The 288,358-nt window shown below is 42.8% G+C and overlaps 1 long non-coding RNA gene and 1 pseudogene across 11 annotated transcripts in view; both read left to right on the forward strand.

The window, feature by feature from the left end:
• LOC142253425 (uncharacterized) overlaps positions 1 to 4,134 on the forward strand; it is a 106,931-nt gene extending 102,797 nt beyond the window's left edge. For all 11 annotated transcript variants that reach the window (XR_012726735.1, XR_012726729.1, XR_012726752.1 and 8 more), the window contains 2 exons: positions 684 to 787; positions 3,057 to 4,134. This is a non-coding gene — a long non-coding RNA (uncharacterized LOC142253425). The remainder of the gene's footprint in view (positions 1 to 683; positions 788 to 3,056) is intronic.
• An 8,870-nt stretch (positions 4,135 to 13,004) lies between these two features.
• Positions 13,005 to 175,451, forward strand: LOC142254686 (tumor protein p53-inducible nuclear protein 2-like; annotated as a pseudogene).
• The last annotated feature ends 112,907 nt before the right edge of the window (positions 175,452 to 288,358 follow it).

Here is a 288,358-nt window from a genome sequence, read left to right on the forward strand (position 1 = left end):
CCCCTGTGGGAACCTTCGTTTTGTTTCCCTCAGTGAATATATAATTAGCCATGTATTTTTTGTTTACAATTCATTAGACAATGTGGTGGTTAAGCTTGCAGAATGTAGCACTAGATTGGAATACCTTATTGCATGGAAATGTAATTGCTAACAGCCATTCACTGTGTTGTTCCAGACTCGTTCTAGATTCTGCAAGGTTGGCTATTAGATTGTCTGAAGAAAGTCTCAAGATGGAAAAGGTTCACATAAATCTGATGCAAGTAATACTGATCAATTTCAACTGATAGCATGGAGTATTACCTTGTATACTATATACTGTGGGTAAAAATTGAAACACTGATCAAAAACTTGGAAAATCTGATAGAAATTGGACTGATTTTTTTCCGCGTACAAGAAAAAAGAATGAAGTTTTGCCATTGTGATTAACTAGTGTATACATTTCAGCTGAACTACTGCAATAATATAGAACTCACTGAAGTTGCCAATAACTTACAGACTTCTGATCTAAAGGCAAGACTCCAGTGTTCTGTAGTTTGAAGAAACTCCAAACTTAAAATAGGTGTAATTCTGCATATTATATAGAAAGGTTACACGGAAGAGTTTCATGTCAGTTTTTTCTTTACAGAACCGGTAACTTAGGAATTCAAATGAAACTTTACTTTTTCATTTTTTTATATCTTAAGGTACATCCGTATCTCTGCCATGTCTTTTCTGATCTCCCGTGTGCAGTGTTCTTTTGACATGTTTTGAATTGAAGTAGAAAAAGTGATGAGGCCAGGAATCTTAGGTAAGTGCACATTAAATATTGTGTGCTCTGTTAAATGAGAATCTGTATTTCTGAAAATATTCAGTTAAAAAAAATATTCTCAACTTATAATTCTCATTATCATAAATGGTTAAAACTACTGTGTGCTTGTAAAATCTATCAATTTTGGGAGTCACTTGAAACTAAAAGTCTTCTCCATTGTAAAGAATGAATGGATTATTATTAATTGTATTGGTCACTGCTCATTGCCTATATATTCTGAGTAGCCGGATCACCCAGAAGCCGCTATTACAATGTAAGTCTATGAAGCCTTGTTCTAACACTCATTAGACTTAATTTCTAAGGCCAGAGTCACACTTGTGAGAGACTCGTGCAAGTCTTGCATCACATCACCTGACATGTCCTGCAGCTCTCCGGACAGGAGCGTCTCAGCTGCAAAGAAATACATGTAGCCGACCCGCTCCTGTCAGGAGAGTGTGTGGCCACGCCAAGTGATGCGATGTGAGACTCGCGCGAGTCTCTCGCAAGTGTGACTCCAGCCTAAAAGCGACTTCTGGCTCACACATAAACCCGAGTGTGATCCGGCAAGTCAGAATTGAGTTCACATTGGTGAGAAAGGGACCGAAGCAGAGCTAGAAAACAAGGAAAACCAAAATCAGTGAGTATATTGAAGCACATTTATATTGGCAGTGATTTTTTTAAAGAGTCCATAATCTGTGAGATTTATGGCATATTGATACCATGTTTCCCTGAAAATAAGACACTGTCTTATATTATTTTTTGCCCTATAAAATGTGCTAGGGCTTATTTTGGGGGTAGGGCATATCTTCGGGGAAACACGGTTGGGGGTAAGTTTACCACCACCCCAAAAGTAGACCCCCCTTCCCAGGAGACTAATACTTACTACAGACCCAGGACGTCTGCGTTGCTCTCAGGTTCTCCTGAGATATGCGGTGGGCACTCCTAGCAGGTATGCTGGACGCAGTACTCCACCGCTTCTGGCTGACACTATATTGGGTAATTTTGAAGCTGTGCGGATACAGACTTTTACAGTCCGGGTCTGCTCATCACTAAAAATAAAGCTTTTTCAGACAACTCTACTGGACTCAGCTTATGACTTGCAGTAACAATGGATTGGGCATGTTGATGTTCTACATTTCCAAGCATTTTTTCCCCACATAATTTGCTTTCTGGAAAGAGTGAAGAAACAATGCAAATTAGCTAGATGGCTAGTTTCACGAACATCAACATTTATCCACAATGTATGGACATCTTAAGGGAATTAGCCCATTAATACTGTATAGAATTGCACGACATAGTACAGTGCTTGGCAATCTCTGTCAGTCTCATAAATTTTGAAGAGAGTTGCAGCGTTAAGGTTCAGCCACTGCTCCATTCAAACAGACGACTTGTTCTCAGTGGGTTAACGATCGCGGTCACAGAGGGTGTGACCGCAACTGGGCCCATGTGGGAGGGGACCCTCCAACACTAATTTTACCTGCATCTACATCCTCGTATGCATATTCAGCCAGAATGTATTGCAACGTAGAGATCTGCCGGCTCCCTGCACTGTAATACACACTGTCAGCCAATAAAAGGTCGACAGCTAACATCGGGTTGTCAGTGACATTTTACCAAAATGGAAGACAGTCTTACAGGACAGAAGACATTATTACAAGATGGGGCTCAGTACAAGAGACATTATTAGGGATGAGCGAACCCGAAACGGTAAAGTTCGAGGTTCGTATTGGACACCTGATGTCCGGTTTTCGAACTTGAACACGGACTTCTCACGGAAGTTGTGGTCAAATTCAGAGTTCAGATGCTAAATAAAGTTTGATGAAATGCTGCATTTTGCATGGGGAAGATGCCTGCACACTGCTGTGAACAAAATAAATTAAAAAAAAAAACGGCGTGGGGTCCCCCCTACTTTTGATATCCAGCCAAGGTAAAGCAGACAGTTGGGGGCTGGTATTATCAAACTGGGAAGGCGCATGGTTATTTGGCACTTCCCAGCCTAAACATAGCAGCTTGCAAATGCCCCAGAAGTGGCGCATCCATTAGATGCACCAGGTTTGGTGCTTTACACAGCTGTTCCCAATTGCCCTCTTGCGGGTCAATCGTGGCAATATTTTTGAGGTTGATGTCAGCTGTGAATTATGAGTGGCAAGCCTGCTGCTGGGGCTTTGAATTTTGCCTTTTCTTTGAATCCAACTGGCTCCTGTGCTTTTAAATAGGCAGTAATGTTCCTCATTGTAAACCTGACATGCGCTCTTCTCTTTTTTTTCAGAATTTATCTGATGGACTTATAGAAATTCCTCTGGATTGATTTTTTTTTTCAACAATTTGTTGAACAAGAGAAATAACACTGTGGGGATGGGGTCAGTTTAAAAGGTCTTTTTTGGTATTCTTTAACCCCTTCACCACCCAACCTTTTTTCCCCTTCTTGACCGGGCCAATTTTTTCATTTCTGACCAGTGTCACTTTATGAGGTTATGACTCTGGAATGCTTCCATGGATCCCGGTGATGCTGACTTTTTTCATGACATATTGTAACTTCATGTTAGTGATAAATTTAGGACAGATTGTTTTGCTTTTATTTGTGAAAAAATCTGAAATTTGGCAAATATTTTACAATTTTAAAATTTCACATTTTTATGACCTTAAACAAGAGAGAGATGTCACACAAAATAGCTAATAAATGTTATTTACCACATGCCTATTTGACATCAGCATCATTTTCTAAACATATTTGTTTTGTTAAACTTTTAATTCTTTATCAGCAATCTCTCCTTGAAGTGAGTTTGAGGGGCCTTTATTAAAGGAAATAAACAACAGTGACATTATTCTAAAAACGGCACCCCTCAAAGTGCTCAAAATCACATCCAAGAAGTTTACTAACCCTTCAAGAGCTTCATAGAAGCTAAAGCAATGTTTAAGAAAAAAAATGAAATTTAAGTTTCTCCCACAAAAATGTTGCTTTAGCACCAAATATTGCACTTCCACAAGCGTGACAGGAGAAAATGGACCATAGAATTTCTTCTGCAATTTCTCCTGAGTATATGGATACCCCATATGCGGTGGATAACTACAATTTCGGCAAACAAAAAGGGTTCTGAAAGGAAGTAGCAACATAGACTTTTTGAATGCAATATTGGCAGGATTGCCTAGTGGACGCCATGTCGAGTTTGGAGAGACCCTGATGTGCCAAAACAGTGGAAACCACCACAAGTGACCCCATTTTGGAAACTAAAGCCCTCAAGGTTTTTATCTAAATGTGTGGAGAGCACTTTGAACCCACAGATGCGTTACAGAATTTTATAATGTTGAGCTGTAAAAATAAAAAAATCATATTTTCTCCACAACAATATTGATTTAATCCCAATTTTTTCGTTTTCACAAGGCTAAGGGGATAAAATGGACCATAACATTTGTTGTGCATTTTCTCCTGAGTACAGGGATACCCCAATATATGGTAGAAAACTACTGTATGGCACATAGAAGGAATGGGAAGGGAAGAAGCGGTATTAAAACTAGAACAGTTTGCCAATGCCATGTCCCATTTGAAGATCCCCTAAAATGTCAAAACAGTAGAAATCCCCCACAACTGAACCAATTATGGAAACTACACCTATCGAGGAATTCATCTAGGGGTGTAGTGAGTAGCAATTATACAGTGCCTACAAGTAGTATTCAACCCCCTGCAGATTTAGCAGGTTTGATAAGATGCAATTAAGTTAGAGCCTGCAAACTTCAAACAAGAGCAGGATTTATTAACAGATGCATAAATCTTACAAACCAACAAGTTATGTTGCTCAGTTAAATTTTAATAAATTTTCAACATAAAAGTGTGGGTCAATTATTATTCAACCCCTAGGTTTAATATTTTGTGGAATAACCCTTGTTTGCAATTACAGCTAATAATCGTCTTTTATAAGACCTGATCAGGCCGGCACAGGTCTTTGCAGTTATCTTGGCCCACTCCTCCATGCAGATCTTCTCCAAGTTATCTAGGTTCTTTGGGTGTCTCATGTGGACTTTAATCTTGAGCTCCTTCCACAAGTTTTCAATTGGGTTAAGGTCAGGAGACTGACTAGGCCACTGCAACACCTTGATTTTTTCCCTCTTGAACCAGGCCTTGGTTTTCTTGGCTGTGTGCTTTGGGTCGTTGTCTTGTTGGAAGATGAAATGATGACCCATCTTAAGATCCTCGATGGAGGAGCGGAGGTTCTTGGCCAAAATCTCCAGGTAGGCCGTGCTATCCATCTTCCCATGGATGCGGACCAGATGGCCAGGCCCCTTGGCTGAGAATCATCCCCACAGCATGATGCTGCCACCACCATGCTTGACTGTAGGGATGGTATTCTTGGGATCGCATGCAGTGCCATCCAGTCTCCAAACGTCACGTGTGTGGTTGGCACCAAAGATCTCGATCTTGGTCTCATCAGACCAGAGAATCTTGAACCAGTCTGTCTCAGAGTCCTTCAAGTGATCATGAGCAAACTGTAGACGAGCCTTGACATGACGCTTTGAAAGTAAAGGTACCTTACGGGCTCGTCTGGAACGGAGACCATTGCGGTGGAATACGTTACTTATGGTATTGACTGAAACCCATGTCCCCACTGCCATAAGATCTTCCCGGAGCTCCTTCCTTGTTGTCCTTGGGTTAGCCTTGACTCTTCGGACAAGCCTGGCCTCGGCACAGGTGGAAACTTTCAAAGGCTGTCCAGGCCGTGGAAGGCTAACAGTAGTTCCATAAGCCTTCCACTTCCGGATGATGCTCCCAACAGTGGAGACAGGTAGGCCCAACTCCTTGGAAAGGGTTTTGTACCCCTTGCCAGCCTTGTGACCCTCCACGATCTTTTCTCTGATGGCCTTGGAATGCTCCTTTGTTTTTCCTATGTTGACCAAGTATGAGTGCTGTTCACAAGTTTGGGGAGGGTCTTAATTAGTCAGAAAAGGCTGGAAAAAGAGATAATTAATCCAAACATGTGAAGCTCATTGTTCTTTGTGCCTGAAATACTTCTTAATACTTTAGGGGAACCAAACAGAATTCTGGTGGATTGAGGGGTTGAATAATAAATGACCCTCTGAATAAACTTTTCACAATTTAAAAACAAAAAAAAAATATAAAAATAAATAACATTCTTTTTTGCTGCAGTGCATTTCACACTTCCAGGCTGATCTACAGTCCAAATGTCACAATGCCAAGTTAATTCCGAATGTGTAAACCTGCTAAATCTGCAGGGGGTTGAATACCACTTGTAGGCACTGTAACTCTCAGGTGATTCAAGGTATTGTATAACATTTGGCTGTGAATATAAATAACATTTTTTTTCTGCTAAAATGTTGTTTTGGTGCCAAGATCTTAATTTTCAAAAAAGGTAAGAGGACAAAATGAACCATACAATGTGTTACAAAATTACTCCTGAGTTTGTTTACCTTTTATATGGTCGAAAACTATTTTTGAGGCACATTTCAAAGCTCAGAAGGGAAGGAGCAATATATTGAAGTGCAGATTTAGTTCGAATGAATTTATCTCGGGGTGCAGTGAGCATTGACATCACAGGTGTGTCACAAAATGTTATAGTATTGGGCGGTGATGAAAAAAGAATTATATTTTTACCACTAAAATGTTGTTTTAGCCCCAGATTTCCAATTCTCACAAGTTGAATAGGAAAAAAAAGTCACATAATGTGCTATATAATTACTCGTGGCAATACCTCACATGTGACTGTACAGTACTATTTGGCAACACGGCAGGGCTTGGAAGGGAAGGAGCGCAATTTGACTTTTGGAGCACAGTTTTTTGTTGAATAGCTTGCTGAATGGCATTTGCAAAGCCCCTAAATACCAGAAAAGTAGAACCTCCCTGAAGTGAGCACAGTTTGGAAACTACTCTGCTCTGGGAATTCATCTATGGGTGTAGTTACAATTTTGTCTCTGGAAGACACCCATGAAGTCAAACACAGTGAATATTGCAGAATTAAAAACTGCAAATAAACCCTGGTAATGCCCAGTACATTGTAATGCCCATGCATTGTGCCCAACTTGTGCTTCTCATGTCACACACCCCTACATTAAGCATTTCACTACAATAAAGCCAAACATGTGGATGTTAACTGTGGTTTAGGCACATTGTGGTGCTCACAAGACAGGGGGGCATTTGGATTTGAAAGTGCTGATTTTGCTAGATTTCTTTTTTGAGGGGGAGCTATAGCACTTTTCCAGAGCCATTGTGCTCCTAGTAGCAAGTGTTACTAACACACTTAAAAATGCTTTTTTATTAAGAGATCTAAGAAGCTGGCCATAGCTGTGAGACCTGGAAGTCGTCATAATGTCATCATAATGACCTCGGATTGCTATTGCAACGATTGGGCCCCTTGATCACATCGCGGGAGTCCCGATCACTTGGGAGAAGCAGTGCATTCTCTCTAAGCCCCTAAATGCTGCGATTTCTATTAATCACAGCATTTATGGGGTTAGACAGTGGTGGTTTGGGCACTGCTCCTGGCTGTGAGAGCCAGGGCTTGGCTGTCATGTAAGACGAGCTCCTGGCAGTGATCGCGTGGGGCACAGCTTATGTGCCCCATGCAATTGCCATGATGTACACATGCATCGTAGGTAGGGAACCCCTTCCAAATCATGACATGGATACATTATAGGCCATGAAGGGATTAAGGGGCTTTCTCATCAGGGGTGAATATATCATTGGTGCAACCTTTTTGCTCAGGGGCCCAAGCGGTACGGTTACTTATTTCATGTTCTATGACCAAACCATGTCCCTGTACAGTCAGACACATCCATTACAGGGTACATAGTAGTGGCACATATATAAGATTATCTCAGCACAGGAACATTTTTTTTAAACGCATCCAATTGTGGAAATTATTTTTATTCCACGATCAGTTAATTAAACTGAACTTTGTTCGTGGGAATACCCCTCTAATGAGTTGCCGTTTCACCATATATAGTGAAATTAAGGGTAATGGCGGTGTATGTTATTAAAAAAACACCCAGCCCTTGCCCAATGGAAAGTGTGTTTTTATATCATTCTATTGGACTGGCCAAAAATACAAGAAGAACATTTTGACTACTCTCCAACAACTGTTCATCTCACAAACTGTAACAAAATACGAACATGGCACATAATGATCTAATCTGATACACGATACATACACACACTTTCTCCTGCCACTTTTTAATAACTCCTGTGGTCATTTGTTAAACTATTAAAAATACACAAATGTAAAAGTTTTGCAAACTCCAAAAAAGGATCATTGAAATGTATACCTCCAAGGGTCAGCTCATGATGGAAGTAAAATCTTTATTTGACGAGATAAGCAATCAACTGAAATCTATCCTCTTTAAATAAACTGATTCTCAAGTATTTTCCCAGTGTTAGTGTAGCTTGTTGTCTGTGATATCCCCTAGGGCTCTTTCCTCTGCTCTCTGATTTGGTGTATAAAGGCAGCTCGGGATGATGGATTACTGTGTCATTGCAGCCTGCAAAGGATTAATTTGTTTCATTGATTCCTCTTTAGGCAGATTGCCAGGATTCTGTGCTTCCCACCTTTCTCCCAGACTTCCAGCAGTAATAGACAGTAATAGTCTAAGACAAATCTGCCTTTTCTTGTGTGAGTAGGAGCAGAGATTCTACGAAAGCTGCAAAAATGGCTCATTGTCTATGTGTTTCTATTATTCTCTGACACCAATGTAAAAATTCTGCTTTATGCTATAATGAAGATAAAAAAAAATATAGGTGCAAGTGAGGATCAAAATTCTTAAAATATGCATGTGTATAGTTTTGCTAATCAGGTATGTTCTGAAACAGTTTCATGTCAAATTACTAGAATTTATGACTATGTAAAAATATAAACTTAAAACAAATATAACAGTGAAAATAAAATACACTATCGAATAGTCCAATGAAGGTCCCCGTGCAATAAAGCAAGGTAACTAATGTATAAAGATTGTAATGTATTGGGGTTAACTAATGATTCAAATGCAAAATACCTAAAAAATAATGGTATCAATTTGTATAATAATTCACCCAATTCTACATACAGTTGATCCACCAAATCAGAACGGAATATTCTCTAATGTAATTCTGTGAAGAAGAGAAGGGGATGGAGCTAAATAATTTGGGCAAACAAATTTGTGCTTCATAAATATCAAATTAATTCACCAATTCAGGTAAAGTAGAATTATCACTGCTAAAACATTTTTTTATAAACTGCTGCTATATATATTTTATTGAGGAAAGGGATGTAGTCCCCAATCTTATAAATAATCACGTAATCTTAGTCGACCTTCAGGCTATACACATTGGAAGGAAATACATACCAAGATTACTTACTGAAAAAGAAAACATTGGGTGAACTGAATTATAGTTCATAGTTGAGATAAGCAAATCTTCCAATTCACTAGATTTGCTATTTTTCTCCCAAAAACTTGCTTTGAAACAAAATGATTCACTGAGAATCGACACTACAGCAAATCCTCCAATTGCTTTGAAAGATGTGCATGACAGTGTTCTCTTTTGTTTGGACCCCAATCTTCTCATTGCTATGCTGTCACACACACATGCACGCACACACACACAGACACACACACACAGACACACACACACGGAGACACACACACACACACACACACACTAGCTCAACAGTTTCTATAATGTTTTAGGACTTTAAGGTGGGCTTTGCACACTACAACATCGCAGGTGCGATGTCGGTGGGGTGAAATTGAAAATTACGTACTTCCGGCATCGCCTGCAACATCGTAGTGTGTAAAGGCTCGATGATACGATTAACGAGCGCAAAAGCGTCGTAATCGTATCATCGGTGCAGCGTCGGCGTAATCCATAATTACGCTGACGCGACGGTCCGATGTTGTTCCTCGCTCCTGCGGCAGCACACATCGCTGTGTGTGAAGCCGCAGGAGCGAGGAACATCTCCTACCGGCGTCACCGCGGCTTCCGTAGGATATGAGGAAGGAAGGAGGTGGGCGGGATGTTTACATCCTGCTCATCTCCACCCCTCCGCTCCGATTGGCCGCCTGCCGTGTGACGTCGCAGTGACGCCGCACGACTCGCCCCCTTAATAAGGAGGCGGGTCGCCGGCCAGAGCGACGGTCGCAGGGCAGGTGAGTGCATGTGAAGCCGGCGTAGCGATGTCGCAATGTGCAAACCCCGCCTAAGACTTTCTCTCCCTATATTTATGGAAAAGTTGAACTATGACATCCTCTTACTATTTACAGTCACCAAAAGATGGCCGCTGCATTTCTTTCCAGTCCCTTCTGATTAGCTGTGCCATACTATGGGATGTGATAGCTCCAAGGAATTAAGGGGAAGCCCACCTGAGTTCGTGAATTCCTACTCTGACTGATACAATTTTTTGCTGTATGTAAAATGGCGAAATGGCAAATTGTTCGAATTCCCTTAAGGGTGCTTTGCACGCTGCGACATTGTTACCGATATATCGTCGAGGTCACGTCCTTAGTGATGCACATCCGGCGCCGGTAGTAACACAGCAGCATGTGACACCAAGGAGCGACGATCAATGATTGCAAAATCATTCAAAAACGGTGATCGTTGACACGGCGCTCCTTTCCTTAATATCGCTGCTGCCACAGGTACGATGTTGTTCGTCGTTCCTGCGGCATCACACATCGCTATGTATGACACCACAGGAACGACGAACATCTCCTTACCTGCGTCCACAGGCAATGCGGAAGGAAGGAGGTGGGCGGGATGTTACGTCCCGCTCATCTCCGCCTCTCCGCTTCTATTGGCCGGCCGCTTAGTGACACCGCAGTGACGTCGCTATGATGCCTAACGCACCTCCCCCTTGAGGGAGGGATTGTTCTTCGGTCATAGCGACGTCACTGACAAGGTATGTGCGTGTGACGCTGCTGTAGCGATAATGTTCGCTACAGCAGTGATCACAAAATATCACACATACGCCGGGGGCAGGTGCTATCGCGCTCGACATTGCTAACTATCACTAGCGATGTTCAGCGTAGTGCTAAAAAATTGACACAAATTCGATTTGCATTGAATTGATTCGCTCATCTCTAATTGACAATAAAATAACTGTAGTAATCAGTGTCCAGCCGCTAGTGCCAATGATTATCTTCGGGGGCGCATGACAAGAAAATAGTTCTACCTTTTTACAACTGAATACTAGGCTGCACAAGAAAGACATAGCAGAGCTTGAGGAAGATCAAGGCATCTAAAACAATGCATGGGTGCGTGAACGTCAGTATCTAGAAACATTATCAAAATTAGGGTTATTTAGGTTACAGGAAAGATAGATGGTTGGTGACTTATTAACTATTTACAAAATATAGAAATCTAGATCAATAAAGAGATTCCCTCCATGATCTATTTATAACCAGGAATGTAACAATAGGACATTCATTTTGGCTGGAGGAAAGATGGTTTCTACACCAACATAGAAGGATAAGAGGGGGAATTGTAGAACTATCTGTATCTGATAGTTTTCATGGTCAAATCACTGAATGAGCCTTGATGCCTTTTCTGAGGGTAACAATAGTAAAGTTATTATTATTAGATTACTAGAGATGAGTTCCTCATGTAAGGATTTGTACTGATTGCCATATTGGGATTTTTTCTGCAAGGTAAATATTATTATTATTATAGCGCCATCAATTCCATGGAGCTTTACATGTGAAAGGGGTATACATAATAGGGAAAAGTACAATAATCATAAACAATACAAGGTACAGACTGGTACAGGAGGATAGAGGTCCCTGCCCGCAAGGGCTCATAGTCTACAAGGAATAGGTGAGGATACAGTAGGTGAAGGTAGAGCTGATTGTGCGGCGCTGTATCAGACTGAGGGTTACGGCAGGTTGTAGGCTTGTCGGAAGAGGTGGGTCTTCAGGTTCCTTTTGAAGCTTGTCAATGTAGGTGAGAGTCTGATGTGTTGTGGCAGAGCATTCCAGAGTATGGGGGTGGCACGGGAGAAATCTTGGATGCGATGGTGGGAAGAGGAGATGAGAGGGGAGTAGAGAAGGAGATCCTATGAGAATCGAAGGTTACCTGCAGGTAAGTAGCGGGAGACTAGGTCAGAGATGTAGGGAGGAGACAGGTTGTTGATGGCCTTGTAGATCATGGTTAGGGTTTTGAACTGGAGTCGTTGGGCAATGGGAAGCCAGTGAAGGGATTGGCAGAGAGGAGAGGTCGGGGAGTAGCGGGGAGACAGGTGGATTAGCCGGGCAGCATAGTCTAGAATAGATTGTAGGGGTGCGAGACTGTTAGAAGGGAGGCCACAGAGCAGGAGGTTGCAATAATCCAGGTGGGAGATAAGGTTTTTGCAGCTTCTTGGGAAAGGAATAATAAAATTGAAGTTTTGGTAAGTTTGGATGAACATTGCATTTCATGTGACTAAACTGGATAGACTTCTTTCTTTTTTCAGAAATACAGTGGAACCTTGGTTTACGAGAACATTCCGCTCTGGGAGTGTGCTCGTAATCCAAGTTACTCGTCTAGCAAAGCAAACTTTCCCATAGGAAATAATTGAAACTCAGACACTTCATTCCACAAGTTGTGCAATATCCCATCTTGGTCCCCTATTGTGACATTCCACACACACACAAACACGTGCACACACACACAAATACAAATACACACACACATTATGCTCACCTTACCCTCCGTTCCCTCGGCAGCCTCCTGGTTCTTGTAGTCCGTAAGTATCCGGTAAGCATCACGACGATGCAGGAGCTTCCGCCGTCAGCGTCAATGTCATACGTATGAGCCGCTTGCCTCTAATTGGCCAGCACGCTGCCTTTGAGAAGCGCTGACAGCGGACGTTCCTCCATTGTAGCGATGGTTACCCAATACACATAATGTACCTGCGGACTACAAGAACCAGGAGGCCGCAGAGGGAACGGAGGGTAAGGTGAGCATAATATGTGTGTGTGCATGTGTGTTTGTGCGTGTTTGTGCTTACTGCAAGAGCGGGTCAGAGTGCGGTGAAAGTACGGAACCGGAAGTGTGTGCGGTGAGTACTTGCTAGTACAGCAAAATTGCTCGTAAACTGAGTTACAAATTTACAGCAAGCTTTGCTCATATAACGAAATACTCGCTAACTGGGTTACTCGTAAACCAAGGTTCTACTGTACTATGTTCATACATAAAATAATAAATATATATAAAAGCTTTTATGAATAATTGCTTACTGACTAAATCAGCTGTATAAATGTGAGCATGGACATAAAAGATGATGTACTCTACATAGATTTCATCAATGAAGAAAAGGAATGCAACACTGGGAAATCCAAACTACTGTATGTGACAATGGGATTGGTAGCAACTACCTGTCTTACTTCGTCATCTATACCGTATTTTTCGGGCTATAAGACGCACCTGACCAAAAGACGTACCCTGGTTTTAAAGGAGGAAAATAGGAAAATAAAATTTTAACCAAAAAATATGGTCATGACACACTGTTATGGGGCGAGGATCTGCTGCTGACACTGTTATGGGGGTAATGTCCCCAAATTCTCTACTAAGGTACCCCATTCTGGTAAGGATCCTCCTGCCTTGTATATGATCCTGCTCATATACCCCCATCCTGCTCATAATATACCCCCCATCCATCCTTCTCATAATATACCCCCCATCCATCCTGCTCATAATATACCCCCCATCCATCCTGCTCATAATATACCCCCCATCCATCCTCCTCATAATATACCCCAGTCCATCCTGCTCATGATATACCCCCGTCCCTCCTGCTCATGATATACCCCCATCCATCCTGCTCATGATATACCCCCATCCATCCTGCTCATGATATACCCCCATCCATCCTGCTCATGATATACTCCCATCCATCCTGCTCATGATATACCCCCATCCATCCTGCTCATGATATACCCCCATCCATCCTGCTCATGATATACCCCCATCCATCCTGCTCATGATATACCCCCATCCATCCTGCTCATGATATACCCCCATCCATCCTGCTCATGATATACCCCCATCCATCCTGCTCATGATATACCCCCATCCATCCTGCTCATAATATACCCCCATCCTGATATATGGCCTGTGGCACAGAAAAAAAAAATAAACGTTTATACTCACCTTTCCTCACTCCCTGAAGCACCGATCTCTGTCTCAGCTGCAGCGCCGCTGTGTGGAGCCGTCACCGTGTGTGGAGCCGTCACCGTTGTCTGCAGCATCGCAAATCGATGTCTTCCTGTCTGTGCCGGTTGGCTGAGCTGGTGGACACTAGCGGCGCGCACAGCGATGACGTCATCGCTGTGCGCGCCGCTAGTGTCCAGATCAGCTGACCGGCACAGACAGGAAGACATCGCGCGATGCTGCAGGGGGATGGCTCCACAAGCGCTGATGGTTGAGTACACTGATTCACTGCTTCCCGCGCTGATAATGATGCACGGGGGCAGTGAATACAGCCGCACATGATCACTCCAGGCTGTAGTTGCCAGGGGTGATCAAGTCCGGCTGTTAATTATGCGCGCACCCAGCCGCCCATCACCCCGCCCACCTGTCAGCGCCGGTTTTGCTGAGAGATGATGGGCGGGAGGATGGGCGTGCATATGTAATGAGCGGGCCTACGTGGTCACGGCAGGCGCTGCTGCAGCCTGCTCGTGCCCCCGATGGCCCGCTCCACCGCAGCACCCACATTCCCGGCCGCAGCCCTATAGTCAGACCATAAGACGCACCCCCCACTTTCCCCCAACATTTGGGGGGAAAAAAGTGCATCTTATGGTCCGAAAAATACGGTAATTAATCTATCTTTTATTAATTGTCAGTTGGATCTAATATCATATACAGTGTATCACAAAAGTGAGTACACCCCTAACATTAGTGTAAATATTTTTATATCTTTTCATGGGACAACACAGAAGATATGACACTTTGATACAATGTAAAGTTGTCAGTGTACAGCTTGTATAACAGTGTAAATTTGGTGTGCCCTCTAAATAACGCAACACAAAGCCATTAATGCCTATATCATTAGCAACAAAAGTGAGTACACCCCCTATCTGAAAATGGCCAAATTGTGCCCAATTAGCCATTCTCCCTTTCGGTGTCATGTGACTCATTAGAGTTACAAAGACGCATGTGGGAATGGGGAGCAGGTGTGTTAAATGTGGTGTTATTGCTCACACATGCTCTCATACTGGTCTCTGGAAGTTCAACATGGTAGCTCATAGCAAAGAATTCTCTGAGGATCTGAAAAAAAGAATTGTTGCTTTTAGTAAAGATGGCCTAGTCATAAGAAGATTGCCAACACCCTGAAACTGAGCTTCAGCATGGTGGCCCCAAAACTATTCAGTAGTTTATCATGACAGGTTGCCTCGCCATGGTTGATCAAATAAGTTTTGTGCACATGCTCAGCGTCATATCCAGAGGCTTCTTTTCAAAATAAATGTATAAGTGCTGTCAGCATTGCTGCAGAGGTTAAAGAGGGGGGGGGGGGGTGTTGCAGCCTGCCAGTGCTCAGACCACAAGCCACACACTGCCACAAATTGGTCTGCATGGCTGTCGTCCCAGAATGAAGTCTCTTCTAAAAATGATGCACACAGTTTGCTGCAGACAAGCAGAGTAAGGACATGGATTACTGGAACCATGTCCTGTGGTCTGATGAGACCAAGATAAACTTATTTGGTTGAGATGGCTTCACATGTGTGGTGGCAGTCAGGTTAAGAGTACAAACACAAGCGTGTCTTGCCTACATTGAAGCATGGTGGTGGATGTGTCATGGTTGGAGGTCTGCATGAGTGCTGTTGGCTGTGACTGTGAGGAGCTATTGTTCATTGAGGGAATCATGAATGCCAACATGTACTGTATACTGAAGCAAAGCATGATCCTCTCCCCTCAGAAACTGGGCTGCAGGGCAGTATTACAACATTGTGATCCCAACTGAGGGTAAAGATACTGGATTGGTCAAGCATATCTAGATACTGGATTGGTCAAGCATATCTCCAGACCTAATCCCTATTGAGCAACTAAAAAAAATTGTTTAAAAGAACTGAGAGTCCTCAGTGGTTGATACCTTTTAATGGCTAACTGAAAAGATGGTAATAATTGCAAGCTTTCGAGACTACTCAGGTCTCTTCATCAGGCATGGTATAACACAAAATCTGAAGAGTCACATATTTATACACAACAGGACATAGAAAAGTGCAGTAAAAAAAAAACAAAAAAAAAACAAGTTATATAAAACAGAACTATCACTATGGCAGGGGGGGGGGGGCAAACTGTTGTGGCCATAAATTTTGCTGCAGTTCAGTGTGAAAGTTTTATTGTCCTTTGATAAGGATCTGGTCCGGGCTGTGACACGCTCGGATGGTCAGAGGAGCACATCTCTTAACTGATGTAAAAAGACATGAATCCATGAGACACATTCATTCCTACTCTGAATGTGTCAAAGGTCATCATAAGTTTGTACTCCCATAGTCGCCGGTCTCTCTGGGACTTGAAGTTTCCTTTCAATACCAGCAATTTCATGTCCATGATGCTGTGGTCTGGGTTACAGAAATGTTTGGCCACAGGTAGATCCATCCTTTTTTCTCTAATTGTGTGGCGGTGAGAATTCATCCTTGTCCTGAGCTGTTGTCCTGTCTCCCCTACATACAGACCCCCAGTTGGACATTTGGTACCTGAAGGTACCTGGGATCTTGTAGTCCTGATGTGATCTGGGAATCTTTATCTTGCCCTTTGTCAATATTAATGGACAGGTCCCTGTCCTCTCCAACAACAGGAACATTTCCCTGCAACCAGAAAAAATGTAAGACCTGTCCATTAATATTGACAAAGGGCAAGATAAAGATTCCCAGATCACATCAGGACTACAAGATCCCAGGTACCTTCAGCTGCACCACAACCAATGTGGTGTACTTAATTATATGTACCAAATGTCCAACTGGGGGTCTGTATGTAGGGGAGACAGGACAACAGCTCAGGACAAGGATGAATTCTCACCGCCACACAATTAGAGAAAAAAGGATGGATCTACCTGTGGCCAAACATTTCTGTAACCCAGACCACAGCATCATGGACATGAAATTGCTGGTATTGAAAGGAAACTTCAAGTCCCAGAGAGACCGGCGACTATGGGAGTACAATCTTATGATGACCTTTGACACATTCAGAGTAGGAATGAATGTGTCTCATGGATTCATGTCTTTTTACATCAGTTAAGAGATGTGCTCCTCTGACCATCCGAGCGTGTCACAGCCCGGACCAGATCCTTATCAAAGGACAATAAAACTTTCACACTGAACTGCAGCAAAATTTATGGCCACAACAGTTTCCCCCCCCCCCCCCCTGCCATAGTGATAGTTCTGTTTTATATAACTTGTTTTTTTTTTGTTTTTTTTTTACTGCACTTTTCTATGTCCTGTTGTGTATAAATATGTGACTCTTCAGATTTTGTGTTATACCATGCCTGATGAAGAGACCTGAGTAGTCTCGAAAGCTTGCAATTATTACCATCTTTTCAGTTAGCCATTAAAAGGTATCAACCACTGAGGACTCTCAGTTCTTTTAAACAATTTTTTTTATCTCTACTGGCTAACACGGTACAAAGATATATTTTACTTGTATTGAGCAACTGTGAGGCATCCTCAAAAAAAAGGTAGAGGAGCACAAGGTTTATAACATCCACCAGCTTCATCATGTCATTATGGAGAAGTGGGAGAGAATTCCAGTGGCTCCTGTTAAGCTCTAGTGAATTCAATGCATAAGAGAGATAACGCAGTGCTTAAAAATAATGGTGATCACACAAAATATTGCCACTTTTGGCACAATTTGGCCATTTTCACTTAGAGGTGAACTCATTTTTGTTGCCAACAGTTTTGACAGTAATGGTTGTGAGTTGAGTTATTTATATGGCACACCAAATTTACACTGTTATGCAAGCTGTACACTGACTACTATTTTATATTGTATCATATCTTCAGTGTTGTCTAGTGATGAGCGGACCCGGACTATAAAAGTCCGGATCCGCGCGGTTTCAAAAGAACCCGTGCACCAACCCTGGGCCCGGGGTTCTCCGGGAACTCCGAGTAACAATCTTGATCCAGCAATTCGGGTAATAAAAAAAAAAATAAAATAAAGAAAATAAGGGGAAAGAAGGGGTGCTATACTTACTGAGTTTTCTGCATGTCTGTAGCGCTACTTCCGAGGCCGCTGATTATCCTTCATACACATTCAGTACTTCCCCCACCCACCGGCAGTCCTGGCGTCTCTGATCAGTTGCAGTCAGACAAGACCCCAGCCTTTTTGACAGCGTGTCTGACTGCTTTCAATCATAGGCACTGTGTGTATCTATATTGGTGTAAAAATAAATAAATAAAAAAATTGGCATAGGGTCCTCATATTATGATACCCAGCACAGATAAAGCATACAGCTACAGGTTGCAGCCCCCAGCTATCTGCTTATCTTTGTTGTGAATCAAAATAAAAGGGACCGCATTTGGCTGTTTAAAATTATTTAAATAAATAATTTTTAAAAAATGGCGTGCGGGCCCCCCAATTTTAAAACCCAGCCATGATAAAGCCAAGAGCTGGGGGCTATTTTTTTTAGGCTGGGGAGACCCATGATTATTGGGCACCCCCAGCCTAAAAATAACAGCCTGTAGCCACCCAGAATTGTCACAACAATTAGATGTAACATTCCCGGAACTATACCAAGCTCATGCTGATTGCCCTGGTGCAGTGGCAGTTGGGGTCATAAGGGGCTCACAGCTGCCACTAAGTCCTAGATTAGTAATGGGAGGTGGGGCAAAGAACATGACCGCCACAGTGATGAGCGGTGATGTCACTCAGGTTATTTGTGGTTACAGCTGGAGGTTTGTATGGTCCTCCACCTGTGACTGCAGGTAACTTGACCTCAGGTGACCTCATTGAACTGAGTGACCTCAGGTGAGGTCACTGAGTTCACAGAAAACAGTTTTGGTGCCATTTCAGTGCAGTTTTCTTCCATGTGGTGCAAATTTGGTGCTGAAATGTGTGCACCAGATTTCAGCATCAAATCTGCACCTCCTGGCAGAAAACTACACCAAAATGGCTTAAAAATCTTGTGTTGATATTTTTACACCATATTCATGCACACCTACACCTAATGGCAAAAAAAATACATCACTATCGCATCAAAATGGAATGGTATTTTGATGCATTTTTTTTGCCAGGAGGTGAAGATTGGGTGTATGAATATGGTGTAGAAATTTCAGCACCAAATCTGCTTCTCTTGGCAAAAAAACACTTTTTTTTGCCAGGAAATGCAGGTCTGTGAACTAAGTGACCTCACATCAGGTGAGGTCACTGAGCTTACTAAGGTCACCTGAGATCAGCTTAGCTTCGATTGCAGGTGGAGGACAATGGGAACCTCCACCTGTGACCGCAAATAGCCTAGGTGTCATCACCGCTCATTGCTGCGGCTCAGTCATTCTCTGCTTGAAGCCCACAGTGGGCAGCCATGTTCTATGCCCGAATTCTGTTAGTTCAGATGTAGCAGAGCTTGTATCATCATGGAACCTCATGTGGATTATGTTGGACCTGGGTGTTTTTGGGGTTAATAAAGAGGTGAAAAAGGATGTGTGTATTTTATTTCAAATAAAGGATTTTTTCAGTGTTTGTGCTTATTTCCTTTCCCTTACAGATTAGTAATGAGGGGGTCTCATAGATGCCTCCCATTACTAATCTAGGGCTTATTGGCAGATGTGAGCTGTCATTAACCCATTATTACACCAATTGCCACTGCACTAGGGCAATCAGGATGAGCTGGGTAAAGCTCCAGGAGGGTTGCATCTAATGGATGCGACAATCCTGGGCAGCTCCAGGCTGCTATTTTTAGGCTGGGGGGCCCAATAAGCAAGGGTCTTCTCAACCTGAGATTACCTGCCGCAGCTGTCGACTTTATCATGGCTGAGTAACAAAATTGGGAGACCACATGCCGTTTTTTAAAATTATTTATTTAAATAATTTTTTAAAAAAGCCACATTTGGTCCCTCTTATTTTGATACACAGCCAAGATAAGCACACGATTGGTGGCTGCAGTCTATAACCGTAAGCTTTATCTGTGTTGGGTATCATAATATGGGAGGACCCTACACCATTTTTTAAATTTATTTTTACACCAATATATAAACACAGACTGCGTCTCTGATTGAAACACAGTGTGAGGGCACATCTGACTGCAACCAATCAGAGACATGGGAACTTCCGGTGGGTGGGGGAAGCAATCCATATGAATGAAGGAAGTAGCATTACAGCCCCATGGAGACTGGTAAGTATAAAACTCTTGCTCCAATACCCCTATCCCTTCTACCACCATTTTTAAGCGATTGATTCAGTTCCCCATAGATTTATATAGGGACCAGTGTCCGGACAGATATCCTGGATCAATTCTGGGCACGAAGCGAGTTTTTAAAAAAAATAAAATAAAATGAAAAAGCTATGAACCAAATATCCTTCATATTCAAAATCTCCGATTCCATTTTCAATACTTTTTTCATACTGCACCTGTTTTCTGGAATGCAATATCTTTAACAATCAGATAAATATCCAACATCCACAATTCAGACTGTGCCCTAAAAATGCATGCATTATAGCAAACATATATTTTATAAACAAAGTTGTGTCCCCACTTCATTTATTATTCTTAAAGAAGCACTCTCAACAAAAGATGTATCGTAAACCTTTCTAAATTGGTCTATAATGTAATGTAGTTGTATTAAACTACTTACAAAATTTCCCCTGGTTTTAAAATCTGCTCTGGTCTCTTTTTAGATCACATGAACACTGCTTTACTTTGCTTACTCCCACAGGGACCATTATGAAGAGCATAGCCATTGGAGTTTTAGAACAAAGACTCCATAGGGGCTTCTTGTCTACACATAAACCCCCTTGAGGTGTGACCAGTCCGATTTAAAGTCACATGACCATGAAAAGGACTATTAGAAGCTACTGAAGACGATTGGCAAGTATTTTAGAACAACTTCACCACATTACAAACAAAAAAGTTTAGGGGATAACATTTTTGTTGGGCATGTCCTTTACAAGCCTTATCACTTTATTCAACACTTTTCTCCACATGACTTACATTTGAATTCTCTGTACACACACAGATTCTGGATGAATAACTGGTTCATGCATCTTTTTGTACACTTCTTTAGTATAAAAATGTCTGACCCTTTCTACAAAAGAAACACTTTGTTACTCTTGTGTCAATGGCGTCCTAGGTTCAAATCCCACCAAGGACAACATGTGGAAGGGATTTGTATGTTCTCTTTGTATTTGTGTAAGGGGTATAAGGTGGGCTTTACATGTTGCGACATCACTAGCAATTGCTAGCGATGTCCAGCGCAATAGCACCCGCCCCCGTCGCACATGCGATATGTGGTGATTGCTGCCGTAGCAAACATTATCACTATGGCAGCTTCACACACACATACCTGCTCGGCGATGTCTCTGTGACCGCCGAACAATCCCTCCTTCAAGGGGGAGGTGCGTTCGGCGTCACAGCGTCGTCACCGCGACATCACTAATCGGCCGGCCAATAGAAGCGGAGGGGGAGATGAGCGGGACATAACATTCCGCCCACATTCTCCCTTCCGCAGGCAGCAGCCATCTTAGAATGTCAGTGAGTGTGAGGACAGAGTGAAAGGAGGATGTAGGAACCTGGCCTGCCAGGCCAGACGGGCCCCCTTCTGGTGGGCTGGATGCAGAAAATTCCATGTGAAGACTACTGGAGGTACGGAGCCTAAGGCTCAGGGTTGGTATTAGGAGAGCACCTGAAAACCCCCTTCTCTACAGGGGACGTGAGACCAGGAGTCACCGGGAGGGAGAAACAAGGAGTGCAAAGCAGGAAAGAGAGAGTCTGTGCCAGAAAGTCCTCAAGCAGCAGGCAGGAATCCTCCATGATTAAAGCAGGAACAATATGAATATACACTGTACCATGAACAACATTACCAAAAGATGTTATGCCTCACATACTGTGAAGATATACTGTATGTTGGAATGGAAATGCTAAGTAAAGTTCTAGTTGAAGAGAAGTGTCTGATGTCAGCTGAATTCTGTGTGATGTGTACTGAAACTGAGAAGTGGTAACCAGCTGCTACTGACAGCCTAGAAGCCGCCTAGAAGATCGGGACAACACCACATGACCCTGCAAATGTCCCTTTTCACTGTGGAGGTGGCCAGGGTGCAAACTGATGCTGCAGGGCTGTGCAGCAGCCGGGATTCATCCTCGCCCGCAATTACATTTGCCCCGTGGCACCCCTACATTTGCGTGGGTTTCCTCCAGGTTCTCCGGTTTCCTCCTATACTCCAGATTCATACTGATAGGAAATTTAGATTGAGAGCCCCTATGGGGACAGGGATAATAATATATGTGAATCGCTGCACGCTGCAGAATATGATGGCGCTATATAAGTAAGCAAAATAGATAATATTTCAATATAAATTAGTAAAATAAATAATTAGATTGTAAATTTTTGTGAGCAGGGCCCTCATTTCTATTGTCTGAACTTTTGACCAGTTTGTTACTTTATGATGTCTGATGTTGTTTGTACATGTATTCTTTGAAATGTAAGGGGATGCTGGCTTTATATAAATAAAGATCATTATTATCTACTTTCTTTTCCTGTATAGCGGCGACCCAGTCACAAGCCAGGAATGGTTACAACTCTCTCCACAACTGAGTAGCCACCAGGCAGGAATGCCGTTGGAGAAGTAAAACTTGCGAAATCATTGCTGCAGCCCCTTCTTTCTCAGGTTTGGTGACAGTCCCAAAGGAATCACCATTAATTATAAAGTGATGGCATGTCCTAGAGGTATGCCTGCACTTTATTAGATGGCAATAATGCTAATGCGGCATGAAATGAGACTGTTTCTGTATCATGATACAATAAAGTACTTTCCTACTGAAGAATAATGTACGTGAGAATACAATGCAGTTTAGAAATTCTCTTTTTATTGAGTACATAAACTCTTCTAAGGGAAAATATTGTGTTGTTGAAGATTCAAATGCTTTCGAAAATGTCGTACTAACACTTTAGAAAATGCATTCTTTTTGACTGTACATAAATGCCTTATGTAAGCCATTGATGAATAAATAAGAAAGGTACAATACAGTGCCAGCAGACATACGTCCTGAAGTCGGATAAATGTCAGGTCATGAAACGAGAAATCTAGGAAATCCAATGGTTTTTCTATGGTCTATTATTCATTCAATCCTTGACAGGCTTTACGATTACAAACCCTTTGATTGACTAACTAGACGTTTGGGGAGTGATTTATGAATCTGGAACACTTTGCTCGGTGAATAGAGCTGTAACTGCACCGTGAATAAAAATGTCTCTATTCAGTAATAAGTTATAGATGGGAAATATTATCACTAATTTATAAAGATCGAATATGTTCCCTGGCACTGTACATTTACACATAAACTGATATTATTTAAGTAAAAAAAATATAGTAAATATATTCATTGCTAAGTTTTGTGTTAAGTTTTTTGCCTATTAAGGCTGAACTCTACAAACAGACAAAACAATGGAGTTTTGAACAGCTCTATTCATTTAGAAAAGTTCTTAATTTTTTTTAATGTATTTCTTCAATCGTACTTAATTTGTTTGGATTCTTCACTGTTTACTTTTTAAATGTGATTCTTACATATTGAGACTTGAATGGAAAGTAAAAAAATTACAATATGGAAGAAAACATAATAGTTCATAAACTATACTTTTCAAAGAGGTCTTCCCTCCAATAATACATCATTCAGACTTTTCTTAGCATTTGAGAAAAAAACGTATTGTTTTTCATCAGTTTGAGGGAACGCATCCATTTTTTTTTTGTTCGTTTCTCAATGTTTATTATTAGTGTGGGATTTCTTTTTCTTTCTATGCAGAAAAACCCCAAACAGTAGAAAAAAAAGTACATCACTTGGATGACACATCGCATCTATGTTTTTATCATGGACTCATTCATTTGAATTGGTGAGTTTGATCCATGACTTGGATCAAAAATGAACATCTCATTTTTTTAGGCTGCACAATTGATCTGCAAACAAACATAGACATGAACAGATCTCTAGACTATAATGGATACATGTTCTCTTTGTATAAAATATGTGTAATGGGCAGAGAAAATATGTAAGTGAAAAATGGCCATATGAATAAGGAATAACAATAACTTTTCTACATGTTGCTCAGTTCTGTTCGGCTGTCTGTACAGTCTTGAGTTGTCATGTGATCCATAGTACAAATGTTGTGTAACTCTTGCTGCCAGTTATAGTCTGCTACTGTGATGTTTTTTTTCTCTTTAACTTAGCAAACATAATATCATATCATAAAGATACACACAAATGGAGCTGCAGGACTTTTGGTTTTTGTTTCAAATTCAATACAAGGTGATAATTTTATTATAGGAACCCTAAAATGGCTCTCATAGAATGCTACCTTAACTCCGAGTTTTTTTCATGCATTCTGTATGAATCTGTTAAACAAGAATACATTTCATGCTCTATCGCATTTCATGTAATGAAGAAATTGTCCCCTAGAAATATTGGTCCTAGGCGAGAATACTGTGCCTTATGTCTAATACTGATCTATAGGAACCATGTGTGCTGCTGTACATGGCCGTGCTGTGAGCATAAGGCCTTAAGGCCACGTCTCACTAAGCAACATCACTGCTGAGGAACGACTTTTGTGACGCAACAGCGATGTTGCTAGCGATGTTGCTGTGTGTGACATCCAGCAACAACCTGGCCCCTGCTGTGAGGTCGCTGGTTGTTGCTGAATGTCCTGGACCATTTTTTAGTTGTTGCTCTCCCGCTATGAAGCACACATCGCTGTGTGTGACAGCGAGAGAGCAACAACTGAATGTGCAGTGAACAGGGAGCTGGCTTCTGCGGACGCTGGTAACCAATGTAAATATCGGGTAACAAAGAAGCCCTTTCCTTGGTTACCCGATATTTACCTTCGTTACCAGCGTCCGCCGCTCTCACGCTGTCAGTGCCGGCTTCCTGCTCCCTGCACACATAGCCATAGCCATGTATTTTGCTTGACACGTGCAGTATCCAGTGGGATATGATTATTGTTCACCACAAAATTTGCTATTGTGTGTATTCACCCACTGCTCTATTTAAATCTATTTCATATATATATAATATTATTACAATAAATACTTTTTTGATGGAAATTGGACCTGGTTCGCCTTTTCTTGTTCTCCTCACTCCCTGCACACATAGCCAGACTACACATCGGGTAATTAACCCGATGTGTACTCTGGCTAGGAGTGCAGGGAGCCAGCGCTAAGCGGTGTGCACTGGTAACCAAGGTAAATATCAGGTTGGTTACCCGATATTTACCTTAGTTACCAAGCGCAGCATCACTTCCACGCGTCGCTGCTGGCTGGGGGCTGGTCACTGGTTGCTGGTGAGATCTGCCTGTTTGACAGCTCACCAGTAACCCGTGTAGCGACGCTCCAGCGATCCCTGCCAGGTCAGGTTGCTGGTGGGATCGCTGGAGCGTCACTTAGTGTGACGGTACCTTTAGTCAGAGAACCATCAGACAATAAATATTTACATAATGTTCTTAATAATGCATGTATTGTTTAAATGTCTAAAAATCTATGTGAACCCAAGGGTAACCCCCTTCTTGTAAAAAGCAAAATGAATAAAACGTTTTAACCCCTTTATGACCTAGGATATACCAATACATCCTAGATCATATCTGTCCCTTTAATCCGGGCTTATACGGCGAGCCCGCATTATTCTCCGCACATAAACAGATGTCTCCCACACACCACTCCAACCGTTTGTGCTACTTGGTGCAGCCCTCCAAATGTTGCAGAACAATGCAATACAGTACATTATTGGATTTATTGCAAGCACATGACTGCTGATCTGATCAGTAGACATGTGCAGCTAACAAATATATCAAAAAGACTGATCCTCGCATCCAACACGTGTGAACAGGTGCTAGCTGAAGACACAATACAACTACAAAATACATACAGCTGTACTCTAGAATGATAACAATGAAATATTGGCCAATGTACGTTAGCTCGGTACCAACGACAAGGTGATCTCTAATATACCGGGACCCTAACTTCAATGCCTCTATCTGGGTTAAAAACCTACAGGTCTCGGCAGAAAAGATCCAGCTATAAAGCAAGGTGGGCACAGCCTGGTTATAGGGCGGAGTGCTTAGTCAGAAAGAAATGCACTACAAATAGATCAAAAAGACAGACCCACACATCCAACAGGTGTGAATAGGTGCTGGCTGAAAACACAATATAACTACAAAATACATATAGCTGCACTATAGAATGTTAACAATGAATAAGGGCATTACTTCTATAGGAATATTTAAAAAAATAGATACTCAGCTTATGTATTGGCCAATTCATGTGAGCCTGGTAACCAACAACAAGGCATTTATGTTAGGTTTCCGGTATATTAGAAATCACCTTGTCGTTAGTGACCAGGCTCATATGCATTGGCCAATGCATAAACTAAGTATCTATTTTTTTTTCAAATATTCCTATAGCAAAATTTTTGGGCCTCCATGAGACTGCGCCCTGGCTCCACCCCAGCTCCACCTCCATTCCCCAAACTCCACTTCTGCACCATGTCCTCACTAATTACACATTAACATTACCATCAAACACCCTCTGCTGTATATATATATATATAAAATACAGAGGCAGCTGAGTGTGTATGTATACAGACATACAGTCGTGGCCGAAAGTATTGGCACCCTTGAAATTGTTCCAGAAAATGAAATATTTAATACTATTAATAATAATAATAATAATAATAATAATAATAATACACCACCTATACCACCACTCTTCATAATACATCCTCAACCTCACTAATTCCATAATAACTCTCCCACACTGCACCTCCGTATAATATATCCCACATTGCCCCTCTGTATTATATCCCCCCATACACTGCCCCTCTGTAGAATGTCCCCCACACACTGCCCCTGTGTATAATAGACCCTCCACACACTCACACTGCCACTCTGTATAATAGCACCCACACACTGCCCATCTGTATAATATACCCTTACACACACTTTCCCTCTGTATAATTGTCCCCACATACTCCCCCTCTGTATACTAGCCCCCACATACTGCCCCTCTGTATAATAACCCCCCACACACTAAACCCATTTATAACAGCCCCCCACACTATCCCTCTTTATCATATTCCCCCACACACATCACCTCTGTATAATATACTCCCACACACTGCACCTTTATATAATATACCCCCACACACTACCCCTCTGTATAATAGTCCCATGCACTTCCCCTCTGTATAATATACCCACACACACTGCCCCTTTGTATAATATACCCCCATACACTGGCCCTCTGCATAATAGCTCCCACACATTTTCCCTCTGTATGAAAAGCCCCACACACTGCCCCTCTGTATAATATACCCCCACTAATAATACTCTGCCCGCCTTCACAATTTCCCCTATAATGTGCCCTCGTAGTAACACTTTGTCCTTTCCTTCCCTCCTCAGGACATATAATTTTCAGCTCCTTCATGGAGCGCTTACCATTCCCCACCACCTCTGTGGCTCCCCAATGCCCGCAGTAGTGTGATTAGGTTGCAGTATCGTGACCTCATCATGCTGCTGCGTACTGGGCCCTGGGATGACGTGCACTGCTCTGCCCCACTGCACCTAGTGCCATCACATACCTAATTTGCATGCCTGTAAGTGCATCACATACAAAGTAGCCATGTGTTAGCATGCACTCAGCTTAGTGGCCAAAGCAACACAGCCACCCCCTGTGCTATGGCTATACTTTCTGCAGGCTGTGGCTATGAAGGGACTTGGTCCTGGGGTTTAATAAAGAAGTGAAAACCTCAATTCACTGGGCCCCATACACCAGTAAGAGCATTAATACCTTGATGGCGACCCTGGATAAAGGAAGGCATCATACACATCAATCAAACCAGGAGATCATAGAATCTGCCAAAAGAGGACATACCATTCCCAGACCTCCAACACCCATTAGACCGGCCTGTGCTAATTTCGGTGTGAAAGACTTATTAAGGTATTTTCTGGGATATGCAAGAAGAGATGGGACTTATATACTGCTCCAGTCTATGGACTAAGGTAATAGACCAGTTAAAGGGAAACTGTCTGCAGGTTTTTGCTATGTAATATAATGACAGAATGAGGTAGAGGCTGAGAAACTGATTTTAGAATTGTGTCACTTATTAGGCTGTGTGCTGTTGCAGTACAATGAGTCTTTTATCAGCAGGAGAATATCACTGCCCTGACTAGGTCTCATTTGCTTCATAGACCAACCCCCCAGCTGTGATTAACAGCTCACTGTCACTATACAATGTACACAGTGGAGTGGGTGGGGTTAGCTTTTTGAGCTCTGCTACAGGCTACATTTAAGAACTTTGGCTGTGTCATATCTGCTGTACCCGGTAAACCTAACGATGCATTGCTGGAATCAGAGTCTCTTTTCCTACATTATGCTGCTCTCAGATGAGGTAGCAAATATCTGGTGACAGATTCCCATTAACCCCTTCACGACCGGCCGATTTTTCGCTTTCCGTTTTTTTTGCCATTCTTTTTCTGAGAGACTTAACTTTTTTATTTTTCAGTCAATATGGTCATGTGAGGGCTCATTTTTTGTGGAACGAAGTGTACTTTTCAATGAAACCATAGGTTTTACCATATAGTGTACTGGAAAATGGCAAAAAAATTCCAAATGCAGAAAAATTGCAATAAAAGTGTGATAGCACTATTGTTTTTGAGATATTTTATTCACTGTGTTCACTGTATGGTAAAACTGATGTGTGGGTGTGATGCCTCAGGTCAGTGCGAGTTCGTAGACACCAAACATGTACAGGTTTACTTTTATATAAGGGGTTAAAAAAAATTCGGAGGTTTACCTGAAAAAAGTGGCGCACGTTTTACGCCATATTCCGTGACTCGTAGCGTTCTCATTTTTTGGGATCTATGGCTCAGTGATGGCTTATTTTTTGTGACTCAAGCTGACATTTTTAACGGTACCATTTTTGCGCAGATGCTACGTTTTGATCGCCTGTTATTGCATTTTGCGCAAAAGTTGTGGCGACAAAAAAAGGTCAATTTGGTGTTTGGAATTTTTTTGTCGCTACGCCGTTTACTGATCAGATTAATTGATTTTATATTTTGATAGATCGGGCGTTTCTGAACGCTGCGATACCAAATGTGTGTATATTTTTTATTTTTTTAACCCTTTAATTTTCAATGGGGCGAAAGGGGGGTGATTTGAACTTTTATGTTTTTTGTTTTTTTTTTCATTTTTTAAAACTTTTTTTTTTGCTTTTTTTAATTTTACTAGTCCCCCTAGGGGGCTATTGTGATCAGCAATCCGATCGCCCTGCACTATCTGCTGATCACAGCTACACAGCTGTAAACAGCAGATACGTGCACTTCCTGCTTCCCTGGCCTCCGTGGAAAGCGAAAGTGAAAGTAGTTCATGTCTAGCACAGGAGTCATCACATGACCCTGTGCTACCATGACAACCATCGGAAGTCACGTGATCATGTCACGTGACTTCCGGTATCGGGCGGTAAGTAAACCTTTACCGCGATCGCGTTTATAATGGCGCTGTCACATATTGACAGCGCCATTTCAGGGGTTAAAGGGCACGAGCAGATAACGATTCTGCTCGTGCCTAGCAGGCACACATCTCAGATATGAAAATCAGCTGAGATGTGCGCCGATCGCGGCATGCTGCCGCCAGCAGACCGCGGGCAGTAACGTTATGACCGCTAGGACGTAATTTTACTGCCCGCGGCCGTTAAGGGTTTAAAGATGGTGACTTTAATTTATATTGTGAAAAATTGATGACAGGTTCCCTTTAAGTTATGCTTATGTAGAAACAATAAATAAAGTTAATTAAAGTGTGGGCAGCACAGTGGCTCAGTAGTTAACACTGCAACGCTGGGGTCCTGGATTCAAATCCCACCAAGGACAAAATCTGCAAGGAGTTTGTATGTTCTCCCTGTGTTTGTGTGGCTTTTCACCAACACTTTAAAAACATACTGATAGGGAATTTAGATTGTGAGCCCTAGTGGGGACAGTTTTACTGGTGTATGTAAAACACTATGGATGTAATGGCGCTATATAAGTGAATAAATATTATGTTAAGCAATTGGCTTTGAATGTTACACTTTAAGGAGTTTCTTTAGACATTAATATTGCCCCCTGTACCTTTTCAAACAATGTAGTCCCTAATAATATATTGGTTCCTATAAGAAAAATGGGAGTACTGACAGCTGTATTCTCTATATCTCTTGTGCGAGGTCCTTTCAACTGAACTCTATTGAATTAACAGATATTGTTGTGTGATGCTTGTGTACATTGTGAGTAGTACACCTTTCAGAAATTATGACATAACCTGAAGGTATGATATAAAAACCCCATTAAATCCTCACTATTCAGAAACATTTCCTTGCATATACCAATAATATGAAATTACATATTCATTTTCACATTAATTAGACATAACCTATGGAAGAAGAAATTAAGTCTTGCCAAAAGAAAGCAGGAAGTTTATTCTATGTCCTGATGTAGGTAAGAAGTATAAAGAAGCCTGGTCTACTGCTTTTATGCTCCACCGCTTCATTTAGGCTGTGTGCGCATTTTGCGTCGAGGTAGTTGCAGTTGTAAACGCATCCTCTGGCAGAAATTGCCTTTGTCAAATTTGGTTTGGACCACAGAAATGCTAAAAATACGTTTGCGTTTTGTCCGCGTTTTTACCGCGCTTTACATGCTTTTTCATTGCTTAAAGTCAGATGCGTTTTCATTACAAATACACGACTAAATAAAGTTTTAACATTCAAACACTAAGAAAAAAGTGTAAAAAAATGAATAAAAATATCATGATTAAAATCATACACAAAATAGCTAATTTAATTAAAATGATAAATTTAATCTAATATTTATGGCTAAAATAACGTTAAAATATTGTTTTTCAATAATTTAATCGTCGGACTATATGTGTGTGTAAAGGGACACATCATTACTTCAATTTAGTGACAAAAACGCATGCGTTCTGCACCAAAAAAGCATGCATTCTGCACCAAAAAAGCATGTAAAACACTAGGATTTTGATGCAGAATGCGTTTTGAAAGATCTCATTGATTCCAATGTTAGCAAAACGCTGCCAAAATGGCAAAAACAATTGACATGCTGCTTCTTTAAACGCAGAGATTTTGACAAATTTTCTGCACCTAAAACTCTGCGTTTTAGCAAGCATTGTGCGCACAAAAAAGCCGTATTTCCCATAAACTTTGCCTGAAAATGAAAACGCATGCATTTTTGCATTAAAACGCTGCAGTTGAAAATGCTGCGGAAACGCATGAAAAAACGCAAATTGCGTACACAGCCTTAGGCTATTCAGAATGGATAGCTCCATACTCTGGCTTATCCTCTTCCAAATGTTGGTTCCTGTTTGCATGCTTTCAGCATTTTACATAATATACTGTATTTTAAAAAAAAAAAAATGAATGTGAAAATAAAAACATTGAGTTACTGTGATCCATGTAAAATTGAGTGAACTATATTCGCCAGTTTTTGTCAGGTTTGATGACATTGTAAACAGTCTTTTGATTTCAAAATCTCTTTTTTTATTTAGAGAAGAAAAATGGTTATATATTCGGTATATCGTGGACAAAACTGAGGGGCTTTGTAGCTTCTCATGAAAGAGTAAAGTCATCTTATATGTCTACATATAGGTTAAAAGCCAAAGGTGAGGAGTGACAGCATTTCCGTCTCTAAGTATTTAGGATTGGTCATTTAAACCGTATGGACAAGCTCCTTGTAGATATATTTATTATTGTATTTCCTTGCGATGATTGACCTGTATGTTTTCTGGCTATTTTAGGGGTCATCTAAATTACCTCTCCAGAGAGACTACTTCACGGTATATTTAATTAAACCTTACAAGTCATAACAGATCATGTAACCGCCTGCAAACGTGTGAACTACTTAGAGAAAAAATTTCTGCCAAATCATTTACTCAGAATGCTGCAAAGAAGTGATGTTCAACTGGGTTTTCAAGGTCAATGACCTGTTTGCTTTTTTATATAATTAATATATAATTAACCAATAAAAGTGCACCTGCAAACAGCCAATTGTCACAATGAGCAAATGTCCATCACAGTCACTTCACTGTGTGGCACTCACATCATTTCTGTATGTTGTGTGTTCTCAAGGATGATGATATAGATCTCTGTAGAAGAGAATGAAAAATGTTTAATTCTTTAAGGTAAAGAAAGCACCACTTCAATTAATTGCAAATAAAATGTTCACAGGATGCGAAGTTTCAGCTGTGACTGAGCTTTTCAGATCGAAAATGTTTGAGTTAAGTGGGCTTTACACACTTCGATATCGGTCCCGATATCGCTAGTGTGGGTACCCGCCCCCATCTGTTGCGCGACACGGGCAAATCGCTGCCCGTGGCGCACAACATCGCCCAGACCCGTCACACATACTTACCTGCCCGGTGACGTCGCTGTGACCGGCGAACCGCCTCCTTTCTAAGGGGGCGGTCCGTGCGGCGTCACAGCGACGTCACTGAGCGGCAACCCAATAGAAACGGAGGGGCGGAGATGAGCGAGATGTAACATCCCGCCCACCTTCTTCCTTCCGCATTGTGGCCGGGAGGCAGGTAAGGAGAGCTTCCTCGTTCCTGCGGCGTCACACGGAGCGATGTGTGCTGCAGTAACGATTTTTGAGAATGGACCCCCATGTCACCGATGAGCGATTTTGCATGTTTTTGCAACAATGCAAAATCGCTCATCGGTGTCACACGCAACGGCATCGCTAATGCGGCCGGATGTGCGTCACCAAATCCGTGACCCCAACGAGTTCGCATTAGCGATGTCATAGCGTGTAAAGCCCCCTTTAGGCTACTTTTACATGACCATATTTCAATACGAGTGCCATCCGTGGAGAAAACTGACATCACATGCACAGCTCTAGAACTGGTATTATTCAATTTGTTTATTCAGATAATTGTTCTTTATTTTTCATCGAATATCCGTGAGAAAAAATTTGCAGCATGCACTAGCAATTTCTATATTTCAGATGAGACTCATCCATTTAATTATATCAGTACACACGAAAAAAAAAATTGAATTGCATACAAAGCAACCATATAGCATTCAATTTTTGGGGGATGCATTGCAATTTTTAACAGAGGAAACTATTTTTGGGTTTGTAAATTTTATTAACCGCTGATGTATAAAAAGTAATGCTATGGGGATGCTATATAGAGGGCATACAGATGACAATACAGATGAAAAATTGTCCTTTTTTCCTGGCTGAAAATCAGATGATTTTTTTATAGTGTGAACGTAGCCTTATATTTGAAACATCAACTTGTGAACTTTAATACATCTCGTTTGCAATTATGTTGGACTGCTGCCCTTTTTGTGCTATGTGTTATGAATTGTTACAGTGAGAGAAAAAAAAGTATTTAGTCAGCCACAAATTGTGTAAATTCTCTCACTTAAAAAGATGAGAGAGGCCTGTTATTGACATCATAGGTAGACCACAACTATGAGAGACAAAATGAGAAAAAAAATCCAGAAAGTCACTTTGTCTGTTTTGGTAAGATTGTATTTGCAAACTATGGTGGAAAATAAGTATTTAGTCATCTAAAAACATAGAAAATTTCTGGCTCTCACAGACCTGTAACTTCATCTTTAAGAGGCTCCTCTGTCCTCCACTCCTTACCTGTAGTAATAGCACCTGTTTGAACTTATTATCAGTATAAAAGACACCTATCCACAACTTCAAACAGTCACACTCCAAAGTCCACTATGGTGAAGACCAAAGAGCTGTTGAAGGACACCAGAAACAAAATTGCAGCCCTGCACCAGGCTGGGGAGACTGAATCTGCAATAGGCTAGCAGCTTGGTGTGATGAAATCAACTATGGGAACAAAAATAAGAAAATGGAAGACATACAAGACCACTGATAATCTCCCTCGATCGGGGGCTTTACGCAAGATCTCACCCCGTGGGGTCAAAATAGTCACAAGAACTGTGAGCAAAAATCCCAGAACCACACAGGGGGACCTAGTGAATGATCTGCATAGAGCTGGGACCACCATAACAAAGGCTACATTCAGTAACACACTACGCCGCCAAGGACCCAGATCCTGCAGTGCCAAACGTGTTCCCCTGCTTAAGCCAGTACATGTCCGGACCCATCTGATGTTTGCTAGAGAGCATTTGGATTATCCAGAAGAGTATTGGGAGAATGCCATATGGTCTGATGAAACCAAAATAGAACTGTTTGGTAGAAACACAACGCGTCATGTTTGGAGGAGACAGAATGCTGAGTGACATCCAAAGAATACTATACCAACTGTGAAGCATGGGGATGGCAACATCATGCTTTGCGGCTGATTCTCTGCAAAAGGACCAGGATGACAGATCCGTGTAGATGAAAGAATAAATGGGGCCATGTATCGTGAGATTTTGAGTGCAAACCTCCTTCCATCAGCAAGGGCATTGAAGAGGAAACGTGGCTGGGTCTTTCGGCATGATAATGATCCCAAGCACATCACCAGGGCAACAAAGGAATGGCTTCATATAAAACATATGAAGGTCCTGGAGTGGCCTAGCCAGTCTCCAGATCTCAACCCCATAGAAAACCTTTGGATGGAGTTGAAAGTCCGTGTTACCCGATGACAGGTCCAAAATATAACTGCCCTAGAGGAGATCTGAATGGAAGAATGGACCAACATACCATCAATAGAATGTGCCAACCTTATGAAGATGTTTGACCTCTGTCATTGCCAACAAAGGATATATAACAAAACATTGACATGAACTTTTGTTATTGACCAAATACTTATTTTCCACCATAATTTGTAAAAAAAATGTTGCCAAATCAGACAAGGTTATTTTCTGGATTTTTTTGTCTCATTTTGCCTCTCATAGTTGTGGTCTACGTATGATGTGAATTACAGGCCTCTCTTTTTAAGTGGTAGAACTTACACAATTGATGGATTACTAAATACTTTTTTCTTTTTTTCCCCCACTGTATATATGGTCTAAGTGGACGTTTTGCCACCCAAAGGCATGCTCTCGCTTCTATCTTAAAACAAGCGGTGCTGTTCCCTCATTTCTATATTTTCACTTTTAATTTTGTAATATGTGTGTATCTGTGGTAAATAACTACTGTCTATTAATTGTATTATTGAGTCGAATGGTGGTCTGTTGCTCTGCAGGTTTGGGGTCCTTGGTTCCTATTTAAATGAGGGTAGCATGAGGTCAATGTGACCCAAATACCACTGTGATCGGTCATGTTCTCTAATGTTACTGCTCACTGTGACCTCAGGATTCAGCAGAGCCGGGATTGTCATGGGATGTCGTGTCTGTCGATTCAGTCGAACCTGCAGGGGGATTTTGGGGGTTAATACATTGGAGAAAGAGGGTGTTTTTTTAAATAAAGGATTATTCTGTGTTTTGTGGTTATTTATTTTTACTTACACGATTAGTAATGGGGAAGTGGGTCTCATAGACCCCTACCAATTTCTAATCCAGGGCTTCATGGCAGGTGGGATTTTTTTTTTGACAAATCACATATGTCGTTAACCCCATGTAATGGATGCGCCAATTCTGAGGCAGCTGTGGGCTGATATTCTTAGGTTTGGGAGGGCCCAATAACCATGTTCCTCCCCAGCCTGAGAATACCAGCCCCCAACTGTCTACTTTATATAGGCCGGGTATCAAAATTGGGGGAACTCCATTCCATTTTTTAAATTTATTGAAATAATTAAAAAAAAAGCCTTGTAGGGTCCCTTGTATTTTGATACATAGCCAAGATGAAGCACACAGCCTGGAGCTGCAGCCTCTAGCTGTCTGCTTTATCTGCATATGGTATCAAAATGTGGAGGACCCTAAGCCATTTTTTCCAACTATTTATTTATTTTTACACTCCACTTAGGGGACCTATACAGATAGTTTGAGGGCAACCAATTACAGATGCCGGCACAGATGGTGGGGGTGCAGTCTGACTGCAACCAATGACAGACACTATCACAGAGGGTGGGCAGTGGAAGCAGTGAATATTCATAAGATTAAATGAGCGGATCCAGCCACGCACGCATAAACTCAGTATGTATAATTTTCCTGCTTTAATTCCCTTTTGCTTCCATTTCCTTTTTTTATTTATTTTTATCTGGGCGGCAAAACAAGAGCAGTAGCACAAGCTTCTCAGGGTAGTTCATGTTCGGGGTTCAAACACGAAAACTAGGTGACTTGTACAGTTTGGGTTCACCCATCACTAGCCAGGTACTGACCATTGTTGTACAAGATAAGATAATTCGCCAGATGTTATAGCTGCAGAGCATTATGGGTAGAACGTTGTGGTATCGCAAAATGATGTTTGTCTGCTCTCTGATGCTTCATTTTGGATAATGGGGCAGGACAAGTATTTTTTGTGAACTATGAATCAAATTCAATCTCTATCCTTCATGAATTGATTCACTAATCTCTAACTGTGGGATATATTGCTACTATATAGATTAATAAATAATATTTTTGTGGCCTAATTTACTATCAAAGAGTTGTTGCCTCTTTATAAACTTTATCTCACATAATTGTAATGCAAGTTTTGCTATAATTTTTTAAAACAAGACACCAAAGCTGTGTGATAGACCTGTAAAATATGGATACATGAATAAGGCGCAGTAAAAATATGAAAATTTGCAGATAGTAAAAGTTTTCACATTTTAAAGCATAGTAGAAGAAATCAATACAGTGTGGTAAAAAGAAACACAGTAAGCTTGTACACTGCGCTACTGATGATGTGGGTTCCCAACCTTTTGTTCTTTATGGACCATGTTGAAACTCAGAAATAATGAACAGTCAAAGTAAACATGAAGAAATGTGAAAACATGAAATTGCAAACTAGGAAACATGACATTGTGATAATTTGCAGTACAATATTTAATCAGAAAGTCTGTAAGGTCATCAAGCTACAAGCATTATCACTACAATGACAGAGTACAATATGTAAAGGAAACTGGTACTCAATGAAGTACATAAACTTAGAACTTAGGTATGGTTATTGTTATTAGACCAAACTGGAGCTTTCCAGGCAACTCAGATATCTGCATTATTGTCAGTATGGTGGAGGTATTGTAGTTAGTGCATATGGTCTTAACTAGACTAGGAGTCATACTGGTTTGCTGCATAGATATGAGAGGACTATAGTGTTGTATATTTTATCATATATTCTGTTGTACATCAGTCTAAAAATACTTTAAAAAATGTAAGTCCAGAAGTTCAGGTGGTTACAAATTCAAATTGCTCATTGTTTGGAAAAGCTATATTACAAGTAAAGCTTTCATATGGGATATCGAACAGTTCTTTAAGGATGCAGAAATATTGTAGACAAAGATGTATAGTTGTAGAACTATGAAGATTTTCCATTTAAATGTCTGGAAAAGCACTGTTTCATATAATGACACGCATTGTTGTCACCCAGTTTTACCACAATTATTTAGAACTACAAAAAAAAATACTAGATTGCTAAGTTAAAGCAATACAAGTGAATAAGCAAACAAAATTTAAAACTGTCCAGTTCACATAATGTTGATAATATTCTGTGTGACCTCAATTCATTATGACTTGTGCTTTGCACAACAGCCTTGATGAATGGGGCACTCGAGTATGATGAGCCAAACTCATTAAGATCCATGAGCGTCTTTATGAATTTCGCGCATCTTTCAGCTGCCACGTGCTATCGCAAGAAACATATGACAGTCAGGGATAGGAGTAAGTTTATGCCGTAATTTATGCCACTTGTGTTGAATCTGTTATCCACACATGGCCACATCTTGTTCCTTTGAAGCTCTACTTATTTTTAAAAAAGTTGGCAGAGCTGGCTGGAACTGAAGTAAAAATGCCAAAAGTTACAAGATTTTTTTTGCATCGGCAAGTTTCACAAAAAATTTGCTGTATTTTATAATAATAACAACAATAATTTTATATATATAGTACCAAGGTACCTAAACAGCAGAAGTGACCCCATTTTGGAAACTATACCCCTAGGTAGTTTCCAAAATGGTAGCATTTTGAACCCACAGGTAGTTCAGAATTTGATAACATTAGGCCGTCATATTGAAAATTTTTATTTTTTCCAAAAAATGTTACTTTAGCACCAAATTTCTCACTTTTTTAAGAGGTAACGCCAAAAAGTTTACACCACACTTTGTTACCCACTTTCTTATGAGTGCAGTGATACCCCACGTGTTGTTAGAAAGTTCTGTTTGGACAAATGGGAGAGCTCGGAACGGAAGGAGCAATTTTTGAATTTAGGTAAGCAAATTTAGCTGAAAAAGATTGCAAGTACCATATTACATTTGTACGGACTCAAAGGGGTACTTTGCACGCTGCAACATCAGTAACAATGTGTTACCGAAGCTGCAGCGATAGTCCCCGCCCCCGTCGCAGGTGCGATATCTTGTGATTGCTGCCGTAGCGAACATTATCGCTACGCCAGCTTCACATGCACTCACCTGCCCTGCAACGTCGCTCTGGCCGGCGAACTGCCTCCTTACTAAGGGGGCGGGTCATGCGGCGTCATAGCGACGTCCCACGGCAGGCAGCCAATAGAAGCGGAGGGGCGGAGATGAGTGAGATGTAAACATCCTGCCTACCTCCTTCCTTCCGCATAGCCGGCCGGGACGCAGGTAGGGGATGTTCCTCGCTCCAGCGGCTTCACACACAGTGATGTGTGCTGCCTGCTGGAACGAGGAACAACATCGTACTGTCGAGGCAGCGGCATTATGGAAATGTCGGACCCTACACCGATCATACGATAACGATGCTTTTGTGCTCGTTAATCGTATGTAAAAGGCTTTACACACTACGATGTCGACAGCGACGCCGAATGTGTGTCACTTTCAATTTGACCCCTCCGACATCGCACCTGCGATATCATAGTGTGCAAAGTACCCCTAGGGTACCTAAACAGCAGAAACCCCCCACGAGAGACCCCATTTTTTAAACTAGGCTCCTCAAGGAATTTATCTAGATGCTTGGTAAGCACCTTGAATCCCGAGGTGCTTCACAGAATTTTATAAAGTTGAGCCGTGAAAATAAAAAAAAATACATTTTTACCACAAAATTGTTTTTTCAACAAGATAGCTTTTTTTCTACAAGGGTAATGTAGCACCCATGGGACAAGGGGTTGAATACTCGTCACCGGGCCGATGATGTTGGGGGAGGGGTTTGTCACGGGTGGCCGTTGCCCGGTTTCATGGCCCCAAGGTGTACAATAAGGGGATGATGATGAAGAAGGATGATGTTTGTCTCGTGATGCAACCAGCGGTACACGGCCAAGGGTTAGCCACCGCTGCTGTCGCCGTCCTCCGGGGTGGATGGTTACAGCAGAAAAGATGGTTCTGCTCCTCACAGGTGGAGCGGGCCCCAGGGAGGATAATGAGAAGAGCAGCGGCTGTTGTTGGTGCCGAAGCGCAGGGCGCCGGCTCCGGCAAGGACAGGTGGACACAGTCTCTGCGATTTCAAGGTTTCTTTACTCACAGTCCCAGTTGCCACACCCGGAGTATCGGTCTGCTGGTGGTACCGTGCTGGGCCCCAGTCAATCCCGAGCAATTCAAGATCACCACCAATGTTCCCACTGTGAGTCTTTTCTGGTCGGGGTCCCTCCAATCCCTGTGTATGTGGAATGTGGAATGGGCTGCGGGTGTTTCCTGTACTCTCTGTAGACCCTGGAATCTCATGTAGCTGTAAAGAACCCATGCTGATCTACCTACTCCAAGCCGTCGATCCTATGATGCTCCCAGAAATGTGAGGTAAAAGAAGATTGGACCGAAGTCCCAACTGTGTCCCTCACCCCAAGCTGTAACCGGGGCTAACTGGCAATGTGTGAAGATGCTCCTTCCCTTTTCCCCAAGTGGTGCCCACCCCCCAGTTGGTTGTCCTAGTGACAGGGAAAGTGCCATACTTCGTGATGGCCACCCCCCTATCTACCCCAGGTCATTCCCCCGGTGGAAAAGCACCTAACTGTGTTTGGTGTGTGAATGTGAGAAACACCAGTGAGTAACTGGGATGAGTACTATATGTTAAAGGAGATGCAGTACCCTGTGGCAACTGAAGCCTCAGGGGCGCCACAGTAACAGCAAAAAATGCACCATACAATTTATTGTGCAATTTCTCCTGAGTACACTGACACCTCATGTGGGGTGGAAATCAACTGTCTATCTTTGCTTTCTTGTATAGGAAAAAGTAAATAAATAAAGTTGTTTGCCATGTTCGAAAATCAACTGTCTGGGCGCACGGCAGGGCTCGGAAGAGAAGTCATGCCATTTGAAATATGATTCTGGCTGTCACAGTCAGGTTAGTTTGGAGAAAAAAAGTTCAGTAAGAAGAAAACCGGTTTGCAGAGAGTTGCAGTAGTCCAGATGGGAATTAAAAAATGCAACAGGAAATGTTTTTGCAGTTTCAAAGGTGAGAAAAGGTGGGATTCAGGAGTAAAAATAAAAAAATAAAAAAAACTGGAGTAGAGTCCCCCCAGATTTTGATATCCAGCACAGATAAAGCATATGGTTACAGGCTGCAGCCCCCAGCAGTACGCTTATCTTGGCTGTGTATCAAAATAATAGGCTTTTTAAAATTATTTAAATAATTAATAAAAAAAAGTGTACGGTTCCCTCCCAATTTTGATACCTAGCCAAGATAAAGCTGACAGCTGGGGGCTGATATTCTCTGACTGGGGAGACCCATGATTATTTGGCCCCAAGCCTACAAATAGCAACCTGCAGCCACCCAGGATTTTCGCATCCATTAGATTAGAGTGACATCTCCGCTCATTGCTGCAATTAAGTTATTCTTTGCCTGAAGCTCACAGCGGGCGGTCACATTCTGTGCCTCTACACTGTCACTTCATATATAGCACAGCTTGAATTGTCGTAGGACCTCGTGTGGATTGCGTCGCACTTGAGTGTTTTTGGGTTTAATAAAGGGGTGAAAGAGGGGTTTTTTTGTATTTTTTTTCAAATAAAGGATTTTTTTGGTAATTGCATTTATTTCTTTTCATTTACAGATTAATAATGGAAGGTATCATAGTCGCCTTCCATTACTAATCTAGGGCTTAGTGGCAATCGGGATGAGCCAGGTAAAGTTCTGGAATTATCGCATCTAATGGGTACGATAATCCTTGGCACCTGCAGGCTGCTATTTTTAGGCTAAAGGGCCCCAATAACCATGGGTCTCCCCAGCCTGGAAAAACAGCCCCCAGCTGTTGGCTTTATGATGGCTGGGTATCAAAATTGGGGGGACAGCATGCTGTTTTTTTAATTATTGATTTAAATAATTAAAAAAAACAACCACATGTGGTACCTCTTATTTTGATACACAGCCAATATAAGCACATGGCTGGGGGCTGCAGCCTGTAGCTGTATGCGTAATATGTACTGGATATCATAATATCATAATATCCAACCCTAAACCAATTTATTTATTTATTTTTTTTACATCAATAAAGATGCACAAACAGCAACTCTGATTATTTGCAGTCAGACACACTGTCACACAGGGTGGGGGCGCATCTGACTGCAACCAATCAGAGATGTGAGGTCTTCTGATGGGCGGGGGAAGCAGTGCTTATGTAAGAGTTTACTGAACGGCCCCGGAAGTAGTGATAGAGCTGTGCGAAAGACTTGGTAAGTATAACGTGCTTGGTTGAATCCCTCTATCCCTTCTATCCATATTTTAAAGGTCCGGACTCTGGTCCCCATAGACTTATATGTGGACCAGCGTTTGGCCAGATATATAAGGATCAATTCCAGGACTGAATCGGGTTATCTTTTAAAACCCGATTGGACCTGCTGATCCCAGGTTTCTGTGAGTCCGCCCATCACTAGTCAGGAGATGATCTGTATAATTGGCTGTAATCAGCATGTAGATGGTACTGGAAACGAAATCTGCTGATGGCTTGTCCAGTAAGGGAGGTGTTTAGAAACAAGACAAGGGGGCATAGTACTGAACCTTGAGGAACACCGACAGTAAGGAAAAGAGGAAAGGAAGAAGAGTGGGCAAATGATACAGTCAACAAGTGGTCTGAGAGGCAGGAAGAGACCCAAGTGAGAGCAATTTCTTTGAGGCTAAGAATTTGAAGCATAATGAAGAGGAGCTGGTGATTCACAGTGTCAAATACAGCAGAGAGATCCAGGAGAATCAAAAGTGAGAAGTGATCATTAGATTTTGCTGTTAGTAGATCATTAGTAGATTTAACAGTTGTACTACACAATACTTGGAAATTGTGTGATGAACAGGAGATTCTGTGTAGAAAATAGTGTGTGCAGGTTAAGGTTACCTGTCAGCCACAAACTGACTCTCCACATTCTAACGATGTTCCTACCTAAATTAAGCAGCATTTTTAAATTCTTCCTGCAAACAACACAAACAATAGAAGTAAATTGGAGGCCATATAATGTTACACTAGGGGATAGTAAATAGTCAGGATGTCTGTGAACACCCCCTAAGTGTCACAACAAAGAAACACCATTTTTAATAATGGCATGAGTGATGCCAGACACTGTTTTTACTTGCCTTGTTAAAGAAGCCCTACAATAAAGGTTTTTTTTTAGTAAAACTGCGAATAAGTTAGTGTATAGTAGTGTGAGTGTACTAATATACTCATCTACCACCATGTTCTCCAGTATCCAGCGCCATTCTGTTCTCTTTTTCACAGTGACATAATTACTCTTCAGACTATCCAACTCACTCTGTGTGAGAGCTGCAAGTCTCTTTAAGGCTGGAATCACACTTGTGCGAGTAAAATCGGTCCGAGTCTCATGCTAGAAAGTAGCATGAGCTCTGTTCAAGTGTTGATCAGTGTGCAATGCAACAGCAATGCGTTTCTGTGATTTTTCAATTGATTGTAGTCCATGTGCAATCCGTGTGTGATCAGTTTTTATTCTCAGCAGCTATGTCGTTTGCCATTCAGCTCTGCTATATGGCTGCTGACAGCAGACACAGCCAGAGACATGTAGCAGAGCTGAATGGCCGCTGACAGCAGACACAGACTGAGCCACGCAATCAGAATGAACTCGGATGAACTTCACCCAACTTCATTGTCATCCTGTGGCCCTGTCTGTGTTTCATGGCCTGATTTTCGGTCACCGGTGAAGGTCTCACCGGTGACCGCAAATCCCCTGAGTGACTGAAGTGATCTGCGCTATCAGCGGTGCCGTCACTGAGGTTACCCGCGGCCACAGCTAAAGTCCTCCCGCTGAGATCTGTGGCCGCGAGTAACCTCAGTGACAGCACAGCTGATAGCGTGACTCACTTCAGTCGCTGCGGGGAGCTCACAGACAGCAGTCGTGGTCTGTGACTACTCTCTGTCAGCTTCTGATGTAGCAGAGCTGAAAGCGTCGTGGGACCTCAGTGGATTACATCAGACCTGGAGGGGTATTTGGGGGTTTAATAAAGTGGTGAAAGAGGGTGTTTTTTTTGTCATTTATTTCAAATAAAGGATTTTTTGATGTATGTCTTTATTTTCTTTATCTTACAGGTTAATCATGGAAGGTATCTCGTGGGAAACGCCTGCCATGATTAACCTAGGACTTAGTGGCAGCTATGGGCTGCTGCCATTAACTCCTTATTACTTCGGGCAATTCGGGATGAGCCGGGTAGAGTCCCGGGACTGTCGCATCTAATGGATTCGGCAATTCCGGGCGGCTGCTGGCTGATATTGTTAGGGTGGGGGGCTCCCCATTATGTGGAGCTCTCCATCCTGACAATACCAGCCTCCTGCTGTATGGCTTTACCCTGGCTGGTATGAAAATTGGGGGGAACTGCACGCCGTTTTTTTTAAATTATTTATTTATTTAATTTACTGCACGATATAGACCCGCCCACCGGCAGCTGTGATTGGTTGCAGTGAGACAGCTGTCACTCAACGTGGGGGGGTGCCTGACTGCAACCAATCATAGGCACCGGTGGGCGGGGAAAGCAGTGAATATGTGATGGAATAATGAGTGGCCGGCATTTTCAAAAGAGGAAAAGCTGCTGGAGCAGTGTGACAGCCGTGCAGCGCCGCGCCGGTGATCGATGAGTATGAGAGATGGGGGGAGAGGGAGAGACTGACCGACAGAGAGAGATAGAGACCGACAGACAGAGATAGAGACCGACAGAGAGAGAGACAGACCGGCTGACAGAGATACAGATTGACCGACATCGACAGACCTCACTCATTTCCAGTGTTCTCTGCAACATGCGATAAATGTATTTAGAAAAACGCATGTCACTATGATGGTGTGTGTACCGTCCGTGTGACATCCGTTGTTTTCCGATTTGGACTGAGAAAAAAAATAGCAGATAAGAGATGCCACATTTATTAACATTGGTCCAAGTGCAATGCGAGAATTTCTCGCATTGCACTCGTGCGAGTTAATCGCAAGTGTGAAGCCGGCCTTAGAATGTAAGTCTATGGAACCTTGTTCTTACACTCCATACACTTACATTGTAAAAATTACTTTGGGGTCATGTAGAGCGCAGTGTATCATGAAGAGTCTGAGGAGCAGTGACATCACTTTGAATATTCATAGTACACGTGAGAGGATTGTCTGCTACTGTGCATATGTGCTATTGGATTATGAAAGGGTGTCAACTAGGGATGGGCGAACCCAGATTGTAAAAAGTTCGGATCCGTGAGGCCTACTTAGTACCCATGCAGAGATGCCGACTCCAGACTTCTCAGGGAACTCCAGTTAACCATCCAGATCCAGCCAACCAAGTGATTACAAAAAAATTAAAAAATAAAAAAGGAAAAAGAAAGAAAATAAGAATAAAACAGGCATGTTGTACTTACCAACTTACCAGTCTCCGCACGGCTATAATACTATTTCGGGGCTGCTCACTAACCTGCATATGCACTGCTTTCCCCAACTGCTGGCAGTTCTGGCATCTATAATTGGTTGCAGTCAGACAGTGCACTCACTCTGTGTGACAGCGTGTCACTGTTTGGAATAGCACACTCTGTCTTTGTGTGTATAGTGGTGTAAAAATTAACCCTAGAACGCGCAACCATAGAAATCTACCATAGAAAACAATTAACCTAGCAAGCCTGTGAGGCCCCAGGTATGCGTTCTAGAGTTATTTAAGAAATTAAAAAATTGGTGTAGGGTCCCCCCATATTATGATGCCCAGCACAGATAAAGCATATGGCTACATTCTGCAGCCCCCAGCCTCGTGCTGTTATCAAAATAAGAGGAACCCCATGTGGCTTTTTAAAAATTATTTAATTTTTTTTTTTTTAAAAATGGTGTGCGATCCCCTCCAATTTTGATACCCAGCAATGATAAAGACGACAGCTGGGGGCTTGTATTCTCAGGATGGGGAGGCCCATGGATTTTGGGCCCCCCAACCTAAAAATAGCAGCCTGAAGCTGCCCAGAATTGTCGTATCCATTAGATGTGACAATCTCGGCACTTTACCCGGTTCATCCCGATTGCCATTTTCCGGTGGCAATCGAGGAAATCAGGGGTTAATGACAGCTCACATCTGCCACTAAAACCCTAGATTAGTAATGGGGAGGGTCTATGAGACCCCCCATTACTAATCTGTAAGTGAAAAGAAATATACGCAAACACCAAAACAATCCGTTATTTGAAATAAAATACAACCCCTCCCTCTTTCACCCCTTTATTAACCCCAAACTTCCAGTTCTGATGCACAACCCTCTTCCCACCTCAGTTCTAATGATTAATGGGAGTTTCAATAATCATGCCCCAATCGATCATACATTCATGATAAATTTCAGTGGGTCCCACTGGCGGACAGAGATGGAAGAGGCTCCTATGCAAAAACAATATATGGGATCTTTGTAGTCAAAGAGCTCATCATAATGCACAATTCCCCCTGCTTTAGAGGCAGAAATGGGTCCCTTTATGGGCCCCCTTACCTCTTGGGCTCCTGTGCGGCCACACAGGTTGCACCAATGATATGTCTGCTTTTGAAGAACCTGTCATCACTTTTAAAGGAAGGTTCCCTCTTTTTTTTTAAATTATTCTGAATGGGCCAAGGGTGGGATAGAAAAAAATCCTATCCTTCCGCCAATCCCCTACATTCACCACAGTGTCCCCTTCCAGCCTTGGGTTATCATTATCCAGATGCCAGGGATCAATCCCCTGCCAACCCCGAGTCAGCGGGGGATTGATCTGCCAGTCCTCCAAAATGCAGGGACAAAACGCAAAAAGAATTGACATGCTGCATCTTTGTGGTCACCACAAAGTTGCAGCTAAAAAAACTGCAACGTGCACACGGCAAAAATGAAATCTCATAGATTTTGCTGGGGAAGGAAGCGCATGCAGTTTTGGGACCAAAACTGCACCCGAAAAATGCGGAAAAAAATGCAGCGTGCACACAAGGCCTTATAAAGTAACTGTCCGATTCCAGCTAATTAAACAGCGTGTAGTCATAGACTGCTAATAAACATGGTATTATACCTTAGGTGGTTGTATCATTGAGGCACTTGTCGTGGTGAGTATTATACTGTATATAGGTGGATGTATCATTGAGGGACTTGCCGTGGTGACTATTATACTGTATATAGGTGGTTGTATCATTGATGGATTTGCCGTGGTGACTATTATACTGTATATAGAACTTCTCATTTACATTACTTTTGGTATTTGAAACATACAGGCTGAATCTTGGGTTTATTATGAGTGATTACAGATGTATGCTTTGCTAATCAAAAGGATATTGACTTTTTATTGCCATGAAACCACCCCACTAATATCTATTGCACAATGGATAACCATTTAGTGAAAGAACATGTCAATTATTAGAGATATTTGCCACGCTTAAATAGCTAATACACAACTAGTTAGACCAAAATGACACGGTCTTAGGTTAAATTCTACAATCACACACCTAAATCAACAGAAAAAAATGAAACCATCACAGGAGAGAATTTGAAGGAGGAAGTGGCTAATCAGATAAATGTGAGGAAAGTTTGGAAAAGGTTTGCTAAGGGGTAATAGGAGATATTGCTGGTGTGTTCTTTACACTGTTCTTGTTTTCTTTTAGTAAAAGTTCTATCAGTTGGAAGAGTTGCTATGTACTTTGAAGCTGGCTCCTGTTTCTCTGAAATCAGATTCCCTATTCCCATGGCTCTACTCTGCGATGCCAGCACAAACACACATCAGCAGCTGCACAGCACTTTAAAGAGTTATCCAGCAATTACTTCTTCCATTTAAGGACCATAACTATGATTTTACTTCAGGTTAAAGGTACAGGGAAGATCAGCCATGTGAACTGAAGCGAATACATAGCTGAATGTTTCAAGGTATCCAGGAGACAATTAGCAGGTTATTATATTAATTATTGCAGACCATTCATAGAAAACAAAATATATTATTAGTCACGACAGAATATGTCTACTACGGTAGCACCTTCACTCTCTGGCTCATTACACTGGTTATCGTCTTCTTCTAGAATTAAATTCTATCCTGTCCGAATATTTTATCAGCTTTCACAGTGCTGCACCATCATTCCTCTCCTCTCTACCTATACGCATCCATTTTCCTTCCACAAAGAAAGAACACTTACCTATTATAATCGTTTGGCATGTTCAGAAATTTGCCCTTTTTTTTTGTAGAACATCGTACACAAATGAAAATGGAGATGTCCAATTTTTATTGGATTTGATCTGATTCACTTATTCAAAAGACAATAGAGTCATGAAAAAAACATGCAGTGCACTTTCAATGCTTTTTGGACCAGGTTGGTCTACACTCTTTTAGCATGAGATTTATGTACAAGTACACAGATATGTTAAGTGGCCAATATGCACACATGCTGTATACATGATGTATCAGCACACTGTGACCAATGAATACATGAATTCCAATATTATTAACTTGAATAAATTTAAGGTACTTAGCACTTTTTGATGAGGGAGAGCAAAAGCGGGCCCTATTCTATCTTTTTTGTAATATATATAGGGAATGTGTGGCCGCCTTCGGGGATCAACACCCTTATTCACCAATCTTTCCCAGAAAAGGTTTTAATTGAGAGCTATATCTGGTTTCCTTTCACTCCTCATTAAAATGAAGCCTTGTTTTGGCACATGGAGAGTGTGTCGAGTGAGACTCAATAAGGAATATCTTGCCATTTGTGTTGGGGTAATCTATTCTTTATTATGATAGACATATTATTCCTTTATTCAGTGAGTCAATGAACATGGGCACGCCATTTTTTAAAATTATTTATTTAAATAATTAAATAAAAATGCATGGGGTCCCCCGTATTTAGATACATAGCCAAGATAACGCACCCAGCTGAGGGATGCAGCCTCCAGCTGTCTGCTTTATATGTGCTGTGTATAAAAATATGGGGGACCTACGCCATTTTCCAATTATTTATTTATTTTTGCACTCCATTTCCAGGACACAGACAGCTACTGTGAGGGCAACCAATCACAGTTGCCACCATAGAGGGTGGGAGTGCAGTCTGATTGCAACCAATCACAGACACCAGCAACTGACTGCAACCAATCACAGATGCTATCACAGAGAGTAGGTGTGGGAAGCAGTGAATATGCATGAAAGTTAAGGAGCAGACCTGGAAGCAGTGTGACAGCTGTGCTGGAGCCTTGATAAGTATAACTGTCCTGCTTTAACCCCTTAACGACCGCGGGCCGTAAAATTACGTCCTAAATGACATAATCTTACTGCCCGCGGTCCTCCGGCGGCAGCATGCCGCGATCGGCACACATCTCAGCTGATTTTCACAGCTGAGATGTGTGCCTGCTAGGCACGAGCAGAATCGTTATCTGCTCGTGCCGATTAACCCCTTATAATGGCGCTGTCAATACATGACAGCGCCATTATAAGCGCAATCGCGGTAAAGTTTTACTTACCGCCGAAACCGGAAGTCACGTGACGCGATCACGTGACTCCCGATAGTTGCCATGGTAGTACAGGGTCATGTGATGACTCCTGTACTACACATGAATTGGTTTCACTTTCGCTGTGCCCGGAGCACAGCAAAAGAGAAAGACAGCGTATCTGCTGTTTACAGCCTTCCAGCTGTGATCAGCAGATACTGCAGAGCGATCGGAATGCTGATCGCAATAGCCCCCTAGGGGGACTAGTAAAATAAAAAAAAAAAGTAAAAAAATAAGTTTTAAAAAATTAAAAAAAAACAAAAAAACCTAAAAGTTCAAATCACCCCCCATTCGCCCCATTAAAAATTAAAGGGTTAAAAAAATAAAAAATATACACACATTTGGTATCGCCGCGTTCAGAAACGCCCGATCTATCAAAATATAAAATCAATTAATCTGATCAGTAAACGGCGTAGCGGCAAAAAAATTCCAAACGCCAAAACGACGTTTTTTTGTCGCCACAACTTTTGCGCAAAATGCAATAAGAGGCGATCAAAACGTAGCATCTGCGCAAAAATGGTACCGTTAAAAACGTCAGCTCGAGACGGAAAAAATAAGCCGTCATTGAGCCTAAGATCCCGAAAAATGAGAACGCTACGGGTCACGGAATATGGCGTAAAACGTGCGCCACTTTTTTCGGACAAACTTCCGATTTTTTTTTAACCCCTTATATAAAAGTAAACCTATACATGTTTGGTGTCTACGAACTCGCACTGACCTGAGGCATCACACCCACACATCAGTTTTACCATATAGTGAACACAGTGAATAAAATATCTCAAAAACCATAGTGCTATCGCACTTTTTTTGCAATTTTTCAGCATTTGGAATTTTTTTGCCATTTTCTAGTACATAATATGGTAAAACTGATGGTTTCATTTAAAAGTACAGCTCGTTCTGCAAAAAATGAGCCCTCACATGACCATATTGACTGAAAAATAAAAAAGTTACGTCTCTCAGAAAAAGAATGGCGAAAAAAAAAAACGGAAAGCGAAAAATCGGCCGGTCGTGAAAGGGTTAATCAAAATTTCCCCTTTTTTATCTATGTGGCAGAACCCAAAGTAACACGGACACTTTACAGTTTGGGTACTCCCATCACTACTTCTGGGTTATTTGCACAGTATGTTTTGAGTTATTGTCCATCTGCACTGAGAACCACTATCCAATCAATCTTGCTACATTTGGTTGAATCAGAGAGCATAACTGTTACGGTTGCTGCGAGCACTGGAGACTATGTCCAGATTTCTTGCTACTGCACATGTGCGAGCGCTGGAGACTAAGTCCAGATTTCTTGCTACTGCACATGTGCGAGCGCTGGAGACTAAGGGGCACTTTGCACACTGCGACATCGCAGGTGCGATGTCGGTGGGGTCAAATTGAAAATGACGCACTTCCGGCATCGCATGCGACATCGCAGTGTGTAAAGGCTGGATGATACGATTAACGAGCGCAAAAGCGTCGTAATCGTATCATCGGTGCAGCGTCGGCGTAATCCATGATTACGCTGACGCGACGGTCCGATGTTGTTCCTCGCTCCTGCGGCATCACACATCGCTGTGTGTGAAGTCGCAGGAGCTAGGAACGTCTCCTACCGGCCTCACTGCGGCTTCCGTAGGATATGCGGAAGGAAGGAGGTGGGCAGGATGTTTACATCCTGCTCATCTCCGCCCCTCCGCTCTGATTGGCTGCCTGCCGTGTGACGTTGCAGTGACGCCGCACGACCCGCCCCCTTAACAAGGAGGCGGGTCGCCGGCCACAGGGACGTCGCACGGCAGGTGAGTGTGTGTGTGAAGCTGGCGTAGCGATAACTTTCGCTACGCCAGCTATCACCACATATCGCTGCTGCGACGGGGGAGGGCACTATCGCACTCGGCATCGCAGCATCGGGCTGCGATGTCGTAGTGTGCAAAGCCCGCCTAAGTCCAGATTTCTTGCTACTGCACATGTACGAGCGCTGGAGACTAAGTCCAGATTTCTTGCTACTGCACATGTGCGAGCGCCGGAGACTAAGTCCTATCTTGGAGCCATTGCACATGTGCGGGTGACATCATCGCTGACACGAGGTCACATGTCTCTGACACCTTCTATGCCGATTGGTCGCTGGTCATGTGCTTGTGACGCCTTGCTCGGTGATAGGCCAGCATGACGTCACTCCTGTCGTTCTGGCAGCGGATTGGCTCTGGTGTCCTCCATCTTGGATGAGGCACAGAGTCTATATAAGACCCTGACACACGCCGCATGGTGCTCAGTCCTCTTGGTTCATGCATAAGAGTAGACGCTCTGTGCGCGTTCCTCTAGGCATTCCTCTGTCTATGCTAGGTGAGCGCTACCGGCAGGGTAGCGTTCTTATACCTTACAGCTTCGGCTGCTGTCCGTATCCTTACCTCTTAGGGGAGCGGACATAGGCAGGTGCCTGAGGCACATGGTCTGGCTGGGCCTTGTGATTCGACTCGTAGGTGGACGTTGCCGCTAGGGTAACGTTCCTTATACTGCGTCTGGCAGTTGTTCGTATCCTCGCACACTAGGGGAGCGAACAGAGGTAGGAGCTTTGTGCGGCTTACGCTGCTGTTCGTCTCTTTTGCACCACTAGAAGAGCGGACCTAGGCAGGTGCCATATGTAGTGGTTCGTATCCTCACACACTAGTGGAGCGAACGCAGGTAGGAGCTTTGTGCGGCTTACGCTGCTGTTCGTCTCTTTTGCACCACTAGAAGAGCGGACCTAGGTAGGTGCCATTTTGCACACATTGCCTTTGTCTCTGTGATTATTAACAGAGATCATTCTACACACCCTCCAAGTAAGGGAGGAATTGCTTTACTTACTTATTATATCCTTCTGTGAGTTAACAGAGGTATTGCACTCTGCCATAGTCTGCAGCAAAGTCTTTGCACGGTGGACCCTGACTGTCTGATACTCCTTTTAGGTTATTATCAGACAGCCCCCCGTAACATTAGGACTGAGCCAAGGGTCTGGCAGTTATGGCAGAATATCAGCAGTTACACCGTTACATACAAGTACTTGAGTCACGGCTCAAGAGTATGGAGGATAAACCTCAGACCATGGTGACAGCTGCACATGATCCTCGACTTGCTCTGCCAAACAGATATTCTGGCGATGCCAGATCATGTCGTGGTTTCATTAGTCAGTGTCAGATACATCTAGAGGTCAACTCTTCTCGCTTCTCTACGGAGAGGTCCAGAGTAGGCTTTATCATCTCCTTACTTCAGGACAAAGCCTTAGAATGGGCGACTCCCCTATGGGAGCGCTCTGATGTGGTTACTCTGAGACATCAAGACTTTCTTGATGCTCTTAAGGCGGTATTCATGGGTCCGCAGGTTACCCATGATGCGGCCCTGAGACTGTTAGATCTATCTCAGGGTTCGTTATCCACTAGTTCTTATGCCATTGCTTTTAGAACTCTGGTGGCAGAACTAGATTGGCCAGAGAAGGTGTTGATTCCTATCTTCTGGAGAGGGTTGGCAGGCTATGTCAAGGATGCTCTTGCTACTCGTGAGGTCCCTGCTTCTCTGGAGGACTTGATCACAGTAGCAACGAGGATCGATGTACGCCATAAGGAACGTAGACTCGAGGTCTCTTCCTCACGCCCTAAGCATCGGGCTATTCCAGTTGTTGAGGGTCCACTACCATCTTCCTCAGCATCCGAAACATCTCCCACTCCTATGGAGTTAGGTCATACGTCCTCCAGACTACGCAAGTCTGGTCCTCCTATATGTTACGTATGTCGTCAGGCTGGGCAGTATGCCAACAAGTGTCCTAGTCGTCAGGGAAACTTCCTGGCCTAGTAACCATTAGAGGGGGGTTACTAGAGACGTCTTCTGCACCCTCTAAGTGTTGTATCCCAGGTCAGCTCTCGTTATCTGAGAATACATGGCCTATTATGGATTTTGTGGATTCCGGAGCTGACGGGATTTTTGTGTCCTCAGGATTTGTAAAGGGACACAATATTCCCTCTATCATGTTAGAGGCGCCTATTCCTGTCCGTGTTGTTAATGGAACTATGTTGTCTGACTCCATTACATTGAGGACAGTTCCCTTGCGCCTTTCCCTGTCTCAGGGTCACATAGAGGAGATTTCTTTTCTTGTTTTGCCTGAGGGTATAGACGACGTCCTTCTGGGTCTTCCATGGCTTCGGACTCATGCTCCTCACATTGACTGGGAGTCTGACAGCATTATTAGTTGGGGTTCGAAATGTCAGTCCCGATGTCTTCCCTTACCACCTAAGGTCGTTGCGGTTGCATCAACTGATCTCTCTCCCATGCCTACACCCTATTTGGATTTCGCTGACGTGTTCTCCAAACAGGGTGCTGAGGTTCTTCCACCCCATAGGCCGTATGACTGTGCCATAGACCTTATCCCAGGTTCGGTTCCACCTAAAGGCAGAGTTTACCCCCTGTCGATACCTGAGTCGGAGGCCATGTCGACCTATATAAGAGAGAGTTTAGAGAAGGGGTTCATTCGTAAGTCTGTCTCTCCCGCGGGAGCTGGGTTTTTCTTTGTTCGGAAGAAAGAGGGTGATTTGCGTCCCTGCATAGATTACAGGGGTCTCAACGCAATCACAATAAAGAACAAATACCCATTACCTTTAATTTCGGAGCTCTTTGACAGACTGAGAGGAGCTCAAGTTTTTACGAAGTTGGATCTGCGGGGTGCGTATAACTTGGTACGAATTCGAAAGGGTGACGAATGGAAGACCGCTTTTAACACCCGAGACGGTCACTATGAATACCTCGTCATGCCTTTTGGGTTATGTAATGCACCCGCAGTATTTCAGGACCTCGTAAACGATGTGTTCAGGGATTTACTGTTATCCTCAGTAGTGGTGTATCTGGACGACATCCTGATTTTTTCTCTTGATCTGGAGACTCATCGTCAGGATGTCGTTCGTGTCCTTTCCCGTTTAAGGGAGCACTCATTGTTTGCTAAACTCGAGAAATGTGTATTCAAGCAGTCCTCATTGCCTTTTTTGGGTTACATTATCTCACAAGAGGGCCTGGCTATGGATCCTGCGAAGCTCTCTGCTGTCCTGCAATGGTCCGAACCTCATTCCTTGAAGGCGGTGCAACGCTTTTTAGGATTCATAAATTATTACAGGCAGTTCATACCCCATTTTTCTACTTTGGTGGCCCCTTTGGTTTCCTTGACTAAGAAAGGTGCTAATCCCAAAGCCTGGTCTACTGAGACATCTCAGGCTTTCGAGGCAGTAAAAAGACACTTTTCAACTGCTCCCGTTCTTCAAAGACCCGATGAGAGTAAGCCCTTCCTCTTAGAGGTTGATGCCTCTTCAGTGGGTGCTGGTGCGGTCTTGTATCAAAAGAACGGTGCAGGTAGAAAAAGGCCGTGTTTCTTCTTTGCTAAAACCTTTTCACCGGCAGAGAGAAACTATACCATTGGGGATAGGGAACTGCTCGCCTTGAGATTAGCCTTGGAGGAGTGGCGTCACTTGCTGGAAGGAGCGAAACATCCTTTCCAGGTCTATACAGACCATAAGAATCTGACGTACTTACAAACCGCTCAGCGTCTGAATCCTCGCCAAGCCCGCTGGTCCTTGTTTTTCTCCCGCTTTCACTTCTCCATCAACTATCTGTCTGGGAGTAAGAATAACAAGGCAGACGCCCTGTCTCGCTCTATGCTTTCTACCCAGGAAGAGATTGACGAACCTCGTCTTATCCTTCCCTCCAGGGTTTTTCATACGCTCTCCCCTGTGACGTTAGACCAAATCCCACCGGGCAAGACCTTTGTTCCGCCTGATCGACAGAATGATATACTGTCATGGGCCCACACCTCAAAGGTGGGTGGGCATTTTGGTATTAGTCGGACACGAGAGTTACTGGAGAGGTGGTATTGGTGGCCACACTTAGCCAGCCACGTCAAGAGATATGTCGGATCCTGCTACTCGTGTGCTCGCAACCGTCCATTACGGCAGAGACCGGCTGGGCTCTTGCATCCTTTACCGGTGCCAGATAGACCATGGGAGGTGGTAGGCATGGACTTTGTGGGTGATCTTCCATGTTCTCAGGGACATAGATTTGTGTGGGTCATTACGGACCATTTCTCCCGGATAGTTCATCTCGTACCGTTATCGAGAATCCCATCTTCCAGGGTACTAGCCAAACTATTCCTCAAGCATGTCTTTAGGCTTCACGGGATGCCAGATCGTATCATTTGTGATAGAGGTCCGCAATTTGCTTCCCGTTTCTGGCGAGATCTTTGTAGCCTTCTGCAAATTGAGTTGAATCTCTCTTCGGCGTACCATCCGGAGACCAATGGTTTGGTTGAGCGTACCAATCAATCTATGATTATATACCTTCGACACTTTGTTGCTGAGAACCACGATAACTGGTCCTCCCTCCTACCCTGGGCAGAATTTGCCCTTAACAATTCGCTGGCTGAGGCCACTGGGCAGACACCGTTCGTACTCAATAATGGGCAACACCCTAGGGTACCGGTACCATTTCCCGCTGCGGCACCTCCTCCTCTTGTGGCCGACTGGGCAAATAATGCCAGAGAGGTTTGGGATCGGACTCGAGAGTCGATCCAAGCAGCTAAGGACCGTATGAAGACGGTGTCCGATCGGTTTCGTCGCCCGGCTCCTGTCTTTTCTCCAGGGGACTTTGTGTGGCTCTCTGCAAAACACGTGAGACTTAGAGTGAGCTCTGTCAAATTTGCTCCTCGCTTCCTGGGTCCTTATGAGGTTCTTCGACAGGTAAATCCTGTAGTCTACCAATTGAAGTTACCTGTCCATCTTAGGATTCATGACAAATTCCATGTCTCACTGCTAAAGCCGGCTATTTTACCTCACGCTCGTGAAGTGCACTCTCCTGCCTCTGATTCCTCTCGCTCTAGCTATGAGGTACGAGCCATAGTTGGTTCTAAGATGGTTAGAGGGCGCAGGTTCTTCTTGATAGATTGGGAGGGCTACGGCCCGGAACATCGCTCTTGGGAGCCTGAGGAGGCTGTCCATGCTCCCGACTTAGTTGCCGATTACCTGCGTCGCCGGGAGGGGGGCCCTTGAGGGGGAGGTACTGTTACGGTTGCTGCGAGCACTGGAGACTATGTCCAGATTTCTTGCTACTGCACATGTGCGAGCGCTGGAGACTAAGTCCAGATTTCTTGCTACTGCACATGTGCGAGCGCTGGAGACTAAGTCCAGATTTCTTGCTACTGCACATGTGCGAGCGCTGGAGACTAAGTCCAGATTTCTTGCTACTGCACATGTGCGAGCGCCGGAGACTAAGTCCTATCTTGGAGCCATTGCACATGTGCGGGTGACATCATCGCTGACACGAGGTCACATGTCTCTGACACCTTCTATGCCGATTGGTCGCTGGTCATGTGCTTGTGACGCCTTGCTCGGTGATAGGCCAGCTTGACGTCACTCCTGTCGTTCTGGCAGCGGATTGGCTCTGGTGTCCTCCATCTTGGATGAGGCACAGAGTCTATATAAGACCCTGACACACGCCGCATGGTGCTCAGTCCTCTTGGTTCATGCATAAGAGTAGACGCTCTGTGCGCGTTCCTCTAGGCATTCCTCTGTCTATGCTAGGTGAGCGCTACCGGCAGGGTAGCGTTCTTATACCTTACAGCTTCGGCTGCTGTCCGTATCCTTACCTCTTAGGGGAGCGGACATAGGCAGGTGCCTGAGGCACATGGTCTGGCTGGGCCTTGTGATTCGACTCGTAGGTGGACGTTGCCGCTAGGGTAACGTTCCTTATACTGCGTCTGGCAGTTGTTCGTATCCTCGCACACTAGGGGAGCGAACAGAGGTAGGAGCTTTGTGCGGCTTACGCTGCTGTTCGTCTCTTTTGCACCACTAGAAGAGCGGACCTAGGCAGGTGCCATATCTAGTGGTTCGTATCCTCGCACACTAGTGGAGCGAACGCAGGTAGGAGCTTTGTGCGGCTTACGCTGCTGTTCGTCTCTTTTGCACCACTAGAAGAGCGGACCTAGGTAGGTGCCATTTTGCACACATTGCCTTTGTCTCTGTGATTATTAACAGAGATCATTCTACACACCCTCCAAGTAAGGGAGGAATTGCTTTACTTACTTATTATATCCTTCTGTGAGTTAACAGAGGTATTGCACTCTGCCATAGTCTGCAGTAAAGTCTTTGCACGGTGGACCCTGACTGTCTGATACTCCTTTTAGGTTATTATCAGACAGCCCCCCGTAACAATAGCCCTGTACACTTCAGAATTCATCTCGCTGCTTCTGTATTCAGTTAGATCATCAATAAACACTAGTGGTGCAGTCCATTGGAAACGATGCATGCCTACACCATTACATTGCCTCCACCTTGTTATACAGAGGATGTGGTGTGCTTTGGATCATGAACCATTCCAAGCAGTTGCCATGCTTTCGTCTTCCAATCATTTTGATCCATCTTAGTTTCATCTGCCTAAAGAATGCTTTTCCAGAACAAGGCTGCTTTTTTTAGATGTTTTTTTTGGGCAAAGTCTAATCTGGTATTTCTATTTTTTTAGGCTGATTAATGGTTTGTACCTTATGTTGAATCCTCTGAATTTGCTCTCATAAAGTCTTCTCTTTATGATAGGCTTAGATACTGAAACATCTACTTCCTGGAAAGGTTTCTGCGATCATCCACTACTGTTATCTTCTAAAGATATTGAGGCCCTTTTGAGTCCCAAATAGTAATGGGCGACATTTTGCTACAGCTTGTGACTCTATTGAGCCTCAAGCATCTGAGTTTGAAAATGCTTCAGTTTCGTATTGACTTACATTATACTCAGCACTCGAGTTGCATCAGAGCAACTCGATGAACGATCGAGTATGGAGCAGTACAGGCATACTCACCCATCACTATTCCCAATTACAGAGCTATTGATTTGGCCACTCCATACATGTCTGTTATCTCTCTGATAGAGTTCTTTTTTTCAGCCTAATGATTGTCTGTTTCTTGTCCAATGAGAGCTCCTTTGAAAGCATGTAGGTTCCCTGCAACAGCTTCCAAATGCAAATGCCACACCTGGAATCAGCTGCAGACCTTTTACCTGCTTAAGGGATGATGCATTAACAAGGGAACAGCCGATGCAGCCCATTAAACAGCTTTTGAAATAATTATCTAATTGCTTTTGGCCCCTTGAAAGAGAGGCAGGTTTTATTATACTTTTCTTAAATTTCACAGATTATCATCACTAGCCCCATTGGGGTTCATTATCTTAATTCCCATGCCTTTGAAGGGGGGGGGAAATCTGGAGAGAACATACAAACTCTCTGCAGATGTTGTCCTGGATGGCATGATAACCCAATACCCCAGCAGTGCAAAACACTTGTCCTGATGGAGACTTTTGTTTTCCAAAACGCGTAGACCTAAATAAAAAGAATATATAGATAATCAGCAGTTTTTTCAATTGGCGATAGCGCAGCATTAGCCTCGTTCTCCTCTCCAGCATTGAATGTCAACCCATGTGGGCCTGCGGCATCCGCCTTTTCTCAGGCCTACACAGGGGTTGTGACTATTAAAACTTCGCAAGGTGAGTTTCTTTTTATGATCCTGTCTGATAATATCTGATAAGACCCTATCTGCACTTTCTATTCTCAGTTACACATTTTTAGGATCCTTTAAGCGCAGAGTTAAGTGGATGCCTAAAACTATAGGACACCTCCATCAGTGGTATTGTCTGAATCACATTGTTGTGGGGATGTAGAGAAAAACCCTGAGGTAAGGGCCAAAATAGCTAGTATAGTCATAGATGAATTAGTTGAGAGTTGTTTTCTCTTAAATTGGGTCACTTTGCTGTTTTTTTTTTGTTTTTCCCATAGCTTAGGGCCCAGTCACACTAAACAACTTACCAGCGATCCCAACAACGATACAACCTGATAGGGATCGCTGGTAAGTTGCTAGGAAGTCACTGGTGAGTTGTCACACTAAGCGATGCTCCAGCGATCCCACCAGCAACCTGACCTGGCAGGGATCACTGGAGCGTCGCTACACGGGTTGCTGGTGAGCTTGTCACACAGGCAGATCTCACCAGCAACCCGTGACCAGCCCCCAGCGCTGCGTGGAAGCGATGCTGCGCTTGGTAACTAAGGTAAATATTGGGTAACCAACCCGATATTTACCTTGGTTACCAGCGCACACCGCTTAGCGCTGGCTCCCTGCACCCCTAGCTACAGTACACATCGGGTTAATTACCCGATGTGTAGTCTGGCTATGTGTACAGGCAGCAGGGAGCCGGCACTGACAGCTGAGAGCGGCGGACGCTGGTAACGAAGGTAAACATCGGGTAACCAAGGTAAGGGCTTCTTGGTTACCCGATATTTACATTGGTTACCAGCGTCCGCAGAAGCCGGCTCCTGCTGCCTGCACATTTAGTTGTTGCTCTGTTGCTGTCACACACAGCGATGTGTGCTTCACAGCGGGAGAGCAACAACCAAAAAATGGCCCAGGACATTCAGCAACAACCAACGACCTCACAGCAGGGGCCAGGTTGTTGCTGGATGTCACACACAGCAACATCACTAGCAACATCGCTGCTACGTCACAAAAGTTGTTCCTTAGCTGCGATGTTGCTAGCGATGTTGCTTAGTGTGACGTGGCCTTTAGGAACTTTGCAAATATTGATCGTAAAATATTCTAGCAAAATTTGGGCTCCAAAATCCAAATAGCACTCTTAATTTCTAAGCTACGTCTAAGCTCTGACATATTGTCGAACAGTTGTTTTGATATTTTGGGCATAATCATTTTTGAGAGAAATTGCATAAGTTGCGGGGTATTTTTCATCTATTAATCTCTTGTGGAAATGAAAAATTAGCAGTAAATGAAAAATTACTTGTTCAAGGGCTAAAATGTTATATTTCCACTGCCCAATGTTAACATTCTTTGTGAGGCATCAGTGTGTTCAAAACATTCACTACAGCCTTACATAAATTCTGAATTATTTGAGCAGTGAAATTTCCAATATGAGGTCACTTGTGGGTGTTTTTTTTGCTGTTATGACTCGTCATAATAATAATAATAATAATAATAATAATTTTATTCACTTAAATAGCGCTAGTAATTCCACAGTGCTTTACATACATTGGCAATACTGTCCCCATTAGGGCTCACAATCTAGAGTCCCTATCTGTATGTCTTTGGAGTGTGGGAGGAAACCGGAGAATCCGGATGATGGTCTCTATTGGCTGCCACAATCTATTCAAACAAATTCTCCATTCAAAAAAGTAAACATTGCACCTTCAAATCCAATCTGTGAAACATATGAGTACAAAATGGTCAACTCACACCTAGATGAATTTTTTTGAGGAGCCTAGTTTCCAATATGGGGTCACTTGTTGGGAATTCTTCTGTTTTGCTACATTAAGGGCTTTTTGTCCACAATCTATTCCAGTCAAATTTGTGCTACAAAATCACATAATGCTTCTTCACCTTCTGAACCCTCCCTATTGCTCAAATAGTGGAAAATGTGACATTGTTTCTTTACACTTTCTTTTAATTCTTGAATGCCAGTAGCACCTGAAGCAGTTTAGAATAAGTTTTATTTTTTTAAAGAAAATTTACAAATCCTATTTCTTACAGACCTTTTTTGAGGGGCCTTTTCATTGGTAAACTCCCAGAAGTTATACCATTTTATGACTTTTTGGGTTGTTCCAATACATAGGCTCCTAAAAGTCACTTCAAATCTGAGTAAGGGCTCATGCACACGTGTGCGTATTACATGCATTTATTCAACGTTTATCACTGCAGCATAAATGCATGCATCCTGCGTCCCCTGCACAATCTATGAAGATTGTGCATAATCTGTGCGCATGATGCTTTTGTGAAAGCAGCGATTTGGCTGCCAAAATTTTGACACAAATCCGTGCGTTCAAAAAAGCAACATGTCAATTAATTTGTGTGCTTTGGATGCTGCTCCCACTCTGTCTTTGGTGGGGGTAACATCCATAGCGCATGAAATCGGCATTTATTTTGCTGAAAACACTGCATCTGTGACGCCATGGCCGAGCCAGGTAGTCATAAATAGGCCCCTGCACAACACCTTCCCTCACAGGTGACAGCAGCCGACGTTTAAACCCTAGTCACCCCCCTCAGGACTAGATAGACACACCAGGGGGCGGAACCAGGCAATTGGAAGATGCCCACTGAGGAGTCTAGACAGCCCGGGGTGGGAAAGTAAACAGTGAAGTGTTAGAGTTCAAGTTGGAGAGGAGAGTGGGCTGGAGCTGTGTCCAGCTCCAGCAGAGGCGAATACCCCAAATTGAACGGCGCCAGGGTAGGAGCCCTGGTGCCTTTGGCTAGGAGGCAGACGGCGGTCTCCATCTGCAGGAGCCGGGAAGACGGCTCGGTGGAACCGAGGTGGACCGGGACAGGGTTGTAGCCCGCCGGTACCGACCTGGGGAACCGACTCGGAAACCGGAGCACACAGGGGGGTACTCGGACCCTGAAGGCGGGACCAGAAGCGTCTGGAACCGGTTAATTAACCAATTGAGGCCAGGACTAGAGGTTCTGTCCCACCCAAAGTCCCTATTAGAAGACAACAGCCCACTGAGGGGGATAAAAGGCCACCGCCAAGGCTCAGAGATCCCACGGGCAAGCGTCTGTGGACAAGGGCTCCTTAGGCCACAGCCAGCTGGGAGCAGACTCCTGAAGTTGCAAGCACAGGCAGTCTACCATTCTAAAAAAGGTGCAAGAGAAAGACAGAGACCACCAGCCGAGTGGGGGAACCAGAACGCAGCCGGCTGCGGGCACCGACCACCATCACCTTGGTTTACCAGAGACTCATGTGTTTCCTTAATAGTGAGTACACCAGCATCCTGCGGTGGCCCATCTCCCTGCACCAAACCCCAACGGGTCCCGGGGCCACCATCCCAGCCCACGGAGGGGTTAACAACTTGCTGCATAACATCTTCCCTGGGTGCCCTGTAACTGCAGTGGTGGTGTCCTACCTCACCACACACCGTGGGTGGCATCACGAACTTAATACGGCTCAGCCCGTACATATACGTCCTACATCCACCATCCCACACCCTTTTCATTCGGAGTGTCCGCGGGACCCCCCGGGTCCGGAGACCCTCGAGCCACCTCCCGGTAGGTCCGGATCCGAGCAGCGGAAGGTTGCTGACACTGGGGCCGCACACATCCATTATGCAGTGTTTCTGCAGTGATTTGAAGCGCACATGTGCTGTCAAATCGCTGCAGAAATTTCAGCATTTACGTGCGCAGACCTAAGTCTGTAAAAAGTAGGATTTACAAATACCCTTGAAAAAAATGAAAAATTGGTGTTAAATGTTAACTCTTTTAACATCCTAACAACATAAAAGACATATGAAAAATGATGCTGATATAAAGTAGACTTATGGGAAAATATATTTATTAGCTATTTTGTGTGATATGACTAACTGGTTTAAGGATATAAGTAATCAGAGTTTAAAAATTGCTGATATTTCAAAACTGTCATAAAATTTTAGATATTTAAAAAAAAGTAAAAAAATGCTAAACATATTAAAGGGGATGTTCACTACTTTTACATTAATGGCCTATTCTTAGGATAGGTCATCAATATCTGGTTGGCCAGAATCCGGCCCCCAGCCCACCCGCAGAACAGCTGTCTTTGGTATCGGCATAAGTAGCCAAAAATGCTCAGACCAGTCCCAGCGCTGCCCTGTCAACTGATAGCGGGTACTGCACATCCGCCTCCTACTTAATCAGTAGGCGGTTGAAGTGCAGTATCCGCCCTTGGTTGCTATGAGAAAATGGGGCAGGTCCGCAAGAAAGCATTTCCGGTTGCTTGCTGCCGACGGCATCGAGGACGGCTGATCGGGGAAGGGGGGGGTGCCGGGAGTCTAAGGAAAGGACATCAATGTTAAAGTAGTGGACAACCTTTTTACTTTTATAGCTAACACAAAGTATAATTTGCCACAAACAAAACCTATCTTAGATTTACTGATAAGTTGTAGCATTCCAGAGTTATTACTACATAAAGTTACATGTCAAATTTATAAAATGAGGATTGGTCATCAAGGTCAAAATTGGCTCAGTCACTGAGGGGTTAAGTGCCTGTTCTCAAGATTTCCAGACAATGATAAGATCAGTCAAGTTGTTAAAAGTGTCACCATATTTATTGATCCTGGCTGGTATGTTATCACGTCACACCATTTACTACCAACACTACACAACATAGAACATCTTTTATCATTTGTATAATGGAACAATTTGTGTTCTCCATTGTAATGTTTTTAGTCTAAACAGCTAAGTAATGGTATTGTAAATGGCGTTTGTTTATTTCTTTTAAGTTTGAGAAGGGAAATTTTAAGCAGATGTTACAGATGCAACTCTTTGTTTTAATGAATAGTGGGATGCCACTTTGCTGTTATCTGTGATTTGTGTTGCCATCTTTGATTTATGTTTTGGATAATAAAATTCTACTAAATCAATGGACATTTAGCAAAACCTTTTTGAAATTAAAACATGATTGTAAAAAAAGTTTCTGACTTCACTGAAACAAATAGAACAATATTGCCCATAAAAGTAACAAATATTTCACTGATCTATAACTGTGGACTTTTATTAAATTATTTTAAAAAACGAGCATACATAGTGAATGGAATTGGTGTAAATCACATAAAGTAAATATTGGTACTGTGTGGTTTTCCCAATCAAGAGAATTTTTTCCTGTGACAATAGACGAATAGTAAAGATATAAAACTTACAAAAACTTGACTAAAGGGATGAGCTTATTAATTACAATGTTGTACAGTGTTTCTCCTATATAAAACCACAGTTCTCCCTCCAATATACCATGGAAGAATAGAGATATTAATAATGTTAGGGCAAATTTAAAAAGAGAGACTACATAGGCTATGTTTATATGCAGCGTTTTTGCTGCATTTTTGCACTCTCATTGCTTTGAACAAAAGCATCAAAAACCCTGAAAAAATTGATACGTCAGAAAAAAATGGAATCGTGTTTATGAGAATTCCCATTTTTTTTTCTCATTTGTAAGGAGTGAGACTGCTACATTGGTAAAACCTATGCACCTATGCAAGGTCTATTGAAAATTGGAAAGAAAGATTGCAATACACCCTGAAATACACATAGACATACACATAAAACATTTTTTCTCTATTTAGAAGAGGTGAGACTCTAAGACTGGTAAAGAGTATGTGCAAGGGCTTAAAAAATTAAAAGGAGGCACTCCAATACTACTACTGGAACACATGTAGAGTAGGGCCTTAGAAAATATTTGCATTTAGACAGATTAGGACTTCTGTGGCCAATAACAAGGATTCAAGGCCACTATAGGACTGGGGACATACTAACTAATAGGTGCATCCGCTGTCTGTTCCCAAAATGAACAAGGCCTGGACGGGCCCTGACTCTACCCCAGTGGATGACAGCAAAGGAACATAAAGCCAATTCAAATGTTCTTTTTTTGGTGTATTCCCATGCACCCCTTCCCACGCCCAAAGGGTTATACGATTCATGTTTTATTTATGTTTCTTGTCCTTCTCCCACACCATATCAACAGGGTTATCATGCAGCCCTCACTCCAAATTGTTTCAGGGTCAACAGATGGCCCATACTCATAATTTTACACACCACAGACATCACAGCTTCCTTCATGCTTAAGTTGATTCCGTGGGTTTTCAGTGCCGCTAGGGGCATAATAACTGATAGGTGCATCCACCTGTCAACTCAAAATGCTGACAAGCTGACTGTTCTCAAAACGAACAATGCTTGGATTGGTCCAGATTTCTCAACTCCACCAGAAGAACATAAAGCCAATTAAAATATTCATTTTTCTTCTGCTGTATTCCCATGCACCCCTTCCCACACAAAAATGGTGTCTTCTTTTACTTGTCTGCCTCCTCCACTATATACACAAAGTCATCATGCGGCATTCGCTCATAATGTTATGAGTCTCATCAGGTGGTCCTGACTCCATTTTTAAAGAGTCAGCAGGCGACCCTCAATCAATTTTTAGTTTTCCTCCTTATCACTAATTGTCTTATACCTCTGGGTGTATGTGCTGTGTGACAGAGTTTTGGTTTCCCCTGTCTATCTATTTCTGTGGGTTAAATCACACTTCCGTCCTGGTCCCCTTGGGGGAGTGGGTGTAAGATCAGGGCTATTTAGGAGCAGGGCCAGGAAGGAGACTCAGGCATACCCAACATTGTCGATATCCCTGAGATTAGGGATAGCATGGCGCCCCTAACCTGAGGGTCAGCTTAGGAGGCCCTGTTTCCTGTTATCCCCATAGTCCTTGTGACAATAGCTCCATTCATTGAGAAATAAAAAGCTATAGCTCTCAGAATACAGCAATGCAAAAACAATTATTTTTTCTATAAAATTGTTTTTTATGGTGTAAAAATATCATAATGTAAAAAAGCACTATGTAGATAAGGTGTGGCTGTAATCCTACTAACCCAAAGAATAAAGCTGTATTATCACTTTTACAACATGGTGAATGGCGTAAAAAACAGATAAAACAATTCCTGAATGTCTCTTTTTTTCTTCAATCTGTCTCACAAAAAGTGGAATAGAAAGTGATCAAAAAACATTATGTGGTCTAAAATGGTGCCAATTAAAACTCCATCTCATCCCACAAAAAACAAGCACTCACATGACTCTGTTGGCAAAAGAATAAAAAAACTATACCTTTCAAAATTTGGTGATGCAAAAAACCATAGGATAGGTATTAAATATCAGATCAGTGGAAATTCAACACCTAGCAACCTCACTGATTAGCTGTTATTTGCTTCAGCTGCTATCTGCAGGGTATTGCACCTTACTTCCTTTTTACTGGAATAACAAGTTTCAATGTGTGAGTCCTGGACATCCGCTTTAATACTTGATTGCCTTAATAAACAATGAAAGCATACACCAGCAAATCTTAAAAAAAGAAATAAAACATAAGACATATTTTCTGGCCCCTGTTTGTTAAGCTTAAACACTCCCCTGGGCACATGGCGCATAAAGTTATAAAATCTTAGTATATTTTAAATTTACGAGTTATTAATGGCTTTCATCTCAGAAGTTCATACACTAATAAAAGTAAGCTTTCATTTCAGAAGGTTTTAAGTGTATAAAAGTTGCAATTTAATGAGCCTGCTTACACTTTGCCACTTTGTTAGCACTTGATAAAGGACATGTTAAATTAAGACCCCCTTACAAAAGTATTTACTGGAGAAACACTCTTTATTTATATGATTTATTGCTATTTAGCCACAAAAACAATTTTTTCATTGCATGGGATCCAGAAATGTAACTTTAATTTACAAAAAATGTATTTAAAAAATGTATTTAAAATGTATTGTATATTGTATGTATGTGAAAGGAAGTCCATATGCACAATATTATCTTCTTTTGGAAGTAGTAAAATCTTTCATGTCAATTGAAATTAGTGTATAAAGGTAAATAATGTCAGAGGGAAGTTGTTTATCCAAGTGTAAAGATAATGTAATAAGATCATTTTCCTATTTATTATAAAGTTATACTTTACAAAGGAGTCTGTCATCCCAAACTGTCCTCTTGCAGGGGATAAAGCCCTAAAGAAAATTGAATTTTTAGTGTTCTAATTAGTGATGAGCGAGTACTAAAAAGCTCGGTTGCTCGAAGCTCGGGCCGAGCCTCCCAAGATACTCGTGTACTCGGCCCGAGCAACGAGCCCAATGTTATCCTATGGGAGACCCGAGTATTTTTGTGAAATGACCACCGGCAGCATGTAGAAACCCTAAAAATGGCACAAAAGTCTCAGAAGAGTGCTCAAATGACATGGCAACAGCATGGGGAAGACCCCTTGAAGCATTTATCACTCAAAAGTCACAGCTGTGAACAATTTTGTCCGCGTTTTACGCCATTTTTACGGACTCACCAGAAAACCTTCCAAAATGACACCAAAATGATTTTTCATGGCGGAAATGTTAAGGGCACATACCCAATAGTGAGATAGAGCTAATGTATGTTACTTTTTGAGATCAATACATGAAAGATTTTACGTAAAACATTGTGTGGCACTCCGATGTCCCTGAGAAGAGACGTACATAAAGGCCTCTGAGTCTAATGTGCCCATTTTGAGGAACTGAGTCTTTGTAGTATTTTCCTTTGCCAGGGCAGTCCAAAATTGTGAGGTTCACCAATGCCCCTGCATACAGACGTGCATGATGGCCTGTAAACCTGAAGTGCCCATTGTAAGGAAGTGGGTCTATTGTAGTATAGCCCTTAGGCAGGGCAGCCAAAAATTGGGAGGCTCCACGTTGTCCCTGGATAGAGACGTGCATGAGGGCCTGTAAACCTGAAGTGCCCATTGGAAGGAAGTGGGTCTATTGTAGTATAGCCCTTTGGCAGGGCAGCCAAAAATTGGGAGGCTCCACGTTGTCCCTGGATAGAGACATGCATGAGGGCCTCAAAACATTAAGTGTCCATTGTCAGGAAGTGGGTGTATTATAGTATAGCCCTTTGGCAGGGCAGCCAAAAATTGGGAGGCTCCACCTTGTCCCTGGATAGAGACGTGCATGAGGGCCTGTAAACCTGAAGTGCCCATTGGAAGGAAGTGGGTCTATTGTAGTATAGCCCTTAGGCAGGGCAGCCAAAAATTCTGAGGCTCCATGTTGTCCCTGGATAGAGACGTGCATGAGGGCCTGTAAACCTGAAGTGCCCATTGGAAGGAAGTGGGTCTATTGTAGTATAGCCCTTAGGCAGGGCAGCCAAAAATTGGGAGGCTCCACGTTGTCCCTGGATAGAGACGTGCATGAGGGCCTGTAAACCTGAAGTGCCCATTGGAAGGAAGTGGGTCTATTGTAGTATAGCCCTTAGGCAGGGCAGCCAAAAATTGGGAGGCTCCACGTTGTCCCTGGATAGAGACGTGCATGAGGGCCTGTAAACCTGAAGTGCCCATTGGAAGGAAGTGGGTCTATTGTAGTATAGCCCTTAGGCAGGGCAGCCAAAAATTGGGAGGCTCCACGTTGTCCCTGGATAGAGACCTGTTAGGTTCTTAGTGCCTCCGTGCTTGCATTTAAAAACCGCACGTGTGTGCCTGTTGGTGGCAGCTTTCCGCTGCACTTGTGTGCGTTTTGCAAAAACTTGGATATAACGCACAAGTCTAGTGAATACACATCAGCACAGCATTGCAAAATGCGCAAGGGCGTTGTCAACAAACAAGGAAGTGGACGTGATGGTGGTGCAGGCAGAGACCGAGGTCGTGTGCAAGCTCTAATTTCGCCACAACAAAGGGCCACATCTACTCGCTCGCACGTCCTGTCCCAAATTCTTGTGGACCGCAGCAGTACACCACTCTTGAACCAAGACCAGTGTCAACAGGTTGTTAGTTGGATAGCGGATAATGCTTCCAGTCAGATTGGCACCACCACAAACACTCTGTCTTCCACATGGTCAAGTGTCAGTAGCCGTGATACTGCACCGCACATTTCAGAACCTGATCCTCCTTCCTACCACCAGGCCGAGTACACGTCCACGGACATTACTGATCCCACACTTGGACACTCGGAAGAGCTGTTCGTTCACATTTCCATTCACACATTCTGGCCTCTCGCCAGCTCCTGTTGAAGTGGGCCATGACAAGATTGTATGTACAGATGCCCAAATATTTGAGCAGCCACGTTCTCATGAAGTTGGCAACGTGTCTCAGCAAGGGGTGGACGATGATGAGACACAATTGTCAGGAAGTCAGGAGGAGGAGCAGGGTGCGGAAGAGGAAGACGACGTGGTGGATGATCCAGTAACTGACCCAACCTGGCAGGAGGATATGCAGAGCGAGGACAGCAGTGCACAGGGAGAGGGAGGCGTAGCATCCCAACAGGCAGTAAGAAGTAGAGTGGTGGCCCCAGGCAGACGTCAGGCAACTGTTCCCCGGAACAACACGACACAAGGTGCCTGTACAAATGTTAGGTCTTCCCGAGTCTGGCAGTTTTTTAAGTTGGCTCCAGATGATTCTAAAAAGGCCATTTGCAACACCTGCCATGCCAGCATCAGCAGGGGTACCAAAACTAGCAGCCTGACCACCACCAGCATGATCAGGCACATGTCAGCCAAGCACCCGACTTTGTGGGAAGTACAACAGAGTCGAGGAGCAGTGCTTGCTGATGTCACTGCTACGTCTTCGCTGGTTGTGCATGCGAGCCAATCCCCTGTCCATGCTGCCTGCGAACAAGCCTCCTCCGGCCCTGCACCTGCAGTTACCCACGCAGAAATAACACCATCATCAAGCACGTCCTTGTCCCAGCGCAGCGTTCAGTTATCCATTCAGCAAACCTTTGAACGCAGGTGCAAATACACTGCCAACGCCCCACATGCCACACTTCTAAATGCTAACTTTTCGCGACTGCTTGCGCTGGAAATGTTGCCTTTTAGGCTGGTTGAGACAGAAGCATTCCGCGACCTGATGGTGGCAGCTGTCCCACGTTACTCGGTCCCCAGCCGCCACTATTTCTCCCGGTGTGCCGTCCCCGCATTGCATAACCACGTGTCACAAAACATCACACGTGCCCTGAACAACGCTGTTTCAGCCAAAGTCCACCTAACCACAGACACGTGGACAAGTGCATGTGGGCAAGGCCGCTACATCTCGTTGACGTCACACTGGGTTAATATTGTGGAAGCTGGGACCCAGTCTGAGCGAGGGACGGAACACGTCCTTCACACACCAAGTTTTGCAGGCCCTACCTCAGTCAGGGTTTCACCCACACTCTACAGCTCCGGAATGTCATGCTCCTCAGCCTCCTCCTCCTCCTGCGCATCCTCATCCACTTTACCCTCCACACCAGTCCCAAGCTGGAAGTGTCGCGGGCGGAGGAGGGGACGCTGCGCTCTCCCACTGCTCGGGTCCGGCTGCCGCTGCTCTACGGCTGCTGCTGCTCGTTGGCTCGAGCGATGGCCGGATCCCGGGGACTCGAGCGGCGCTCCTCGCCCGTGAGTGAAAAGGGGAGGTTTGGGTTTTGGGGATATTGTCCGTGACGCCACCCACGGTTGTGGTGATTGTGTGGACACCACTGCTGCTCTGGACGGGGATCCCGGGAGCCTGTGACAGGGAGCAGCTTTGTTGTTATTTCTCCCCTCCGTGGGTAGGGGGGTTGGTTGTCCCGGGGCCCGGTGATGGGGTAGAGATGGATGACAGGCGGGTTGCGGGGCCTGATGAGGTGCAGGGTCGCAGGGGCAGCGCTGTGCCGCACGGCACGGAGGTACTCACTCAGCCCAATGATAATGACACAGTTCACGGTAAAACAAGTGGCTGGTTGGACGGGTCCCTCGGACGGCTGCGGTTGTTCCTCCCTGCAGGTTAGTGATGACTGTCTCTCCCTGCACCTAAGTTAAGTGTTGGTAGTGATGGTTTCCCACCGGTAACCCGCTCCCCGACCTGGATATGGGCCGGAGGAGCCCCTTTTGCCCACAGGCGCTGGCCCTGGGAGACGGTTGCCCTTGGCGGTGGCGGTGTCTCCCCTTCACGGTTGGACGGTTGCCTTCTATCGGGACTTGGCTGTTTGGAAACCCTGAGGTCCCCTTCACTAACGGATTTGGCAAATTCACGGCGACACCAAGCCTTGCCGGGATCCGAAAGTCCTCTGCCAATGGTGCTGGCTTTTCTTTGTATACCGGTCCGGTACGGCCGGGTCACCACCCGTCCACGGTCCTTACGGCAGACTCCAATCGGCCTCCACTGCAGACGGTCACCACATCCTGCCAACCTTGCTGTCCTGTCCGGGCCACACACCCGGAACAACTTCAGGCTCTTTGCTGTCACTTTTCTCCTCTCTACTACTTTCCTCCTTCCACTTCCTTAGCTTAACTCTCACTGCCTGTGTTTTCCCTCCTCCTTGGTGGGTGGAGACCAACCGCCTGGCTCCACACCCTGGTGTGGACAACAGCCCCTGGGGAAGGCAACAAGGATTTTGTGTTTTGACTATGATATGCCTGCAGTGAGTGTGGGGTGTTTAAGTGTTGTGCTCTGTGGCCCCTGGCTTGTCCAGGGCGACACAGAAGCACTGCAGCACTGCCTTGGCGAAGCGGCAACAGGCAGTGCTGAAGCTAATCTGCATAGGTGACAAACCCCACAATGCAGAAGAGGTGTGGACAGCTCTGAAACAGCAGGCAGATCACTGGCTCACAACTCTGAACCTAAAGCCAGGAAAGGTCGTGTGTGACAATGGCCGTAACCTGGTGGCGGCTTTGAGGCGAGGCCAGCTGACACATGTTCCATGCGTGGCCCATGTGCTCAACCTTGTGGTTCAGCGGTTTCTAAAGTCATACCCAGAGCTGTCTGATCTGCTGGTAAAAGTTCGCCGCCTGTCTGCACATTTTCGAAAGTCACCTACTGCTTCAGCCGGCCTTGCCGGCTTTCAGCGCCGTTTGCATCTTCCGGCTCACAGACTGGTGTGTGATGTCCCCACGCATTGGAATTCAACTCTGCACATGTTGGTCAGGATATGTGAGCAGAAGAGGGCAGTTGTTGAGTACCTGCATCACCTAAGCCGTCGGGAAATGGGTCAAACTCCACACATAACACCTGAGGAGTGGAGATGGATGTCCGACCTATGTACCATCCGCCAAAACTTTGAGGACTCCACCAAGATGGTGAGCGGCGATGACGACATTATTAGCGTCACCATACCGCTTCTCTGCCTTCTAAAATGGTCTCTGCTCAAAAAACAACCATGATGCATTGCAGGCGGAGCGCGATGAGTTTGAGCAAGAAACAGTAGTGGGTGTGGGTGATAACACACAGCCCAGCCTCGTCTCATCACAACGTGCAGTGGAGGACTATGACGAGGAGGAGGATGAAGACATGGAGCAACTCTCTGGCCAAATTGAGGATATGACATGCAGTCATATCCTCGGTTCAGCGTGGCTGGCCAGAGGACAGGGTAGATGATGAGGAGGAGAAGGAGGAGGAGGACAGCATGTTCAGTCATCGTGTTGGTCAGGATACTGAAGTGATGGCTGTTAAGAGTCTGGCACACATGGCTGACTTTATGGTAAGCTGCCTGTCTCGTGACCCTCGCGTTAAGAACATCTTGGCCGACAATCATTACTGGTTGGTAACACTGTTAGACCCAAGCTAAAAGGAGAACTTTATGTCTCTTATTCCCGAGGCGGAGAGGTCAGGCAAAATGCAGCAGTTCCAGAAGGCCATAGTCACGGAAGTAGGCAAAGCATTCCCCTCACAAAACGCTAGCGGCATAGCTCAGGAATCAGTGGACAACCAAGGCGTACAGCCGAGAGGGGTACAAGTCCAATCCGCCAGAGGTAGGGGAACAGTCTTTAAGATGTGGGACAGTTTTCTCAGCCCCTCACATACCACAGCCCCTGAGGTGAGGGGTAGTGCCACAAGAAATCCTAAGTTTGCCCAGATGCTCAAGGAGTACCTTGCAGATCAAACAACTGTACTCCGACATTCCTCTGTGCCTTACAATTAATGGGTATCCAAGCTGGACAGACACATGGCATGAATTGGCTCTCTACGCCTTGGAAGTCCTGGCCTGCCCTGCCGCTAGCGTTTTGTCAGAGCGTGTTTTTAGTGCCGCAGGTGGAATCATTACAGATAAACGCACCCGCCTGTCAACTGTAAATGCTGACAGGCTGACTCTGATCAAGATGAACAAGGGTTGGATTGGGCCACACTTCACCACACCACCAGCAAATGACAGCGGAATTTAAAGTTTGTAACGGGAATTTGCCATGTACCTCCACTCAACCATGGTAACACACTTCTGGACTTTGGCTAATCGCTGGACTGCTCCTCCTTCTCCTCATGCGCCATCATGATGACCGTTACAATAGTTAGGCCGTTGTTTCAGGTATACCCCCAGTGGTAAATTTTTTCGCCCATTCTTTCAGAATGGGCATTACAACGACAGGAGACCCGCTCCTTTGCAATGGTAACAATGTTTTGAGGCCCTCATGCACATCTCTATCCAGGGACAATGTGGAGCCTCCAAATTTTTGGCTGCCCTGCCTAAGGGCTATACTACAATAGACCCACTGCCTTACAATGGGCACTTCAGGTTTACAGGCCATCATGCACGTCTCTATCCAGGGACAATATGGAGGACTTTTGGTCACACTGTTTGCAGCCCTGCTACGGAAATAGCTATAAAGGGCCGCAAACCTTTCCCTGAAGCAGCGACACTCTCCCTGCACTGACTGTCTGGATAGCTGTGAGCAGAGCACAGCGCGCCCGCCGGTATAAAGGCTCGGTCACGCTGTGCAGGCCGGCCAATCACTGCAATTCCACAACTAACAGGGCTGTGGCATTGCAGTGGTCTGCCAGCCAATCCCTGCATGAGGGCTGGCTCTCAAAAGAGCGCCAACATGCAGAAATGAAGACCATGAGTACAGCACGAGTATCGCGAGATTACTCGGTCCCCGCCGAGTAGACCGAGTACAGTGATACTCGTGCGAGTACCGAGTAGTAACAAGCATGCTCGCTCATCACTAGTTCTAATCATTGCCTTCATTCTGCAGAAAATGAAATTTAGTCAAATATGCTAATTATAGTGCTCGGGCATCCTTGATGTGACCAAGAATGCCCCTATTCGCCCACTGGTTTTGCATGCTATGCCTCCCTTACTGGTGATTACCGATGGTAACTTATCAGAGAAAGCGGTGCCTGCAGAGAAAGCTTAGACAAGCCAGCATTGTCAATCACCAGTGAAAGAGGCAAAGCATGGAAAACCCACGGTAGGAATGGTGCCCTGAAACATTTTGCTACACCAAGGATGCATAAAGCACCATAATAGTATATGTGATTAAACTTGCTTCACAACCCACACCTCCTAACCATTCTCATTCCCTACACCACCCCTACCCTCCTCCCTTCACACAACCTCCCCCTTTTTTGCCCCACTTGTTCAGCACGGTAGTTTTACTTTAACTTATCTAGTCAGTGATTATCTCTTAGACAGGACACACGCGGTACCTGTCCACTACTTGCAGCTTCCATTACTGCATACTTCATACTCGGCCACAAGGAAACATCATTCTATCACTCTCCCACCAGTGAGCGCCGGTGTCTTCTTACTGATATTTGATTAAACATCAGTTTCTGAAGAATAGAGACAACGATTACAGCATTAAAAGCATGATCATAATAGGGACTATATTGCCTACCAGGCTTTGGGCTCAGTTTCTACTGTCAGCTCAGCTTGGGCTAACAGACTCTCTTTATTATAATCTACTTTAGTTACACTAAATTGCTGCCTCAACTGTTTTTTTCTGCCATTTTCCCATTTATAATGGTCGACCCTCTTTTTCAAAGCATTTATTAATTAAAATAAGAGCTATGCAGAAGAGGATTTGGATATTATACTGTTGCCTTGGAATTTGTACCATGCAACATGCTGAAGGAGTGTTTTGAGGTGCTAAAATCTTTTCACCAAAAGGTTCTTTCTAAAAATCCACTTTTTGAACATACCATTGGAGTTAGGCTGCTTTCACACTACGTTTTTTTAACATCCGTCATGAACGTTTTTTTAACGCAAAAACGGATCCAGTGCAAATGCGTTTTCATTTCAATGCATTTGCAATGGACTCGCGTCAACATGCGTTCACCTGCGTTTGCGTGCGTTATAGTGAGGATCCAGTGACTTGCAGTTTTTTAACTTTTTTCAAAAATGCTACTTGTAGCGTTTTTGAGCTGCGTCCAAATACTGCAAATTGCTGGATCCTGACTAAACAGCACACAAACGTATGTGAACGCTGGCATGCTGATAGACAGGATCCTGCTTGCTCTACTGAGCATGCACAAAAACTAGCCTCGCGTGATCAGTCCCTCTCTCCCCCTCCCCCTCTCTTCACCTCCCTCACCCCCCTCCCTCTCTCTCCACTCTCCCCCGCCTGAGAGCGGAGGACGCTCGTAACCAAGGTAAACATCGGGTAACCGCGGTCTTAGTTTTATCTTGGTTACGTGTGAAGGGAGCTGGCTCGTAGCAGCTGCAGATGCTCGTAACCAATGTAAATATCAGGTATCCAAGCAAGTTACCCGATGTTTACCTTGGTTACGAGCCTGCACAGCTGTCAGAAGCCGGCTCCCAGTCTTTCACGTTCAGTTCCCCTCACTCCCGATCACGACTCCAATGCCCGCCCATAAACTTAAAGTGACAGGATCCTGCAAAATAACACATGCGTTTGCATGCGTTTTTTTGCTGTAAAAGCAGGATCCGCTTTTGCAGCAAAAAAACGTTCATGACGCATGTTAAAAAAACGTAGTGTGAAAGCAGCCTTACATTGACAAACTCCCTATTGTAATTGTTTGAGAAAAATGTGCCAACATATTTTCTGCCCTGGCAATATGACATTAATATGACTGCAATTTACAACCATCTACATGTTTAGACTTATTTCATGTTATATGACATCACTCTTGGATGCCGTGTGTTTTGGTGCTAGGTTTGTATGAAAACATAGAGGAAACCAAGTAATGGAGTGGCAAAGTAATCACTTTATACCATTATTAGTAAGATGACCTCTCCATTGTTTACATTGTGTCCATGCTTTCAATAGTTTCTGATCATTTTCAACTTCAACCACGGGACATAAAGCAGTTTATGTACAGTACTGTGCAAAAGGCTTAGGTATGGATAGAATGCGGCAAAGTAAGAAGGCTTTTCAAATACAGTTATGCCCAAAAGTGTTGGCACCCTTGAAATTGTTTCATAAAATGAAGTATTTGTCCCAGAAAATAAATGTAATTACACATGGTTATTTCTTTTGTGTTTATTGGGATAATGGAATAACACAAAAAAAATATAGAATAAAAGGCAAATTGGACATAATTTCACACAAAACCCCCAAAATGGGCCTGACAAAATTGTTGGCACTTTTCCAAAAATGTGGCTAAACAACTTTGTTTCAAGCACGGGATGCTCGTTTAAACTCTCCTGTGGCAAGTAATAGGGGTGGGCTATATGAAAATCACACTTAAAATCAGATAAAACAGGGAGAAGTCGACTTAATCTTTGCATTGTGAGTCTGCACGTCGTTCATTCCTCAAAAAATGAACCTGAGGTTGTGCAATGTTCCTAAGGCAGCACACATCGCAGTGTGTGACACCCCGGGAACATTGAACGACAGCTTACCTCCGTCCACGGCTCCTGCCAACAATGCCGAAGGAAGGAGGTGGGCGGGATGTTTACGTCCCGCTCATCTCCGCCCCTCCGCTTCTATTGGCCGGCAGCCGCGTGATGTAGATGTGATGCCGAACGTCCTTCCCACTCCAGGAAGTGGACGTTCGCCGCCCACATCGAGGTCGTATGGTAGGTGAGTACGTGTGACGGGGGTGAATCGTCTGTGCGGCACGTTCAATAAATTGAACGTGCCGCACATACGATGGGGGCGTTGCAAATCGCATACGATATTGTATGCGAAATTGCAACGTGTAAAGCAGGCTTTAGTGTGAACTATCTGTTGACATTTGAATGAAATGAAATACTATGGCAGGAGACCTAGGAGTACCACACTGCTGACACAGAGATATAAAAAAGCTAGACTGCAGTTTGTCAAAGTGTACGTGAGTTAGCCAAAATCCTTTGCAAAAGTGTTTTCTGGAGAGAAAAGACCAAGATAGAGTTTTTTGGTAAAGCACAACATTCTACTGTTTACCAAAAATGGAAAAAGGCCAGCAAAGAAGAGAACGGAATACCTACAGTCAAATATGGTGGAGGTTCAAAGTTGTTTTGCAGTTGTAGTGATGCATCTGTACTGGGTGGCTTGAGAAAGCTGAGTTTGCATCCTAGGTAGTGAAGGGCAGACCTGGTGCGGTTTCAATAGTATAAGGGTGCCAGTCCCAGGCCCAGAGTCCTCTGCGAACTCTGCTTAATGACCTGCAACTGAGGAAATAAAGAAATAAAATAAAGGAAAAATAAATAAAATAAGAATAAAGCAAGCGCGTTATACTTACTGAGTCTCCCACCTGGTCTCTCACTCTTCGGCTGGGACCACATGGGGACTAATGCGATCCTTGCATGACACTCGGCTCACGCTGGCAGCACAGCGGTAGCCGAGTGTCATGTGAGTGTCACTTCGACTGAGGTCCCATCATGCGATCGGACCTCACCTGCGGGGGACGGGCCAGTTCTGAGGAGGGGCGGGCCAACACTGAGGAAGGACGGGCCTGCACGAAGGAGGAGAGGGAGGAATTTATTTCCCTCTCTCCTCAGTACCCGGCTATAGCCATTCTTGCACTGCACTCGCGGTACACTGGTGTACAGCGAGTGCAGTGCAATCTTTCTCTCGCTCCATAGACTTGAATGGGTGCGAGAAAAAGAGTCTCGCAATACAGTCACAGCATGCTGCTATTGTTTTCTCGGTCCGATTGGGGCTGAGAAAATAATCACTCATAGGTGCTGACACATAGGCTAATATTGGTCCAGGTGGAATGCGATGTTTTATTGCACTCCACTCGCACTGATTTTCATGCCGTGTGGCTTAGGCCATCTTCTGGGGCTGCTCATTATTGCTTATCCATATGCACTGCTTTCCTCGCCCATCAGCAGTCCCCGTGTCTGTGACTGACGGCAGTCAGATGCGCCCCTAGCCTGTGTGACACGAATCAATCACAGATACTATTTGCGGGTCACTGTGGTGTAAAAGTAAATAAATAAAATCACTGTAGGGTGCATCCAAATTATGATATTCAGCACAGATAAAGCATATGGCTATAGGCTACAGGCTGTATTCCCCAGCCGTGCGCTTATCGCGGCTGTGTATGAAAATAAGAGGAACCACATGTGGCTTTTTGTTTTTTAAATGTGAATAAATATTTAAAATAACGGTGTGCAATCTCCCTCAATTTTGATACCCAGCCATGATAAAAAAGACAGCTGGGGGCTGGTATTCTGAGGCTGAAAGGATCTATGCTTATTGGGCCCCCAGCCTTAAAAATAACAGCCTGCAGCCTCTCAGGATTGTCTTATCCATTACATGTGACAACCTCGGAACTTTACCCGGCTTTTCCAGATTGCCCTGGTGCGGTGGCAATCGGGCAATAAGGGGTTATTGGCAGCTCACAGCTGCCAGTAAGCAATAGATTAGTAATGGGAGCCGTCTATGAAACCTCCCCAATACTAATCTGTAGGTGAAAAGAAATTAACAAAAAGCTCTGAAAAAATGCTTTATTCGAAATAAAATACAAAAAAATCCCCTCTTTCACCCTTTTATTAACCCCTAAAACACACCTGCAGGTCCAACATAATCCACATGAGGTCCCACGATGATTTCAGCTCTACTACATCTGAATTCACAGCAAGCAGCCATAGAACATGACCACCCACTGTGAGCTTCATTCAGAGAATGAAAGAGCCGCAGTGATGAGCGGTGACATCACTCAGATTAGTTACGGTCACAGCTGGAGGTTCCCACAGTCCTCCACCTGTGATCACAGGTAACCTGACCTCAGGTGACTGAGTTCACAGACCTGCATCTCCTGGCAGAAAACCATGTTTTTTTTGCCAAGATATGAAAAACAATGCATTACTACTGCATGCAGTATGATACGGTAGTGAAGCTTTTTTTGCCAGGAGTTATAAATTGGGTGCATGAATATAGTGTAAATATGTAAGCACAAAATGTGCATCTCTTGGCCCAAAAATGCAGAAAAACGGTTTTGACGTCGTTTCGGTGCGAGTTTCTGCCAGGTGGTGCAGATTTGGTGCTGAAATCTTGTGCAAACATTTCAGTACCAAATTTGCACCTCCTGGCAGAAAACTGGAATGAAATGGCATCAAAATCTTTTTTTGCATTTTTGCACCAAAAGTTGCAAATTTGGTGAGGAACTTTTTACACCATATTCATGCACCCAATCTACACATCGTGGCAGAAAACTACATCACTACCACATCATACTGTAGGGATGCAATTGCAGGTTAGGTTCCCAGTTTATAGAGATTACCTTGCCATTGGTTACCGGGCTTACATGCATTGGCCAATACATATGCTAAATATCTCTTTTTTTTTCTAATATTCCTATAGCAGTAATGCAGTACCAAAATTCCCTTATTCATTGTTAGCATTGCACTGCGCAGCTGTATATGTTTTGTAGTTATAATGTGTTTTCAGCTAGCACCTGTTCACACCTGTTGGATGTGCGGGTCAGTCTTTTTATATATTTATAGTGCATTTCTTTCTGATTGAGCACTCTGCCCTATGACCAGGCTGTCACTCCTCTTTATAGCTGGAATCTAGCTGCCGAGACATGGAGATTTTCAACCCAGATAGTAGCATTACAGGTTTGGCTCCCGGTATACAGAGATTACCTTGCCATTGGTTACTGGGCTTACATGCATTGACCAATACATATGCTAAACATCTCTTTTTTTTCAAATATTCCTATAGCTGTAATGCAGTACCAGAGTTCCCTTATTCATTGTTAGCATTTCAGTGTGCAGCTGTATATGTTTTGCAGTTAGAAGTGTTTCGTAGGCTGTAAGCCTTATTTATTGTAAGATTGTGAGCAAGGCCCTTTTTTGTAGTGTTGAATTGTTGTTCATGTCCCCTCTGATTTGTAAAGTGCTGCAGAATATATTGACACTATAGTGATTAAATTAGTTTTTTAGTTATTAGAATTGGCCATCATGGAAGAACTGTGGCCAAAAATCATACATTTGTCATGGAAAAATGTGACTCAACTATGCATAACAACATAGGAAATAGGGCGCAGAAAAAGATGGGAGCAGGTACTCTGGACCTATGAGTCAACATGTGAAATATTTGGCTGTAACAGAAGACAATTTGTAGTAGATGCATTTCAGCAAAAGAAGTTGTGGATTTGGAGAAGATTAATGGTATCTTCACTGCTGAGAAATACAGGCCGATAGTTATCCATCATGCAATATTATCAGGCAGGTGACTGGCTCGAAATCTATTTTGCAGCATGACAACAACTCCAAACATATGTAGCGCCCCATGAGGCAGGTGGTTAACCTACTCGTTGTCGGGCCGTTTCGGGATGGGTCAGGAGATGTCACGGGTGGCCTTGCCCGGTTCTGTTGCCCTGAGGTGTACAGTAAATGGTGGGGGAAGTTTGTTGTGACGCCACCTGTTGTATGTGGCCAGGGAGTAGCTGCTGCTGCAGAATTCCTCACCGGGGCAGGTGTTATGGCAGCCCTGATAGTGTCGCTCCCCACAGGCGGAGCGGGCCTCAGGTGGATGACGGGGAAATGGCAGTTCCCTGAGAGCGCCGGGGCACAGGGCAATGGCGTCGCTAATCAGAGTCTGAGTCGGCAACTGCGGTTCCAGGTTATTTTACTCACTGGTTTAAATCTGCATCCAGGTGCTGTTCTCTGCAATCATGGGATCCCGTCAATCCCAATCAAGTAAGGGGGCCACCCCCAGTGTTTGAAGAGAGAGAAAGAATGTCCTTTTCCTAGGATGTCCCCCTCAGCAGCTAGGTTCTCGGGCTGAGCTCCCGCTCCAAGCTCTGGGCCTAGTAATGTCCAAGAGTTCCGGAGATGTCTTGTCAGAACTATGGTCCCAACTCGTCTTCCTGTATGTGAGTGTGTGGCGCCTACTTCTACCCCAAGTGGAACCCACCCCCCAGGGTGGCTGGCTTCAGTGACTGGGGAAGTCCCATGCATCGTGTTGGCCACCCCCCTGCCTACTATCCTGAGCCATCCCACCTTGTGTGAAGGCTCCTAACCTGTATGTAAAGTGTGAATGTGCAACACCAGTGATTAATCCCCCCCTTACCTGAGGTGCAGTGCCCTGTGGCGACCAAAGTCTCAGGGGCACCACACATACAGTTAATGTTATTAACTGTAATCTATCTATCTTGGGCATAAAGAAGAACAAAGAGTCCTGGAAGTGATGATATGGCCCCACTGAGACCTGATCTGAACATCATCGAGTCTTTGTCGTATTACATAAAAAGACAGAAGGATTTCATTAAGCTTACATCCATAGTAAATTTGGAGCTAGATTTCCTAGATGTTTAGTAAAACCTCCCTGCTGGGTTTCTTTAAAAACTGTGCAAGTCCTATCAGATCTTATGTTTTTACACTGTTTTGAAGGAAAAGGTTGTTAACACAAGTTATTGATTTGATTTTGTTTATTCACTTTGCCTTTTGTGAATTGGTAAAAGTAAAGTAATAACATTTCTAATTTTTAAAGCATTCTTACTTTGCAGCATTTTTAATCACTATATACTGCATTTAATTTCTGGATTGACATTTACAGTATATTTCAAACATTGGCTATAATAACTATATAACAGAGCTGATCTGTAGGGAGGAATGGGCTAAGATTCCTCCAAGAAGATATGCAGGACTAATCAACAATTACAGGAAACATTTAAATGCAGTTATTGATGCACAAGAGGACACACCAGATACTGAATGTGAATGCTCACATGATTTGGCTAATTAGATAGATGTGATATTGGATACATGTTCTCATTTAAAAATATGACAATTTATAATATTTTTTACTCATTTGTTTGATTTGGCTATCTTTATGCACTTTTAGGACTTATGTGAAAATCTGATCTAGTTTTAGGTCAAATTTTTAGAGAAATATGGTAAATTCTGAAGGGTTCATAAATAGGGATGAGCGAATGTATTCGCCACTATTCGGTATCCGACGGATAATAGGGTATACGAGGTATCCGCAATCCAACTGCTAATATGGTATTCGCACCGGTACTTTCATTTTCATTTCTGGACTTCCTGGCACCTTTTTCCAGCCAATGAACACATCTGACGTTGCTTGCCCTCAAAGTAATGTCGCAGCCATCTTTGTTGTGGTGTTACTGTAATTGGCTTGGCCGCACAGCCTCATAGGGGCTATATAAGCCAGCTGCCATTATGGTCAGTTGGTCTCTCCCTCTCTATTTCTTACTCACCAATCACGGGTGCTGCGCTGCATGGCTGTCACACTGTGGCGGGTTCTCCAGCTTTTGAAAATGCCGGCCGCACATTAATCAATCTCGTATTCCCTGCTTCCCCCGCCCACCGGCGCCTATGATTGGTTGCAGTCAGACACACCTCCATGCTGAGTGACAGCTGTCTTACTGCAACCAAACACAGCCGCTGGTGAGCGTGTCTATATCGTGTAATAAAATAAATAAATAAACAATGTAAAACAACGACGTGCGGTCCCCCCCCCCCAAATGATACCCAGCCGAGATGAGCACACAGCAGTGGGCCGGTATTCTCAGGCTGGGGAGGGCGAGAGCCATGGTTATGGCCCCCCTCTTGCAGCCGAGAATATCAGCATGCTGCTGCCTCGAGAATGTTGCATCCATTCACCCCTTTATTAAGCTCCCAAATATCCAGGTCCGGCGTAATCCACACTCGGCGACGTCTGTGAGCGAGTGCTCAATGCAGCCTCATTCCATGAACTGTTCCGATTTTAGAGATGTGTCCCGCGGCTCACAGCTGATGTCCGGCTCCTCAAGAAGTACATAATTAAATTAAATTATAAATAAATGATAATTCTAAATAAATTAAACTCTCTACCGGGACGGCCGGGACTCAAACTTGTGAACTAATTCTCCTTAGGCAACAGCTCTACCCATTGAGCCACTGCCTGTAATGAAAAGCATAGGAAGATTTGGTAATCTTGACCTCTGTATTGCAGTAGAGAAACCAGAAGCAGATTATTCAGCTACAAAGATGAAAGAGAAAGAAATGAGAGAGATGAGAGAGAGAGAGAGAGATGGAGATGAGAGAGAGATGAGAGAGAGAGATGAGAGAGATGAGAGAGATAGAGAGAGAGTAAGAGATGAGAGAGAGAGAGCAATGAGAGAGGGAGATGAGAGAGAGAGATGAGAGAGATGATAGAGAGATAGAGAGAGATGAGAGAGAGATGAGAGAGAGATGAGAGATGAGAGAGAGAGATGAGGGAGAGACAGATGAGAGAGAGAGAGATGAGAGAGAGATGAGAGAGGGAGATGAGAGAGAGAGAGATGAGAGAGAGAAATGAGAGAGAGATGAGAGAGAGACAGAGATGAGAGAGAGAAAGATGAGAGAGAGATGAGAGAGGGAGGGATAAGAGAGAGAGAAAGGAGAGAGAGATGAGGGGGAGAGATGAGAGAGAGATAATGAGAGAGAGAGATGAGAGAGAGATGAGAGAGAGATGAGAGAGACAGATGAGAGAGAGATGAGAGAGAGAGATGAGAGAGCGAGAGAGATGAGAGAGAGAGAGATGAGAGAGATGAGAGAGAGAGAGAGATGAGAAAGAGAGAGAGGGAGAGGGCGCTATCGCACCAGGCGCACATACAGAACAGCAACCCCAGCTCCTACCATCATAAAGCCCTGCTGAGCCAAAGCCCAGAGCAAGCCATGAACCCCGGCAGCCAGTCCAGCCAAAGTCAGCAACACACCCTGACAAAAGCCCAAATAAAAGCCTAGAGGTGGAAACAGGGCGGCACCGACAGACATACAAGCCGCGAGAGAACAGACTGTGCCAGCACTGCCAGCAGGGGGCTCTGGAGGATGAGGCACACTTCCTGCTGCACTGTGACAAATACTCAGCAGTGAGGGCCTCCCACTTCCAGAAACTTACCACTCATACCCCGGACTTTCCATGGCCGAGGACATGAAACTCCGCTTCCTACTGGGGGAAGAGGAATCAATACTGGAGATCGCCGCCCAATATGTCACCACATGTCATAAGCTGAGGGGAACATAAGGCCCCTAAATGGACTTTCAGAGCCCAAATTGTGCCCCTAACTCCCTATAATCCTGATCCCCCTCCCACCACACTTACTGTATTTCTCTTGCTTTGGCAACACTAATTGTATTTTGGTCCTGCCAATAAAGCATATTTGAATTTGAATTTGAATTTGAGATGAAAGAGAGAGAAAGAGATGAGAGAGAGAGATAAGAGAGAGAGAGAGAGAAAGATGAGAGAGAGACAGATGTGAGAGAGAGATGAGAGAGAGATATGAGAGAGAGAGAGAGAGATGAGAGAGAGATGAGAGAGAGATGAGAGAGAGAGAAAGAGATGAGAGAGAGACAGATGTGAGAGAGAGATGAGAGAGAGAGATATGAGAGAGAGATGAGAGAGATGAGAGAGAAAGAGAGATGAGAGAGAGAGACAGATGAGAGAGACAGATGAGAGAGAGAGATGAGAGAGAGAGATGAGAGAGAGAGAGAGAGATGACAGATGAGAGAGAGATGAGATAGAGAGAGAGAGATATGAGAGAGAGATGAGAGAGAGATGAGAGAGAGAGATGAGAGAGAGAGATGAAAGAGAGAGAGAGAGAGATGAGAGAGATGAGAGAAAGATAGATAGATGGATAGAAGGATAGATAGATAGATAATGGATAGATCGATAGATAAAAAAGGATAGATGGATGGATAGATAGACAGGCAGACCGATATCAAACACATATATAATGTCCCACCTACCGGCATATTCTAAGCTGGCACTCTTTAGTGCCTTGTATTTACCAAAAAAAAAAAAAAAGAATTAAAAAAAAAAAGTCCCCCCCATATTTGATAGCAGCTAGGATAAAGCAGATGGCTGCAGCCTGTAGACCACAGCTGGCAGCTTTACCTTGGTTGGGGATCCAATTTGGAGGGCCCCCAGGCTCTTTTTTATAATTATTTATAAATAATAATAAAAAAAATGGTGTTCTTCCCAAATTGGTTCACCAGCCAAGGTAAAGCGGAAAGCTGTGGTCTGGTATTCTCAGGGTGGGAAGGTCCATAGTTATTGACCCTTTCCAGCCTAAAAATAGCAGACTGCAGCCGCCCCAGAAGTGGCTCATCCATTAGATGCGCCAATCCTGGCGCTTCGCCCCAGCTCATCCTGTTGCCCTGATGCGGTTGCAAATGGGGTAATAAATGGGGTTGATACTAGATGTGTAATGTCACCTGACATCAAGCCCAGCAGTTGGTGATGTCATGGCGTCTATCAGATACCCGACATCACCAAGTGTCAGTAATAAAGGTAGAAAAAAAAATAGCCTACAAAAAAAAATAAATTTGAAAAAACACTCCCCAAAACATTCCCTCTTTCAGTAATTTATTGTAAAGAAAAAAAAATTCCCTGTAACCCATTTTGGAAGTTTCACGACGAGTCTGGACCTTCTAGAATATGGGGGGCACACTCAGGGAACGTGTTCCCCATTTTCTAGGAGTGCAGACCCTCCATGTGAGGAGTGTAGGTGCAAAGAATCTGCACCTACCCTCCCCGGGTCACAGCAGCAGTGTGCGTACAGCCAGCGCAGCTCCACAGTCGTTCTCAGGGAACACAGGAAGCTGAGCTGAGTTTGACAGCAGCGCTCTGTGCATGCGGATAGCGTTCATTGTGAAGGAGGAGGGATGTGGGGGATCAGCGCTGCAAAAAGGTAAAAACAGCGGGGGATCACCGGGAGACACCGGGGGGTTATGGGGAGGACTTAGCTGGACCCGGGGAGTAGTTTTCTGTTGCATGTGTCATGGCACATGCGACAGAAATCAGAATAAAAGGGTGAATGCGGGCGGCGCGTTTGTGTGCCTCCTGTCAGCTTGGATGAATCAGGAGGGGGCAGAAATGCAGTGAGGCACCTTCTACAGGCTGTGCCCATACTGTTTGTGCCTTTTCCCATCCATTTCAGCCTTTTCCTCAGTCACCACAGGTCACCGACGGGTCCAACATGAAATTATTCGAGTTTCACATAGACTTGCATTGGGCGCCGGATATTCGCGAATACTCGAATAGCTGCGACGTATTCGTCGCATATTCGGCGGAGCGGATAATAGGATATTCGATCATCCCTATTCATAATCTTTCAAGAATCACTTTGTGTCTATGTGCTGTATGGTAACTGGTGGTCACCAACTGCCTATAATAACACACTGCACTCTGCACTTTTTGCCCTTTTAAAAATGTAAAACTGTTCCAAAAACTATCTGTTTTTTTGGTGGGCAAATGTCTGATTTGATGGTGTTTATGCACAGGCAGTGTGCACTGCTTTTTGACATATGGTGATTCAAAAAGTATAAAATTATCCCTGTTTAAGGAGTTGCAAGAGGTTTGTTGAAGTTATAGTTTTTTAACAAGACTTCCAAAAAGTATCCCTAAGTATTTCTGTTTGGAAAGAGTGACTCCAAGTGTCACCACAACTATTGCTGCAATTGGCAGTGCCCCTACCATCAGACATTATTACCTCCAATCTTTATAATACTAATTTTTCAACATTTGCTAAAAAGGACTGAAAAAGAAATGCTAGGTAGATAAATATAGTCTAAAAAGAAGAAAACAAACGAGCACTACCTTAGCATGATAATTACTGTAGGCTGAGAAACCTGGGGCATATAAAGAAGGAAAGAGTGGTGCTCACTTTTAGAAGCCAAGTAGCATGGTCCAACACAAGACTTAAAGGGAACCTGTCAGATAATTTATGTGTTCTAACCTAGTAGCAGTGTGATGTGTGGCCTAGTAACCCCTTCCTACCCATCTCTGTGTTGTTATATTGTGTAATGTGCATGTATAAAAATATGTTTTGTTACTTATGTGTACCCTATGTAAATGAGCAGGGGCTCTTGCTCCATGGGCGTCGCATTGCCCTGTGGGCGTTTGAATGTTTTCCGTGGTATCACGTGGGCGTGATACCATGGATTTATATGAGCGATGTACCGTCGATCTTTGAGATCCCGCGCGTGCCAGGCATTTATTTTGCAATTTACACAAATCAAATAGTAAATTGTTGGAATCTTCCAGGACCCCTCACATTTTCTACAACTTATAAATCTAAAAATAAGAAGCGCTGATAGTGTAACACCAGATGAACAAGTGTAGTATATAGGAAATATACACTCACCTAATTCGGTTGTGAGAGTCACAACCACTGATAAGCATTAGATAATGGCATCTGCTGCAGCCCCACGTGGATGAACATTCAAAATGGAGTAGAGAAGGGGTTAACACAGCGCATCAGCCAAATGAAACTGTAGAGGTGTTGATGAAAAATATCTTTCTTTTATTTCATCGGTCTACGCGTTTCGAGGTCGAAACCTCTTCCTCAGAACCAGTACATCAACAAAGTAGGCAGTAGGCATTTATTTTGCAATTTACACAAATCAAATAGTAAATTGTTGGAATCTTCCAGTACCCCTCAAATTTTCTACAACTTGGCACAAATTTGATTCAGATTGGATTGATTCTCTCATCTCTAATCATTATACATGCCTGACTGACACTCCACAGATTTCAGATTATTTTTGGGGTGCCCACGGGGTTACTTTTTTCTCATAAAAAATGTCATACTCTGCCATAAATAAGACTGAATTTATCATGTTTCAATGAGACAAAATATTCTGCCCCTCTAAAAATGAATTCTATAAGATGGTGATTTCACATAGATGGACAGCAAATTCTTTGTACATCTGTTAAACTTATTTGTCACCAAATTTATAGCAGAGGTTGCTAATTTGGTTGGTGACGGTTTTTTTACCTTAGGACCACACAGCTAAAATCTTAGGGTGAATTTCAATTCTTAAATGACTTTGTGTACAGAAAAGAAAGTAAAGATTTGATTTTTCATCTGCAGCAATGAGGCCATTATCATTGCTTTTATATCAACAACTTTGGCCTAAGCATGAAGATTTTAGTGATGAAATATTAAAATACTTCTTACACTGACCTCCAAGAAACCCTTTTCTAAAAACCTTTTTCTAATAAAATCTATATTACATTTTGCAATCCTATATATTTGTCCTAAATGTAAATGTCTGAGAAAAAACAACACAAAAACAAGTGTTCCTGCTCTCTAAATGTGGCACCCCTGTGGCTTCAGGCGCCATAGGTAGGGATGGGCGAATCCCCCAATGTTCGGTGTTCGAGAGACTCGCCCGAACGTTTTGTAAAGTTCGCGTTCGGGTTCTGATATAACGCGAACTTGCGTCCGAACACCGAACTTGAACTTTACAGTTATGTGATGGGGCGGGGCGAGCTGTAAAATAAAGAATACAGTTAATAATAAACATTGTCTTTATACTTAGAGGTCCCGCGATGCGTTCCGCAGACTCTGTCTCCCGCCGCTTCTCCTTCCGATTATCGCTGTGCCCTCCTGGTAACCAGCACTGATGATAGGACCTGCCGTGACATCATAGCATGGGACCAGTCACGTGTGTATTATCTCATTGGCTACAGACTGGTCACATGGCTATGACGTCATGCTAGGTTCTGTCAGTGCATCTCGCCAGTATGCGGTGCTCGCCCGAGCATCTCCGTACTCAGTATACTTGGCAAGTCCCGTGTACTGGTGAAATGCTCGGGCACATGGTCTCCTGCCCGTCCCTGCATGTCAGCACTCTTTACATAGTCAGCCCGCATGCAGGGACTGGCTGCCACAGCCAGTGAATGGCGGCGCCGGGGATCTGGTGATCGAAGATCACCGCTGCTGTAGTAACCCACCTGTCAGGTTACTATTGCAACGGTGGCAGCGGTGAGGTCACCACTTACCAACCCGCGCAGCCTCTGCTCACTCACTGAGTGATTAGACTGCACGGGGAGCAGAAGCATTCTTCATCCCATGCAGTGCTGTCTGATGTAGCAGAGTTGCATGGGTTGAAGGAGAAAGAAGACAGAAGACCAGGATCGTGGAGGGGTGAGAGGGAGTAGTAAACATGGAGTCTCTAAGTGTGTCTGTGTATTTATTTCTATTAAAGTATTTTTTTCTCTGTGTGGTGTTTATTCCCTTTATTGGAGATTCTTAGTGGCCAGGACAAACTTGCCTGACATTAAGAATCTCTGGCTTAATACTAGCTAGTAAAAAAAAGCTATTATTAACCCCTTATTAATAAGCATGCCACCCGTCACCAGGGCCACTGGAAGAGTTGGACACAGAGCCAGAAGATGGCGCTTCTATGAAAGTGCCATTTTCTGAGTCAGCTGCGGACTGCAATTCGCAGCGGGGGAGGACAGAAAGCTTGGGCCAGCCTTCGCTGTGAATTCCAATTCCCAGCTGCCTAGCTGTACCTGAATGGACACAAAAATGGGGCAAAGCCCATGTCATTTTTTTTTAATTATTTCATGAAATTCATGAAAAATTAAAAAAAGGGATTCCCTATATTTTTATTTCCCAACCGGGTACAAATAGGCAGCTGGGGGTTGGAGGCAGCCCGTACCTGCCTGCTGTACCTGGCTAGCATACAAAAATATGGCGAAGCCCACTTCATTTTTTTTTTTGTTTTTTGGCAAAAAACTTAAAAAAAAATGCTTCCCTGGATTTTCCAATGCCAGTGAAGGTAGCACCAAGCAGTTGAGGTTAGCAGCCAGTAACTGCTTGGATTACCCTTAGCTAGCAATACAAAAAATGCAGCGGGAGCCCACACATTTTTTTTTAATTATTTATTTACATAAATAAAAAAAAATGTGCTTCCCTGTATTTTGATTTCCTGACATCACAGTAGTGTAAAGATAAATAAATTATTAAAAAACAAGACGTAGCGCTCCGCAGTATTTTTGATTCTCAGCGCAGATAAAGCAGACGGCTACGGGCTGCCACCCCCATCTGCCTGGCATTACCTTGGCTGGCAATCAAAATACAGGGAAGCCCATTAATTTTTTTCTATTTAAAAAAATAATTAAAAAAAAAAAATGTGTGTGCTCCCGCCGTATTTTGATCAACAGTCAGGTAAATTCTCTGCAGCCCGCAGCCACCCCTGGAAATGGCGCATTGTTTCTTAGCGCCATTTCCAGGTGCTTTACCTGGCTCGTCCAGCGGCCATGATGGCGGTGGCTCGCTGGGTAATAAATGGGTTAATACCAGCTTTCTATTTTCAGAAGGTACTAAGCCTGAAATTCATGGTGTCACGCCAAAATAGAGATGGCCACCATTAATTTCTAGGAAGCAGTAACAAAAACACAACACAGAGAATTTTTTTTTATTAGAAATAAAACAAAAAGCATTTAGAGACTCTACCTTTATTATAAAAAAATCCTTAGTCCGATGTAATGCACAGGGACAGCCATGTCAGCTTCATCACTGTGTACAGACAGTGTCTATACACGGTGAGAAGCAAAGCGCAATGTCAACTCTGCTTCATCATTGTGCACAGACAGCCATGTCAGGTCTGCTTCATCGTTCTGGACAGAGCGATGCAGCAGGCTGACAGTGAGGGGATGATTGCACTTGCGTCTCACAGTGCATCACCCCACTCTCCCGACAGCAGCGCCTCAGCTGTGGAAATACATACAGCTGACCTGCTGCCGTCAGGAGATTGTGAGCCGTGATGCGATGACACTTGCATCACGGCGCGCCAGGACCTGTGATGACGTCATACTCATGTGACCAGTCTGAAGCCAATCAGGTAATACAACAATCACACGTAACTGGTCTCATGGATATGACGTCACGGTCACGGCAGGTCCTTTTAGCCAGAGGTGCTTACCGGGGGGAACAGCAATGGTCAGACGGACGCGTTAGCAGAAGCGCCGTGGAGATAGTCTGCAGGACGCGTCGCCAGACCTGTAAGTATGATCATAATGTTTTTTTAATAACGTGCTTTTTTTTTAAACTGCTCCTAGACCCGAACGGTTACACGAACTGTAACACGAAGGTCCCAGAAAGCTCGTGTTCATGGTTGTGTGCACGAACACCATGTGTTCGGTACGAACACCGAACTTTACAGTTCAGGTTCGCCCATCCTTAGCCACAGGGTGCTACACCTCACCAGAGGTGCAGTATTTATCTTGGATACGGAGGAGGTCATCACCGGTAAACCACCAACAACACACTCAACCATCACATAACACGGAAGCTCTTCCACTGGGACTGGGCTAGGGTAGGTGCTGGGGTGGCCATCATGAGGTATGGGACCTCTTGCCCACTAGTTCAAGAACCTGGGAGGCGAGGCATCAACAAGGCTAGTTAGGGGCCATCTCACACAATAGTCAGTCGGTTCCGGGCGCAGGAAGCATCAGGTCGCACTCAAGAGGAGATAAGCAGAGACACGGACAGTTCGGGACCTGTGGTCTGGAGCTGGAGGCTCAACCCGGATTCTTAGGAAAGAAAGGTGATCCCAGGGTTTGCGGGGAGTGCAGAAGGCACCCGTGAGCCGTGACCCATTCCACGGCCCAGGAGCTGGGGGTGGAGGAAAACCGACAAAAGGAGAACACCAGCCTTAACCTCCAAAGTATTAGGGATCGGCTGAAGCCCATCACAGCGTAGCTAGGTGCTCCAACGGCAGTTTGCTTCCAGTGAGTAAAGAACTTGAACTGCACCCTCTGTGTCATCCTGTTACTGCTGGTGCTTCCAACATTGCGCCCCTTTGCCTTAGGTGACTACCACTCCTATCATTCTCCCTGGGGTCAACCTCTGCCTGTGGAGAGCTGTGACACCCGAGCTGCGTTACCATCTGCCCCAGAAGAGAAAAATCCCATAGTGGAGGCTAATACTGGCTGCACACCACAGGTGGCATCACAAACAACTACCCCCATCATCCCCATCCCCATTTTAATTGACACCACTGGGGTCACAGAACCGGGCAAGGCCACCACAGTGACCCAGGAGCAGCACCTGGCCCAGTGACGGGTAACCCCAGACCCCGTGAGTGCGTCATACACATGAAATTATACCTTTTTTAACTTGACAGTGGGATACAAGGAAATCATGGGGTCCCATAGCAAACGTCCTGCTTGTGCCCCTCAGCTCTGTTCCCCTGAAAAGCAGCAGAGTATGTAGGTTGACAGGGAGAGAGCCATTCATTGTGGCATAAACAGAACACAGTACTTGTGTCCTTACTGAAGACCTTTAGTGTTGTCACCCACTAAAATATCCCTTACGTGGTGCCCATAGACTTTGATGCCTCCAGAAATGTCCTCCCCCAGAATTATATTAATGAAGTAAATTCCTCCAAATATATTGCCCCTTCTGTACCTTCCGACACACAGTATGATGCCCCTACAATACTCCAAGCAAATTATGATGCCTCCACAGTGCACCCAACAGGGTATGATGCTGCTATACCCCCAACACAGTATGAGTGACCACCAAAACAATATAATTCTCCTCAGAGTTCCTCTGACACAGTATAACTGCCAAAGTCCCTTAAAACAGTATAATATCCCTAGCGTGCCCCCATACAATGAGATATCCCCCATAGTTCTATACAATATGATGCCCTTCAGTCATGCCATCTATGGTATGATGTCTCCACAGCCTCACAAACAGTATGATGCCCCCCATATGGTATGATGGCTCCCATTGACCGTACACAGTGTTATGGCTTCCACTGTCACTACCAGTCCCTACACACATCTTTAAATGCCCTTAGAGTTCTACCCCACAAAAAATTGGTACATTAAATAAATATTTGCCTCACAGTTCCCCATATAGTATAATGGCCACCAAACACTATGATGGACTGCCAAAGCATGATAGTGTCCAACAGTGAGATTGCTTTCACACACACAGTATCATAACCCACAAGCCTTTAACCCAGTATGATGGACCTTACATACCTCGACAATATGATGGCCCCACATCCCTAACACACTGTTTAATGGCCTCAACACTCACTATGATGCCTCCATACTTATACCCCACAAAAAAAATACTACATTAAAAAATACTAATTATTCATCTGGCACCATACTCTGGACATGTTGTTCCACTCTGGGCAGTATGGGTCCTTGCAGTAGGTGTAATCCAGTCATGTCATATTGCCTGCTGAGCTGAGACTCAGATGCACAGGCTGAATGGTGCCATTTATTTCAAGTATATGTACCCATTCACCTTATAGCAGATGTGTGTTCGCCATTATTAGTGGTACACTACTTTTAGCTTAATTACATGATCTCATAACCACCTGTGCACTGGACCCGCTCCCATCGCACCTCATCCCCAACATCACCGCAGTCCTCATCCCAGCCCTAACCCATCTCTTCAACCTATCACTAGCAAGTGGTGTATTCCCTTCATGCTTTAAACATGCCTCTATTACACCCATCCTCAAAAAGCCCTCCCTTGACCCATCCTCTGTGTCAAACTATCGCCCCATATCCCTTCTCCCCTATGCCTCAAAACTACTGGAACAGCATGTCCATCTTGAATTGTCCTCATACCTCTCCTCCTGCTCCCTCTTTGACCGGCTTCAATCTGGCTTCCGACCACATCATTCTACCGAAACTGCCCTAACCAAAGTCACCAATGATCTACTAACCGCCAAAGCCAAGCGACACTACTCTATCCTCCTCCTCCTGGACCTGTCCTCTGCCTTCGACACAGTAGACCATTCCCTCCTACTACAGATTCTCTCATCTCTGGGCATCACAGACTTGGCCCTATCTTGGATCTCCTCATACCTAACCGACCGAACTTTCAGCGTCTCCCATTCTCACACCACTTCCTCAGCTCGCCCCCTATCTGTCGGTGTCCCTCAAGGCTCAGTTCTTGGACCCCTGCTGTTCTCCATCTATACCTTCGGCTTGGGACAGCTCATAGAGTCCCACGGCTTCCAGTATCATCTCTATGCCGATGACACACAGATCTACCTCTCTGGACCTGACATTACCTCTCTACTAACCAAAATACCACAATGTTTGTCTGCTATTTCATCCTTCTTCTCTGCACGATTCCTAAAACTTAACATGGACAAAACAGAGTTTATTGTCTTTCCTCCTCCTCACTCACCTCCTCCAACAAGCCTTTCCATCAAACTTGATGGTTGCTCACTCACCCCAGTCTCACAAGCTCGTTGCCTTGGAGTAACCCTCGACTCTGCTCTATCCTTCAAGCCACACATCCAAGCCCTCTTCAACTCATGCCGATTACAACTCAAAAATATCTCCCGGATCCGTGCTTTTCTTAACCAAGAATCTTCAAAAACATTAGTGCATGCCCTCATCATCTCCCGCCTCGACTACTGCAACCTCCTGCTCTCTGGCCTCCCTTCCAACACTCTTGCACCCCTCCAATCTATCCTAAACTCTGCAGCCCACTTAATCCACCTCTCCCCTCGCTACTCCCCAGCCTCGCCACTCTGCCAATCCCTTCACTGGCTTCCCATCACCCAACGACTCCAGTTCAAAACATTAACCATGACATACAAAGCCATGCACAACCTGTCTCCTCCCTACATCTGTGACCTAGTCTCCCAGTACCTACCTGCACGCAACCTTAGATCCTCACAAGATCTCCTTCTCTGCTCCTCTCTTATTTCCTCTTCCCACAATCGTGTACAAGATTTCTCCCGTGCATCCCCCATACTCTGGAACGCTCTACCTCAGCACATCAGACTCTCCACTACCGTGGAAAGCTTCAAGAGGAACCTCAAGACCCACCTCTTCCAACAAGCCTACAACCTACAATAGCCCTCAGCCCAGTAGACCACTGCGCAACCAGCTCTGTCCTCACCTATTGTACCATCACCCATTCCCTGTAGACTGTGAGCCCTCGCGGGCAGGGTCCTCTCTCCTCCTATACCAGTCTGTCTTGTACTGTTAATGATTGTTGTACGTATACCCTCTTTCACTTGTAAAGCGCCATGGAATAAATGGCGCTATAATAATAAATAATAATAATAATAATAATAATCTCCAGGAATCTAGTAAAAACAATAGAATGAAAAATAAAGCTTTTATGAAACATGTCTCTGAATGATAACAGCGACAAATCCCAGCTGGAAAAATCTGGAAAATGCAAAACCACTTATAATGGTATTCTAAATTGTGAAGAGTTCCAGCAGAGTTTACCAGAATGGGGTTTCCCTGTCTAATGTGTAATTAGCGTGATGGTTGAGCATGCTTACTGCAACTCTACTTATAACCTATGGGATTACAGGAGATAGCAAAGCATTATTGCCAGTTGTCTTCATTATTCCCATAGAAAGTGAGCGGTGGCCTCCTACATATTTGACGAGCCCACGGGGTCTTGGGGAGGGTTACTTGTCACAGGGCGGGTGTCAGTTTGGGATGTCACAGCAGCCTGGCCCGGCTCCGTGACCCCGTCGGTGTCAATAAAAAGGGGAGATGGGGATGATGAGAGTAGTTATTCGTGACGCCACCTGTGGTATACAGCTATAGTATGGGAGCAACCGCTGTAAGGGCTTTACTCTGAGGGCCAGTGGTAGTGCAGCTAAGTTGGTACAGCTCTCCACAGGCAGAGCTCGGGCCCAGAGGGAGGTTGGGAGTAGTAGTCCACTCCGGCTGCTGACCAGCTAAGACTTTGTAAGGAAGGGCCGACACAGGGATTGCAGTTAAAGTTCAGGTATCAGTAGAGGTCAGAACCAGTGTTTCTTTCAGTGAGTCCTTCCTGCCTGCGCTGTGTTGTGTGAGTCCCTGCGCTGGGACCCGAGTCCTGGGAATGATTTCTTTCATGTCCCGTATAGCAGGCACCGCGAGTCCATAGATGGGGGCGCCCTATGGTCACGACTCCTAGCTCTATATGCTTCTGTGCCCGGGGCACTTTATGTGGGTCAGAAGACTTGAAATATTCTGCCTGGCAGATTCTGCTGGCAGGACTTGCAGTGCCTACCATCCTAGGCCTCCGCACCCTGTTCCGAGGGCGCTCGGTCCTGAGGGAGCTATGGTGCAGCTCTTCCCTTAGCGATCGTGTCCGCCTATGTCTTACTTGTTTCCTGGTTGCTGACTAACTCATTGTGTGAGTGTGTGTTGCCTAACTCCCCTGTGTCAAGCTCCTTTCCCCCGGTTCCTGAACTAGTGAGCAGAGGGTCCATTACATTAGTGATGGCCACCCCCCAAGTCTCTTCCCTAGCCCAGTCCCGGTGAGAGGGCAACTAACTGTATGTTTTGGTGAATAATGGTGGTTTTCCGGCAATGACCTCCTCCTTACCCGGGATGAATACTGCACCTCTGGTGAGGTGCAGTACCCTGTAGCGACTGAAGTCTCAGGGGCGCCACATATTCTGAACCACAGCTACATTCAAGTAGTGGATTAAAGAATCTCTCATTCTGATGTTCAATAGAGTGTTAGTGATCAGTCCACCACTGAGCAAACTCTTCAATAGATACTTAACATTTAGTGAGAACTCAGAATACATATTTATGGATTTTCTAGATAATGCCTAAAAACCCTTTGGATTCTGAACTTTCCTTTTTTAACAATACTCTTCCTTAAAATACATATAAGTCCCTCAGTAATCTAATAAATTCAGTATACATACCGGATCGCAATTTCTTTGACTTTTTAACCTTAAGAACAGCAGTGACTTTTCATTAATCAATTATGAATGAATGCACTCAGCCTAACAGAATTGCCAATATATGAGCAATTTATAGCAGATTTGATTTTAATTGTAGCTTTAGCATGTGTAGTGTACTATCCCATTGAGCAGACAATGGCAGTGTTTACTGCCAAGAAATTCAGCTCATAATTAAGCAATATATAACTTTGATTCCATACGCTGCTGGAGGCTGGATTTTGGCTTCTTTCTTCAATTCTCGGGGTCACTAGTTTAAGCTCCCACACTGACTTCACAGTGCAGCTTAATTAAAGCTGGGAGGTTTCATTGCACACATAGATGTTCTTCTAGCATTTTAAAACCATAATCACCACATCACAATTTGTAGTATGGAAGCCTACATAGGCTGTGGTTTGTAATGAAGTACTGTGTACATACCAACATGACCTGACATAGTCTGGTGATGATAATATTAATTTGAACAATATGAATATTCATAAGATGCTGGCTAAACATGTACAATGTACTCTACACCACTTAAAAGTATTGTAGGATAGCAAACTGGACTTTTTATTTGTATTTAGTGTCTGCACTGATGTTTTAGGGATTGGTTAAAGTGGTCTTTAGATTTTTCCACATTTTTGCAATTTCTATTACTAATATTAGCTAAACCCATTTTCATGCAAGCACATGAATAAATGTGTACACCCCATTCAAATGAATGTCACAAATGTTTCAGAAAAAATACAATACAAAATTCTGAGAGCATTCTAAGAAATCTAGTAGCCAAAATCCTTCGAACTAAATACATTTTTATGGATTTTAACTGCTGTTGCTCTTCTTTTTTTATATTTAGCTGACACATTATAGAAAAAACATATAGATATGATGACATGTCATTTCCCATCTCCTAGTAGATCTACTGCAATATATTAAGTAACATAGAAAACATCAAGGAATACAGATAGTGAAAAAATTGGGGATGGGCACCATTATGAAAATACACCAGGGGTGATGCAAAATGGAAATGCAAACCAAATACTATACAAAAGATTCACACAGAAGGGAACATGTGCATATATTATCAAAATATACATTATATAAGATGTATTTGTATAATAGAAATAAAAACTAAAAAGCAGGTAAAGGTATATTCAAGAATATGTTAGGGTACTGTCATGCGATGTTCAGCTCTGCACACACCTGCTGTCACAGTGGCATCAGAGTCTGTTCACACTACAGACAAACAACCAACCAGTCTGGATAAGAAGTGAATATACACACAAAAATATTTTTTGAAATATAAATCACTTTTTTATTCACAATAAATTTCAAAATCACGATATAGAAACAGACGAGCCACCTGGGGGACGCAATTGGATCCAGATACAGAACTTTACGAGTTATATAAACACATGAAAAAGGGAACAGCCTATATATATTCAACTATTAACAATTATTGTATTACTAAGTAGCCAACTCAGCCAACAATATCATCAATACCACATTAGGGATAGATAGTCAAGAGCAATATATACCGCCGTTATAACAATTATTTATACATATTTTATTGTCCAATCCCAATATATAGATCTCTTGACCATCATCACACCACTGAAGATGTACCGTTATATTCTTATATTCTACTATATAGCCCGATTTGTATGATATGTATACTAGAATTGTTAATAATATCCAAATACCTTCCTATATTATATAGTAGATATGGAATAAATTACATATATTATATTTAGGTCTTAATACATAAACCATATACTGCTATATATTTCTACTATAATCACCACAATGGGTGTCAGATGTTATTAGTCTGTCGAGCAACCTAAAGGGGGCTTTACACGCTGCAACATCGCTAATGCGGAGTCGTTGGGGTCACGGAATTCGTGACGCTCATCCGGCCGCATTAGCGATGCCGTTGCGTGTGACACCGATAAGCGATTTTGCATCGTTGCAAAAACGTGCAAAATCGCTAACCGGTGACATGGGGGTCCATTCTTAAAAATCGTTACTGCAGCAGTAACGAAGTTGTTCCTCATTCCTGCGGCAGCACACATCGCTGCATGTGACGCCGCAGGAACGAGGAAGCTCCCCTTACCTGCCTCCCGGCTGCTATGCAGAAGGAAGGAGGTGGGCGGGATGTTACGTCCCGCTCATCTCCGCCCCTCCGCTACTATTGGGCGGCGGTTCAGTGACGCTTCAGTGACGTCGCTGTGACGCCGCACGGACCGCCCCCTTAAAAAGCAGGCGGTTCGCCAGTCACAGCGACGTCGCCGGACAGGTAAGTATGTGTGACGGCTCTGGGCGATGTTGTGCGGCACGGGCAGCGATTTGCCTGTGTCGCGCAACAGATGGGGGCGGTTACCCACACTAGCGATATCGGGACCGATATCGCAGTGTGTAAAGTAGCCTTAATATATCAAAAAGCTGACAGCATATACTACGATGGCACTTGATAATGGGTTAAGAATATATGGTGTTGGTGGCAATTGCCGATGGCATATACACAGTATATAGTAAAAAGATACCCACAAAATTAAAGGCTGAAAAAGCAATATATGATGGCAAAATTATTACAGGATAGATCATAAGCTATTACTATATTCTACTATACTGTCCACTTAAGATGATGTATATATTATAATTATTTAATAATATCAAAATACCTTCCTATACTACATAAGGAATAGATTACATATACATAAACCATACATATACTGCCATATGCTTCTACTGCAATCACCACAATGGGTGTCAGGTATAACTAATCTGTCGAGCAACCTAACATATCAAACAGAAGCTGGCAGCATATACAGCAATGGCGGTTGATAATGGGTTAAAAATACATAGTATTGGTGGTTATTAAGGATGGCATATACACAGTATATAGCAGAAAAGTATCCACAGACGGCATTTCAAGCTAAACTAGCAATAAATGGCAACAGGATTATTACAAGATAAAGCATAGGTTGAAATAGCTATCTGGATAAGCAGTTCCTAGTAGAGTATCTGGCCACATGTCCTGCCACCCCTGACGTATGTTTCGCTGCTCACTTTCCCAGAAGGGGTGTGTCAGGGTGGGGAAATGTTGGCGCTATTAAACTGTCTTCCAGCCAATGGTGTGAGTTCACGTGCAATTAAGCCAATAAACTCACACCATACTAATTCCGGTGCTGTGACGGCGCATTGGGCTGTTGCCGCCTACCTCTAGATGGAACTTCCGGGTTGCGCGTGCTGGACCGCAAGCATGACTTGCTCTAGGTCACATAATGCCCACACCAGGAAGTTTGAGAAGTCTGACAAGCAACCTGAGGCTTCTGAATTGTTCAGCCAGAGCCGGGTGTCAGCTAGTTCAGGTTCACTGGTCGTCAGTACTGCAGGAGTTAATCCCTGTAGACTGATGAGCAGGACCTAAATGCTCAGGATTCTGATTTCCAAGTGCAGCTGTCTCCTCCCTATTTGAAGCACAGCTTCTTTCCTGTATGTGCCGATGATAGCTTCAGCGATCCCGATCTTGGTGTTTCTCCTGATCATAGTGATCCATGCTCCGCTTCTGAGTGGTGTGAGCATTTCCCTGATGTGCGTTATATATTTTTTCCACCTTCTTTCTTTGGTTGAACCTTTCTTGATTATTCATTGATACTATATTTTATGGTTATGCCATTAATATTTAAAGGTGCAGAACCTCTTTAACTCTTTCATGACATTTGACATAACTGTATGTCATGATCGGGAAAGGGTTTCGGAAACTTGACGTACAATTACGTCATGGCGATAATGCGTGCACATAAGCTGTGCCCGCACGATCACCATTGGAAAATTGGCTTAACACTAGAAGTCCCAGAAATTTCGAGCTCCCCCTGAAGTCCCGAAAGAGGGTCAAATAACCCTTAGTCCAAACTGAATAGAACTAACTAGAAACTAAATGGCTAATCTCAATGGAAAACAACAACCTCCTGTGATGCGACAGTAATGGCCTTAATTACAGAACAAAAGACGGTGATTATAGTATGTTAGCTAAAATCCTTCAGGTCATTCGACCCATCTCTGGGTTCCAAACGTAGAAATGTTAAATGACCCCTCTCTGGGACTTCTAGTGTTAAGTGACCGCCAAGCTCTGGCTGTCAAAGCCAGGGCTGGTGTCAATCCTGCCTCTGGCTGATTAACCCACTAAATGCAGTGATCAATAGAGATCACAGCATTTAAAAGGCTAGAAGAAGCAGGGTGTTCCCAACCGATTGACACACCTGCGATGCAATTATGGGCTGCCAATAGTATTCATGGCAAACTGAGGTCACGTAATGACCTCTAGGTTTGCCAGCTATGATGTTTGCCAGGAACATGGTTTAAAAGGTATTTTGATAGTGTAACACTGACTGATATAATGCATTGCAATGCAATTGCTTTATATCAGTGAGCAGAGTTAATGTCAGATAGAGAGGCTAAGTAAAAAAGGATATTTATGTTAAATAAAAATAAGCAAAAAAGTAGACATACAGTGCCTTGCGAAAGTATTCGGCAGCCTTAAATTTTTCAAACTTTTCCCACATTTCAGGCTTCAAACATAAAGATAAAAATTTTAATGTTATGGTGAAGAATCAACAACAAGTGGGACATAATTGTGAAGTTGAACAAAATGTATTGCTTATTTTAAACTTTTGTAAAAAAGAATAAACTGAAAATTGGGTCGTGTAATATTCTTCGGCCCCTTTACTTTCAGTGCAGCAAACTCACTCTAGAAATTCATTGAGGATCCCTGAATGATCCAATGTTGTCCTAAATGACTGATGATGATAAATATAAGCCACCTGTGTGTAATCAAGTCTCCGTATAAATGCACCTGCTCTGTGATAGTCTCAGTGTTCTGTTTAAAGCACAGATAGCATCATGAAGACCAAGGAACACAACATTCAGGTCCGTGATACTGTTGTGGAGAAGTTTAAAGACGAAATTGGTTACAAAAAGATTTCCACAACTTTTGACATCAAAAGAAGCACTGTGCAAGTGATCATATTGAAATGGAAGAAGTATCATACCACTGCAAATCAACCAAGACCCGGCCGTCCCTCAAAAATTTCCTCTCAAACAAGGAGCAGACTGACTAGAGATGCAGCCAAGAGGCCCATAATCACTCTGGATGAACTGCAGAGATCTACAGATGAGGTGGGAGAGTCTGTCCATAGGACAACAATCAGTCGTACACTGCACAAATCTGGCCTTTATGGAAGAGTGGCAAGAAGAAAGCCATTTTTCAAAGATATCTATAAAAAGTGTCATTTAAATTTTGCTACAAGCCACCTGGGAGACACAACAAACATGTGGAAGAAGGTGCTCTGGTTAGATGAAACAAAAATCTAACTTTTTGGGCACAATACCAAACAAAATATTTGGCGTAAAAGCAACACAGCTCATCACCCTGAACACACCATCTTCCCTGTCAAACATGGTGGTGGCAGCATCATGGTTTGGGCCTGCTTTTCTTCAGCAGGGACAGGGAAGATAGCTAAAATTGATGGGAAGATGGATGGAGCCAAATACAGGACCATTCTTGAAGAAAACCTGTTGGAGTCTGCAAAAGACCTGAGACTGGGACGGAGATTTGTCTTTCAACAAGACAATGATCCCAAACATAAAGCAAAATCTACAATGGAATGGTCCACAAATAAATGTATCCAGGTGTTAAAATGGCCAAGTCACAGTCCAGACCTGAATCCAATTGAGAATCTGTGGAAGAGCTGAAAACTGCTGTTCACAAACGCGCTCCATCCAACCTCACTCAGCTCCAGCTGTTTGCAAAGGAAGAATGGGCAAGAATTTCAGTCTCTCGATGTGCAAAACTGATAGACACATACCCCAAGCGACTTGCAGCTGTAATCGCAGCAAAAGGTGGCGCTACAAAGTATTAACTTAAAGGGGCCGAATAATATTACACGCCCCAATTTTCAGATTATTAATTTTTATAAAAGTTTACAATAAGCAATAAATTTCGTTCAACTTCACAATTGTGTCCCACTTGTTGTTGATTCTTCACCATAACATTAAAATTTTTATCTTTATGTTTGAAGCCTGAAATATAGGAAAAGGTTGAAAAATTCAAAGGGGCCGAATACTTTCACAAGGCACTGTATTTGGTATTACCATGCCTATAAAACTGTTATAAAATGTAATGCTTTCAGTGAACGCATAAACAAAATTAATAAAAAATGTGGCAAAAAAGTATGCTTTTCCATCATACCGTTGCAAAAAAAAAGAAAAAACGAGATCAATAAGTGAAATGTAAAAAAAAATGGTTTAGCTGAAAATGTCATCTTCTCCAACAAAAAAACAAGCTGAGATACAAAAATAAAGTGTTTTTTAGTGTGTGATGATAAACTTTATAAATCTGATATCGCTGTAAGTGCACTAAACCAAAGAATAAATAAATCTAATCACTTATACTGCATGGCGAAAGGCGAAAAAAAAAAAAAATTAAACCAGTTCTGGAACTGCTGTTGATTTGCTTATTCTTCCTCCCAAAGAAGGCTCGGCTCACATTTTTCCTGCGCTCCACACTAAACACTTATATATTGTATTCCGATCACGCCCTAAATGGAAAATTTACTATGAGGCAGATGGTGTCATTTTGGACTCTGTCTGGCCTGTGACCCGGCAGTGTCTTTTCAGTGTTGCATAAAAGTATAAAATGAATATAAAATAATAAGGTAAAGAATAAATATATTTTATCATACATTTGTTACATACATTTTGAAACTGACGAGTGGGGTGATACTCACACAGCGACACACAGAGCAAGAAAATACATGGCTCACCCTTTGTTGTTGCAAAATTAATAGCGTAGTCACATGGGCATGTAGACAAAAACAACGAAATCCGAGGCAATCAACAAAAAACAAGTCAAGTTTTCAGTGGAAAACATCAACAAAAACTGAAACCAACATAATTAATGAAAAGCAAGGTACCACTGTACATAGAGTTTAATGAAGCACCCCAGTACCACTGTACATAGAGTTTAATGAAGCACCACCGATGTCAAATTTCAGATTATTGTATTGACATTGATTTGATGTGTTTTTACTTTGGAAAAACTTTGGGTAAATTGACCCTTAATTAGATTGTTGTAAAATGAAATTTAATTAAAATGATATTTTAAATTATAGGACTCATATCTTATTGATCTATATATAAATCTCTTAGGAGACTTGTGACTTCAACCGCTGATTCCTAAAAACACATATATATTTTTTAAACAGGTTTTGAAAGATGCAGATAAGATCAAGTTGTACAACTGCTATTGAATACTATATGCATTATGGATGAATTTAATGAGAACACAAGAGAATTAACTGTTTATTTGCTTTACGCTCTGATATACTCAAATCCTGAATATGCATGCAGTGAGTATGCATATGATACTAAGCAAACAGTGTACACATTAATATTTTATGGTGAATGTATAAACTGTGCAAGATGCGTTACAGAGAAGGCAATGACCAAAATATAACATCAAATTAAGAATTTAAGCCATGAAATATGATATATTTAACCCAGGGAAACAAAAAGGGTGAGTAAAATTAGCATTTGACATTCATTGATATCAACGGCTGTGTGTTACTGAGCGGAATAGAAGGTGTTACATGACTTGTGAGTAATTTTCTTTAATGTTACTGACATATCTATCTTAACTTCTGCTATAATGGGTTAGGAAAAGAAAACATTAGACTCGAGATTGTTTAAAAGATGTTTCCAACTTTATAAAAAAATGTATTAATTGTATACAAATTTTTCGTTAATTTATCCTTGTTATATTAAATTCTATTTTATTATATTGTACTATGTTATATTGTATTTCCTCTTCATTTTTATAATTTTTCTTGCAACCAGAAAATGATAAAATTAATGTTTGCATTCAGGCCTGGCTGACGACATGTGCCACTACATGACAGCACATGATAAGTCTTTGGAAAACACAATGGAAGCCCTGTGAAAATGTCAAAAGTTGTGCTAAATTTATCAGAAAGCCATAAATCGATTGGCTAGGCACCTTAGGCATATTTCAGTTTTTTTTTTGTTTGAACTTGTTGTTAGTATATATATGGTCTAGCTATATACAGACCAACATTTTATGTACAAAATTCCTTTTTGGCACTCATGTTTATTCATTTTTTTACCTAATTTGATATATGTTTTTTGCAAATATTGTTTATTAAATCATAGCATAGATAATTCTGATTTCACCATCATTTAAATGTTTACCTAAAGGGAAAAATGTTGCAAAGTTCCAAGCACGGGTGAGATTTTATTGTGCTGCTCCAATAGGGGTCATCATATCTGTCAATGAGCTCGTCTCATGGTTTGTGGTTTGGAACCTTTGTGATTTTGCTCTAGAACAATCTTCTGAGATTATTTCTGATCTAAACAAAGTTCAATTTTGATCTAGTTGTAAATTGTTTTTTAAAGTAGTTCAGGTAAAGAAACATTAGGGTTACAAAACAAAACAATCAGATGAGTTTGTGGATAACATAATTCATTCTTCCAATATTTACTGTGATACATAAATTATGTGGAAGTCAAAGGGCCCAAAAATTTCAATGAAACGCTTTTGAAAAACTGATTTTTAGCAAAAAATATATATATGCAACATTGACTGCATTTGACTCTATGGGTGTTTTCCAGAGACCAAGGAGTGTCATTTACAAAATGTGGTCACTTGAGAGGGTTTCTGCTGTTCTGGCACTTAGGGGTTCTGCAAATGGTTTTGCAAACTATTTTATGAAAATTTGTGCTTCAACAGTCCTTCCCTCCCAAGCACTGCCGGGTGGCCTAGCAGTATTGTACAGCGACATGTGAGGTATTATAATGTTCAGGAGAATTTGGAAAACACATTTTGGGGCCTTTTTTTTACCTATTCCGCTTGTGAAAATTGTAAATCTGGGGTTAAAACAACATTTTAGTAGTAAAAATGTAATTATCTTTTCTTCATTGCTCAATAGTATAAAATGTTGTGATGAGACAGCTGTGGTGTCAATATGCTCAATGCACCCCTAGATGAATTCAGTGAGGGGTGCAGTTTGTAAAATGGGGTCACTTTTGGGGGATTTCTACTGTTATGATCCCTCAGGGGCTTTGCCAAGTGACATGGCACCCACAAGCCATTCCAGCAAATTCGGAAGTCCACTATGGTGCTTCTTCCTTTCTCAGCTTTGCTCTGTACCTTAAAAGTAGTTCCCAATTACATGGAGAGTATTGGTACACTCAGGCAAATTTACATAAACATAACATAACTGGGTGGTCCATTTTTTTCTTATTAGCCCTTTAAAAATAATAAACTTGGGGCTAAAACATCATTTTAGTGAATTAAATCTAATTATTCTTTCTTCATTGCCCAATGGAATAAAATAATGCTGGACACCTGTGGTGTCACTATAGTCACTGGACCCTTAGATGAATTCAATTGAGTGCATATTGTAAAATGGGGTCACTTATGGAAGGTCTGCTTTTCTGGAATTTCAGGGGCTCTCCCAATGTGACATGGCACCCCTAAACCATTCCAACTAAATCTGAACTCCAATATGACACTCCTTCCCTTCAGGGCTTTGCACTGTGCCTCAAAAGTAGTATTCGATCACATATGGGGTACTAGCAAACAAATTGGAGAAATTGTGTAACAAATTGTATGGTACATTATCTCTTATTACCTTTTATGAAAATTACAACTTTGGGACCAATGCAACAGTTGGTTGGTGTTTTGCTGTTGTTTTGCCATGTCAGGGGATCTTCAATGCAGGTAAAGAGATGTTCGTCGCTCCTGCAGTGTCACACATAGCGATGTGTGATGCCGCAGGAACGACGAACAACATCACTACGTACGAGGCAACGATTTTTTGTTTTTGGACGACCTCTCCAAAACCAATGATTTTTGTCTTTTTTGCGAACGTTTAAGGTCGCTCGTACGTGTTACACGCTGCAATGTCTCTAACAGCGCTGGATGTGCGTCACAAACACCTTGACCCCGACGATAAATTGTTAGCAATATCGCAGCATGTAAAGCCCGCTTTACTGTTGCTCTCATTCATTCTTGCCTGTATTATTGTAATTCTTTACTAATTGGTCTCCCTGTTACTAAACTGTCCCCTCTCCAATCCATTCTGAATGCCGCATCCAGGATCATTTTCCTCTGCAAATGCTTCACTGATGCCTCTGCTCATTGCCAGTCATTGCACTGGTTGCCTATCCATTACAGAATCCAACATAAACTTATCACTCTCATTCACAAAGCTCTCCACGGTTCTGCACCACCCTACATCTCCTCCCTCATCTCTGTCTATCACCCCACCCATGCCCTCCGCTCTGCTAATGACCTAAGACTGACATCCTCAACAATTCAAACCTCCCACTCCCGTCTTCAAGATTTCTCATGAGCTGCGCCTATGCTCTGGAACACACTACCAAGACCAATCCGATTAATTCACAACATCCAGACCTTTAAGCGGGCCTAAAAAATGCATTTCTTTACACTAGCCTATCACCTCACTGCCTTGATCTAATCTAGACCCTTTCTGCCCTTCATAACAAAAAATGTACTTCCAATTCTTGTCCCCTGTACCTGTATAAATTCTGTCCGATGACCGGTCCACGCAGCTGGTTTTGAATACCCTATTAAATCGATGGCTGGACCATATATGACAAGCTTTTCTCCCCCACATTCACCTTTTGTGTTTCCCCTATTTCCTCATAGACTGTAAGCTTACGAGCAGGACCCTCACTCCTCCTGGTATCTTAATTTTGTTTTTTTGTATTGTCTCAAATTGTCTGTACATGTCCCCTCTGAATTGTAAAGCGCTGCGGAATATGTTGGCGCTATAGAAATAAAACTTTATTATTATTATTAATATTATCAAGGGCACTGCAAACACGACATATTATCCGCTATCCATTCCATATAATTTTGAGCTACAAAATTATAATAGTGCTCTTCCCTTCTGAGCCCAAACAATAGTTTTCCACCAGATGTGGAGTATCCCTGTAGTAAGGATAAATTACACAACAACCTGTATCTTGCATTTTCTCTAGTTACCCTATTAAAAATGAAAACATTTGTGGTTAAAGCAACAGTTTTTTGTAATTTTTTTTTTATTTTCACAACTCAATGTGAAGTACGTATAGGTTAAAAGTGTTCACCATACCTCCTGATAAATTCCTTGAGGTGTCTAGTTTCCAAAATGGGGTCACCTTTGGGGGTTTCTATTTTAAGGCACAGCAGGGGCTCTCCAAATGCAACATGGTGTACGCTATCCATTCCAGACAATTTTGAGCTCCAAAATTCAAATAGTGCTCCTTCCATTCCCTGCTGTACACCCAAATAGTAGTTTTCCACATCATACAGGGTATTGGTATACACAGGTAAAATGACACAACAAATTGTATGATCCATTTTCTCCTGTTACCAATGTGAAATTTCGGGCTAAAGTAACATTTTTATGGGGAAAAACTAAAATTTTATTTTTCCTTCCACAATGCTTTAATTTCTGTGAAGCACCTGAAGGGTTAATAAACTTCTTGGATGTGGTTTTGATCAGTTTGAGGGGTGCAGTTTTAGAATGGTGTTCCTTTTGGGTATTTTTTTTGTCATATAGGCCCCTCAAAGTCCCTTCTAATGTGTTGTGGTCTTTAACCCCTTTACCCCTCAGCCTGTTTTCTCCTTCCTGACCAGGCCATTTTTTTAAATTCTGACCAGTGTCACTTTGACAGGTTATAACTCTTGAATGCTTCAACGGTTCTCACTGATTCTAAAACTATGTTTTCAGACAAATTGTGATTTATGATAGTGGTAAAGTTAAGACAATATTTTTTGCGTTTATTTGTGAAAATATAGGGAATTTACCAAGCATTTTTCAAAATTTCAAATTTTGAATTTTTATGTTTTTAAACTAGAAAGTTATGTCACACAAAATAGATAACAAATAACATTTCCCACATGTCTACTTTACATCAGCACAATTTTTGAAACATATTTTTTGTTAGGAAGTTTAGGGAGTCAAAATTTATCAGCAATTTTTAATTTCTCCAACAAAATGTACAAAATCATTTTTTTAAGGATCACATCACATTTAAAGTGACTTTGAGAGGCCTTGGTTACTGAAAACACCCAAAAGTAATACCATTCTAAAAACTGCACCTCTCAGACAGCGCAAAACCGCATCCAAGAAGTTTATTAACTTTTCATTTGCTTTACAGCAATGAATGTAAAGTGGAAGCGAAAAATGAACACTTTACTTTTTCCCACAAAAATGTTACTTTAGCCCCAAATTATGCATTTTCAAAAAGGTAACAAGAGAAATTGCACCATACAATTTGTTGTGTAATTTCTCATGAGTACGCCAATACCCCACATCTGTTGGAAATCTACATTTTGGGTGCATGGCAGGGCACGGAGGGAGGAAGGGAAGGAGCACAATTTGAATATTAGACCGCAAAATTGTCTGGAATAAATAGCCAACACCATGTCACGTTTGGAGAGCCCTGACTTGACTAAAAGTGGAGCATCCTTAGAAGTGACCCCATTTTGAAAACTAGACCCCAAAGGAAAATTTCTGGATGTTTGGTGAGCATCTTGAATCTTCATAGAATTTTATAACATTGAGCCAGGAAGACAAAAGAAAACATTTTTACCATAAAATTGTTACTTCAACCAGATAGCTTTTTTTTTTAACAGAAGAAAATTCACCATAAAATTTGATGTGCAATTTCTCCTGAGTATGACGATACCTCATATGTGGTGGAAATCAACTGTTTGGCCACACGGCAGGGCTTGGAAGTGAAAGAGCGCCATTTGACTTTTTGAATGCTAAAGTAACTACAAACGTTAGTGGCCGCCATGTCGGATTTGGAAAGTCCCTGATGTGCCTACCTAGTGGAGCTCTCTCATAAGTGACCCTAGTTTGGAAACTAGACCGCTCAAGGAATTTATCTAGATTGTTTGGTGAGCGTGTTGAACCCCCAAGGAGCTTCAAAGAATTTTATGACATTGAGCCGTGAAAATAAAACAAAAACACATTTTTATCACAAAATTGTTACTTCAACCAGATAGCTTTTCTCACAAGGGTAACAGGAGAAAATGCACAATACAATTTGTTTGCAATTTCTCAATTTCTGCTGAATACACTATCTCATATATATGGTAAAAATTAACTGTTTGGGCGCACAGCAGGGCTTGAAACAGAAAGAGTTTCATTTGACTGCAAACTTGGCTGAAAATGTTAGCAGACACCATGTCGCATTTGGAGAGCCCCTGATGTGCCTAAATAGTAAAGCTACCATACAATTGACCCTATTTCAGAAGCTAGACCCATTAAAGAATTTATCTAGATGTTTGGTGAGCACCTTAAACCCCCAGGTGCTTCATGGAATTTTATAACAATGAGCCGTGAAAATGAAAAAAAAATTTTTTTTTTTACCAGAAAAATGTTGCTTTAACCTAAAATCTTACATTTTCCCAAGAGCAACAGGTGATAATGTACCATACAATTTTCTGTGCAATTTCTTCTGAGTACATTAATATCCGATATGTGGTCGAAGAATACTTCTGAGGGACAGTACATAATGAAGAAGTGAAGGAGGCCCATATGCAGTGCAGATTTAGTTGGAATGATTTGTGGGTGCAATGTCCCATTGGCAGAGCCCCTGAGGTGTGAACCCCCAAATGGGACACTATTTTACAAACTGCACCCCTCAATCAATTCATCCAGGGGTGTAGTGAGCATATTGACCCCACAGGTGTGTCACAAAATTTTATACTATTAGGCGGTGAAAAACAAAATTACATTTTTACCACTAAAGTGTTGTTTTAACCTAAGATTTACAATTTTCACAAGGGAAATAGGTAACAAAAGGCCCCAAAATGTGTTACACAATTTCTCCTGAAAGTGGTAATACCCCACATGTGACTGTACAGTACTGTTTTGTCACACCGCAGTGCTCAGGAGGGAAGGAACGCAAATTGATTTTTGGACCACAGATATTCCTAGAATAATAGTTTGTGGACTCCATTTGCAGAACCCATAAGTGCCAGAACAACAGAAATCCCCTCAAATGACCATATTTTGGAAATTACACCCCTCTGGAAATTCATCTACGGGTGTAGTGATGATTTAGTCTCTGGAAAACACCCATGGTGTCAAATGCAGTGAATGTTACTCATCTATTGCCATCTCCTTCGGTATCTAGCATCATTCTGCTCAACTTCTCAGAGATACTATTGCTCTACAGACTATCCAGGTCACTCTATGGTCTATGTGTGAGCTGGAAGTCTCTATTACAATGTAAGGGCTTGTGCACACGTTGCGTAATTTCATGCGTTTACGCTGCGTATTGCACTGCAGTGTAAATGCATCTGTCCTGCATCTCCAGCACAATCTATGAAGATTGTGTATAATCCGTGCGCACAATGCTTTTTTGAATGCAGCGATTTGAGTGTCAAAATTTGACAAAATCACTGCTTTAAAAATGCAGCATGTTAATTATTTTGTGCGCTTTGGATGCTGCACCCACTCTGTCTATGGGAGAGGCAGCATCCTGAGCGGATGAAATCGGCATTTTTTCTGCAGAAACACTGCATCCATTACGCAGTGTTTCTGCAGCGATTTGATTTGCACATGTGCTGTTAAATCACTGCAGAATTTTCTGCAGTGACACGACGCAACGTGCGCACGAGCCCTAAGGCTATGGAACTTTGTTTTGATGCTCCCTAGACTTTCGGGTCCTGCAGGGCACAGTGTGTGCAGTGATGTCACTGAGAAGATGAGCAGAGCAGCGCTGGATATAGGAGAATGCAGCATTAAATGAGTATATTAGCACATACGCACTACCTTAGATATTCATATTTATTAAAAAAAGATTTTCATGAGAAGACTTCTTTAAGATATTTTCTAAGACTTGTGAACAAAATATTTTACAAAGTATGTAAAACACAAAATCCATTTGGCACCAGCCCTGACACTGTGCAGGAGACCCCTTGTTTTAGATACTATATTATTAATATACTTGGAGTAAAATTCCCCATCTCCATACTTTACCATTGTTTTCCTAAGTTTAATGATCATGTTCTACTGCAGACAATAATGACCACAGCGCATCTCTATCCAGCACACTGGAAAAGTATAGTATTATAAGCAAAAGTACATTGGCAACATTTATTATTTAGGGCGAACACATGTAGATTTGCTGCGCTCATTGCACCAGCTCCACTGAGCATTGAACAATAAAGAGGAAAGTGGTGCATTGTAACAATTTGTTTATCTTATTTGGGGACGTATAGCGATGAACATTACTGCGGATGAAGTGATTATTTTTCAGGAATAATGCAAATCATTTGCAAAGTAGAGAAACATAAATATATTTTTAAGTGGCTACAAATTCAGCGCATGTGAACAGGGAAGAAGATTCTGCAAATAAAATAAGAAAAGAAATCTTAGATCAGCTGGGAATTTGAGAAGCTGTGAAAAAAGTACTTTGTATATTGTGGCAGACCCAGCGCTCACAGTTGTCACTTACGAGCAGAAAGTTAAAAGACAAAGCTCTATCTTGCATCCAGTTTAATTTGCTAAGGCACATTCTATCTCCTGCGTTCTCAAAGTGGGAACACGTCTTCTATCACAACCTGCAAACTAGCTCGCTGAAAGATTGACAGCAAGGTGAGGAGAATGCACACCTAACACTTTGTTCAGACAGGCAAAGTTTTAATCACAGCCCTGGTGATGAGAGGGCCGGGAAGGTTCACCTTACACATACTAACCTAAACAAACAAAACCTGATGCCTTCCCCACAACAGTGCCATCCAAATCACTTCCTCCAGAAACATTTTTTTTTTTGTATTCTGCTCACTGCATTATTTAAAAGAATGTAACAAGCATACAAAGCCTCGAATCATTTTACATCACTGAGTCTTCGAAAACGGTGTTTCACAGTTGCTTATCTATGGTCTGATACAAATATTGGTCCATTAACTCTCACAGGCTTTTGTGTATTGTGTATTCATTGTTATTTTTCCATTACTGCCCAAATAAATCCCCTCAAAAATGTCTGATATGATCTGTATGAAAAGTAAAAGAATAGTGTATTGATTTTTAATGGTGACATAGCACTCGTAGTTTAGCAGTGTGAAGAAATATATAATAATTATTAATAATAATAATAATAATAATAATAGTATTCATTTATATAGCACTATTAATTCCACAGTGCTTTACATACATTGGCAACCATACAAATATGGTTGGGTCAAGCTTGCAATGGAACTTGATGCGAAAAAGGAGGACACTCAGTAGAAGAGAATGTAAACTTCATTGATATTTTGCTTCTCATGTTTCAAAGATAGAAGATGGACCCTGCTTATGATAATGTGTGATAATCTTGCTAAATGATCATCCAAGTTTTATTCTTAAAGCTTCTCTTTACTACAATAATGCCATACTCAGTATAAAAAGTTCTTATTTTCTTTTTTATAGTGATGACAGTAACCTGTTCCTCCAAGGCACCTATTTCAGCATAATGTAAAATGCTTTTGTCTCTCACTGTTCAGGTAATCAGGAATTACCACTCAATTCAAATACTGAATAGTGGTCTAAAAAGAAGTGTTCGATTAATATTAGACAGGGGTTCAACACTCAGCACCTATACTGATCAGCTTTTTCACTATAAGGGTATATACCCACCCTCAGTATTAGACCTTGGTTCCACTTGCGCATAGCTTCCGATGTGAGAGCTAATGACCCACAGCTGCAGAGAAGAGGGGTGGGGGAAATCTCCCCCTCTCCTCCGCTGCTTGTTTCTGCATACATTGCACTGTGGTCGGATGACATGCGAGTGCAGTGCGATGTTTCACACGCATCCATAGACTTGTATAGGTGCGTGTGAACCGAGACTTGCTGCCAAACACAGCATACTGTGATTCATTTCTCATGCCGATATGGCATGAGAAATCAATTGTAGATGGACACTGTTTTATGGATGGGGACGATTGGAGTGAAAATAATGGTAGACCAATTGTCACCCAAGATCCTCCAGGCAGATGACAAGGCCGCTAGGGGACAGGTGGACGGACGCAACAACTACAGAGATATATAAATGAGAAGTCGGTGGTGTTAGCTTCACACCACCGCCCACGGGATGAGGCCTGTTACAGCACAGGTAACCCCACTGTACCCGGAAACCATTGGTGTACCAGCAGCCCTATGCTAAGTCAGTGATGGCCGTGACCGCCAATCAGCGGCTGCCATATCATAGGTGACGTCATGTGCATGCGCGGTAGAGGGAATCCCAGACTTAGAGCCTGGGAAGGTAGTGGTAGCGCTAAATGGGGACTTAGGCTCAGGATGGTGTAGGACCCTAGATACCTCACGCCTATCAGCCAAACGCCTGGAGAGATGGACAGGTGGTGCTGCGGAGTCAACTGACTCCAATGCAGGTGACAAGGATGGGACAGTATCGGTTCGAGGCTCAGGGAAAACCCTAACCGTAACACACTGCCTTAATTTGGTCTCCTTCAAAGTTTATTATCTCATCTCCTAGAAGTTTTCCTTAGATGGTGTAAAGTTCTACAATGAATTACCTCATACACCAAGGACCTTTGCAATGACCACAATGTACCTTAACCCCTTCACGACCGGCCGATTTTTCGCTTTGCCATTCTTTTTCTGAGAGACGTAACTTTTTTATTTTTCAGTCAATATGGTCATGTGAGGGCTCATTTTTTGTGGAACGAGCTATACTTTTAAATGAAACCATAAGTTTTACCATATAGTGTACTGGAAAACGGCAAAAAAATTCCAACTGCAGAAAAATTGCAAAAAAAATGATATAGCACTATTGTTTTTGAGATATTTTATTCACTGTGTTCACTATATGGTAAAACTGATGTGTGGGTGTGATGCCTCAGGTCAGTGCGAGTTCGTAGACACCAAACATTTATAGGTTTACTTTTATATAAGGGGTTAAAAAAAAATCTGAAGTTTGTTTGAAAAAAGTGGCGCACGTTTTACGCCATATTCCGTGACCCGTAGCGTTCTTATTTTTTGGGATCTATGGCTCAGTGATGGCTTATTTTTTGTGTCTCGAGCTGACGTTTTTAACAGTATCATTTTTGTGCAGATGCTACGTTGTTGTCGCCTCTTATTGCATTTTGCGCAAACGTTGTGGCGACAAAAAAAGTCGTTTTGGCGTTTGGAATTTTTTTGGCGCTACGCCGTATACTGATCAGATTATTTGATTTTTTATTTTGATAGATCGGGCGTTTCTGAACGCGGTGATGCCAAATGTGTGTATATTTTTTTATTTTTTTAACCCTTTAATTTTCAATGGGGCGAATGGGGGGTGATTTGAACTTGTAGGTTTTTTTGGTTTTTTTAATTTTTTAAAACTTTTTTTTTACTTTTTTTTAATTTTACTAGTTACCCTAGGGGGCTATAGCGATCAGCAATCCGATCACTCTTATCTATCTTCTGATCACAGCTACACAGCTGTAAACAGCAGATACGCTCACTTACTTTTTCACTGGGCCGCGGGCACAGTGAAAGTGAAAGCAATTCATGTGTAGTACAGGAGTCATCACATAACCCTGTGCTACCATGACAACTACCGGAAGTCACGTGATCGCGTCACGTGACTTCCGGTATCGAGCGGTAGGTAAAAGTTTACCGCGATCGCGCTTATAATGGCGCTGTCACATATTGACAGCGCCATTTAAGGGGTTAAATGGCATGAGCAGATAACGATTCTGCTCGTGCCTAGCAGGCACACATCTCAGCTGTGAAAATCAGCTGAGATGTGCGCCGATCGCGGCATGCTGCCGCCGGCAGACCGTGGGCAGTAACGTTATGACCGCTAGGACGTAATTTTACTGCCCGCGGTCGTTAAGGGGTTAAGGAAAAATAACAAAAACTTATGTCTGTGCAAACATTTAAGGTGTGGGACCCACATCTAACTTTTTCATCTGTTTCCAAAACACTGTGGCTCCGATTCATCAAAGCAATTCTACCAATTCAGAGTTGCAGAAAAACGTAGCCACTTTTGGTATTTGTACTCCAGTTATCCTAGATCCACTAAAATGGGGGCACGGCACTACAGCATGTCTAATTCATGGTGAGCAGTGCGCTTACTTACGATAGAAATCTTACTCCAGTTAGGGACTGGAGTAAGATTTCTGATGTGGCACATGGAAGTTTACGCCACTCAACAGACGCTTCCGATTCATTAAAATGTGTGTGCCTCCCTATAAATCAGGAGTTTCTGACTCCTACATGCACTGTCATCAAGACCGCCAAGAAAATGTCCTGTTTCTATGAATCTGGGCCTATATCATTGCAAACATGCAAGAGCCATACGAAATGTGCTTGCAACCCAGCTATTACCTGAAAGACTTTTGTGGCCTTTTTCCTACCTATTGTTTACTGTAACTTTCTGAACAATTAATTTGGTCAACATTTAGTAAAATTTAAGAGTTGTAATTGTAATGGCATCATATTTTTTGGCAAAATTTGTTCCAAATTTACAATGGTTCTTACAATTTTTGGTGTATTTTTAAATCTATATCTGAAAACACTTTTTAAGATTGCTGCACCAAAAAATTCAGCCCCTTTTCTATACTCAATAAATGTGATATAATCTCCTTCTCCTTTAAGGCCTCTTCACACGTACAAGCCTCCGATACGTGTATGGTAAGTTTCCTCACGTACTGGAGACACATACACACGTAGACACATGTCTTCCTATGGTGTCGGACACACGTATGTATTTTCGCACGGAACGTGTGTCCGTTCCGTACATACGTGTGTCCATTTGTTTCTCACGCCGACATGTCCGTTTTTCTCAGGCATCACGCGTGTCACACGGAACGCAATCGGGTCACACGTAACACACACGGACCACATGGATGTGTTCCGTGTGACACACACCAGAGAAAAGACATGTGTCTGCGAGAAAAAAACCCAAAACATTTCTCACCTTCTCCAGCCCTGCAGTCTCTGCCGCTGCTGTCACTTGCTGCCGACCGCTGCTCATTATGCTCATTGAATATTCACTTCACTGTGGCCGGAAGCAGCAGCAGCGGGGAGTCAGCAGGATCGGAGACCAAAGTTCAGAACCACGGACAGCGACACCAGGGACAGGTGAGGAGAAAGTTCCCGTTTTTCGTGTGTTATCACGTATAACACACGGAGAACACACGTAGGCCATGCACACAGCACACCGAGGGCAATACGCACCTTTGACACGTGCGTGATTTTCACGGACGTGTAAAAGAGGCCTAAGACTGCTATCTCAGACCTGCCGTCATGCATTCCTTTTTGGCCCAAAAAATACAAAAAGTTTATTTTCTCTGTTTTTGTTAATAATATTGCAGATCCATAACCCGTGAGAACGTATCTTCTGAACTCACAATAAATAAACAAACCACAGTTTATGACCTTTAGGATATTTTCTGCATATGTAAAGAATTTACATTCTTGTAAGTAATACATTTTTTAGCTATATTCACTTTTTCTTTCTAATGTACTATATTCCTTTATCCGTAGTCAGGTTCTGGATAATTTTACTCTCTTAGATAACATCATAAGTCATAACATCATGTCCTGTGTGTGCAATAACAGCAAAAATAAAAAAGTGCACATATTCTGTATATGATGGAAAATGGGTCACCAAATTAATTTCCATTGTTAGTGCCCACAGAACACAAGAGTCAAAGGTTATGTTTCTATTAATGAAGTAGCTACTTGTAAAAGAAACCTGCTACCTCTTTTCATTTTACAATGAAGGCATTTTAATGAAATTCTGCTTAATTAGGTGAATATGGGGTGACCAAAAAAGGCCTCACTCATACGAGCGTATTAATCGGGACGAGTACAATGAGTTTTTAGTACCTGGTGAGCTTTTGCTGTCGCAGATTAGGTTACTTGCATTTTTTCATTGCATTTTGAGTTCCTTTTTAATGTGTTTTTATTGCATTTTTATTGTGTTTTTGACCCTGTGATTTTTGTCTCTTGTTGGTATGTCATGTTTGTTTTAAATAAAGCTGCTTTGTTTTTGATACTTCCTCGTATTTGGCTTTATTAATAGAGTTGATTACATGAATTTTTAATGTGTTTCCGTAGCAGAAATACACTAAAAACTCGTGTTTTTTACTTACGCATTTATGGGTACTATCCACATATAACTCTACATAGCCATAAGAGAAATGTTCCAAATTTCAAAAATGCACGACAGGTCAGTTTCGGAAGCATAAGGCTATGTGCGCACGTTGCATACTGGCCCTGCAGAAATTTCTGCAGTGATTTGAACAGCACATGTGCGCTTCAAATCGCTGCAGAAACAAAAGCCGATTTCATGCGCTCTGCATGTAGCCCCTCCCAGCCCCTGCCATAGACAGAGCAGGGACTGTATGCAGAGCACAGGAAAGAAGTGACATGTCACTTCTTAGAACACGCGCTTCGGGCAGCAGCCGAAGCGCTGCGCTCTAATACGCCACGTGCGCACGTCTCCTGCACAATCTCCATAGATTGTGCAGAGGACGCAGGACGCATGCAGCTACGCTGCGGTGCAGATCGCAGCATAACTGCATGCAATTACGCAATGTGCGCACATAGCCTTAAAAAAAAAACCATAGTAGATATCAGATTTCTATAAATCACACCCACTTTGTTGCAAATGTAAAAGTTTGTATATTTATTTTAGCAAAAACACACAGCATCAAAATATCAGCAAAAACTCTTTGTATGAACATTAAGGTTAGGGCCACGCGAGCACTACTGTGAGTGCATCGCATGATACTCGGCTCCCTCTCTGCTGGAGTGTAAGTCAAGAGTCATGCCACTGTGATGCGATCCTGTGATCACAGCACAGCTGTGGAGGACAGGACGGGTGATGCGGAGGAGATGGAGGGACTAATCTCCCTATCTCCTCTATTGTCAGCTGATGCGTAAATCACACTGCACTGTGGTGTAATACAAGTGCACTGTGATGTTTCTCTCGCACCCATAGACTTGAAAGGATGCAAGACAAAACAAATCGGATTCCACATGCAGTATGCTACGATTGTTTTCTTGGTCTGATTAAGGCTGAGAAAAAAGAGTAACATTGGTCCGAGTGGAATGCGATTTTTTATTGCATTCCACTTGCTCTATTTTACTTGCCGTTTGTCCTTAGCCTAAGATGCTGATGCACATAAGGTAATGTTGGAAAAAATTTCTGAATTTGTCCGGTTTGACTTACCACAGTAAACTATTGTCTGATGAAATGATGACATGTCATGTTGTATTTGTTTTCTTTGCTTTTGGCTAAAATTACTTGTTGATAGTATGATCATCCAAAATTTGTTGTTTGCCATTTTGCTCGAAACCAATCCTTTTGTTTTTCATTTTTTCTAAATCCCTGATCTGCCAGTTTAGTATGGCATGTTGGGGGTCAGATCTCAGATACAATTGATTGGCCGCATTCCAGTCAATACCTATATTTTGGGTATGGTCAGCTTTCACCAAAGTAAAAATTTTTAAAATATTTTATTAAATCTTTTCATGGGAAACACTGAAGATATGTCACTCTGATACAATCTAAAGTAATTTAGTGTGCGCTCGAAATAACTGAACAAACAGCCATTAATGTAAAAACAGCTGGCAAATATAGTGAGTACATCCCTAAGTGAAAATGGCTAAATTGTGCCCAATTAGCCATTTTCCCTTCCGAGTGTCATGTGACTCATTAGTGTCACAATGTCTCATGTGTGAATGGGAAGCAGGTGAGTTAAATTTGGTGTTATTGCTCACATACTCTCTCATTCTGGTCACTGGATGTTTTGGCACCTCATGGCAAAAAATTCTGAGGATCTGAAAAAAGAATTCTTACTCTACATAAAGATGACCTAGGGTGTAAGAAGATTGCCCACATCCTGAAACTGAGCTGTAGCATGGTGGCCAAGACCAAACAGTGCTTGACCAAAGAAATTGAGTGCTCTTGCTCAGCATTGTATCCAAAGGTTGTTTTTTCAAAATAGATGTACGAGTGCTGCTAGTATTGCTGCAGTGGCTATAAAAAGATGGAGCCTTTGATTGTTCATCCTTTCAGTGTTCAGACCATAAGCTGGATACTGCATTAAATTGGTCTCCATGGCTGTTGTTCCAGATGGAAGCCTCTTCTAAAGGGTACTTTGCACACTACGACATCGCAAGCCGATGCTGCGAAGCCGAGCGCGATAGTCCCCGCCCCCGTCGCAGCTGCGATATCATTGTGATAGCTGCCGTAGCGAATATTATTGCTACGGCAGCTTCACATGCACTCACCTGCCATGCGACGTCGCTGTGGCCGGCGAACCGCCTCCTTATTAAGGGGGCGGGTCGTGCGGCATCACTGCGACGTCACACAGCAGGTGGCCAATAGGAGTGGAGGGGCAGAGATGAGCGGGATGTAAACATCCCGCCCACCTCTTTCCTTCCGCATAGCCGACAGGAGCCGCGGTGACGCAGGTAGGAGATGTTCCTTGCTCCTGCGACTTCACACACAGCGATGTGTGCTGCCGCAGCAGCGAGGAACGACATCGGACCGTCGTGTTCGCCGACGCTACACCGATGATACGATTACGATGCTTTTGCGCTCGTTAATTGTATTATCTAGGATTTACACACTACGATGTCGAGAGCGACGCAGGAAGTGAGTCACTTTCGACATGTCCCCACTAGAGTTGAGCGCGGTTCGTGGTTCGTGGTTCTCCAGTTCTAGGCTCGAGTGATTTTTGGGCTGTTCGAGATCGAACTAGAACTCGAGCTTTTTGCTAAAAGCTCGATAGTTCTAGATACGTTCGAGAACGGTTCTAGCAGCAAAAAGCAGGGCTTTTTACAGCTACAGTGAGCAGGAGCCATCGCTGGCAGCCTGCCACAAGCTGGTAACCAAGATAAACATCGGGTATCCAAGCAAAGCGCTTTGGTTAGTAACCCGATGTTTATCTTAGTTACGTGCAGGAAGCCCACACTTTCCCGCTCAGCTCGCTCCACCCCCTCCTGCTCGCGGCATGTACACATACATACACATACACAAACACACACACACACACACATCCACCCCCCCCCCCCGCCCGCCCGCCCGCCCGCTCGCTCGCTCGGCTTACCTGCGGTGATGAAGTCCCGCCATCCCGACCTCAGCGCTGTCACTGTCCTCCATGGCCGCCGCTTGTCACATCACCTATCGCTTCCGACCCGAGACTGACACTGGCGGTGACGTCACGGACCTCTCGCGATACTTGATGTGAAGGCGCCGGTCATTGACCTCAGTGACAGGGGCTGTCAGTGTGCTGGAGATCAGCGCAGGTAATGTACCTCACTGACAGCAGCACTTGTCACCCCCCTGCAGTGACCTGGGCTGACCCATTGATGTTAGCTCAGGTCACTGCACTGCTCTCCCAGCCAATGGGGAACATCCTGCTCTTCATTGACTGGGACAGTGTGCATCGTCATGGCAACCCCTTGGATTACACCAGACCTGGATTTGTTTTTCAATCTAATAAATTGGTTAAAGAGGGAATGTTTTGGGGAGTGTTTTTTCAAATAAAAATGTGTTTGTCGTGTATTTTTTTTTATTACTGACTGGGTTGGTGATGTCGGGTATCTGATAGACGCCTGACCTCACCAACCCCAGGGCTTGATGCCAGGTGACATTACACATCTGGTATTAACCCAAAATATTACCCCGTTTGCCACCGCACCAGGGCGCGGGATGAGCTGGGGCGAAGCACCAGGATTGGCGCATCTAATGGATGCGCCACTTCTGGGGCGGCTGCGGCCTGCTATTTTTAGGCTGGGGAGATTCCAATAACCATGGACCTCCCTAGTCTGAGAATATCAGGCCCCAGCTGTCTGCTTTACCTTGGCTGGTGATCCAATTTTGGGGGACCCCTACGTGTTTTTTTTTTAATTATTTATTTAATTTAAAATAACAGCGTGGGGTGCCCTCAGTTTTGGATTACCAGCCAAGGTGAGGTTGCCAGCTGTGGTCTGCAGGCTGCAGCCGTCTGCTTTACCCTAGCTGGCTACAAAACTAGGGGGAACCCTATGTCATTTTTTTTTCATTTTTTTGGCTAAATACAAAGCTAAGCACCCCTTAGTGCCACATGAAAGGTACCAAAGGGTGTTCCACTTTTTCTCCATTTTTTTCTCCACTTTCTCTCCACTTTTTCTCCACTTTTTCTCCATTTTTTTCTCCACTTATTCTCCACTTTTTCTCCTCTTATTCTCCACTTTTTCTCCACTTTTTCTCCACTTTTTCTCCTCTTATTCTCCACTTTTTCTCCACTTTTTCTCCACTTTTTCTCCATTTTTTTCTCCACTTTCTCCACTTTTTCTCCACTTTTTTCTCCACTTTTTCTCCTCTTATGCTCCACTTTTTCTCCTCTTAATCTCCACTTTTTCTCCACTTTTTCTCCACTTTTTCTCCACTTTTTCTCCTCTTATGCTCCACTTTTTCTCCACTTTTTCTCCACTTTTTCTCCACTTTTTCTCCACTTTTTCTCCTCTTAATCTCCACTTTTTCTCCTCTTATGCTCCACTTTTTCTCCACTTTTTCTCCACGTTTTCTCCACTTTTTTCTCCACTTTTTCTCCTCTTATGCTCCACTTTTTCTCCACTTTTTCTCCACTTTTTCTCCACTTTTTCTCCACGTTTTCTCCACGTTTTCTCCACTTTTTTCTCCACTTTTTCTCCTCTTATGCTCCACTTTTTCTCCACTTTTTTCTCCACTTTTTCTCCTCTTAATCTCCACTTTTTCTCCACTTTTTCTCCACTTTTTCTCCACTTTTTTCTCCACTTTTTCTCCACTTTTTCTCCTCTTATGTTCCACTTATTCTCCACTTTTTCTCCACTTTTTCTCTACTTTTTCTATGGTCGGTCTACCCATTAGCTCTGCCATGCATAGTGTAGCTCTACACCTACTGCACATGTTACTTTATGATTGACATCTGTTTCGTACCAGAGCTGTCTAAGTCTACTCTGACCCCATATTTGTCATTACTATATTGTCCTTGTACTGTATTATGACATTTGTATCATGTGTTTCATTTCTTGCTGTGTTGCAATTTTTTTGCTGCATCCCAATTGTACCTCTACATTGTTCGAGTTTATGTTATTGTTCTCTCACTCTTATGTGATACTGATTATTGTCATTTTTCATGATTACATGCAGATAAGTCCAATCTGACGAAGGCTCAGGCCGAAACGTCATTTGTAACTTGTTTTGGACAAAAACATATATGCTTATGAAAAAAAAATTTTCTTAATACGGACCAATAAAGAGTGATTTTGCATTACTATCCGTTGTGACTTACTGACTTAGTCTGGGAGATATAGAGTGCCGAGGTTACTCACTAATTTTATCTATTATTACCTCTGAGCACCTATATACCAGTGAGCAGAGCTTCCTCTACAGTAGTTCTCCTGATTAGGCATGCCCTTACCTCATGAGCAGGGCATTGCAGCTTTGGTAGCAACCATTACGACATGGACTCTGCTGCTGTGGACCCGGGGAGAGTGAGTGCAGATTCATTGCACCCACACTCCTCACATGAAGGGTCCGCACTCCTAGAAAATGGGGGATACGTTCCCTGAGTGTCTCCCCCCATATTCTAGACGGTCCAGAGTCGTCGTGGGACCCCTTTATTTTTTTTCTTACAATAAATTGGTGAAAGAGGAAATGTTTTGTGGACTGTTTTTTCAAATAAATTTCTTTTGTCGATTTTTTGTTTTTGTTAGTACTGACAGTTTATGATGTTGGGTATCTAATAGACGCCATGACATCACAAACTGCTGGGCTTGATCTCAGGTGACTTTACAGCTAGTATCAACCCGATTTATTACCCCGTTTGCCACTGCACCAGGGCACGGGATGAGCTGGGGTGAAGCGCCAGGATTGGCGCATCTAGTGGATGCGCCACGTCTGGGGTGCCTGCGGCCTGCTATTTTTAGGCTGTGAAGGCCCAATAACTATGGACCTTCCCACCCTGAGAATACCAGACCACAGCTGTCCGCTTTACCTTGGCTGGTGATCCAATTTGGGGGGTCCCCTACTTTTATTGTGTAATTATTAATATTTATAAAATAATTATAAAAAAGAGCCTGAGGGGACCTCCACATTGGATCCCCAACCACGGTAAAGCTGCCAGCTGTGGTTTTCAGGCTACAGCCGTCTGCTTTACCCTAGCTGGCTATCAAAAATGGGGGGACCCAACGTAATTTTTTTTTTTTAACTATTTTTTAAATAGAAAAAATTAATGGGCTTCCCTGTATTTTGATTGCCAACCAAGGTAACGGCAGGCAGATGGGGGTGGCAACCCATAGCTGTCTGCTTTATCTGCGCTGAGAATCAAAAATACAGCGGAGCGCTACGTCATTTTTTTAAAGATTTATTTTTACAGCACTGTGATGTCCAGCAATCAAAATACAGGGAAGCCCATTTTATTTTTAGTTATTTAAATAAATAATTAAAAAAAATATATGTTAGCTCCCACTGCATTTTTTGTATTGCTAGCTAAGGGTAATCCAAGCAGCTACTGGCTGCTAACCCCCACTGCTTGGTGTTACCTTCACTGGCAATGGAAAATCCAGGGAAGCATTTTTTATTTTTTTTTGCCAAAAAGCTACAAAAAAAGGACGTGAGCTTCGCCATATTTTTGTATGCTAGCCAGGTATAGCAGGCAGGTGCTGGAAGAGTTGGATACAGCGCCAGAAGATGGCGCTTCTATGAAAATGCCATTTTCTGAGGTGGCTGCAGACTGCAATTCGCAGCAGTGGGGCCCAGAAAGCTCAGGCCAACCGGTGGTGCGGATTCCAATCCCAGCTGCCTAGTTGTACCTGGCTGGACACAAAAATGGGGCAAAGCCTACGTCATTTGTTTTCTAATTATTTCATGAAATTCATGAAATAATAAAAAAAGGGCTTCCCTTTATTTTTGGTTCCCAGCCGGGTACAAATAGGCAACTGGGGGTTGGGGGCAGCCGTACCTGCCTGCTGTACCTGGCTAGCATACAAAAATATGGCGAAGCCACATAATTTTTTCAGGGGGCAAAAAACTTCTGCATACAGTCCTGGATGGAGTATGCTGAGCCTTGTAGTTCTGCAGCTGCTGTCTGTCTGTATGGAGAAGAGCAGACAGCAGCTGCAGAACTACAAGGCTCAGCATACTCCATCCAGGACTGTATGCAGAAGTTTTTTGCCCACCAAAAAAATGACGTGGGCTTCGCCATATTTTTGTATGCTAGCCAGGTACAGCTGGCAGCCACGGGCTGCCTCCAACCCCCAGTTGCCTATTTGTACCCGGCTGGGAACCAAAAATATAGGGAAGCCCGTTTTTTTTTAATTATTTCACTTATTTCATGAAATAATTAAAAAACAAATGACGTGGGCTTCGCCCTATTTTTGTGTCCAGCCGGGTACAACTAGGCAGCTGGGGATTGGAATCCGCAGCACAGGTTAGCCCGAGGTTTGTGGGCGCCTCTGCTGCGGATTTCAGTCCGCAGCCGTCCCAGAAAATGGCGCTCTCATAGAAGCGCCATCATCTGGCGCTGTATCCAACTCTTCCAACAGCCCTGGAGCCGGGTGGCTTGTTGGGTAATCATGAGTTAATACTGGCTTTGTTTTACCAGCCAGTATTAAGCCAGAGATTCTTAATGTCAGGCACGTTTGACCCAGCCATTAAGAATCTCCAATAAAGGGTTAAAAAAAGACACCACACAGAGAAAAAATACTTTAATAGAAATAAATACACAGACACATTAGAGACTCCATCTTTATTACCCCTGTCAGCCCTCCACGATCCTGCTCTTCTGTCTTCTTTCTTTCTAGTGTAGTAGTAGTGACGATTGTAGTGAGGGGCATCACTTGGGGCTGGGGAACCTCCATCCTAACTACAATGCTCACTACAATCGGGAAGCAGCGTGCAGCCTTCACTCCGTGAGTGATCACTGCTGGCTGCTAGCGGTAACGCTGACAGACGCGTTACCATAGCAACGGTGCTCCCGGAGCCGCGGTTAGCGGTGACGTCACCGCTAACTGCGTTGCTATGGCAACGGTGATCTCCGTTAATGACCGGCTGTGTCAGCCGGTCCCTAACGGAACGGGGAGTCGACCGTGTGCTAGAGCATGTCGCCGGTACACGGCGATACACATATGTGCACCGTGTACCGGAGAGATGCACTCGCAGGTCCTACATGACGTGTCATAGTCATGTGACCAGTCTGTAGCCAATGAGATAATAGCCACGTGACTGGTCACATGGCTATTTTGACGTCACGATAGGTCCTGCTTCTCTGCTGGCAGTGCAGGTCACCGGGAGGATTCAGCGATCATCGGATGGAATAGCGGCAGGAGACAGAGTGCAGAAGGGATCGCGAGGACCGGTAAGTGTTATGGCAATGTTTATTAACTGTTTGTGTACATTTATAATGCATTTTTATGTGTTTGTGATTGCCTCCCATTATAGCCTATACGTTCGAGTTCGGTTCGTCGAACGTTCGACGAACCGAACTCGAACGGGACCCCCGTTCGGCGAACCGGCCTCGAGCCGAACCGGGACCGGTTCGCTCATCTCTAGTCCCCACCGACATCGCACCGGCGATGTCGTAGTGTGCAAAGTGCCCCTAAGGATGATGAACAAGAAAGTCTGCAGACAGTTTGCTGCAGACAAGCAGCCTAAAGACATTGATTACTGAAACCATGTTCTGCGGTCTGATGAGACCAAGATAAACTTTTTTTGGTTTAGATCAGGGGTCTGAAACACGCGGCCCGCGGGCCGCATGCAGCCTGTCAGGCTGCTTCGTGCGGCCCCCAGGCCCGTGCCCCTGGTCACTACTGCGGCCGGTGCAGGGGCCGCAGCCACTGTCTGTACTTTGTTAGATGAGTGTTTTGCCGACGCTGCGCTCTCAGAAGCAAGGACTCTGCGCTCTCGCGCCGGCAAAACATTCATCTGACATAAATCGCTGCCAGTGGCTGTGGCCCCTGCACCGGCCGCGATAGGCACCGGGGCACGGCCTGCAGACAGCAAGAAGCAGAGGTGAACACGGGACAGGTGAGAAGAATGGTGGTTTTTTATTTTTTGTGTATGTGAAGGACGGCACATTAACCCCTTAGCGACCTATGACGTACTGGGTATGTCATGGCTCACTAGTACTTAAGGACCCATGACATACCCAGTACGTCATGGCGAAATCGCAGGCCCGGTGGCTGCGATCGCCGTTTGCATTGCCAATAGCAAATACCTTAGATTTGGGGTGGAGGGAACCTCAGGAGGGGTGATGTCTCCTCCCCAGACCTATGGAGGCTGTGATTGGCTGTGCGGCGTTCGTCAGCCAATCACAGCCACTGTAATGTTACAGCCATTGAAAATGGCTGTAACATTGAAATCCAGCCCTGATCAGTGCAGCCGTAGCACCGATCATTGGCTGGAGCTGCGTGACCTCTGTTTCACCCGCCCCCAGCTCTGATTGGAGAGACCGGCCTTGTGACCGATCTGTCCAATCACTGTGGATCTGGGGCCGGAGACCGCCCCCTCACCTTCACTCCAGCGTCTGTGGGTGGAAGGAAGCCGAGAGCGATCGGTAAATTATAGCCCCCCTTTCACCCGCCGCCGCCACTGCCCCCCCCCATTACTACAGGATGGGGACATTACTATAGAATAGGGACAAGGTGGGCACATGACTATAGGATGGGGACAAGGTGGGCACATGTCTATAGAATAGGGACAAGGTGGGCACATGTCTATAGGATGGGGACAAGGTGGGCACATGTCTATAGGATTGGGACAAGGTGGGCGCATGACTATAGGATGGGGACAAGGTGGGCACATGACTATAGGATGGGGACAAGGTGGGCACATTACTATAGAATAGGGACAAGGTGGGCACATGTCTATAGGATGGGGACAAGGTGGGCACATGTCTATAGAATAGGGACAAGGTGAGCACATGTCTATAGGATGGGGACAATGTGGGCACCTTACTATAGAATAGGGACAAGGTAGGCACATGTCTATAGGATGGGGACAAGGTGGGCACATGTCTATAGGATTGGGACAAGGTGGGCACCTTACTATAGAATAGGGACAAGGTGGGCACATGTCTATAGGATGGGGACAAGGTGGGCACCTTACTAAAGAATAGGGACAAGGTGGGCACATGTCTATAGGATGGGGTCAAGGTGGGCACCTTACTATAGAATAGGGACAAGGTGGGCACATGTCTATAGGATGGGGACAAGGTGGGCACCTTACTATAGAATAGGGACAAGGTGGGCACATGTCTATAGAATAGGGACAAGGTAGGCACATGTCTATAGGATGGGGACAAGGAGGGCACATGTCTATAGGATGGGGACAAGGAGGGCACATGTCTATAGGATAGGGACAAGGTGGGCACATGACTATAGAATGGGGACAATGTGGGCACATGACTATAGAATGGGGACAAGGTAGGCACATTACTATAGAATAGGGACAAGGTGGGCACATGTCTATAGGATGGGGACAAGGTGAGCACATTATTAAAAGATGGGGACATTACAAGGATGGGCATAATACTATTGGATGGGGACATTAGAATAGGGACAAGGCTATAGGATGGGGACAAGGTGGGCACATTACTATAGGATGGGGAACATTACTAAAAGATGTTGGCCAAAATTTCTATATAGTGATAATTGTAACACTATTAGTTACAAGAAAGGGATAAAATGTAAAAAAAAAACAAAATAAGGCATGACTTTTTTTTTACCATCAATTTTTCTTTTTATATGTAACCAAAGAATGTGCACGTTTGTTATAATAAACAAGTGAAAAATGTTGAAAATAAGTGATCCAAAGGTGTGTAAAAAAATATATATGGTACCAATAAAAATGTCACTTTGTCCCGCAAAGAATGCGGCCCCCCAAATTATTTTTTTCCTCTGTGCGGCCCATGCACCCAGCCAGTTTGAGACCCCTGGTTTAGATGATGTCAAGCGTGTGTGTCGGCAACAAGGCAAGGAGTGCTAAGACAAGTGTGTTTTGACTACAGTCAAGCATGGGGGTGGGAGTGTGTTAGTTTGGGGACTGCATTAGTGTTGCCGGCCTTGGCAACTGCAGCTCATTGAGAGAATCATGAATGCCAACATGTACTGGGACATACATATCGGCATGATTCACTCTCTTCAGAAACTTCAACATGATAATGACTCCAAACACATCTCCAAGATGCTCACTGCCTTTCTAAATAAACAGGGGGTAAAAATGCCAGACTGGCCATGCATGTCTCCAAACCTAAACCCTATTGAACATCTGTGGGGCGGCATCTTCAAACGGAAATTGGAAGAGCGCAAGATCTCTAACATCCATCAGCTCCGTGGTGTTGTAATAGAGGAGGGAAGAGGATTCTAGTGGCTCCTGTGAAGCTCTAGTGAACATCATGTTCAAGAGTGTTAAGACCGTGTTTGAAAATAATGGTGGCCCCACAAAATATTGATACTCTGGCACAATTTGGCTATTTTCACTTAGGGGTGTACTCACATTTGTTGCCAGTGGTTTAGACATTAGTAGCTGTCTGTGGAATTTCTTAGATGGCCCACCTAATTTACACCATTATACAAGCTGTACACTGACTACATTACATTGTATCAAAGTGTCATATCTTCAGTGTTGTCCCAAAGATATAATAAAATATTTACAAAAATGTGAGAGGTGTACTCACTTTTGTGATCTACTGTATATGGCTTTGATAGGATGAAGAGTTTCATCTGTTACCTAATGAGCTCATAAGCACCTATTTCCATGAAATAATTGAACTCAGATATTTTCACCATGCTTAACACCTTAGCACAGATATATAGGTGAGGAAATAATATTTGTTAGAAAAATATGAATAAACAGCTGTGTCCTTTTTCATAAGGGGAAGCCAATATACACATTATATAGGCCAACAATATTAGAAAGAAATATTTTGGTATTAAAAGGCTCGTTGAGAAGTGGTGGGAAACGCCATGGTTCACTTTGTGGATAACATCTCTGACTGAGGTATTCTGACAGCTTTGTTGTGAAAAAAAAAGAATCTGTTAACAAAAATGGATATAATTATGGTTTCTCTGGGAGTATTTTTCAGTTTAACCGTAACGACAAATAAGAAAGGTATTTACAATATTTCAAATTCAACAAATGCAATTAGATTTCTGGAACAAGAGAAGATTTTTACATGGAAACTGATGTTTATAGAAACTAAGACATAGAAGAATCTTAAGAGAATGCATATACACTGTACCCACCAGCATTTCATATTTATTTATAACTCTTACATTGAAGTAAATTGTTATATGCAACTTGCTTTACATTATTGTAAAAAAAAAAAGAAAAATACAATGTAATGCAGTGAAGAGTGCGATTAATTCTAAGCAATTGTCATTTTAAAATTCTAGTTTATAAAAAAGAAAACTAACTTATTTACTTTATTATTCAAAGCTTCATAAAAGTTCTTCCTTGTTTTAAAACTCTGTTGCATATTATTTACAATCCTGATTTATTGCAAATTTAGTAAAATTGTTTTCTATTTACTGCTTCTTCTTTTTCCGTCTTTTATTTTTTTTTCTTTCCCATGGAGACCAAAAAAAGACAGCATTTATTACAACTCTTAAGGCTAGGATACACGGCGAGTAAAACTGTCCTAGTGGAATGCGATAAAAAATTACTTGCCACCTGGACCCATGTTACTCTATAGGGTTGTTCCCATCTGCAATTATTTTCTCAGCCCTAATCAGATTGAGAAAACAGTTGTAGCATGCTGTGGGTGGAATCCGATCCGCTTTCACTCACATGCATACAAGTCTATGGGTGTGAGTGAAACATTGCATTGCACTCAGATGACACCTGAGTGAAGTGCGATAATCAAATCAGCTGACAATGGAGGAGACATAGGGAGATTAATCCCTCCCTCTCCTCTGCCACCCCTGTCTTCTCCACAACCATGATCCGATCACAGGATCAGATCACAGTAGCATGACACTCGGCTTACACTCGCAGCACAGTGGGGGCCAAGAGTCGCATCCGATGCACTCGCATCAGATGCCATACGATCGTGTGGTCCCAGCCTTAGGCTATGTGAGCACGTTGCATTTTTTCATGCGTTTACACAGCATTTTAAATTGCAGCGTAAATGCATGCATTGTGCATCCCCAGCAAAGTCTAGGAGAATTTAGCAAATTCCATGCGCATGTTACGTTTTAAAATGCAGTGTTTTGCATGCCAAATTTTTGACAAAATCGATGCGTTCTAAAAAGCAACATGTCACTTCTTTTGGGCGTTTTGGATGCTTTTCCAACTCTGTCTATGGTAGAGCAAGCATCCAGAATGCATGAATTCTGCATCCATATTGCATTCAAAATACGTCCAAAACGCATTTGACTGCGTTTTGAAATGCACATGCAGTGACAAAATGCTGCAGAATATTTGTCATGGCAGAACGCAACGTGCGCACATAGCCTTATGCCGGCATCACACGGTACGATATATCGGGCGATATGTCGGCGGGGTCACGTCGTAAGTGATGCACAGCCGGCATCGTTTCATATATCGTAGCGTGTGACAGCTACGAGCGACGGTGAACGAGCAAAAATACTCACTTTATCGTTGCTCGTTGACACGCCGCTCATTTTCAAAAAGTCGTTTCTTCTTCTCTGCGCCGGTTGTTCATCGTTCCCGGGGCAGCACACATCACTCCGTGTGACACCCCGGGAACGATGAACACAGCTTACCTGTGAACCGCCGGCAATGCGGAAGGAAGAAGGTGGGCGGGATGTTTATGTTCTGCTCACCTCCACAGCTCCGCTTCTATTGGCCGGCCGCTGTGTGATGTGTGACACCAAACGTCCCTCCCCCTTCAGCAAGTGGATGTTCGCCGCCCACAGTGACGTTGTCCGGGAGGTAAGTACGTGTGACGGGGGTTACCGACTTTGTGCTCCACGGGCAACTAATTGCCCGTGACGCACAAACGACGGGGGCAGGTACGATCGCTCATGCGATCGCACGATAGATCGTACCGTGTGATGCCAGCGTTAGAGTTTCAAAGATGACCTCTACTGATTTTGACAACATCTGTCAAGGATTTTATATTTGTGGCGCTAACCAATGGCATATAGTACTGCAACATTCCCGATACTGTATTCAATGGGATATAAGCCAATGCTTACATTTTCTGATGGTAAGAGTTCAATAACACACACCAATTTAGAATGAGACTGAATTGACTGATACTCGCCCTTTATCTTCCATGTTTTCTAATTCTTAGCAATGGACATGTACTAAAAAGGGACCTCAGAAAAAAATACTTTGAACAATGTTATCAATTTGACAATGGGTAAGTAGAAGATTTGGGGCAAAACAATTCACAGGACCCAGTTGATAGGCCACATCAGTTATCTTTGGCTGCTGGAACCATGAAAACCGGTTCCTACTTTGCGCTTCCACGGCTCTTTGAATCAATTCACACCCACTCACTTAGAAAGTGTCATACATTTGCATTGTTCCACATTAATTTCACTGGCTCTTGAATAGGTAGATAATGTATATAGTACATTTGTACATTGTATAGTACATACATATGTTGGTACTGTATAAATAAAATTATTATTATAATTATTATTGCCATTGGGCAAAACTGACCATTTTTAGTACATTGATAATTAATGTTAGCGGTCTTAATTTCCTTAGATTATCAATAATAATTGTTACATCTATGCCTAGCTTTAGTCAACATAGAGCATCTTACACACAGATTTTGTGCACGGACATACACATACACTTGTAAAACTTTTTTATTTTTTTTTGGCCTTATTTAAAATAAAATACTTTTTCAACCTGGCGATCCTTGTTGGTTTTGCTTGGGTATGAAAACATGATTAAAAGGATGTGCTCCGTTGTGCAAAGGCTTAATACAAGCCCTTTCCTCTGCTAAGGCCAAAAGATGAAACACTGCAAAGAATTCTTTCTGCAGTGGTGTGCAATTACCTGTAAGCCTATAATAAAAGGTTTAGCTCTATCTAATTGAGAACACTTGTTAAAGTCAGCAATTAGTAAGGATATCAGCATTTAAGAAACATTTTTAGCCTTTTCATTATAAGAAGAATACATTTATCTATATTAAGCATATAAAGGATAATAGAAGACGGACATTATCTCCTTGCTCAAGAGGTATATAGTGTCCTGGGCTACATTATGATAGAATAATGAGCCACCTGTATCAAAACTGAGAAGATGGATGTCAGATGGTTCTTTCATGAAGTACATGTGATGTGCAGAATATCAAGTGCAGATTAAGTTGCTAATCTATACTAGTATATACTTAATATTTTATTAATTGAAAAAGACATATTGACTTTAATTAGAGTAATTTCACAGGAACTGTCAATTAGCACTTGTCAAACTCGTTAATTCACAACAGAATTCTTTTAATTAGGGTTTGCTTTTCTTTTACTGTTAAGACCATTGAAAAAACCTAATAGCTTAATTTTACTGATATTTAAAACAATGCATGTTATTGGAAATGCTATGACCATGATTCAATATTAAGTATGTGCATAGATTTTTGCAACTGTGCTGTAAGGGGTCCCATCAACCTCAGCATCTATTTCAGCTGAATGTGTGTCCGAGGATGCATTGCAGAGACCCGATGTGTCCCTGAGTTGCAATACATTGGCACCGGGCAATCAGAGGCTGACAGCTGACGTTGGATCACCATGACTGGGGGTGCATGGCAGTGACGTCATGTGCTATGCGTATGCCGATTTAAGCTGCTGGCTCCTGTGCTAGTTGTAGAACAGGATGCTGTGCGGAGAAGGAGTGAAGGAAGGTGAGTAGAATGTTTTTTTTTCTACACAGAGACAGAACGGGGAATACATATGAGCTGGAGATCAAAATTATTGAACAACACACAATTTCCTAAATGTTAAGGTCATTGTGTAGCCCTATGTGATTATATCCTAACATGAGTAAACTAACAGTAGTTTAACCTTATTTCATAAACTGAATTTTTTTTCCAAAGGACATAATAAAAATGTAAATCAGATATATAAAAAAAGAACACTGATCAAAATTAGGGAACACTTTTAGATACCTGCAAGTTATTGGTATTAATCTGGCACCTGGTGCTAATTTCCTTGAAACCCTATTTAAATGGCAGCCTAACTTTCCAGTTTCACTGACTTTGCTAAAATAGTTTGCCATTTCAAAGTGATTGAAATCCTCCAGCAGCAGGTTGTTCAGATGAAGGCCAAAGGGGTAACCCTATCAGCCATAGCAAGAGAAGTTGGTCATTCCAAGTCTGTGTTTTCGAGAATATTGCATCTTTACAACATCACAAAATCTTTCAAGTTTTCCAAGAGGGCTGGTCACACTTGAAAGACAAATGCAAGAGAGGACAGGATAATACGGAGACTCGCCATGGGTAATTGTTACAACACTGCAGCTGGAATTGCTCTCTAGTTCAGCACTGAACAGCGTAAGGATCTGTGTCGTCATACAGTGTCATGACGTTGAAGAGCATTTGGATTGAAAGCCCACTCTTCAGTGACCAAACCTCTCATTAGCAGTAAGAATCAAAAGTAGTGATGGGCGAACACCCCGATGTTCGTGTTTGGGAGACTCACCTGAAGTTTTTGTAAAGTTCGAGTTCGGGTCTTGAGATAACACGAACTTGAGTTCGAACCCTGAACTTGGACTTTACAGTTATGAGTACAGTTAATAATAAACATTGTGATTATACTTACCGCTCCCGCAATGCGTCCTGCTTCAGGTCCGATCATTAACTTCCGGTGGTAATCACTGCACTACTCGTCACTTGGGTGTCTTTGGCTGTTTTCAGCCATGTTCGCAGTGACGATAGGGGTTCACCCGAGTTGCCATGGACTGGATTGAACTTTGACTATCACTGTGCAAGTCTCGCATCAGTATCACCCGGTTCGGCACACATTCTTCTGACAGGAGCGCCTCAGCTGCATGGAAATACATGCAGCCGACCCGCTCCTGTAAGGAAAGTGTGCGCTGTGCCAGGTGATACCGATGCAAGACTCACACAGTGCATGCACATAGACTATCCCTATAAAACTTAAATACTTTATTAAATCACTTAAAACCACACCGTGATTACTAAAAGTGCACAGGATAGATTGCTAGCCCTCAATAGCTGCACCTATCTGTGCACTGCCTTACAGCGGGGGTTGGCACCCTAAAAATGCGATGTGGTGCCCCCACTCCACGACGACTTTCCCTGCTGCCCCTGAAGTCCCTGCGGAAAAAAGGTGCAGTGCCTAAGATAAGTGCAACAAATAAATTGGTGTGGCAGGTGGACAGTAGGGAGGAAAATTCAAAAACGTATCTCATTGATATGAATAAAATAGTAATTTCAAGCCTCAACGCGTTTCTCCCAGAAGTGGGTTCCTCAGGAGGCCAATAGTAAACTACAATGGTGGTTCAGGAAACCCTCTGTAGCCTGATGGCTGATTCAAAGAGGGAATCCTGATGATAAATAGCACACTGCAGACCCAAATAGTGCTGGTGTCCAAGGGAAAAACTCCCTATTCAATGAGATCTTATGTGCATGTATTTTGTTATTCCCTAGGTGTTATCACATATATGAGTCTTTTAAGACTCACATAGTAACAGTCAAACTTCAATCGAGTCCATGGCTCATGGACTTGGGTGAACCCTGACATCACAGCAAATATGGCTGGAAACAGCCGAAGACTGTCGAATGAAGAGTAGTGCAGTGAATACCACCGGAAGTTAATGATCAGACCCAGAAGCAGAAGCGACCAGGAGACAAAGTCTGCAGGGCATGTTGTGGGAGCAGTAAGTATAATCATGATGTTTTTTACTAATGTGTATTTTTTACAACCCCTGGACCCAAACTAGACTCGAACTGTAACACGAGCTTCCCAGAAAGCTTGTGTCCGGGATTGTGTGCCCATCACTAATCAAAAGGCTAGACTCACCTTTGGTGAGGAGCATGTGTGCACAGAGAAGTGGTCCACAGTTCATTTTAGCGATGAAAGCAAATTTAATTTATTTGGGTTTGATGGGAAACATTATGTTCATCAACAAACTGGGGAAAGACTGAACCCAAAGTGTGTTAAGAAGTCATGGTTTGGGGAATGTTTTCTACAGCAGGAGTTGGATCTCTCATACAGCTACATGGCAGAGTGAATTCAAGTGTGTATCAGAACCTTCTTAAGCAACACGTGGTAACTTACTTGCGTTCATCACTCAATCAGTCAGCAATTTTCATGCAGGGCAATGCCCCATGTCACACCGCAAAATAGCTAAAACGGTTCCTTGAAACAGAAAACATTGAAATATTGAAATGGCCGGCCCAGAGTCCTGATCTAAACCCGATAGAATACCTATGGAAAATCCTTGGTGACAAAGTTATGGCCACTAAACCCACAACAGGACCAAAATCACACCAGAGCAATATGCGAGAATAGTGATGTCCTGTGGCTGCAGCTGTGCTGAAATTATTCCAAGCAAAGGCCTGTACACTTCCTACTAATTGGTGATTGCTGTTTCCTTGAGAAAGATTTGTCATAATCTTTCTCTGTGCTACAGTCATTGTTGTTCTCTAATTAAGATCATCACGTTTTGGGCAAAATTTAGGTTTTATGTTGATAAACTTTGGATCTTTTGTAAAACACTGTTCTAGTGGCATGGTGTACCCCTTACAAAAAACTTTCAAATGTTGATCAATGTACATTACATTATTTCTAATTTTTATCTCCAGTGTCCAAGGATGGGGGACATATATACAAGGATTTTCAACATATATACCAGGTAGGCCCAGGATGGGGGACATAAATACCAGGATAGGGGACATATATACCTGGAAGGGGTCCATGAAGGGTGACATATATACCAGGATGGGCCAAGGATGGGGGAGATGTATACCAGGGTGGGCCCAGGATGGGTACATACATACCAGGATGGGCCAAGGATACGGACATATATACCAGGATGGGCCCGGGATAGGGGAAATATATACCAGAATGGTCCCACAATGGGATACATATATAAAAGGATGGGCCAAGAATGAGGAACACATATACAAGGATGGCTCCAGCATGGGGACATATAGTTGAAACCAAAAGTTTACATACACTATCTAAAAAGACACATATGCATGTTTTTCTCCCTTTCTGACATGAAATCAGAATAAACCTTTCTGGTTTTAGGTCAATCACGATTACCAAAATTATTTATATTTGCCAAATGCCAGAATAATGAGAGAGTTAATGTTTTAAGGCAGTTTTATTACTTTCTGCAATGTTTACATTTATTTCATTAATATTTGGTACCATTGCCCTTAAACTGTATGACTTGGGTCAAATGTTTTGGTTATCCTTCCACAAGCTTCTCACAATAGTTGGTAAGAATTTGAGCCCATGCCTCCTGACAGAACTGGTGTAACTAAGCCATGTTTGTAGGTCGCCTTGCTCACAGCTGCCTTTTCATCTCTGCCCATAAATTTTCAATAGGATTGAGATCAGGGTTTTATGATGGCCACTCCAAAACATTGATTTTTTTTATCCTTAAGCCACTTTGTAACCAGTTTGGCAGTATGCTTTGGGTAATTGTCCATTTGGAAGACCCATTTCCACCCAAGCTTTAAGTTCCTGGCTGATATATTGAGATTTTGCTTGAGTATTGCCATATAATCTTCTTTCCTCATGATGCCATTTATTTTGTGAAGTGCACCAGTCCCTCCTGGAGCAAAACAACCTTTTTGCTTTATCTGGGTATCACAATACGAGGGACCCTATGCCATTATTTTCAAATTTTTTTTATTGTTACAATCCACTTTAGAGACCCAGACAGCTAGTGTGAGGGCAACCAATCTCAGATGCCAGCACAAAGAGTGGGTGGGGGAAGAAGGTAATATTCATAATATTTATTGAGCTGACCTGGAAGCTTGGAAACTTGTAAGTATAATTGTAATGCTTTAATCGTCATTTTTCTTCCTTTTTTGAATTTATTTTTATCTGGACGGCCAAACCTGAACAGTAACCTGGACTTCCCTGAGAAGTCCATGTTCGTGGTCTGTGCAAATCTACTTAGGTGTCTGGTACAGACCCCAAACTTTACAGCTCATTTTTGCCCATTACTACATATAATATTGTGGAATGTGACATTCAACATTACAGAGCACATGTTTTGGAAGAGTGGTTACAATAGGTTTATATAATATCTTATGGCAAATAACTACTTGAATTACTTACTTTGCATATAAATGTGGCATATATGACATCATTCTAAGCCACCATTCTCAAAGCCAAAAGAGCTATTGCTTTTGCTGCCTATTTAAAATCATGTTTATTATGTCTATACCCATACTGCAAAATTAAGTGTTGTCAGCAGTTCTCATATAATGGCTCCCTAGGTAAGTAATTATGATGTATTTAAGAAGCATATTAATTTAAAGATCATTTTTAGCAAATAAAACTTGGCTTAATACTTTTATCTAAAATTGCTTTGTGCCTAGAAACTATTTTTGGTATTTCTGTGAATACTGTATGTGAACTATATTCTTTGAAAACTCTTGCTGTGCACTTTATTGTAACATCATCTCTACAGCAAGTACTTAAAACTGATTTTGACTGCAGTGTAGAGTTTGATAGGTATATATTCACGCAGCTTAATAAACCTGACATAAGCTGATGCGTAGGCCAAGTATATGAATGTTCCTGAAATATTCTCATTGTGTCTGTCACTTCTAAATATCTATGTCATTTTACAGTGGCATTAGAAATGTCGTATTGAGCTTGTAGTATGAAAGAAAATGTAAGCATCAGTAATATGAGCATAAAACAATGTTGAGTTTTCACTAGTCATTTAGACAATTATTGACAGTAAATTAATTCTTGGATTTTTATTATGGATCACCTGTGTGTCAATAAAATGTAATATACTGTAAATAATTTAACTTTATATTATTATATATACAGTTTATATATATTATATCTTTTCATGATACAACACTTAAGATAGGACACTTTTACACAATGTAAAGTAGTCAGTGTATAGCTTGTATAACAGTGTAAATTTGGTGTGCCCTCTCAACACAGCCATACATTTCAAAATCACTGGCAACAAAAGTGAGTACACCCTTAAGACCAGTACAGAGAGCACTATGGGTAAGCTTGAATTCATTGTATACTTTGTATAATTGTCTGCCTCACGTTTTCTTAGAGACATTGGAGATTCATTGAGCTTTTGTGGCCATATTGGATCACTGTTAGTGGGTGGCAGCATATATCAATATAGTTAATAGGTTATATTCTGACTCTATGTGGCCACATACCCCATTTTTTCCTGAGGAAGCCACCACCAGGGTGGCGACACCCGTTGTAGGGGTTCCTTTTCTCCTTCCTCCATTATGATTGTTTGATTTTTTTCATCCTGTGGACCTTGTCATTGGTTGTCATCACTTTATACCAAGCTAACGTGGATGGCGTTTATCTAATGCATTCTCTCTATTGTATTCTATGTATGCCTGTCTGCATTTGACTTGTCACTCATGGTCTCACTTTGTGTTTATTTGTATCACCATTCAGCATCTTTTGCCTTGGTTATTATCATCTTATGCAATGTTGACATGGTTGGTACTTATCTATGCATTTTTTTATTGTATGATATTTATTCCTGTCTGCATTTGACCTGCTATTCATGCTCTCACTTTGTGCTTCTTTGTATTACCATTGAGCACTTTTTGCATGTTTTTTGGTCCACGTTTCATTACAAATATTATATGCTATTGGAGGAGGTATGGGGGTATCTTGTTTTATTATATACAACCCCAGGTATTGTGTTCACTCTTGTGAGTGTTTTTAAATGTTTTTAAATATTTTCTTGTTTTTTTTTTTCTATCAATAAAATTATATATATTGGTTTTGGATAATATCTTGTCGGTGATCCCATTTTTTACACACCACCTTTCTTTCTCTTTTGTTTAGGTTATATTCTGACTCTATGTGGCCCGAGCTTACCAACTCCCATTATATATATATATTTTATATATATATTTGTATCTGTGTCGTGCGATTCATCCTTCATGTACCACACCTGTACCTCCATATTTATTTGTATGTCCCTTTTATTTAACAATTTTTTTCATTAAATTGTTTAATAAAGTAATACATTTTTTATACATAATATGGAGATTGAACTCTTTTTCTTTATTGGATTTATATTAGCTTGAGTTTTCCAGTAGTTATCATACCCCTTTGGTGGATGTTATTGATAGCACACTTTTGAAGATTTTTCCAGTTGAAACTGACCCTAAATGTAAATGGTCAAATTGTGCACAATTAGCTATTTTTCCCCTCCTGTGTCATGTGACTCATTAGTGTTCCAAAAGGGTCATTTACACGCTGTGACATCGCTAACGATTTATCAACGGGGTCACGGTGTTTGTGACGCACATCCGGCGCCGTTAGCGACATCGCAATGTGTGAGACCTATGAGCGACCTTAAACGATCGCAAAAGAGACAAAAATCGTTTGTCTGTGAGAGGTCGTTCACTGACCATTTATTGTTGTCTGGTCAGTAGCGATGTTGTTTGTCGTTCCTGCGGCAGCACACATCGCTATGTGTGACAACGCATGAACGAGGAACAACAGCACACCTGCGGCCGCTGGCAATGAGGAAGGAAGGAGGTGGGCGGGATGTTAGTTCCGCTCATCTCCGCCCCTCCGCTTCTATTGGGCGGCCGCATAGTGACGTTGCTGTGTTGCTGAATGAACCGCCCCCTTAGAAAGGAGGCTGTTCGCCGGCAACAGCGACGTCGCTAGGCAGGTAAGTACAGTTAGGTCCAGAAATATTTGGACAGTGACACAAGTTTTGTTATTTTAGCTGTTTACAAAAACATGTTCAGAAATACAATTATATATATAATATGGGCTGAAAGTGCACACTCCCAGCTGCAATATGAGAGTTTTCACATCCAAATCGGGGAAAGGGTTTAGGAATCATAGCTCTGTAATGCATAGCCTCCTCTTTTTCAAGGGACCAAAAGTAATTGGAAAAGGGACTCTTAGGGCTGCAATTAACTTTGAAGGCGTCTCCCTCATTAACCTGTAATCAATGAAGTAGTTAAAAGGTCTGGGGTTGATTACAGGTGTGTGGTTTTGCATTTGGAAGCTGTTGCTGTGACCAGACAACATGCGGTCTAAGGAACTCTCAATTGAGGTGAAGCAGAACATCCTGAGGCTGAAAAAAAAGAAAAAATCCATCAGAGAGATAGCAGAAATGCTTGGAGTAGCAAAATCAACAGTCGGGTACATTCTGAGAAAAAAGGAATTGACTGGTGAGCTTGGGAACTCAAAAAGGCCTGGGCGTCCACGGATGACAACAGTGGTGGATGATCGCCACATACTTTCTTTGGTGAAGAAGAACCCGTTCACAACATCAACTGAAGTCCAGAACACTCTCAGTGAAGTAGGTGTATCTGTCTCTAAGTCAACTGTAAAGAGAAGACTCCATGAAAGTAAATACAAAGGGTTCACATCTAGATGCAAACCATTCATCAATTCCAAAAATAGACAGGCCAGAGTTAAATTTGCTGAAAAACACCTCATGAAGCCAGCTCAGTTCTGGAAAAGTATTCTATGGACAGATGAGACAAAGATCAACCTGTACCAGAATGATGGGAAGAAAAAAGTTTGGAGAAGAAAGGGAACGGCACATGATCCAAGGCACACCACATCCTCTGTAAAACATGGTGGAGGCAACGTGATGGCATGGGCATGCATGGCTTTCAATGGCACTGGGTCACTTGTGTTTATTGATGACATAACAGCAGACAAGAGTAGCCGGATGAATTCTGAAGTGTACCGGGATATACTTTCAGCCCAGATTCAGCCAAATGCCGCAAAGTTGATCGGACGGCGCTTCATAGTACAGATGGACAATGACCCCAAGCATACAGCCAAAGCTACCCAGGAGTTCATGAGTGCAAAAAAGTGGAACATTCTGCAATGGCCAAGTCAATCACCAGATCTTAACCCAATCGAGCATGCATTTCACTTGCTCAAATCCAGACTTAAGACGGAAAGACCCACAAACAAGCAAGACCTGAAGGCTGCGGCTGTAAAGGCCTGGCAAAGCATTAAGAAGGAGGAAACCCAGCGTTTGGTGATGTCCATGGGTTCCAGACTTAGGGTATGTGCGCACGTTGCTTTTTACCTGCTTTTTACCTGCTTTTTTGCTGCTTTTTCTTCTGCGCTGTTTAATGCCAAAATGGATGTGTTCTTCTATTCAAGCAAAGTCTATGGGAATTTGGGTTTCTTGTTCACACTATGTTGTTCAAAATGCTGCCTTTTTGAGGCAGAACTTTGGTCAAAAACTCAGCTTTTCAAAGAAGCAACATGTCAATTGTTTTTGCCATTTGGGTTTTGCACTGCAAAGCTGAGTTTTTGACCAAAGTTCTGCCTCAAAAAGGCAGCATTTTGAACAACATAGTGTGAACAAGAAACCCAAATTCCCATAGACTTTGCTTGAATAGAAGAACACATCCATTTTGGCATTAAACAGCGCAGAAGAAAAAGCAGCAAAAAAGCAGGTAAAAAGCAGGTAAAAAGCAACGTGCGCACATACCCTTAAGGCAGTGATTGCCTCCAAAGGATTCGCAACAAAATATTGAAACTAAACATTTTTTTGGGGGGTTTGGTTTATTTGTCCAATTACTTTTGACCTCCTAAAATGTGGAGTGTTTGTAAAGAAATGTGTACAATTCCTACAATTTCTATCAGATATTTTTGTTCAAACCTTCAAATTAAACGTTACAATCTGCACTTGAATTCTGTTAGAGAAACCAAGGAAAAAATTGTGAAAACATACCCTGCTGTAACTAAATAAAAGCATAGTGCATATAAACATAGGGTACTTAGTAAACACTGTTTTTGATCAAAAAAAGCATAAAGCTATCCCACCAAACGTCAAGGTGTACCCAGTTGGGATAGTACCTACACTCTCTAATATTAAAACCTTACCATGGGTCTAAAATAGGCCTCAATGTGGCTAAGGGCTGAGAGCGACCGGGTCCCAACAGGACACACACAGTCAGGGGGATTCACAGAATGAAATGTCCAGCTCGCTGAGAAGGGGGCCACTCCCTGTTTGTACTGAATACAAAAAAACTACACAAAAACAAAAAAGTGAGCCAGAGTATGAGATGGTATACATGGAACTTGTGAGACCATGTTCACACTGGCCATGAGACAAAGAGAAACCAAGGAAAAAATTGTGAAAACATACCCTGCTGTAACTAAATAAAAGCATAGTGCATATAAACATAGGGTACTTAGTAAACACTGTTTTTGATCAAAAAAAGCATAAAGCTATCCCACCAAACGTCAAGGTGTACCCAGTTGGGATAGTACCTACACTCTCTAATATTAAAACCTTACCATGGGTCTAAAATAGGCCTCAATGTGGCTAAGGGCTGAGAGCGACCGGGTCCCAACAGGACACACACAGTCAGGGGGATTCACAGAATGAAATGTCCAGCTCGCTGAGAAGGGGGCCACTCCCTGTTTGTACTGAATACAAAAAAACTACACAAAAACAAAAAAGTGAGCCGGAGTATGAGATGGTATACATGGAACTTGTGAGACCATGTTCACACTGGCCATGAGACAAAGAGAAACCAAGGAAAAAATTGTGAAAACGTACCCTGCTGTAACTAAATAAAAGCATAGTGCATATAAACATAGGGTACTTAGTAAACACTGTTTTTGATCAAAAAAAGCATAAAGCTATCCCACCAAACGTCAAGGTGTACCCAGTTGGGATAGTACCTACACTCTCTAATATTAAAACCTTACCATGGGTCTAAAATAGGCCTCAATGTGGCTAAGGGCTGAGAGCGACCGGGTCCCAACAGGACACACACAGTCAGGGGGATTCACAGAATGAAATGTCCAGCTCGCTGAGAAGGGGGCCACTCCCTGTTTGTACTGAATACAAAAAAACTACACAAAAACAAAAAAGTGAGCCGGAGTATGAGATGGTATACATGGAACTTGTGAGACCATGTTCACACTGGCCATGAGACAAAGAGAAACCAAGGAAAAAATTGTGAAAACATACCCTGCTGTAACTAAATAAAAGCATAGTGCATATAAACATAGGGTACTTAGTAAACACTGTTTTTGATCAAAAAAAGCATAAAGCTATCCCACCAAACGTCAAGGTGTACCCAGTTGGGATAGTACCTACACTCTCTAATATTAAAACCTTACCATGGGTCTAAAATAGGCCTCAATGTGGCTAAGGGCTGAGAGCGACCGGGTCCCAACAGGACACACACAGTCAGGGGGATTCACAGAATGAAATGTCCAGCTCGCTGAGAAGGGGGCCACTCCCTGTTTGTACTGAATACAAAAAAACTACACAAAAACAAAAAAGTGAGCCGGAGTATGAGATGGTATACATGGAACTTGTGAGACCATGTTCACACTGGCCATGCTTTTATTTAGTTACAGCAGGGTATGTTTTCACAATTTTTTCCTTGGTTTCTCTTTGTCTCATGGCCAGTGTGAACATGGTCTCACAAGTTCCATGTATACCACTTGAATTCTGTTGTAGAGGTTTCTTTTCAAATCCAATGTGGTGGCATGCAGAGCCCAACTCGCGAAAATTTTGTCACTGTCCAAATATTTCTGGACCTAACTGTATGTGTGACGGGTGTTAGCGACGTTGTGCGCCACGGGCAGCGATTTGCCCGTGATGCACAACCGATGAGGGTGGGTGCGCTCGCTAGCGATATCGATACCGATATCGCAGCGTGTAAAGTACCCTTAAGTCTCCAGTGTGTGAATGTGGAGAAGATTTATTAATGTGGTGTTATTGCTCACACTCTGATATTACTTAGTGGAAGGTTCATTATTGCACTTTATGGCAAAGAATTCTCTGAGGATCTGAAAAAAAAGTGGCTTTACATAAATATGGCCTAGGCTATTGATTGCCAACATGCTGAAACTGAGCTGCAGCATGGTGGCCAAGGCCATACAGTGGTTTAGCATGACAAGTTCCCCTCAGAACAGGCCTCGCCATAGTCGACCAAATAAGTTGAGTGCATGTGCTAAGTGTCATATCCAGAGGTTGTCTTTTCAAAATAAACGTATGAGTGCTAGCAGCATTACTGCAAAGGCTAAAGTGGTCAGCCTCTCAGTGCTGAGACCATATGCCACACGCTTCTTCAAATTGGTCTGCATGCTTGTCATCGCAGACTTTTCTAAAGATAATGTACAAGGAAGCCCGCAAACAGTTTGTTAAAGATAAGCAGACTAAGGTCATCTATTACTGGAACCATGTCCTGTGGTGGGATGAGACCAAGCTAAACTTATTTGGTTCAGATGGTGTCAAGCATGTGTGGGGGCATTAAACGAGGGGTACCAACAATTTTGACGATGTGTGTAAGAGCAGCCCCCAGCTGTCAGCTTTACCGTTGCAGGTTATAAAAAATAGGGAGGAACCCATACCATTTTTTTACATTATTTTTTTAATTTAATTAAAAAAATGGCATTGGATCCCCACTATTTTTGATAACCAGCCACACTTAAGCAGACTGCTGAGGGTTTCAGATAGTAGTTATTTGTTTTACCCGAGCGGGTTATCAAAAATAGGGGGACCCCAAGTTTTTTTTTTAAATTATTTAAATAAATAATAATAGTAATTTATAAAAACTGTATTGGGATTTTCCCTATTCTTGATAACCAGCCATGGTAAACCAGACAGCTAGGAGCTGATTTTATCAGGTTGGAAGAACTTAGTTATTGGCCCCTACCAGCTGCAGAGACTCAGTAAGTATGTACTGCTTTAACCCTTTTGCTTCCTTTTTTTCAGTGACCAATCAAAACAATACTTGACATGGCTGTGATGGGCAGGGAGAGGATGGTTTTTGCCATTTGAACATTTACCGATCCTTGGCAAGATCGCCAACTTTTGCAGTAAATGATCAGATGTCCGATCCCGATCTAATCCGGCGAAAGATCTTTGCTGATCAGGATCGCTCATTTCTAGTTTTAAGTAAGTAAATAGTAATTGCAGGTGTAAATAACATAGAGTGCTTAGTTAACATGTCACTTTTTTGAGCTAGGCATTTCCTATAAAGTGCTTCCTAAAGGCAGGTGTCTAAATAGTTGGATCTGTATATTGCTTTGTTCTTAGCTACATTAAGGCTAGGGCCCCACTTTGCGTTCATCTACTTGCAGTTCTAAATGCACGTTTTGGGTTTAATTGATTTGACCAAAGTTGCATTTTTCAGAAATTTAGCGCTGAAAACACATGCGTATTTACCGCGTTTTAGATGCGTTTTCAGCGCTTTTTACCTGCTTTTCCACCGGCGTTTTGATAGATGCGTTTTGAACATCATGACACTGCTAAATAAAGTTTAAATAGTCAAACACAATGAAACAATAGGAAAAAAAGACACAAATCTATATTTTTGTGATAAATAATGAAAATAGATTAATTTAATGAAATTATAGCGGTAAGATGATATTTAATGGAAAAATAGCAATAATTTATTAAAATTATTATTTTTATTTGTCGGACTATGTGTGTGTGTAAAGGGACATATGAAATCATTATTTTGATGTCCAAAAAGCATGCGTTTTTGAAGTTCAAAACGCATGTTTTCTGCACTGGAAAAGCAGGTAAAACGCAGGAATTTGCTGGAATCTTGGTTTTTGCCATTTCTCATAGACTTCAATGTTAGCAAAACGCACCCAAAAAGGCAAAAACAATTGACATGTTGCTTCTTTGAATGCATGTTTTGTGTCACAAATTATGCAAATTAAACGCAATGTGTGGTCAGAAATTTCACAATTTCCATAAGATAACATGGAAAAACAAAACGCAAGCCATTTGGCCATAAAACGCTGCAGCTCAAAACGCTGCAAAAATGCAGGTTAAAAACGCAAAGTGGGGCCCTAGCCTTAGACGACTGACACAAGATGAAGTTTTAATACTAGAAATACGATAGGTTCATACCAATTGAGTACACCTTGTCATGGGATGGCTTTTACATTCTTTAGATCAACATTATGCTAACTAAGTACCCTATGATATTTATATGTACTATTACTATTTACTTATTACATATATATACTCATTTTAATTTTTTCTGGGGTTTTATCTGTGAAATGGGCACAATGGGAACATGCTCTTACACATTGCATGCATACCAACTTATGCTCCGGTTCATTTCTTTAGTTTTTCTTCTTCTTTAATTAACTGCAATGAACTCGAATGTCAATTTACTTCAATCTTTCTCATCAGAAGACACTCCTGCCTAGGTATTAACTTCCATGGTTGGTATGGATGTCTCTGTGAGACAGTTTCAATTCTAGCTTTATTAAATTTTTGTATCACTTTTGCTACAGTATTTTGTCTGATAAGTAAAGCTTTCCTTCTTTTAGACTTCCCATTTATTTTCTTTCTCATGTATTATTACATTTTTTTTCTACATGGTACTATTGCTAACAGCATGAAATGGGAAGGGATTTTCTTTTTAAAAGGGGTTGTTCGGCCTTGGGGTCCAAGTTTTCTGTCTATGTGCGCTTTTAGGATTCTCCAGTGGCGGGAGCAGACAGTCTTGTAATTTGCATATTTCCAGCCACATTTCAACTAGATGTTGCCAATTGAATTGAGCAAGGCTGCACAAGTCTAGTCTGCATGTGACCACATGCTATGTGTTATCTTTGTGCATCCAGTTCCACTGATCTGTGGTTTTAAACTTATTGGCCAGCATAACCTGCTCTATTGCTCCACATGTCATCCCTCATATCCAGACCTACTGTTCCATTTGTTGTCCGAATTTCCAACTCCAATCTATCTCATTCTACCAGCACCTCCAGTTCATGCTGCCAATATAGACATACAACATAGTGACTCACTAGTAGAGTTGAGCGCGGTTCGTGGTTCGTGGTTCTCCAGTTCGCGGTTCGAGTGATTTTGGGGGCTGTCCTAGATCGAACTAGAACTTGAGCTTTTTGCTAAAGCTCGATAGTTCTAGTTACGTTCGAGAACGGTTCTAGCAGCAAAAAGCCAAGCTAATTACTAGCTGGCTTTCCGCTGTAATACTGTAAGTCACTCTGTGACTCACACTATTATGAAATTTCAGCGTATAGTCTGTGGGAACAGAAGGTTCAGATGACTGCTGCTGGGATAAAGGCCATTTTCTTTTACTGTTCTTCCTTCCCTCCCTAAGCGCGCGTGTAGTGGGGCGGGCCAGCAGCCAATCCCAGACACACACAGCTAAGTGGACTTTTAGCCACAGAAGAAACGGCATGTGTGATAGGATGTCCATGTCACATGTCCCTGCATTATAATGGCATCTGCCCATCTGGACGCCATTATCTGCCTTCTGCGTCTGGGTGTCAGTCACCGCAGGTGCAGCTCCTGTCTCCGATACTGCTGTGTACGCTCTACACACAGCGCTAAACAGAATAGGGATAGAAGTTTCTTTTAGCCCTTCTAAGGGCTAATTACAGCAGGCTCAGAGCCATAGGTGACAGTCAGGTCCGTGGAAAGAGGTTTTAACAGCTACAGAAAAGAGCGTCTGTGTAGCTAAGGTCAGGGAGTTCCTTTCTGCATTTCACCATTAGGAGGGATAGAAAGTGAGGCTTTCTTTCCTCTACACTGACCCCCAACCTGGCCACTGTACCCTCCTGCTCTTTGCACACTCAAGCTCATTGTTACTAAGCCATTATACTAGCAAACACTGAGGAAACTTAGTGGCATCCTAAAAGTGGCTGTTGGACTTCCATTAGTGTCCCACTAGTGCAAATCTATTTGCAGCACCTCTGCATTGCACACTCAAGCTCATTGTTACTAAGCCATTATACTAGCAAACACTGAGGAAACTTAGTGGCATGTTAAAAGTGGCTGTTGGACTTCCATTAGTGTCCCACTAGTGCAAATCTATTTACAGCACCTCTGCATTGCACACTCAAGCTCATTGTTACAAAGCCATTATAATACCAAACACTGAGGAAACTTAGTGGCATCCTAAAAGTGGCTGTTGGACTTCATTAGTGTCCCACTAGTGCAAAGATATTTGCAGCACCTCTGCTTTGCACACTCAAACTCATTTTTACTAAGCTATTATACTAGCAAACTGTGCTGTTATTTTAAGTTTCATTGTCCGGGATAGTTATTGTTGTTTATTCTGTTGTCAATAAAGGTATACCACCGCTGCAATCTACACCACCTCTCAATTTTTACTACCACATTTTAAGTGGACATTCTTGTCGCTAGCAAAATGAGTGGCAAAATGACAGATGCTGGTGGAAAGGGGAACAGGCGTGTTGGAAAAGGAAAACAAGTTTGTGTCCATGGGGAAGGTGGCAAAGCTCCATTAACATCTGCTGAAGATAGGCCATCTTCCAGCAAAAGTAAGATGTCTACTACTTTCCGTGGACAATCGGATGTGCTCCCATTTTTACGAACACGAACAACTGGAACAAAGGTAGATGTTGCCCAAAAAAAGAAAATGCTTGAATGGATCTCAAGTGGTCCAACAAGTGCCCTCTCCTCCACCTCAACTACCTCATCCAAAAAACACCAGTCCTCTGCGTTGTCATCCCAATCACATTTGCTTTCTCCCAGCTCTCAAGTCTCCATCCGCCCTGCACAGTATGGTGGAACAGAGATGGCTGAGTCTGCAGAGCTGTTCAGTCACACTATAGCCTGGGAATCACAGGTCTGCTCAAAAGCTACAGTGAGTACAGACCAGGAAATGGTCTGCAGTGATGCCCAGAACCTTTGTGACTCAGATTCAGGCCGTGATGACCAAGTTTCTGAGCATAATGTTGACCCATATTCACAAACTGAAACACCTGTTGTAATAGACAATGAGGAACATACTGATGACGATGAGACGCAGATACCAGATTGGGATGACAACTTAAATATTCGTTCAGGGCAGGAAGAGGCTCGGTCTGAGGGGGAGGGGAGTGAAAACACAATGCTTGATGAGGAACTTCTAGATCCCACCTACTGTCAACCCACAGTCAGGCACTCGAGGAGGTCAACAGAGGCGGTGGAGGAGGATGCTACTGACGACGAAGTTACCTTGCGCCTTCCTGGACAGAGGAGGAGTACTGGTAGCATGTCTTCAACTGCATCCTCAGCCACCACTCTGCCTCTGAGCACTAGTCGGGGTGGCTCAGCAGGTCGCATGCCCTCTAAGCCTTGCCTAGCCTGGTCCTTTTTTGACATAGCAAAAGATCGCTTAAATCATGTGATATGTAAAATTTGTCGTGATTCTGTTAGTAGAGGGCAAAACCTCAGCAGTTTGACAACTTCTTCCATGAATCGTCACATGAATAAATATCATATGTCTCAGTGGGAAGCTCACCGTGCTGCAATGCGGCCTAGCGGAGTGCCTCTTCCAGTGCATCCACGCGCTCTTCATCTTCTAGGACTGTGGCGACAGCTGTCACACCTGGTTTTCCACACAAAACTTCCACCACTGTAACCGCAACAGGCAGTTTGCTTGGTAGGTCGTCAGTTGGTTTGGAAGGGGAAAAAAATGCGTGTGTACAGCTCTCTCAGACATCGAGAGCACCAACGTTGGATGAAGGCAACATCATGTCTACGCCTGCACTTTCCTCACAAACCTGCATTTTTCCACGGACACCCTACTCACCACCGTCTACACACAGCAGCCAGATTTCTGTCCCTCAGATGTGGACAAATAAAAGGCCATTTCCTGCGACCCATGACAAAGCTAAGAGGTTGACTTTATCCCTCTGTAAGCTCTTGGCTACCGAAATGCTGCCTTTCCGCCTGGTGGACACACAGGATTTTAGAGACCTTATGTCTGTCGCTGTGCCCCAGTACCAGATGCCCAGTCGCCACTACTTCTCTAAGAAGGGTGTGCCTGCGCTACACCAGCATATCGCACACAACATCACCGCTTCCTTGAGAAACTCTGTGTGTGAACGCGTGCATTTCACCACAGATACTTGGACCAGTAAGCATGGACAGGGACGTTACATGTCGCTGACTGGGCACTGGGTAACTATGGTGATAGATGGTGAAGGGTCTGCTGCACAAGTCTTGCCATCCCCACAACTTGTGTGTCAATCCTCTGTCTGTCCAAGTTCCTCCACTGCCTCTGCCTCCTCAACCTCGTCTGCGTCCTCCACCTCCGCCTCAAGCCTGCCTGGTCAGGCCACCAGCGTTGTAACTGCGCAGAAGGAATCACGCACCCCTCATTACTATGCTGGCAGCAGAGCCCAACGGCATCAGGCGGTCTTTGTCTTGAATTGTCTTGGAACTAAGAGTCACACAGCGGCTGAGTTGTGGGCAGCTCTGAAGACTGAGTTTGGTAAATGGTTGTCTCCACTCGACCTGCAGCCTGGTAAGGCCGTGTGCGAAAATGCTGCAAACCTGGGTGCGGCCCTTCGCCTGGGCAAGGTGACACACATGCCTTGTATGGCTCACGTGTTGAACCTTGTTGTCCAGCAATTTTTAACACACTATCCCGGCCTAGATGGCCTTCTGAACAGGGCACGAAAACTGTCTGATCACGTCCGCCGTTCCGTCCGCAGCTGAGTGACTTGCATCGCTCCAGAAGTCTTTCGGCCTGCTGGTTCATCGCCTGAAATGCGATGTGCCGACACGCTGGAATTCGACTCTCCACATGTTACAGCGACTGTGGCAGCACCGCCGAGCCCTGGTGCAATAAGTCATGACGTATAGCCTGGGCCAACGAGATGCAGAGGTGGGGAAGATCACCCTGATGAAGTGGTCTCAGATCAAGGACCTATGCATCCTTCTGCACAGTTTCGACATGGCGACGAATATGTTTAGCGCTGACAATGCCATTACCAGCATGACAATTCCAGTCATTTACATGCCGGAGCACATGCTAAACACTATTCGGACTCAGGGGGTGGGACAACAGGAAGGGGAGGAACTACAGGAGGATTCATATGCGCAAGAGACAACAAGATCACCAAGGTCCAGACGTTCATCATCACCAAGGCGGCAGGCATGGGACCATGGGGGACAGGGATCAACAAGGGCGCATGGTAGTAGGCGAAATGTTGAGGAAGGTGCAGGAGAACATGAAGAAATGGAGGACGAACTGTCCATGGACATGGAAGACTCAGCGGATGAGGGAGACCTTGGTCAAATTTCAATTGAAAGAGGTTGGGGGGAGATGTCAGAGGAAGAAAGAACGGTTAGCACCTCTATGCCACAAACACAGCATGAACTTGGTCCGCAAGGCTGCGCCAGACACATGAGCGCCTTCTTGCTGCACTACATCCAAAATGCCCCTCGTATTGTCAAAATTAGAAGTGATGATGAGTACTGGCTTGCCACACTATTAGATCCCCGGTACAAGTCCAAATTTTGTGACATAATTCCAGCCATAGAAAGGGACGCACGTATGCAGGAGTATCAGCAGAAGCTGTTACTCGATCTTAGCTCAGCTTTTCCACAAAACACCCGTGGTGCACGGAGTGAATCTCCCAGTTGTAACTCGACAAACATGGGACGGTCTCATCATCTTCAACAGTCTAACCGTACCAGCAGCACCTATGTGGTGCTGGTAACAGCAATTTTATTGAATCTTTCATAATTTTTTTAGACCATCCTTTGCAAGGCCACCAGAGACAACAAGTCTGACACATAGTCAACGGCTGGAGAGGATGATACAGGAGTATCTCCAAATGAACATCGATGCCATGACTTTGCAACTGGAGCCTTGCTCATTTTGGGCTTCAAATCTTGAAAAATGGCCAGAGCTCTCCACTTACGCCTTGGAGATCTTGTCGTGTCCAGCTGCCAGCGTTGTCTCTGAACGTGTCTTCAGTGCTGCTGGGTGTGTGCTGACAGATAAGCGCATGCGTCTGTCCAGTGACAATGTGGACAGACTAACGTTCATCAAAATGAACAAGTCATGGATCCACAAGAAATTTACTACCCCTGTGTCATCCTGGGGAGAGTAAATGCTTGTGTATTTTGAATGTGCTTGATGCAAATCTACCTGTGAAGTGTACAAATGGGGCACAAGTGCTGCCACTGAAGGGGTGGGTGTCTGTGTGGCCCAATTTTTGGAAAAAAGGGAGACTCCGCTTGGAGTAACCCTTGCTTACAGTGTTTCTAAAAATGATCCAAGATGAACAGATCTGGGATCAGGAAAAACTTTGCTACCTACCCCGGTGTCATCCTGGGGACGGTTAAGGATGGCGTATTTTTGAATGTGCTTGATGCAAATCTACCTGAAAAGTGTACAACTGCGGCACAAGTGCTGCCACTGAAGTAGTGGGTGTCTGTGTGGCCCAATTTTTGGAAAAAAGGGAGACTCTGCTTGGAGTAACCCTTGCTTGCAGTGTTTTTAAAAAGGAGCCAGGATGAACAAGTTATGGTTCAGCAAAGACTTTGCTACCTACCCCGGTGCAATCCTGGGGACAGTTAAGGATGGCATATTTTTGAGTGTGCTTGATACAAATCTACCTGTGAAGTGTACAAATGGGGCACAAGTGCTGCCACTGAAGGGGTGGGTATCTGTGTGGCCCAATTTTTGGAAAAAAGGGAGACTCCGCTTGGAGTAACCCTTGCTTACAGTGTTTCTAAAAATGATCCAAGATGAACAGATCTGGGATCAGGAAAAACTTTGCTACCTACCCCGGTGTCATCCTGGGGACGGTTAAGGATGGCGTATTTTTGAATGTGCTTGATGCAAATCTACCTGAAAAGTGTACAACTGCGGCACAAGTGCTGCCACTGAAGTAGTGGGTGTCTGTGTGGCCCAATTTTTGGAAAAAAGGGAGACTCTGCTTGGAGTAACCCTTGCTTGCAGTGTTTTTAAAAAGGAACCAAGATGAACAAGTCATGGTTCAGCAAAGACTTTGCTACCTACCCCGGTGCAATCCTGGGGACAGTTAAGGATGGCGTATTTTTGAATGTGCTTGATGCAAATCTAACTGTGAAGTGTACAACTGGGGCACAAGTGCTGCCACTGAAGTAGTGGGTGTCTGTGTGGCCCAATTTTTGGAAAAAAAGGAAGACTCCGCTTGGAGTAACCCTTGCTTGCAATGTTTTTAAAAAGGAGCCAAGATGAACAAGTCATGGTTCAGCAAAGACTTTGCTACCTACCCCGGTGTAATCCTGGGGACGGTTAAGGATGGCGTATTTTTGAATGTGCTTGATGCAAATCTACCCATCCAGTTTGCAACTGGGGCACAAGTGCTGCTACTAAAGTGGTGTCTGTGTGGCCCAATTTTTGGAAAAAAGGGAGACTCTGCTTGGAGTCCCCTTGCGGTGTTATACATGATTTTAGAAGGGCATACCATGCCTATATCTGTGTCTCGTCCTCTTTTTCCTCGTAACGCTGTTTTGTTTTCGCATGAGAATTTGTTCTTGTCACTTTCCCATGTGTTTGTGTTGTGTTGTGAGTTGTTTGTCACCTTTTGGACACCTTTGAGGGTGTTTTCTAGGTGTTTTTATGTGTTTGTCATTGCCTCCCATTGTTTCCTATGCGGTTCGCCGAACCGGTTCGCCGAACCGAACTCGAACGAGACCTCCATTCGGCGAATTGAACCGAGCCAAACCACGACCGGTTCGCTCATCTCTACTCACTAGATTACCCATACTCCTACATAGGGGGAAACACTAACTGCAAAAATCCCTCATGTGGGACATGTGCCTGAGCTCTCAATTTTAAATACGGTCTGTATATACACTGAACATTTACATACATAGTCACATTAGGCACATATGCAAATGTATGTAAAGCGCTGTGGAATTAATAGCGCTGTATAAATGAATAAAATTATTATTATTATATATATAAAATATGCATGTTAATACAGTATTCATGCATTTGCTTACATATGCTTATATAGAGGGTAAAATAACTATTGTACCATCACCAAATTTCTAAGTAAATATATTTCTAAAGTTGAAATTGACATAAATTTCCCACCAGATGATAGTAACAACTAGTGATGGGCGAACCCGGACTGTAAAATTCGGGATCTATGCCAGATAAACAGTATCTGTGCGCTAACCCTATATATATATTATAATTAATTATTTATTGTACCATACTTCACTTGCATTTTATTAAATTGAATATTTATTTATTCAATGTATTATTTATTTAGTTGGTGGTATACATAAGTCCCTTTACAAAGCACACTCATTTATTTGATTCTACTATTTAAATATCAGCATGTGTTATTATTATTAATTTTACCAATACAGTACCAATTACTCATGAATTTTTGCAACTCGGCACTGTATATTTATTCTCATTTTTGTTTTGTATATACATGTATATTAAGTTGGACATTATATTTTATTAATTTTTCTACATGACTGTTAATTTTTCATGAGAAAATACCTGTAGCTTTGTATTTTGTGTAGAGAGATATATTTTTCGTGGATACCTGTAGCTTTTTGTATTTTTGTGTAGAAATATATTTTGTGGATTTATGAGCACATTGACCCCTTTATTAGTATATTTAGTGTGAGACTATTTTAGTCTAATTTCTTGGTTTTAATACATTTACACTAATAAAATTAATTATATTTTATGACCTGTTTGTTGTTTTTTTCTGGGATCTTTTTATCATTAGGTCACATCCTTCCTCATTATTAGCGATGGGTGGACCAGGACTGTAAAAGTCTGGCAGGCACATGCACGCACACAGACACACATATGTAAACATGCAGACAGGCAAACACATGCACAAGAATGAACAAAAGTACAGACACAGAAGCACAAGCATGCACACAGAATGCAATCAGGTCCACGCACAGACAAGCACAAATATAAAGACACACAAGCACAAGCATGCACACAGATGTAGGCACTTACATGCATACAGAATGCAGTCAAGCCCATGCACAGACAAGCACAAATACACAGACAAACAGGCACACGCTTGTACAGACAAGCAGAAGAACACAGACAGGGACATGCTCTAATGTACAGCCATACATACATACACACACACATGTACACAAATTACACTCGTTTATACAAAAACGTAATATAAACAGACATATACATATACACACACATATTAGAGGCATTCTTACCTTCCCCCTGCTTGTCTCTGGACCAGCCCGCAGGCTCCATTGATGATTCTCTTTGGTGGGAAGCAGCAGTGCTGGGCGCGCTGCCTGACATCACAGCAGACGCGGCCACGTCTATAAACTGTGACACAGCCGGGGCAGCAGCGAACACTAGAAGGTGCAGTGCAGCCCCGGCTGACATAGATAAAAGTGGCCCTGCGGCTTCAGCACTGCTGCCAGTGGAGCCGCCCGCGGCCTTGGCACAGCTGCCATTGGAGCCGCCCGTGGCCCTGGCACTGCTGCTGGTGGAGCTGTCTTAGCCCACCCCACTGTTACCAGCCTGGGGCCCTATGTGAAGCACGGGGGGCCGCTAAGGACCCGGGGCCTACCGGGGGATCCCCCGGCACCCCGGTGGCCCGGTCCGACCCTGGATGTAGTTCAATAGGAGGACAAAATGGAGGCAACATTTTTTAAGAGATGAGTGTGTGGCGGCAATGTATCAAAATAAACACAACATGTCAGACATATTTTGTGAAGGGAGCACAGTGAAGAACAATTATTTATTTAAAGGCACAGCATGGCCAGATATTTTATTCATGGTTACTAGAAGGACACTGTTGTTTTTAAGGACACCATATTAGAGCCTATTGCAAAAGGCCAGAGATGAGGAAAGTTTGCAGAGACTTAAGGGACTAAAGATGAGCAGAAAAAAAAAATTAAAATCACCCCCTTTATCTCTAAATGTCAAGATTCCATTTTTTGCCGCCTCATCTCTCCCCAAGTAGACAATGTAATGCTATAAAAACGTGGTGTGTACTCCAAATTGGTATCTTTAAAAATGCTAACTCACCAGGCAAAAAAACAAGTCCTCACACAGCTCTGTGGATAGAAAAATAAAAATCAGCCTTGAAAAAATGTACAATTAGAATGTTGATAACACAGACATTCTGAATTTAATAGACTTATACACAAATCATAGTTACAGCACAAATTATTCAAAATCTTGCACTGTAGTTGAAATGATGGTGACATTATAGGGTTTTCCTGGGTAAACAATTGATTAGGCTATTTTGGCAATCCTAGACAGTTTTCGAACATAATATTGTTCAAGAAAATTCCTAATTATTGCTTGTTTTTTGTAGTCTTCTCATTGGTCATCATCTAGTTACAGTTTTAAAGTATATCACGGTCCATAAATTGTTCAGCTATGTCTGCCTGATTCTTCCGCTAATGTATGGGTCTTCAGTAACAGCATTGACTTGCTGAATCCCTATATCAACAATGTGCAGAAAGTTGAAAAGGTCTTACATCTTGAGGAAAGACCTGACCAACAGGAGGGTCATACAAGATAGAGGTGCAAATGCCTACAATGAAGTGGTTAAATATATCTTTGTACCGTGTTAGCCAGTAGAGATAAAAAAAAGTTTGTTTAAAAGAACTGTGAGTCCTCAGTAGTTGATACCTTTTAATGGCTAACTGAAAAGATGGTAATAATAACAAGCTTTCGAGACTACTCAGGTCTCTTCATCAGGCATGGTATAACACAAAATCTGAAGAGTCACATATTTATACACAACAGAACATAGAATAGTGCAGTAAAAAACAAACAAACAAAAAAACAAGTTATGTCAAGCAGAACTATCACTAAGGCAAGGGGGCAAACTGTTGTGGCCATAAATATTGTTGTAGTTCATAGATAAGCAGTGTGAGAGTTTTATTGTCTTCTGATTGGGGTGTCTGGTGCAGGCTCTGATGCCCCCAGATGCTCTGAGGAACACATTTCTTAATTGATGTAAAAAGACATACAGTTAGGTCCAGAAATATTTGGACAGTGACACAATTTTCTCGAGTTGGGCTCTGCATGCCACCACATTGGATTTGAAATGAAACCTCTACAACAGAATTCAAGTGCAGATTGTAATGTTTAATTTGAAGGTTTGAACAAAAATACCTGATAGAAATTGTAGGAATTGTACACATTTCTTTACAAACACTCCACATTTTAGGAGGTCAAAAGTAATTGGACAAATAAACCAAACCCAAACAAAATATTTTTATTTTCAATATTTTGTTGCGAATCCTTTGGAGGCAATCACTGCCTTAAGTCTGGAACCCATGGACATCACCAAACGCTGGGTTTCCTCCTTCTTAATGCTTTGCCAGGCCTTTACAGCCGCAGCCTTCAGGTCTTGCTTGTTTGTGGGTCTTTCCGTCTTAAGTCTGGATTTGAGCAAGTGAAATGCATGCTCAATTGGGTTAAGATCTGGTGATTGACTTGGCCATTGCAGAATGTTCCACTTTTTTGCACTCATAAACTCCTGGGTAGCTTTGGCTGTATGCTTGGGGTCATTGTCCATCTGTACTATGAAGCGCCGTCCAATCAACTTTGCAGCATTTGGCTGAATCTGGGCTGAAAGTATATCCCGGTACACTTCAGAATTCATCCGGCTACTCTTGTCTGCTGTTATGTCATCAATAAACACAAGTGACCCAGTGCCATTGAAAGCCATGCATGCCCATGCCATCACGTTGCCTCCATGTTTTACAGAGGATGTGGTGTGCCTTGGATCATGTGCCGTTCCCTTTCTTCTCCAAACTTTTTTCTTCCCATCATTCTGGTACAGGTTGATCTTGGTCTCATCTGTCCATAGAATACTTTTCCAGAACTGAGCTGGCTTCATGAGGTGTTTTTCAGCAAATTTAACTCTGGCCTGTCTATTTTTGGAATTGATGAATGGTTTGCATCTAGATGTGAACCCTTTGTATTTACTTTCATGGAGTCTTCTCTTTACTGTTGACTTAGAGACAGATACACCTACTTCACTGAGAGTGTTCTTGTCTTCAGTTGATGTTGTGAATGGGTTCTTCTTCACCAAAGAAAGTATGCGGCGATCATCCACCACTGTTGTCATCTGTGGACGCCCAGGCCTTTTTGAGTTCCCAAGCTCACCAGTTAATTCCTTTTTTCTCAGAATGTACCCGACTGTTGATTTTGCTACTCCAAGCATGTCTGCTATCTCTCTGATGGATTTTTTTCTTTTTTTTCAGCCTCAGGATGTTCTGCTTCACCTCAATTGAGAGTTCCTTAGACCGCATGTTGTCTGGTCACAGCAACAGCTTCCAAATGCAAAACCACACACCTGTAATCAACCCCAGACCTTTTAACTACTTCATTGATTACAGGTTAACGAGGGAGATGCCTTCAGAGTAAATTGCAGCCCTTAGAGTCCCTTGTCCAATTACTTTTGGTCCCTTGAAAAAGAGGAGGCTATGCATTACAGAGCTATGATTCCTAAACCCTTTCTCCGATTTGGATGTGAAAACTCTCATATTGCAGCTGGGAGTGTGCACTTTCAGCCCATATTATATATATAATTGTATTTCTGAACATGTTTTTGTAAACAGCTAAAATGACAAAACTTGTGTCACTGTCCAAATATTTCTGGACCTAACTGTAAATCCATGTGACACATTCATTCCTGCTCTGAATGTGTCAAAGGTCATCATAAGTTTGTACTCCCATAGTCTCATATCTCTCTGGGACTTGAAATTTCCTTTCAAAACCAGCAAGTTCATGTCCATGATGCTGTGGTCTGGGTTACAAAAATGTTTGGGCACACGTAGATCAATCCTTTTTTCTCCAATTGTGTGGCATTGAGAATTCATCCTTGTCCGAACTGTTGTCCTGTCTCCCCTACATACAGACCCCCAGTTGGACATTTGGTACATATAATTCAGTACACCGCATTAGTTGTGGTGCAGCTGAAGGTACCTGGGATCTTGTAGTCCTGATATGATCTGGGAATTTTTATCTTGTCCGTTGTCAATATAAATGGACAGGTCTTACATTTTTTCTGGTTGCAGAGAAAAGATCCTGTTGTTGTTGGAGAGGATAGGGAGCTTCTGAGAATGATGCTTCTTAGATTCTGGGGCTGCCTAAAACACAGAAGTGGGGGGGTCTGGAAAAATAGATTTTAACCGGGCATCTTTTTGCATTAATGGTTGTAGTTTCCAGGTAGCTCCTCTTAACACCTCCAGATTTGGATTGTAGGTGATTACAAGAGGTACCCGGTTGTTTTCTTCTTTAGTTTTATAATGTAGGAGATGGTTTCTTGATATTCTGGTGGCTCTTGCAATCTGGTTTTCAATTGTTCTTGGGTGGTAGCTAGAGATGAGCGAGCCTCTAGAGGCTCGAGTTCGGTTCGGTTCGTCGAACGGAGGCCGCGTTCGAGTTAGGCTCGATGAACGGCTCGACGAACTTCTCGAACCCCATTGAAAACAATGGGAGGCAAACACAAACACATAAAAACACATTATAAATGTACACATACAGTTAATAAACATTGCCATAACACTTACAGGTACCCGCGACGCGTCGTGCACTCTGTCTCCCGCCGCTTTTCCTTCCGATAATCTCTGCGTCCTCCCGGTAACCAGCACTGATGATAGGACCTATCGTGACGTCAAAATAGCCATGTGACCAGTGTTATCTCATTGGCTACAGACTGGTCACATGGCTAGATGTCATTACTAGGTCCTGTCAGTGCATCTCTCCGGTACGCGGTGTTCGTTTGTGCATCCCTGTGTACCGGTGAGATGCTCTTGCACATGGTCGGCTCCCCGTTCTGCTTCCCCGTTCCGTTATTCACCGGCTGTCACAGCCGGTCAATAATGGAGATCACCGTTGCTATAGCAACGCGCCTGTCAGCGGTGACATCACCGCTTACAGTCTGCTGCCTCTGCTACTCACTGAGTGATATAGACTGCACGGAAAGCAGCAGCGTCTTCCTCCCATGCAGTGCTAGCTTATGTAGCAGAGCTGCATATGTTGAAGGAGAAAGAAGACAGAAGAGCAGGATCATGGAGGGATGAGAGGGATTAATAAACATGGAGTCTCAAATGTGTCTGTGTATTTATTTCTATTAAAGTATTTTTTCTCTGTGTGGTGTCTTTTTTTAACCCTTTATTGGAGATTCTTAATGGCCAAGTCAAACTTACTGCTACGGGGGAACCAGCAGATTAGGACCAGGGGGTATATATCTTAATCGCCAGTCGGGGCCCACCGTGCTCCAGATGGTAATGGACCTGCTGGCACCCTGTGGGTTAGGCGGAGACTATAGAGCTGGATGGCTCTGAGATAACCCAGGGAACCGGTCACGTGTGTAGTGACACGTCAGCCCGGACGACAACCCAGTTAATGTGTCAGTGGAATTGGCGCAACCCTCACCACGTGTGCAGGGAACACGTCAGACCGGATGGTGACCAGGTAGCGTTGACCGAGAAGATCGCTGCAACAGTGCCCTGTCGGCTACGTGTGTCAGACACAACAGGCCGAGCGGTCCTTCGATTAGCGTTTCTGGTCACTACTCGAATGGCCACGTGTGTAGAGGACACGTCAGGCCAAGGGATCACACCAGTAGCATTGACTGGGAAGCCAATGAGGACAACAGGTTCACACACCCAATCCTGGAACACCCTGTTAACTCCACAGGGGTCCTGGGGTATGCAGTCGTGTGCGTAGGAGGCACAACCGGACAGGTGGCGCAACAGCTGCGTTGTCCGTGTGCGTAGAGGGCACTCTCGGACAGGTGATGCAGCAGGTATGCTGTCCATGTGCGTAGGAGGCACAACTGGACAGGTGAAGCAGCAGCTGCAGCCCAGTTACTGCCACTGGACTGCTATAGCACAACAGGGACGGTAGCAAGGAAGCACGGCGCCTGACCCTCATGTGCTGAGGCACGAATCTTGGTGTGACAGGCACCGTTCGCATAGCCCTACCTACCGCTTCCAACAAGGCTTATGCCACAATAAATTCTAAGTGAATATGAGTGAAGACTGTGCCTACATGCTGTCTCCAGCCCCTTTTATAACCTGGGTCCACCCCAAACCTAGGGTGGAACCACCAAGGTCCAATAGCAGAGTGCCATGTCAGCAGCGACGTCACCAGTGGCCTATCTGGAACCGCCATGTCATTGATGACCTCATGGCAGCCACGCACCAAACACTTCACCAGTCATCGTCTGACGACCAATGGTGAGGTGCCAGATCATAGGGGCAGGCCTCTGCGAGCCAGTCTGGAGTGGCCACGTCATCAGGACACCTGACACTCTCTGCCCTATCAGGACTTGCCACCTCATGGACATGCTCAGTGAGGTCCTTACCGGACCTAGCCTCTGATGCACTAAGTGCCTGAGCATGCTCAGTAGCCTGAACAACAGACTCAGAAATCAGACTATCTGCCTGAGCATGCTCAGTAGGCACATCCCAGAACTTAGACACAGCACGAAGTCCAAGTACCTGTGCAAAGAGGCTGTTAGGATTAATTGTGGGAGCATGCTCAGCAGCCTGAACTGGGGACTAAAGGCCGCTTTACATGCTACAATATATCTTACGATGTGTCGGTGGGGTCACTTCGTAAGTGACGCACAAATGGCATCGTAAGGTACATTGTAGCATGTAACAGCTACGTGCGATTGCGATTGAATGGTAAAACGTTCATCGCACGCACGTCATTCAATTTCTAAATATTGAACGTTAGGTTGTTCATCGTACCTGGGGTAGCACACATCGCAGTGTGTGAAACCCCGGGAACGATGAACAGATCTTACCTGCGTCCAGCGGCTCCCAGCCGGCAATGCGGAAGGAAGGAGGTGGGCGGGATGTTTACATCCCGCTCATCTCCGCCCCTCCGCTTCTATTGGCCGGCTGCTGTGTGATGTCGATGTGACGTTGAACGTCCCTCCCACTCCAGGAAGTGGACGTTTGCCGCCCACATCGAGGTCGTATGGACGGGTAAGTACGTGTGATGGGGGGTTACTCATTTGGGCAACACGTTCATCAAATTGAACGTGCCGCACATATGATGGGGGCGGGTACGATCGCATACAATATCGTATGCTGGATCATATGGTGTAAAGCAGGCTTTAGTCTCAGAAATGACACAATCAGGCTGAGCATGCTCAGTAGGCAAAACACCGGGCTTAGACTCTGGTTGGGGTAAATAGGCGCGCACATGCGCACTAGCTGCCTCTCCACACTTAGACATGGTGGAAGGAGCAGCCAACTGGATGACCTGAGTCATGGCCAAGCACGGCAGCCGGCGCCTGGGCGCAACAGGAACCGCAGCAGGCTGCTTGCGACTATGGCAGCGCCGGTTCATAACACTTGCCTGACATTAAGAATCTCTGACTTAATACTAGCTAGTAAAACAAAGCTAGTATTACTCATTATTTCCCAGCGAGCCACCCGGCTTCAGGGCTGCTGGAAGAGTTGGATACAGAGCCAGAAGATGACGTTTCTATGAAAGCGCCATTTTCTGGGGCGGCTGCGGACTGCAATTCGCAGCAGCGGGGCCCAGAAAGCTCGGGCTAACCTGTGCTGCGGTTCCAATCCCCAGCTGCCTAGTTGTACCTGGCAGGACACAAAAATGGAGCGAAGCTCATGTCGATTTTTTTTTAAATTATTTCATGAAATTCATGAAATAATTAAAAAAAGGGCTTCCCTATTTTTTTTTAATTCCCAGCCGGGTACAAATAGGCAGCTGGGGGTTGGGGGCAGCCGTACCTGCCTGCTGTAACTGGCTAGCATACAAAAATATGGCGAAGCCCACGTCATTTTTTTGGTGGGCAAAAAACTCCTGCATACAGCCCTGGATGGAGTATGCTGAGCCTTGTAGTTCTGCAGCTGCTGTCTGCTCTCCTGCATACACTAGTGAATGGAGCATGCTGAGCCTTGTCGTTCTGCAGCTGCTGTCTGCTCTCCTCTATACAGACAGACAGCTGCTGCAGAACTACAAGTCTCAGCATACTCCATCCAGGACTGCAGGAGTTTTTTGCCCCCCCAAAAAAAATTATGTTGGCTTTGCCATGTTTTTGTATGCTAGCCAGGTACAGCAGGCAGCTACGGGCTGCCCCCAACCCCCAGCTGCCTATTTGTACCCGGCTGGGAACCAAAAATATAGGGAAGCCCTTTTTTTAATTAGTTCATGAATTTCATGAAATAATTAAGAAAAAAAACGATGTGAGCTTCACCCAAGTTTTGTGTCCAGCCAGGTACAACTAGGCAGCTGGGGATTGGAATCCGCAGCTCAGTGTGCCCAAGCTTTCTGGGCACCCCTGCTGCGAATTGCAGTCCGCAACCGCCCCAGAAAATGGCGCTTTCATAGAAGCGCCATCTTCTGGCGCTTTATCCAACTCTTCCAGCTGCCCTGGTGACGGGTGGCTCTCTGGGTAATAATGGGGTTAGGGCTAGCTGTATATTATCAACTGGCCCTAAGCCCGAAAATCATGGTGTCATGCCAATATTAGACATGGCCACCATGAATTTCTAGTACAGATAAAAAAAACACAACACACAGAAAAATATTTTTATTACAAATAAAACACAAAACAATTAGTGACTCCATCTTTATTGAAATAATGAACCCCCTCCACAGTAATCCTGGGTCAAGGGTCCCGCGCCGTCCAATCTGGATCCAATATCATCTGATCAGTTTGCTGGTAGGCCAAGTCCATCGCAGCACCTCAAACATAGCCTGTCGGGCAGAGCTGGGCCGATTACCCTTATGGCTCAGTATACACAAGAGGGCGCTATCACACCAGGCACACATACAGAACAGCAACCCCAGCTCCTACCATCATAAAGCCCTGCTGAGCCAGAGTCTAGAGCAAGCCAGGAACCCTGGCAGCCAGTACAGCCAAAGTCAGCAACACACTCTGACAAAAGCCAAAATAAAAGAGATCTCAGAGAGCTGCAAGATGCAATACATCGAGGATTGGAAGAGTGAATTAGAGAACTCCCAGAAACTCACAATCTACCAGTCACTGCGGAGGGACTACACTCTGGCCCCGTATCTGGAAAGGTTACACCACCCAAAAGACAGGCAGACCCTGAGCCTGTACAGACTGAGTGCCCACAGCCTAGAGGTGGAAACAGGGCGGCACCGACAGACATACAAGCCGCGGGAGAACAGACTATGCCAGCACTGCCAGCAGGGGGCTCTGGAGGACGAGGCACATTTCCTGCTGCACTGTAACAAATACTCAGCAGTGAGAGCCTCCCACTACTCCAGATACTTACCACTCATACCCTGGACTTTCCATCCATGGACGAGGAGATGAAACTCCACTTCCTACTGGGGGAAGAAGAATCAACGGTGGAGATTGCTGCCCAATATGTCATCACTTGTCATAAGCTGAGGGGAACATAAGGCCAATAAAAGGACTTTCAGAGCCCAAATTGTGACCCTAACTCCCTATAACCCTGATCCCCTCCCAGCACACTTACTGTATCTCTCTTGCTTTGGCAATACTAATTGTATTTTGGTCCTGCCAGTAAAGCATATTTGAATTTGAATTTGAGAGAGAGAGAAGAGAGAGAAGAGAGAGGAGAGAGAGAGAGAGAGGAGAAAGAGAGAAGAGAGTGTCCATCATTAAACTACGGAACAATGAAATAGAGACATCCCTGTACAAGAAGTCAATTGACCGTCCAACATACCTGAAATGGGACAGTTTTTATCCAAAACACATAAAAAACTCTATAGTGTACAGTCAGGCCATCAGGTACAATCGGATATGTTCCTACAGGAGACAATCACCTTGAGGGCCTCAGAAAGACCTTTCTGAATGAAGGCTATCACCCAAGAACAATTGAAAACCAGATTGCAAGAGCCACCAGAATATCAAGAAACCATCCCCTACATTATAAAACTAAAGAAGAAAACAACCGGGTACCTCTTGTAATCACCTACAATCCAAATCTGGAGGTGCTAAGAGGCGCTACACGGAAACTACAACCATTACTGCAAAAAGATGCCCGGTTAAAATCGTTTTTTCCAGGCCCCCCACTTCTGTGATTTAGGCAGCCCCCGAATCTAAGAAGCATCATTCTCAGAAGCTCCCTATCCTCTCCAACAACAACAGGAACATTTCCCTGCAACCAGAAAAAATGTAAGACCTGTCCATTTATATTGACAACGGACAAGATAAAAATTCCCAGATCACATCAGGACAAAACCTTCAGCTGCACCACAACTAATGTGGTGTACTTGATTATATGTACCAAATGTCCAACTGGGGGTCTGTATGTAGGGTAGACAGGACAACAGTTCAGGACAAGGATGAATTCTCACTGCCACACAATTAGAGAAAAAAGGATGGATCTACGTGTGGTCAAACATTTTTGGAACCCAGACCACAGCATCATGGACATGAAATTGCTGGTATTGAAAGGAAATTTCAAGTCCCAAAGAGACAGGAGAGTCTGGGAATACAAACTCATGATGACCTTTGACACATTCAGAGCAGGAATGAATGTGTCACATGGATTTATGTCTTTTTACATGAATTAAGAAATGTGTTCCTCAGAGCATCTGGGTCCATCACAGCTCGGACCAGACACCCCAATCAGAGGACAATAAAACTTTCACACTGCTTATCTATGAACTACACAATATTTATGGCCACGACAGTTTGCCCCCTTGCCATAGTGATAGTTCTGCTTCACATAACTTGTTTTTTTGTTTCATTGTTTTTTACTGCACTATTCTATGTCCTGTTGTGTATAAATATGTGACTCTTCAGATTTTGTGTTATACCATGCCTGATGAAGAGACCTGAGTAGTCTTGAATGCTTGCTATTATTACCATCTTTTCAGTTAGCCATTAAAAGGTATCAACTACTGAGGACTCTCAGTTCTTTTAAACAAACTTTTTTTTACAATGAAGTGTAATGTCTTTGTGGGAATTTGGAGTCCGTAGTAAAACTGACCACATAAAGTTTACATTATTAAATTATTCACAAAATTGTTAGTCTATTCATAATAAAAAAAAGAAAAAGGATAATCACATTTTAATTAGGTAGCAATTAAATATTGAGTCACCTATCTATTTGGCCTCTATATGAAAATATGCATAAGATTTTTCCTTTTAATTATAAAGTTAAAGGTGAGAAATTCTTGGCCATGGAGCGCCTGGGGATTTGTTTAGATTTTTTTCTGTCCTTCACTTTACATCTGAAGTTCAAAAACCAAATACTAGTTATTTTCTGAGGCTGAAAAAGTGTTATGTTGACCTATATCAGATAAAGGATTATGGAGATTAGCAAAATGGATACTTAATATCTGACCTCTTGCTTTTAAAGAGGATTGCAAAGAGGATTATTCGATAAAAATATTTTATTCTGTGTATGCTCATCAGGCTTTGCTTATCATATCATGAACCTGATTAACTAAACAATGCCATCTTTTTTTCTGAATCATGTACAATTTCCTGAATTTTCATGTTATGTTTTCCATTCATTATTAACTTTTGTAATATTGCTTTAGAGAAACAGAAACAAATTTGTCCACAAGTGAAAAAAGGTCTATATAAAAAGGAAATATAAATTAACAGCTTGATGTCAGATTTAACTCTTAGTGTTTAAAAGTTGTGAATTTTGTAACATGCAAAATTTTTGGACTTTTTTCTCTCCTACAACTTTTGGAAAATCTCAAAAAAAAAATGCATGGATTCAATAGACGGAGGTTTCTGATGTATAATTATTACACTTACAAAATGTATTAGGTGATTATTATTATTACCATCATTATTATCATTATTATTATTATTTTTAAATGTATTAAGAAATTATATTTGGGAATTTCACTCCTCTGAGGTTAAATTTAGGACTGATAAGCTATAGCACCAAAGGAAAGAATAGGATAAAACTTAACCTTTATTAGTATAATAAATTATAAAATTCTAATTGCAAGGGTACCTCAACCATCTTAAAATACCAAGGGAATTTGCCCTATATTTATGCACATACACATTTGCCCAGGAAATAGGGTGTTGATATCAGAAGGGCCATGTAAAACACTGGAGCTCAAAAGTACCGTCCCCGAAAGTGAGGTCAACAAGATAGTAGACCAAATATATGTTGGTAATCATATGGGCCCAAAAGGAATGCTATTAAATATACAGATATTACCAATATAAAAAGGTCAGTGGTCCTGGAAAATTGATATAAAAAATGGGCCTATTAGGGAATAATACATACATTTAAAACAAAAGTTACACAGCGACAGTGGTCCAATTTAGCAAGCAATATACAAGTCCTTCATATCCAGTAAACATATTAAATGACAGAATTAGGAGTAATCTCACCCATTTAGATGATCCCACTATCTGTCACAGCAGATTTTTGACAGGCGGAGTCAAATGAGGCTTCAAGATCCAGATACAGGACTATCTTGCCCTAATACACATTGACTCCAGCCCTTACAAGGACGGTCCACAGCTGAACCTGATCACCGTCCTTTCCAATGCCTCATATGCCTCCTGACATGTTTCATCAATAAACAGGATTCATTCAGGGGAGAAAAGCATAGATCCTCCATAACAAGGCTATTACTGGTGTTACACCTACAAGCACACCAGACTGCTATTCCTAAATTTAGGACTGGCATATAAAACATCAGGCTTACTAAGTTATCATCAGTGAGGGAATTTTTTTTAAGACCGTAGTATCAATGGGAAGTGCACTGGAGTAATTGTGCCATATTTATTATTATTATTATTATTATTATTATTATCATTATTATTATTATTATTATTAGTAGTAGTAGTAGTAGTAGTAGTAGTAGTAGTAGTAGTAGTAGTAGTAGTGGTATTAATATCTTCTATTCCAGCCATTTTTCAAAAGTTGCAAGAAGCAAAATATGTTGCAAATTACTTTGCAAATAAGGCACAACTGAAAATGTTAAACTTTTTCATACTACAAAATCGACTAACAAAAAATGTACCTTGAGTAACATAGAGCATTCACAACTAGTGATGGGTGACCCCCATCCCCGATATTCGGGATCAGTAGCCTCACCCAAACTTTTTGTCCGTATTCGGGGTCACCAATAAGGCGAACTTGCATCCGAACCCCGAGCTTGGACTTTACAGGTATGGGATGGGGTGAGGAAGGGGGCTGTAAAATAAAGAATAGAGTTAATAATAAACATTGTCATTATACTTACAGGACCTGCGATGTGTCCTGCAGACTCTGTCTCCCGGCTGCTTCTGCTTCCGGGTCCGATCATTAACTTCTTGGGTATTTACTGCACTGCTCGTCACTCGGCAGTCTTCGGCTGTTTTCGTCCATGTTTGCGGTGACGTCAGGGTTCGCCCGAGTCCTCGATTGAACTTTGACTATTACTGTCAGTGTCAGGCTGCTTCTCGCTCTGTATAGATGCTTATCTGTACAGAGCAATGAAGAAGAGCTGACATTGCTCTCCCTGTGGACTACGTTAGGCTATAGATTTTTTTATAATAAAGATGGGGACTCTTAATTTTTTTATTTTATTTCTAATAAAAAATGTTTTCTATGTGTTCTGTTTTTTTACTGTTTACTAGAAATTCATGGTGCCATGTCTAATTTGGCGTAACACCATACATTTTGGGCTTAGCACCAGCTGAGAATGCAAAGCTGGTATTAACACCTTTATTACTCAGCGTGCCACTGCCATCAGGACCGCTGGACGTATCGGGTAAAGCACCTATAAATTGCGCTAATAAACAATGTGCCATTTCCAGGGGTAGCTGCGGGCTGCATTTTTTAGCGTGGGGGGCACAGAACGCTTGGGGTATACCACGATGAGAATCCCAGCCCCCAGCTGCCTGTTTTTTCCTGACTGGCGATCAAAATATGGCGGGAGTCCACTCATTTTTTTTTTAACTATTTTTTTAAATAATTAAAAAAAAAAATAATGGGCTTCCCTGTATTTTGATGCCAGCCAAGGAAAAGCCAGGCAGATGGGAGTGGTAGCCTGTAGCTGTCCGCTTTATCTGTGCTAAGAATCAAAAGTACCGTGTAGCACAACGTCATTTTTTAAAATGATTTATTTATTTTTACACTGTGATATCCCCCTGAGGAAACTGGTTATTCCATATGGCATCTCTGTAAGAAAGCGAAATGTGGGTTCTCGCCTTATTTTGATCGCCAGTCAGATAAAACCAGGCAGGCAGAGATTCTCAGCATGGTAAGGCCCAAGCGTTCTGGGCCCTCCACGCTAAAAAACGCAGCCTGCAGCTTCCCCTGGAGATGATGCATTGTTTCTTAGCACCATTTCCAGGCGCTTTACCCAGCTCATCCAGTGGCCTTGATGGCAGTGGCACGCTGAATAATCAAGAGGTTAATACCAGATTTGTATTCTCAGTTGGTACTAAGCCCGAAATTCATGGTGTCATGCCAAATTAGACATGGCCAGCATGAATTTCTAATAAACACTAAAAACCAATAAAGCACATAGATTTTTTTTATTAGAAATAAAACGAAAAACATTTAGAGACTGTATCTTAATGATAAAAAAATCCTTTGTTCGACGTAGTCCACAGGGAGAGCAATGTCAGATTTCCTTCATCGCTCTGTACAGACAAGCGTCTCTACAGAGTGAGAAGCAGGCTGACAGTGAGGGTATAATTCCACTTGCGCATAACTCATGCGAGTCTTGCATTGGTATCATCAGGCAAGGCGCACACTCTCCTGACAGGAGCACCTCAGTTGCATGGAAATACATGCAGCCGACCTGCTCCTGTCAGGAGAGTGTGCGCCGTGCTGGGTGATTCCAATATAAGACTTGCACAGTGACAGTCAAAGTTCAATCGAGTCCATGGCTCATGGACTCGGGTGCACCCTGACGTCACCGTGAACATGGCGGAAAAAAGCCAAAAACTGCAGAGTGACGAGCAGTGCAGTGAATACCGCCAGAAGTTAATGATTGGACCCAGAAGCAGAAACAGCCGGAAGATAACGGGTCTGCAGGACACTTCGCGGGACCGGTAGGTTTAATCATAATGTTTTTTAATAATTTGTTCAGCCCCTGGACCCGAACTGGACCCAAACTGTAACACAAGTTTCCCAAGAAAACTCGTGTTCGTGACCATGTGCATAAACACTATGTGTTCGGTACAGACTCCGAAGTTTTCAATTCGGGTTCGCCCATCACTATCCACAACCACAAAAAATAGAAGCAAAAGGTGATAATGATAAAAAAGCAAAGATGTAGTTACAAATGGACAAGAATTAAATTTTATTGTATGTGAATAAATCTCCCCATAAATACAACCAACACCACAAGTGCAGACGTATTGGTGGGTGAACTGACTGAGAAACCACTACTATAGGATTGGCACAGAAATAGAAGAGACAAATAAAATATATGTAAATATCTTTACAGTAAATTAGCATGTGCAAAGCCAGGTATGCATCGTAAGTAAATTAATTCAGATTGGAGTGTAAAGAACAGTCATAATCCCATCAGAGAAGCTAAGGTAGGGTAAATGTAATAGTAGCAGCAGTATTAAAATTAGTCACCCATCAAAGAAACCTAACATGTTTCACAAATGCTTACTCAGGGGATTCTGCATGTGTGTTTAGGGAAAGACTTATATCACTCCAGGGCAGCAATCAAGGAGAAGCTGCTGGAGATCCAACGGTCCGACCAGTCTCCTATGTATCAGTATTATAATGTGACATTTTGGATAATGAAGGATAGGGGCCCCTATGCAGTCCCTTATGCTAGGGGGCACTATGCTATCCCTAATCTCAGAAATACTCATAATGGTGGAAATGCCTGTATCCCATTCCTGGCCGTGCTCTGAATCCCGACCAGACCTAGTCTGATTTCCCTCCTCCCATAGGGAAGGATGGGGCAGGAGAGTGATGTTAAACACAGATGAAGACAAACAAGGGAAAACCAGAACTCTTACACACTGCACACACACAAGATAGTAAGAGATTCAGGAGTAAAACAAGAACAGAAAGGAAACTAAAAAAAACAACTGGAGTAAACCCCACAACTGCGCATAACAACAAGAATTTCAAGCACCAGAATGTCTGGGACACCACACCCCTACCAGAACAACTAAGACAAGCTATAGTTGGCATAAGAGGAAGGACACAGCCAGTATATGTAGGCAGGGAGAAGATGTGATAGGCTCCCTCACAGCAGGTGATCCAAGAGAGCAAATAAGCAGACTAGCACAGATTAACTCTTGCTAGCCTGCTATGAATCAGTACATAGCAAGCTGACATTCTTATATGTACAATTTAGGATTATTTCTACATCTTTATACATCAATTTTGCTGTATTTTGTAAAAATGAAAGTCTCCTAAAATGCACAGCTAAAGGCTAGATGCCATAGAAAAGATCACCTGACTGGCACAGAGTACTTCAGCCGGCCTCCAGTTGTCATAGCAACCCATCTGCTCTCTGCCATAGCATCGCAAGGTTGCTGATGGGTGACCAAACTAATATTCGGGTTATGGATTATGGATATGGCACTTAAATGCCACTGTCAGAGATAGACAGCAGGCAGCATTTAAGAGGTTAACAGCAGCAAATGACAATGCTCTCACTACTGCTATTAGAGGCAGATGTCAGCTATATACTTTAGCCGACATTTTCTCTCTACCATTCTGATCCTGCTTCAAAGACCCTGACAAAAGCCATGGTACATCATGTGAAGCAGCAACAAGTTAAACCATATTTTGGGTGGCACGGTGGCTCAGTGGTTAGCACTGCAGTCTTGCAGCGCTGGGGTCCTGTGCTCGAAACCCACCAAGGACACCATCTGCAAAGGAGTTTGTATGTTCTCCCCGTGTTTGCGTGGGTTTCCTCCGGGTACTCCGGTTTCCTCCCACACTCCAAAGACATACAGATAGGGAATTTAGATTGTGAGACCCGATGGGGACAGTGTTCCTGATGTATGTAAAGCGCTGCGGAATATGTTAGCGCTATATAAAAATAAAGATTTATTTATTATATTATTTATTTTAACACAAAAATAAATAAATAAATACAAGCATACTTACCAAACCCTGATTCCTAGGCATAATACTAAAATACAGCTGGATGCAGCAGGCCCCCATGATAAAAGGCAGAGGGAGCCCAGATAAAAAACACTGGTGAACAACCACTTACACGTCTACCATATCTTAACACTATGGGCCGGATTCATGAAGGTACTTTCACAAATTTTCTGGCGTAAAACACATTCAGCACCATGGAATCAATGGTGCTCTATAAATAAATAATAATAATAATAATAATTCAACTATTGTAAACTCAAATTTGAGCAAACGTTTTTGTGACTTTTGCCGTTTATACACCAGTCCTGACCAGCTGTGACAGAGTGGGCAGCGCTGGAGTGGGATGGGACATCTCGAATTCATCAAATTTAAGCACCATTAGCATGTTTTCCCAGAAATGTACTTCAGTTCCTGACTGGTATAATATTTCTGGTGGGGCGCATGCCAGTATTAAGTAGTAGTGGTTGCACTATTTTCTTAAGTGGTATGCGCCTATTAATACGCCTCCTTCCTTTTCACCTGTTCCACTCATTAAGACAAGTTTTCAAAATACCAATATTAATGAATTAGGCTCTATTATGTTCTGATTAGGCTCTATAAATTGTTCTCACAACATACGCCAATTTTGTCAGTAGTACTGGGCATTTACCAAAAAGTGTCCTACAGGCAAAGATTTGCCCACTATAGAATATATCAGCATACCTTTTTTCACCAAATTAAAACATGTAAAGTAGGTGGTTTAGTAAAAGATGTAATGCAAGTGTTAAAATACACTACAAACAGAGCTTACTACATTTACTTTGCATATATTTTGCTACTTGCCTCTCAAAAGATCATTGTTTTTAGAAAATTCTTTTAGAGACACATTTACCTGCTGTTCGACAGCATTTTTTCCAACATGTTTTTGACTGTATTACATTACAATATATAGAGCATCTAATAATAAAGCTTACGGTATATTGATACTTTTGCCTTTTATGTTACTAATTCAGTTCACAAATAGAATGAAAATCCTTTAATGGAATACGTTGATTTGATTCTGTTTAATTCACACCAAATAATTACCTAGAAAATACAGCCGACCATGTTTTGTATATGAAGTGATGAAATGCAGAATTTCAAATGAGAAGGAAACCATGGATAAACTTATAAAAGAAATCACACCATCATGATGAAAGTCCCCGTGGGATGCCAAGGAAATCTTGATAAAGTGCTTGTTACATAAAATCATTTTCTTTATGTTTTTTTTGTAGAGGATTTTCCTCAGTATGATTAACATGCTCATATATTCATTTACACTTACATTTTAATTCATGGTTTATATTTAGGTCAAGATAATGTTTCATAGAATATGTTTTTGACATTAATGGATTATTTAGAAAGATTTAAATAAAAAAGAGGTGACACGAAGAACAACACTTCAAAGTATTTCATAGAAATATATGAATAACTCATAAATAACGGATTGTTTGAAAACGGCTTTCATTTTACCAAACTATAAAAAGGTGAATCACTAAAATAATGCAGTTTATCAGGACTGGCATTTTGTTTGCCATTCTTGCCCAAAATGTATTTAGAGTTACAAACTAATAGTTTTGGAGTTGAGCTGCCCATGCACCAGAAAAAGAAATCTATGTTAGCCTTGATCTGGTGTAGATCTCAAGGACATTACATGACAGTTTCCTTTTCCTTTAGATCTTCCTGTGACCAAACATTTTTGTAAGATAGGCCACAACATCATGGACATGAAATTGCTGGTATTGAAAGGAAATTTCAAGTTGCAGAGAGACAGAAGAGTCTGGGAGTACAAACATATGATGACCTTTGACACATTCAGAGCAGGAATGAATGTGTCACATGGATTTATATCTTTTTACATGAATTAAGAAATGTTCTCAGACCATCTGGGGGCATCCTAGCTCTGGACCAGACCCCAATCAGATGACAATAACACTTTCACACTGCTTATCTATGAACTGCAGCAATATTTATGGCCACAACAGTTTGTCCTATTGCCATAGTGATAGTTCTGCTTCACATAACTTGTCTTATTTACTGCTCCATTCTATGTCCTGTTGTGTATAAATATGTAACTCTTCAGATTTTGTGTTATACTGAGCCTGAAAAAGAGACCTGAGTAGTCTCGAAAGCTTGCTATTATTACCATTTTTTTCAGTTAGCCATTAAAAGGTATCAATCACTGAGGACTCTCAGTTCTTTTAAACAATTTTTTTATCTCTACCTGCTAACACGGTACAAAGATATATTTTACCAGTTTCCTTTGAAACATTATAGTAATGTATCATGGTGCTGTGATAGATTAGGTGCCTTTTCTAAGCCCCATTCACTTTTTAATATAGTGCCAGGGGTAGCACAAATGGGAAAAAAAGTCACTAATTTTATGCAAAAATGGCTTAACTTTATCACTTTTGATGCCAGAAAACTGTAGCAAAATACTTAATAAATAACCCAAATATTACAAGATTTAAATAGGTGCATTTGTAGCAAATTACAGAGGTACAGGCCTACTCTCCTCTTGAATACACTTAGCTCATAAACTACGTGTCTAGTGTATATTTAATACAAGTAAAATATATCTTTGTACCGTGTTAGCAGGTGTATATTTAGGGAGTCTTAGTAGTTAATTGTCACAATCATTTTTAGGCAATTTTGGCTTTCTAGTACAGATCTGTTGCTGGAATATACTGCCCTTAACAAAGCTTTTCTGTTGTCAGACTTGCTTTAAGGAAATAGCAGATTCAGTGGTTTTCAATTGAGACTAGAGATGAGTTGATGTGCCAAGGATTGCGATTCAATCTAGTTTCCTGAAATTTGCGGTTTTACATTAATTCAAACATTTTGAGATTCACTTCAATTTCCCTCACCGCTAAAGCATCAGAGAGCAGTAAAACGTATTTTTTTTTATTGCCACACGGATTTCCCCATATTACCTTTCAGCTATAACTTTGTCCAGTGGTAGTCAGTAACTGAGCCATCAGCAGTTCTCAGTGAACTTTCTCCACTTTCATAACCTCCATCAGTCCCATAGAACCAAAAGCTTTTGCATCAGAGGAGGAAGATGATGGCTAGTTAATTATTGATATCCCAGATAGCTACACCTTAACCTCAAGTGATTAAGATGTGGCAGAGGGCCAAACGGACAGCATTGCCTCCAGCCCACTGCCACACGCCCTGGGTGATAGGAATGGTTGGTCCATGCCCCCCACCCACCCCAATGGATGGTCGAGAGCTGGTTCGCTACCCCTCCCCCTGTTTCACTGCAGAGGGTCCTGTCCACAATACCGTTGGAAGTAGTCTGCTAAAAGACCTCCGGATTGAGCACCTAAGCATGTCTGTACACATCACCAGTGGCAGCATCGTGGTGGAGCAGTTGAATTAGCCAGAGACAGATCACCATCCAAAACCAGAGTGGAGCATCGCACACCCCACCATGCCAGCTCAGTTGCTGCAAAAACCACTATTTTAGGAAAAGTAGGTCAAGTCTCAAGGATCCAACGCGTCAAAGCTATGGTGGATAAGTGCAAGCTAGGACGTAAAAATCTACAGAGGCAGAATCTGGCACCGGAGTTCCAGGGTCGCAATGCAGTGCATCACTGCAATTATATGTGCCAACCAAGGCAGCACCACTGCAACCATTAACCTTCTCAGTGAAACACAGTGAGTATGACAGTCGTTTTCCATCTCCAGAGTCACTGGGTAAGTCTTTCTCTTCTGTAGAGTGTAAGCTCTTATGGCTAGTAAGGTACTGTCACTCTGTTGCCTGTAAAGAGTAAGCTCTTTAGACCAGTGGGGCTCTCTCGCTTGTCTGTAAACTGTAAGCTCTAATGCTGAGGAAGATCCTCTCTCTTCCCGGTAAAATGTAAGCGCTTGTGGTCAGTGGGTTCTCTCTCTTCTCTCTCCAACTTGTATTTCCAGTCATTATCCGACCAACCAAATCTATTTCCATTTCTTTTTCCTTCAGATCCGTGAACATAGGCAGGTAGTCAGATGTTTTCGTCAGTTATAGCCCAAAAAGTGCTGATTCAATATTAAAAAGAGCTGTCGACTGGAGTAAAATAAACTCTGAGTTTCACAAACAGGGGGTAAGAAGCGGAAGCTATTGCCCCCATTTCCACCACCCTGCTGACAGACAGAGCACGTGACATGCTCTCTAGCGCCCCTCTTATAGTCAGGCCAATTATGGAATTGCCCGACAATAAGCCAGGAGGCCGCTATTCTACGATGCTGATGATTGAAGGGTTCCCAGTGAGAGTAATGGATATATTCCCCCGACCTCAGCAGACAGAGTATATATAAACCTTCACAAATCTCACTGGTTGCCCCACAATGATCCTTGGCATAAACTCGCTGCCACCAACCGATTACGGTAACTATTCGCCGAGCACACCGACGTGGAGTTCAGGATCGAGATAACAGAACAGCCCAAGATTAATTATATATTTTAATCGGCCTAAGCCACACTAGAAACTACACTATATACAGTATGGAATCAACAGAATATATACATAGGTCAGAGTACATTTACAAGTAAGTTATGGGTTACAAACAGGCATACAGTTCAAGCAGTTACCTTGTGCATCTGGTGAGAGGGGGGCGCCATAGACCAGGGTTCCAGGAATTTTCTCACCGGTGTGCAGCACAATTGACCCCCGAGCAAAGAACAAGCCAAAATGTCTGAACTGTGGTTATCAACCTGGCTCAATCCATGTCCCCTCCTACCTTAGTGACCTCACAGGGAAGCACTGCCCCTCCCCTGGCTGGAGTCTAAAATAATATCCCCAAGGGATTATTGGCCATAACTTTGCCTGGGAACGTCGTAGGCGGACGCCAATGCTCTCATTTTTACAGTTATGATTTCACCTTCAAAATGATAGGGCACATGGCTGGTCTGCTGGTCCCCCACTGGCCAATATCCAGTTTGGGATACCTCCAAAGGTCCCACACCTATAAAATATGTGCGGGGCTCGTCAGCCTGTCCCGATGCCATATTTCTGCTTGACATAGTTATAGGAAGCACGGCTCACGAGATATTACACATATTTTACTGGAGCCTGTCTGTCTAGGGACTTCAAAAGCCTGTTAATTAGATAAGAACTTCTACCACAGGGTGACATAGGGAGGTCTTCCTTCCCTTTTGTTGGTTTCCAAGGGCTAACAGCTCAGCTAATTTTGATATCATAGGAGATTGCCTTTGGCTGTGTAATTGGATATTCAACACCTTCCCAGATGCTGAATATTTGCAAGGGTCTCTGTGTGTGAAGGGAAAGGGGGTGTGTGACATCAGGGGGGTGCTGGCTGACATGACTGAACATCATAATTTATCATCATATCCCAGGATTTCCCTCACATGAGTATACAGTGTGTCCACCCATATCCTGTCCACCGCCATTAATCTGAGAACGGCAGCAGCTATAGGCATAGAAGTGGTATCTAGGAATAGTAAAGTAGCCATGCGCTACGCAATGAAACCACCTATAGCGCCACCTGTCGGAAAACAACCGAGTTAGCAATTTTATCTCGAAAACGGAACGAGATAGAAATAAATTAAATTGAATTGATGATACCCTACAACTTTGTAATTCACTTTTTTCTCTATCTCGTTCCGTTTTCGAAATAAAAATGCTAACTCCATTGTTTTCCACCAGGTGACGCTATAGGTGGTTTCATTGCGTAGCGCATGGCTACTTTACTATACGTAGACACAACTTCTATGCCTATAGCTGCCGCCATTCTCAAGTTAATGTCGGTGGACAGGATATGGGTGGACACACTGTATATTTAATTTAATTTCAATAGAAATAATTTGAAATAAGATAACATAAGATATCATGGATAAGGATTCAAAGGTTCACAAATAGTGACGGGATGACTTGCAGATACCCGGGATCGGCGGGTCCAACCAGGTTAAAAAAGAAATGATTTAGGCCTGGAATTGATATCTGTCTGGATGCCATTCCCTATGTAAGTCTATGGGGAGCAGAATCCGACACTTTAAAATGGTGGTAGAAGGAATTGGGGGATTGGAGCAGGCGTGTTATATTTTCCGATTCTCAACGCAGCTCTAACGCTACTTCCAGGGCTGCTCATTATATTTCATACATATTCACTGCCACACAGGCTGGGGGCATGTATGACTGCAACCAATCACAGACGCCAGGACTGTCAGTGGGCGGGGAAGCAATGAATATGTATGAAACTAATGAGCAGCTCCAAAAGCAGAATGAGCGTCCCCGGAAGCAGTTACATCCGTGCAGAGACTTGGTAAGTATAATGCACCTGCTTTATTCATATTTTCTGTATTTTTCCTTTTTTTATTACCCAAGTGGCAGACCCAGATCATTTGCAGAAGTTCCCTAAGGCCCAGTCCCCACACTGTGTAGTTTTGATGCGTATTTTCTGAAATCTGCAGCAAAATCTGCATGTCCATTGTGAAGCCAGCAAAGTCTATGAGAATTAAGAAGTGCTGTGCCCACGTTGCTTATTTTTCCCTTGTGTATTTGGTACAGATTTGGTGCAGAAAAAAAGAAATCTGCATCAAATACGCAAGGGAAAATTACTCAATGTGGGCACAGCACTTCTGAATTCTCATAGACTTTGCTGGCTTCAGAATAGACATGCAGATTTTGCTGCAGATTTCTGAAAATCTGTGTCAAAATCCGCATCAAAATATGCAGCGTGGGCACCTTAACTCCGGACCTTGGCTCGGCGCTTGGGCACTTTTAAACTCACACGGATCTGGACTTTTAAAGTTTGGGTCTTCCCATCACTAAAAAAAATATTCCCCCTGTAATTGTTGCATTATATGTCTTATTTGCTACTTATTGAGATTTGTAGAGTGTGCAGTGAAAATCTGTGTTATGTATATTGGGGTACCATCCCTGCCACTTGCTCCTCACATGATTCATTGAGTGACTGCACTCCAATTTGTTAAAATTCTAAATAAAACTATTGGTCATACTTTAGGTGAAGCAAATGAAAACCTATGGGGCAGATTTGGTGAGTGGAAATAGAGAACCTGGTGCCGACAGTCCGTAAATATTGATACAGGAGAGAAAAAGTATTTTTTTGAGATATATTTACAGGAACAGTGTTGCAAGTTTCAGCTCATGAAATATAAAGCAATAAAAAAATCAATAAATGTAAACAGATAGCGTAGTAGAGAACCTAATTACTGTATGTACCACTTGTGCCCCACTGTAATCCAGCCCTTCATAACTGCATTCTTTGCATAATTAATTTTTTTCAAAATGAAAGGTGCATGTAAATGCATGTAAGGAAGCAGGAAGTAGCTAGCTTCTCCTCCAATTTAATCTTCTATACAGCAGCCAGTTTTTTTACACTGTGTGCAGAATTATTAGGCAAGTTGTATTTTAGAGGGCTTTTTTTTATTATTGATCAACAACTATATTCTCAATCAACCGAAAAGACTCATAAATATCAAAGCTTAATATTTTTGGAAGTTGGAGTGGTTTTTTTTTTAGATTTGGCTATCTTAGGAGGATATCTGTTTGTGCAGGTAACTATTACTGTGCAGAATTATTAGGCAACTTAATAAAAACCAAATATATTCCCATCTCACTTGTTTATTTTTACCAGGTAAACCAATATAACTGCTCAAAATTTAGAAATAAACATTTCTGAGATGCAAAAACAAAACCCCAAAAAATTATTGACCAATATAGCCACCTTTCTTTATGATGAAACTCAACAGCCTACCATCCATAGATTCTGTCAGTTGCTTGATCTGTTTACGATCAACATTGCGTGCAGCAGCCACCACAGCCTCCCAGACACTGTTCCGAGAGGTGTACTGTTTTCCCTCTCTGTAGATCTCACAAATTATGAGGGACCACAGGTTCTCGATGGGGTTCAGATCAGATGAACAAGAGGGCCATGTCATTATTTTGTCACATTTTAGACCTTCACAGGCCAGCCACTCTGTGAAGTAGGTGGATGCATGTGATGGAGCATTGTCCTGCATGAAAATCATGTTTTTCTTGAATGATACCGACTTCTTCCTGTACCACTGCTTGAAGAAGTTGTCTTCCAGAAACTGGCAGTAGGTCTGGGAGTTGAGCTTCACTCCTTCCTCAACCCGAAAAGGTCCCACAAGTTCATCTTTGATGATACCAGCCAATACCAGTACCCCACCTGCACCTTGCTGGCATCTGAGTTAGAGTAGAGCTCTCTGCCCTTTATTGATCCAGCCTCTGGCCCATAAAGAGTCACTCTCATTTCATCAGTCCATAAAACCTTTGAAAAATCAGTCTTAAGATATTTCTTGGCCCAGTCTTGACGTTTTATCTTATGTTTCTTGTTCAAAGGTGGTCGTTTTTCAGCCTTCCTTATCTTGGCCATGTCCCTGAGTATGGCACACCTTGTGCTTTTTGATACTTCAGTAACGTTGCAGCTCTGAAATATGGCTAAACTGGTGGCAAATGCCATCTTGGCAGCATCACGCTTGATTTTCCTCAATTCATGGGCAGTTATTATGCGCCTTTTTTGCCCAACACGCTTCTTGCGACCCTGTTGGCTATTTTTTTTAATGCTTCTGGAAATACACTTTAATTGTTTTATTTTTAAGTCAATCACGAAAATTACTCATTCAACAAATTGAATTTTTTTCTTTTTTTTAAGGCTGTCAACCTGTTGACAGTTTTGATGAACATTTAGTTTTCCTTGTGAAACACATTAATCAAACTTGTTCAAAAGCCTATAGTCCAAGGAGGTTTAATCTGACTTTTCTTTTTTTTTAGTTTTGTTAAAAGACATAAGTTCCACCATGAGTGAAAGCCTTCCCTGCACTCTGCTAAATACTGATCATTTACTGAATCCAATTCAATCCAACGTTTAACATCTTAAAGAAAAGTCGCTATCAGATTCTTAAAGTGTGTAGTCACTGTTCCACTGAACCTTAAGAATTATTTTAAAAAATATATATAGGATGCATTTGCAAGCTGCAATACATGACATGCAGGGCTGGCAGGCTGCCTGGTTTATTCTTAAAAGATTGTCATTCAGGGGAAAATAAATTTCTGTAACTAGACAAAAGTCAATGTTTTCATGTTTTACTATAATCAAACTGATATGGTTGACAATTTAATGCCTAAACACATAAAATATCCGAGTATAATCAAAATTACCTCAATCAATCATAACCGTAGCTTGTTTTTTTTTTACTTCTTTCTTTTATTTAACACCAATGCAGATTAGTCTAAGATTTTTAATAGTTTTGTTTAAAAAAAATTCATGAGTTCAGACGTATTTTATATTCCTGTGCATTTGGAGATAGTTAAAAACCATATGCTGTCACATTTAAACCTTTGTTTTAATGTTGTGTTTTATTTAATTTTATGTATATTTTATAGCCTGCTTGCCTGTCAAGGAGATGTGGAAATGTGCTGGCATCCCAGCTGAAGACATCATTATGTAAAAATGCTCAAGGCTTTTTCAAAGTGGGTGCTGAAACAGACATTTTCTTTTTTTTTTTTGACTCCGGGGGTTGCTAATAGGAGCCCTCGTAGAAGGGTATTGTTGGGTCAATTGGTAGCGGTGCAGGGTACCCTGAGGATTTCTTTCTCAAGTCCATTTCAGTGGAAGCTTCTTAAAATAAATGCGAAAGAGAAAATGACATTAGAAATATGAAAAGCAATGTAAAGGCAGAATGGATTGTGGGTAGCGTAACACTTGACAGGGATAATTTTAATATGTGACAGGTTCAGTTCAGCAAGATTTGCTATTGATAGTGATAGAAAACTTCACACGGCTTCAGAGTTGTATCTATTAGGAGATGCTGCGAGTTCCTACAACCTGCGAACAAGTTCACTAGGGCATGCTATTCTTCTCCCTCAATAATAAAAATTGATATAAACTCTTTCAAATGACTTACATATAATTACCCAGAAGACTCACTAAGGAAAGAATATATCTTTGGAGTATTCCTTTATCTTTTCAAATAAGGAAGTTTTTTTTCTTCCCTTCTCCCTCTCTCTTTTGTTTCTTTGATTACTTCAGGCCTTGTAATCAAACTAAGCTTAGTTTCAGGGCCCTTGGGGCAGCATCTCTCAGCTCCCTGTCAAGCTACGTTGCGAAACAATCAATCATGTTCTCGCACTAACTTGGCGGAAGTGCCACGACAAGAAGAGTGCAATCCTTTGCTCTTGCCATGAAGTCTCGGTGACAAAAGTTTTTTTTTCTCCCCTCCATACAAGAAGCTGACTGCATTTGGGGTTATGAATATGCAATGACTCTCATTAGTATTGAAACGCAGGAGCAAGAACTGACATCCCCCGCCACTTTTGCTGCAGCAGAATCGTCTAATGAATTGTCTCACTCTTTCACAAGCACATTTTTTTTTCCTGTTGTGGCTCCCAGTTCCAAGGGGAGTCGCCCGGTTTGAGAATACCATTGACTGCAGAAATTAATTGCCAGGGACCTCTCTTGATTCAGTTAAACATTGTTGAGACGGTGTTTAAATTGTCAAAACAGAAAAGCGTTAAACTCTGCATGAGACACAATCTTCATAAAGCAGAAAACCTGAAATAGATATATACCACACGATAAGCAATACAAAATCTGACATCCTACTGGTTTGTTTATTAGCTAGTTAAATGGGGGGGATAACACGGCTGAGAGCAACTTTCTTCAAATGAATGGACCGCTAACACACAGCTTTTCTGGGAGCCTTTTAACATTTTAATTCTTTTTGTGTCCCTGGTCCTCTGCCAAAAATTTAAGGCAAAGACAGGCAATCATTCCTGAATAAGTCCCAGATAAGGCTATGCTTTTCTATCACTGATTAAGATATTCAGACAAAGTGATGTGTATTGCATGAGCAGATACGGAATACATTCAGTAGTTTTTTCTTTTGCAACGAGAAATGTTATATGGCATTCTGTCACTATGAAATTTAAAAGCGTTGTTAGTGAAAGCTGTGAATAAAAAATAATACATTGTACCCAGTTGCCTGACACATAAAAACTCCTATATTATAAAATGAAATTCTGGGGTAAAGAAGGTATAATGATATACAAATCGCAAACATAAAAAACAGCTATGGCATTATTGAGATCGAAACGGCTTGATATGATAATTTATGGTTTTTGGGATTCATTTTTGTGTGATGCGTTGCTATGTCTTCATTTTTTGACAGGTAATATTTACACAAAGAAAACAATTTTTGCAAGCATTTGTGGTATTTCTCAGCAAGTTACTAGTTTTTGTAGGTGCTGGCATAAAAGTAATTTATAATATTTGCCTCTCTGGGTCAGTTAGCTTTCATACATCAAGTAATAAAATCCACACAGCAACATTATTCCAATGCAAATGTGCATGCTACTAATGCACACCATAGCAGGGAAAAATTTTAAAGGCTACAAGTCGTCAATACTGGAAATACCCTATAAATCCCCTTCACACATCCGTTTCTCTGTGATGTCCGTTTACACACATACTGGAGACAAGGACACAAATAGACCCATTAAAATCAATGGGTCTGCGCCCACGTCCATGTTTTCACAATGTCAGTGTGTCCATGTGGAGTGCATGGCGACATATCTGTTTTTTTCCAGCAGCACAGATGTCACATGGACTGCACATTGATGTGATCCGTGTGACATCAGTGTGACACTTACCGGAGAAAATACGTGTCACATAAAAATAAACAATTTTTTTAGTCAGCTCACCCCTGAGGCGTAATTACAATCCAGGATAGGAGCAGAGGAATCCTGCTTCTGCACAGCAAATGGAGACTTGAATGATACAAAAATGGATCCAGCTCACACCACGGTGTTAATAAAAATCTTTTTTTCAGCTTTATTTTGAAAGAGAAAAATACGCATTTTGCATGAAAAAGTTCTTGAATAGTGATGGGTGAACCCAAACTATAAAGTTCGGTGTTTGCACCGAACACATAGTGTTCATGCACACGATCCCGGACACGAGCTTTCTTGGGAAGCTCGTGTTACAGTTCGGGTCCAGTTTGGGTCCATGGGCTGTAAAAAAAAAAGCCCATTATTAAAAAACATTCTGATTATACTTATTATACTGTCCCCGTGTAACCACCACTGACTAGAGGACCTTCCATGACACCATAGCCATGTGACCAGTCTGGTGTGAATGTTGTACAGACATTGGCTTAGAGACTGGTCTCATGGCTATGACGTCATCTAAGGTCCTGTTAACTTCCGGCGGTATTTATTGAACTGCTGTCACTCGTAGGCCTTCGGCTGTTTTCAGTCATGTTTGCTGTGACGTCAGGGTTCACCCGAGTCCATGGCTCATGGACCCGATTGAGCTTTACGGTCAACTGTGTGAGTGTTGCATTGCATTACCCGGCACGACGCACACTCTCCCGACAGGAGAGGGTCAGCTGCATTTATTTCCATGCAGCTGAGCCGCCCCTATCTGGAGGATATCAGGCCGTGTGGGGTGATGCAATGCAAGAATACACGAGTCATACGTAAGTGGAGTTATGCCCTCAGTGTCAGCATGCTTCTCGCTCTATACAGAGCAATGAAGCAGAGCTGACATGGCTCTCCCTGCTTCTCTCTCTGTAGAGACGCTTGTCTGTATAGAGTGATGAAGCAGAGCTGACATTGCTCTCTCTGCTTCTCGCTCTGTAGAGACACTTGTCTGTAGAAAGTGATGAAGCAGAGCTGACATTGCTCTCTCTGCTTCTCACTCTGTATAAATGCTTGTCTGTACAAAGTGATGAAGCAGGGCTGACATTGCTCTCTCTGCTTCTCGCTCTGTAAAGACCCTTGTCTATGGAGAATGATGAAGCAGAGCTGACATTGCTTTACCTGTGGACTAAAGGCCACTTTACACGCTGCAATATTGGTACCGATATCGCTAGCATGGGTACCCGCCCCCATCGGTTGTGCGACATGGACAAATCGCTGCCCATGGCGCACAACATCGCCTGGACCCGTCACACATACTTACCTGCCTAGCAACGACGCTGTGACCAGCGAACCATCTCCTTTCTAAGGGGGCGGTCTGTGCGGCGTCACAGCGTTGTCACTAAGCGGCCGCCCGATCAAAGCGGAGGGGCGGAGATGAGCCTGACATAACATCCTGCCCACCTCATTCCTTCCGCATTGCGGGCGGCGGCAGGTAAGGTGAGGTTCCTCGCTCACGGAGTGATGTGTGCTGCCACAGGAGCGACGAACTACATCGTACGCGCTGCAGCAGCGATATTTGAGAAGTGACCCCCATGTCAACGAGGAGCGATTTTGGACATTTTTGTAATGATCCACAATCGCTCCTAGGAGTCACACACAACGAGATTGCTACAGCGGCCGGATGTGCGTCACAAAATCCGTGACCTCAACGAGATCGCTGTAGCGATCTCGTAGCGTGTAAAGCCCGCTTAAGTCGGACTAAGGATTTTTTATAATAAAGATGGAGTCTCTAAATATTTTTTTGTTTTATTTGTAATAAAAATTTTTTTTCTATGTGTTGTTTTTTTTTTACTGTTTACTAGAAATTCATGGTGGCCATGTCTAATTTGGCGTGATACCATGAATTTCAGGCTTAGTACCAGCTGAAAATACAAAGCTGGTATGAACCTCTTTATTAGCGTGTCACTGCCATCAGGGCCGCTAGAAGAGACGCGTAAAGCACATGCAAATGGTGCTAAGAAACAATGCGCTATTTACAGGGGCCACTGTGGGCTGCAGTTTTTAGCGTGAGGGGCCCAGAATGCTTTACCTTACTAGCGATCAAAATACGGAGGGAGCTCTGACATTTTTTTTTTTATTTTTTTTTTTAATAATTAAAAAAAATGAATGGGCTTTCTGTATTTTGATTGCCAGCCAAAGTAAAGCCAAGCAGATGCGGGTGGCAGCCCGAAGCCGTTGGCTTTATCTGTGCTGAGAATCAGAAATACCGTGGAGCGCTACGTCATTTTTTAAAATTATATATTTATTTTTACAGTACTATATGTGTGAGCGACCCAACAGCCAATCACAGACACTGTCACGCAGAATGGGTGTCTGTGATTGGCTGTTGGAGTAACCTGGTATCTGCCCATACATTCTAGATGCTAGAATGTATCGGCTGGTTTCAGGTTACTCTAGCATAGAGTCATGTGAGCAGTCTGGTGTAAATGTTGATACCTTGTGGGTTACAGGACCTTCCGTGACGTCATAGCCATGTGATCAGTCTGTAACCCAATGTCTTTGCAACATTCACACCAGACTGGTCACATGGCTTTGACATCATGGAAGGTCCTGTAACCTGGGGCACAGCAATGATCGGACACGGAAGCAGAAGCGGCCGGGAGACAGAGTCTGCAGGATGCATCGCTGGAGCGGTAAGTATAATGACAATGTTTGTTACTAACTATATTCTTTATTTTACATCCACCCACCACATCCCATCACTGTAAAGTCCATCAAGGAGTGCACCCAGCATTATTCTTGAACACTGTTTTTTCTTTCCTTTACCTGCTTCACATACAATATTTGTATAAACATGTTTTGGATATATATATATACAGTACAGACCAAATGTTTGGACACACCTTCTCATCTCTAGAACAACTGTTAAGAGGAGACTTTGTGCAGCAGGACTTCATGATAAAATAGCTGCTAGGAAACCACTGCTAAGGACAGGCAACAGTAGTTACGGATGATGGGAGAAAAGCGGGTTAAATACCGCGCCAAACCACAGGAATCAGGATGAAAAAGTAATTCTCTTTTCTTTATTTTCACAGGTCTACGCGTTTCAAGGACATATCCGTCCTCTTCCTCAGGACAAATGCAGAGAACACTATAGCGAGCAGGAAGCTGCAAGCTCCCATATATGCATTGAAAAAAAGGGGCCACGTATGCAGTGATTACGTCATCAACCTCCTCGTGACTCACAGGCACGTGGAGGAGTGAATAAAGTTCGGATTGTAATCAAGGAAAGGGAAAAAAGAAGAAAAAAAGGAAAAAAAGGGAGGAAAAAAGAGAAAAAAAAGAGAGGAGGAAAAGAACAGAGAGAAAAAGAAGAAAAAAAAGGGGAAGAAGAAGAAAAAGAAGAAGGGGTAAAAAAGAAAAAAGAAAAAAGGAAGAGAAGGAAGAAGGAGGAAAAAAAGGGAAAAAGGGAAGAAGGAAACTGATGATGTGAATATCCATTGGTGTGGATATGTAAACTGAGTTAAATAAAATGAATCAGAACGCAAAAAAATGTGCAGATGTTTGCTACTATCCATATAATTAGTGAATATGTGGCTGGATGTGCATGAAAAAATATATATAAAAGTATATGAGGAAAAAATTATATACATGAAAAAGTTTATAAAAATGGGGAACAGCGTGAGAGCTCAGACAGTGGTAAAAAAAGGGGGGGGGGCCAGTGAGGGGTACTAGCTGTGCAACAAAAAGGGGGTGAGCTGTTCTACGGAGGGAGCATTAAAAAACCGGGGCGGGAGCGGTGGCACCCGCTACGAAGACATAAAGGATTTGACAGCGTGGGAAAATATGATGTGCGCCTGCGCGAGGGGTGAAGTGAGGTGAAAGCGTGTAAGAGGATTTGACAGCGTGGGAAAATATGATATGCGCCTGCGCGAAGGGTGAAGTGGGGTGAAAGCGTGTAAGCCAGAAAAGAACATTGAGCGCTTGCGCAAAGGGGTGACTACAGGTTAATACCGTGGGAAAAAAGGGGGTGCGTTTGCGCGAAAAGGAAAAAAAGAGGCCGTGTAGATAATAATCCGCAGGATTATATGTTCACAAGGGGAAAAAAAATAATATATTTCTTAAATGGGAACAAGACTATCGATCGGGGAAAAAAATGTATATATTAACCTGACGGTGTCTCTTTCAACAATATATGCATATATGAAAAAATATTGATTTGAGGTGGCAACTAAGAGGCCAGAAACACGTAGAAGATTAGGGTGTGAAGATATATATATATATAAATGCACATACATATATGCGCACAAATATATCTACACAAACACATAATGCTATATTTATTACAAAAACTTATTAAATTAATTACTATAAAGTGAAAAAGGGGGTTTGCTGAGAAAAAGATAATAAAAAAGTGTAAAAATTGATAATAAAAAATGTGAAGTTGTGCATGAGTGCATGGAATGCGGTTGCAAAAGTGCTCAGCATAATCGCATATGGATCATGGGGGATTCCCGAGCAAGGGTAAAATTGTGGGCAAGAAGAATAACACAGAAAAAAAGAAAAAAAGCACCGGATAGATAAAAAGCGGGGACGTAAATATGTAAATATATATGAAAATACCTGTGTGGGTGTAAAGAACCACGCTAAAAAATGTGTATATATATATAAATAAGTTGATGCAGGGGTGAACAGAAATAGAAAAAGAAAAATAAGTGCATAAAATAGTGTAAAATACTTGGACCAAAAATACATACATTAAAGATATTAAATATATATATACTTGGACCAAAAATACATACAAGATATTAAATATATAAAAAAATATATATAAAATTTCGTTAAAAATAGAGAATGTATAGAAAAAAATTTTTTTGTATAAAAATAACATGATAAAAACATAGGGTGTTAAAAATTAATAGAGATGTGTATGGTTATATAAATATATAATAAAATACACAAAATATAATGAAAACTAAAACGACAAGTCAGTAATCAGGTTCAAGCCCATTGGCTTCAAAGTGTCCAGTTTATGTATCCAGAAGGATTCTTTTTTGCTCAGAACATCCATTCTGTTGGGGTTATTAGAGGGAATTTGTTCAATGGGCGTAATGGTAAAAGCAAGGGTCTTGTTATGGGACAAAGTGCAGTGCCTGGAAAGTCCATGAAGCATATAGCCGATCCTGATGTTGTATCTGTGTGAATTTAGGCGATTGTGGAGAGCTTGACAAGTCCAACCTATGTATTGTTTGCCACAATTACAATCAATAAGATATATCACGAAATTGGATTGGCAGGTAAGATGAGCCTTGATGGGGAACTCTTCTGTGCCATTTGAAGATCTGAAGCTCATGCGCTTATGGCAAATTGTTTTACAACATAGGCAATTTTTTAAACCACATCGGTAAGACCCTGAAGGGACAATGGGGTTGACCACTCTCGGGAAGGTAGTTCTGAGGCGGCTGGGGGCTAAAACATTCTTTATGCTAGGGGCTCTTCTAAATGTAATACCTGGAATGGGGGGAAGAATGGTTTTTAAGAAAGGATCATTCAATAAAATATTCCAGTGTTTGGAGAAAATATTCCTGATTTTTAAGTTGTCACTACTGTAAGTGGTCAAAAAATTGAGATGGAAAGAACTCTCATTATTTCCAGAAAAAGGGGTGATGGAGGTTTTAGGGGTGATCAGGTCCTTTTGCTCCAAAGAGACAGCATTGTGATATGCTCTTTGGATAAGAGTTTTGGGGTATTCTTTTTCCAAAAAATGATCCCTAAGTATTTTTACCTGATGGTTAAAGTCATCCAGACGGGAACAGTTTTTTCTAATGCGTTTATATTGGTTCCCTGGAATGTTATCAAGCCATTTAGCGTAGTGCTCACTGTTATAGTGGATGTATCCGTTGGTGTCCACTTGTTTGAAAAATGTTTTCGTCAATATTTTGTTATCAGAATGAAATATGGTGAGATCCAAAAAGTTAATTTCAGATTTGTGATAGGTGGAAGTGAAAGTAAGACCCCAATTATTCCGATCCAAATGTTGTAAAAAAAATTCAATATTGCAATGCTTATTGTCCCAAATGAAGATCAAATCGTCTATATAGCGTTTATACAGAATTATCTCACCCATAAACGTGTCATTCTGGATATATAATTGTTCGAAAATCCCCATGAAAAGATTAGCATAAGCACATGCTGCTCTAGAGCCCATTGCTGTGCCGAGCTTCTGATGATAGAGCTTATCCTCAAATGTGAAGAAATTGTTATCCAGCACAAATTCCATTGCTTCCAAAATAAAAATTTTTTGGGCAGACGGGATGTTGCAGTCATTCTCAAGAAATATAGATAAACACAGTAGACCAAGATGATGTGCTATGTTAGTAGATGTGTAGATGTGTCTGCATTATACTCTAACATAGCACATCATCTTGGTCTACTGTGTTTATCTATATTTCTTGAGAATGACTGCAACATCCCGTCTGCCCAAAAAAAATTTATTTTGGAAGCAATGGAATTTGTGCTGGATAACAATTTCTTCACATTTGAGGATAAGCTCTATCATCAGAAGCTCGGCACAGCAATGGGCTCTAGAGCAGCATGTGCTTATGCTAATCTTTTCATGGGGATTTTCGAACAATTATATATCCAGAATGACACGTTTATGGGTGAGATAATTCTGTATAAACGCTATATAGACGATTTGATCTTCATTTGGGACAATAAGCATTGCAATATTGAATTTTTTTTACAACATTTGGATCGGAATAATTGGGGTCTTACTTTCACTTCCACCTATCACAAATCTGAAATTAACTTTTTGGATCTCACCATATTTCATTCTGATAACAAAATATTGACGAAAACATTTTTCAAACAAGTGGACACCAACGGATACATCCACTATAACAGTGAGCACTACGCTAAATGGCTTGATAACATTCCAGGGAACCAATATAAACGCATTAGAAAAAACTGTTCCCGTCTGGATGACTTTAACCATCAGGTAAAAATACTTAGGGATCGTTTTTTGGAAAAAGAATACCCCAAAACTCTTATCCAAAGAGCATATCACAATGCTGTCTCTTTGGAGCAAAAGGACCTGATCACCCCTAAAACCTCCATCACCCCTTTTTCTGGAAATAATGAGAGTTCTTTCCATCTCAATTTTTTGACCACTTACAGTAGTGACAACTTAAAAATCAGGAATATTTTCTCCAAACACTGGAATATTTTATTGAATGATCCTTTCTTAAAAACCATTCTTCCCCCCATTCCAGGTATTACATTTAGAAGAGCCCCTAGCATAAAGAATGTTTTAGCCCCCAGCCGCCTCAGAACTACCTTCCCGAGAGTGGTCAACCCCATTGTCCCTTCAGGGTCTTACCGATGCGGTTTAAAAAATTGCCTATGTTGTAAAACAATTTGCCATAAGCGCATGAGCTTCAGATCTTCAAATGGCACAGAAGAGTTCCCCATCAAGGCTCATCTTACCTGCCAATCCAATTTCGTGATATATCTTATTGATTGTAATTGTGGCAAACAATACATAGGTAGGACTTGTCAAGCTCTCCACAATCGCCTAAATTCACACAGATACAACATCAGGATCGGCTATATGCTTCATGGACTTTCCAGGCACTGCACTTTGTCCCATAACAAGATCCTTGCTTTTACCATTACGCCCATTGAACAAATTCCCTCTAATAACCCCAACAGAATGGATGTTCTGAGCAAAAAAGAATCCTTCTGGATACATAAACTGGACACTTTGAAGCCAATGGGCTTGAACCTGATTACTGACTTGTCGTTTTAGTTTTCATTATATTTTGTGTATTTTATTATATATTTATATAACCATACACATCTCTATTAATTTTTAACACCCTATGTTTTTATCATGTTATTTTTATACAAAAAAATTTTTTTCTATACATTCTCTATTTTTAACGAAATTTTATATATATTTTTTTATATATTTAATATCTTGTATGTATTTTTGGTCCAAGTATATATATATTTAATATCTTTTATGTATGTATTTTTGGTCCAAGTATTTTACACTAATTTATGCACTTATTTTTCTTTTTCTATTTCTGTTCACCCCTGCATCAACTTATTTATATATATATACACATTTTTTAGCGTGGTTCTTTACACCCACACAGGTATTTTCATATATATTTACATATTTACGTCCCCGCTTTTTATCTATCCGGTGCTTTTTTTCTTTTTTTCTGTGTTATTCTTCTTGCCCACAATTTTACCCTTGCTCGGGAATCCCCCATGATCCATATGCGATTATGCTGAGCACTTTTGCAACCGCATTCCATGCACTCATGCACAACTTCACATTTTTTATTATCAATTTTTACACTTTTTTATTATCTTTTTCTCAGCAAACCCCCTTTTTCACTTTATAGTAATTAATTTAATAAGTTTTTGTAATAAATATAGCATTATGTGTTTGTGTAGATATATTTGTGCGCATATATGTATGTGCATTTATATATATATATATCTTCACACCCTAATCTTCTACGTGTTTCTGGCCTCTTAGTTGCCACCTCAAATCAATATTTTTTCATATATGCATATATTGTTGAAAGAGACACCGTCAGGTTAATATATACATTTTTTTCCCCGATCGATAGTCTTGTTCCCATTTAAGAAATATATTATTTTTTTTCCCCTTGTGAACATATAATCCTGCGGATTATTATCTACACGGCCTCTTTTTTTCCTTTTCGCGCAAACGCACCCCTTTTTTTCCCACGGTATTAACCTGTAGTCACCCCTTTGCGCAAGCGCTCAACGTTCTTTTCTGGCTTACACGCTTTCACCCCACTTCACCCTTCGCGCAGGCGCATATCATATTTTCCCACGCTGTCAAATCCTCTTACACGCTTTCACCTCACTTCACCCCTCGCGCAGGCGCACATCATATTTTCCCACGCTGTCAAATCCTTTATGTCTTCGTAGCGGGTGCCACCGCTCCCGCCCCGGTTTTTTAATGCTCCCTCCGTAGAACAGCTCACCCCCTTTTTGTTGCACAGCTAGTACCCCTCACTGGCCCCCCCCCCTTTTTTTACCACTGTCTGAGCTCTCACGCTGTTCCCCATTTTTATAAACTTTTTCATGTATATAATTTTTTCCTCATATACTTTTATATATATTTTTTCATGCACATCCAGCCACATATTCACTAATTATATGGATAGTAGCAAACATCTGCACATTTTTTTGCGTTCTGATTCATTTTATTTAACTCAGTTTACATATCCACACCAATGGATATTCACATCATCAGTTTCCTTCTTCCCTTTTTCCCTTTTTTTCCTCCTTCTTCCTTCTCTTCCTTTTTTCTTTTTTCTTTTTTACCCCTTCTTCTTTTTCTTCTTCTTCCCCTTTTTTTTCTTCTTTTTCTCTGTTCTTTTCCTCCTCTCTTTTTTTTCTCTTTTTTCCTCACTTTTTTTCCTTTTTTTTTTTTCCTTTTTTTCTTCTTTTTTCCCTTTCCTTGATTACAATCCGAACTTTATTCACTCCTTCACGTGCCTGTGAGTCACGAGGAGGTTGATGACGTAATCACTGCATACGTGGCCCCTTTTTTTCAATGCATATATAGGAGCTTGCAGCTTCCTGCTCGCTATAGTGTTCTCTGCATTTGTCCTGAGGAAGAGGACGGATATGTCCTTGAAACGCGTAGACCTGTGAAAATAAAGAAAAGAGAATTACTTTTTCATCCTGATTCCTGTGGTTTGGCGCGGTATTTAACCCGCTTTTCTCCCATCATCCGAAACTACTCTGCTGTTGCGGGACTGCTGCCTTCCACGTTTGTTTCATGCTACTAAAGGAGTTGTGACTGACACAACCCCATCAGGTGAGTGCTTCTATTGCACATTCACTTTTCCATCTGTTATACCGGATAAGACCCTATTTTGCGCCTTTTTCCCACAGTTTATTTTATCTTAAGGACAGGCAACAAGCAGAGGAGACTTGTTTGGGCTAAAGAACACAAGGAATGGACATTAGACCAGTGGAAATCTGTGCTTTGGTCTGATGAGTCCAAATTTGAGATCTTTGGATCCAACCACCGTGTCTTTGTAGAAAAGGTGAACGGATGGACTCTACATGGCTGGTTCCCACTGTGAAGCATGGAGGAGGAGGTGTGATGGTGTGGGGGGGGCTTTGCTGGTGATACTGTTGGGGATTTATTCAAAATTGAAGGCATACAGAACCAGCATGACTACCACAGCATCTTGCAGCGGCGTGCTATTCCATCCGGTTCGCATTTAGTTGGACCATCATTTATTTTTCAACAGGACAATGACCCCAAACACACCTCCAGGCTGTGTAAGGGCTATTTGACTAAGAATGAGAGTGATGGGGTGCTTTCTTGCTTTGACGTCTAATTCGTCCCATCCACCCTCCCATTATACGCAAAAACCTTGAAAAAGGCCTAACATAGGCCGAAACGTCGGCTTTTGCTATATTGTGGTGGCGTTTTCTTTTTTGAAAATAGTCCAATAAAATAACACTTTTTTGCATTTATTCTCTTTGTCCTATTTTGAGTGCTTGGGATCCACTATATTACTTAGCGCTTTCTTTCCCTTAAGCACCTTCCTCCTTAGGCGGTTGAGCCCAGCTCTACCCATATTATATGAAAAAGTTTGGGCACCCCTATTAATGGTAACCTTTTTTCTTTACAACAATTTGGGTTTTTGCTACAGCTATTTCAGTTTCATATATCTAATAACTGATGGACTGAGTAATATTTCTGGATTGAAATGAGGTTTATTGTACTAACAGAAAATGTGCAATCTGCATTTAAACAAAATTTGACCGGTGCAAAAGTATGGGCACCTTAACATAAAAGTGACATTAATATTTTGTAGATCCTCCTTTTGCAAAAATAACAGCCTCTAGTCGCTTCCTGTAGCTTTTAATGAGTTCCTGGATCCTGGATGAAGGTATATTTGACCATTCCTGTTTACAAAACAATTCCAGTTCAGTTAAGTTTGATGGTCGCCGAGCATGGACAGCCCGCTTCAAATCATCCCACAGATGTTCAATGATATTCAGGTCTGGGGACTGGGATGGCCATTCCAGAACATTGTAATTGTTCCTCTACATGAATGCCTGAGTAGATTTGGAGCGGTGTTTTGGATCATTGTCTTACTGAAATATCCATTCCCTGCGTAACTTCAACTTCGTCACTGATTCTTCCACATTATTGTCAAGAATCTGCTGATACTGAGTTGAATCCATGCGACCCTCAACTTTAACAAGATTACCGGTGCTGGCATTGGCCACACAGCCCCAAAGCATGATGGAACCTCCACCAAATTTTACTGTGGGTAGCAAGTGCTTTTCTTGGAATGCCATGTTTTTTTGAATCCATGCATAACGCCTTTTTGTATGACCAAACAACTCAATCTTTGTTTCATCAGTCCACAGGACCTTCTTCCAAAATGTATCTGGCTTGTCCAAATGTGCTTTGGCATACCTCAGGTGACTCTGTTTGTGGCGTGCTTACAGAAACGGCTTCTTTCGCATCACTCTCCCATACAGCTTCTCCTTGTGCAACGTGCGCTGTATTGTTGGCCGATGCACATTGACACCACTGTCACGCTCCCCAGCTCCCATGCCACGCTCCCCGGCTCCCGTGCCACGCTCCTTGGCTCCCCTGCCACGCTCCCTGGCTCCCCTGCCACGCTCCCTGGCTCCCCTGCCACGCTTCCCCGCTCCCGTGCAACGCTCCCCGGTCCCCCGCTCCACAGCCTCCATGCTCCCTCACCTGCGTCCTCCAGGCGACCCGGTCCCCCGCTCCCGGCGCCCGTCGGCGACGCTGAGCCAGCCCGGCACTCCTGCCTCCTGTGCACTGCGTCCTGCTCTGGCCTCTGGCACCCGGGCCTCGCGCATGCGCGTTAGGGCGCGTGCGCGGTCATTGACCCTCTCTTAAAGGGCCAGCATCCTCCAACAGGATATTGAAGACTCAGGTACAGGGTATATAGGGGGTTCCTTTCCAAGTGGGCGGGGCCTGTTCTTCATGTTTGCTAAGCTAGGAGTCAGGTCCCCCTGTGCCTTGTCCTGTACTCACCTATCTCTCTTGCAGAGCCGCTCCTGTCTCGCCAACCGGTCCTGACGGTTCCTGAACCCCGACCGGTGACTGTCCGCCCGCCATCTCGTCAGTCCCTACCACCTCCGATCCCTGGATCCGTGTGGTGACCGACCTCCTCGCTCAGCTGGTTCCGGACTCTGCCTGACATCATCCCGGCCTCCGAACCTGAGCTCCGTCACCCGGACTACCTTCAGAGACTCCGTGGTCCCAGGGACTTCTTCACTCCACTCCTCTGAACGGACTGTCCTGCTACCCGTAGTGCTCTGGCTACCAGCCACCTTGCCCTTGATGGGGTGCTCAGTCCAGTGGATCCACCTCCTGGGCCTACCCGTCATCCTGGTCCTAACAACCATCTGCAGCAAGATGATGCTGCAGGTCTTTGGAAGTGGTCTGTGGATTGTCCTTGACTGTTGTCACCATTCTTCTCTGCCTTTCTGATATTTTTCTTGGCCTGCCACTTCTGGGCTTAACAAGAACTGTACCTGTGTTCTTCCATTTCCTTACTATGTTCCTCACAGTGGAAACTGATAGTTTAAATCTCTGAGACAACTATTTGTATCCTTCCCCTGAACAACTATGTTTAATAATCTTTGTTTTCAAATAATTTGAGAGCTGTTTTGAAGAGCCCATGATGTCACTCTTCATAGGAGATTCAAATAGGAGAACAACTTGCAAGTGGCCACCTTAAATACCTTTTTTCATGGTTGGATACACCTGCCTATGAAGTTCAAAGCTCAATGAGGTTACAAAACCAATTTAGTGCTTTAGTAAGTCAGTAAAAAGTAGTTAGGAGTGTTCAAATCAAGAAATTGATAAGGGTGCCCAAGCTTTTGCACCAGTCAAATTTTGTTTAAATGCGGATTGCACATTTTCTGTTAGTACAATAAACCACATTTCAATCCAGGAATATTACTGAATCCATCAGTTATTAAATATATGAAACTGAAATAGCTGTTGCAAAAACCCAAATTGTTATAAAGAAAAAAGGTTAACATTAATAGGGGTGCCCAAAATTTTTCATATGACTGTATGTATCTGGGGCTTTCTTAAGGGGTGCACACGTGTGGGGTGCTGCATTGCGTGCCATCTTATGCAAAGTGCCATTGTTGCTAAAGTGCTGGGCAGCTATTTCAATGGCAGGTAGTCAGGGCAGGAGGCGGCAGATAACTTCCCTTTTTAACACTCTCTGGAACTACTATGATTTTTACTTCTATCTTCACCATCCTATGTGCTTTTACTGTCCACTTTCACTGTCCTGTCCCCCCTCCATCACCACTCAGCCACATCAGCCCCTCGCCAAACAAACCTACTTCACCACCCTTATTTCCTCAGTATCCAACAATCCAAAAAAGCTCTTTGACACCTTTCACTCCCTCCTCAGTCCCACAGTACAGACCCCTATCACAGACCTTCATGCTCATGATCTGGCCTTGTATTTCACAGAGAAAATAGAAAGCATCCGCCGAGAGATCAGCTCCCAGCCACCAAGCGTCGTGATTCCCATCCCTCCCCACATCCAAACTGGAGCACTCTCCACATTTGACCCAGTCACAGAGGATGAAATCTCCAGGCTCCTCTCCTCTTCTCGTCCTACCACTTGCTCTACTGATCCCTTCCCCTCACATCTACCCCAGTCTTTCTCTCCAGTCATCACTACTCACCTAACTAAAATCTTCAATCTCTCTCTCTCTTCTGGTATCTTCCCCTCCTCCCTCAAACACTCTATCATTACTCCATTATTAAAAAAACCTACTCTTGATCCATCCTGCACAAGCAACTACAGACCAGTCTCCAATCTCCCCTTCATCTCTAAACTCTTGGAGCGCCTGGTCTATTCCCGCCTCACGCGCTACCTCTCCTCTCACTCTCTTTAGATCCTTTACAGTCTGGCTTCCGCCCCCTACACTCAAAAGAAACTGCCCTCATCAAAGTGACCAATGACCTATTGACAGCAAAACATAATGGTGACCACTCTCTGCTTATTCTTCTTGACCTCTCTGCAGCCTTCGACACTGTTGACCACCATCTCCTTCTCTCTATGCTCCATTCTATCGGCCTAAAGGACACTGTGCCTTCCTGGTTCTCTTCCTATCTTTTTGGCCGCTCATTGAGTGTATCATTTGCTAGCTCCACATCTTCTCCTCTTCCTCTCACAGTTGGGGTCCCTCAATGTTCAGTCCTCGGCCCTCTTCTTTTTTCCGTCTACACTGCCCCAATTGGACAGACCATCAGTAGATTTGGCTTTCAGTACCATCTTTTTATGCTGATGACACACAACTATACACCTCATCCCCTGAGCTCACCACCGCTGTTCTGCAGAACACCAGTGACTGCCTTACTGCAGTTTGCAACGTCATATCTGCTCTCTATCTGAAACTTAACCTTTCCAAAACTGAACTTCTTCTTTTCCCTCCATCTCCTAACCTTCCTAAACCTGACATCTCCCTCTCTGTGGGTGGCACCATGATAACTCCTAGGCAGCAGGCCCGCTGTCTGGGTGTTATATTTGACACCGATCTGTCCTTCACCTCTCACATACAATCTCTTGCCCGCTCCTGTCGCTTGCACCTCAAGAACATCTCTAGAATCGCCCCTTTCTCACAATGAAAATGACAAAAACCCTCATCGTGGCCCTGATCCACTCCCACCTCGACTACTGTAACTCTCTATTAATTGGTCTCCCCTTAACTAGACTCTCTCCTCTACAGTCCATCCTTAATGCAGCACCCAGGATCACCTACCTGGCTAACTGCTACTCAGATGCTTCCGTTCTTTGCCAGTCATTGCACTGTCTGCCCATATATCACAGGATCCAATTCAAACTGCTTGTTCTCACCCACAAAGCTCTCCACAGTGCGGCACTTCCCTACATCTCCACCCTCCTCTCTGTCTATCACCCCACCCGTTTTCTATGCTCTGCAAAAGACTTTCGACTAAGGTCCCCACTTATCCGAACCTCCCACTCCCGGATCTAAGACTTCTCCCAAGCTGTACCAAGCCTCTGGAACGATCTACCCCAAGAAGTTAGGACGAATAACAACTTACTCAACTTCAGACGCACTCTAAAAACACATCTTGTTAGGGTGGCCTATCACACTCCCAAGCCAAATTAAATTCCCATAGTCCCTCCACATCTTCTCAGAATATAACCCCACGTCAAATTCCATGGCACCCAAATGCATCTCAAGGTTCTAGCCAAATGGTCCAGGCAGCCATTATCTATTCCCCATTTCCTTGATATGGCTGGACTGCCATTGTAAATAAGCATTGTACCTTGTCCCCCCCTATAGCATTGTAGATTGTAAGCTCTCACGAGCAGGGTTGTCTTTTTTTCCATACTCCAATTATTGTATTTTCTATAACTGTTGTTTGTATATGAACCTCCTGAATTGTAAAGCGCTGCGGAATATGTTGGCGCTATAGAAATAAAGATTTATTATTATTATTATTATTATTATTATTAAAGGTTGCAATCCAGAATTGTCTGGATGGTGGGTAAACTGACCTAATCAAGTTCCAAAGAAATTCAAGCTGCCCTGCAAGCAGAGGGTGCATCAGTGTCATTGCAAACTATCTGTCAAAATTTGAATGAAATGAAACACTAGCAGGAGACCCAGGAGGTCACCACTGCTGACAGAGACATAAAAAAGCTAGACAACAGTTTGCCAAATGTATGTAAGCCAAACACCTTCTTTGAAACTGTCTTGTGGACATATGGGACTAAGATAGAGCTTTTTGGTAAAGCAAATCATTCTAATGTTCACCGAAAATGAAAACAGAATGAGGCCTACAAAGAAAAGAACACAGTACCTACAGTCAATTATGGTGAAGATTGAAAAATGTATTGGGATTGTTTTGCTGCCTCTAGTGCTAGGTGCCTTGACTGTGTGTGCAAGGCATCATGAAATCTGAAGATTACAAAAGGAATATGGGTTGCAATTTACTGCCCAGTGTCAGAAAGCTGGGTTTGTGTTCTAGGTAATGGGTCTTTCAGCAGGAAAATCACTCCAGACATACTTTGTGACGGACATCCTGAGATATGATGTGAATTATGACATTTAGTCATGTCAGTCAGCTACTCCATGATGTCACCCCCTCCCTTCCTGCTGCTTGGAGATCCAGCAAATATAAAACTCAAGATGTCAAAATCCAATTAGGACAGCTCTTGAGCCAGCACACCCAATGCAGAGTGAATTGCCCTACACGGGAGGTGGGAGGGGAGCTTCAGGTTTATAACCTAAAATCAATCGTCTCCTCTAGGCGATTTGGAGCCGTCAGAAGAGTTTCGATATTGGGGGGTACATCGTCCCCACAAACAAGACAGGCACATTTTCATATTCCTGAGGGCCCGACGCACGTAACACATATTTTGGCAAAACTGTATGATGTGCGTAGCCCTCAATAATTAATAACTGGCCACAGGAAGCCCGAAGTACTCTCATATTTCCTATCAAAATGCAGATCAATTCACAACAACAAAAATGAGGGTCATATCTTCCATGTAAGATGCTCAGAGGCAGAGCTATGCTGGGAAATATAACGTTAGATTATTCTCAGCTAGCAGCAGGGGGAGGGAATTTCCAGCCATGATGATGTCACGAGGGGGGGGGCCGTATGAGCTCAAGACAGAAAAGATAAAAGTTAGGTGCAGGGGTCTGCGCTTTGTATTTCTTCTGGGGGTCACATGCTTCATTCATGTAGTAGAGGATACCTGAAATGTCCCTGGCCCCACACAGTACCCCCCCCTGCATGGGCCAAACCCTCAACCCTAAGGTAATTGATACATCTGTATGCCTGCTTGTGATCCATAACTTAACTGTAAATGTATTCTGACATATATATATATATATATATATATATATATATATATATATATACAGTGCCTACAAGTAGTCTTCAACCCCCTGCAGATTTAGCAGGTTTGATAAGATGCAAATAAGTTAGAGCCTGCAAACTTCAAACAAGAGCAGGATTTATTAACAGATGCATAAATCTTACAAACCAACAAGTTATGTTGCTCAGTTAAATTTTAATACATTTTCAGCATAAAAGTGTGGGTCAATTATTATTCAACCCCTAGGTTTAATATTTTGTGGAATAACCCTTGTTTGCAATTACAGCTAATAATCGTCTTTTATAAGACCTGATCAGGCCGGCACAGGTCTCTGGAGTTATCTTGGCCCACTCCTCCATGCAGATCTTCTCCAAGTTATCTAGGTTCTTTGGGTGTCTCATGTGGACTTTAATCTTGAGCTCCTTCCACAAGTTTTCAATTGGGTTAAGGTCAGGAGACTGACTAGGCCACTGCAACACCTTGATTTTTTCCCTCTTGAACCAGGCCTTGGTTTTCTTGGCTGTGTGCTTTGGATCGTTGTCTTGTTGGAAGATGAAATGACGACCCATCTTAAGATCCTTGATGGAGGAGCGGAGGTTCTTGGCCAAAATCTCCAGGTAGGCCGTGCTATCCATCTTCCCATGGATGCGGACCAGATGGCCAGGCCCCTTGGCTGAGAAACAGCCCCACAGCATCATGCTGCCACCACCATGCTTGACTGTAGGGATGGTATTCTTGGGGTCGTATGCAGTGCCATCCAGTCTCCAAACGTCACGTGTGTGGTTGGCACCAAAGATCTCGATCTTAGTCTCATCAAACCAGAGAACCTTGAACCAGTCTGTCTCAGAGTCCTCCAAGTGATCATGAGCAAACTGTAGACGAGCCTTGACATGACGCTTTGAAAGTAAAGGTACCTTACGGGCTCGTCTGGAACGGAGACCATTGCGGTGGAGTACGTTACTTATGGTATTGACTGAAACCAATGTCCCCACTGCCATGAGATCTTCCTGGAGCTCCTTCCTTGTTGTCCTTGGGTTAGCCTTGACTCTTCAGACAAGCCTGGCCTCGGCACGGGTGGAAACTTTCAAAGGCTGTCCAGGCCGTGGAAGGCCAACAGTAGTTCCATAAGCCTTCCACTTCCGGATGATGCTCCCAACAGTGGAGACAGGTAGGCCCAACTCCTTGGAAATGGTTTTGTACCCCTTGCCAGCCTTGTGACCCTCCACGATTTTGTCTCTGATGGCCTTGGAATGCTCCTTTGTCTTTCCCATGTTGACCAAGTATGAGTGCTGTTCACAAGTTTGGGAAGGGTCTTAATTAAGCTGGTGTCACACTAAGCGACAGCGACAACGACGTCGCTGTTACGTCACCATTTTCGGTGACGTAACAGCGACCTTGTAAGTCGCTGTTATGATCGCTGCTTAGCTGTCAAATACAGCAGAAGCAGCGATCATAACGTCGCTGTGCTACATGTGCAGAGAGCAGGGAGCCGCGCTTAGCGCTGGCTCCTTGCTCTCCTAGGTACAGTACACATCGGGTTAATTAACCCGATGTGTGCTGCAGCTACATGTCACAGTGCAGAGAGCAGGGAGCCGCGCACACTGCTTAGCGCTGGCTCCTTGCTCTCCTTGCTACAGTATACATCGGGTTAATTACCCGATGCATACTGCAGCCACATGTCACAGTGCAGGAGCCGGCACTGGCAGCAAGAGCGGAGGCTGGTAACCAGCGTAAACATCGGGTAACCAGGGAAAGGTCTTCCCTTGGTTACCCGATGTTTACGCTGGTTACAGCTTACCGCAGCTGCCAGTGCCGGCTCCTGATCGCTTCATTTCGTCGCTCTCTCGCTGTCACACACAGCGATGTGTGTGTCACAGCGGGAGAGTGACGACCAAAAAATGAAGCTGGACATTCAGCAACGACCGGCGACCTCACAGCAGGGGCCAGGTCGTTGCTGGATGTCACACACAGCGACAGCGACGGGACGTCGCTGCAACGTCACCGAAAATGGTGACGTAGCAGCGACGTCGTTGTCGTCGTCGTTATGTGTGACACCAGCTTTAGTCAGAAAAGGCTGGAAAAAGAGATAATTAATCCAAACATGTGAAGCTCATTGTTCTTTGTGCCTGAAATACTTCTTAATACTTTAGGGGAACCAAACAGAATTCTTGTGGTTTGAGGGGTTGAATAATAAATGACCCTCTGAATAAACTTTTCACAATTTAAAAAAAAAAATAAAAAAAGAAATAACATTCTTTTTTGCTGCAGTGCATTTCACACTTCCAGGCTGATCTACAGTCCAAATGTCACAATGCCAAGTTAATTCCGAATGTGTAAACCTGCTAAATCTGCAGGGGGTTGAATACTACTTGTAGGCACTGTATATATATATATATTTTGTAAATTCCATATTGTATATAGTGTAGCATCTAGTGTGCCATTAAGGTGATTAAATATATATAATTTAATCTTGGGCTGTTCTGTTATCTCGATCCTGAATTCCACATCTGTGAGCTCGGTGTAATAGTTATCGTAGTTGATTGGTGACAGCGAGTTTATGCCAAGGATCATTGTGGGGCAACCAGTGAGATCAGGGGAGGTTTAGATATATGCTGCTCGCAGGAGTCGGGGAATATATACCTTACTCTCACTGGGAACCCTTCAATCATCAGCATAGTAGAATAGCGGCCTCATTGCTTATCGTCGGGCAATTCCATAATTGGCCTGACTATAAGAGGGGCGCTAGAGAGCGAGGCACGTGCTCCGGTCTGGTGGAAAGGGGGGGTTCCTTTCTCTTCCTCCACCCTTTCAGGGAAAGGGTGCTACTAAATATGCTACTATAGTGTGGAACAAACCTCCTATAGTACCGGACGGTCCCCAAGAAGGAAAATCACCTACTTCTTGGTCCTTGGGGTAGGCCAGCATGTGATGGCCTCCACTTTCCCTGGCTCTGGCTTCAGAGCTCCCCCCGCCTACCCGGTGACCCAGGTAGAGGACCTCACTCATGCCCAGCTGACACTTCCCCAGCTTGATGGTCAAACCTGCCTGGTGGATCCGCCTGAGCAACTGTGCTAGATGCTTTAGATGATGCTCCCAGGTGTGATTGAAGATGGTGATGTCATCCAGGTACGTGGCCATGTACCCTTCAAGTCCCTTGAGCAGGGTGTTGACCATCCACTGGAAAGTGGCAGGGGCATTCTTCATTCCGAAGGGCATCACCGTGGACTCATACAGTCCAAATGGGGTAATAAAGACAGAGCGTTCCCTGGCCTCACGAGTCAGGGGGATCTGCCAATATCCCCGGCTCAGATCCATGAGGGTCAGGTACTGAGCCCCGGGCACCTGATCGAGCAGGTCATCGATGCGTGGCATTGGGTACGCATCGGCAACCATGACAACATTGAGCCCCCTTTAGTCCATGCAGAACCAAGTGGTTCAGTCTTTCTTTAGGACGAGGACTACAGGCGAGGCCCAAGTGCTGTTGGATGCCTGGATCATCCCCAGCTTCAGCATCTCATCAATCTCCTGGCCCATGTGTTGCTGCACCTCCAGGGAGACCCGATATGCTGAGCGCCGGATCGGGGGGGTGATCCCCAGTGTCCACTAGTGTTGAGCGAGTATGCTTGTCACTACTCGGTACTCGCACAAGTATCACTGTACTCGGGCTACTCGGCGGGGACCGAGTAATCTCGCGATACTCGTGCTGTACTCGTGGTCTTCATCCCTGCATGTTGGCGCTCTTTTGAGAGCCAGCCCTCATGCAGGGATTGGCTGGCAGACCACTGCAATGCCACAGCCCTGTTAGTTGTGGAATTGCAGTGATTGGCCGGCCTGCACAGCGTGACCGAGCCTTTATACCGGCGGGCGCGCTGTGCTCTGCACACAGCCATCCAGACAGTCAGTGCAGGGAGAGTGTTGCTGCTTCAGGGAAAGGTTTGCGGCCCTTTATAGTTATTTCCGTAGCAGGGCTGCAAACAGTGTGACCAGAAGTCCTTCTCAGGACTATTGTAGTTGTATACAGGCAGGCAGGGTATAGCCAGGTCGGAGTACAGGAGCAGAGTCCTTCTCAGGACTATTGTTGCTGTATACAGGCAGGGCAGGCAGGGTATAGCCAGGTCGGAATACAGGCTAGGGACCAGAAGAGTCCTTCTCAGGACTATTGTAGCTGTATACAGGCAGGCAGGCAGGGTATATAGCAATTCCTAGTGGTAACCGTATACCAGCCTTCATCACCATATCTGGGGCTGGTGTACACAGTCTAAAACAGTCCTGATAGTGTCAGACTTCTCAGTAATTGTCGCTCCTAAAAACCTGTTAGGTTCTTAGTGCCTCCGTGCTTGCATTGAAAAACCGCACGTGTGTGCCTGTCGGTGGCAGCGTACAGGTGCACTTGTGTGCGTTTTGCACAAACTAGTATATAACGCACAAGTCTAGTGAATACACGTCAGTCAGCAGTATCTGATAGTGTCAAACTTCTCAGTAATTGTCGCTCCTAAAAACCTGTTAGGTTCTTAGTGCGTCCGTGCTTGCATTTCAAAACCAAACGTGTGTGCCTGTCGGTGGCAGCGTACAGGTGCACTTGTGTGCGTTTTGCACAAACTAGTATATAACGCACAAGTCTAGTGAATAATACACGTCAGTCAGCAGTGTCTGATAGTGTCAAACTTCTCAGTAATTGTCGCTCCTAAAAACCTGTTAGGTTCTTAGTGCGTCCGTGCTTGCATTTAAAAACTGCACGTGTGTGCCTGTCGGTGGCAGCGTACAGGTGCACTTGTGTGCGTTTTGCACAAACTAGTATATAACGCACAAGTCTAGTGAATAATACACGTCAGTCAGCAGTGTCTGATAGTGTCAGACTTCTCAGAAAATTGTCGCTCCTAAAAACCTGTTAGGTTCTTAGTGCGTCCGTGCTTGCATTTAAAAACCGCACGTGTGTGCCTGTCGGTGGCAGCGTACAGGCGCACTTGTGTGCGTTTTGCACAAACTAGTATATAACGCACAAGTCTAGTGAATAATACACGTCAGTCAGCAGTGTCTGATAGTGTCAAACTTCTCAGTAATTGTCGCTCCTAAAAACCTGTTAGGTTCTTAGTGCGTCCGTGCTTGCATTTAAAAACTGCACGTGTGTGCCTGTCGGTGGCAGCGTACAGGTGCACTTGTGTGCGTTTTGCACAAACTAGTATATAACGCACAAGTCTAGTGAATAATACACGTCAGTCAGCAGTGTCTGATAGTGTCAGACTTCTCAGAAAATTGTCGCTCCTAAAAACCTGTTAGGTTCTTAGTGCGTCCGTGCTTGCATTTAAAAACCGCACGTGTGTGCCTGTCGGTGGCAGCGTACAGGTGCACTTGTGTGCGTTTTGCACAAACTAGTATATAACGCACAAGTCTAGTGAATAATACACGTCAGTCAGCAGTGTCTGATAGTGTCAAACTTCTCAGTAATTGTCGCTCCTAAAAACCTGTTAGGTTCTTAGTGCGTCCGTGCTGGCATTTAAAAACCGCACGTGTGTGCCTGTCGGTGGCAGCGTACAGGTGCACTTGTGTGCGTTTTGCACAAACTAGTATATAACGCACAAGTCTAGTGAATACACGTCAGCACAGCATTGCAAAATGCGCAAGGGCGTTGGCAACGAACAAGGAAGTGGACGTGATGGTGGTGCAGGCAGAGGCCGAGATCGTGGGCAAGCTCTAATTTCAACACAACAAAGGGCCACATCTACTCGCTCGCACGTCCTGTCCCAAATTCTTGGGGACCGCAGCAGTACACCGCTCTTGAACCAAGACCAGTGTCAACAGGTTGTTAGTTGGATAGCGGATAATGCTTCCAGTCAGAATGGCACCACCACAAACACTCCGTCTTCCACACGGTCAAGTGTCAGTAGCCGTGACACTGCACCGCACATTTCAGAACCTGATCCTCCTTCCTACCACAAGGCTGAGTACATGTCCACGGACATTACTGATCCCACACTTGGACACTCGGAAGAGCTGTTCACGTTTCCATTCGCACATTCTGGCCTCTCGCCAGCTCCTGTTGAAGTGGGTCATGAGGAGATCGTATGTACAGATGCCCAAATATTTGAACAGCCACGTTCTCACGAAGTTGGCAATGTGTCTCAACAAGGGGTGGACGATGATGAGACACAATTGTCAGGAAGTCAGGAGGAGGAGCAGGGTGCGGAAGAGGAAGACGACATGGTGGATGATCCAGTAACTGACCCAACCTGGCAGGAGGATATGCAGAGCGAGGGCAGCAGTGCACAGGGGGAGGGAGGCGTAGCATCCCAACAGGCAGTAAGAAGCAGAGTGGTGGCCCCAGGCAGAAGTCAGGCAACCGTTCCCCGGAACAACAACATGACACAAGGTGCCTGTACAAATGTTAGGTCTTCCCGAGTCTGGCAGTTTTTTAAGTTGGCTCCAGATGATTCTAAAAAGGCCATTTGCAACACCTGCCGTGCCAGCATCAGCAGGGGTACCAAAACTAGCAGCCTGACCACCACCAGCATGATCAGACACATGTCAGCCAAGCACCTGACTTTGTGGGAGGTACAACAGAGTCGAGGAGCAGTGCTTGCTGATGTCACTGCTACGTCTTCGCTTGTTGTGCATGCGAGCCAATCCCCTGTCCATGCTGCCTGCAAACAAGCCTCCTCCGGCCCTGCACCTGCAGTTGCCTACGCAGAAATAACACCATCATCAAGCACGTCCTTTTCCCAGCGTAGCGTTCAGTTATCCAGTCAGCAAACCTTTGAACGCAGGCGCAAATACACTGCCAACGCCCCACATGCCACAGTTCTAAATGCTAACATTTCGCGACTGCTTGCGCTGGAAATGTTGCCTTTTAGGCTGGTGGAGACAGAAGCATTCCGCGACCTGATGGCGACAGCTGTCCCACGTTACTCGGTCCCCAGCCGCCACTATTTCTCCCGGTGTGCCGTCCCCGCATTGCATAACCACGTGTCACAAAACATCACACGTGCCCTGAACAACGCTGTTTCAGCCAAAGTCCACCTAACCACAGACACGTGGACAAGTGCTTGTGGGCAAGGCCGCTACATCTCGTTGACGGCACACTGGGTTAATATTGTGGAAGCTGGGACCCAGTCTGAGCGAGGGACGGAACACGTCCTTCCCACACCAAGGTTTGCAGGCCCCACCTCAGTCAGGGTTTCACCCACACTCTACAGCTCCGGAATGTCATGCTCCTCAGCCTCATCCTCCTCCTGCGCATCCTCATCCACTTTACCCTCCACACCAGTCCCAAGCTGGAAGCACTGCAGCACTGCCTCGGCGAAGCGGCAACAGGCTGTGCTGAAGCTAATCTGCATAGGTGACAAACCCCACAATGCAGAAGAGGTGTGGACAGCTCTGAAACAGCAGGCAGATCACTGGCTCACACCTCTGAACCTAAAGCCAGGAAAGGTCGTGTGTGACAATGGCCGGAACCTGGTGGCGGCTTTGAGGCGAGGCCAGCTGACACATGTTCCATGCGTGGCCCATGTGCTCAACCTCGGTTCAGCGGTTTCTAAAGTCATACCCAGAGCTGTCTGATCTGCTGGTAAAAGTTCGCCGCCTGTCTGCACATTTTCGAAAGTCACCTACTGCTTCAGCCGGCCTTGCCGGCTTTCAGTGCCGTTTGCATCTTCCGGCTCACAGACTGGTGTGTGATGTCCCCACGCGTTGGAATTCAACTCTGCACATGTTGGTCAGGATATGAGCGCAGAAGAGGGCAGTTGTTGAGTACCTGCATCACCTAAGCCGTCGGGAAATGGGTCAAACTCCACACATAACACCTGAGGAGTGGAGATGGATGTCCGACCTATGTACCATCCTCCAAAACTTTGAGGACTCCACCAAGATGGTGAGTGGGGATGATGCCATTATTAGCGTCACCATATCGCTTCTCTGCCTTCTAAAACGGTCTCTGCTCAAAAACAAACATGATGCATTGCAGGCGGAGCGCGATGAGTTGGAGCAAGAAACAGTAGTGGGTGTGGGTGATAACACACAGCCGAGCCTCGTCTCATCACAACGTGCAGTGGAGGACTATGACGAGGAGGAGGATGAAGACATGGAGCAACTCTCCGGCCAAATTGAGGATATGACATGCACACCAGTCATATCCTCGGTTCAGCGTGGCTGGCCAGAGGACAGGGTAGATGAGGAGGAGGAGGAGGAGGAGGACAGCATGTTCAGTCATCGTGTTGGTCAGGATACTGAAGTACTGGCTGTTAAGAGTCTGGCGCACATGGCTGACTTTATGGTAAGCTGCCTGTCTCGTGACCCTCGCATTAAGAACATCTTGGCCGACAATCATTACTGGTTGGTAACACTGTTAGACCCACGCTACAAGGAGAACTTTATGTCTCTTATTCCCGAGGCGGAGAGGTCAGCCAAAATGCAGCAGTTCCGGAAGGCCATAGTCACGGAAGTAGGCAAAGCATTCCCCTCACAAAATGCTAGCGGCACAGATCAGGAATCAGTGGACAACCAAGGCGTACAGCCGAGAGGGGCACAAGTCCAATCCGCCAGAGTTAGGGGAACAGTCTTTAAGATGTGGGACAGTTTTCTCAGCCCCTCACGTACCACAGCCCCCGAGGTGCGGGTTAGTGCCACAAGAAATCCTAAGTTTGCCCAGATGCTCAAGGAGTACCTTGCAGATCGAGCAACTGTACTCAGACATTCCTCTGTGCCTTACAATTATTGGGTATCCAAGCTGGACACGTGGCATGAATTGGCTCTCTACGCCTTGGAAGTCCTGGCCTGCCCTGCTGGTAGCGTTTTGTCAGAGCGTGTTTTTAGTGTCGCAGGTGGAATCATTACAGATAAACGAACCCGCCTGTCAACTGAAAATGCTGACAGGCTGACTCTGATCAAGATGAACAAGGGTTGGATTGGGCCAGACTTCACCACACCACCAGCAAATGAGAGCGGAATTTAACGTTTGTAGCGGGAATTTGCCATGTACCTACACTCACCCATGGGTACACACTTCTAGACTTTGGATAATCGCTGGACTGCTCCTCCTTCTCCTCATGCGCCACCATGATGACCGTTACAATAGTTAGGCCGTTGTTTCAGGTATACCCCCAGTGTCAAATTTTTTCGCCCATTCTTTCAGAATGGACATTACAACGACAGGAGACCCGCTCCTTTGCAATGGGAACAATGTTTTGAGGCCCTCATGCATGTCTCTATCCAGGGACAATGTGGAGCCTCCCAATTTTTGGCTGCCCTGCCAAAGGGCTATACTACAAAAAACCCACTTTCTTACAATGGGCACTTCTGGTTTACAGGCCCTCATGCACGTCTCTATCCAGGGACAATGTGCAGCCTCCCAATTTTTGGCTGCCCTGCCTAAGGGCTATACTACAATAGACCCACTTTCTTACAATGGGCACTTCAGGTTTACAGGCCCTCATGCACATCTCTATCCAGGGACAATGTGGAGCCTCCCAATTTTTGGCTGCCCTGCCAAAGGGCTATACTACAAAAGACCCACTTCCTGTTACGGTTGCTGCGAGCACTGGAGACTAAGTCCAGATTTCTTGCTACTGCACATGTGCGAGCGCTGGAGACTAAGTCCAGATTTCTTGCTACTGCACATGTGCGAGCGCCGGAGACTAAGTCCTATCTTGGAGCCATTGCACATGTGCGGGTGACATCATCGCTGACACGAGGTCACATGTCTCTGACACCTTCTATGCCGATTGGTCGCTGGTCATGTGCTTGTGATGCCTTGCTCGGTGATAGGCCAGCATGACGTCACTCCTGTTGTTCTGGCAGTGGATTGGCTCTGGTGTCCTCCATCTTCGATGAGGCACAGAGTCTATATAAGACCCTGACACACGCCGCATGGCGCTCAGTCCTCTTGGTTCATGCATAAGAGTAGACGCTCTGTGCGCGTTCCTCTAGGCATTCCTCTGTCTATGCTAGGTGAGCGCTACCAGCAGGGTAGCGTTCTTATACCTTACAGCTTCGGCTGCTGTCCGTATCCTTACCTCTTAGGGGAGCGGACATAGGCAGGTGCCTGAGGCACATGGTCTGGCTGGGCCTTGTGGTTCGACTCGTAGGTGGACGTTGCCGCTAGGGTAACGTTCCTTATACTGCGTCTGGCAGTTGTTCGTATCCTCGCACACTAGGGGAGCGAACAGAGGTAGGAGCTTTGTGTGGCTTACGCTGCTGTTCGTCTCTTTTGCACCACTAGAAGAGCGGACCTAGGCAGGTGCCATATCTAGTGGTTCGTGTCCTCGCACACTAGTGGAGCGAACGCAGGTAGGAGCTTTGTGCGGCTTACGCTGCTGTTCGTCTCTTTTGCACCACTAGAAGAGCGGACCTAGGTAGGTGCCATTTCGCACACATTGCCTTTGTCTCTGTGATTATTAACAGAGATCATTCCACACACCCTCCAAGTAAGGGAGGAATTGCTTTACTTACTTATTATATCCTTCTGTGAGTTAACAGAGGTATTGCACTCTGCCATAGTCTGCAGCAGAGTCTTTGCACGGTGGACCCTGACTGTCTGATACTCCTTTAGGTTATCAGACAGCCCCCCGTAACACTTCCTTACAATGGGCACTTCAGGTTTACAGGCCCTCATGCACGTCTGTATGCAGGGGCATTGGTGAACCTCACAATTTTGGACTGCCCTGGCAAAGGAAAATACTACAAAGACTCACTTCCTCAAAATGGGCACATTAGACTCAAGAGGCCTTCATGTACGTCTCTTCTCAGGGACATCGGAGTGCCACACAATGTTTTCACGTAAAATCTTTCATGTAATCTCCAAAAGTAACATACACCAGCTCTATCTCACTATTGGGTATGTGCCCTTAACATTTCCGCCATGAAAATTCATTTTGGTGTCATTTTTGAAGGTTTTCTGGTGAGTCCGTAAAAATGGCGTAAAACGCGGACAAAATTGTTCACAGCTGTGACTTTTGAGTGATAAACGCTTCAAGGGGTCTTCCCCATGCTGTTGCCATGTCATTTGAGCACTCTTCTGAGACTTTTGTGACATTTTTAGGGTTTCTACATGCTGCCGGGGGTCATTTCATAAAAATACTCGGGTCTCCCATAGGATAACATTGGGCTCGGTGCTCGGGCCGAGTACACGAGTATCTTGGGATGCTCGGCCTGAGTCTCGAGCACCCGAGCTTTTTAGTACTCGCTCATCACTAGTGTCCACATGATAGACGGCCAACTCAGTCCTTCCGGGCTGGTTGGTAAACAACTCCCGGAAGGGGTGTATGGTGGCCCACAGCTGGGACCGTTGGTCCTCCAAAAGCTGGTGGCCAACCTCCACATCCTCGATGGGTTCACCTGCCCTAACCTGGGCGAGCATATCCAGGAGGGTTTCCGCCTCTCTCTCTTCGGGCAGGTTGCACACGGGGAGTGCACATGCCTCCTGCTCATGATGTGCCTTCATCATGTTCACATGGAAGGCCTTCCGCCTTCCACGGGCGAGGTCCAGGGTGACAAGGTACAGGGTTGAGCTGCTGGTACACGAGGTATGGGCCTTTCCAGGCTGCCTGAAGCTTATCCTGTGGTACGGGGACCAGTACCCACACCTTTTGACCCACTTGGTAGGTCCTCTCACAAGCATTCTGGTCGTACCAACGCTTCTGATCGGCCTGGGCTTGAGCCATATTTTCGTGCACCAGCTGCGCCAAGGTCTGCATCTTGTCCCTGAAGCGCATGACATACTCGATGACCGACACTCCAGGGGTGGCCAAAATCCCCTTCCCAAACCTCTTTCACCAGAGCCAGGGGACCCCGCACACGTCGCCCGTACAGGAGCTCAAAACGGGAGAATCCCGTTTAGGCCTGTGGAACCTCCTGATAAGCAAATAACAGGTGTGGGAGATACCGCTCCCAATCATGCCCGTGGGAGTCGACCAATATCTTTAGCATCTGCTTTAAGGTGTCATTGAACCGCTTGCACAGGCCATTAGTCTGGGGATGGTACGGGCTGGCCACCAGATGTTGCACCGATTTGCTTACAGAGGGACTCCATCAGCTGTGACATGAATTGGGTCCCCCGGTCAGTGAAAATTTCCTGGGGAAAACCCACTCGGGAGAAAATCTCCAGCAATGCGGTGGCCACGTTGTCGGCCCGAATGGACGACAAGACTACCGCTTAAGGGTACCGGGTGGCATAATCTACTATTATCAGTATGAAGTGTTTCCCGGAGCTGCTGGGGATGGCCAGCGGGCCAACCAGATCCACAGCCACCCTCCTGAAAGGCTCATCAACGATGGGCAAAGATACCAGTGGGGCTTTGGGGAGTGGCCCCGCCTTCCCCACTCTCTGACAGGTGTCACACAAACGGCAGTAGGCAACCACATCGGCCCCAATCTTTGGCTAGTAGAAATGCTGGGTTAACCTGGCCTTGGTCTTAGCGATCCCTAGGTGTCCGGTCATCGGAATCTCATGTGCAATCCGCAACAACTCCACCCGGAACGGATAGGGTACCAACAACTGTCGGTCCCTGGGCCACGCCTCTGGTGAACCCTGCTGGACCGTGACTTGGTACAGCCATCCTTGGTTCCAGACCACTCACTCTGGGTCCAAGTCCGAGGAAGGCTGTGCCGCCTGCTCCAGAGCTTTCAGGCTGTCGCCAGCTTCTAACGCTGCCTGAAACACCTGACTAGATGTGGCCAGAATCGATGAGACTGCCATATCTTCGATCAGTACCCTGTGTCCTGGCCTCCGCCTGACTATGCTGCCACTTCGTCAGAAAGGGAAGAGCTATCAGACCTCCGGGAGGCCCCTTGGGTTCCAGCACTCCCACTGCGGGTGACAGCGGCCACTGCAGCTGTTACCGTGGGTCGTGCCTGCTTCTCCTCCGTTCCTGACCAAGTCACCGATTCTGGCAGACCTATCTGGCTTCCTGACACCCTGGTTGTGGGAGAATCCTGCACCGAGATCTTACCTGGGAGCACTTCCGCTCCTGGGTCAGCTCCAATCTCACCTGCTTGTTCCACCCCTGCAGCAGCAGAACCCTGCTGTGAAATCTCCCGGGACCCTGCATTTCCTGTGGTAGCCCCTACCTCACGCACTGGCTCTCTCTCTGCAGTATCCTGCTCTCTGCTTATCCCCGCAGAGGGCAACAGGTCCCAGCACACTGGCTGATTGCCTGTAAAGGCATTGTCACACCTTTCTCTACCCCTCTCCCCTGTCACAGCTGCAGCTGCGTGTGTGTCTGTGGTGTCAGTGTAAGCAGAAGACTCAGAGCTCACTCATTCCTCCCTTACAGCAGGTACATATAACACATCAACATCACTAGGGGGTAGGTTAGCACTGGCTGAAAGATCAGTCCTTGGGGTTTCAGTGGCCCCATACTGGGACACTAGCCGCCCCAAATCTGTCTCAAGCAGCACCTTGGCGGGAATATTATCAGTTATTCCCACCTCCCTCACCCCTCGTCCCGCGCCCCAATCCAAATAAACCTTGGCGACGGGAAGCGTCGGATCGATGCCTCCAATCCCGGAGACAGTGAGGATTTTTCCAGGTACCAAATCTTGGGCGGACACCATCTCAGGCCGTACCAGGGTCATCTCAGCGGCAGTGTCTCGCAGTCCCATGATCATAGACTGGCCGATGGTGACAGGTTGGAAGTTGTCCAGGGACGTAGCACCCCTCCTCCCCACACACATCACTGAGGGCGACTTCTGGGATGGGGACGGGGCCTTGGGGTGCTGGGGACACATGGCCTTGTAGTGTCCAATTTGGTTACACTGGTGGCACCGCCTCGGTTCTGTCACTGGCCTGGAGAGGGGACTCAAGGGGGACACCCACTGCAATCTAGTGGCAGGGGAGACAGCGGTAAGGGTCATTTTACCCCCTCTGCAGGTGCTGCTGGCGGCCACTCTTTTGACCTCAGAGGCCCGATTGTTGGTGTAGTCATCCGCCAGGGCGGCCATAGCAGTGGACCCCTTTGGTTTCTGGTCTCGGATGAACTGGCGGAGATCCTCAGGGCAGTTCCACAAGAGTTGCTCCGTGATGAACAAATCCAGATCAACGGTCCGGTGGTAAGCTGTAGGCCTTTGGTCCACTGGTCGGCAGCTCTGGCAAGGGCCCGCCGGTGGTCGGCCCAGGTATCCTTGGCTCCCTTCTGCAGGCTCTGGAATTTCTTGTTGTAGGACTCTGGAGTAAGGTTATATTGTGGGATCAGGGCCCGCTTGATGGTGTCATAACCCTGAACCACCTCAGTAGGCAAGTCCCCAAGGATATCCAGGACCTTACCCCTTAAACGGGGGGTCAGGTACTTGACCCACTGGTCCTTGTCCAGATGGTGCTGCAGGCAAGTTCGTTCAAAAGCCATTAAGAAAGAGTCCAAGTCTCCCTCCTTCTCCAGCACTGGGAAGTCCTCAACACGGACCTTTGGAGGCTTGGTCTCTCGATTGTCCCGGGTGAATGACGGGGGATGGAGCTGAGCTAGCCGCAACTGGTGGTCACTTTCTGCCTGTCGATCTCGCTCAGCAGCCTTACGCTTTGCCCTGCGCTCTGCCATAAGGTCCTGGTAGCCCTCCCTGTTTTCAGCCTCGAGTAGGGCCATAGCCATTTGTATAAGGGCATCTGAGCTGGCCGGGCTCGGTGGATTGGCAAGTGATGAGCTGTGGCATGCTGCAGAGCCAAGTGATGCGCGACCCACTGCAGAGCCTGGTGCTCTTCTGTCCACTGCAGAGTGGAGGACAGGCATCCGGCTCCTTGAGGACCCTTGTGTGGGCTCCTCCTCACCTTGTCCATAATTGCCATAATTGCCTGTCCTCTGCAGAGCTGTTCTCTGGCATATGGCTTCTGTTCTCGTGGATATGCTCCTCATCGCTGCACGCAACACCGTTCGCCACCTCTTCAGCTCCGGCCATAGCATTGGCCAGTTGCATATCTATGCGACCCCTGGTGCCCTCAGCCATTCTTGCAGTCTTTGGTCACTGACACAGAACTGCCACCTGATGCACCCACAAACCTTACAGTATCTGCACTCTGACACTCTAGTGTTGAGCTGGTCTTAAGACCCCAGCAGCCACAGCTGCTACTGGCAGTCTTAAGTGTCTGGGAGTATGGGTCTCACACTTACACACACTATTATCTCAATCCCACCGCTGCCACAAATATGTCAGGGAAAGGGTGGAGGAAGAGGAAGGAACACCCCCCCTTTCCACCAGACCAGAGCACGTGACTCGCTCTCTAGCGCCCCTCTTGTAGTCAGGCCAATTATGGAATTGCCCGACGATAAGCAATGAGGCCGTTATTCTACTATGCCGATGATTGAAGGGTTCCCAGTGACAGTAAGGTATATATTCCCCCCGACTCTTGCGAGCGGAATATATCTAAACCTCCCCTGATCTCACTGGTTGCCCCACAATTATCCTTGGCATAAACTCGCTGCCACCAATCAATTACAATAACTATTACGACAAGCTCACAGATTTGGAATTCAGGATCGAGATAACAGAACAGCCTACGATTAAATTATATATATATTTAATCGCCTTAAGGGCACACTAGATGCTACAATATATACAATATGTATATATATACAGTGCTGGCCAAAAGTATTGGCACCCCTGCAATTCTGTCAGATAATACTCCGTTTTTTCTTGAAAATGATTGCAATCACAAATTCTTTGGTATTATTATGTTCATTTAATTTGTCTTCAATGAAAAAAAATAAAAAAAATTGTCATAAAGCCAAATTGGATATAATTCCACACCAAACATAAAAAAGGGGGTGGACAAAAGTATTGGCACTGTTTGAAAAATCATGTGATGCTTCTCTAATTTGTGTAATTAACAGCACCTGTAACTTACCTGTGGCACCTAACAGGTGTTGGCAATAACTAAATCACATTTGCAGCCAGTTGATATGGGTTAAAGTTGACTCAACCTCTGTCCTGTGTCCTTGTGTGTACCACATTGAGCATGGAGAAAAGAAAGAAGACCAAAGAACTGTCTGAGGACTTGAAAATCCAAATTGTGAGGAAGCATGAGCAATCTCAAGGCTACAAGTCCATCTCCAAAGACCTGAAAGTTCCTGTGTCTATGGTGCGCAGTGTCATCAAGAAGTTTAAAGCCCACTGGTACTGTGGCTAACTTCCCTAGATGTGGAAGGAAAAGAAAAATTGACGAGAGATTTCAACGCAAGATTGTGCGGATGGTGGATAAAGAACCTCGACTAACATCCAAACAAGTTCAAGCTGCCCTGCAGTCCGAGGGTACAACAGTGTCAACCCGTACTATCCATCGGCGTCTGAATGAAAAGGGGCTGTATGGTAGGATACCCAGGTAGACCCCACTTCTTACCCCGAGACATAAAAAAGCCAGGCTGGAGTTTGCCAAAACTTACCTGAGAAAGCCTAAAACATTTTGGAAGAATGTTCTCTGGTCAGATGAGACAAAATTAGAGCTTTTTGGGAAAAGCCATCAACATAGAGTTTACAGGAAAAAAAAAAGAGGCATTCAAAGAAAAGAACACGGTCCCTACAGTCAAACATGGCGGAGGTTCCCTGATGTTTTGGGGTTGCTTTGCTGCCTCTGGCACTGGACTGCTTGACCGTGTGCATGGCATTATGAAGTCTGAAGACTACCAGCAAATTTTGCAGCATAATGTAGGGCCCAGTGTGAGAAAAGCTGGGTCTCCCTTAGAGGTCATGGGTCTTCCAGCAGGACAATGACCCAAAACACACTTCAAAAAGCACTAGAAAATGGTTTGAGAGAAAGCACTGGAGACTACTAAAGTGGCCAGCAATGAGTCCAGACCTGAATTCCATAGAACACCTGTGGAGAGATCTCAAAATGACAGTTTGGAGAAGGCACCCTTCAAATCTCAGGGACCTGGAGCAGTTTGCCAAAGAAGAATGGTCTAAAATTCCAGGAGAGCATTGTAAGGAACTCATTGATGGTTACCGAAAGGGGTTGTTCGCAGTTATTTTGGCTAAAGATTGTGCAACCAAGTATTAGGCTAAGGGGTACTTTGCACGTTGCGACATCACTACTGCGATATCATCGGGGTCAAATCGAAAGTGATGCACGTCCGGCGCTGGTAATGACGTTGCAACGTGTAAAGCCTAGGAGAGAAGATGAACGAGTGTGAAATAGTAAAAAATCGCTGATCTGTGTCACGTCGTTCATTTTCATAATGTCGGTGCCTCCGCAGGTACGATGTTGTTTGTCGTTCCTGCAGCACCACACATCGCTGTGTGTGAAGCCGCAGGACCGACAAACAGCTCCTTACCTGCGCCCGCCGTCTACCGGCAATGCGGAAGGGAGAAGGTGGACGGGATGTTTACATCCCGCTCATCTCCGCCCCTCCGCTTCTATTGGCCGGCCGCTTAGTGACGTCGCGGTGACGTCGCTGTGACGCCGAACGCACCGCTTCCTTGAAGGAGGGATTCTTCGGCAGTCACAGCGATGTCGCCGACCAGGTATGTGCGTGTGAAGCTGCCGTAGTAATAATGTTCGCTACAGCAGCTCACACTACATATTGCATGTGCGACGGGGGTGGGGGCTATCACGCTCGGCTGTCGCAACATGCAAAGTACCCCTTAAGGTGCCAATACTTTTGTCTGGCCCATTTTTGGAGTTTTTGTGTGAAATGATCAATGATTTGATTTTTGTTTCATTCTCTTTTGTGTTTTTTCATTGCAAGCAAAATAAATGACGTTAATAATACCAAAGAATTTGTGATTGCAATCATTTTCAAGAAGAAACTGAGTATTATCTGACAGAATTGCAGGGGTGTCAATACTTTTGGCCAGCACTGTATATATGTCAGAATACATTTACAGGTAAGTTATGAATCACAAGCAGTCATAGAGATGTACCAATTACCTTAGGGTTGAGTATTTGGCCCATGCAGGGGGTATTGTGTTTGGCCAGGGATGTTTCAGGTATCCTCCACTACATGAATGAAGCATGTGACCCCCAGAAGAAATACAAAGCGCAGACCCCTGCACCTAACTTTTATCTTTTCTGTCTTGAGCTCATACGGCCCCCCCCTCGTGACATCATCATGGCTGAGAATTCCTTCCCCCTGCTGCTAGCTGAGAATAATCGATCGTTATATTTCCCAGCATAGCTATGCCCCTGAGCATCTTACACGGAAGATATGACCCTCATTTTTGTTGTTGTGAATTGATCTCAATTTTTATAGGAAATATGAGAGTCCTGCGGCCTTCCTGTGGCCAGTTATTAATTATTGAGGGCTACGCACATCATACAGTTTTGCCGAAATATGTGTTATATGCGTCGGGCTCTCAGGAATATGAAAATGTGCCTGTCTTGTTTGTGGGGATGATGTACCCCCCAATATCGAAACTCTTCTGATGGCTCCAAATCGCCTGGAGAAGACGATTGAAGTTAAGTTATAAACCTGGAGCTCCCTTCCCACCTCCTGTGTAGGGCAATTCACTCCGCAGGGGGTGTGCTGGCTCAAGAGCTGTCTTAATTGGATTTTGACACCTTGAGTTTTACATTTGCTGGGTCTCTAAGCAGCAGGAAGGGAGGGGGTGACATCATGGAGTAGCTGACTGACATGACTAAATGTCATAATTCTCATCATTTCTCAGGATGTCCCTCACATACTTCAAAAAGCATCCAGAAATGGATGGAAATAAAGCACTGTAGTGTTCTGAAGTGGTCAGCAATGAGTCTGGATCTAAATCCCATTAAACAGCTGTAGAGAGATTTTAAAATTACTGTTGGGAAAAGGCGCCTTCAAATATAAGAGACCTGGAGCAATTTGCAAAAGAAAAGTGGTCCAAAATTCTAGTTGAGAGGTGTAAGAAGCTTGTTGATGGTTATAGTAAGCGACAGATTGCAATTATTCATACCAAAGGATGTGCAACCAAATATTAAGTTGAGGGTGCCAATAATTTAATCCAGCTCATTTTTGGAGTTTTATGTGAAATTATGTCCAATTTTCATTTTTTTCTCAGTTTTATTTGTGTTATTGCAATTAACACAAAGGAAATAAACATGTATATAACAAAACGTGTAATTGCAAAAATAATTCTGGGAGAAATGCTTAATTTACTGGAACAATTTCAAGGGTGCCAACACTTTCGCCCATGACTGTAGTTTGTTAGGGTTACAGAGTTTTTGCTAAGGGTGTAGAGAATTTAAATAAAAACTAGGTGTAAAGAAATACAAAAAGGTTAATATCTTTTGCATAACTGTTTTACTAGTACAATTTAGCAAGCTAACATACATTGCTGTATGTTGCCGCAAGTTCCTTTTCAAGCTAGTCTTGGAAATGTTTTTCTGTCAAGGGAGATAATAGTGATTGAAAACAAAAACTGAATACACATTTTACTTTGCTTACCTGTTTTATTAATCCAATTTGGCAATTGCAAATATCGCAACTATACTGTGGGCCGTTGCAACATTTTATGCCACTTTCCTAAGTCTTACCATCTTTGTTATGTTGACCTTATTGGACAGGTGCAATTAGTCTGCTTTAAGCAACACTCTGCAAACATATAAATACACTACACTAAGACATTTAACTATGCAAGTCTCTTTTACCATTTTGACTTTTTGGAAGAGATAAACAGTCAACTTTTGAAGTTGGGTGACATGAGGCAAGAGGAGATATTGACACAATTCTAACTAAAAGTTGAGGGATCTCATGCAGCTTCCCAGCCATGATAAAGCAGACAGCTCGGGGCTTGTACTATATTCTCAGACTGGGGAGGGTCATGGGTATTGGGCCCTCTTCCAATCTAAAAATGGCATCCTGCAGCAACCCCAGAATTGGCACATTCATTAGGTGCGCCAATAACGGCGCTTTACACGGTTCATCCCGATTGACCTGGAGCGGTGGCAATCAAGGTTTGTTAAAAAATCACAGCTGCCATAAAGCCCTGGATTAGTAATTGTCAGAGAAATATGACACCCCCATTACTAATTGTTTAAGTAAAAAGAAAAAAACATAAAACAGAGAAAAAATATTTATTTAAAAAAGCAAACAAAAAAAATCAGCTCTTTTTTCTCTAATTTATTAAGCATCAAAACTGCCCTGCATGTCCGATGTAATCCATACCCCGATGTCCCAAAACGATCCTGACTATGCTACATCCTGAGGTCACAGTGCACAATCACATTAGAAGATATGACTGATGACTGCGGGCCACGGAACACACTGACAGAACTGCAGCTGTGAGAGTGGTGACATCAATGAGTTTACCTGAGGTCACGGCTGGTAGTTTCCACGGTACCCCATCTGTCACTGAACTCACCTGAAATGAATTTATTGACCTTAATGCCGAATTACCGAATTAGGCTATGTGCGCATGTTGAGTATTTGGTTGCAGAAAATCGGCATCTCATGGCAGAAAAATGAAACAAAAACGCATCATGCAGATTTGGGGCAGAAATATGTTGCAGAAATATGCACCAAATCTGCATCTCCTGGCACAAAAAAATGTGATGTGTTTTTGACACATTTTTGATGCATTTTTCTGCCAGGAAATAAAGATCTTGATTGTAACTGCTCTCGCGGCTCTAACTGTTCCTGCAGCCATAACTGCTCCCATGGTTGTACTTCTGGGGCTAATGATTATCCTTGGCTGCAGTCAGATTGGTTGGAATCACAGTCCCTGTCTACGGGTCTATTGTGGAATAAAATAAATAAATATATAGATAAACTTGGTGTAGGGTCCCCATCTATTGCTACCAGCACAGATAAAGCATACGGCTACAGGCTATGATCTGCAGCCCCCAGCTGTATGCTTATCTTGGCTGTGCATCAATATAAATAAAACCTGCATGCAGCTTTTTTTTTAAAATAATTTCAATAAATAATATGAAAAACGTCCTGCTGTTGTCACTCTGTACCAAGGCTAATAAGACATAGTACAGCGTAATCTCCACTAGGTGGCAGCAGAGTAGTGAAGGAGAGACAAAGAAACACTGTAACGAAAAGGCAGATGAAGTACAGCAGACTAACTTTAGCAGACAGTAAACAGGCGAAAGACTAGGGGGCAATAGAGTAGTCAAACAGTCAGGGTCTAGCCAGGAAAGTCTAGTCACAGCAAAAGGTAGATCAATATCAAAGTCAGAAAACAGAACCGAGACGGAAGCCGGGAGATCAGATATACAGAGGGAAACACAAACAACAGACAGGAGAGGGAAATCAGGGAGCGGAACAGGCAGACAAACGGTGGAGGGTCAAAGTCAGGACACAGTAGCAGGGAGGCAGAACAGATCGGGAACACTCACCAGAACCAGTATACAAGCTGCAAGGCAGAAATATCACTGGCACTGAGCCATAGGTAGAAAGGCAATGTATAGCATCCTGGGATCCAGAATGAGGCAAGGGAAGTTAACCCCTGACATGACCAGGCCAGAGCTGGGTGTAACCAGCAACGAGGAAAAGCCAGCCTGAAAGAGGGTGGGTTTTTGTATTTTATTTCAAATAAAGGATTTTTGCGTTGTTTGTGTTTATTTACTTTCACTTATAGATTAGTAATGGAGCTCTCATAGACCCTCCCTATTAATAATCTATGTCTTAATGGAAGCTATGATCTATTATTAACCCCTTATTACCCAATTGCCACCACACCAGGGCAACTGGGATAAGCGGGTATGGTGCTGGGATTGTCACATCTAATGGATGCGACAATCCTGGACAGCTGGAAGCTGCTATTTTTAGGATGGGGTGGCCCAATAAGCATGGGTCTCCCCAGCCTGAAAATACCATCTCCCAGCTGTCGGACTTTATAACAGGTGGGAATCAAAATTGGGTGGGGACTGTAAGCCATAGTTAAAATTATTTATTTAAATAATTAAAAAAAAAAAAAAAAGCGCCACATGCAGTTCCTTCTATTTTGATACACAGCCAAGATAAGCGCAAGACTGAGGGCTGCAGCTTGTAGCTGTATGCTTTTTCTGTGCTGGTATCAATAGATCAGGAGGACCCTAAGACAATTTTATTTACTTATTTTATACCATGACAGGGTCTGTAATTACAACCAATCACAGATGCTGTCTGAGGGCGGGATCCGACTGCAGCCAATCAGAAATGCTGGTATGCGGGGAAAGCAGTGAATATATATGAGGGATAATCAGCGGCCCCGGAAGTACAGCAGTGGGAGCAGTTATAGTCACGGGGATACTCGGTTAGTATGCCATGCTTTTTTTTTTTTGCAGTGATTTCCCTGTCCAATCACAGCCATGCCAATACTTAATATGGCTGTGATGGGGCCAAGAGTGGGTTTTCTGCAAATGAACATTTACCGAACATTGCTGACTTTTGACCAAACTGTTCAGTAAGCCAAACCTGATCCGAACTGGCCAAGGCTCATACCGAATTTGAAATTGGCGAACACAAACTAAACAGGCTTACTCAACTCTAACTACTATCACTAGCTTTATGTTTATTAGAACTATTTTCTGTTCATCACTAACTTTCAGCAGTGCAGCATTATTGACTACATCTTGAAACAGGAGCGCTAGTGTACTGTAAGGCCACGTGCACATGTTGAGTATTTGGTGAGTTTTTACCTCAGTAAGACAAAACCAGGAGTGGGGGAAAAATGCAGACATGGTACACGTGTTTCTATTATACTTTTTCTCTGATTGTTCTTCTCTTGGTTTTGGCTTACCACATTGTTTAATAGCTTTTTAGTTTTATACTGATGTATACGGGCTAGAAGGGAGGTAATTTATTTAGAGTAAAATTGAATTGTATTTGAATGTACTAAACATTTTGCATTTTTTAAATACAGATATTTTTAAATTCACTTTTTGTGAAGTCAGAAAAATGGTGGAGGTCTGGCCCACAGTTTTGCTGAATGGTAGACAGCCGAATTTTTTTTTTTTTTAAATTTGTACTCAATTCACTGCTCACCTGTCTAGCCCCTTGATTACCTGCTGCCCGCTATTCTTACTTACTTCTTCTTATCTCCTGTCATGAACCACATCTACCAGCTACTAGACTGGTCACCATGATTACTGGGCATCCCACGTCATGACATAATGAACATACGACATGCATACGACATGCAGTGACTTCATGGCATGATCATGAATATAAGTCATGGCCATGAGAGAATAATTTGAAGATGCAACAGCGGACAGAAAAGGACTGCATGTTGGGTAGCGCCACTCATGACCCATCATCTCATCTATGTACTTCTAGCTAGGCCTCAGATTGCACTGCACATGACATATCCATGACCATGTCTTTCCTAGTCCTGGTTGTATTTGCAAGTCTAGCCTAGAGTGAACAGGTTGAAAGAAGCAGCTTTAAGGATTGGACAGTGGGCAATGAGGTGAGTATAATTTTTTTCTTTCATCTTATGTTTATTGTGCTCTTGGGTCTAGGAAGACCCCAGAGCATAATAAGTGGCATTCAATAAGGGATAATAATGTCCTGCTGTGGAAACACACTAAAAGTTAGTATAATCTGCATATGACTGTATCAATAAGGTTGAGTCAAAACCACATACCAAGGAAGTATCATAAAGAGCAGATATTTTTAAAAGATCACATAAGAAAAAGATCAAAAAACGCAGCATCAAAAATGAGATAATGATGCATGTAAAAAAACACACTAAAAAACACGAGTAACCTAATTTAGCTAATAGGTGCAGAAATGCTGTAGTACTCCTCATCATGAGAACATAGCCTAAAGTGAAGAATAACTCTCAAATACACTAAGGCAATGTATGGTTCTTTATGGAATTGCTACAACTGTGGTAGTTACTCCATTTGCCATGATAAAGGTTCCATGTACCCATCTCTGACCTTTTTCGATAGCTTGGGACCACGCCTAGAATTAACTCCTTTCAGTATCTGACTGCTCACACTTGAACTAGAGATTAGATTCTGTCACTGAAATAAAATATAAATAGTTAACATGTTTAAAGACTTACTTTAATCTACACTTACGTGTTAAAATAATCCCTTGCTGCATATGATGGCGTTCTTCTTTGACCTACGTGAGCACTGTAATCCTTTTCCTCCCGTTAATGGAAGGTTTGTTGGCAGTTCTTGAAAGACCTGTAATTTTAAAAAGATCAAGTTAAATTACTCAGAGGAGTAAAGTAAAGTAAAATAGGGAGTTTAGCTTTTATTGGGCCAACAATAGTATATAGTTCAGAGATTTTCTTCTGATCACAAAAGATTGTATGCAACATGCAATTACTGATTAACCAGAAGACGTTCATGCTGTTTTAATATTCCATTCCTTTTTATTCCCCTAGAAAGGTGATCTATAAATCTGAGAATTTTGCACATGGGATGACTGTATTGTAAAAAAATTCTGATCAATTCTGCAGGTGTCTGACAAAGTGTCCAGAAGTGAGTGAAAATAAGAGATTTCATGGATGAGGAAACCACAAGAATAAATAATAGTAAAAACATCTCAATTTCGAGGGAAACACCATCTAAAGAACTGAAATGTTGATTCTCTTTATTGACAAGGAGAAAACAAAAACAGAAATGAAACAAATAAGACCTCATTTAGACTTCCGTGTGGGCTGTGCATGTTGTATCAGTTTTTTTTTTCACGGACACTGCACATAACCTTTATAATCTATGGTGCTACTTACATGTCCGTGTTTTGATTTTTTTTTTTAAGCCAAATTTTATTGGATTTTTTTGATTAAATTGGGTTACAGAAAGAAGAAAGAAAGGGGATGATCGGGAAATCAGGCAAGCAGATATTAAAACATTGGTGGTGTAATGCAACACTAATTATTACTTCCTTAAGATTTACTTCTTCCTCCTCCTCAATTATCATAGTCTTCAATATTAACAGCTCCCACCAAAGTCCCCATCACCCCAACTCCTCCTCATTACGTCTCCACCCGGATCAACCTGAACTCTTGAACAGACCCACCCCCTACTCACCCCTCCATCCCGTGCGACATGGCCTTATACTTTTAATTTGCCTAAGGATTCTAACAAATCCTCCTGTAAATAACACTCTGTGAACACAAATGGGGATACTATTTGTTTTATCTCCTCTTCTGAACATATTGTTGTTTGCTAAGGATTGCTATGTAGTGAAACAGACGGCAACTTATCCCCCGTTCGTCTTCCTTCTCCTGATATTAATAATGAAATATCCAAGTTAATGGATCCAACTCCACTCTCTTCTTCCAAATTGCCCTCACCACCCCCTGGACTTAATTCCAAAATCTCTGGATCCCACCACATGGCCAAAGCCCATGAAAAAGATCCGATTTTTCTGCGCTGCATTTCGGGCACTTCAATAATTTATCGGGTTGTCTAGCATTCGGGACATTACAACCGTAGATTGCTACTATGTATGTGTGGCGCCCCTGTGGTTGGGCACTACAGGGGAATATAGCACCTTAACATCAAGGTGTAGTGCCCTTTGGTCACAGGTGAAAGAGAGAGGAAATGCAGAGTCTTGCATTAGATTGAGTAACATTGACTCAGCAGTCCCTACCTTCATATTCCTGGGACTGTTTATATAATAGGTCCATAGGGGGGTGGAGCCTAGCTGAGCATGAGATGCAACGTGATTGACAGGACGACTAGGTGACAGTCAGTTAGCAATCAGTCATTAAGGAGCGATAAGAAGAGACGAGAGTAAATTGATGACGGAAAGAATGGCTAGAAATAACATAGGCCCGATGTCCTGAGCAAGGGTACCCCAAAAGAAAAGAAAGACACAGGAAAAGTGGTAAACCAGATGGAAAGGGGACACTTTAGGTCTGGCGAGAGCCGGCTGAAGAGTTCAGGTCGACACCGGTATAACGGAACCGAGGAGGTTTGTCAGGTTTATCCCCAAAACAATTGACCGTTAACCTGGGATCTTAAATAAGAGGAGTCCCGGTACCTATCAAGAGTCTGACTACTAACCCCAAGCCGAGTTCACGACGCTGTTACGGGATAGATAAAGAAATCGTGCAGCATCAGACCCCTGGGAAAACCAGTGACGAGACTAACGAGTGGGTTAAAGATGGAGTCACAGAGCCCTCAGAGCAGGGACCGAGAAAGAGACAAAGAAAGGTTACCTCAGAGAGAGACTCTGTCATCAAATCTCCTCCAAAACTTGTGACCATTGGCCTTCTGGTAACTGAACTGTTTCTGCTGTGTACTGTGCGAAACAAACCAGATACTAGTAAAGAGGACTTGTTTGAGCTGATGTGGACTCGGTGTGTCATCTCTCCGCCGTTCGATAGGACCCTGCAAAGTCAGAGAAGAAGGCAGCCATCACCGCTCGGTCGCTTCCCTCCTGGTCAGCAACCCTCCGCCCTGAGGTAAAATAGCTCCACCTGTGTGGAGCTGAGAGGTCTTAAGCTGCCGTCACCATCGCCTCAGAAGTCGGCCGCGGGCAGCGCTGGTATATCCCACTTACCAGACACCACAGGTGGCGTCACGTATATCCCCAAAATCATCTCTGTACCCCATTCCCCAGCCGCAGAGTGAGCGCCCAGGTCACGAAGCCGGGAGCGACCATCTGTGATAACCCCATTGAGAGTAAAGTAGCCGTAGTCCCGGCGCCAGAGTACTCCCTACCGAAAATCCTGATGGTCGACTCATATGAGCCTGAACTGGGTATCCCTCCAGCTCTCATTTACTATATTTCTTCCCAATACCATCGACCTCATTTTCTCCTAGTTTTTCGCCCAACCTTCAAACGTTGCACCTGGTATGTTAGGAACCAACACCCCTCTCAAGTCCCCATAAAGACTCAAAATATTTATTTCGTTGATATCTCTCATTACAATTGCATCCATCTGGTTGGCCCCATATTCTTTATTAATGTTTTGTAGTTTCTGCATAATCCAACGCTTGATCTGCTCGTATTGAATAATTTGGAATGAACTCAGTCCGTAGCTCTCCTTCAACTCTGCACATGTCATCCACCTCATCTTCGTGGTATGCATCAGATTCTTAAGAGTTCTTATCCCCTTCCCTTTCCAGTCTCTAAAAGGTTTATTTTCCCTTCCCTGTGGAAAATCCGTCCAGGCCCAGATGTTGAGAAATTTTGATATATTCCATGCCAACCCGAATTTCTTTCTCACTGCCTTCCACGCCATCACCGTATCTCTGCAACTCATTGAGTGGTTTATGTTTGTCGGTAGGTTGGGGATTGACGCGTGTAAAACCGAGCTAAAGTCCCAAGGTTTACAAAATTCCACCTCCAAAGCACAATCTGAATATCGGTTTGTCCTTCTCATCCAGTCCATCACATGTCTCAGGATACAGGCCAAATTATATCCTTTAATGTTTGGTAATCTAATCCCTCCCCTCTCTAATGGCAACATCAGCTTTTTAGCATTTATCCTCAGTCTATTTCTCTTCCACATAAAGTGATGGGACGCCCTTGTCAGTCTGTTAACTTCTGTATGTAAGAAGCAGTAGTATAGTCCATAATCGGTAAAGAAGATTAGAAAATCTCATAATTTATATTAAATGATTCCTTCCCAGAAGTGACAGCGGTAAATTGGTCCACCCCTGAAGTTCACGTTCTATTTTCTCAATCAATGGGGAATACTTTAATTTAGTGAATAAATGGAGTTGGTTTCCCTCAAAACCTGCACCCCTAGATATTTGATTGTTGTTCTCGCTATAGGGATATCGCATAATTTATCCCTCTCCCCCTCAGGGGCTCCACTCTCCCCCTCCCTAGAAAGAGAATTTCATATTTAGTTTTATTTAGCCTCAAACCTGTCAGCCTCCCAAAAATCTCAATTTGTTGAAGAACTGTACTCAGTTGCATTTGGGGTTTATCATGAATAGAATGATGTCATCAGCAAATAATGCCGAGCCCATCATCTTCCCTCCAACCTTTATCCCTTCAAACCACTCATCTTCATTCAGGCATCTTGCCAGAGGTTCAATGACCAGAATAAATAAAAGTGGTGACATTGGGCACCCCAGTCCTTCATAAATGGAAACATCTTTTATAGAAGCCAAGAGTCCTCACTCTTGCATGGGGGTTAGCATATAGGACCCCCACAATGTTCCAAAAAGTTCAGTTTAGGCCCAAGTGATCCAATACCTCTTCCAGCTATGACCACCTCACATTGTCGAATGCTTTTTCTGCATCCAAGGTGATCAAGGCTAAAACATTTCCCCCTCTCTCCTTGTCCCCTCACCACATCAATTGCCAACATAACTTTCCTTATGTTCATTACCGCTGATCGCCCCTTGACAAACCCAGTCTATGGGTGATCTATGATCTCTGGTAGTACTGTCGCAAGTATGTTGGCCATCAGCTTTGCCAATATTTTTAAGTCTTGATTTATTAACGAGATAGGTCTTTAACTAGACGGGTCTTCCAGATTCTTCCCTCCCTTATTTATGAGCTTTATGTATGCAGTGTTTAGATGAAATTCGTTCTCTTTTCAGTATTTTGTTGAATACCTCCGTTAGTACCTGTAATACCTGTTCAATCAGAATCTTATAATAAACCCCACTAAAGCCATCCAGACCTGGAGCCTTTGTTGTGTTTAATTCCCCTATGACTTCCGAAACTTTAGTCACTGTCACTTCCCTGTTCAATACCTGTAAAGTCTCTTCCGTAAGCTTAGGCATCTTGGTGTCTTTTAACCACTCCATTCCTTACTCCTTACCACTCACTCCCCTCTCCCTATAAAGCTCAGCATAGAAGTCCCCTAGAATGTCATTTATCTCTTTCAGGTTCATTGTTTTGCTCCCTGCTGAGTTCCTCAAGGCCGTAATATGCGTTGTCGGTCGTCTTCCTCCTGCAAGATTTGCCAACAGTGTCCCTGCTTTATTTCCAATTCTGAACAAATCTGCCTCTTGTTGTATCCTGAACATATTCTCTCTCTTTTCCACCCAAAGCTCAAAGCTACCTTTTGCCTCTACACATTTTGCGCTTTCGTCCTTTTGAGGGATTTTCTAGGAAGTCTATATAGGTTTCCCTGACTGCCTGGCTTTCTTCCTGAAACATCTCATGTGCCTGCCGTTTCAGCTTTGTCTTGTAGCCTATCAGTTTCCTCCTCAGAACTGCTTTAGCCATCTCCCAAAACAGCATTACCTCCCCCGCATGTCCCTCATTCATTAGCATATAGTCCCTTCTCTCAAAATGTTATGAATATTGTCATCCTTGGTCAGAAACATGGGGAAGCGCCAGATGTAGTCCTGCCCCCTTTGAACCTTATCCATTATAGTTACCACCACTGGGTTATGATCTGAAATAACCATATTTTCTATAGCTATCCCCTCAACCCTCTGTGTCATGACCTCACTTGACAATATTAGATCAATCCATGACCACGAGTCATGTGGATGGGAGTAGTGTGTAAATTCTCTCTCCTGCGGGTGATATAATCTCCAGCAGTCATGTAGATTCGTTGCTATTAATAGTGTTTGCATCAACTCATCCGTACTTTTCCCTAGACTCCTCTAACTCCTCCTATCTTCCTCCTTAGAAACAAATGCATTAAAATTTCCTCCACCATTTTACATGTTTACCCATTTAACAGTATCTTGTTAGTGATAGTTTCAAGTAAAGGGTCGCTGTTCCATGTTGGGAGCATAGATGTTATGTATGCTAATAGTACCCTGAGGACTTGCTATCTTTAACACTAGAACTACTAGAGGTAGTCATTTTGACTACTTTGCACCATGTATTTCTATATAGGTGTCACGAGTCCAGTAGTTCTAGTGTTAAGTGTATGTATCTCTCGTCCTCACCAGTATCTTATGATTCCACCTCGTGAGCAAAATTTCTGTTGATCAGGATCAGGACCCCTGATTTCCTACCTTTCCAAGCAGACCCACACACCTTTCCCACCCACATCTTGTTCATGCGGAAAAAATCTTCCTTCTGTAGGTGCGTCTCCTTTAATAAAGCAATATCAACTTTAAGCTTTTTGTGGTGTCGCAATACCATATTTCGCTTGTGTGGTGATCTTAGTCCCTTCACAGTCCAGGTAATTAATCTAACCATATTCCCCAAAATAGTAAGGTCTGACTTTTGGCCATGTCACATAAACATTTTGAACCTTTCCCCAACTCCCTTCCCCTCCCTCTCCCCAACCCAAACATGAATATCCTCCTTTCTCCCCACCTTTACATTTACATATTATGTCTTCCACTTTTTCTGAGATTAATTATTTTCCCCTCCAGCCCCTTCTTCAGGTCCAGCATTCCATGGTGTCACCCGTCCCCCCCTCAACTACCAACCCCCTATTGAATAATCCTGCTTTAAATTCCGTTCCCTTTACCACAATCCAACAAAAACTTCAATATAAATCGAAACTAAGCCTTAAAAGGGGAGGCGAGAGAGTAAGAAAAAAAGAGAGAGAGAGACCAAAATAGAAACAGAAAGAAAATGAGACAAAGAGATAGAAACAGAGAGAGAAAGAGAGAGAAAAAGGTAAACAAAATGAGGAAGAATGAGAATAAGCGAGATCGAGAAAGAGAAAGCGAGAACGAGGGAGAAAAGGGAAAAAAGAGAAAGAAGGAGAGAGATAAAAAGAGAGAATGGGAGAGAAAGAGAGAAGGTGAGGGGAAATGAGAGAAAGTGAGAGAAAGTGAGTGAAACTGAGAGAAAGAGAGAGAAAGATAGAGCACAGGAGAAAAGAAGGAGGGTAGAAGAGGGAGAGAAATATATATAGAAAGAAATCAAGAGAAGAGGAGAGAAAGTAAGAGAGCTGCAGGTGAACCCCACAGAGGATCAAGGCACATTTATCACCATACAGCTTTCCTCGGCAGTCCTAAACCACAGCTTCTTCATTTCCAGCTTGTTCACGAACGGCTGCCTCTCCCTCCTCTTTTTGCCCGCTGTAGTCGGTATCTGAAGCTTCTCCTTTTGACTGACTGGTCTGGCTCCCATCTGATTCCACTCTGACTCTCAGTCAAGTCCTCCGGCATTTATTGTTTGTTTGGGAGATCCTTGTGGTTTGAAGCTGTTGTATTTCCATCTTTTCGATTTTGATCTTGTTGCCTTAGACTCCCCTTCTGAAGTATCTTCTTCTCCACCTCCAAGGGGTCTTGCAAAGTCTTAGCTGCTCCATCCGACCCTCTCACTTTCAAAATTGCTGGATATAGTAGCTGGAATTTAATGTTTTTATGGCAGTGCAGACCTGACAAAATGCTGTTAATTTTCATGTGACTTCTGCGGAATAGTCACCGAAAAGTAAAATCTTATGTCCCTGGATATGTAAGGTCTGCCTCCTGAAGGCCCTCAGGATTTCCTCTTTATCTCTATATTCCAGGTATTTACTTATGACCTGTCTTGCTCTGGACCATTTGCCTTGCCTGGAAGCACTTTCATCTCTGCTACATCCCTCCTCCTGTCCCCTCATGGGTCCCACTCTGTGAGCTCTTTTAATATGGCAGCTGTGTGTTAAAACTGCTTTACACACTGCGATATTGGCACCGATATCGCCAGCGTGCGTACCCGCCCCCATCAGTTGTGCGACACGGGCAAATCTCTGCTCGTGTCGCACAACATCGCACGGACCCGTCACACGGACTTACCTTCCCTGCGATGTCGCTGTGACCGGCGAACTGCCTCCTTTCTAAGGGGGCGGTTCGTTCAGCATCACAGCGACGTCACAGCAGCATCACTGAACCGATGCTCAATAGAAGCAGAGGGGCGGAGCTGAGTGGGACGAACATCCCGCCCACCTCCTTCCTTCCGCATTGTGGCTGGGAGGCAGGTAAGGAGAGCATCCTCGTTCTTGCTGTGTCACACGGAGTGATGTGTGCTGCCGCAGGAACGAGGAACAACTTCGTTACTGCTGCAGTAACGATATTTGAGAATGGACCCCCATGTCACTGATGAGCAATTTTGCACGTTTTTGCGACGATGCAAAATCGCTCATAGGTGTCACACGCAACGGCATCGCTAAAGCAACCGGATGTGCGTCACAAATTCCGTGACCCCAACGAGATCACTTGAGCGATGTCGTAGCATGTAAAGCCCGCTTTAGGCTCAGAGACTGGGGTAGTTCTTTTTCACAGATTGAGTCCAGATACATTGCACTCATCGACTCCGGCAGTCCCACCATCCTTATATTGCTCCTCCTGGACCTATTTTCTAGATCATCAATTTTATCTTTCATCAACTGAGCATTAGTGTCCAGCTCCTTAAACCTGCCCTCCAGCCTTGTCAGCGCCTCCTCAGCATCAGAAACTCTTTGCTCTGCCTCTGTCAGCCTCATGTCATGATGTTCTACATCTTCCTGCAGTACTGACAGGGCCTCCTTCATCATAACTGCCAGTGCCTCCCTGATGTCTGTGGCTAGGTGGTCTGCCACTTCTTTAGCTAGTCTGGGATAGTTTATTTCTTCCCCCACTAGGCCCAGCACTTCTGCACCTCTCGCTCCATTCCTGCTTTCATGGCCTCCTGCAGCACTACGCTGCTGCCTCTGCAGCACTCCTTCTCCCTCCTCCCTCCTCTCTGCCAGCGCCATCTTGGGTCCGCTTACCGCCTCCACACTCCTCTCTGCCCCAGGTCTGCACGGCGTTCGTCCGCTCCGCAGAAGATACCGCTCCAAACACCAGAGGCTATAAGTGTTGTGCTGTCTCCTGGTGTCGTTCTCGGGTTTCGTGCTGTCTCTATAGTTGTTTTAAACAGCAGGAGCTGCCCGGAGCTTCTCATCCTGCGTCTTTAAATCCCAGCGAAGGAACCGGAAGTAGTGTCCGTGTTTTTTATAGGACAGTGTGTCCATGCAATTCACTAGCAGACATGTCCGTTTTTTTGAACCGACACAGATGACAAGGGCTAATGCGAGTCTATAGGTCTGTGAAAAACACGTATGGCACATGGATGGCTTCTGTGTGCCATTTGTGTGTTGCACGTGTTTAACAATGAAAAGGATAGGAATAGCATTGTGAAAAATACTGATGACACACTGATGCTACAAACAGACACACTGACCATACAATAATGACACACTGATGGTAAAAGCGGACACGGTTGACACATTGATGACACACTGATGGTAAAAACAGACACACTGACCGTACACTGATGACATGCTGATGGTAAAAACAGACACACGGACCATACAATGATGACACACTGTTGATAAAAGCGGACACGGTTGACAGACTGATGACACAATGATGGTAAAAGCGGACACGGTTTACACACCGATTACACAATGATGGGAATAGCGGTCACGGTTGACACACTGATGCAAAACACTGATTGACACCAGTATAATTTTTTCAAGTAAATGTTTAAATAAATCTGAGGTATTATAGAGATGAGAAAATTAATTTAATTTAAATCAACCTTGTGTTGAATTTCAGGAAAATCGAAGGTCTCTGCAAAGTTGAACAAATTGCTTTTTGGTTAGTGCAAAATGTAAAAAAGTTCCATTTTATTTTATTGCATCAGCCAGCATAATGCATTGCAGCTGTCACATTGCATTATGTACCCCAGCCAACCAGGAAGGACTAGCAGAGCAACTATCAAAGGGAATACAGCAGCCATTTTAGGGTTTTAGAAATGAGAGGACCTCAGAGTGCACAGGTCAGCATTAGATATAAACAGAAATGGAGAAAACTTTGGCAACTACTATGACAAAGTGAGATATACAACTGCAACTACCATCATAGCATTTTTTGTTATGGTCTTACTAGTCCAATTTTGTCAACTGTTTTTTCTACAAGTTTTGCTTTCTGGGTATGTACCTACCTGACATTTTTTGTTAACTCTTTTTAGGTTTATTTAATTTGTCAAACAAAAATATGATTAAATCTATACATTTCACTATGCTGGTTTGTTGTTGCATTAGGTTGTTTTGGTGTCATATGTATTTAGCTAATATTTATCGTTCAGACTTTTTTGTTAAAGGGAACCTGTCAGATTCCTGTGCACCGAGAACCATAAGTAGTTCTGTACACATATCTAGAATTCCTTCATGCAGTAGAATACATAAATAGATCTTTAGAAAAAGTATTCTTAAAGAGAGTTTATGAGATGCTAAATAGGCCTGTCACTAGTTGCAGGAGTGTTAGTTCCCCGACTAGTCAGCCCACTAAGCATGTGGCCGTGATAACATGCTTTACTACAGCCAGAATCATTGGCGGTGAGAGACAAAGCCCTCAGCATTGAGCTTTTCTGACATTGGGTGTATGCATCCCAACTTAAGAGAGGCTCACAGCGCATAATCAGAAGTCGTTCGCACTTCCAGTCATGCACATTACTCCTCTCTGAAGCTGTGATGGAAACCCCTAGATTCGCAGTAGTGTGCATAATTGGAAGTGCTGACAACTTCCGAACATGCGCAGTGAGCTTCTCTGAAGCCGGAATGCATACACCCAGCATCAGAAAAGCTCAATGATGAGTGGCACAAAGCCGTCCGTACTTAAAGCTTTGTACTGCACTGCCGATAATGCTGGCTGTTCTAAAGAATGCTATGATGCCCACAGGGTCCTGATAACATGCTAAGTGGGTCGACTAGTCAGGGAACTAATGCTCCTGTGACTAGTCACAGGCCTAATTAGTATCTCATAAATGATTTTAGAAATACTTTTTCTGTAGGCCTGTTTATGTATGCCACTATATGAAGGAACTGTTAGGCAGGAATTATAGATATGTGCACAGAACTGCTCGTGGTTCTGGGTGCACAGGGGACCTAACAGGATCCCTTTAAGAATTGAATAACAGCCGTTGAACATTTTTTGAACATTAATTGTACAGTACTTGTGTTCAAAGTGTATGGTAAAAGAAAATGTGGCAATGCACAGAGTAGTATAAAAGAAAAAAAACAAAAATATACCCTTGTCACTTACAGTAGCACCCTCACCACAAGTAGCAACAGCCATTCAGGCAGTAGTACTACCAAACACAAATAACAATTGGCCTCCTATTCATCTGCAAAGTGTATAACCGTAGAGGAAGTGAAGGTAATAATGGAATATGGCATATCAGTCGTCTCAGTAACAGCAGGATAATGAAACCTCTGACAGTGACACTATCGGTTTGAGTCACTGTTTGCACAGTCCTTTTCCTTTACCACTATAACAGTTAATGTTTCACATTATATACTTTCAAGTCCTTCAAAGACACCTGTATCTGTTCTGTTCCTTAAGCTGGGTTTACACACTGCAACATCTCAAACGACATCGCTGTAACGTCACCGGTTTTGTGACGCAATAGCGATGTTGTTTGCGATGTTGCAGTGTGTGAAACCTATCAGCGACCCGGCCCCTGCTGTGAAGTTGTAATCGTTACAAATCGTTCAGGACCATTCCTAGGTCCTTTGTTTCCAGCTGTGCAGCAAGCATCGCTGGAAAGTTTCAGTGTGTGAAAGACTTTGCAAAGACTTTGTTAGCAACTTCCCTTTCAAAAGGCTGCTTATCAACGTCCCCAACAACCAGCTAGGTCGCTCTGCAGGTCCGGATCGCTGTTGAGTTGTTGGCCAGGTTTGCCTGTTTGACAGCTCACCAGAAACTTAGCAGAGACTTAGGGAGGTCGCTGTTACGTCACAAAACCGGTGACGTTACAGCGATGTCCTTTGCGATGTTGCAGTGTGTAAACCCAGCTTAAGTCTCCTAAGCAAAAGCACTCCAGGGTACTAAAAAAGATATTTCACAATATGTTCTCCCAGATGAATTATTGGATGAGGTGAAGTCAGCCTTTGCATTCGGATTATATGGGGCCGGAAGAAATTAAGGAAACTACTCAAATGCCTTGCAAGGGGCAATGGCAGTGGTAGTGGAAATCTGAGTCATAGCAAAACTAGAGATGGAAATCCAGGCATGGCGGTAAGAACATTTCCCACAATGGCACAACTGTTAACTGAGTCAGTGATGCTGTTGACAATGATGATGACAATAATTGTGGTGAATAAGATATTGAAACCAAATCAGAGTGGTTGAGAAATTGAAGTCATCAGAGGGAGATTGCTGATAAACTGAGACAAACAGGCAACCAAAAGATACTTCAAGGTAAAATCTACCTCTTTTGAATAACTCATGCCGCGTATGCTATTAGTATCAAATCTGAATGTCGGAATATAAATACCTTAATATGGGGCTCAGAAAATTAAAGTAGCCAAGACGTAAATAAAATATAAAGTTTATAATAACAAATATCATAGGCATACATCAAAGCGTTAATGCCTCACTAACAAAAGAGACAATAAGGTAGACCTGTGATGAATGGTATCATAACATATATGGGTAAAAATATCTTGAAGCATACAGCAGAGTTATAGTAAGCATAAGCTATAGCTGAGTGAATAGTCTGCCAAAATAAGTACTGTCCATTGAAAACAGACCCAAAGATAGTATAAATACAATGCCTTTGTCACAATGTATAAGACAGGTTCTAGTTCCCTCTACTCTGATGAACATTTTATCCTGCTTCCTCAGAAGGCTATTAATGGAAGAGGCTTAACAGTATCAAAACATATGGTTGCGGTTGTGTTGGTAAGAGTTATTTTCTATGTTTGTGAACAATTAATTTTAGGCAGGCTGTAGGCTCTGTGGCATGAAAATATGCTGTGGTTATCCAAGTACATTACAGAACATGAGCACATGCTGCAGCTTCAGGCAGAGACTGACTGAGCTGTAGCTGTGAGAGGTGACATCACTGAGCTAAAGTGCAGTCACAGGTGGAGGTTCCCATAGTACTAAACCTGTGTTCGCATGTAAACTCACCTCAGATGACCTCATTGAATGCAGCGACCTCACCTCAGGTGAACTCATTCAATTCAATGATACCTGCATCTCCTTGCAGAAAACCACGTTTTTTTCCCAAGAGATGCAGATTTGGTGCTAAAATTTATATACTAAATTCCTGCACCAATACTGCATCTCCTGACAAAAAAACGCATCAAAACACAAAGCGGTTTTGATGTGACAGTTTGCTAGGAGACACATATTTGTGCTGAAATTTATACACCAAATTCCTGCACCAAATCTGCATCTTTTGGCAAAAAAATGCTGTGACTTGGTAAGTATAACTGTACTGCTCTAATCCTCCTAGCCTTTACTACCACAATTTTACAGCACAATGTTAAGATTTATATAGGGTTCAGCATCTGTATAGATGTTTGGGTTCAGGTTCGGTCTCAAACTGGATCTTTTCTTAAAGTGTGGCTGGGCCCACCAAAACCAAACATCTGCGGGTTCACCCACCTCTGGTCCTGACGTATACCCAAACAGTAAATTCTAACCATAAATAGGTGCATCATCAACTTCAAGAGAATGTGCAAACTATAGGGTCCATTTCTCCTGTTACTTATGTTAAAATGATAAATTTTGTAATAAAGCAACATTTCATTTTCACGACCAGATGTTTTAAAATTCCACAAATTGTCTTTTGGTTTAAAATTCTCACAACACCCCTAGATAAATTCCTCAAGGAATACGGTTTCCAAAATGAGGTCACTTATGGGAAGTTTCTGCTACTTTGGTTTTCCAAATGTGGCATAACATCCTCAATCTATTCTAGCAAAATTGTGTTCCAAAACGTAAATGATGCTCCTTCCCTTCTGAGCCCAGCTGTGTGCCAAAACAGTAATGTCCAACCACATGTGGGGTTTTTATATACTCAAGAGAAAATAGACCCCACAAACTATTGGGCAATTTTTCTTGTTATCTTTGAGAAAATGTGAAATTTTGGGCTAATGCAACAAAATGTTTAAAAAATGCAATATTTTATTTTCATGACCCATTAAGATAACCTATAGGTGAAAAATGGCCCTATCAGACGTCTAATAATTCTTTCAAGGGTGTAGTTTTCAAAATGCAGTCAATTATAAGACTTTTCTGCTCTTTTTGCACCTGGGGTCTCATCAAATGTATCATAGCATCCACAAACTATTCCATCCAAATTTACACAAAAAAAATCAAATAGCACTTCATCTTTTCCGATCCCTACAATGTGCCAAAACAGTTGTTTTTAACCAAATATGAAGCATTAGTGTACTCAAGAGAAATTACACAACAAATTTTGTGGTCCATTTTTCCTTTATTACCTTTGTGAAAAAAAAAAATTGCAGGCTAAAGCAACATTTCAGTAAAAAAAAAAAAATGGAATTTGTCACTTCTTTCTTCTCGTTTTCATTAATATCTATAAAGTACCTAAATATTTAACAAACTTTCTGAATTTAATTTGGAATACATTGAGGAGTGCATATTTTAAAATTAAGTTTTGTTTGCCAGATTTCTGAAGTATAGACCCCCTCAAAGTCACTTCAAACGTAAAGTTGTCAAAAAAATATATATTTTGTAAATTTCATTAAAAAAATGAAATATTGCTTCTAAGCTTTTAACCCTTCTAACATCCTAAGACAAAAAATGTTCTTTCAAGATTTATGCTGATGTAAAATAGACGTGGTAAATGTTATTTGTCATAAACAGCTGGAAGATCACACAGATATCCCACTGCTGCCCCCAATTTGTTACAAACAACCCAGTGTAGATGACCGATTGTTTTTTACTGACAGAATCTGTCTGCGGAAAAAATAGCAGCATGCTGTCATTTGATTCTGAAATCAGGCGAGACTCACCAAATCAAGTCTAGGGAAAAAAAATAGGATGTCACAATATGGCATCCTATGTTTACAGATATATTCCAATTTAGTAAAATAGGGAATTTAATGGTTCTGTAAATTATTAATAACCGCTGAATAAAAATACAGTTTGCATATGGATGACACATGGATTGCACAAGGAAGACAAATGAAACATTATTTTTACCATTTTTCTGCATGGAAATAGGACCAATTTTTAGTACACTCGTGAGAACCAAGGTGTTACAAAAAGTATGATAAAACAATTTAAATTCCTTTTCCAACATGCACACTTTGTGCGATAGTTACATTTAAATTTTAAATTGTGGAGATTTGCATTTGTTTTTTTTTTTTAAATATAGCTTTTCTGTATTATAGGGGAAGACGGATAATTTTTGTGCCATAGAAAAAGAATCGGAACACTAGTACCCCTTCAACTTCCTCAGCAGCAAGATTTACAGCAATTACCAACATGGTACATGTACATGGTGGTGCACAGCCCTCCTTCTACAACTTTACACTAACCCTCCTCTTTTCAATGTGTTTTAGTGCAGTAGGAGATCACAATCAAGTTCAGGCCTTTTTATATCACTGTGTGCATTCTGACCTTCTGTTACTAGCCTTTTAAATCCTAAAATGGTGCTGCCTGGTTGGTCTTCATCTTTTAGAGTAGCTGTGATAGTTCTCCCTGGCTATGTCAGACCATTGATATACATAGTAAAGCTCACCTGGATGTGAGTCCCTGGATACAGATTTAACTGAAATGTATTGCAGTGCTGAGACCTTCTGGCTCCCTGAGATGTAATAAATGCGGCTGGGCAATCAGAGCCCAGCAGTTGACATCAGCTTACCAGTGGCGGGCAGCACATGGCAGTGAAATAATTTGCTGAACAAAAACGTCAGCTGATGGTTTCTGCACTGGGTATTGAGGAGTACACCACACATTTTGGGAGCAAGGGAAGCTACAAATAATCAATTGTTTCTTATTAAAATGTCTTTTATAAAAATGCAAGGTGCCCAAAATGGGTGATAATATGCCAGAATGGGAACAGTATACCAGGATGAGGATATTATACTAGAATGGTGGACATTTTACCAGGTTGAGGACATTATACCACAATGGTAACATTATACTAGGGTCCCAGGATGGGGCATTATTAGTGGAAGAGCCCTGGATGGGGACATTATGAGAGCAAGGGTCCAGAATTGGGGAGGTTATCATAAGAGGGAGCCAGGATTGAGGCCATTATTACATAGATGTGCTAACCCGCATGTCTTTATAGGATCTAGAATGCTACAAGGGCCCATATATGTGGCCAAAATGCAGGTGGGAGCCCAAGTCAATTTTGCACTGGGTCTCATCAGACTCTAGTTATGCCACTGGGGACATGTAACAACATTAATAGCATAATAGATGAAATGGCCAAGTATAAGTGATTCATGCTGTACTGCAAAGTATGAGGAGGTTAAAATGGATGGCTTGTCTGATACTGTTTTAGCACCGAAATAGCGGCTATGTAGAAGATTAAAGTGGAAGGCTACTAGTCAAAGAGGGTAGAGTGGATGGGTTAAAAGGTGTACAGGACCACTGATGGTCAGTGCTAGCACTGAAAAGCATCATGGGTTTATAGTATTATAATAATTTTTATTTCTCTAATGCTAACATATTCCGCAGCACCTTACAATACAGAGGGTACTTGGTTTGGTCCATTTACACTGGCCGATAATTGGGGGATATTTGTTTCCTGATTGTCTAAACTTGTTTGGTGAAATGTAACTCTTTTATGTGTTCATAAATCAGCTAAGCTCAGTAAAAGATAGATAAAAGAAGTACAAATTCCTCTTCAGAAGGAGCTCACTGATGGATTCATAGGGGCACTTTGCACACTATGACATCGCAGCTGTGATGTCAGTGGGGTCAAATCGAAAGTGACGCACATCCGGCGTCGCAGTCGATATTGTAGTGTGTAAATCCTTTTTGATACAATTAACGAGCGCAAAAGCGTCGTTATTGTATCATCGGTGTAGGGTCTGGCATTTCTATGAAATGGGAAATACCGATGTTACGATGTTGTTCCTCGTTCCTGCGGCAGCACACATCACTGTGTGTGAAGCCGCAGGAGCGAGGAACATCTCCTGCATGCGTCCTGTGGCTCACGCCGGCTATGCGGAAGGAGGAGGTGGGCGGGATGTTTACGTCCCACTCATCTCCACCCCTCCGCTTCTATTGGCCGCCTGCCATGTGACGTCGCTATAACGCCGCACGGCCCGCCCCCTTAATAAGGAGGCGGGTCGCCGGCCAGAGCGACGTCGCAGGGCAGGTGAGTGCATGTGAAGCTGCTGTAGCGATAATGTTCGCTACGGCAGCTATCACCATGATATCGCAGCTGCAACCGGGCGGGGACTATAGCGCACGGCATCACAGCATCGGCTTGCGATGTTGTAGTGTGCAAAGTGCCCCTTAGTTTATCTCATCTTACATCCAGCACAGAACAGGAAAACAGCCTTAAAAGCCAAATGGTGCAACATTTTTTTATTAAAATTCAATTACAAAAATGTATGTGAAAAGAAATAACAAAAACCCACAGAGCTGTCCATAACCTTTAATTATTACAATTAACATTTAAGTGACTTATAGCATGATAAAATTATTTTTTTTTACAAGACATAAATAATTATTGGAGACAAGATTAAAATCTAATTAGAATTTGAAAGGCATTATCTAAGGCTGAAACCAGCATTTTCTGGCAAGTTGCATTTTCTCCAAGTGCATACACACAATTATATTATCTATTTAAAAGTCAGCGAGCACAAGCCCATTTCATGTACACATGAGCACACCTCTTCTTGTAAGACATATTACTAATAGTCATGCAACAGTGCTGTGACCTTTTGAATGGTTGTTCCACATAAGACAGCTCTTACTGCCTCATTAAAAATAATGGAAGCACACGAAAAAAAGGCTGCCTTGGGCATGCCACTAGAAAGGTACACAAGGGTTAACCTATTTTTATAAATTATTATTTTCGTCAGATGACTTTCATACTACTGGAAAATAGCAGCATGGAGAAGTTTACACACCGGCCTGTTCTGCTGCTGTATATATAAAGGTCTTTGCTTTCTTGTATAGGAAAAGTAAATAAATAAAGTTGTTTTGCCATGTTCTTCCAATCAGTAGCCGCTAGTGGGCCACTGATATCTAGAGGGTAGTAGAAAAAAACACCAGCGCACCCACTTGGAGTTCCATAAGAATCTGACTGGTGCACGGACATCAGCAGGACCCACTGAAGTGTGAATATGGAGAAAGGAATTTCCAGAATCCAGGTTCCAGATTATTTTAAAAAACAAATTTCTTTATTCCAAAATGATTTAAAAGGTCAAACAGGTACGCGTTTCGGAGGATCACCTCCTTAGTCTCAGACTAAGGAGGTAATCCTCTGAAACGCGTACCTGTTTGATAATTCCCACTTGTTTTTATACATATGGAATGACCTTTTAAAACATTTTGGAATAAAGAAATTCGTTTTTTTAAAATAATCTGGAACCTGGATGCTGGAAATTCCTTTCCCCTGATATCTAGAGGGTGTCTGAGATTGGCAGACCTCCCTTCTTCCAGTCATCAGTTTTTTTTCAAGAGAGGGAAGTAGCCCATTAGTGGTCGCTGATTGGCTGCAGGGCTTACCTGACATAATAGCGCCACGTGAGCCTAAGACTGAGGCCACACGGGGATTAATGTGAGTCCTCGCATGACACTCAGCTCACGCTCGCAGCACAGCGGGAGCCAAGTGTCATGCGAATGTCATGCGACTGTGGTCCGATCATGCGATCAGACCACAGCTGCGAAGGGGAGGGCTGGCGCTGTGGAGGGGAGGACTCGCGTTGCGGAGGAGAGTGAGGGATTTCTCTCCCTATCTCCTCCATTGCCGGCTGATGAGAGAATCGCACTACTCTCGCGCTACACTGTTGTAACGTGAGAGCAACGCGATGTTTCTCTTGCCCCATAGACTTGAATGGGTGCAAGGGAAACAAACGCGCATTGCACTTGCTGCATGCTGCAACTGTTTTCTTGGTCCGATTTGGGCTGAGAAAATAATCGCTCATGGGTGCTGCCCCATAGACTAATATTGGTCCGAGTGGAATGCGAATTTTTATCGTATTCCACTTGAACCGTTTTTCTCGCTGTGTGTGCTGACTCTAAGGATCCCCGGCGCCAACCTCACTGGACAGGCGTCGGCATCGGAGGTCAGTATATGATGTTTTTATTTTACATGGCTAAATATTGGAATTGAAAAAGGATTGTCCGAGCAGTGGACAAACCCTTTAAGCTAGGTCTTGAATAGCATGGGAATACAATAGTTAATTCGCCTTCACCTAATGTCTATTTCTTCTGGGTTTCATGTCTTTGATTTAGTGACGAAGACATATTTTGTGCAAAAACTACTTACATATGCAAGGTTTATATTGATACTTGTATATTCAGCTATGTAATTTACGTTATTTTATGCTACGTTCCCATAATAAGTATTTGGTGACTTTTGGATTCTGCAGAATTTTTACAGCATTTCTGCACTTATTATGTAAATTAAATTACTTGCATTTTTACAATCATTTTTAGCAGATTTTTGTCTCTTTTAAGTATGTTATATTTAAATAAAACTGCTTTGTTTTCTTATGCTTCCTGGTTTTTGGCTTTGATAAAACATTTTTAATTCAATCACATGTGGAATATACCTGTTTCCGAAGTGAAAGTGCACTAAAAGCACATACGCGCTCTTTACCAGCAGATTATTCGCATCTAATGCAAATCTATGGGGAAAATCCACACATAAAAGATTTTGTAGTTACAAGAGATATTGGCATATTGTGGATTAGGTATACGCATCGCATGTCAGTTTACACTAAGTAAAAAAGAACAGTGTGCAGGAGATTTCTAAAGATCCATCCACTTTGCTGGAACTGTAGGATGCTGCTTTTCAGATGCAGGAGAAATATGCAACGTCAAAAACTCACCAACAACTCATTGTGAAAACCCAGCCTAAATGTTGGACCGAAAAAGAAAATAACATTTTAATTTGGGAGGGGGGGGGGGGGAATGTTGCATGAAACGCTTTTGCAAAGTTTCCTGGATACAAAATGAAAAAAACACTACACTTTAGATTCACAATTAAAGGAAAAATTGATCTTAAAAACTTTTTTTTAGAATTGAGAAAAAATTAGAATTATTAAGGACTTTGAAGGGGTTTGAACATTTTAAGTGTGTGGTGACAATTTCCATCTAGCAATAGATGTCAAAATCAACTTGCCTTGAAATCTTCTATTAGGAATAGTAATAACAACAACAGTGTGTAAGTTTATAAGTTTATATATATATATATATATATATATATATATATATAAAAGAGAAAGAGAGAGAATGGAATTCTAATAATAGAATAATAAATAATCATAGTCCTCTATCATATATATATTTTGCATATGAAGATATGTAAAAATTGTGATTATTATTATTAATCCTTCCTCTCTCTCTATTTTTATATGAAGACTAATTAAAAAGTATAACCACTGCTGCAACTTATATAAATATATATGTACAATTTATTATTTTTATTAGTATTATTATTGTCATTAGTTCTCTATTATGCTCTTTAGTAAGGCTTTTCTATATATAAAATGATTATTATTATTGGTCCTTTCTGTGTATATATTTATATAAGGAGGACTAATTACAAACTAATTACAAGCCTACAACCTACAATAGCCCTCAGTCCAGTGGACCACTGCGCAACCAGCTCTGTCCTCACCTATTGTACCATCACCCATTCCCTGTAGACTGTGAGCCCTCGCGGGCAGGGTCCTCGCTCCTCCTGTACCAGTCTGTTTTGTACTGTTAATGATTGTTGTACGTATACCCTTTTTCACTTGTAAAGCGCCATGGAATAAATGGCGCTATAATAATAAATAATAATAATAATAAATAATAATAATAATAATAATATGTACACATAGTATTAGTAATTTCTCTCTCTATTTATATAAAGGAAATTAATTACAAACTATAACCACTGCTATGACTTACTTTTTGGACTTTGCATCACTTTTTAAGCAACCAAAGCTTCGTCCTATTTGTAAGCGGCGGTGGAATGTCACTTTTGAGCACATTTCACACACAGATGTGTCCCCATAATAGCCTGTGAGAATATGCATGTGGTAGGCAGTGGGGGGCTGGGAGAGGCTAACAGTGAGCAGTAGGGACTTAGCCTCTCTGACCACATTTAATCAGACCTTCTGTAAACAATTCAACTATTTCATTGTTCTCTAAAAAACTAATAAAGAGAAAGAAGCACTTTTCATTCATCTTGAAGTAATTTTCTGTCAGGGTTGAGCCCCTTGTGGCCTGTAGCGTGTGCATTGCTTTCTGCATGATACTACAGCAGCAGAATTATTTCACAGAGCCTGCCTGTTCACATGACAATGAGTATTTACCATGTCTGCCTCGGAGATTGTACAGTTAACGAGTTGTACAGCATTTCTATCAAGAGAAACTGCTTAGCATAACTAACTCTCAAGGAGTTATTATACCTCTAAAAATCCATTTTAAGTGGCATTATTTAAATAAAGCAGAAAAACGGTTCACTGGCTTTTAAAGGGACTACAAAAAGTCCATCAGATGCAGCGCAGTAATCCTCAGCTTAAAGCGCGCCGGAGAGCACTCCAGGGTATTATCTCTATAATGGAATGTTTTGTAAAATGTCCAGATAGATTCAACATTATAGCAGGTCTGTGGCTCTATGCTGATTTCACTAGGTATATATGTTTCTGATTATATTATAGTCAGCACTGAGGCAGGAAAATCAAATCATAAAGTTGTGGTTCACATAATTATTACACTAATTTAAATATGTTATTTTAGTACTGCTACAAATAGAGTTGTTCAGTTAAAATAATTTACAATAAAAAAACATTTAAAGGGATTTTCCAATGTCTAAAAAAAATATATATAAAAAAGAAATAGAACCATCTTTCCTCTTCCCCAGCCAAAACAAGGCCGGCTCTTTGGTGGTCCTACTGGTCTTTGTTACAGATGCCCTGTAGGTAATCTATGAGCAAGTCAGCGGCTGGACTAGAGAAATTATGAGTTACCGCTGACTGATGATGCCAGTGAAGTATGGTGCAAAAATATGAGATGCTTTTGATGGAATGCAGCAGTTATCGTCTTACTTCATGTAAACAAAAAGAAAAAGTAAACCAGAAAAACTCTGCTAAAAGTTAAATCTATCTTTACTCTCTAGTTTTTAAAAGAGCCACAGCTATAATACAAATGGCTAAATTTCATAAACAATAGAGAAATAGAAAAAAAATGCTCAGGACACATCATTATAGATGTGAATTTATGAAAAACAGGACCTACAGTTACCATATTTTCTTTTGCCTGTTGACCAGAGGAGGTTAGCACCCTAGGGATATTACAATGGTGACTTTACTCCTTTGCGACTTTACGCTGAGCTGTCTATATTACCAATTTACATTTATCTGTTCGTCACCATGGGGAGAAACCCCCCCCCCCCCAAATTATTTAGGTACAGAGGGACAGTACAAAATTACCCCAAACACTTGAAGGATCTTTTTGAATTAATATATTCACATAGAAATTAATTGTGAAAGCACCAAACAGCACCCCGGCCTTTCGATATGTTAACGTCAAAGGATGATGTTTTATAGCACTACTCAGGGAAGTTGGTTCAGACGGAAGCAGTTATTACCACATTGATAGATATATGCAATGATACTCAATAATACTTTATCAATAGTGATACAATCTCACTTATCCATCAAAACTAAATGAAAAAATAACCTTATTTTCTGGAGTATAAGACGCACTTTTTCCCCGCCGAAACTGGGGGAAAAATGAGGGTATGTCTTATAATCCGGATATGGCAGTGGTGGCACAGGGTCAATGATACTGAGGGCTCGGAGGAGGGGGTGTCACTGTAGTCGAGCAGCTCAGGAGGGTCAGTTATACTGCGGGCTCGTGGGGAGTTGCATCGGTGGGTGCCATTGATCTGCCAGTGGGCTGCTTTGAATCACTGGCGGTTGATGACATGGACTTCAAGAAAATGGCCACAGAGGCCAATCTGTGCACGCACTGCCTCCATGGCCATTTTCTTGAATTCCATTGCATCAACCACCAGCGATTCAATGGAACCCACAGCCTGCCGGCAGATCGATGGCGCCTGCCACCACGACACCCCATGAGCCTGCAGTATTGCCGACCCTCCATACACTGACCCTCATGAGCCACAACATCCCCTCCTCCCAGCAGGCAGCATCGCCGGCCCTACCTCCTGTGACCTTCCTGAGCCGCTCCACCCCTGCCGCTCCCCCCTTGGTGATCTGATATAAGACACACTTGGATTATAAGACGGACCCTAATTTTAACAGTAAAAATGATTTTTTCCTTGTTTCCTCCTTCAAATTTGGGGTGCGTCTTATAATCCAGTGCGTCTTATAAAACACAAAATACGGTACTTATCCAATGTAATATGATGTCACAAATGTTATCAAGATTAGTAAAGTTTCCCTAACAGATAGTGAGTAATATTACATATATGCTAATAATAAAAAAAAAATAATTACTGTATTTTTCGCCTTATAAGACGCACTTTTGTTCCCCCAAATTTTGGGGGAAAATAGGGGGTGCGCCTTATAAACCGAATATACGGAGGGTGCACATATATATATATATATATATATATATATATATACTGCAGTGTCCGTTCTTGAGCGGTGCTGGGGGCAGGTGACAGCTGCGGGCGGCAGCGTTAGATCTCCTGCTCCCACTCATATAATATGCACAGCCGCTGTCCAGCAGTGTGGTGCTGAAACTGCATCATGCTGAGGGGCTGGGGCAGCGGGGCATATTATGTCTGCCTGTGCCCTCCTTTGATCGCACATGATCCCCCCTGTGTTAGATATGGCCCCCGTTCTGCTGCCCATAGTAAAATAAAAAAAGCTTTACTCACTTCCTCCAGCGTTGATCTCCGGTCTCCTGCTGCTGTTGTCTGTGATAAGGCACACAGAGATGATATCACTCTGCCATGCCGATCACATGACTGGCAGCAAGAACCAAGAAGTGTAGGAGGGAGGACTCGGAGCTCAACTGCGAGGTGGGAGACACAGGAATTACAGCGCTGAGAAGGTAAGGAAAGAGTGTTTTATTTTATTATGGGCAGCAGCATGGGGGGCATATCTAACACAGGGGAGATGTGTTATCTATAGTGGCCATAGGCAGCACACATGGGGGCCATATCTAACACACGGGAGATGTGCCATCTATAGTGGCCATGGGCAGCACACATGGGGGCCATATCTAACATAGGGGAGGTGTGCCATCTATAGTGGCCATGGGCAGCACACATGGGGGCCATATCTAACAGGGGAGGTGTGCCATCTATAGTGGCCATGGGCAGCACACATGGGGGCCATATCAAACACAGGGGAGGTGTGCCATCTATAGGGGCCATGGGCAGCACAGGGGGACGTGTCCCAGCACAAGGGGGCTATATTCAATATAAGGGGGCCATATCCAGATTAAGGGGGGCTAATTTTAGGATGGGGGGCTATGAGGGACATATACCCTATATGATTTGTTAGACGGACATTGGCATTATAAGATGGACCCCATTTAATATTAAAAAAAAAAATTCTCTTTTCCTTAACCAAAGTTGGGGGTGCGTCTTATAATCAGGTGCGTCTTATAAAGCGAAAAACACGGTATATATTTATTCAATATAATATTATGTCATAAATTCATTCAAATTAGTAAGGATTCACAACCCGTTTCCCCTCCAGTTTGGCAGTTTCATCAGGGGAGTAGGTTAGCAAATCCATAGATAGAGTACAGTTGATTAATTAAATAGTAAATAAATGAAGTTGATATCCTGATAAATTTATGGCATAATATTACAGTGGATAAGTATATTAGTTTTTCATTTATCTAGCTTTGTTGGACAAGTGAGATTGTATCACTATTGATAAAGTATTATTGAGTATCATCATTGCCTATATCTATCAATGTTATAACTGCTTCCTTCTAAATGATCTTCCTTGAATAGTTCTATAAATAATTGTCCTTTGAAATTAACATATTGAGGATAACTTTACTAATCTTTATAAATTTATGACATCATATTATATTGAATAAGTATATCATTTTTTTTATTATCAGCATATATGTAGTATCATTCAGCCGTCGAGGAGCAGGCACTATTTTTGTATCCGTTGGATGCCAACCTCCTCTGGGTAGGCAGGCAAAAGAATTTAGGGCAACTGCACGTCCTATTTTCTAAAATCCACATCTATAATGATGTGTCCTCATTTTTCTCTATTTCTCTATTTTTATGAAATCTGGCCATTTAGTCATTAGTTTTATACACGTAATATTGACGTTATTTTAAAAACTATGGAAGACAGATTTAACTTTTAGCTGGTTTCTTTATGTTTTTTTTTCCACTTTGTGACTTTCTATAGCTTTATATCCAACGCCTCTTCCTTTAGGCCCCGTCACACTAAGCAACATCGCTAGCAACATCGCTGCTAACGAACAACTTTTGTGACGTAGCAGCGATGTTGCTAGTGATGTCACTGCGTGGGACATCCAGCAACAACCTGGCCCGTGCTGTGAGGTCGTTGGTTGTTGCTGAATGTCCTGGGCCATTTTTTAGTTGTTGCTGTCCTGCTGTGAAGCACAGATCGCTGTGTGTGACAGCAAGACAGCAACAACTAAATATGCAGGCAGCAGGAGCCGACTTCTGCGGAGGCTGGTAACCACAGTAAACATCGGGTAACCAAGAAGCCCTGTCCTTGGTTACCCGATATTTACCTTTGTTACCAGCCTCCGCCGCTCTCACTGTCAGTGCCGGCTCCTGCTCTGTGCACATGTAGCTGCAGGACACATCGGGTTAATTAACCCGATGTGTGCTGTAGCTAGGAGAGCAGGGAGCCAGCGCTAAGCAGTGTGCGCTGCTCCCTGCTCTGTGCACATTTAGCTGCAGCACACATCGGGTAATTAACCCGATGTGTGCTGTAACTAGGAGAGCAGGGAGCCAGCGCTAAGCAGTGTGCGCTGCTTCCTGCTCTGTGCACATGTAGCTGCAGTACACATCGGGTAATTAACCCGATGTGTGCTGTAACTAGGAGAGCAGGGAGCCAGCGCTCAGTGTGCGCTGCTCCCTGCTCTCTGCACGTGTAGCTGCGTGCGCTGGTAACCAAGGTAAATATCGGGTTGGGTACCCGATATTTACCTTAGTTACCAAGCGCAGCATCTTCCACGCGGCGCTGGGGGCTGGTCACTGGTTGCTGGTGAGCTCACCAGCAACTCGTGTAGTGACGCTCCAGCGATCCCTGCCAGGTCAGGTTGCTGGTGGGATCGCTGGAGCGTCGCAGTGTGACATTTCACCAGCAACCTCCTAGCAACTTACCAGCGATCCCTATCGTTGTTGGGATCGCTGGTAAGTTGTTTAGTGTGACTGGACCTTTTGTTTTTATTGTTTGTAAACAAAACACGAAGGACAACTGAACAATCAGGTATGGATTAGTGGGACATAGAATAAGTTTTTAGAGCTTTACATGTTGTTTTTATTTTTTTGGGGACATTGCATTAATCTTTTAAGCTGGGGCCACAGGAGAATTCATGCGATTGCATCACATGAGACTCGGCTCCTGCTCTGCTGGAGTGTAAGCTGAGTGTCCTGCCACTGTGATACGATTCTGCAATCGCAGAACAGCTGTGAATGAGATGGAGCGACTAATATTCCTATCTCCTCCATTGTCAGCTGATGCGTATACCACACTGCATTCCGATGTAATTCGAGTGCAGTGCGATGTTTCTCTCGCACCCATAGACTTGTGTGGGTGCAAGAGAAAACAAATCAGATTCCACCAGCAGCATGCTGTGATTGTTTTCTCAGTCCAGTTAGGGCTGCCCCATTGAGTAACATTGGTCCTAGTGGAATTCGATTTTTTTATCACATTTCACTCGCTCTGTTTTTCTCGCCGTGTGACCTTCGCCTTAAGTGTGTGGTATTGTTTCATGATACTGTAGCTCAAATATCCCAACATACCCTGCTATCCTATGTGAACATTTTTCTTTGCTAACCAATTTTTGATAATTTGGATGTGTACCTATTAGGATCATTGTCTTGCTGGAATTTCCAGCCCCTACCTACCCTGGTTTTACCTTGTGGCAACATAACATCTTCATACACAACTGATAATACAGGATCCACCAATCACAATGGCAATGTCACAGCTACCCCTTCTCTCTCTCCCTTCACAATGGCCTTTTCATATATTCATTAGATGCTTACATGCAAAAGATAGGATCTGAGTTTGTAGTTTGCTGCTAATGTACATGTGAATTTCCTGAGAGAATGGTATGTACAAAAAAAACAAGTGGCCAGTGTGAAAATCGCATGTATATTTTTAATAAAGATTATGGAAATAAATTGCTAATCACTTTTTAAATACATTTACAAAGTACATCACCTGTCTAAGCTGGCCTTTAATTTTAATGAAATAAAAGAGTAAGTACCCCCAGACTGGTGTATTTATTAATATACGTTATTAACCATAACCCAGGAAAAGCTCCAATGCACTAAGAAAAATGGATAATGCACAAACTAATAACAATAATAAATAAAATACAGCTTTTGTTAAATATAAATTAAAAAACATATGCAAAAAGTATTCATACCCTGTGAACTTTTCCACATTTTTTAATTCTACACAGACAAATTTAAATGTATTTTATTGGGATTTTTTGTTATATGCCAACACAAAGTTGAAATAATTTATCAAGTAAAAGAACAAATGATACATGGTTTTCTAAATATTTAAAAAATATAAATGTGAAAATTGTAACGTTCATTTGTATTCAGCCATCTTTAGTCTGATACCCCTAAACATACTTTTGAGTGTCCAGTTGCCACTAATAGTCACCCAATTAGGAAATTGAGCCCACATGTATGCAATTTATGCCCAGTAGAACTACCACTGTTTTGTAAAGTCCTCACAGGTTTGTTTGAAGACATTAGGGATCAAACAGCATCATGAAAATGTAGGAACACAGCAGACAGGTCAGGGATAAAATTGTGGAGACGTGGAAAGCAGGGATAGGTTATAAAAAAAATAGCCCAAGCTCTGAATATCTCAATTTACACTGTTCAATTCATCATCCAAATATTGAAGGTATATGGTATGTAGGGAGACACAGCTAGCATGTGGGAGAAGGTGATCTGGTTAGATGAGACAAAAATAGAATTTTTTGGGCTAAATTAACAGTTGATGTGAAGATGGATGGAGGTACTGTAAGTACAAGGCAATTCTGGAGCTGGAGGAAAACCTGTCAGAGGCTGCAAACGTTTTGAGACTAGGGAATAAGTTCACCTTCCAACAGGACAACGATCGTAAACATACTACCAGAGCTACAATGGAGGGTTTACATCAGAGATTATTCATGTGTGTTAATGGTCCAATTGAAATCCAGACCTAAATCCCATTGAGAACTGTGGCAAGTCTTTAAAATGTCTGATCATAAACACCTCCACCCAATTTCACTGAAACTGCAGAAAAAAACTCTTAAAAAAATACACAACGACTAAAACTTGACTGCAAGTCGGGAAGCAGACTATGCCTATTTTAAATATAATTTTATAGTTTATTTCTTTTAATAGCTATTTTTTATTCATAAAATAATATAAACATCTATCATCTAGGAAATGTTATTTTCATTTTCTTTTTCTTTGCAGAAAAAAAATTAATTACTTAGGATCCCTAGGAGCCACCTGCGAGCAACTGCTGTTGACAGATCTTAATTTGGTTTTGTGAATACTCAGGACAACTTGGCAAATTACCACATAAACACCTGATATTTATTAATACAAAAACATACTAATAATCTGATATTCATAGTTAAATTAGAGACCTTAATATCGCCTGCAACATGGATTATGAATAATTCATATGTTTCTGAGGGATGTTACAGGTAATATTAAGGTGTTAATGAATCAATCAAGTCAGTCCATAAATAAAGCAATATTATGCATTAACCGTCCTAAATAGGGATGCATAACAAGAGCAAGCAGTCAATCAGTGCCAACTTTTTTGCTAATTTGGGGTAAGAATAGAAAATGTATTTTTTATCGAACAGTCAAATATGAACTGAAGATAATCTGGCACAAGTAAAACGTTAAAAAGAAATACATGCCCATACACTTCATCTTGTAGGCCACAGGATGTTGTAGGTTTAGGAAGCGCAATGACGCCATTTGAGTTATGTCACTCCTCCATTCATATAAGGCAACAGAGGACTAATTTGCTGTGGTTGTCAGAAGATCTGACGAGGTGAGAATATTTTTTTCTATGGGAAGTGCAGCACAAAGCTTGCATTATTATTTTTTGGGGGCACTGAGCAGCATAATTACTTGAAGGAAGTAAAGAGCGGGTCTTATAACTTGAAGGTGGCACTAAAGGGTTATTATAATTTGAAGGATGCAAGAGGAGGAGATTATTACTTCAAGGGTCTACTGAAGGGTCATGGTCCCTTGAAAGGGATATTTTTACTTTTATGGTGGCATTATTATTGTGATCCCTATTCCTGTTTAGGAAGAATAATAGGGACATAAAATTTTGTATGGGTACACTTGTCATTATTACCATACGGAGGTCACATAGTGGGCAATAGTACAGTGTCAAAGCAGAAAGGTAGCACTGATACTGTGCGTGACGCAAAGAGGGCACTGATAATGTGCATAATACAAGGTTAGCTCTATTCCTGTATGCAGAAAGGGGTCACTATTATTTAGCAACAGAAAAGGGGCACTATGTGGGGCCCAAAAGAGATCACTTTTTATTTTTGAAAACTAATACCTTCATTTTGATACTATGGTATTCAGGGGAACTAACAGTCTTTTTGGGTGGATGGTTGATTATAAATGACACAATTTTTCAAGTACTAGGCCCCTTTCACATTGTGCTGTTATCTCTGTTCAGTAGTCCCATTGGGACTTCCATCAGAACTCCCCACAAATCGGGTTTTAGATGCATGCGCCAATGGGGCCATTGACTATAATGGTGTAGATGGAGTAACTGTGTCTTCTGTCGTGCACCATTTTAAGGCATACACACTTTCTGGAGGCGAACACCTAGGCACAAACTGCATCTGAATGTCTTCCTCCAGTAAGCGTATACACTCAAAAATGGTGTAGGACAGAGCACACGGTGACTCCGTCTGCACCATTATAGTTCATGGCCCCATTGGCGCATTCGTCCGAAACCCATTTTGTGGGGGGTTCCGACAGAAGGCCCGACAGGACAACTGAACGGAGATCACAATGTAGTGTGAAAGGGGCCTTAAGGTCACTGTGAGAAACACCTTTTACACTAATGCAGCACCAACAGCCACAGAATTAGGGGTTGCAGCAGGATTTAGGTGTGGCGCCACTGAGTGTCAGGTGCCACAGGGTACTTCATCCAACCCCGGATGTGAGAGTATGTACCAGTACTCACAGGACTGAGCACCGATGGGGCACAGGGCCCTAGTTCAGGAAGATGCTTCAGGCTCACCTGATAAACACCTGCCTCATGAGGGGTTCCATCAAGGACCGTACCGACATTAGTGTCTGGGGCACAGCAACAAAGAGGGAGCCTGGGAACGGGGACAGAGGTCCGGCCCATGAGAGGTTCAAGCTGCCTGCCATACAGGCCAAGATGTAGACAGCAGGAGACAACCCCCAAAATGCTCCAGGCCACGGGGACACACCAACTACTACAGATTACAGGGTGTATGGAAGTAAAGCTCACCAGTTCACTACACAGTTACTGGAACAAAGAGAATACCGGATTGGTAAAAACCAGCACAAACCGGGTAGCAGCAACTCCAAAACAGGGAGTAAAGCACAAGTTAAACTGCAGCCCCTGTGTTGTCTGAGTTCTTCCTACACGTCTGAACCAGTATACTACAGCCACCATCATCCTCCCCTGGGGCTTCACTTGCGGAGAGCCAACAGACCTAAGCTGCCCAATACCACCAGCCCCAGCAGTGAGAGACTTTGCAGCAGCGACTTCCCCCAAATAGTTGCATACCGCAAGTAGCGTCTCGAAAAACTCTTTATTTTTATTCTTTCCCTTGTACAAAACCCCTTTTAAGTGACCCCCAAAGTCACGGAACTGGGCAACGGCCAGCCAGTGATATATCCCAGCAATATGCAGCCCGGGACCGAGTACCTCAAAGCCCTGGGGTGAGTCATTGGTTTGTGTAGGTTGAGAATAAATAGGAATGGTGCTTGAAATGTTTGAAGAAAATTTTGTCTGTGATAAAAGTCTGCATACAAAAGTTGTCAAGATCAAGAAGTCATCATGGTGATCTTGGCTAGATGGAAAAGATGGTAAAAAGTGAATGACTATATCCAGATAAAATGTCCACTGTAAGTGACTGTATATCATTTTACTATAAAACTTATAAAGTTTGTAGATCTGGTATCTTTGTAGGACAAAAGTACTTATCCGCCATACCGCTTGCCGAATCCTGGCAGGAGGCGAGGGATGCACGGAAAAAATAACCAGCTGGTAACTGGAGGGGCATAGTCCACATGTATAAAAGGAAAAAAATCCAGAAATTCCATGAAGAATAAATCAAACCACTTTATTTCAACATCTTGGATAAAATGCCATAGGACACATAGAAATTAAAAACAGAGCAGATGATGCATTTTGGATCACGTAGGATCCTTACGCATATCTTATATAGTGAGTAACGATGCTGTGCGATCTGAAACTTGTCATCTGCTCTGTTATTAATTTTAATGTGTCCTATGGCATTTTATCAAAGATGTTGAAATAAAGGGGTTTCATTTATTCTTCATGGGATTGCTGGATTTTTTCCTTTTATAGATCTGGTATCTTCCACTATTTGGACACTTTATGTAGGTGATATTGTGGCGCCCCTGAGGCTACCATCGCCACAGAGGTACTACACCTCAGTCATAGGTGTGATGCCCCATCCTGAGTAAGAAAGAGGCCATCTATTGGTTCACGCACCAAAAACCTGCAGACATCCAATTATTAGCTCACACATTTGATCAGGGCTGGGGCAGATTCCATTAATGCATAGTGACCAGTAGTCTGGTTATGGCACTTAAACCCTGTGCACTGTCTCTAGAACGATCCAAGGGGTGGAGCTATCTGAGGTAAAATGAGCAGAGCTAAGTTTGATAGTTGACGGTTGACAGAGTCAGTCAGAGGGAGGGAGGAGACCGACTAGGGGTGAGGGACCTAGGGGTCCTGCTCTGCTCTGAGGAAATGGAAGAAAGGATCCCAGTGACTTAGGGGAGATGTGTCAGATACCCCTATAGTCACGTTTCACAGACAGTAGCTCAAAGTGAAGGGATTGGTCGCAAACGGGGTCCCAGTCCCTAGGCTAGGATGATACTTCAGGACTTCCTAGTAACACCGGAGGCCAGGGTGGCTGTATGCACCTTTGGGCCACAAGCAGCACACGAATATGCTGGAAGGGGGCCACAGAGGACCATGGAGCCAGGCAGGCAGAAATCCATTTGAAGGTCCCCAAAGGGAGCCAGGCAGGCAGAAGTCCCATTGCTGGTCCGCAGCCCCTGGCTCAGGGCACTGTGTGTGGAGGCACAGGACAGGAGGGAGAAAGTCAGCACAGAGTTGTCCAGGAAAGGCAAACAAAATGGAGAACCGGTACTGGCCTCGGACTTATTTGGGATCAGTGGTTGCCCATCACTGAGGATCCCAGCATACTGTGGTGGACTAATCCGGCTGTAAACTGAAAATCGGTACAGTGAGTAAAAGTTATTGCAAAGCTACGGTGTTGTCTCCATTCCTCCTGCGTCAAAGCCTGCTCTCATAGACCTTTCATTTAATCAACGGTTATCTCAGGGCCTCACTCTACTTGTGGGGAGTAAAACACCTGAGCTGTGCCCTCATCACCTGCCCCGGGAAACACACAGCGCAGCGGCGGCTCACATAGCCGCAAAAACCACAGGTGACATCACGAACTTGAACAATCCTTAAAAATACAACTCCCATCATCATTCTCCTTTACTATAAAGACATCGCCGAGTACCCCTGGCCCTGGAGCGGGCATGTAATTATCAGTATTTTTTATAGTGTTTTTTTCACTTAATAAAAGTTTGTGACATAATTCAGTCAATATGTATTGATAAGTATATAGTTGTAGTATTATTGGACTTTGTAGAGTGTGCTTTGTTCTGTAGAAGTATTATTCATGCAGTGATTCATGAATAATAGTGGTGATGAAGTAGCGGTATTATTTCTGTTTTAGCATGGTGGTATTATTGTTAATAGAGGACTTTTGGTACATCAGCATTTTCTTTAAATACAATATTGTACACTAGAGATGAAGAAGGTGCTAATGGTCCACATATTAGGGGCCATAAAATATTTGTTGCACCCTACCCTGCCTGACAACCCACACAATGCCATTGCAAGAAACAACATATTGCATTTGATACGGACATAGTTTAACACACATAAAGTAGTAATTTAGTCAAAATTGTAAAATCAGCTATTTCAAACAGTTGTGGCCAAAGGTTTTGAGACTAATACAAAGTTTGGTTCCCATTAAGTTTCCTGCTTCAGTTTTAATAGTGACTATTTGAATTAACTCTACATTGTTGTGAAGAATCAAAAGTTGGCAAAGCATTCCTTGAATTGTAAATTAACTTACCATAATTTCAAATACCCCATTTCCATGAAATATTAGCCCTTACACAGAATGACTTGCTTATATAATTTCACTGATCTTCTCACTACCTAAGGAGAAAGCATTAACATGGACAAGGAATCTGATATCACTTTGTCATGCCGATTGAAATAAAAAGGCAGACTGGTTGCTTTGAAAATGGCTAGTGCTTGAAATCATTATCTTCTTCTGTTAAGCATGGTCACCTCCAACAAAACTCACGTAAATCATTGTGCTGTGCATCGAAAACACTTTACAGGCAAGCACATTGCTGATTGTAAGATTACCTTAAAATCAACCTTTTATCAGATCATCAAGAACATCCATTGCTTTGAGGAAAGTTTGATAGTGACCAAGCCCAAGCAAGTACCAGGTATGTCACCTAAAGAAGATTCAGTTCTGGTATCAGATTATTATTATTATTATTATTATTTATTATTATAGCGCCATGTATTCCATGGCGCTTTACAAGTGAAAGAGGGTATACGTACAACAATCATCAACAGTACAAAACAGACTGGTATAGGAGGAGAGAGGACCCTGCCCGCGAGGGCTCACAAATCAAACACATTGATTTACACGCCTTTTTTCAGTCCCTTCTCCCTCTCACAGACATTGCATTTCTACACGATGCAGATGCTGCTGCAACTTTATACAACACTACAATCTCTGCAGCTCTCGAATCAGCTGCCCCCCTCACACACACCAAAACCCGACCAATCAACAGGCAACCCTGGCACACGAGACAGACTAAAGAACTAAGACGGGCTTCCAGAATTGCTGAGCGCAGATGGAAGAGGTCTCATTCCACTGAGCACTTCATTGCATATAAAGAGTCCCTGAACACTTTCAAGTCCACACTCACTGCTGGAAAACAAACCTACTTCTCATCCCTCATATCCTCTCTCTCTCACAACCCTAAACAGCTATTCAACACTTTTAATTCTCTCCTCCGTCCTCCAGCACAACCTCCCTCTCCTCTCATCTCAGCTGAAGACTTTGCATCTTTCTTCAAGCAGAAGATTGACAACATCAGAGCAAGCTTTGGCCCACAATCACCACAGCCCCTCATCATAGCTACTCAGCTACTTATTCCTCCAAATCCAGCTTCTCCACCATGACAGAAAACAATCTTTCCACTCTACTCTCAAGATCACATCTAACCACCTGTGCACTGGACCCGCTCCCATTGCACCTCATCCCCAACATCACCGCAGTCCTCATCCCAGCCCTAACCCATCTCTTCAACCTATCACTAACAACTGGCGTATTCCCTTCATGCTTCCCTTCAGGCGAGGAAGGAGAGTTTATTAGTGATGAAAAGATCATGAATGTAGGATACTTTGTTGCAGACAGAGCAAGCGTTCCATAGAGCTCCTTTTAGAGGGACTGGGGGAGCGGGGGCCAGGTGAATGGGTATGAGGTTTGAGAGGGTGCGGAAATTTGTGTTAGGTTGTGGATGAGGGTTGGAAGTGACAATAGGGATGTGATGAGTAGGACCAGGATTAGGAGAGATATCTCCAGCAGTGAGGAGAAGCAGTGAGAGTGTTAGTAGGTGAGAGCAGGTGAGGCTATGAGATGGTCGTGTGTGTCTGGAGACACTGGGTGAAATGTGAAGAAAAATATCTGAGGGGAAGGTGAGTTGGGTAGGGAAGATGGAGGGAGAGATGAATAGCTCATTACTGGGTTTAGGGTTCAGAGGGTGCAGTAGAAAGTGAAGTATTATAGAGGTGAAAGTTAAGAGACATGTGGCGCTCTGGACTAGCCAGGTCGTCACAGATAACACACAAACACCCCCACCCCCATCAGACAGGGACACCAGCCAAAAAAAACCCCTTGTTGCCTCCCTCCAGTGTCTGATGTCTACACCAGGTGGGGCGGAGCCAAGCGGTTGGCCCCACCCACCAAGGAGTTCACAGGCCTGGAGGCGGGAAAAGTAGCAGTACAGTTTAGGAGTTTGAAGTGAGAGGAGTGAGCACTTGGGTGTCTGGGTTTGTGGCCCAGGCACTGACAGCAAGGTTGGCAGACGGTGGTGGCCGTCTGCAGGAGTGGTGAAGCAACGCGGAACCGTATAACCGGGTCGGGCGTTGGCCCGCTGGTACCGACCGGGGAGCGAAGTGAAGCCAGCACACACCGGCAGGGCCATCGGACTCCGACCAGGCTTGGAGCCGCCGACAATAGTCAAATCCAAATGTGACCGGAACCCCAGGGGTTTCCTAACAACCAAAGACCCGATAGAAGGCAACCTCCGGCATCCATCCATCGGGGAGCGGACTACCGTTGGGGATCCATAGTAGTCAACTGAGTACATCAAGGTGCAGGGAAAGACAGCCACCATCACCTGTCTGGGGAGAGACACTGCAGCCGCCTGCGGGACCCGTCCATCCAGCCGTTTGGTTTACCAGAGACTCTGTCATTGACTGCCTGAGTGAGTACACCAGTGCCATCCGGCACCGCGCCATGCTGCCCCTGCAACCCTGCATCCTAGCCATCCAGCCTCCCCATATCATCACCGGGCCCTGGGACCACCGACCCCTACCCACGGAGGGGGAAAACAACATCCCAGCTGCTCCCTACCTTCGCTCCCGGGATCCCCGTCACCAGCAGCGGTGGTGCCCATCTTCACCACGACCCGTGGGTGGTGTCACGGACTAAATCCCCCAAACCAACCACTCCTTTCCCTCACGGGTGAGGAGCGCTGCTCGAGTCCCCGGATCCGGCCCACCGCTCGAGCCACCGAGCTGCAGCAGCCGCACCAGCACCGGACCCGAGCGTTAGCGAGCGCGCAGCAGCGGCGTCGTCGTCCCCGCCCGCGACAGACACACGAACATTGTTTACAGTGACTATGTTTCCAGGTACCTTCCGGTCACTTCCGGCCCAATTCAATGCATCATACTTATATGGTGCATGCTTGTCATGGTGCAGACGAAAAGTCTTGTGAAGACTTTTAGTTGCCCCAGTATATACACATACAAGTGCAATCAGCTGTGAAGGGGTGGGGTGCAACAAGAACCCCTTGATCACTCAATCAAAGAAGCCAGATGCAGCTTCACATAGGCAAAATAAACAAAGGTCATAAAAGGAAGGTAGGTTACAGGGGGGAGAGGTCACAGTGAGATGTTGGAGCATGCCAGGGAGATATTGAAGCAAAGAGAGAACAGGTCAGATATATTGGGAAAGTAGAGTGGATGAATTGACATACCATGTATTAACACACACAGCAGAGAGAAGGGGACAGCAGTTCAGATCATGGGAAAGTAGAGTGGATGAATTGACATACCATGTATTAACACACACAGCAGAGAGAAGGGGACAGCAGTTCAGATCATGGGAAAGTTGAGTGGATGAATTGACATACCTGTGGGAAGATAGACATGGGGATTAGATGATGGCAGATAAGTGATGGTAGATGACAGATTACCAAGTGCATCATAATAATATCTCTGGCCTAATTCAATACATCATACTTATATGGTGCATACTTGTCATGGTGCAGACGACACTAATTGAATATTTTTTATACTATCTATATTAAAACATTCAAGTTACATTCATTGACATTAATATTTAACATAAAAAACTAGTGGCTCAGCTGCCAGCCTATGATGCCATCATTTGGTGGAAGTAAATCTTTGGGGCTGAAAAAAAGAAGCAAAACAAGGATTAAAGTAGGACAATTATACCTACCGAGTTTCTGCACAGCTGTCACACTGTTTCTGGGTCTGTTCATTAAATATTATGAATATTTACTGCTTCCCCCGCTCACCCTCTGTAATAGCATCTGTGACTGGTTACAGTCAGACTGCTGGCATCTATGATTGGTTGTCCTTAAACTAGCTGTCTGGGTTCCGAAGTGGAGAGTAAAAATAAATAAATAATTGGAAAAATGGCATAGGGTCTCCTGTTTTTTGATACCTAGTGCAGATTATTATTATTTATTATTATAGAACCATTTATTCCATGGCGCTTTACAAGTGAAAAGGGTATACATAAAAAACAAGTACAATAATCATGAACAATGCAAAAACAAACTGGTACAGGAGGAGAGAGGACCCTGCCTGCGAGGTCTCACAGTCTACATAATCATTCTATTCCATTGGTTTTTTTTTACTTTAATTTCACTTGAGTACACTATATCTCGATCTCTGCCAGTACAAAAGGCAAAAGGCTTACTAAATCCTATGGAGCAGTTGAATCATAGGTATTTTCAGTGCTGTGTGGCATATTTAGGAGGTATTTTCACTTAAAAGTATTGCTAATATTGCATCCATTGAAGTAGGTGGACACTAAGGACACTACACATGGACAATATGGCCAAGGGGCTAATCACTATTTTAAACAGTAAGTAACAAATCTCATTAAAAGAATTGTTGATAATTTGCATGCCTGATAATTACTGGTGTGTGGCAATCCAGCAACAAGCCTAAAACATTACACAGGTCTGCAAAACATTTTTTTTTGAGAGCTGTTTTGGTTACTCCACGTAATCTTTATGCTTTTGAGTGCGCTGAATCCGAAAATGACCTCCGTTTTGTCATAGGACATCACGTTTTCTGACAAATTTAAGTAACTATATTAAATAAGACAATACCTCAAAATAAATGAAAATAGACTCATAAAATTAATTTTTTATTACAAGTGTTTCATGAAAATAATTTTTTTAACTGCAGTGAGCTCACTAACACACACTAAAATCGATTCTTCTTCCCTGTGAGGCTTCTCTTGGTACATTTACGCTTGTGAGTAGCATCTGTAATGTCTCTCTGAAGCGTCCAATAGTAGTCTGCCATCATTGTAATGCTCCATCTTCCCTGGTATCTTCTTTCCATCTCTTTAATGTCCTGGTGGAATCGTTCACCTTGCTCTTCACTCACAGCTCCCAAGTTTTCAGGAAAGTTGTCAAGGTGTGAATGGAGGAAATGTACTTTCAAACTCACTTCAAACTTTCAGCATTCGTCTGACGATTTGTTTGTAGTCAGGGTCTTTGTTATTGCCTAAAAATTTCTCTACGAACTCTTTAAATGCAATCCACCCTTCTTTTTGAGGATGCGTCATGGTATTGATAAACTCTTGATCAGCTATAAGCCTTCTAATGTCTGGTCCGAAGAACACACCTTCCTTCAATTTTGCCTCCGAGAGGCCTGGAAACTTGGCGACCAAGTATTTGAAGCATTCTCCATCTTTTGGAAGTGATTTTATGAATTGTTTCATCAATCCCAATTTGATGTGGAGAGGTGGTAGAAGAACTTTATGGGGAGGAACCAAAGTTTCTCGGAGGACATTTTATTTCACCAACTGTGAGCACCCTCGGCTGCCAATTCTTCTTGGTCCAGTGATTTTGTCGGTCTCGACTCTCCCATAGACACAGAAAACAAGGATATTTGATATACCCAGCTTGTTTCCCTAGCAGCATGCACAGGACTTTCAAATCCTCGCACACTTGCCAACCGTGGTCTTCATATTTAAGTTTACGAAGAACCAATTCCAAGTTCTCGTAGGTTTCCTTTAGGTGTACGGAATAACCTACAGGGATGAAAGCATAAAACCGCCGTTGTGGAGTAAAACTGCTTTGAGACTTCTTTTTGAAAAATCTATAAAAAGACACCATTGCGCTGAATCATATTGGATTTTGAATTGACCCATCAAACCTTCGACATTGATGCAATAAACCAACTTATTTCCTGGGCAAAGTAAGGAACAAACTCGTCTTCACGATGTCTGAACCATGAAAAAGACACTCCTGGCAACAATAAATTCCTGCTTTTGAGCCTTGAGCTGAGTAACTCAGCGACATCTTTGGGAAGATTTAAGTCTCTTACCAAATCATTCATCTCCTCCTGGGAAAATAATTTAGGTCTTGTATCATCTTCAAAGTCAGAACTTGATTCATCTAGTTCAGGTATGACTCCACCTTCATCAGACATAGTTATCTCTTTCAAGGTAGCAGGGGCCTTGAGTACTAGTATATCTGTGCCATGGGGGATGGGACGAATTGCTGAGTGAATATTGGGGTATGAAATGGAATGCTTCCATTTTGAATTATACCCTTTCACATCGCATGAACAAAAGTAACAATAGTCACTATGGTTCTTTTGCTCTCGCCATACCATAGGAATCCCATAACGGAAAGCTTTTTTCTTACCCTTCAACCAATTTCGGAGGACCTCAACATACCGTTTGCACACTTTATGAGGCGCCCAAGCTTTATCTTGATCTCCAAGCTTTAGTCCGAAATATGCGAAGTATACTTTTTTCACAAAGTCTGTAATATTCAGCTGTTGCTTCAACACTGTATATTCACCACAAATGTAACAGAAACTGTCAGGCGAATTAATACACTTCCGCTGAGCCATAATGCTAATTTTGGAAAACATGGTTGAATATGAAGAGCTAAAGGCCCAGTCACGCACAACGACTTACCAGCGATCCCGAAAATGATGCGACCTGGTAGGAATCGCTGGTAAGTCGCTGGGAGGTCGCTGGTGAGATGTCACACAGTCAGACCTTACCAACGATGCAGGAACGATACAGGTCACAGAAGCGACCTGTATAACGATCTCAACAGTCACCGTGACCCTGTCACACAGTGTCAAACACAGTGATGTGTCCTGCCCAGCAAGACATCGCCTTTGAAGAAAATGGCCTGGACCATTCGGCAACGGCTAGAGATCTCACAGCAGGGACCTGATCGCTGGTAGGTGTCACACATAACGAGATCGCTAACGGGATCGTTACTGTGTCACAGAAACCGCAGTGATCTCGTTATGTGTGACGGTTACTTAACACGAACTGAGATTAAAATGTGTGAACAGGCAAGAACAAAGATAAAACAATTGAAAAAAGCCCGGGCATAATTCAGATTTCAACATATTGATGCTGGTTTCATTAGATCACACTGAAAGTTCTTTTCTTTGAAAGTTATATTTTTTTGGCATTATATATCTTCAATGCATTGATGTGAATTAATTAACCCCTTCACGACCGGCCGATTTTTCGCTTTCCGTTTTTTTTTCGCCATTCTTTTTCTGAGACGTAACTTTTTTATTTTCCAGTCAATATGGTCATGTGAGGGCTCATTTTTTGCAGAACGAGCTGTACTTTTAAATGAAACCATCAGTTTTACCATGTAGTGTACTGGAAAACGGCAAAAAAATTCCAAATGCAGAAAAATTGCAAAAAAAGTGCGATAGCACTATGGTTTTTGAGATATTTTATTCACTGTGTTCCCTATATGGTAAAACGGATGTGTGGGTGTGATGCCTCAGGTCAGTGCGAGTTCGTAGACACCAAACATGTATAGGTTTACTTTTATATAAGGGGTTAAAAAAATCGGACGTTTGTCTGAAAAAAGTGGCGCACGTTTTACGCCATATTCCGTGACCCGTAGCATTCTCATTTTCGGGATCTATGGCTCAGTGACGGCTTATTTTTTGCGTCTCGAGCTGACGATTTTAACGGTACTATTTTTGCACAGATGCTACGTTTTGATTGCCTCTTATTGCATTTTGCGCAAACGTTGTGGCGACAAAAAAGTCGTTTTGGCATTTGGAATTTTTTTGCTGCTACGCCGTATACTGATCAGATTAATTGATTTTATATTTTGATAGATCGGGCGTTTCTGAACGCGGCGATACCAAATGTGTGTATATTTTTTATTTTTTTAAGCCTTTAATTTTCAATGGGGCGAATGGGGGGTGATTGGAACTTTTAGGTTTTTTTGTTTTTTTAATTTTTTCAAACTTTTTTTTTACTTTTTTTTTTATTTTACTAGTCCCCCTAGGGGGCTATTGCGATCAGCAATCCGATCGCTCTGCAGTATCTGCTGATCACAGCTACACAGCTGTAAACAGCAGATACGCTCTCTTTCTTTTTTGCTGTGCTGTGCCGCTAGCATAGCGAAAGTGAAGGCAAGTCAGGTGTAGTACAGGAGTCATCACATGACCCTGTGCTACCATGACAACTATCGGAAGTCACGTGATCGTGTCACATGACTTCCGGTATCGGGCGGTAAGTAAAAGTTTACTGCGATCGCGCTTATAATGGCGCTGTCACATATTGACAGCACCATATAAGGGGTTAAACGGTACGAGCAGATAACGATTCTGCTCGTGCCTAGCAGGCACACATCTCAGCTGTGAAAATCAGCTGAGATGTGCGCCGATCGCGGCATGCTGCCTCCAGCAGACCGCGGGCAGTAACATTATGACCGCTAGGACGTAATTTTACGGCCCGCGGTCGTTAAGGGGTTAATAGTAATTTTGACTTTCAAAACCCTAAAAAAAAAAAAAAGATGATGAAAAATGTACTAAATTTGAAGAGAATTTTGCATTTTGTGGCAAATCCTGACGTCCAGGATTTTTTTCAATATTTTTTTCATTTTCAGCACACCAAAAGACATGGAAATTAGATGAAAAAAATCAAACATGTTTTTAGTCGCCGACCTGTGTTGAAGTACTTGATAAAAAGAAGCTATGATGACCACCACACAAACTAGTTGTTACCAAACAAGGTGCCAACATACAGTGACTATGTATGTTTGCTTATACTTGCCACTCAAACATCAAGAAAGTGAAAACTTTCCAGCTCACCCAGTCCTGTAGAAGACTTGTAAATCCGGACGGTGCACGGACACGAAAAATTCAGCCATTTGTCCACAAACATCCAAAGAATTGGATTTAAAATAAGGACCTAGAATCCAAAACGCGTCCTCTGTATTGCAATATTAATCGTGACTTTAAACTGGAGTGGTTTTAATGGATTGAATAAAACTGATTTTTTATTAAATTCCTGGACTTGGATGCTGGATATCCTTTTTCCTTGGATGTTTGCCACCCAAACAGTATTGGAAATGGTTTTTGATGGAGATGTTGAAGCTGATCCGGTTCAAAATCGACATGAAAAACTTTGTGTAAGTACGTATACCTTAAAACACATAACCATAATACCCAAAATACAGAATATCTTAGTGCCTTGCCATATCTTAACTATGCATTTATTTTAACCCCTTCACGACCTTGGACGGATCTATCCGTCCAGGATCGTGTCGGGTTAAGCCCCGCCCCCTGCCGCGGGCAGGTGGCGTGGATCGGCACACATATCAGCTGTTTTCAACAGCTGACATGTGTGCCTACTAGCCGCGGGTGGAATCGCTTCCACCCGCGGCCATTAACCCCTTAAATCTTGCTGCCAAAGTCTGGCAGCAAGATTTAAATGCGCGCGGCCATGTTTGTTACTCACCGCCGCCCCCACCGGAAGTCACGTGTGTTATCACGTGACTATCGGTGGTTGCCATCGTAGCACAGGGTCATGTGATGACGCCTGCTGCTACGATGTTTCACTTTCATTTTCCCTCGGCCGAGAGCAGAGGGAAAACCAAAGTGACTGAATCTGCTGATTACAGCGGTATAGCTGTGATCAGCAGATAGCGATCAGCAATCGGATTGCTGATCGCTATAGCCCCCTAGGGGGACTAGTAAAATAAAAAAAAAAAGTAAAAAAAAAAGTTTTAAAAAATAAAAAAAAAAAAAAAACCTTAAAGTTCAAATCACCCCCCTTTCCCCCCATTGAAAATTAAAGGGTTAAAAAATAAATAAATATACACATATTTGGTATCGCCGCGTTCAGAAATGCCCGATCTATCAAAATATAAAATCAATTAATCTGATTGGTAAACGGCGTAGTCGCAAAAAAATTCCAAACGCCAAAATTACGTTTTTTGGTCGCCGCAAGTTTTACGCAAAATGCAATAACAGGCGATCAAAACGTAGCATCTGCGCAAAAATTGTACCATTATAAACGTCAGCTCGAGACGCAAAAAATAAGCCATCACTGAGCTATAGATCCTTAAAAATAAGAACGCTACGTGTTTCGGAAAATGGCGCAAAACGTGCGCCACTTTTATTGGACAAACTTGTGAATTTTTTTTAACCCCTTAGATACAAGTAAACCTATACATGTTTGGTGTCTACAAACTCGCACCGACCTGAGGCATCACATAGATACCTCAGTTTTACCATATAGTGAACACAGTGAATAAAATATCCCAAAAACTATTGTACGATCACACTTTTTTTGCAATTTTTCCGCACTTGGAATTTTTTTGCCGTTTTCCAGTACACTATATGGTAAAACTTATGGTTTCATTTAAAAGTACAACTCGTCCCGCAAAAAACAAGCCCTCATATGGCAAGATTGATGGAAAAATAAAAATGTTACGCCTCACGAAAGAAGGGGAGCAAAAAACAAAAACGCAAAAACGGAAAGTGCCCGGGGGCTGAAGGGGTTAATCAGGTGTGAAGTATATTTCTAGAACATGTAGGAATTTAGGGAAAAATAACCCTTTCTGCAGATACAAAACCTTTCAAATAGATATCCTATCTATATTCATCCAATACGTAGAATTGATGAACTGGGACAAAACCACAGTCATCTCACAAAGCCTAAAGCCTATTTCCAGGTGTAACAGTTTAAGGAAAAGCTGGATTCTATGCTAGAATAGATACTTAGAGTCTGTATAATGAAGAAATATGAAATGACTGTCTCCACTGATGTAATATTAAAAGCCATGAAATGAGCTACAATAATGTATTTTTCCTTGCTGTGTCTATTGCAGAGAGCATTTGCATTCAGCATAATTAGCGGTAGGCAGAGTTAGCCACATCCAGAGGGAATCTCCAGACAACTGCGATGCTGACTACTAGTGCTTAATTTCATAATGTCAAAGCCAGCACGTCTTAATTTCTAGAGAATAAGCTGAATTGAACTTACTCCCTAGATATGCAAAAAAAGAGAGTAAAAACTCTTCAGATAAAATAGAGTGGACACCAGTGTAATGAATGTGGTTATTAAATTGTTTCAATTGAAAGCACCCTATTCTTACACCACTATAATGGGAACAATTTATCCCCACTGATCAGCCTGTCTCGTTTCTCTCTGAGCTCCCTTTGATCTTGAAGCATATTGCAGTACTGTGTCCTATTCAATAGCAAAAACTGGGGCAAGTTTAATGCTTTTGTACCTTACCACTGCTCCATTTTTTTGCTGTTTAAAAATAGCTGTTAATTATAAGTGCAGTCTAAATGCTTCAAGTGACCCAGAAATGCAGGTTGAGATTGCTGAGGCAGATTGATTGTGGTTTTCAAATACCACAGATGTATTTTCATAGCACTTAGAGAATCCAGTATCCAGTACCGTCCATTGCACCAAATCATTAGTGTTGCATTCTCCACTATTTCTGATTTTGTTAAACTTTTACATGATAATTTTCCATAGTGATGAGCAAATTAGTGAACTTTTTCTTTACCAACTTTTCATCAATGGATATATTTCATATAAAACCATTTATCCCTATAAGACCGGTGTCACACTTGTGAGTGCCTTGCGTGTATCTCGCGTGAATCTCGCGTTGCATCACCTGGCACAGACTCACACTCTCCTCACTGGAGCGGGTCGGTTGCATGCATCTCTATGCAGCTGAGACGCTCCTATGAGGAGAGTGTGAGTCCATGACGAGTGATGCAACAAGAGACTCGCGCGAGATACACGCAAGGCACTCACAAGTGTGACACCGGTCTAATCAACAGACACTTAGATAGGAATCGGTATTAAAATTTTGTGAAACACTAGCAGATTAATGAAAGTTCAGATTTTCCTGTTTAATTGCATATTGTGACCCTAAATATGGTGACACCAATGCTCCCCTGATGGAAGAGCCGGGGTTGGGCTATTGGTAAGAGAATTTGTTTGTAATAACCTTCAGTAGTTGCTTGATGAGACTAGTTTAACTGTGAAACGTGCTACTAGTTGATTTATTTTACCTTGTGTACCTGCATTGCCTGTTGCTTACTCATTTTTTCCCCTCCCTTAATCTCGCTTTTCCCACCTAATAAAAACCTGTTTGTCACCACTGAGTCATCCTTACTGCGTGTTGCATTCCTTGCGTCTATGTAACACCTACAGTATGTGGCATTTCTTATGGTATTTTGTCATTTTTGGGAAAAGGGTTGCATTTTGTTGAAGAAATAGAAAAAAAATGTGGACATATAACTGTGCATGTCTGTTTAAGTACATCTTTTTTTGCTAGTCCACTCTTGCAAAAGTACATGCAACTGTGCATACATGCGACTGTGGTCCACTGCCGCATTTTGATTTTTGTACTTGCCTACCTAGCATTTCTTATTACATCATTTTGGGCAAGAGTTGAATAATTCAGGTTTAAAAAGTTGTCAAAGGTTATAGTGTTGTACAAAATGTATGTTAAAATAAAAAAGTGGCCAGAGTAGAATAAAAGAAAAAAGCACAAGAGCTAAGAATCACAGCAGACTAATATTACCTCTAACAGCGACACCATCAGCTTCAGTCAGTGTTATTATTATTATTTATTATTATAGCGCCATCAATTCCATGGTGCTTTACATGTGAAAGGGGTATATATAATAGGGATAAGTACAATAATCATAAACAATACAAAGCACAGACAGGTACATGAGGATAGAGGTCCCTGCCCGCGAGGCTCACAGTTTACAAGGAATAGGTGAGGATACAATAGGTTAGGGTAGAGGTGATTGGGCGGCGCTATATCAGACTGAGGGTTACGGCAGGTTGTAGGCTTGTTGGAAGAGGTGGGTCTTCAGGTTCCTTTTGAAGCTTGTCAAGGTAGGCGAGAGTCTGATATGTTGTGGCAGAGCATTCCAGAGTATGGGGGAGGCATGGGAGAAATCTTGGATGCGATGGTGGGAAGAGGAGATGAGAAGGGAGTAGAGAAGGAGATCTTGTGAGGATCGAAGTTTACGTGCAGGGAATTATTGGAAGACTAGGTCACAGATGTAGGGAGGAGACAGGTTGTGGATTGCTTTGTATGTCATGGTTAGAGTTTTGAACTGGAGTGTTCTGTATAAAACGTTCTGCTTGATAAAAAATAACTAAGAAACATGCTTAAGGGACCATATTTTTCTTTATTTTAGGAAACATGAAAATTTTGTTCATGTATCGTGATATTAAATGGACTGTTGGTTACTCTCTGTTTCAATAGTGAGGTCAGTTTGATATTAGTAATGCTGTGTTTGCACTAACGTGATGGAATGAGGTTGAATACAGTCTTAAGAAACCTCAGAGTGTTATACACATCTTTTGAGGGCAAATAGAGTACTTGTGATTTGCAGTGAATACATTTCAAAATAAAATAGTTGATCCTCGAAATTATAAATTTCAAACGATTTGATCATCTGCAGAGGAGAAATATATTGAAAGATTCTGCTTCTTTTAATCTATATCTAGTTTTGTCTACAAAAGCAAATTATAAAAAGTATCGACAGCATCTGTGAAAGCACTCTAAATAGTAACTGGTCTCATTTTAAATAGCCCTAAACATCATCTGATGTGTCAATATGAGTTGTCATCACTAGTAGACTGCACTCAATCTTCTAATGTATGGTGCTATCTCATCCAACAGATCACTGAGAACTGTTATGTTAAGATAGTAGCTTATTATTTGTCACAGGTGACCAGGGGAACACAGGGAAATCTATACTTGCCATAAGGCTGGGGCCCCTGTGCTCACTCTAACACCTGGAGGTACCCTGAAGGTAGGGAAATCTGAGCCTCCAACCTAGGCCCTATCACCTGTCCTTGTCCCTGATGATAAGACCAGTCTCCACAACCCACCACCCGGGGGGAAGGGACAAGAACAGTAATCTATAACCCCACTGACTAATATAAGACAAAACAGGGGTAACAACGACTACAACTCATACACACGGCAAAGACACACAAAGGAGCTACAAGGGGAAACAACATAGAAGGGGGGGAAAGAAAACAGACTACTGGGGAACATCCATACCGTACAACCAGCCCACGTAGAACTGCTGCAGCATGCACCAATGCTGCAGCCCACATCGCAATTCTCAGAGACAGGCATTCACAAGCTCCTTTCTCCTCCTGGCCAAGCTACCAAGTGCCAAATGATGAGAATAACCGGCACCCTCTGGTGGACATAGAGGGACGTAAAGGGTATTTAAAGGACCTGAGCATGGTCACAACCGTAAACAACTGACCAGGAGTCAGGAGCTGCTGGAAGGTAAACTAACATTAACCCTCTCCTCCCCAAAGAAAGAAAATCCATTTAATCAGCAGATTCTCCCAAGATAACGTCAGACTGACCCAGAACCTATCACAAAAACTCTGCAACAGAGAAAAGACTGACACTTTTATAGGTGAAACTCAAATTAATCAACAAGATTGTTATACACACTTTGGGATGTTCACCATAGACATGCAATTACAGCCATCCATGCTTCTTAGGTGCCTCACAGAAATTTGTGCAGATGCAAAAACATACTGCCTTTCATACCTTGCTATGTTTTCACAAATATGTGACATTCAAAATGCTCTCAGTTCTACAATGCTTTCTCCGAAACACCCATTCAGCTCACACACTGAATGTCCATTTTACAAAAAGTTAGTCTACAAAACCTTTTCTCACCAGTATCAATAAATCAGAGCATCATGCGTAACAATTTGCACTTTGACCATTGATGAATGAAATTTCGCCCTTGTGTTTAGACATTATAACTTGAGGTATAAACACTATACCAGATATCTGCATCTGCAGGCTTTTGTACTGTTTTATCGAATACAGTAATTAGGTTTCATGAGCATTGACTTAAGATTGACTTTCTAGTTTTAACACTCTATAAAGGTGATTGAGATGGTGAAATGAGTTACTGCTGATGTTGGCCATGTCAAGACTATTGAAATGTAAGTAGTACAGTATACATTCGTGACAAGTGCACTGCTGAATCAAGTACTGTTTAATAGACTTTTTTTCCATTTATACATTTGACTGGTTTGCAATTATAGTTGTACAAACATTGATGAATTACTGCTGTAGTGCTACAGAGCTCGATGCTGGTAGAACAGTGTCTTCTAGAGTAGTGGGTCATCTCTACAAAGGGAAATGTTTCTTATGTTGGTAACCACAAACTGACTGAACAAAATGTTGACAAATACTACAATAAAATAGTACAATAGGTATGACAAACTGTAATCTGCAAATCTAATATAACATTTCCATGGTTTGAGACATTTTTAAAGTCAGATTTCTATTTGTGACATTTCATAATTTGTGAATGGTACAGCTTTGCATTTCCTGCATTACTTTTATGCTGGAGCACATCCTTTCTCTCCAAATCTTCTAAAAACTATTTAAAGATAGATATATATTTTTAGCATAGTAGTGAAGCTCATACCCAAGGAATGTTAGACAGCCATAATTTCCAGTTTAGACCATTTAATGCTAACTGTTGATCCCATATTATGACATTAAAGAACAACATTGATGTTCATCAGTCAGATATTTTTGGAAAATAATTTCTGCTACAGTGGAACCTTGGTTAACGATAACAATCCGTTCTGGGAGTGTGCTTGTTAACCAAGTTACTTGTTCAGCAAAGCAAGATTTCCCATAGGAAATCATTGCAATGCAGACAATTCGTTCCACAACTTGTTAAATGTCCCATCCTGGTCCCGTATTGTGCCATTCCACACACGTACAAACACACACAAACTCACACAAACACACACAAACACACACACATATTATGCTCACCTTACCTTCCGTTCCATCGCCGGTCTCCTGGGACTTGCTGTTCGCCTATACGGGCTGTGTATCTGGTAACCATCACGACGAGGGAGGAAATTCTGCACCCTGAGCACTGACGTCAAAGGCAGGATCTGCTTGCCTCTGATTGGCCAGCGCGCTGCCTTTGAGTAGCGTCTGACAGCCAAAGTTCCTGCCTTGTCGCTATGGTTGCCGATAAACATCCTGGAGCGGCGAACTACAGGAACCAGGAGGCCGGAGATGGAACGGAAGGTACACATATTATGCTCACCTTACCTTCCGTTCCATCGCCGGCCTCCTGGGTCTTGTAGTTCTCTGCGAGGATTCCTCCCTCGTCGCGATGTACCGGCAGACTACAAGAACCATGAGGCCGGCGATGGAGCGGTAGGTAAGGTGAGCATAATACTGTATGTGTGTGCGTGCGTGTTTGTTTGTGTGTGTTTGTGTGTGCTTGTGTGTCTTTGTGTGGACTGCAAGAGCGGGTCAGAGCGCGGTGGATGTACGGAACCGGAAGTGTGTGCGGTGAGTATTTTGCTCGTACAGCAAAGCTTTCTCGTAAACCGAGCTACAAATTTACAGAAATCTTTGCTTGTTAAGCGAAATTCTCGTTAAGTGGGTTACTTGTTAAGCGAGGTTCCACTATATTTTGTTTTATTTTTTTTTTTTTTCAAAAAGCAAGTGTTGACATAAAATACCTCGAAAGTTATTCATGACAAATTACAAATGTGGCTTACTGGACAAGCTTAGATCAAGGTGGGATGGATGTCCAAACAACTTTCTCATATCATCAAAAAAGGGCAAGTCACAGAGTGTTAGACAGAGTGGTTTGCCAATAGTAAAGCTGACAATACACAGAAGAAAAAGTAATCTCATATACAATGACAAGTAAAAGGGCAACAATGTTTTGAACTTTTAACTTTCAGGCTCAATATCTCACCATGCACTACAGCTTTGAGAGTTTGACTAGCTTTTTTTTTTACAATCATCTTTGTTATCTTATACATAAATTTACTTGCAACTGTTTAGCATATGATTAATTATACAGATTCTTGCAAATCACGACATTGTTACTATTTTGCTCCTAAAAATCTAAATTTACATTTTTATTATTTTGTTAGAATTTTGTAAATCTACCTTTGACTTTTAACACTGCCTGAACCCTTCTAAGCATGATCTCGATCGGTTTCAAGCATGTCTCGACAGAAATCTGATCCCAGGTCTCTTCTAAATGTTCCCAATGTTGGTGCATACTGGTCAACTCACGTGAGTATGTAAACAGCTTTTCCTACAAGTGTTCAGTTGGACTAAGATCTGGGGACTGTGGGCTCCAATCCAGCACCTCTACTTCATTGCCATGTAACCATTTCTTTGTCAATCTCAACATATGCTTTGTGTGGTTGTTCTGCTGGAACACTATGTTGTCCTTTTCATACCCATAGTACTCGAGTGTACAAAGTAACTCATTTTGTAGGATACTCACATATTGGTCAGCATTGAGTTCCAAGTATCCAACACCTTTGGCTGTGAAACAACCCCATATTATCAGGCTTTCTCCACCGAAGTTGGCAGTTCCAGCAATTTCTCGACCCATTAGCCCTTTTTTCCCTTCTTTCTTCCAGACCTATTTGCATCCATCAGAGTCTAGTCTATTGACTTTTATTGCATCACTTCAAATAACTCGTTTCAAATGTTCTACTGTCAACTTTTGCTACTTTTTTTGTAAATGTGAGCTAATGCATCTTATGATGATATTTAAATCAAGGCTTCTTCCCATTTTTCAAGACACCATTGTAGACTTTCGTAGCAGGTATCACACAGAGCTTGCATGGATGTCTGTAACTCACTATTATGAAGCATGCAAGCCTCCTCCACAGCCGTGTTTGTTGCACCAGAACTGATAGACCTTGTGATGCCGACTTGCTGACTCTGGTATTTTGCCTGAACTTCCACCTCTTGGCTGCTTAATGGGTGGACGTACCTCATTTTATATTCTTCCAACTGTCATGTTACTCATATAATGCAGTTTGGAAATTTTCTTGGCTTAGAGACTATTATCAATGAGATGGATGATCCTGTTTTTCTTTTCTTGGGAAATCTTCTTCATGGCTGCTCCATGATTTAAGCCAGTGACCATTTGCTTGGGAATCAACCTAAGTCACAGAATAGTTTTTTATTTGTTATATACCGGAAGAAAAAGATTTTCAAACGTCAGGAGCAAAACAGTTACAATGCAGTGACATGAGAAGAATCTGCATAACTAATCATATGCTATATAGTTGCAAGTCAAGTTTATGTACGAGATAGCTAAGATGACTGTCTATAAAATGAAGGTTGTCTCACACCCAAAGCTGTAGTGGATGGTGAAATATGGAGTCTGAAAGCCAAAAGTTCGTCAGTGTATCTAATTTTAACCATTTTGACCAAATATTTTTTTAAATCGTTATACACAGCAACTTTTGAAATGGTTGATGACAGAATATTGTCTTCCAAAAAAGCGATCTGTCAGTGTGCAATATTATTTGCTATTGTTGTCTGAATCAACCCAATTGATTACAACTTTGTTACATTTTTTCAAGAATAATTGTGTGCATGAATGATCTGACTTACAGCTGATTGGTGACATTCCAGCTGATGCTAGTCTTTTGCAAATTAGTTTCCTTTTTTTGTACCATGTGTCCGATGCTGAATCCAGTACACAGACTTATTACTGTATGTCCAGTTCCTGTTCATGTTCAGCCGCCTGGATTAAAATAAAAAAAATAGTTAAAAGGAAGCAAAATACAGATTAAAGTATGAGAATTATACTTACTGAGTCTGCTGCCGTGTCTGCTCATTAACCCTCAAGCATATTTACTGCTTTCCCTGCCCATCCTCTGTGACAGCATCTGTGATTGGTTGCAATCAGTCTTCTGGCGTGCTGGCATCTGTGATTGGTTGTTGAGTGTCAAAATAAATAAATAATTGAATAAAAAAAATGACATAGGTTTCCCCGTATATAGATACCCAGAAAAGATAAAGCAGACAGCTACAGGCTGAAACCCAGGCTGGGCGCATTATCTTGGCCGTGTATCAAAATATTAGGACCCGATGCAAAGTTTTATAAATTATTTAAATAAATAATTTTAAATAATGGGATGTGTTCCCCCAATTTTGATACTCAGCCAAGATAACGCAGACAGCTGGGAGCTAGTATTCTCAGGCTGGGGAAGCCCATGGTTATTGGGCCCTCCAGCTAAAATAGCAGCCTGCAGTTGCCTGGAATTGTTGCATCCATTAGATGCGACAATTCAGCACTTTACCTGGCTCATCTCAATTGCCCTACTCTGATCTGCTGCAGATGCAGAATTTAACTGCAGCATACAGATACAGTTACGTGTACTGGCAGCTCCAGGTGGACCCCTACACTTCAGGGACTCAAGGTGAGGCCTTCCTCTACCCTAGTAACTACGTTACTGCCAAGATTCCGTGTAAAAAACTCGAGGGAAAAGAACACAATAGGGTCTTATCCAGTAACAAGGAATAAAAATAATAAGTGAATGTACTCAACTTATTGGGTTGTGTATCACACAACCAGAAGTAAAGCCTGTAACCAGCTGCTGTAGAGTCCACCTGCTGAAGAAGCCAAAGATCACTTGGGAACACTGTAAATTTGGAAATGTTACTGTGCTGCTAGAGATACAACACACATCCAGGAGAAGTAAAACACGAGGTGGTTTAATTCAACGCGTTTTGAAGTGTAACCCCACTTCCTCAGGAAATGCACCAGTATGACCCTACTGGTGGATTTCCTGATGAAGAAGTGGGGTTACACTTCGAAACGCATTGAATTAAACCACCTCATATTTTACTTCTCCTGGATGTGTGTCATCTCTCCAGCAGCGCAGTAATGGTTCCACATTCACAGTGTTCCCGAGTGATTTACTGCCAAGATCCCACAACCCCAAAGTTCAGGCCCAACTTTTGGTAAAAATTCAAATCCTTTAGGGAGTTAATAGTAATTTTTTTAGCGCTTTTGATATTAATTGACATTTAGAAAATTCATCATTGACTGTCCAATCTTATGAAATAAAAAAGGGAGCTACAGCTTGGTAATTCATACTTTTTAATAACTATATTACAAATTTAAGCTAACTTCTCACCTATTCTATCAGCAATGCTGATTTTTAGGAAAATCATCAAATTCAACTTGATTATTGCTATTATGGTTGAGCTATAATAAGTTCTGATACAAGCTATGACTCTGTTCTCTATTTAGAACAATATAAAAAGCTGCACAAATTTAGTGCCAATACTTTTAGCGTTGTATTTTACAGTAGATTGTGGAACCCCTGTAGATAAACGGTGATGATACATTAAAGTCCAAGACGTTCTCTCTTCACAACAGCGCTGTTTCATGGCAAGAATTGAAAGGCAGCTTTTAAAGCTCGTCTAGAATAAGATCGGCACCACAAGTTTAAAATAGAAATTGCTGAATGACTTGGTGATTGACAGCGCTGAAACCACAAATTAGCCCAATTTTTGAAAAATCTGCTTGAAGAAAACAAGAACAGATTTTATGTTTTGAATGGTAAAGTGTTTAGTTTCATTACATGAATATATGACATAAATTGATACAGAAAACCTAAAGAAAACAAGGATATGGTTTATTACACAAGTAGCACTTTTGGCTAAAGTTTTAATGACATAAAATATCAGACCAAAGGATTTCCTGTGGCATTTGAGAATTTTTTTAGCTGAGCTCATATGAAGAACTATTTGGAAAATCACCAGCTGTTCCACAGAAAGATTTTACAGAAATATAAACATTATACTTTCAACCCACAAAGTCTATATAATTGAGCTTGACAAGATAAAATGTCTTCTGATCTTATATTACAGGAAGCAATTATTTCCTTGACCTTTCATATACACATAATTTTTTCTCTATTAACTTATATGAAATTTTTAGGGTACAGTTTTAGGACATTATAAATTAAGAAATAAGAGAATTTTTTTATTTTATATTTGGAGTCTCTTAGCAGCAGTTAATTTAATATATGTTTATGGTGACCCTTACTAAAAGTATTTTAGAAATTGTATCATAATCATTTTTAAATATTTCTGTTAATTAATTCCATGTATATGTTTTTGTTAAAATTAAATTTAGGATTGTTGAAAAGAAAAACAGGTAAGGGAGATTTCATGACCAAGATGCATTAAGCAATTCAGTTATCTTGATGTAAAAACATGGATAACATCTATCAAAAAATATTTTTTCTGCAGATTTTAAAGGGATAATAAGGACTGGATTATGACTAAGAGCAAAGATGGAGGGTTGGGCTAGAGCCTTTACTAAGAGCAGAGGGATTGTTCACTGTAGAGATCACAGGACTGGAGATAATTGGATTGTTTGAAATTTGTGTTCACCAGTAACACCGACTTAAAAAAATAAAATAAAAATGATTTGTTGTGAATAATTTCGCCAAGAATTGCAATAATGAAAAGCCTCTAATTCACTGTAATATTGTGAGGAGAATAGGTTTGTGTTTAACCCATTTTAAGTTCTAGCACAAACACAGCCTTAGGCCCCCTTCTGCGTGCCTTACGTGTCGTTTTTCGGGTCCGTGTTCCGTATTTTTTGTCCATTTTTCTGGTACGTGTGACATTTGTGTGATTGTGTATGCTAGCCGTGTGTGCATGTGGAATGTCCGTGTGTGCGTGAGATACGCAAGTGTAATGTCCCTGTGTTGTTCATGTGAAATGTTCCGTGTGTGATGCACAATGGCGTTGCTATATGCTCGCTGACAGCAGACAGACAGCGTCGCGCGATGTGAATGAACTCGGGTGAACTTCACCCGACTTCATTGTCATCTCGCGGCTCTGTCTGTGTCGCGTACTGATTAGCGGTCACCCGTGAAGGACTCATTGGTGACCGCTAATCCACTGAGTGACTGAAGTGATCAGCGCGATTAGCGCTGCTGTCACTCAGGCTACCCGCGGCTAGCTGGAGTCCTCCACCCGAGACCGCAACTCACCTGTGACTTCATCATCATCACTCGGGTGACTTGCTGTCACAGTTGTAATCCAGCGGTGGCCGCAAGTAACCTGACTGACGTCATCGCTGATCGTGCGACTCACTTCAGTTGCTGTGTGGAGCTGGCAGGAGCGGCAATCTTCTACTGCAGCTCCTGTCAGCTTCATGTAGCAGAGCTGAGAGCGTCACGGGCCTCCGTGGATTACACTGGACTTTGAGGGTTTTTTGGGGCGTAATAAAGTGGTGAACGAGGGTGTTTTTTAATGTTTATTATTTCAAATAAAGAATTTTTTGACTGTGTGTGTTTATTTACCTTAACTTACAGATTAATCATGGAAGGTGTCTCGAGGAGACGCCTGCCATGATTAATCTTGGACTTAGTGGCAGCTATGGGCTGCTGCCATTAACTCCTTATTACCTCAATTGCCACCGCACCAGGGCAATTCAGGATGAGTTGGGTTCAGCCCCGGGACTGTCACATCTAATGGATGTGGCAATTCCGGGCGGCTGCTGGCTGATATTGTTAGGCTGGGGGGCTCCTCATAACGTGGAGCTCCCCATCCTGAGAATACCAGCCTTCAGCCGTGTTGTTTTACCCTGGCTGGTATCAAAATTGGGAGGGACCGCACGTTGTTTTTTTTTAATTATTTATTTATTTTACTGCACAATATAGACTCGCCCACCGGCAGCTGTGATTGGTTGCAGTGAGACAGCTGTCACTCAGCGTGGGGGCGTGTCTCACTGCAACCAATCATAGGCACCGGTGGGCGGGGAAAGCAGTGAATACGAGATTGAATAATGGGCGGCTGGCATTTTCAAAATAGTAAAAGCCGCCGGAGCTTTTTTAACAGCTGTGCAGCGCCGCGCTGATGATCGGGGATCGCTGAGTATGAGACAGGGGGAGAGACCGACCGACGGACTGAGGGAGATTGACTGACATACACAGAAAAAAAAGTTTGTGCTTCAAAAAAGCACAAAACGTACACGGACCACACGGAGATGCATCCGTGTCACGTACATGTGCTCACGGACCCATAGACTTTCATTGGGTGCGTGGGTGCGTGTTCCGTCAGGAAAATGGACATGCATCCGTGTTTTACGGACAAAAAAATGCATCACGCACACGGACACACGCACCTTATGGAAAAATGCACATGTAACTCCATACATTGAATAACATTGGAGCACGTCTGTCCGTGTCTCCAGTATGTGCAGGAACGGACCTAACACGTCCTGGAGACACGGACGTGTGAAGGGGGCCTTACTAATGTCCAAGTGATTTCAACCCATCTGGCTAGGGGAAAATAAATGGTATCCAGTGGTAGACAACAATAGTATTTTGGTGGTGTATATAAGTCTAATATTGGACTATTAAGGCTTACCTATCTTAAAGCGCACTAATCACCAGGATTTTCCTATATAACCTAAAGCCAGTGCTATACTGGCACTATCATGCTGAGTCTATGCGTACCTTTAGTTGTCTGCTAGGATGTATAGGTTTTGAAACACATGCAAGTAAGGTTTGTGAAATAAGCAGCTTTTTGAATGGCAGCAGCTGCCGATCAGTTGATAGCTAGGGTGGGTAGTCATAGTGATTCCGGTCCCCCTGCCTATCCATCCTCCCCCTGTTATTTATGCTAATTCTATTATAGAATAATTTTACTAAGTGACTAGAAGGACCTGTGCTGATGTCACACCCATGTGACCAGAAGGGGTGGGGCCTCAGCCAGCAGAAAAATAATGTAGCTTCCTGGTATCACTGGCTTCAGGATATATAGGAAAGTTCGGGTGAACTCTCTCTGTAAACTAATCTTGGTTTAAGGAATTTGACTTAGTAGCAAAATTAGCAGTGAGGAGTTTAATAATGGTCTCCTTGTTTGCAGTATTAGAATAATAAAAATAAACTGTTGCTTCTATTATAACAATATATGGCAGATTAATCAATTCACAGTCACACTAAGTGACTATACAATTTCAGCAGTCCCTTATATCTTTTTGGATTACTGTACACAGACTAAGATTACAATTCCAATTTTCAATGTGATTAAACATTGAAGTCGTGGACCAAAAATCAGGTTAAGCCTTTTTTTATCTCTTTGTGGATTGAGCTGTACACTCTAGCCTCCTATTCCCAAGCTGGAAAAGCTTAAAATGGCACTTGATTGGTGGCCCCCCATTTTTTTATACTGGCTGCATTAGCCTACCTGAGGCGCTGGGCTAGACTATGTGATATGACAGCTACAGATAATTATTGGGAAACCTGTACAGCTGGAAATTGTCATTAGCCCTCTCTCTAAGTATTCAGCAATGTGTGAAATTGCATCTGACAAATTTTTTAGGCAAGCCGACCCAATCAAATCACTGAGGAACCTCTGTAGATCGATCACTCATCTTTATCCAGAACACTATACATATGGGGATATATAAAAAGAAAAACTGACCCACACATCCAACAAGTATGAATAGGTGCTAGCTGATAAATAAGGGAACTCTGGCACTGCGTTACTGCTATAGGAATATATGAATAAAGAGATATTTAGTTTATGTATTAGCCAATGCATGTAAGCCCGGTCACCAAGGCAAGGTAAACTCTGTAACCGGAAACCTAAGTTAAAAATGCCACTATCTGGGTTAAAAACATCCCTGTCTGGGCAGCTAGACTAAAAATCTAACTTGAAATACAACCCAATATACAAGGTCCAACTAGATGGACCTAGGTCTTTTTTCAACCTATGTAACTATAAAACTGTCATGTTATTTATTTCGTACAGCAAACGCCATAAAAAAAAGTATTAATAAACATGACAAAAATGTAGCGTTTCATCATCCAGAAGATCTGAATAAATGAAATGTGCACAGATAGGGCAGTACCGTAAGCTTTTTGATCATAATGACACACCAAAAATGTAACAAAAAGTGATAAAAAGTCATATGTGAAAACAAATACTGTATATGAATGAAAACGCCAAACAGTCCCACAAAAACCCCAGCCTAATACGGCCCATTCTCTACAAATAAAACTTATGTATGAGAAAGCAAAGATTATTGTCTATAAAATGATGGTAGTCTCACATTCGTAGCTGTAGTGGATGGTGAGATATGGAGCCTGCATGTCAAAAGATTAAAACATGTGTTACCCTTTTCCTCGTCGAGATAGATGATAGCTAGGTTTTAGATCCATAGCTAGATATATTATACAGCTAGTTAGCTAAATAAATTATTAAATAAAAAAACATGTGAGTGCCACCCAATTTTTGATAACCAGCAAAGGTAAAGCAGACAGCTAAGAGCTGATCTTATCAGGCTGCGAAGGTCTATGGTCTACTGGGACCTGCTCAGCCTAAAAATACCAGCGCGCAGCCACCCCAGAAATGGCATATCACATTAGATGTGACAATTTTGACCCTTTGCATTGGCTCTTTCTTATTGCCCTGATCTGTTGGAAATTGGGGTAATGGTTTTTGGGTTGATGTTGGCTGCAAATTTTCCAAAAACAAAGCGTTCAACAGAGCTGCCCTGGTGATAGTAAAGGAGAAGTGTCTCTCAGACACCCCCATCACTAACCCAATAAGTAAAAAGAAAAAAAACACACACAAAAAGACTTTAGTTTAACCCCTTCACGACCATGGACGGATATATCCGTCATGGAGTGTGTCCCGTTAAGCCCCGCCCCCTGCCGCGGGCAGGCGCCGGCGGTCAGCACACATATCAGCTGTTTTCAACAGCTGACATGTGTGCCTGCATGTTGTGAGTGGAATCACTTCCACTCGCAACATTTAACCCCTTAAATCTTGTTGCCAAAGTCTGGCAGCGAAATCTATATGCGCGCGGCCATGATTTTTACTTACCGCCGCCCCCACTGGAAGTCACATGCGTGATCACGTGACTTTCAGTAGTTGCCATCGTAGCACAGGGTCATGTGATGACGCCTGCAGCTATGAAGTTTCACTTTTGTTTTCCCTCGGCCGGGAGCAGAGAGAAACAGGAAGTGACTGAATCTGCTGTTTACAGCTGTATAGCTATGATCAGCAGATAGATAAGAGCGATCGGATTGCTGATCGCTATAGCCCCCTAGGGGGACTAGTAAAATAAAAAAAAAATTAAAAGAAAAGTTTTAAAAAATAAAAAAAATAAAAACAAACCTAAAAGTTCAAATCACCCCCCTTTCCCGCCATTGAAAATTAAAGGGTTAAAAAATAAATAAATATACACATATTTGGTATTGCCGCGTTCAGAAATGCCCGATCTATCAAAATATAAAATCAATTAATTTGATTGGTAAACGGCGTAGTGGCAAAAAAATTTCAAACGTCAAAATTACGTTTTTTGGTCGCCGCAAGTTTTACGCAAAATGCAATAAGAGGCGATCAAAACGTAGAATCTGTGCAAAAATGGTACCATTAGAAAGGACAGCTTGAGATGCAACAAATAAGCCATCACTGAGCCATAGATCCCAAAAAATGAGAACTCTACGGTTTTTGGAAAATGGCGCAAAACGTGCGCCACTTTTATTGGACAAGCTTGTGAATTTTTTTAACCCCTTAGATACAAGTAAACCTATACATGTTTGGTGTCTACAAACTCGCACCGACCTCAGGCATCATACCCACACATCAGCTTTACCATATAGTGAATACCGTGAATAAAACATCCCAAAAACTATTGTGCCATCACACTTTTTTTGCAGTTTTTCCACACTTGGAATTTTTTTGCTGTTTTCCAGTACACCATATGGTAAAACTTATGGTTTCATTTAAAAGTACAACTTGTCCTGCAAAAAACAAGCCCTCATGGCAAGATTGACGGAAAAATAAGAGTTACGGCTCTCGGAAGAAGGGGAGCAAAAAACAAAAACGCAAAAACGGAAAGTGCCCCGGGGCTGAAGGGGTTAAAAAAACACCTCCAACTCTATCCCTGGTTCACTAATTTCTAAAAAGAGATCATAATAAATAGGCAGTTCCAATATAGTCCAGGAAATCCGATGTAGTTCAAGGAATCTAACATAGTCCCAGGGATCCGACATAGTCTACAAAAAGAAACCTGAAACACATAAAAAAAAAGAGAAATAAAAATAAGAGACTCTCCCATTATTAGAAATTACCTTTTATTACCAATTTATTAGAAAGCAATGGAGCTCTATGGAGCATCATTCTAACACTTTGTAATCTTTGAGTAGTAGCCCCTCCCGGCTCACAGTACGCCAGACATGGTGCCTGTATTGGCCCTTTTATTCCATGCTGACTGAAAAAATCAGATATATCAGACATGTCTTCTTGTGGTTCATATGTACAGTCATATGAAAAAGTTTGGGTACCCCTATTAATGTTAACCTTTTTTCTTTATAACAATTTGGGTTTTTGCAACAGCTATTTCAGTTTCATATATCTAATAACTGATGGACTGAGTAATATTTCTGGATTGAAATGAGGTTTAATGTGCTAACAGAAAATGTGCAATCTGCATTTAAACAAAATTTGACCAGTGCAAAAGTATGGGCACTTCAACATAAAAGGGACATTAATATTTTGTAGATCCTCCTTTTGCAAAAATAACAGCCTCTAGTCGCTTCCTGTAGCTTTTAATGAGTTCCTGGATCCTGGATGAAGGTATATTTGTCCATTCCTGTTTACAAAACAATTCCAGTTCAGTTACGTTTGATGGTCGCCGAGCATGGACAGCACGCTTCAAATCATCCCACAGATTTTCAATGATATTCAGGTCTGGGGACTGGGATGGCCATTCCAGAACATTGTAATTGTTCCTCTGCATGAATGCCTGAGTAGATTTGGAGCGGTATTTTGGATCATTGTCTTGCTGAAATATCCATCCCCTGCGTAACTTCAACTTCGTCACTGATTCTTGCACATTATTGTCAAGAATCTGCTGATACTGAATTGAATCCATGCGACCCTCAACTTGAACAAGATTCCTGGTCCCGGCATTGGCCACACAGCCCCAAAGAATGATGGAATGTCCACCAAATTTTACTGTGGATAGGAAGTGCTTTTCTTGGAATGTTTTTTTGCCTAGATGCATAACGCCCTTTTGTATGACCAAACAACTCAATCTTTGTTTCATCAATCCACAGGATCTTCTTCCAAAATGTAACTGGCTTGTCCAAATGTGCTTTTGCATACCTCAGGCAACTCTGTATGTGGCGTGCTTGCAGAAACGGCTTCTTTCGCATCACTCTCCCATACAGCTTCTTGTGCAACGTGCGCTGTATTGTTGACCGATGCACATTGACACCATCTGCAGTAAGATGATGCTGCAGGTCTTTGGAGGTGGTCTGTGGATTGTCCTTGACTGTTCTCATCATTCTTCTTCTCTGCCTTTCTGATATTTTTCTTGGCCTGCCACTTCTGGGCTTAACAAGAACTGTACTTGTGTTCTTCCATTTCCTTACTATGTTCCTCACAGTAGAAACTGAAAGTTTAAATCTCTGAGACAATTTTTTGTATTCTTCCCCTGAACAACTATGTTGAATAATCTTTGTTTTCAGATCATTTGAGAGTTGTTTTGAGGAGCCCATGATGCCACTCTTCATAGGAGATTCAAATAGGAGAACAACTTGCAAGTGGCCACCTTAAATACCTTTTCTCATGATTGGATACACCTGCCTATGAAGTTCAAAGCTCAATGAGGTTACAAAACCAATTTAGTGATTTAGTAAGTCAGTAAAAAGTAGTTAGGAATGTTCAAATCAAGAAATTGATAAGGGTGCCCACACTTTTGCATCGGTCAAATTTTATTTAAATGCGGATTGCACATTTTCTGCTAGTACAATAAACCTCATTTCAATCCAGAAATATTACTGAGTCCATCAGTTATTAGATATATGAAACTGAAATAGCTGTTGCAAAAACCCAAATTGTTATAAAGAAAAAAGGTTAACATTCATAGGGGTGCCCAAACTTTTTCATATGACTGTACATACAGAGGTGTGAAAAACAACAGAGATTTTAATGACTATGAGTGTGAGCGTGTCTCTACTACATGTGAAAATGGACTTCAGACATACTGAAAATACATACATATGGAGGGGGCTTTAAATATATTTTTAGTAATAGCTACGCATTAAAAACCTATATAAATCTGGTATCGCAATAATAGTACTGACCCAAAGAATAAATTGGTCTTAACAATTTTACCGTGCGGTGACCTGCACAAAAAAAGTGATATAAACATATCAGGTGAATTGCTGGTGTTAATTCCTTCTGCTTCTGAAAATAATTTGAATAAAAACAGTTCACAAAATGTTATTTATTCCAAAATGTTACCCAAAAAAATCTCCAACTAATCAAGTAAAAACTAAGCTCTCATATACAGTAGCTCTATTTGCCCAAAAATAAAAAAAAGTTACATTACAGCTCTCAGAATATAGCTACAAAACAATTTATGTAAAAAGCATTTTTACTGTGTGATATCAGCCAGACATAAAATAAATATGTAAAAATATCGTTGTAATCACACTTACCTGAAGAATAAAGCCACATTATTATTAATATCACACGTTGAACAGAGAAAAAATAAAAATAGGAACTATTGTTGTACTGCGGCCTATTTGTTCATTCTACCTCCCAAAAAATGTAATAAAGCTCGGTTCACATTTATCCTGTGCTCTCCACTGAGATCTTACATCAAAGTTCCCATGTAAAACCTTAAAAATGTGATGCAGACAAAACCCTCTATAAAATTACGCACAGTGCACACCATCTAGTCTGTGTTCTGGTGTTCTCCCATGATTTTAACGTACAGGTATGGATGACCACAGCTCTGTGCATACCTAAAAAGATAGATACTACTGTAACAGACACCAAACAAAATACAAAATGTCTGATTCATTATAGTGAGTGGTTCTATTGGGGGTTTTGGCTGAATCACATTTTTGTGGGATTTACATGGAATTCCAGCGTAAATCCTCAGCATAGAGCACAAGAATGTGATCCCAGCATTACACGAAAAGCTATAAAAAAAATTCACGTACCCAAAATGTTACCAATAAATCTCCTCACTGATCATGCAGAAAACCAGACCCCATCCAGGTCTGTCATCTGTCAATGGAAATATAGGGGGTTCCCATGTTACTGATTGAACAAAGAATCTGGAAAAGCGAAGGCTCTCACCCTCCAAATAAAACCCATTAAAATCTGTGCTCCTAAATCCCAATGCCCCCCTTCTTCTGAGCCCACTGTGCCTAAACTGCAATATGTCGCTAAGTATGTGCCATTACTGTAGTATGGAGAGCCCAATTAATTTACTGGGTGCATGTTGCCAAAAGCACAAGCTGGGCTCAATGTATGGGAACTAGGCTGGCATGTTTGCGATTCTCCAGAAGAAAAATCACGTTGTGAATATTACAAAAGAGTCACTACAGCCATAGATGAATTAATAGAGAGGTGCAATTTCTTAAATGGGGTTATTTTTGGTAGTTTTCTGCTGTCCTGACACCTTAGGCGCTCCACAAATGTTACCTGCAAATTATTTTAGCAAAATCTGTGCTCCTAAGTAAAATAATGCATCTTGCATCCAAAGCCCTGCCATATGACCAAACTTCAGCTTCTGTTGACTTCATTGCATTAGGAAGACATTTTGCAATAAATTGTGGTGTGCATTTTCATCTTTTAACTCTTGTGTAACTGCCAAATTTGCAGCTCATAAAACAATTACATTTTACATTTAAAATGTTAAATTTTCACTTGTATGTGTTATAAATTTCTGTGAAGCACCTGTGGGTTAAAAATACTCATTGCACCCCCAGATAAATTTCTTAATCAATGAAGGTTACAATATGTAGTCACTTTTGTGGGTTTCTGCTGATCTGGCACCTCAGGGGCTCAGCTAATGGAGACCACAATCTATAATGGAATCTGCATTCTAAAAGCCAAGTAGTGATCCTTCCCATCTGATCCCTGCAGTGTCCTGAAACAGCAGTGCAAAACCACATACGGAGTACTGCCACATTCGGTAAAAATTGCATAACGAATTGTCCATTTTCTCCTATTACCCCTTATGTAAATTATAAATTTGGTGCTAAAACAGTATTTTAGTGGAAAAAAAAAATTTTTAGCGTTCACAGCTCAATGTTATAAAGTTTTGTGAATCATCTGTTGTT

Source organism: Anomaloglossus baeobatrachus, chromosome 1 (assembly GCF_048569485.1).
Source record: "Anomaloglossus baeobatrachus isolate aAnoBae1 chromosome 1, aAnoBae1.hap1, whole genome shotgun sequence".
In the NCBI taxonomy this organism is placed as follows: Eukaryota; Metazoa; Chordata; class Amphibia; order Anura; family Aromobatidae; genus Anomaloglossus; species Anomaloglossus baeobatrachus.